This window comes from Trichomycterus rosablanca, chromosome 12 (assembly GCF_030014385.1).
Source record: "Trichomycterus rosablanca isolate fTriRos1 chromosome 12, fTriRos1.hap1, whole genome shotgun sequence".
NCBI lineage: Eukaryota > Metazoa > Chordata > Actinopteri > Siluriformes > Trichomycteridae > Trichomycterus > Trichomycterus rosablanca.
Genome location: NC_085999.1, coordinates 12,884,933 through 13,128,725, shown reverse-complemented (window position 1 = coordinate 13,128,725; position 243,793 = coordinate 12,884,933). Strand labels below are relative to the sequence as shown.

General features: G+C 37.4%; 12 protein-coding genes and 1 long non-coding RNA gene across 18 annotated transcripts; 5 read left to right on the top strand and 8 right to left on the bottom strand.

Moving 5' to 3' along the window:
* Positions 1-387: 387 nt before the first annotated feature.
* lats2 (large tumor suppressor kinase 2) lies at positions 388-22,718 on the bottom strand. Its single transcript, XM_063005904.1, has 7 exons — positions 22,342-22,718; positions 9,708-9,840; positions 8,112-9,616; positions 6,929-7,511; positions 6,648-6,830; positions 6,243-6,349; positions 388-3,734 (listed from the first exon to the last, which is right to left on the bottom strand). The coding sequence occupies exons 1-7, from the start codon at positions 22,696-22,698 to the stop codon at positions 3,201-3,203; spliced, it is 3,402 nt and encodes a 1,133-aa protein (XP_062861974.1). The 5' UTR covers positions 22,699-22,718; the 3' UTR covers positions 388-3,200.
* An 11,809-nt stretch (positions 22,719-34,527) lies between these two features.
* Positions 34,528-38,382, bottom strand: LOC134324198 (uncharacterized). Its single transcript, XR_010014156.1, has 3 exons — positions 38,293-38,382; positions 35,043-35,183; positions 34,528-34,790 (listed from the first exon to the last, which is right to left on the bottom strand). It is a non-coding gene; the product is annotated as an uncharacterized LOC134324198 (long non-coding RNA).
* Positions 37,899-42,472, top strand: sap18 (Sin3A-associated protein). The gene is made up of 4 exons (XM_063005900.1): positions 37,899-38,066; positions 38,334-38,443; positions 41,899-42,021; positions 42,139-42,472. The coding sequence occupies exons 1-4, from the start codon at positions 37,995-37,997 to the stop codon at positions 42,293-42,295; spliced, it is 462 nt and encodes a 153-aa protein (XP_062861970.1). The 5' UTR covers positions 37,899-37,994; the 3' UTR covers positions 42,296-42,472.
* A 598-nt stretch (positions 42,473-43,070) lies between these two features.
* Positions 43,071-48,919, bottom strand: ska3 (spindle and kinetochore associated complex subunit 3). Its single transcript, XM_063006177.1, has 12 exons — positions 48,874-48,919; positions 47,101-47,229; positions 46,890-46,966; positions 46,600-46,768; positions 46,049-46,502; positions 45,833-45,915; positions 45,444-45,640; positions 45,081-45,266; positions 44,815-44,991; positions 44,475-44,569; positions 43,592-43,722; positions 43,071-43,494 (listed from the first exon to the last, which is right to left on the bottom strand). Exons 2-12 carry the CDS (start codon positions 47,210-47,212, stop codon positions 43,328-43,330), a joined length of 1,848 nt encoding a protein of 615 aa, XP_062862247.1. The 5' UTR covers positions 47,213-47,229; positions 48,874-48,919; the 3' UTR covers positions 43,071-43,327.
* Positions 48,920-52,586: 3,667 nt separating this feature from the next.
* On the bottom strand, positions 52,587-60,054 carry hcn5 (hyperpolarization activated cyclic nucleotide-gated potassium channel 5). Its single transcript, XM_063006696.1, has 10 exons — positions 59,873-60,054; positions 56,474-56,660; positions 56,286-56,390; positions 56,036-56,173; positions 55,431-55,592; positions 54,586-54,679; positions 54,351-54,478; positions 54,129-54,275; positions 53,677-53,914; positions 52,587-52,741 (listed from the first exon to the last, which is right to left on the bottom strand). Exons 1-10 carry the CDS (start codon positions 60,052-60,054, stop codon positions 52,587-52,589), a joined length of 1,536 nt encoding a protein of 511 aa, XP_062862766.1.
* A 3,883-nt stretch (positions 60,055-63,937) lies between these two features.
* LOC134324398 (cytochrome c oxidase copper chaperone) lies at positions 63,938-65,843 on the top strand. Its single transcript, XM_063006232.1, has 4 exons — positions 63,938-64,045; positions 64,988-65,119; positions 65,203-65,311; positions 65,568-65,843. Exons 2-3 carry the CDS (start codon positions 65,001-65,003, stop codon positions 65,285-65,287), a joined length of 204 nt encoding a protein of 67 aa, XP_062862302.1. The 5' UTR covers positions 63,938-64,045; positions 64,988-65,000; the 3' UTR covers positions 65,288-65,311; positions 65,568-65,843.
* A 2,564-nt stretch (positions 65,844-68,407) lies between these two features.
* Positions 68,408-70,557, top strand: popdc2 (popeye domain containing 2). Its single transcript, XM_063006538.1, has 3 exons — positions 68,408-68,904; positions 69,809-69,917; positions 70,039-70,557. Exons 1-3 carry the CDS (start codon positions 68,408-68,410, stop codon positions 70,555-70,557), a joined length of 1,125 nt encoding a protein of 374 aa, XP_062862608.1.
* Positions 70,558-74,802: 4,245 nt separating this feature from the next.
* On the bottom strand, positions 74,803-86,012 carry pla1a (phospholipase A1 member A). Of its 3 annotated transcripts, none has more exons than XM_063005364.1 (11): positions 85,689-86,010; positions 84,112-84,331; positions 83,840-84,017; positions 83,644-83,752; positions 82,870-82,971; positions 82,287-82,379; positions 82,016-82,195; positions 79,537-79,626; positions 79,305-79,413; positions 77,583-77,738; positions 74,803-77,466 (listed from the first exon to the last, which is right to left on the bottom strand). In XM_063005364.1, exons 1-11 carry the CDS (start codon positions 85,747-85,749, stop codon positions 77,385-77,387), a joined length of 1,380 nt encoding a protein of 459 aa, XP_062861434.1. In that variant the 5' UTR covers positions 85,750-86,010; the 3' UTR covers positions 74,803-77,384. The 3 variants fall into 3 exon arrangements, with proteins under 3 accessions (XP_062861434.1, XP_062861435.1, XP_062861436.1); XM_063005365.1 differs by having other exon boundaries at positions 82,016-82,177; XM_063005366.1 differs by lacking the exon at positions 74,803-77,466 and having other exon boundaries at positions 77,620-77,738; positions 79,285-79,413; positions 85,689-86,012.
* A 427-nt stretch (positions 86,013-86,439) lies between these two features.
* hsd3b1 (hydroxy-delta-5-steroid dehydrogenase, 3 beta- and steroid delta-isomerase 1) lies at positions 86,440-93,078 on the bottom strand. The gene is made up of 3 exons (XM_063005367.1): positions 92,856-93,078; positions 92,270-92,434; positions 86,440-89,529 (listed from the first exon to the last, which is right to left on the bottom strand). The coding sequence occupies exons 1-3, from the start codon at positions 93,004-93,006 to the stop codon at positions 88,721-88,723; spliced, it is 1,125 nt and encodes a 374-aa protein (XP_062861437.1). The 5' UTR covers positions 93,007-93,078; the 3' UTR covers positions 86,440-88,720.
* A 2,151-nt stretch (positions 93,079-95,229) lies between these two features.
* si:rp71-68n21.9 (kelch-like protein 9) lies at positions 95,230-103,346 on the bottom strand. Of its 4 annotated transcripts, none has more exons than XM_063005528.1 (9): positions 103,285-103,346; positions 101,933-102,178; positions 101,495-101,617; positions 100,599-100,884; positions 99,100-99,232; positions 98,801-98,997; positions 97,849-98,689; positions 96,983-97,096; positions 95,230-95,936 (listed from the first exon to the last, which is right to left on the bottom strand). In XM_063005528.1, exons 3-9 carry the CDS (start codon positions 101,497-101,499, stop codon positions 95,446-95,448), a joined length of 2,067 nt encoding a protein of 688 aa, XP_062861598.1. In that variant the 5' UTR covers positions 101,500-101,617; positions 101,933-102,178; positions 103,285-103,346; the 3' UTR covers positions 95,230-95,445. The 4 variants fall into 4 exon arrangements, with proteins under 4 accessions (XP_062861598.1, XP_062861597.1, XP_062861595.1 ...); XM_063005527.1 differs by having other exon boundaries at positions 101,495-101,546; XM_063005525.1 differs by lacking the exons at positions 101,495-101,617; positions 101,933-102,178; positions 103,285-103,346 and having other exon boundaries at positions 100,599-100,927.
* A 336-nt stretch (positions 103,347-103,682) lies between these two features.
* Positions 103,683-109,865, bottom strand: hao2 (hydroxyacid oxidase 2 (long chain)). Its single transcript, XM_063005902.1, has 8 exons — positions 109,740-109,865; positions 107,505-107,657; positions 107,022-107,173; positions 106,592-106,875; positions 106,280-106,495; positions 105,840-105,998; positions 105,612-105,681; positions 103,683-104,099 (listed from the first exon to the last, which is right to left on the bottom strand). The coding sequence occupies exons 2-8, from the start codon at positions 107,633-107,635 to the stop codon at positions 104,044-104,046; spliced, it is 1,068 nt and encodes a 355-aa protein (XP_062861972.1). The 5' UTR covers positions 107,636-107,657; positions 109,740-109,865; the 3' UTR covers positions 103,683-104,043.
* A 22,175-nt stretch (positions 109,866-132,040) lies between these two features.
* wars2 (tryptophanyl tRNA synthetase 2, mitochondrial) lies at positions 132,041-157,163 on the top strand. The gene is made up of 6 exons (XM_063006116.1): positions 132,041-132,098; positions 148,970-149,227; positions 151,845-151,925; positions 152,561-152,643; positions 152,743-152,861; positions 155,059-157,163. The coding sequence occupies exons 2-6, from the start codon at positions 149,162-149,164 to the stop codon at positions 155,505-155,507; spliced, it is 798 nt and encodes a 265-aa protein (XP_062862186.1). The 5' UTR covers positions 132,041-132,098; positions 148,970-149,161; the 3' UTR covers positions 155,508-157,163.
* A 6,132-nt stretch (positions 157,164-163,295) lies between these two features.
* tbx15 (T-box transcription factor 15) lies at positions 163,296-185,199 on the top strand. Its single transcript, XM_063006239.1, has 8 exons — positions 163,296-163,497; positions 167,879-168,065; positions 170,736-170,837; positions 173,285-173,456; positions 177,544-177,711; positions 177,801-177,865; positions 180,769-180,866; positions 184,363-185,199. The coding sequence occupies exons 1-8, from the start codon at positions 163,296-163,298 to the stop codon at positions 185,196-185,198; spliced, it is 1,830 nt and encodes a 609-aa protein (XP_062862309.1). The 3' UTR covers position 185,199.
* Positions 185,200-243,793: the final 58,594 nt, after the last annotated feature.

Sequence of the window (243,793 nt, the reverse complement as noted above, 5' to 3'; positions counted from 1 at the left end):
AGCCTATTACACCAGACCAACAACTTATAAATTACAGTAGTGCTGTCAGCTGGCTGGGAGTCCATACAGACATGATTAGCTATGCTTGGGGGGTAGCAGAGGCCCTGCGATGGATTGGTGTTCTGTCCAGGGTATTACTGTATTGCAGCCAGTTTTCCCCGGCAAAACCATACCCTGACCAGGATAAAAAGGTTGATAAAAATGAAATGGAAATATCAAATGAGACCTTACTGGCTAAGTGCATATTAAGAAATACTGAAAACAGTTGGATTATTTATTTAATTTAATTCAGACATATACATTTACACTTGTGAGAACAGTAAAAGCATGTTTAACAAATTCTTGGTTCATACATGTATGTAAAAAAGATATGAATGTAAATGTTTACTGTCTATAATACTGAAGACATAGAGGTTCAAAGGTTAGCTTTGAAAAATAACAAAGATACAAAAAATATGTATATCTGTATAAATATATATTCAATAGTAGCTATATATGTATTATATAATACATTAAGGAATAAAACATGTCACAAACTCACCCCACTCAAGCACTAAAATACAAAACAAAGGCACACAAGTTAAATCATCAGTTTACATTACTCTCAATGATTGTCAGTCAGCACTTTCAAATGTGAAATACAAAAAAAAATCCATTCAAAACAAAACACACTCACATATAACCTAATTCTTCAAGAACGGTCTCCTGAAACTTGTTCTTTACTGAGTGATCTGATTTAATGAATATTGGCAAGCAAAACATCTGCCACATTTCAGTTCCTTAATTTTGTCTCTTTGGGATGAAAAAAGGTATGTAATGTTGCAAACAGTAAATAATAGTTTCAGTTGACTTACTACATACAAGAGACCAGTATGGATTGTAGCTTTATGTTTTTTTTCAGTCATGTGTAAAAACGGATGTTAATAATTTTTTTAAGTGTTTGGAAAGTGATTGTCAAATAGTATAAAAAATAATATTAGTATGTTGCATGTCTTGTACAGTTCTTGTATCACAAAATTGTAGCTATCAAATGGGCTCCAAAAAAGAATACAATCCATTACAATCACTGCCATATTATTTAAAAACAGGTATACAAAATCAAATTAACCCCATCACATCATCTTTCAACTTTTCTTTCCAATCCAAATTTTACCCCTCATTCTTATCTAAACTTCCTCTCCCAAACATTAAGGACCAGCCTGAGTGAAGGGAGAAGGCATGTTTCCATCTTCTCCTTGAATACTGATCTGCATGTGGTGGACACAACCACACATTCGTAAGAAGGCACACAGTTTGCTGCATCCTGCATCAACAACATTGACAACCAAAACCACACTTTTTACAAAAAAAGAGAAATAAAAAGCATATATGAAAGTTTGAGGATAATGTAACATAACATTGAGCAGCATTGGTTCAGATAACTATTTAAAAAAACATAAACCAATATTTTATTTTTACTTTTACAAAGCAAATCTTAGTTTTAACTTGGATAATCTATTTGTGTAATTAGAAATCTATATCACATATATTCTATATTGCACATATTCATCAGATACATTTCTTTTTTCTGGCACTATGTTTATTATTCACCCTAACTATTTTTAGTAATTGCGATAAGATACTGTTTATTCTTTAGTCTGAGACTTCATATTTATAACACTGTGTAGTGTACGTGTTTAGACCTTTGGTATGCCCATGCTAACTTCAGAAATCGCAACTTTGCCAGGATAGTGATTACTAGTGGATCTACACGCAGATGATGAAAAAATAAATCCCCTGATTCTTAAGACTGTATTGAGCTGAACATATTCATTTGTTTAAACAGTTGAGTAAGCAGTAAATCACTACTTGATGATCAGATGAGCTATGCATAGGTGCTTATAAAGAAATGAAGTAGGTCCTGATACTTCTACATATACGTACATTTTAGTGTACTTCTGGGTGATGAAGTCGCTGTTCTTCCTAAAGCATTGTGATGACACAAATCTTCACTATACAATGTAACTGTGACTGGTTTTCACAACAGAAAACAATGCAAAATTGCTTTCAAACAAACAAAAAATTCTGTAATGTTTACAAAAACTTCCTCATAATCAAAGAGGAAAGACAACCTGAGCCATATCATATCTTCACATAGGTGCATTTATCTTCTCTGACTAGGTTTCAAAGATACCCTTTTTAAACAATGTAGGAATCCTTCAGCAGTTTAAAGGAGCCACCGATCTTCCAGTCACGCTTCTTCACATGGCTTGGATTGGATCTTATTATCTAAACAGGTATTTGCAGTAGGAACAAAATATGTGGGCATGTGAGTACAAACATCACCTCAGCTTCAGCCCTGCAGTGTCCAGTAATTATGATCACATTTACTGATCAGGAACTGATGTCTGGATTAGCAGCAGTGAGACGTGGGAGAAGCCATATGCATCCTGTGTCACACTGGAACGATTTCGGCACACACACACAGATGTTCAGGAATGTGACCAAGAAGACTCTGAAAATCAAACAACTGCTCGTCTGCTCTACTATTTGTAGTTTCATGCGAGTTAATCCATGTCACTATACTATGCAGAGGGTCTTTTTGGTCCCAGATTGCAGTTTTAATTTAAAGTGTACATCCGTTAACAAGTAAAATAGTGTACATCATAGTCCTAATGTAATAAAATGCATTTCACATGGCATCAAACACTTCCCTTCTATCCTTTTAAATAAAAAATAGGATTGACTCTGGTTGCCAAGTGGCAATACACCCTTTAATTGGGTGACTGTGAATCAATAACCAACAATGCCAAAGCCATCAGTTGCCAGCTGGGAAAGCAACACCAGTCTCACCTATTAAAAAAGCAACTCTGGCCAGTCTTGGATTGCTGTGTGCTCAGGGGTGTTTAAGGGGCAGTTTGTGTCAATCGCAAAGCGAACTGTTCTGCTTAATGATGTTTATTAAGCTGCACGAAAAGAGAAATGAGGCAGTGCCTGGTTTCACTTGTGTCACATCAGCCCTAACAATCCAATCCTTGGTAGCTGCCGTGCAATGGCAAAAAATAAGTCAGAGGCAGGGAACTGGCAAATGCTATATTGGAAGAAAAAAGGGCTATAAATCCAAAAATAATTTAAAAAATTGGATTGTCTGATGTAGTGTGTGTTATTTCATAGAGCCCATACAGGTGAAGCTAACAGCATGTAAAGTCATTTTCTATGAATCACACATATACAGGCTCACACCCCTCTCCCTGTTCTTCCTCTTCCTCCTCTACTTCTTCCTCCTCTTCTTCCGGGCCTAGGCTGCTAGCATTACTACTGCTGATAGGCCCTAGTATGTCCTCAGGAGGCTTAGGATAACGGAACGGACAGCCATGGTCATCAAAGAACCGGCGAAAGGTAAATTCGTAAAAAGCGTGTTCAGGATGTTTGCTGTTGGGAGAGCAAAGGGTATCCCAAGCACGAGTGCTGTCTCCACTGTCACTCCAGGCACCCGGACCCCCCTCCTCCTCCACGGGGTCAAAGTTGGAGGTGTCCATTGGGTGGGCAATCTTGGGTCTGTATGGAGCAGGTTGAGTGCGAAGGTTGCTAGAGAAGTCCACCTGAGCAAAGAAAGGGTGGGCCTTTATCTCACCAGCACCATTACCTCCCAGTCGCTCCTCTGCCGAACAGCAGAGGCGTCCTATGATGTCGATGGCCTCAGGGCTCAGCTTGACTTGTGGAGGCACCTGCAGTGTGTTCTCCCAATTTATCACCTGAGAATGAATACAGATCATATTGTAACTTTCATGCTCTGTTATAGAATTCAAGTAATCAGCAGTCAAGTAGATGAATAAGAGCTGCTAAATCAACATCAGAGCTGCACCAGAACTAAAGATTAGGTTGGTAACAATAAGCAAATTAAGCATAGCAATTAAAAAATGTTTGAAATGCCCCCGGCAGTAATTTTTATGTATCCAAGACCAGATTCTTATTCTATACATGGTTGTCATGGAGACCCATCATGCCAAAATGGAAAAAAAAAAATTAAATAAATATATGTTTTAAAAAGTGTTAACATTTGTCAAATGAGTATAAAACTTCTGAGACTTAAATAAAATTTTTCCAGATTTAGCAACTATGTATGCTAAGGTTTACAGTTTTTTCTTTAATAGTGACTACCAAGGCAGGCAGAATCCATGAACTACACTAGGTACACCAAAGTACCTTATATACAGACATCCCAAGTCTCCCGGAAGTTCCGTGAGTCTCCCGCATATACATAGTGGCTCCCTGATGCCCGCAAGTCAGATAAAATCTCCCGCAATCTAGAACGAGCGGCCAAGAGCGACACAAACGCGCACGCAGGCGACACAGACTTTTTTCCCCGATTGCGTATTAAATCCGTTATCTGATATACAATCTAGCGCACTGTGTAGGGAACATAAACCAATTGTCTAATATACTGTCTAGTGCACTATGTAGGGAACATAAATCCATTATCTGATATACAATTTAGTGCACTATGTAGGGAACATAATTAATTATGTAATACACTATCTAGTGCACTATATAAGGAACACAAATCATCATCTAGTTATACTTTCTAGTGCACTATGTAGTGAACATGAATGTGTTATCTAATACACTATCTAGTGCACTATGTAGGGAACATAAATCCGTGATCTGATATACAATCTAGTGCACTGTGTAGGGAACATAAACCAATTGTCTAATTCACTATCTAGTGCACTACTTAGGGAAAATAAATTCATATCTAAAATACTATCTAGTGCACTATGTAGGGAACATAAATCCGTTATCTGATATACAATTTAGTGCACTATGTAGGGAACCTAAATCCGTTAACTAATACACTACCTAAAGCATTATGTAAGAAACACAAGTCTATTATCTAGTACACTAAGTAAGGAACATAAATTCTTTTCTATTATACAATCTAGTGCACTATGTAGGGAACATAAATCTATTATCTTTTACACTATCTAGTGCACTATGTAGTACACATTAATGTGTTTGTGATGCGAACAGTTAGCTTAGTAGCTCAGTTAGCAGCTCCTAAAAGTTCTGTTATCATCCATATCCTCTGGTGTGTGCGAGAGGTTTCTTTTGCTTTTTTTTGGGGCTTGGGGGGTCGGGGTCGAGGTCCGGGGGTACCTCCCTGAAATGAGTTTTTGCAACTTGGGATGTCTGTATATACATAAAGTAATGCAATATGTAGCCAGCACATTTTATATGTTGATAAATATTCATCTCAAGTCAGAGTCTAAACCAAAGCAAATTTTTGAGAATGTATGTCCAGCTTTTTACTGTTGAAATGGATCTTTTCAAAGCCATGACTCCCCTCAACCGGCATTGACAAGTGAACTGTGTCCTAACAAAATTATTTAGGATGAAGGACTGGAGTAAAGCACGTCAGTGATGCCATTGCATCAAAGTCAGGCAGGGGGCGACAATGAGAGCAGCACAATCTATGAGTGCAAAGGCAGTTTGGACAGTCATGGATTGTCTCGTTGTTTCTGATAATGTCTTTAATATTGTAGACACCACTAGCCCAACACTGCTGGATTCGATCCAAGTGACTAGATGTGGGGATTAAACTTGCATTTTTAGTACACATGAAGCACTCCTTCTACCAGATGCACCACTGAGCTTACCCTTCAATTTAAAAATGTCATTATATCAAAACAAAGACTTTATATACACTACATTGTACAAGTAAATTTTTCTTTCAAAATTTTCTCCTAATGAAACTTGTATCGCCTCTACTGTTGCAGACCCTGAAGAGGGCTGCACCTACCATATGCCCCCTCCGATACATGTGTAGTAGCCGACCGCTACTTTTACACAGTGACCAGCATCACATACGAAGAGTCACAAACAGATCTCCATTATACACCATCGACCAGCCAGCAGAAACCATAGTTGCAGCAGTAATGAGGAATCCCACTGGCCCGCCTATCCTCAAACATAGTCAGTCATGTCTGTATATGTGCCGACTTGCTCAACAGGGTTTTTGGTCTGTCGATACTGGATGAAGTAGCTTTGAGACAATGTCTATTGTAAAAATGATATACAAATGAATTTGACTTGATCTGACTTGCCAGGATGAGCGATAAAAGTGCTCAAGATCCCAACAGTGGTGGGCTTACGTGCAATCAGTTGACTACGTTTATAGTCCTCATGTGTTCTATCAGTCATTCATCACAACGCGTAATTTGTCTCTTTAAATATTTGTTTATTTAATGTGTGATTTTTCTAACCTTAAGTTGCGTCTCTGTAGGGGTTGGGGCAAGAAATGGGGGCTGGCCAACCAGCATCTCAAAGAGAATTACACCCACACTCCACCAGTCACACAGCTGGGTGTATCCTAAACACAAAACACAGAAGGTTAAACAGAACCTGAAACAATGACTGTAATCACAAACTGATCAAATACTTCATTTACTGTTGGCAAGCTGTAGCCTAGTGGTTAAGGTACTGGACTAGTAACCAGAAGGTCGCTGGTTCAAGCCCCACCACTGCCAGGTTGCTGCTGTTGGGCCCTTGAGCAAGGCCATTAACCCTCAATTGCTCAGACTGTATACTGTAACTATAATGTAAGTCGCTTTGGATAAAGGCGTCTGCTAAATGCTGAAAATGTAAATTTGTGTACATTTTCACTGTACCTTTTCTTAGTAGCACTTCAGGCGCAATGTAGTTGGGAGTCCCAACCAGGGAGTGTGCAAGACAGCGCTGGTGCTGACGGTTCGCCCGCTGTTCCAGTGTTATTAAACGGTCACCACAGCGACAGTTAGACACATCATCCCAGAGTTCACTCGGCTCCATGCTGTCCTGACGAATATGGTTTCCTATAGCAGTTGTGTATGAAAAAGAAAGTAAAGCGAATCAAAGAAAGTATTCCAGTATACGAAAAATTTCTAATGACTAGTGCATTTCTCCTTCTCACCTTTCTGATAATACTTTGAGTTGTGAGTCCAGCGAAACCCTGTGCACAAGCCAAAATCTGTAAGCTTGATGTGTCCATCCAGGTCGATAAGAATGTTATCAGGTTTGATGTCTCTGTGAATAAAGCCCATTTTATGCACGCTCTCAATGGCGAGCGTCAGCTCCGCCACGTAAAACCTGGCTAATGGCTCCGGGAATACCCCCATACGAATTAGTAGGCTCATCATGTCTCCCCCAGGAATGTAGTCCATAACGAAGTAAAGGCTGTCCCGGTCCTGAAATGAGTAGTACAGTCGGACCACCCACTCATTATCCGCCTCTGCTAGGATGTCTCGTTCTGCTTTAACATGGGCCACCTGGTTACGGTTCAGAACGTCTTTCTTTCTGAGAGTCTTCATGGCATACAGAGCTCCTGTATCCACCTTACGGGTCAGACACACCTCTCCAAAGGCACCAATGCCAAGGGTTTTAATTTTAACAAACATAGATTTGTCCATCTTGGCACGACGCAGACGGTTGTAGTTGGACTCCTTCAGGTTCAGCATCTTTCTCATCTGCTCCTGCTCTTGTTCTGACAGGCCAGCCTAGTGGAAGAGTGAAAGAAGAGGAAAAAACAGCTTAGTTAAGAGGAGAAAACATATATACAGCTTAGTTTTGTGGGGGGTCTGGATCATATTCCGATAACACTAGGGGCGATTTAGAGTTGCCAATTCAATCACTTATCTATTCTCACTCATTTACACCCGAGGGTCTTTGGCGTAGCCAATCCACTTGTGCTACATGAACTTTTTACACCTGATGCCCTTCCTGATACAACCCTCTTTATTTTATCTGGGCTTGGGACCAGCACTATGCATCTCCCAATGGCTAGGCTGTTCAACTATTCCCCACCCCTCCTCAGCCACAGCCAATCATATCTGTGTAGACACCCGACCAGCCAACAGCATTGCTTTAACACTGCTAGTGGACAAGCATGATTTATGGCTGTGCCATAAAGCACTTAATAATAATAATTTATCAAGTGAGTTATTATTATTAAAAATAATAATATTTAAAACATTTTCAATGTAATTCTCATTTTAAAGTCATGTTATCTTTACATGGATAACATGTTTTGCTATTCTACCTATTCTTGGGCTTCATTGTAAGACAATTTATTTAATATGGTATGATAAATCTCCTACCTTAGACATCTCTTGTTCTAGCTGCAGTCTGCGAGTAAGCTTCTGCTGGTAGATCTTCAGGACGTTTTCTACATGCTGCTCCATGTAAAATTTGAAAGCAAAGGGAGAATAGCTCTTGATGCGTGACTCCCGTTTCTCCTCGTCCCGCGCATTTTTTCGCACAGGTACTGGTGAAGTCTGGATCTGCTTCTTGTCTTTTACAGTCTTCTCTCCTTTTCCTGGCTTAGGTTTATCTTTGGTGGCACGTACTTCTTGCTTTCCTGCTGTGGAACTCGGGACAGGCCTGCCTGAGGCACTGCGATCTGGAACAGCTCCAGTCTCCATGGGAGCACTTTCTGGTCCAGCTGTGGCTCCAGACATAAGCAACGGTTTAGGGTAAGGTGGCGGTGGACATCTGGGCTCCTGTGAAGACTCCAAAGTAAAGGTTTCATCAGGCAAGTACCCATGAGTCTCCGGAGTGTCCTGGGCCTGTGCGGCTAACCATCCTGGATGGCATGGTCCAACTGCAGTCTTGGGCTCTGGCCTCATGACTCTCATGCTCTTAACAGGCTGCTGGATTGGTGGAGAGGTCACTGCAGTTATGGTGTTGGGTGGACCCATACTAGCCTCTTGCATGCCAGCTACGTTAGCTGCAGGGGGTGTTGCTTGCCTTACGTTCACTTTTTGATGGTTGTTAAAGGAATTGGTCCTGCTGGGGACACGTACCTCTCCCCTGAATGGCCCCTGTGGTTGCCTGGCTGGTGGTGCTGCCTCAGGGCCCTGAGCTCCTGCCCAGTGGTGGTCATACACGTCAAGATTGAGGCTAGCCCTGGAAGGGGTTAGCAGACCTTGAGGAATATCTGAGAATTCCCCACCCATTGCCGCTGCTGCTCCCCCAGGAGAACGTGATATAATGTGGACTTGGTGTGAAGTTGGGCTGGCTTGACGTGGGTGTGAATGAGGTGGCAGGTAAATGTTAGCAGGGTAGCCTCCACTATTTTGACCTATTGACCCTTTAGCCTGCATATTGACATAGTTGTCTGGCGCCAAAGGGGGCATCTTGTTTTGGAAAGAGGCGCTCCGTTTGATACTGTAGTTGGAGGGCTCCATAATATGAGGTCTGTATTCATAATGAGGACTGGGTGGCTGGGACTGGAGTTGCATGGGTGGACCAGGCACACTGTAGCCCATCATAGCCTGTTCCATGCTCCCTGCATATCCCTTCTGCTGAGCAGGACCAGAGGGGTACATGGTGTTCCCCTGAGGATTTTGAGCAGCCATGTTTGGTGGGTAGGCACCCATGCTGGGGGGACGAACCATGGGGTTCCCCATTGCTGGGCCCTGTGCTGAGCCAGAGGGCGGCATCATGTAGCTTATTACTGGTGGTGCGCTCATGTAGGGATGCGCCATCTCTCCCTCTGGATTATAGAGCGGTGGTCCCATCTGATGATAGGCAGACATAGCACCATCACTGGAGTTTTCCATAGCTGTTCTATGATCCATTGAACTGGGCATGCCACCCTGGCCTAAAATGTACAAAGGATGTAGATAAAGCAATGTTCTTAGGTATATTAAGTATAATGGTTTATTGTGTCTGTTGCATGACATTAGACTGACCTAATGAAGTCTGTTTAATAACGCGTACAATCTGCTCATTCCTAGGGTCTAGGTAGCCCATCTTACTGATGTACTCCAGTGCCGCCTCAATGTTACGACTCCCAGTTTGTTTTAATGCACGTATTGCCATTTCCTGTATCACAGTGGAAATAGAATTGCAGACAAGCAAACAGAGGTTCAGTGACACACAAAAACACATATATAGACAAAATGTTCAAATTCCTAAAAACATTAAAAACATTATAAAAATAATAAAAGAATATTTAAAATGATTAACATTTTAATTACTATTATTAAAAGTTCTATTACAGAACATGCACAGACACTATATGCTGGTAACTTATCCTACAGGCATTACGGAGGTGACTGTCTAGGGTTCAGTGCCACCTGGAGCCACTGGGCACAAGGCAAAATTTAATCCTGGACAACCGGCCTAACTGCATGTCTTTGAACACCCTCATGGACAAAGGGAAAACATGCAAACTCCACACAGACAGAATCGTGTACATCCAGCCCAGAAATCAAACTAAAGCCCTTGTTGCTGTGAGTCGACAGCACTACCCACTGTGCCACCGTACTCCCCTACATACAATTTATTTTATATAATTAATTTTATACACCTCTCAGCAGTGGATGTGGCTGAAGGACCTAAACTCAATAAAATGTTTTTTAAATAATTTCTACAAATTTTATTTATAGGTTAACTAATAAATAATTACTGTAGGACCCAGACATTATTGGCTATGATTTAAATATCTCTATTACAGGCCTACTGTCACTTTACATTAATACACCTGCTTTTAGCCACTATTACAGCTCAATTAATACTAATTTTACAACCAACAGCCTTATACAATCATTCCCGTTTCCAATTTATTTTATGTACTTAATTTTATACACCTCACATCAGCAGTGGATGTGACTGAAGGACCTAAACTCAAATTTTATTTGTAGGTTAACTGATGAATAATTATTTTAAATATTAATTAGAACAAGTAAAGTTCACCTTCTCACTAGAAACTAGTCCATTTTAAAAAATATGCACTTGTACTTGTACATCAGCACTTGGAATATATTGAATTCCTGCCATACATTCCAGGTATACAGATCTGTGAAAGTATGCAGACACCTGAGTCACCCAGTCTAAAATGTATTAAAAACACACACTCTGCATCACTCAGATGGCCATCATACATATACACACGCACAGATGGTCATTAAAATAAAGAAAAGAAGGGGGTTGGGTTAATGTGAATTCCTATTAATGGGACGTCTGAGCCTGAGATGATACAGACAACCCCTCCAAGTTAGTTTGTGTGCTTCAGGCAACACTATCATACTGCATCACATGGTTTTGGCAATTTACATCACCTTTATGTAGTCATATACTGACCCCTGTGCTGGGATTTTAATATGGAGAAAAAACAGTGGCATGTAAGAAATTTAGATGATGGCTAGAGGTGGCTAATAATCTGCATTGTTGTGATAAGTAGTGTAATTATTAAATTTGAATTTGAAATTTGAATCCATTAAGTCAATAACATCAGAAAACTATTATGAAGCCAGACACCACACTGGTTGACACCATAAGGCACTTATTTACAAACTATTTTTGCATGCACACACACCCACACACTTACAGCAGGTTATGGAAGCTGTGTTCTCTACACTGCAGACTGACCTGCTGTCTAATGTGTTGCCAGTAGCATAAAACGCTAGGTTCAGAAACTCATTAACATAAATATGCATGGGCCTCAGTACATGCTGAAAAGACACCCTGACTCAAGACACCAAGTCATAAACTGCAACTTTAGTACCCTAAATAAAAATAACTCATGCATTGCAATCCACACCTATATGAGAAAATCCCTCTGAATGGCATATGACCTCATTCAGCAGCCATTCTGCCTAAACCTCAGCCTACCAGGACACAAGGAGCTTTCTGTCTGAAAATGCCTCTGGTGGTCAGAGCTAAAAATGCACATGGAATGTCGTACCAAACAAGACAAGTGCTACTCAAAATATGAACTTTTCTAACCTCCCTAAGCTTCTCGTGGCTGTCTTGTAGCCACTACTGGAAAAGACTCTACAGCCAGATAAGACTGGAATTAGCTGTCAGCTAGAACAACTGTGGGCACAGCAGGCGAACGGTTCGAGATGAAGCATGTGAGACAGCCACAGAAATTCTAGACATTCCCTAAATGTGACTAAGTTAGTACACCTTCTGTTTGTGGGTGTCACACATGTTACAGCTTTACCAGGCAGGCACGTATACAGCCACACACACACACAGGCAGACAAACACAGGAAAATAGTGTCTGTGTTCATTGTTCTCACAACTGCAGGGGTTATGTGTTAAATTCCAGTCTTGCCTACTTCAAGCAGGCGTGCCCACGAGTCCCTTTTGAGATTTTAAATTGCCAATGCAAATATGCCTGCACGCACATGTACGCACACTTGGTTTTCATTTATGGAAAAAGGTTCAATCTGGTTTGATCCAAAGTTCCAGTTCTGACCAGTACTGTCACAGCAAGTTTTACAAGCCAATAAAATCAATTCCAGTGATGTGTTAGGCTTTATTTGTACTGGTAGCACTAAGGTTTTTTTTTTTGGTTGTGGATAGTGAAAGTCAGACCCATTTTTTTATACTATAGGCCACTGGTAATACTTTATTATTTTTTTGTCAAACTGGATTTCTTTCCATATGTACTGTCCATGGTCTGATTTTGAATACCCAGTTAGATAACCTAACCTATGTGCCATTAACAGATTTTTTTTAGCCCTGTGATTGCAGATTGAACTTTTGACCCTTTACATATCTTTAAATATTTTCACACAGCTGATTTTCCAATGCTCAATTAGCAGCAACAGTCAAATCCAGTGCAAATAAAATCCAAACACAGATCAGCTCAAATCCAAATCTGTATTTTCCAATTACTGGTAGTTCATTCAAATTTGTCATAACACTGGACTTCAAGGAAAAGGGAGCAGTAGGACCCAGACATTATTGGCAAAGATTTATAAGGGTTCTTCAAAAAGTTTCCGCACTTTTTAAAAACTATTTCTTAAGAATTTCAAAACAAATTACATCACTTTTCTACATAGTCACCTTTCAATGCAATTTTTCCAGCATAGTACCAACTTTTTAATGCCATGTATTTGGTTGAGCGTGTACCCGCTGATGCACCGCTGCTTTCACATCATCGTCACATAAAAATCTTCTTTGTCTTAAAGCTTCTTTGAAAGGTCCAAAAAGGTGAAATTCAGATGGTGCTGAATCCAGACTATAAGCTCTCTCTCAGTCTCTCAGACATGACCAATTACTACTCCTCCTGCCCTCACAGTTTCCAACAAAAATATAAAAGTGTGGAAACATTTTGAAGATCATTCATAAATATCTCTACTACAGGCCTACTGTCACCTTACATGAATACACGTGGTTTTTGCCACCCATTTAATACAAAGTATAAATGTATGTTAATTTTACCATTTGGCCAATGTCATAACACTGGAACTAAAGGAAAAGGGAGCTGTAAGACCCAGACATTATTTGCTATGATTTAAATATCTCTACTACAGGCCTACTGCCACTTTACATGAGTACACCTGCTTTTAGTCAGTACTGCAGCCCAATTAATACAAATTTTACAACCAACAGCCTTATACAATCGTTTCCATTCGTCTATTTTGTAGAAACAGGAAAGAAAATAATTTTGACCTTTAATACAAACACATGCTCCCGAGGATTTTTATTAAACTCTTATTTGGGCACACTTTAGTACAGTGGTTTCCAAACTTTTTTCACAGTGCCCACTTTTTGTGGATATTAACATTTTAAGCCCCCTCACACCACAATGACACATGTACACATGTGCTTCCATTTTTTTTAAACATTGTAATCCATACAAAACTGCAAATAAAACAAAATAAAGTGACTAATCATAAGTTATATGCATTATGTATCTTTAATTTTTCCTATGTAACAGCATTAATTGCTAGAAGTGCTCAAACATGCCTCATTCGTTTGCCTTGCTGCTCAAGTAGCACCACACCCCCACTAGTAAATGAAGTGGCTTTTACCACTTTTGTTCATAATCCAACCCCCTCCCATTCCTAAGAGTTTCCTCTCACTTGTGTTGTCTATTTATTGTGTTTCTAACTATGTGTACATTAGCTTTACACTTAATGCAGATTTGTTGCTAATAGTTTGCCAGAAACAGCTGGCAGCTCACACACTGGGTAATTCCAGGGTGGATTTTGCTGGATTAAACACAATGCTATAAAAAGCATCTTCATCATAAGTTTGCATTGTAAGTTTCAGTTTCTATGTGTTCTTAAGAAATATATTTAGGGTGAGACATCGGGTATTTTTAAGTCCGCATTATATGATCTATGTTCATTCACATTCATTCCTAGTAGTATTTGTTACCACCATGACTTAGTAGAACTTTCAGCGCTCATACTACTAAGGGCAATATGCTCATCACACACACATGCACGCAACACACACATACACACACTTCTGACTAAGGGAAAGCAAGACTAACTTCAGCGAATATTTATAAAAACAAACTGTCTCCATGGCTAAAATGACAGGACCATTGTTGGCTACAGTGTAGTGAGTTAGTGCTAAATGATATTTTCTAATACAAGTTTTCACTTTGACCCAATTCTGAATCACATTCCTTCATAGACTGTGAAAATCAATGCCATATGGAGGACTCTCTAAGATGTGTTCTAATGGACACAGAGATATACATTCCACAAGAAAAAGAATATAACAACTTAACATCTTGTTTTTATAGTTTTACAGGATTCATGTGTCAAAAAATCTGTAATAAACTTTAATTTATGTTCACTTGTGTTATAACAGCAGCACCTTCCAGAGGCCAAAAGCAATAAGAGTCAAGGTCTGCTGAATAAAAAAAAATCTAATACAAGTATAAACTGACACAAGCTTCTAAAACGGAATTATACTGTATAACCACCCTCCTGCTTTACAATGAAATAAACCCAGATTAACATGTATTTAATAGGATTTAGGAAGATGGGATTTTCACTGCTGTTTATCCCCTCCTTTAACCCCCTCCTTTTCCCCCAACAAAACATTTCCTCCTTAAAGGTGATTATGTAAGCAGCTGCTGCATCGCAGCACAATTTGTAGAGCGAAAAGCCTCGATAAAGATCTGGCCAATGAAGCCCAGTAAAGGAGAAGGCCAGCCAGGGCAGCCATTACTTCTCTGGAATGTGGTGGAGAAAAGAATTAGAGCTCCAGTCAAGAGCTAAAACCAAGTCACTGATTATGATAGATGACTAAAATAATAATCAAGTTTAGTAAAATGTACAATAGACTCTGTTTTAAGAAAAGCTAGATGCATCTAGCAGACTGGTCTAAATACCAAGAGAAAACATCACTCACTGAATACATTTTAAGCTATAATAGAATGAAGGTCCAGCAAAAAAACATAGACAATAGACATGGACAGTAAGTATCCGTGCTTTGCCTGTAGACTACGTCACAGCAGTTGGGAAAACTATTCCACCCAGCAGCTATAAAGTAGACACACTTCCTCTGCATGTTCCCGGTTAATTATTAGTGGTGGTCAACCAATACATTGGCCAGACAACAATTGGGTTTTAAGCAATGGAACTGGCCAAGACACAGATACAGATACAACCCCAATCCCAAGAATGTGACAGTAAATAAAGTGCAAATGAAAAAAAAAAGGTTTTATTGCTTTTTAAAGCTCTCTATTACAAGAATTCAATTACAACAACACAAATAAGACATATTTAATGTTTTATCTTAACAGCATTAATGGATGTTTGTAAATAAATTCCTAACTTGATTCTAACGTGACACCTGTAAAGGCACCATTAATGCAGAGGTGTACATGTGTACATGTGGGACCCCAACAGCATCCAAGGAGAGTGTATATTTGCCTGACACACACTCCATCCAACATGTACGCAGTCCACCGATCCCTTCTTTTTCACCCATACTTCAGTGGATTTGCGCATAAGGTCGGCTTCACGTCCGGAGAGCCACACCCTGATTTCTGCGCTCCTCCACTTTCTGTACAAGCGCCCTGGGCAACTAAGGTCCTTACACAACATTGATAAGCCAACCCCTTCGTCCGGTCTTTCTCACCCAGGAGGCTGGAAGCCAATTTTGTCTGCTGCAGGCAGTATCCAATTATGCCTGCCAGAGGGTGTCCAGCCGACCAGTAGCAGAACCGAGATTCAAACCAGAGAACCCGCTTAGAATCTCGGTGCTGGTGTGCTAGCAGATTATCTCACTGCGCCAACTGGTATTTGTGTTTGTACACACCCCCATTTTTGCAGGTTCAGACACTTTATAAAATGCAATAAAAACAAGAAGGAAAAAAAAAAAAGTTTTTACTGACCAACTTAACTCTATTTTGTAAATATACAAAAATGTTGACGCCTGCAACACACTCAAAAAGTTGTTACAGCTGCATGTATACTTAACAGTGGTTTCCGCTCTTGCCCAAACGGACTATACGAACTAAGAATTATCTGGATTCTCTTCATCTTTTCACAATATCATATACAGCTGATCGTGAAAGACCAAAATGATTTCCAACATGAGAAATGTTTTAACTGAATGACAATTCTCTTACAAAGTCTGGCACAAAGTGATGAGCTACGACCCATCTTTGCTTGTGGTAAATTTTCCCTTTATACCCAATCTAAATCCCTCACCTGTTACCAATTCACCTACTTATTGTGGAATGTTTCAAAATAATCTAATAGAAATAATCTTCACTCTTATTTTGCCTGCAATATTTAAGACTGAACCCAATTGCAGGAAGCTACTCAATCCACCGAGAGGTTACCAACCAAATTCTCAGCAGAGAAACAAGAGAGAAGAACTCAGAAAACCAGCAGAAGCTAAAAGTGCAATGCCAATCAGGAAAATTAGAACAGAATGGTGCCCATGACAAAACAAAAAAACAGAGCTGAAAAACGCTAGCAAAAGAGACAGACAAGTCAGACAGTCAGGTAGTAATGGCCCCACATACCAGGGTAAACTCTAAAATCTGGCAGCAAAAACAAAATCACAACACTTATCGGCTCATTTCTCAGGCATGATAAGGCTCGAAAATTATAGTTGATCCATCTTTGGCCTGTATCTCAAATACCACAATTATTAGATATACAGTGGATTCAGAAAGAATTTAGACCACTGCATGCTTTGTTGTATTGCTAATCTGAGTTTAACTGGATATAAGTACAATATTTACTCATCAATCTACTCTTGATCCCTTATAATAACAAAGTAAAAGTATGTTTTTTTAAATAACTAATAATAAAAACATAAATCTCTTATTCCAAGAAGTATTTAGAAAATTTTAATCAGTCCTTTTAGCCCCTTTGGCGGCAATTAGTAAAAGTCTTTTTGGATGCATCTCTTTAAGCTTTACACACTGGGATTTGGGCAGTATATCCTTTCATTCATGGTAAATCTTATTAAAGTCTGTCAGATTGCATAGCAAAAATCTGTAAACTGCCATCTTCAGGTCTTCCCACAGATGACTGATGAATTTAAGCCAGGGCTTTGGCTGTTGTCAAGCTGAAAGGTGAACTGTCTTCCCAGAGTCTAAATTCTTACCAGTCTCCTTGTCCCTGCCATTACCAAGTTTCACTTCAGGGATTGTATTAGGCAGGTAATGGTTGTTTTACCCAAAGAGTAAATTTTCATCTCATAGGACCAGAGAATTTGTGAGTTTTCTTTATCATGCCAAAATACTTTTACTGCTATTTAGCAAACTCCAAGTTGATTGTGATATGCCTTTTTTAACGGTAGCTTTCGTCTAGCCACTCTGCCATAAAATCCTGATTTATGGAGTGCTGCAGAGATGGTTGTCTGTCCAACATTGTGGAGCTCTGTGTGACCGATGGGTTCTTTCCAACCTCCCTGAGCCCAATTTGACCTGGCAGTTGTGTCTTCTTAGACTTCATGGCTTCATTCTAGACAAGGATTCTATATCTCAAAGATATTTAAAGCAAACAGGATGCATCTAAACATACTTTGGATTGCCACAGCAAATGGTCTGAGTACTGTAGTGAGTCAGATAATTTTGAATTTTAACCTAAACCTAAAATGTCATTCACTTTATCATTATGATTGAATAGTGTAGATTGATGGGTAAATGGCAATTCCATACATTCAAAATCAAATCTACAAAACAAAGTGTACTTTCTGAATTTACAATAGTTTGACATGTTGAGCTAATTTTTTTTTGCAGATTCCAAATAATGTAAAATGTTTGCAGTCTAGCTCTATTCGGCCCATTTTACAATACTTTGTAATTGCCATAATGATAATGGCTAATGTGCATAATTATGGCATCAAAATGATCCAAATCAAACTATTTGGGTAAAACTAAAGTTGTATTAGTGTTAGTCTAGCATCTGTTTAGACTAGAGCAGTTGTAGCGGTTAAGTACTGGACCAGTAATCAAAAGATTGCTGGTTCAAGCCCCACCAATGCCAGGTTGTCACTGTTGGGCCCCTAAGCAAGGCACTTAACCCTCAATTGCTTAGACAATAAACTGTCCCAGTAATGTAAGTCACTTTGGATTAAAGCATCTGCTAAATGATGAAAATGTAAATGCCTAATAAAAAGGGTAACATCTAAATTATACTTCTAATTTCATTCCTTGAGGATGTTTAAAATGTTTGGTGGTCTAAAGCTCCCATTCTACCTAAAATAAGCCTTTAATTACTTAAATGTGCTATAATACTGTGATACCAAAATAAAGAATAAAACTGCTTATTAACTATCTTAACTTGCCTATAGGCTAAAATCATTAGCGATAACCTGCAGTCTGTCCAACAGCATGTGAAGCTTTATTTAGTCATCACAATTTTAAAAACAGCAAGGTAATAAAAAGATAGTAAGATAATAAAAACCAGCTGGCTTACAAGTTGACATTAAAACAGTAAATACTTCATATGCCAAACATCATAATAAATATGATTCTATTAATGCTAATGCTTTGATCAAATCCGATATCATGTAGCTATGTCTAATGTTACCGAATGACATGGCACTCTTAAAGTAGCTTGAATAACTATTGCCAAAAATATTTATACCATCATGTGCTCTTTTACTTTTTACATTTGCATTAAATCTAGCAGAAGTATGGCAAAAAAATCTGACCCATTGTTTTTTAAATAGTAATTAAAATGGCAATGCTATAATGCAGGCCAACAAACACCCTGTTAATGATTAAGACCTGGACATTAAATAAGACAGTAGCCAAATGAGTCATAAATAAATCCAGACAGCATGATCCAAATCAAGTCCAGACTATAAGCCATATGATAGCTTGTTTTAGCTCACAGAGCCTGAAAAAGTTATTCCAGTCTGCATTTAGCCATGTCCTAAATCCTGTGACAGAGGCAGCTTGGCTCCCTCAGGCGAGGCCTCATAATTCCACTGTGCGGTGGTGGATTTCTCAGTGGTGTTGTGCATGGGCTTGAGCATAGCATTCCACACATGCCTAACAAGGGCTGCTCTCAGGCCTCTAGCGCCACTTTAGACACACAGAGCTGAGCTAAATGGTAAGGGTCTGTTTTTGATAGACTGATATTCAGCATAAAGTATTGCGTAAACTGTAATGTATCACTGTAGTGTACCCTGTTCGATTCAAAAGTTTCCAAGCAACACAACATAGCACTGTTAAACTTTTATTGTATTCTAATGCTTGCCTTAACTGTTACTGTTCAAAAACTAGGGATGCACCGTTCCAACATTTTCAGTTCCGATACCGATCCGATACATATACTTTGCATATCGGCCGATACCCGATACCGATCCGATACCATTGTTGAATTAATAAACCGTATACTTTATTATGTGGGAAAGACTTAAGGCATCAGGATCGACTTAAACATTACTAAGTTTGCAAAACAAAATATAATTAACACAGATATAAATGTACTGAACTGCTATTTACTTGTCAATAAAATAATAAACAGGCATCTTAATATTTCAGTGTTATTTTCACTCAACGAGTGAACATCCGACGCTGCCTTGGTGACCAAAGCAATCCCAGCATTCATTGCGGGATGCCCAGCATTCATTGCGCTTCCCACAATAAACATGGCTGACGGGGCGGAGAAACGAATGGATTTATTACCAAACGTTAATAACTTTTTTAAATAAACTTATCCGTAAATATTTAGTGCAAACAGTAATTTAAAATAAAATATAGCAGCTAAACATGAGTAATAAACATGTTGCCATCGAACTTGTTGGCATAGCAAGCGTGAAATACCTCCATGCAGCTGACTCTTTGGCTCGCTCCATGTTGTTTTTGTTTGTGTTCTACGCTATACGTCAGCAGCGCGTCCTGTATGGGCTTAGCACGCGTCGCAAACGAACTAAAGTGAACATATATCGGACCCATGGATCGGCCTAATTATCCGATATCCGATCCATCTCATTTTGGTAATATCGGGACCGATATCCGATATTAATATCGGATCGGTGCATCCCTATCAAAAACTAAACATCTATTAATATCTTTCACTTTTATTGGAAATTTTTTTTTGCATTTTGCAAACTTTTCCCGCCTCCTCATTTTCCTCCTGATCCACATATTTTAAAGACAAGAAACTACTGATTGACGTGTCCATTATTTGAATATTTGCTTAATATTTTGTAACTAATTCAGACTAGATAAAATGTGTTAAATTACCACTCTATATTGTACATTAGAAGTTAAAGAGGTCACTGTACTGTATTCATGTAATCTGTGAGACTAAGGTTAAAAATATTACACAAATAGCAGCTACAAATAGCAGTCGAGCAATCTGAAAGAACATATTCATTAAAGACAAAGCCTTTTTGAGCTCCAGGAATGCCACTCATGTACATGAATTCTAGTCACATTATCATACTTAATACTTAATTCTGCTTTTTGTGATCTAAGATTCATGCCAAAAGCATGTCAAAATGTTAAAAACAGAGCCAGACAGATGATGTAGATATGAGTCTGACTCTATCTATTGAGTAACATTCCTTCAACCTTAATTCCTTCATAAACCAGCATTTCCCATGCAAAATATGCCACTATGATAGAATTTAAGTTTACACACACACACACACACACACACACACACACACACACACAAACAGACTGATAGATGCATATCAAATAAATGTTATATAATTTAATCAACAAAATGTAATTTATTGCATCTAAAATGCATTCCAAAGTCAAAGATGTGGTCCAACTGTATAACTGTAGTCAAATGTAGTCAGATTTAAAATGAAACATAACATTTTAGTTACATTTTTAAGCTTACATCTTCTGTCATTAGGGCAAATTCGATAAATTTTAATAAAGGATTAAGAAGCTATTGCATTATAAAGAAAACTCTGATGGCACACACTTTTATGTTAGCCTGCTTTGTGGCGTTTTCAGCCAAATCTCTACACAGACATGATTGGGTATGTCTGGTGAGTTGGGGTGGTATGTCTTGGCCGAAGCCCTAACAATGGATTGGCACCCTGTCCAGAATATTCCTGCCTTGCGCCCATTGATTCCCAGCTGAGGCTCTGATCAGGATAAAGGGGATGATGAAAATTAAATGATGATGTGATGATTCTGATGCAGAGCCAAGACCAACACCCTTTCCAAAAAAGTTTCATATACATTATACACCGATCAGCCATAACATTAAAACCACCTCCTTGTTTCTACACTCACTGTTCATTTTATTAGCTCCACTTACAATATAGAAGCACTTTGTAGTTCTACAATTACTGACTGTAGTCCATCTCTTTCTCTGCATGCTTTGTTAGCCCCCTTTCACCCTGTTCTTTAATGGTTGGGACTCTCCCAGGACCACTACAGAGCAGGTATTATTTGGGTGGTGGATCATTCTCAGCACTGCAGTGACACTGACATGGTGGTGGTGTGTTAGTGTGTGTTGTGCTGGTATGAGTGGATAAGACACAGCAGCGCTGACTTATCCAATGAGGAACACTGTCACTGCTGGACTGAGAATAGTCCACCAACCAAAAATATATCCAGCCAACAGTGCCCCGTGGGCAGCGTCCTGTGACCACTGATGAAGGTCTAGAAGATGACCAACTCAAACAGCAGCAATAGATGAGCGATCGTCTCTGACTTTACGTCTACAAGGTGGACCGACTAGGTAGGAGTGTCTAATAGAGTGGACAGTGAGTGGACACGGTATTTAAAAACTCCAGCAGTGCTGCTGTGTCTGATCCACTCATACCAGCACAACACACACTAACACACCACCACCATGTCAGTGTCACTGCAGTGCTGAAAATGATCCACCACCTAAATAATACCTGCTCTGTGGTGGTCCTGTGGTGAAAGCAGGCAAAAAAGGTATGTAGAGAAACAGATGGACTACAGTCAGTAATTGTAGAACTACAAAGTGCTTCTATATGGTAAGTGGAGCTGATAAAATGGACAGTGATTGTAGAAACAAGGAGGTGGTTTTAATGTTATGGCTGATCAGTGTGTACATATTATATATATATTAATTATACATATTACATTATATAATTATACTATATACTCATTATATATATATAAACACACTCAGACATACACCTTACCTGATCACATCCAGCATTGACCAGCTCCTGTAGCATCTGCCGGTTGACGTCTCCCCCCGCGTGACTGGAGCTGGATGGCGGACCAGACTCATTGGCAAAAGGCATGAGAGACTTTCGTATCTCTCGCAGGGCATTCTGGTAGTTGTTAAACTTCTGAGGTGGTCGAAGCTGTTGCTGCCTACCGGCCTGGTCTTTGCCCTTGCAGTCTCCCCCTCTGCCTCCTTCTCCTCTGGAACTGCTTCCATGCAGAGCCTGACTCACCAGCTTAGCTGGCTGCTTCAGTCCTTCCTTGATCTCCTGGAGCCGCTGACGTGTATTGCCCACGTACGGGGCTGCAGGAAATGTTTTCGGCCTCATGGATGGACCCACCCTAATCTATAGTGCAAGTAGCACAAGCGATACCCGTAATCCCCCCTCCCCCCCAAACGCTGACAACTTTACTTACTCACTTGCTCACACATGCCAACTCAATATATAAGTTAAAGAAGGAAAACCTAAATATTACAGTCCCTCACACACTCCACACACACAAACACATCCAAGACTAAGCTTTTAATGACTGATAATGCCCCACAGACTCAGATCTTTTTTGGGTGGCTCTTGCTCTGAGTGTTTCGCATTGTCCAGTTTAGGGGTCACGCTTCCCCTCCTTGGCTGACATGAAAGGGTTCATACATGTTGGTTGGTTCCACTCCAGCCTGGTTTGCATCATTGCCTGTGGAAACAGAGCAAGACGATGTAAGATAAAAGATTAGGGTGTAAACTCTTGCATCCCTGCTCACCGTGAAATACCCGAGTCTGATCAGAAATTAGCACCTTGGTACTGGTTTATTTCCAAGAACATTGTCTGCATTTCAGCACTTTGCTGTTATTCTCCTGAGACAGAGGACGGAATGGGGGAAGTGGCAGATGTTTTTCTGACATGAACAGAGCATCATGTTTGCAAGAAAGAAAGACCATTATCATTATTCATAATGTAATCTGGTCTGGAAAACAACAAGAAGTCCACCACGATCCAAGCAGCGTAACACAATACGGCCAATCAAGCATCTACTTTCAGACATGATTGTCCATGTCTGCAGGGGCATTGGTCGAGGCCCTGTGATGGACTTGGCATCCCGTTTACAGGGAAACTGAACCCATCGTGACGCTGAGCAGGGTAAAGTGGTTTTAAAATATAAAAATAAAGTACAATTATTTGATTTTTAGTATTTTGTCTGTATGTTCATGGTTGTGATTTTTATTTTGTTATAAAAAAATATATATAAACTCCCACTTTATCCCCAATTAAATGGATGCCATTGTCAAATCCCACCAACTAGCTACAGTTCTCCTATCCCATAATAGTCAACAATTTGGAGGGGTGAGGCTAGCAAGTACCTCTCCAAGAATCCAATCACCAGCTTGCTGCCCTCCATACACATACATATATTCACAGAAACCTGTGACTGGATTAACAGGTCTTGAGCACATATGGTTTGTGGCATCAATAGAGCTCATAGTAAAGGTCTCAGAAGAACAGAGCAAAAGCCTTTTGTTGCACCATTCAAAAGCCACAATCACAAGTTTTAATTTAGTTTTTCCCAAACAAAAAGAGGTGCGTATACTGTAGTGTCACTGTTGCCCAGAGATACCCATTGTGAAGTTATATAAAGGTACAACAGGTACATACTGTGATTGAGTCCAAAAGGGACCTCTGTACCTTTGCCCGTAACTTTGGCAAATCTTGATCAATTTCTTTAAATTTTTTTCCCTGTTGCATTCAGAATTAAATTAACAACAAAGTGATTATATTACCCACCACACCTTAAGTGTAAAGCTACAATACCTTGTAAAACTATTTTTACAAACAAATGACATCATGAAAACAATACATGACAACGTTACCTGTGGACAATAAAATGTCAATTCATGACCAAATTCAACACTGATTATCTGTTTTTATTGTTGCAAGTTACAAACAATGTATAAAATGCCCCCCTCCCCCCTTGCATGGACACAGGCACCAAATCGCAAATGCAACTTGACGTAAAATAATTATGAAAAATTACTAAACATTTGCCAGCTTTATGGGCAAAGGTACAAAGGTCCCTTTTTTGACTTACATTGTAAAATAAAATTAATATGTAATATACTATTTTACGTTTTGATACTTTTGAACCAAAATAATCACCCAAAACATAGAATAGTGCAAACCAAAGTGAGTATTCAGGACAGCGGTCAAGACCACACAAAAATGTACAGTGCACATCTCAGTGTGCACATATCCAGATTGTATAACATTAAATATGTTCAGATTCCACACATATCAGAAATATGTTTATATCAGAAATATGTCACAAATCTGAATTTCTCTACATGTCCATATTCATTTCCTCTATCACTGTCTCCTTGATTGATTACTTTGTATATTGAATAAACTAGTAGGCTCCAAAACCAATAAAAGTTAAATGTTTTGCTGCAATTCTTTGCACACGTAGCTTCGGGCACAAGCATGAGAGAGTGGTGCCTTCTCCCAAATACCGTCTAGAATCTTTCTCCTAAACTGCCATTATTGATGCTTCCAGCAGTGGTTAAGAGCACAAAGCATTCCATTTCCCAATTATCCTAACAATAACCTAAAACAGTGCATCACAGGACCAGTATCCCGAACTGGTTCAAAACATCAAAAGAATTTTTCACAACATAAAGTAAACATTTGAGAGAAAGAAATGGGATACTTTTATACAGCTTTATGTGGCAGGCTTCTGTTTGACAGTTATTATGATTTAGTCTGGACTGCATCGCTGAGTCTTCATACAAAAATACAACTAAATTGCAAATTTCATAAGGTTCCTTTGGGTTAACAGAAATCAATACATGTTTGATTTGCCCAAAAAATGAAAGATTGATCACTGTCCTGTTTTCTAGTATTTGTACATTATGAACTATTGTAAGGGTCCCAGTAAACATATGGTATTTCACATCCACTAAAATCTTCAGGTAATGTCTTTTTAAATGTATATTGTACACATGTAATCAATGTGTGCTTAAATGTGGATCAATTCGCCAAACATGACTTGCATTAATTGAAAGAGTCTGATGGTAAATTCCAAGTTAATAGAGTGTGGCAATGCTTCATAAGCCCAGGATTTGAAGATCTGATTAAGCCATTTTGCTGTTCAGTTCTATTTCTGAATTAAATAGTAAACACAGTTTGATATGGTAGTGATAAAAAATTTTAAACAAATAAAACACTAAATTCACTATTAAGGTGACCTTATTACTATTTGCCCAATATTAATGTCTATTCAGCCTCAAACTCCACAGCAATAACAATATATTGCAAGTTTCCAATAACTACACAAATATCAAAAACACAAATATTAGCAGGACAGCAAAATAAATAAATCAAATAAAATACACAAGATCATACAGACAGACAGTATGCAAAGTCGAAGAAGGCATAATACTTAGACAAGACTGAATCATATTACCTACTACAACATGTGACTGTTAACTGCTACTATTTTACAATAAAAAAGGACATAAACATTGAACCTGGGAATTAGCTGTAAGGCATCAACTCTTCCTGCTTCACCACTGTTCGGCTCATATTAATAATCATTATCATAATCATTAGCATTCTTCTTTATCTTGTCGCTTTATCTTGATTAGGGTCCCAGTGGGTCTCTAGCATGTACTGAAACACTTTTGTGCCACAGTGATAATACTAATACTACTACTAATAATAATGCTGTTTAGGTGCTGCAGTAGTCTATTACAGAAGCACAGCTGAGATTCAAACGTGGATCTCAGTGATGTTATCGGCTGGCCAGGCATCTACACAGCAGATAAATGATCAAATGAATTAATTACTGTTATTATTGTTTTGTATTGTTGTAATCAAAGTCTTAAAAATAATATAGTTAATTATAGTAATTAAAATATTTATTAATGTTAAGATTTTGATGATAATAATACAACTACTACTACTACTAATAATAATAATATTTATTAAGATTTTAACATCATGTTTTACACACTTTGGTTATATTCATAACAGAACAGGTAATTACTTGTTACACAAGATTCATCAGTTCACAAGTAATGTCAAACACATTCATGGACAATTTAGTGTCTCCAATTCACCTCACTTGCCTGTCTTTGGACTGTGGGAGGAAACCGGAACTCCCGGAGGAAACCCACACAGACATGGGGAGAACATGCAAACTCTACACAGAAAGGACCCGGACTGCCCCACCTGGGGCTCGAACCCAGGACCTTCTTGCTGTGAGGCAACAGTGCTACCCACTGAGCCACCCCAATAATAATAATAATAATAATAATAATGAGGGGAAAACACTACTCCAACAAAACAACTTTTAGAATAATTAAGTCATACATTGGATGTCTATTTATTAATAAGTTTAGAACTATTTACGCTATTAAGAATTCACACACATTAAGTTACCATTGTCTGGGTAAAATCAAACTATATTATTTTCACATTGGCAGTAAAGTAATGGAAGAGGATGGTACTGAATTCTTCATCTGTCGCAGAAGTGCTGTCAGCTGAGCAATGTGGTTCTTTATCCTTTCCATGATATCAAGGCTGGATGTAGGTGTGAGATGAGAGAAGACAGTTAAGTACGAGGCCTTTTCATGCAGGCTGGAGTAACTGAGCAGTACGGAGAAGGAAGGAGCGAGAGGATCCGGAGAGAGCGGCTCAGCATTCCAGCAGCAGAGCCAAGCGGATCGGAGCAAAAGGCAGAGGAGGGTGGAGAGGCAGAATGTGGTGCTCTTCACACCAAACCCAAACCTAAGCAGCCATTCAAACCCAACTAGAACCAGCTAAGCTCAGAAAACACCTCACATTTACGAGGACCGTTCATATACACACAGAGAGAAGTATGCAAGCTTAGAAAAACTTACCATGAGAGAAATGTTACTCACAGTAGTTAATAAAGTAACGCTGGAGACTTTGCCATCCGATAATTCATTTATCGACTGTTTGACTCTTGTTGTTTTGAAGAACGACATTAACTTATCGTGAGTTTATCCTCCATTTTCTCGCTCCTCACACAGCACAAGTTGAAATGCAGTACAAAGTTGGACACTTACTGCATTGTTAACATTCCACAGGAGTCACGTGACGCACCAATGAACGTCAGCAGGGCGCATACTCGAGGCGGAGCTTCCTTCATTTCCAACGTTATTCTTATTACACATCACATTATATTATATACTGTAGTTATTACAGCTGTAAATACCACTATTCTTATTACACATCATATTATATTATACTGTTACACATCACTATTCTTATTACACATCACATTATATTATATACTGTAGTTATTACAGCTGTTAATATCACTATTCTTATTACACATCATATTATATTATACTGTTACACATCACTATTCTTATTACACATCACATTATATTATATACTGTAGTTATTACAGCTGTAAATACCACTATTCTTATTACACATCATATTATATTATACTGTTACACATCACTATTCTTATTATACATCACATTATATTATATACTGTAGTTATTACAGCTGTAAATATCACTATTCTTATTACACATCTTATTATATTATACTGTTACACATCACTATTCTTATTACACATCACATTATATTATATACTGTAATTATTACAGCTGTTAATATCACTATTCTTATTATACATCACATTATATAATATACTGTAGTTATTACAGCTGTTAATATCACTATTCGTATTACACATCATATTATATTATACTGTTACACATCACTATTCTTATTACACATCACATTATATTATATACTGTAGTTATTACAGCTGTAAATATCACTATTCTTATTATACATCACATTATATTATATACTGTAGTTATTACAGCTGTAAATATCACTATTCTTATTACACATCACATTATATTATATACTGTAGTTATTACAGCTGTAAATATCACTATTCTTATTACACATCACATTATATTATATACTGTAGTTATTACAGCTGTAAATATCACTATTCTTATTACACATCATATTATATTATACTGTTACACATCACTATTCTTATTATACATCACATTATATTATATACTGTAGTTATTACAGCTGTAAATATCACTATTCTTATTACACATCACATTATATTATATACTGTAGTTATTACAGCTGTAAATATCACTATTCTTATTACACATCACATTATATTATATACTGTAGTTATTACAGCTGTTAATATCACTATTCTTATTACACATCACATTATATTATATACTGTAGTTATTACAGCTGTTAATATCACTATTCTTATTATACATCACATTATATTATATACTGTAGTTATTACAGCTGTAAATATCACTATTCTTATTACACATCATATTATATTATACTGTTACACATCACTATTCTTATTATACATCACATTATATTATATACTGTAGTTATTACAGCTGTAAATATCACTATTCTTATTACACATCACATTACATTATATACTGTAGTTATTACAGCTGTTAATATCACTATTCGTATTACACATCATATTATATTTACTGTTACACATCACTATTCTTATTACACATCACATTATATTATATACTGTAGTTATTACAGCTGTTAATATCACTATTCTTATTACACATCACATTATATTATATACTGTAGTTACTACAGCTGTTAATATCACTATTCTTATTACACATCATATTATATTATACTGTTACACATCACTATTCTTATTATACATCACATTATATTATATACTGTAATTATTACAGCTGTTAATATCACTATTCTTATTATACATCACATTATATTATATACTGTAGTTATTACAGCTGTAAATATCACTATTCTTATCACACATCATATTATATTATACTGTTACACATCACTATTCTTATTATACATCACATTATATTATATACTGTAGTTATTACAGCTGTAAATATCACTATTCTTATTACACATCACATTATATTATATACTGTACTTATTACAGCTGTAAATATCACTATTCTTATTACACATCACATTATATTATATACTGTAGTTATTACAGCTGTTAATATCACTATTCTTATTATACATCACATTATATTATATACTGTAGTTATTACAGCTGTAAATATCACTATTCTTATTACACATCATATTATATTATACTGTTACACATCACTATTCTTATTATACATCACATTATATTATATACTGTAGTTATTACAGCTGTTAGTTTCACTATTCTTATTACACATCACATTATATTATATACTGTAGTTATTACAGCTGTTAATATCACTATTCTTATTACACATCATATATTATACTGTTACACATCACTATTCTTATTATACATCACATTATATTATATACTGTACTTATTACAGCTGTTAATATCACTATTCTTATTACACATCACATTATATTATATACTGTAGTTATTACAGCTGTTAATATCACTATTCTTATTACACATCACATTATATTATATACTGTAGTTATTACAGCTGTTAATATCACTATTCTTATTACACATCACATTATATTATATACTGTAGTTATTACAGCTGTTAATATCACTATTCTTATTACACCTCACATTATATTATATACTGTAGTTATTACAGCTGTTAATATCACTATTCTTATTACACATCATATTATATTATACTGTTACACATCACTATTCTTATTATACATCACATTATATTATATACTGTAGTTATTACAGCTGTTATTAACATCACTATTCTTATTACACATCACATCACATTATACGATATACATTAAAGATGTACTTTAGTTATTACTACTGTTATTAACATCACTATTCTTATTACACATCACATTACATTATAGATGTACTGTAGTTATTACTGCTGTTATTAACGTCACTATTCTTATTACACATCATATTACATTATACAATATACATTACAGATGTACCATAGTTATTACAGCTGTTATTAATATCACTATTCTTATTACACATCACATTACATTACACAATATACATTAAAGATGTACTTTAGTTATTACTACTGTTATTAACTTCACTATTCTTATTACACATCACATTAATTATACAATATACATTACAGATGTACTGCAGTTATTACAGCTGTTACAGCTGTACTTTAGTTATTACTGCTGTTATTAACATCACTATTCTTTTTACACATCACATTACATTATAGATGTACAGTAGTGATTACAGCTTTTGTTATCATCACTATTCTTATTACACATTACATTACATTATAGGGCACCACCTTATCCAGGAACCTAAAGTGGAAAAGAACACACTCTCCATCACCAAGAGGGCTCAGCAGAGAATGTTCTTCTTGAGACAGCTGAGGAAATTCAACCTGCCACAGAGTCTGCTGATCCAGTTCTACACAGCAATCATCGAATCCATCCTTACATCATCTATCCCCATTTGGTTTGGTTCCTCCACATCACATGAACGAGCCAAACTCCAGCGTATAATCACAGCGGAGAGGATCATTGGATGTAATCTGCCAACGCTTCAGGACATCTACAACAGTAGAGTGCTAAAGCGCGCCGGCAAAATTACAGAAGACCCCTCTCATCTTGGACATCACCTTTTTCAAACTCTTCCATCTGGCAGAAGAATAATACTCAGAACAACAAAAACAAACACATCCAGACATGCTAACAGCTTTTTCCCCAGAGCTGTAACACTTTTTAACCACAGTTGTTCTCTTGGGTAAATGTTGGTAAATACTGGTTAACAGTCCGTGTGCTGTCGGGTCTGTTGAATATGTTATATGTTACTTAATTATCGGTACTATTATGTGTATTGTGTGTACTACTATGTGTACTATTATGTGTATCACCAAAGCAAATTCCTCATATGTGTAACATACCTGGCGAAATAAAGTGATTCTGATTCTGAGATGTACTGTAGTTATTACTGCTGTTATCATCATCAATTCTTATTACACATTACATTACATTATAGATGTTCTGTAGTGATTACTGCTGTTATTAACATCACTATTCTTATTACACATTACATTATAGATGTACTGTAGTTATTACTGCTGTTATTAACATCACTATTCTTATTACACATTACATTACATTATAGATGTACTGTAGTAATTACTGCTATCATCATCACTATTCTTATTACACATTACATTATAGATGCACTGTAGTGATTACTGCTGTTACTTTATTTGCCCTAGTAAGGCTTAATGGCTTCTCCAGATTGTGGGTCCATAGACCACTAGAGAGCACTTAAGGGCCCACTTGTGGTTCATGGCTCAGTGTTTGAAAGGTGGTAAAACACAATAACAGCCATAAAAAGCGAAAGCAAAATTATTTTCTGGCTAGGTACATGTACATTCTAAAAGCACAATATCTGTAAACTCCACACAAACATGTGAAAGGTAATTAAACTAAAGGTAATTAAACATCTACCACTAGGAAATGCATATACTGTGTAAGTTATATGCTTTTGATATGATATGAAAATGATATTACTATTATATAAAAATGAACAAATACAATGAATTCACAAGTTTTACAATTTACAGTTACAATTTTGTTAATACTGCCATTTCAGTTATTCACCCCCTACACATTTAGCTGATCTTAAAACCTACTGCTAGTTTGCATGACCTAAAGATTGGATAACATGAGAACCCTTAGTCTTCTTCAGCTACATTGTGCTATATAAACACCATCCAGAGATGTATTCAAGGTGTGTCACAAAAGCTGAAAGAGAAAATAACTTTACACACCAGTGGGAGTATTGTACAGACATTCCAAACTTGTGGTGCATCAGCAAACCTGCCTGGCTCTTGACCACGAAGAAGGTTCAACTGGAATATGGATGAAGGAATTTCGATAGGCCTGTATATTTTTCAGACATGGTTATAGTGAGTGATTAAACAAAACGGGAACTGTTTCGCCATATGGATAAGCAGTTTGTCTGGTGAAAGAAAGGTGAAGCTTATGACCAGAGGAATACTATCCCCACGGTCAAGAATGGAAGTGGATAGGTGATGAGTGAGAATGCTCTTCTGCTGCAGGAACTGGCCATTTTGACCATGTGGCTGGCATCATGAATTCACAAAAATATCAAAGCAATTTTGTGGAGGAATAGATATTCCTTTTGTGATTAAATTAAACCTTGGTGATAATTGGCCTCTCCAGCATGACAATAATCAGGAGCATGTATCCAAGTCCTGGAATACCCTGTAGTGTCCAGAGAACTAGATGTTTTTCATTTAAACTCAAAGTTATGCCCACTTTTGTTCGTATCATTATATATTCTATCTCTGTTTAATGAAACTGCTTGTAGTATATTTTTATTCAATTCACATCACCATGATACATTTTAAGGGTGGAATATTTTCGATAAACTGTGTGTTCATTATTATGATTTGGGCGAAGATCAGACCACATTTTATTAATAATCCCGAAATCCATGTAATTAAGGGTTCACAATATACTTTTACAATTACTTAGACACTGAATCTTCTTTGTGATCCACAATGCTTTGCATAGATATTTACACTGATATCACAAATTAAGATTAGAAGTTTAACATGAACTAAAAGTAAATTAAAATAAGTACAGTGTGTGTAATTTAAGCATAAAAAGTCTCCAAAACGTGATCCCATCTTCATCTAAGTATAATCAAGGGTTTTTCTTGCATCATAATACAACTCATTGTAGTGGAACTGCAGAAATACACAGGTTGTTTAAGGCACAGGCAACCTGTACTATCTTGTCTACTGTACAGTTGTAACATAGGAGCTACAGTCTATTACTGTAAAAGCACTTTCCACTGGTCCATTCAGCACAGAATATCTCTTTTTAACCATTTGTATTACTTTATCACTAACATTTCCAGGTGACCCCCTGGAGACAAACATGACCGCACCCTGTGGGGCAACACCGACAACGTATTTAAGCTCACTGATAAAAGCCTGAGACCGCATGGTCTTGATGACCTTGATGATATATGTCCACACTGACTGCTTTTTCAAGTGATACTGTGAAGCAGCCTTTAATAACAGCACAGTATGGATGAGTACACCTAACAGCTCTGGGTAACTTCTTCCACAGTTCCAGTCTAGATGGCCAGACTACAGCAGTGGGTACCAGAATGGTAAACATTATGTTGATTATTTGATGAACAGTCTTTGTTACTGTAGCGACATTAATTCCAAATCAATAGGCCAAGTCTTGATTCTTAAGATCAAGCCAGAGTCTCATTAAAGTCAGAAGAAGCTGTTGAAATGGTGAGAGCTTTGCATTGTTGTCTCCTTTCATATGAGGTACAAGCAGGCACAATATTGTCTCAAAAACAAAACAGTTTGCCAATCCTGTATAGAATTTCACTTTTTCTGGATCATTCTTAAAGGAGGCTTAGGTGAGAGATATCTTCTGTAGAGATTTTCTTAGTTTCATATTCTGTCACTTTAGGGCATTTAGAACAGCCTCATAAGTGAGTGACTGTGAAATTAAGTGGATTTTCTGCTTTGCTCTCGTTTTCACTTTCTGTCCCATCATCATCATCCTTTCTTTCATCATCACTGTTTAGACAAGGGGGTGCATTTTCAGGCTCCCTCTGACATTGATTGCATGTAGGGTCTTCACTAAGACGCCCCTGGCCTTGTAGAGAGAGTAACGCATTGGCAGCTTCAACTTGTGCCTCTTGTTTGTCTTTGGGTTCAAAGGCATTCGCTTGTTTTGTTTTTGGGGAGAGTGAAACAGAAGTAAAAACAGAAGGAACATAGTCTGGAGACCTGGGATTCTTTACTTGTTTACCTGTGAGGCAAACAAAAATATATCTTTAAATTAATTTTGAATAGAAAAGTTCTACCTATAAACTACCTATATTTCTGTATAAATTCCTCATATCACAATGTGCCAAAACTTACAACACCTAAAGAAATTTAAGTTTTCATGTCTTTATTAAACATTTTAGTCTGGATAGGTTTGTAGACTAATGGGCTCTTTAAAAAAATAAGTTAGGCAGGTACCCTGCCAAATAAAAAGACACAAAGATTTTTATCACAATATGGTACAGTAAAATATCAGATTAAAGTTGAGTCTAAAACTTAAGGATGCAATACAAACCCCATAACTTACCAGGAAACCAACAAAAAAACAAAATAAAAACAAGAAAATGTTGAGGTATAAAAGGTTTTTATTCATGGAACAACACTCTCTGAGTGGTCTACGATTCCTCCACACCGCTGTTCATGTCTGGTCAGCAGCTACAGAAACATTAGGCAGTTAAAGGTTGTTTTATTAATGCAAGTTTCCTTTGAGCCTTGTGCCTATTGTGCCATTTATTGTGCCATCAAGTTGGCAGGATTTTCATGAATAATTCATATTTTGATGGGTCTTATAAACATATACAAGTCCCAAAGAACTGAATGGTTCTGCTCTCAGGTGTACAGAACTGCAAGAGAAAAAATGTTTTTCTTTTTAAGCTTATTACTGATTTAATATAATACTTATATACAGCTTTAATATAATATAAAATTCATATAAAAATTAATATAATATAAAATTAATATAATATTTAATATAAAACCTTTAATTTCCTTTGGGATTATTAAAGTATCTATTCATCTATCTAACAGCTGCTGACTGTTGGTGTGTTGTACTGTATTAATGTGCTACAGAACTGTGCTCCAGTATGAGTCAATACCTAAAATAAAGTGTGTACTGCAGAGGCTGCTGCCCTCGTTTGGAACCCAGCCCTCAGGATTCACAGCAGGGATCCAGCGCTGTTTCCTGTCCGGATCTCGGGGAAACCTGAATAATGACAGGGGGGGTACCAGGAGTCCTCCTGTTCTTACAGCCCGCCACAACACACGTGTGAACCATGTTAAACACACCGTACAGAGGAATACCTCAGGTCTCCCAGTATACATATTCTGACTCCCAAAATGGCGGTGGTGGTACTGCGATGGGCTTCATTTTAAATGGCCTCCGAATTTCTTTATAGTGGGCTACCCCTACTGTATGAAAGTACGAATTGTTTACCCTAGGTAGTGCACTTTATATAAGGTAAATATCCATTTAGAGTTCAGCCATAAACTGCATTGACGCTGCAGACGGTTCCATGCTACATTCATGCGCTACCTGAATTATAGTACGTACGAGTTTCCGACATTAAAACGTGCACATAAAACACAATTACTCAATAATACAATTCATAGAAAATCTTAAAATTGATGTCACTATAGTTTAAAATTGCATTATTCGACAGTGTGTGATTTTTTGCTTCCAAAATCATTTAAAAGCTTTTAAACTGTATACACTTTTTAACATGAGAAAATATCAGGTGGTCAATCACACCTTGGTAGAGTATAACACTTTACGCATAAACTAATTTTGTATTGCATATAATGTATACAACACATAACGTAAAATAATGTTGCATGATTTACTCAATCTGCCTAACATCCTAGAGAAGGACAAATGACCTTAATGCACTAGCATGGTCAATCATGGTCTTTTATATTATAATGCAATACCGTAAGCATCTTAAAAAGAATACAATAAATTTAGTTTTGTTATTATATATGACTGTATAAAAAACTCTAAATATGAATTTAAGTTAATTAATAGTTTTGTGTATTTTGTTTCTTTTACAAAAAGTCAGGAAAGTGCAATAAAGGGATAAATTATGGCTTGTTATTATATAATTGGTTCTGAACAAAAACCTCAGCCGTAGTTCATTATAGCAATAAAAGTACTGCTGTTCAGGGTCATAACATGTATAGCTAAGTTTGTTGTGAGTGGGTGGAACAGCGACCATATTGCACTTGTAGCAGTAGACTTCTATATTGTTCGTGCTGTTTATTTTGCACAAAGATGTGCTGTATTTAGTTTTTGTCTGTGTCTGTTAACAAGTACAAATATTAAAATTGTACATGAATGTACTCGATTATTGTCCGATTTGCACAAACTCCTAAAAATGATGGCTCATTTACATGCTTAAAGACTTCTTTTTGCATTATGAAATGGGTCTCGAATGTGAAAATACACCTGATCTCTATGTGCAATCAGACAGAGAAATAAAAAAGTGGGTAGTTACAGGGGAATGTTGCAACAAAGTGTAGGGTATTACTAATAAAGTGCATACCAGTCAGGCAGAAATCACAATGACATTCACAGCTATTTATGCTGACATATAAGCCTATACATACAATATGTAGTCCTAATTATTGTCAGAAAAAGAAATAATGCAAACCATACAGAAGTGTATATTTATCTCTGTGATTAAACTTTATCTTGGATCTAACTAATATTTTTTCATTATTCTTTCATTTCTTTAAAAAAAAAATTTTTTTTTATTGCTTTTCAAACATTTAACAACATGTAAACCAGACAACAAATACATTACAGTAAACATACAGAGAGCCAAACCCATACATACAAACACTGCAACTATGTAACAAGAGAAAAAGGAGAAAAAAGACTAAAAATAGTAATTATAAAAAGAGGAGAGAAAAATAAATAAATAAATAAAGTAAATAAATAATTAAATAATAAATAAAAAAGTTATTTAAAAAAAAAAAAAGAGCGGGGGTTAGGAAGTAAGGTTACTCGAGTCCTCCGTAGGAAGCCATGGAAGGGATTTGAAGAATGTTATAAAGGGTGACCAGCACCTATAAAAGTTGTCTGTTGAACCCCTCCAGACTAGACTTTATTTTCTCGAGGTGCAGAAAGAACATAACATCCTTTAGCCAAAGTGAATTAGAGGGGGAGAAATGAGACTTCCAACTAATACGAATTCATCTTCTTGCAAGCAGAAGAGTAAATGCTATACTACCCAATTCTCAGGAACTTCATGGGGTTGTGTCGGTAGGAACGCCAAAGATAGCTAATTGAGGGCATTGAAGTTACAAAACTTTCTCAGCTTAAGGCATATGGTAGAGTGTCGCTGGATCACCATTGCAACAGGGGCAATTGGGTTTTACTTCTGGATAGATTTGGGCTGTTGTACTCAACAAGAAAATTTTGTTATACAAAACCGAGATGGCCCTTCTCAATTTGCAATGTATATTCTTCTTTCATTTCTGATAGAAGTTCCTGAATACTTTTCATTGCACATACAGAAATACGGGCAATTTAATGGAAATAGTAGTGTAAATTATACATATGTAAAGTACGAACGCACCTTACGCACTTTGCGCTTCTTACGCACTTTGCGTTCATTACGCACTTTGCGCACCACACGCAACTTTACGAACTACGCTAAAATGTAAACAGATAAGCATCTATTTTTTTTATTTAAATTAACAAGGACAAACATATTCACAACTACCCGGTATGAGTTAGCCGCTCGGTGGTGATACACCATGATAGTAACGTTTTATCTAAGAAGTAAAGCACCCAGAAACAAGAGATCTGCCAGCTTTAAACATCTGAATTTATCTTCAGTACAAACCCACTGAGAAAATCCTCCGGCGGTAATCTCACTAGATATCGCGAGACTTGGAAACGAATCGTCATCACCCGGGTTTTCTTTGACACGTTCTGATTGGTTGTGTGACGTCACCACGAGGCTCGCCGTGGTGGAGTGTGGTTTAAAATCGCTTGTATAGAAAGCGCGTTTATTTTTCTTACTTCTAATTCTAATCGGATCGAGATGGCGGTGGAATCCAGAGTTACACAGGAGGAGATCAAGAAAGAGCCGGAGAAGCCGGTGGATAGAGAAAAGGTAACGTGGTAAACACGGCGGGTTTGGAATGAGCTTGCTAGCTAGGTGTGCTAAGCGGGGCTGGACTGCAAATAATTAGCTCTTATATTATAGAAAATTTGTAACTGTCGTTGATTTTGTCTTTTGTTGTTTTACACTAAACATTGGAAGTAATATTTTACAGTTAGCATTAGACTGTTAAACAGTTATTCTGTAATTAGCATGTAGCGTTTAGCTTGCCCGCTACCTGGTTAGCATTGCTAACTGTGTTTTGTGGTCGTATTGCAGACATGTCCTCTGCTGCTCCGAGTTTTTACCACTAATAATGGCAGACATCACCGAATGGACGAGTTTGCGCGCGGAAATGTTCCGTCCAGTGAGCTTCAGATTTACACATGGTAAGGCTGGAGGTTTTCTTCTGCACATACAATAAGCTAACATAACAGTGTTCCGTTAAAGCTTGCGATTGTGACGTCACACATAGGCTGGTCGCCGTATGCCCAGGATTACTCAGACTCAGCTTTATTGTCATTCAAAACCATGGACATCAGGGGTCTCAAACTCAATTTATATGGGGGCCGCTGGAGGTAGAGTCTAGGAGCGGCTGGGCCGCATCAAGTATTCCACAAAAAAGGGTTTCAGGTATTCCAAACAAAAGTACAACTGATCCAAACTTCTCAATCTTTATTAATAACAGTTCAGAACATGAACAATTCTTCAGAACATAGGCTTCTTTTACCTACTCTTTGCTGCCAGAAACCTAAAGATCCATTATTCCCAGAATTGTCTTACATCTTGAAGGTTTTCTTTGGGTCATTTAGTAACCGTGACTTGTTTTGAGTTATGAGATCTGCAGTAGGATGTTGTTTGGTATTTGTTGGTGATAAAAAAAGAAGGCTGCTCTATAGAATCCACAATTAATGCCAACTTCAGTGGTTATACAGTTTGAAAATGTTTTATGGGATGTTCTGTACTAAAATAACACATTACATTCCTAAATGCTTTAAATGTTCTATCAACATGTTTTTTCTATTATATTTCAATTAAAAACAACTATTGTGAGATTTATATCCACTTGTCCTGTTTGCATTACACAGGAGAGACCCCCCTGCTGTTAAGAAATTTTTTTTTACTAACACAAGTAACGAAGTAACGTTTACTCTGAGTACGTTTTAAATTAGTTACTTTTTTACTTGAGTAGGTTTTTAGACTAGTAATTTTACTCGTATTTCAGTAAAAATTATTTAAAGTAGTAGTACTTTTACTTGAGTACAATATTTTAGTACTCTTTCCACCTCTGCCCAATACCTGAGTGTTTGGGATAGTATTCAGAATTTCTATATATTTCTTTCTATATATTCTGAGAGGAATTTGAAAATATTATCATTGTTCATAGCTTTTTTTGAGCACTTCGTTTTTCTTATCATTATTAAATTAATCTCTCAGGTGTTTATACATTTCACATTCATAAATAAAGTGATCTAGATTTTATTCTTTTTGTTTACATCCTACACATCCTTCTGCTCTACCAAATATTTCACTGAGCTAACTCTGGTGTCCATGTTACTTCACCTCTCTTAATTCTTAATATCAAGTGCATTGTCTGTTTTATATATTTTAAATTCTTGCTCCTTTTGATTAAGTTGTTCTTGGTAAATGTGTTTTCTTTTGCGATCGCACCTTTCTGTCCTCTGTACCTTGCACTGGCTGACAGGATATATTTTCCTTCCACTTGGTGTCGCTCTGAATCACGTTTCAGCAAAGTGACGTTGCTAATACGTTGCTAAGTGGAAAAAATAATAAAATGCGAAGGGTAAAGAGTTGCGCAAGAATAGGTGCGTGTGAGAACCGCGCGGGCCGCACTAACAATGAACTTTGACGTTAAGTCGGGGGCCGCGAGTTTGAGACCCCTGATGTACATGATTAGAACGAAATGCAGTTACTTAGGTCTCGGTGTGTGTAACATAATAAAATATAAATAACAATAACTATGTTAAGTATAAAATAAAACTTAAGACTTAAAAAACTGAAGAAATAACTAAGATAAATACTAAATATAAATACTGATTACTCTGCTACACAACAAACATTAAAAACCTGTTTAAAATAAATGGTCATTTGCTCAAAAGCTCATTTTTTTTATTTAAGTATTGTATAATTACCCCTAGCTCTCCCTTTAGCAAATAAAAGGATGCTTGCAAACTAACTGTACTTGACCACAGGTCTGTTGTAGAAAAGTGGACGACTTTAAATAGCTCCGCTTCCAGTTCACTTATAATGTTAGTTTAGCAACTAACCTGAGGTATTTTCGCCCCGTAAGACATAACTGGAATCCAGTGTTTTAATTATTGCTTTGAAAGCTTCTTTCTCGACTGCCTATACAGGAACTGTGTTCTTGCATATGTGGATTGTTGCTGTTTTAGTCTATTCAAAACTGCAGACATGGCTAATTTCTTTGGCAGGTTCTTTCAGTGCACATTTGGTCTTCCTCTGTTCATCCTCCATCTGTTTTTGTTAGTTTTTTTCACCATATCGAGGAAGCCTCTCATCTGTTAACACTGTCATGCTAACGCTACCTGGCTAATTCATCGGTACTGGCACTCGAGCATTACCGATACGAATAAAGGATTTCGACAATACTGGCACTCGAGCAGTATTAGTAAGAATAAAGGGTTTTGTCAATACTGGCTCTCGAGCAGTATTAGTAAGAATAAAGGGTTTTGTTAATACTGGCTCTCGAGCAGTATCGATAAGAAAGCACGAATACCACAACGTCGTTTCTTGAAATGCACCTCTTTGTTTTAATGTAACTATTGTAATGTTTAATGCAAAACACTTAAGGACAAGGCTTTAATGAATTTACCAGATATTTTAGTAGAATGCAGTATACCAACAGTAGGCATTCGACAAACACATCTAACCCCACAGGTTTATACATTAAACCAATACAGTACTAGTAGAGTCTCGGTCCCAAAGCTCAACATTAAACCATATACACACACCCAAAAGTGTGGGCATAATGCAAGTTCTTTTGGTTGTGTGTGATGTCTAAGTTCTATTCATTTGTATTACAGCTGGCTGGTTTCTGAATTTGCATGTCCAGCATGCTTATACTTTTAAATTGTTAGTTAATGTAGACTCTGTAAAGCTTAATAGATGTGGCTACATAAAGGAAACAGTCTAAAGGAAGGAAATTTGACTTTTTATTCAGTCTATAAATATAACCAACTTATTTCCATTTTATATGTTGGATTACATGCCCAAAAAGCTACGACATGCTAAGTCTCTTATAACCAACTTGTGCTGCAAACATGGCATGGTCACCTTGTGCCCCGCTAGATTAATAGTCTCAAAAACTGGGTAACAACCAGTTCAGTTTAAACCAAAGCTAGAATGTACTTGCTGATCCATGATATAACTTTAATATATCATAGCAAACACAGTCATGGTAATCTGTACAGCTCATTTATTATGTGCTCTGAAGTAAAACACCCACAGTTAAGTTGTAGATACTGTTTTCTTTTACATTATTTCATTTTCCATGCCTGCTTGTTTAGGGTTGCAGTGTGTCTGGAGTCTACCTGACACATTGGGTACAGGGTTTCAGGATATCACTAAGCATCACACACATCTTTACTATATTTTCTGCAATTTCCTTCGGGATCAATAGTGTTATCTTGTATAACTTTAATCCTTTATAAACTTTCATTAAAAAAATTATTGAAACAAAAAAGAATTTTTTGTAACTCTTCTACAGTGTAGTTGATAATTCACCCATGACTGTTGTTGCTCAACATGTGTGTAGCCACTTCAGTTGCTTGGAAATTCATGTTTTGTTTTGTTTTTGTTACAGGATGGATGCCACCCTAAAAGAGCTTACCAGCCTGGTGAAGGAGGTTTATCCTGAAGCTCGAAAGAAAGGAACACACTTCGCCTTTGCCATTGTGTACCCAGACCCAAAATGGCAAGTCTACAGGTAAGTTATACAGTGTACTCTAGGTGTAATACAAGCCTGGAAATGAGCAACCTCCACATAGAGGGCACAGCTGTCCCTAATCAGGTGTTTTTTTTTATTTTTTTTATTCTGTTGTAGAGTGAAGGAGATTGGTAATACTGTATCAGGTTTTAAGGGGGCAGATGACTCCATGACCTTGCAGTCTCAACGCTTCCAGATTGGAGATTACCTGGACATTGCTATTACACCACCGAACCGTGGTCCCCCAATGCAAGGACGCATGAGACCTTACTGATCCTCTAGGAACATTTCAGCTCATTTTTTTTGTCATAATTTCTTTGCCATTTTTTTACTTAACCACATTCACTGAAACCAGAATTGCTGTTGTTGAGCTGTTAAGATGTTGGTACCATCACTTACCACACTGTACATTCTTTTGGTGAATAAATTGTTTACTTTTTATTTTAGGAAACTTTGGTAATTATTTGTAGTTTCATTTATATAAAAAAAAAATCTGCCTGGTATTACAGAATATTTACACAGGATCAGTATTTCACAGATAATAAGAAAGCTTTAAATTTTCTGGTATTTCATTTTTAAATGCACCCACCTCCCTATTTTCCTCTAGTCATATCCAATGACCTTATTGCTGCTGACCTTTACTCCTAAATGAGGAAGCTGTGCCTAACACGCTCCCCACCCACCATGTGTGCAGTAGCAACTGCTTTTCACCCGCACAAGGCAGGTACCTATCGCACATACCTATCAATCTGTATTGCACATGGAGACTTACACACTGATCTACATCACTGTCTCTGTGTAAGCACCATCTATCAGCCAGCAAGGGAACTGAGAAGTTACTAAGAAAAAAATTACATTGAAAGTATAGTAGTTTCTAATTTCATTAATTAGCATTCTGTGGCTTAAATAACAACTCTGTCAGTATTTGGTTGCAATACAAATATTTGTTATATTATAGACCATAGCTGCACAGCTGATATTTTGTATAGTATTAATGTAGATATCTATGTACAATAGTTAATGAAACAACATTTATTAATGTCAATTTATTTTATTAGCATAATATACATTTGCTACTACACTAAAGCACATAACATACTAAAAACTTATCAAAATACTGCTGGAAAAATAATAGTTTTGTATGACCAATAAAATGGGAAGGGTCACTGGTAATATGAAATCTTTGCTCTGACAATGTGTTAAAATTCATGTGTACACCCAAAAATTAACTTGGCAAAATATTACATAAGTATTTGTTTACTCATCCTGTCATTATTAGTGTTAATTTAAAAAGTCTTCACATTTTTTACACCTTGGACAGGACCTTAAAAGTTGCATTTCTTCCAAAGCCCTGCACATTCTCCAAGCGCTTCAGCTCGACAAGGCACAGAATGTACATGGGAGCCTGGGGCCCTGCCTCCAATACCCTTCTTAAATCTTCCATATGAAATTCAGCAAAATTGGGCTCACCATCTGTCAAGAAAAGTACATTTTAAAAAATACGATATGATGTAATACATTAGAAATTTTTTTTTCCTGATAAGTCAGTGTCAAGTTCATTTCCACTAACCTCTGCGTCGCTCCTCAAGGACTTGGTTAATTTTTTTGATTGCTAGATTCAGACTGGGAAGTGGGATCTGTGTCATGTATGAGGCTAATCCATTAAAATCTTTTTCTGACACCTGAGCAACCCACTGAGCTCTGTAAACACAAGAGTAGTTTAAAAGAAATCAGTACAAGTTAACTTCGGTGATTTGAGTTTAAAGTTGAAGTCATGTTTTGCAAAATTAAAATGTTATCGTGCCAAAGTAAAAAAAAAAAAAACAAGACGGACACATTTATGTGACAATACATAGTAAGTCAAGTGATGGATTGTAAATCCAATATTCCTTCATATACCTAAAAATTTATGTTTTTCAGATCATTACTGGGTTATTAGTTGAACACAGAACATTTGATGGCCAATTGTTCTATTCAACTTTTCTTCCAGGTTACTTGTTGCTAATTCCTAAATAAGGGTTTTACTAAGGTGCTGGGGTAGTGCAGCGGTCTATTACGCTAGCCCACCGCCACTAAGAATAGGTTTGAATCTTAGTGATACCAGAGCCGACATCTAAAACAATGATTGGCTCGTCTGAAGGGGTTTGAGTGCCAGAGGGTATTCCTCATAACTGCTGCAATTCGGACCCCTTTTGGCTGATCGATGGTGTCTGGATAGTTTGTATGACTTGTGCGTGATACAGATTCCCAAATGAACAAAAGAAAGGGTCTGACAACTACACATGTACTGTATCAGAGGTGTGTGTGTGTGTTAGTTGTGGCCCTCCTCGGTCACAAATGGAGTTCAGCAGCAGTAGAGGAACAGAAAAAAGAATCTCAGCTGTGTTGTTGGCCCTCCAGTCATCTACACAGACAAGTAAAAAAGATGAGACGGTGTAGCAGAGTACTCCTACCTGTTCTCCTTTCCATGTGCCAATGCCTGCACACTAGCCTTTGAGCTTGGCTGAACCACTGCAGTAGGGGCTTGTTTATTTGCTTGAGAGACAAGCTACAAATAAAAAAAAAAACATATACATTAGTTTACATTAGGTACTTAGTTTAAGTAGACCCACTAGAAGTAATTTAGCCTACAATGCAAGAACAATTCTAAAAGTCTAAATAGCAAAAGGTTCAGCAATTTATTATCTAGTCGTAATCACACGTCTAAAAAAATTCACACGACAACCACACGTCTCTAAAAAACCTGCTTTGTTTTACCCATGTGTGATACTGAGTGAACTTATAATATTTTACTTTGAAGATATCCTGTGTGATGGAGCTCATATCGGGCATCTCCGGCGTCCGTGGCTCTAATCCAAACTCCATGCGGACACGTGGGGTGGCCAGACACCAGTCCTGAGTGGGCTCATCATCAGTTTGCAACACAGGTGCTGCTGGTTCAGTTAAGGCTGACTGATTAGGTCCTCCTATCTTTAGCACAGTAAGTCACAAGTCAGACATGCGAAATTTACCTGGAATTAATAACAGGTTAAGAAGTGATAGTCAAACTGAATACCTACACATGGTAAAGAGCTGCCGAAAAAGGACTGCAGTCGTGGCATCTCAGGTGTGACATCCTCATTCTGAGCAAGGCTGACTGGAACCGGTCGCACATCTGATGAAGAAACTCTGACAGGGCACTCAGAGGAGTCAGATATGCTATTCATTGAGCTTGTATGATTCTCCCTCTCATTGTTTTTGGTCTCCTAAAATGTAGAATTAAGAGGAATGTAAGTGGATTTTAATCATTTAAAATCATGTTTATAGTCAAAATTGACGAACACCTGAATATCACAAATTATTATAAAGAAAGATGTGCAGGTTGTTGTGGGTTTTTACTTTCCTTTAGGTTTCTAGGTTTCAAATATTTCAATGGCACACACCTTTTTGGCGCTGATGAGCTTGCTGATGTATGGTGTCTCAAATGCAGGAAGCTCAGGGGTAGCAGCTGCATTACTAGACCGAGTAGGAGACTGAGGATCATCCGTTCTGTTAGGCGTAGTAACCGATGAACCCAGATGTTTATTTATCTTAAAATCGAAAGTAGAAAACACTGGAACTTCTGGGGATTCCATGCTATCTGTCCAACAAAAAGGGGAAAGGTCAGTTACTTGGAAAAGAGTGGTTGTGTTCCCTAAAAACCCATATGAACACTAAACAAACTTGGGAAGTCCAGAGAAATTTAAGATCAGGAAAACACCATTAGATCATGATTTCAAATAAGTTTAGAAATAAACATAGAGCCAAAATGCAGATTTATTAGAATTATTACCATTTGAAAGACTTCCAGGTGCAACACAGGATGGAGGAGTAGGGAGGCTGTGTGGTGGTCTTTGTGCAGTTTCTCGTGTTTCACTTGTAAACATGCAACACAGTATTAGTGTATGTCCATAACTAACAGTAATGTACTGAATCACAAACAGGTGCATTCATTGTTTCCACACAATTTCTCAAGCACACAATGTTGAGAGCAAAGAAGCAAGTCTACCTGTTCGTCTGTCTGTCCCTTGGTGGTTTCTTACGAAACAAGTCCATTGTAAAGTCATTGTTCAAACACATTGTGTTCTCCGTAATTCCAAAGTCTTCTAGTCGAGGGGTAAGGGCATCTTCATCCATGCGCAGAGAGCACCTGGGTGTTTTTGGCTGAAATTCCTGCATAGTCATGACAAGTGGTGGTGGTGTAAGAGCCACAGCTGGAACTACTTCATGAGCAAGTTCTGTATTACCAAGCATCATTTGCAGGTGAAGTGAGGACAAGCCAAAATCAGACAGTTGAGGAGTGCGCATTAGGTCATCAGCTGGAGCGTGCGTCTTCACAGGTGTTTCACACTCCAGAGCTTCGACCTCCTTTTTCTCATCTCCTGCCACCGTCTCAGCTGACCCGGTCTCCAGCTCATTATGTAGATGAGATCTTGTATCTGCTTCACTATTAACATTCACCTCTGCAAAAGGAGCAACAGCATAGATAAAGTACACATTTTTTTTTAGAAATAATAATTTTTTTCTCCTTTCGAGAACTAAACTGTTTAAAAAGCACACCTGCTGTAACGCTTCCTTTTAGTTGTTTATACCCATATTTTTCATAATGTCTTTGAATTCTTTCAATGTCCTCTGTGGTCCGCTGTTTCAGCATCATGCAGGCTTTAATAAAGCTCCTCAGCTCAATACTTCCATCCTCCTGAGATGCCACTTGACTTTGAAACTGCCTCTATAAATGTGGAAAACTGTTAGGTCTTTGAAAAAAAGAAACACCAGACATCTCATTTTACTTACTGTTAGTCACTGAGTCTAAAGCACGTTAAAATGAATCAGATAACTTATTTACTTACCTTAAGTGCTCTAACCTCAGAATGGAGCTCATGTAGTGCTCTGACTGCCCCACTTTTCACTTCATCTATACAAAATCCTAACACCAGATAATAAAATCAGACATAATCATACTAGAAATAGAATGGGATATACAAAAGCATGTTATTAAGCTGTATTACACATTTACGGGTCAGTGTTACGCATCCAATCAGAAAATACAGCATGAAATACCTTCATCCTCGTCCAGGTTCTGGCTGGCAGTATGTTCAAGGTTTGTTCTCTCTGTTTCTAATGTTACTGCCAGACTCCGCAACTTCGCAAAGAAACGAGTTGATGTGTCCATGCCGGCTATCCAGCTAGCTACATTATTAAAAGAAGGAAATGGATTAAAAGAAACATAGTAACTTAACAACCCAGTCAATGTTCCCTCAATGATAACTTATTAGACACACCAACCATATATGTGCACATTGGTGGTATAAAGTTTTTGATTGTAGTTAATGTCCAACTATGCACTGTCATCCTTTACATATCCTTTACAAAAAGGTAAATCCAAAAGTGTCTAGTAAATAAAGAGACTCTGTTCATAAAATGCCAGCAGCACTGCTGTGCCTAATACACTTAGCCCAGCACAATGCACACTACTATTCCTGTTACTGGTTACTTTACGATCATGTATGTAAAAGAGAGCAACTGATAGATAAACTATATGGCCAAAAGTATTTGGAAACTTGACCAAGAGCTTGATGAACATTCCATTCCAAAACTATGAACATTAATATGAAGTTAATAGATCCCATTAATGAGTTCAGGTGACTGGTGTTGCCTGTACCAAACTCATTAAACCATGCTGGAACAAAAGAGCCTTCCAAGTTATTTATTTGTATTTTATATTTTTAAAATATCTTTTTTTTTTTTTTTTTTTTTTTTTTTACTTTTAGCAATGGATGTAACTATTTATAATAACTAGAACATGTATCCATATACTTTTGGCCTTACAGTGTAACATCATATTACAAGATACAGACACTGACAACATTCTGTTCCACTGTGTCACACAGTGATGTTCTAATCCTTAAAAAAAACCGATTCCAATTTCAAAACAGCACCCTGCATTTAAATAAATAAAATGTAGCATGGCAATCAAATCGTACAATCATAGCATTAACTGCGACAGTGGATTAAATCAGAAAATGTCAAATCTATTCCAAACACACTCCACCATGTCAGTATGACTGTATTAAGTAGAGTACACCAAGCAAATAATCCATGTATGTCAATGTTAAAGCTCTAGCTATCAATACTGATTCAATATGAAGATCTCTTTGCAAACTACATATAGCCTTGGTTTATCTTAATAATTACTGTTATGCCAGTTAACATCTTAACCATTTAATATTTAAGGAAATTAAAAGTCAAATCTGATGTTAATAATGTAGACCAAATTTAAGCTGATATTTCTGTAGCCTGTTTCTAGTTTTGTCCCCATTTATGACTAAAATGCATCATTAACGTTTTGTCCTGTAGCAAATTCTCAGCTGTGATTGTACTTCTTTAACCTTTTGTCCAAAAGCAATAGAACACTAACGGTCGTGTGTTATGGAAGTAAGCGTTATGCATTACGGGTGAAATGAACACATTTCATTTTGTAATGTAATAATTCAATATAAAACAATATATAATAAAACTTGAATGCTGTGACATTGTGATAGCTGATAAACTGAAAGTTCATCAGTTTAACGTTTAGTGCACATCCAAAACCTCACTGTCTACAGAGCCTGTTAGCATCTACGTAATTACGTGCTAACTTACCTAGCACATAATGCTATTCTAGCTAGCACTGTTAGCCTAAACAAAACAGCTTTAACGTATAGTTACACACAAACGTCAGTTGATGAAACAGCCTATCTCTGTGTTACAATAACACAATAATAACATTTATACCGGGTTAAAAAACTTTATGATACCCGAACAATGAACGTAGTAAGTAAACACTGAACTCACAACACAGCAGCCGTTGTTTTCAAATTTGCCGCTTTTTCCGGAGCTTTGCGGAAGTGCAACTCATCCAGTCCTCACCACAGTCACAAGCTTAGCAGCGCTTTTACCGCACAAAAAGCAATATATTAATAACAAATAAGTAATAAAATAATAATAATAAAGTGCATACACAGAATGTCATGTTAACGTCACACCAAGTGTAAGCCTGATAATGAACTCATTTTCACTAATAGCTTGATCCTGGCCAGGGTCGCAGGTGGTCATGTTCCAGCAAGATACATGAAGCATGACATTACTACAATAAAGTGGTTCTTTTAAACATTTACACCTTGGCCTATGATATACACTGCACCCATTATACACTTGTATAAATTCATACAAATCCCTGACTATATAATAAAATAAAACAAACAAAAGAAAATACTTTAGTCTACATAAAATAGCTGCTTTCAGTGAGTGGCATAATCTATGTACAAAAATATAGAAGATAAAAATCATTGTGTTGGTCGTCTTTGTATACCTGGTATAAAATCATTGCAAATTGACTTTCCGTTTAATTGGCAAATTTCTGTTTTTTTATCCACAAATTGTACGACTGCAGTACAGTCTACAAAACACCGTAATGGTCTACTCAAAAGCAACCCTACAGGCAAAATAATCAGTACATTTACAGTAGCTACATCAACAGGGTGTTTTACTAAATCTCACCGGCACCATTAGGCTATTTCGAATGTAAATGTTACTTCAAGGGCAGATAAGACTTTTCTTATATCAGATCCTTATTTGTTCTACAGTAGGTATAAATTCAGCAGCCACTGTGAAAGTCATTTCAAATCCAACTTCCTCAGAATTACACTGGTAAGACTTAATTCTGTATTTCAAGCTAAGACATTTTAACATTTACAATTTGATAACAAATTACACACAAGTCAGCATGATGTTTCATGGTTTTTTTTTCTGCTTTTGTTAAGTCAAGACCATGGCACTCTTTGGGAAGATCCTGGAACCGGTTGGCTTTATGCAAACCACGCGCATACTTGTTGAAGGAATCTGCTCTTATCTGGGTGGCAATGCTGGCTCTGATGATATGGACCTGGTGAAGAAGAATTTAGACCACATTGATCATGAACTCAACTCTTTTGGACCAGGTCTGCTAACTGATGAGGAGGTTCACTGTCTTGAATATGATTTGGTTGTGGTATACAATCAGCTGGGAGCATCAGTGAGAGCCCAGACAGAGTTTACTAAACGTGAAAAAGAAGTCTTTCTGAGCTATGTTCAGGAGTACAGGCTGGAGCGGCAGCTGACAGCTTTGTACAGTCGTATGATGGGTATATCTGTGCTGACAGATCAGCCCACCCTGTTGGAGAAGATTGTTCATAATCGCAAGCCGAAACGTTGGGAGATTAAGGAGTTTTGTGTCAAGGTCAGTAAATATTTAACAAGTCAGCTGGTGGGTCAGTTTGTGGGAAGTATTCGGTTCATGATCAATGTGGTCTAAAGGGCCAGTGATAGCTCAGTGGTTAAAGTACTGGACTAGCAAACAGAAGGTTGCCGGTTCAAGCCCCGCCACAACTAAGTTGCCACTGTTGGGTCCCTGAGCAAGGCCCCTAACCCTCAATTGCTCATCATGTTCCGCTCATTGTGTAAGTCGCTTTGGATAAAAGCGTCTGCTAAATGTAAAAGTATTTTTTAATTATAACATTACATTTTGGGTGGTGGCAAAGACAAGCGCTCTAGTCTGAGCACAGAGAACTGGTAGCTAATAAACTGCAATCAAAAGTATGTAAAAGTAATTTTCCTGGACTGTTGATTAGAAACATTTGATTTGGGAGATATGCATTTGCTAGTAAGATGCCCTTGATTATAACACAGGTAAAGTAAATGTCATTGTAAATGACCAAGAACAAACAAAAGAAAACTGATAACTCCAGCTAATAATTTACTCAGCAATCACTCAGCAATTAATTCTACATTCTTACAGTTGCATTTATTTACTTTAAACTTACACACATAATGCGTTTGTCTTTTTACATAAAGATGAGTTAATATTTGCAGGCATAAAGAAAGATATGGTTTATGATATATATAATAAAATATAATATAAATTATAATTATAAATAGTACAATATAAATATCTATTTTACATTTTATTATTAAACTGTAATACTTGTATAAAGTTTGCTTTGCATTGCAGGTAAATTTTGTGCTTGGGACAGGGCTGCTGTGCTTGTTTGTAGAGGCATATTTAACAGGCCGAGATCAGGCGCTTCTATTTAAGACATGGTCAGACAGGATGGCCGACTTGTACAGGAAAATGAAAACCACAGGAGGACTCTGCTCTGGATATTTCCGGGAGCAGGCTGAGGAGGATGTCAGGAAGCAGACCAAGGAGGATCGATGGTGTACAAACAACCCGGAGCAGCAAGCAGCAGAGATCCTAAAATGTTTAGAACGAAATTATGACTGGCTGCACTGGGCTGTAATGGTACACCCCCCTGTATGCTCCTGGAAGGAAGCAACAGATGATGGCAAGGAGGAATCTGAGAAGCAGGGCAACCTGCCCAGCCAAGAGCATTTTATCTCGGTACCTTCAGAGGCATCCAATTCCACTATAGTGGCCTGTTTCAAGGACACACCTTCCTCCCTGGATAAAGCTCACATCCATCAGCTAATAGTTGACCTGGAATGGAAGATCCCAAATCCACCACCTGAAATATATGCAGCCATAGAGGAAGATCCAGCTAAAGCTAGACTTTATCTAGCCAATCGGATGTTACAAAAGCTGCAAGAGGGACTCGGCTCAAGTGTTGCTGTCTATGTGGTACCAGGCAGTATGGAGATGAAGTGCAACTTTCCTCAGGCCTCGTATTACCAGTATGAATACAAGCACAGGCTAGCTTCTGGAACAGTTTGTGTATTTGGTTAAACACAATTTTTGTTTTATTTAAACAGGTGTTTATGTATACATGTAATGCATTACACAATAATTTGCAAAACAAGAGTATAATTACTGTTAGCTAGTTTTGTTGCAATAAAAGGCATACATATTGGGTAATCACACACTGAATTATATTGTTACATGCAGTAATCAATACAACAGCATGCATCCTATGTATAAATAATGTACTTTTATCATGAGTAAAAATGATTAGTAATGTCAATAAATAATTGTGCTGAATACACTTAAGAGTTATGTGTTGCAGAAAACAAATGACCACGAAACGTTTCTCCCATACAGACTAAAAAGAGATTTTTTTCAAAAAGAGATCAGTCTTTTCACTAAGTGCTTTATTCCGTCAGGGTTACAGTGTGTCTAACACAACCTGGAAAAGGAATTCAGGAACACACACATTTACTTTCTTATTCACTCACACAGTATGGACAGAGGCCAGTCCAGGCCAGCAGGATTTAGAATAAAAACCAAGTAACCCAAGTAAATCCACACAAACTTCTCATAGTAAGTACCTGGAAGTCAGAGTCAAACCTAGGTTCTCAAGACCCTGTTACTGTGCACCAGCCACACCACATGCTGCATCACTGCTGCTCTGCCTACACTGTGCTATTGCAATATAATGGACCACAATACATATCCTTACAGTAAAATACCCTTAATTGTAATTTTACATTTTCATGCTCTTAGATCTTGGCTTCAATGTATTGTTAATGATGTAAATGTTGGACAGCTCTAGTCTAAACCTTGGACAAAACAGACGCTATGTTTTATTAATTGTTCTCGTTAGGTCCTTCTTAACCTCTGGGTAGTCCTCAAGCACCTGGTAGAAACTGTCTACAGACAGAGAAAAGATCTGACATGTAGTCTGAGCTCGAACTGTAGCCGAATGTTTTCCTCTGTACAGAAGACATGTCTCTGCAAAGAGCAAAAAAAAAAAATAGAATGATGCATGACCATTAAGTTAAATCACCATCAAGAAACACCTGTTTGAAGACTCATGTAGTGTATATACTATATCTCAAGAAAAATTTACAAATCTTAAAAAAGGAAACCATTGAGACAGTATGTAAAATGGCAATGAATACAGAACCCAGTGATTTGTTCATTTTTTATTGACTTATATTAGGTTAAAAAACAGTACAAAACACAATGGTGGATGTTTTACCTTATAAAAATTGTGTTAGTGAATATTTGATCAGTTAAAATGTAATGTCTGCAACATGTTCAAACTTGTACAAGATCATGTTTACCAATCTGGGTCTAAGAACACCAGTTAATCCAGAAAGCAAAATACTCTTTCATTACGCACGCCTTTGGTTTTGTTATCATATGTTGTGCCTAATAATGTGCCTCATTTCCAATGGAAGACATTACAAGACTGCAGACAGGCCAATCTACAACCCACACTCAATTTTTACTGTGTTGTAATGTAAAATTAGACAAGAAAAGTCATAAAAAGAGGTCATAAAGATGGCACCATATTCTGGCATACATCTGTGGATTTATTTAAGCCTAACAGTGCTTAACAGTGCCATAATACACCCTCATATTATGACAAACACTTGCAAACTTCACACTGGTAACAATCTGGATTGTCTTTTTGTTCTTTGGCATTTACTATTTTTTGTAAATAATCCGAAATGTAAATTAGTCTATTTAATGTAATCTAAAGCCTGGTGGCACTCCTGGATAATGCCATGGAACCAGCACTGACACGATTATTTGGATGGTGGACAATAAACGTGGTTGTGTCATAGCTGTGTGTGTTGTGCTAGTATAGGTGTATCAATTGCATTATTCTCTACATCATATTAGCTAGTTTATTAGACAGTGATATGGCTCATACCAACCTCCAAAATAGCCTCCATCACACAGCTCCTTCTGATTAGCCTCTGTCTCCACAACTACCTGTCCGTGCTCAATAAAGTACATGCGGTCACCAGGAGTATTGCGTTGTATGATGACGTCCCCCTCCTGGAATATCTCATATTGCAAATGTAATAGGATGGAGTTGACAAAGCTTACATCACAGTTCTGGAAGATGGGAAATCTTCTCACAAGACCTGAGCACATGCTCATCAAAATTTCCTTTAAAATGGAAAAGGAGATGTTTTAACAGTAACAGAATTTAACAGTATATAATTTCCACTATATAATAAGCAGACAAAGCTGCAGTGTGTAACTTTTTATTTCTATTCTATTCTGGAAGTATCTTGTTATGGACCACCTAAAGAACATGTATCTACACATAAAGAATCATTTCATAGTTGCTAATAGTAAATTAAATAGTAAATGTTTTTACCTCTTTAATAGATGAAGACACCCAATTTAGTACATCCTTTTCATCATACCACTTTCCTCCATACCGAGTCTGAAAGTAATTGCTGATACGCATACGCAGGTCTTTGGGAAGCTTCATGAACACCATATAGTCTTCCAGACGATTCAACTACATAGGCAAAACATATTGCTATGTAATTACTAAATGCCTAATGAATAATGGACTGATTATGTTTCCTCAAACCTTGTTCTTGTATGCTTTTGCTGTGAGGTCGGCATCAGTCATCAGAGCCACAGTGTTGGCAACCAGTACTGTGTACATTAGAGCTCCTGACACAATGCTGGTCATGACAATCCACAGCTCCACCTCATCTAAAGCAACAACAAAAACAATACATCCGAAAAGTACCTATTATGTAGCCATGAAATTAGGCTGATACAGTAACTTATTTAGATCTGAAATATAAATATTTTTTTACTTGTTGGTGCGTCAGAAGATCCGTAGGATATTGCAGTCATATGTGAGAGTGCACGAAAGACACCAAAGGAATACTTCTCCCCCACCGAGGCATTCTGTAAATAACATTTTTATATTGTATCTATTTTTACAGATTTAAATACAGTTGAAGTCAAAGGTTTGCATACACTTATAATTAAAAGGGCGGTTGCAGCCTAGTGGTTAAGGTACTGGACTAGTAATCAAAAGGTTGCAGGTTCAAGCCCCACCACTGCCAGGCTGCCACTGTTAACCCTCAATTGCTTGGACAATATACTGTCAAAGTATTGTAAGTCACTTTGGATGAAAGTGTCTGCTAAATGCCGTAAATGTAAATAAAATTGCATAGCCCTACCATGACTGTGGCTGATGGCTTACAATGGCTGATCCTGCACCTTGACCCAAGTTTACAAACAAACTTGGATATGCGAAAGAAACATCCCATTGTACTGTACACATGTAGATACTGTATATATGACAAACTGAGGCATTCAGTCTGCCTAGATTATGAATTGAAAGTTGCTAAATGATGCGGAACACTGGTAATAGTCAAGCAAGCTTTTAATGTATGCCAGACCAGACAATGGTAAAAAATCATTTAAATTCTAAAACTGCCATGACATAAATGCACATTAGAAGTGTATGTAAGGCTATAAACTTTAAAAGTAAATTATTTATACTATGCCATGCTTGGTCAGAAAATGTGTACAATCAAAAAGTATCATGAATTGATAAAAACAGATTTAAGAGGTGAAAATATTATATAAAAAAAGCTTATATATCTCATACATAATCCTTTAAACAATGCTGAACACTGATTTAGATTACCATGAGGTTTTCTCGTTGAACCCAGCAGTCTGAGGGAAACTCTTCCAGCATTGGAACAAAATACTGCACACAGCCATTCCAGTGGCACAAGAGAAAGATCATCATAAACAAAGACAGGATCCTAAATAAGACCTGAACCACTTCCCGGTTTGCATTTGACACCTAGTAAGCAATAGAAAGAAATAGAAAAAATGATCAGTCCTTTGAGTTAGTACTTTGTAGAGCCACCTTTTGCTTTACAGCCATCAGTCTGTTTGGATATGTTTCTACCAGCTTTGCACGCTTAGGTTGGGAAAAATTGCTCATTCTTCTATGAAGAATTGTATATGTATATTTATATGTATGTATATATGTATTTGTATATGAATTTTAAGATTTATAATATATATTATTCATTTATTTAAAATAATAGTGAAAAGCTTTATGTTTACATTTGGAAGCCATGATTAGCTTATCAGTCTAGCCTGAGGTATAAACTGAAGGTCACAAAGGTCACAGTGATTTTGGGTAAACAGTACAGTGTGCAAATAACATAAGATACAAGTATTAAATGCTGGCACAGTAATGTAATGATAGCTTTCTATGACATTGCAGAAGTGACTCACTTTTTCCACTTCATTAAAGAAACGCACCAGACGAGAGACGCGCAGCAGCCGCACCAGACTTAAAATCCGTACAAACATTAAAATCCGCACCATTTTAGTGGCTTTAGAAGATGGAGAATCACTGTAATACTGTAGATCCTGTAAATCAACACATGCTTAAAAAACAGCATTTTAATTATTATTTTGATATCCTTTCCCTGCTAACTTACCAATTAAACCCTTAAACCAGATTAAATCAATATGTTCTTACCGCAATGAGTAATATGTACCCGACTGGGAATGCTGCTATCATATCTGGTATGAACCAACTCTTTAAATAATTTTGCCGGATGGATTTTAGATCAAGTATGGCAGCCTGAGTAGAGAACAGACATGTTTATCAGAAGGTAAGTGTGAGGAGGATTATTTTCTGGTTTCTGTGTTTTATAAACTGCTTACCTCATTGTCCTCAGAAATGATACCCATGCGAAAGTTAAGTCCCACGTCGACAATGAACAGCGTATCTGAGAACACATTAAAGCCTTCCCAGCCCACTCCACTCTGCCCATCCAAAAAGGCTATCTCTATAGGGATCCCAATTAGATTCAGGAATGTTATAGCCACCATGCACATGATGTAGTAACTCCTAAACAAACAAGCAGCATTGCCCTGTTACGTTATATTCATTACATCTTTATAACAAACAAATAGCCTAAATTAAACAGAACTGCTGAGTTATTGAAATATTTGGCAACATGGCTATAAAATAAATAAAATGTTTTAATTTATACAAAGTTTTTTTTTAATTAATACAAAAAACAAATCAGGGTTCAAATCTCAGCAATGGTAATAGCCAGCCGGGCATATATACAGTGTATCACAAAAGTGAGTACACCCCTCACATTTCTGCAAATATTTTTATCTTTTCATGGGACAACACTATAGAAATAAAACTTGGATATAACTTAGAGTAGTCAGTGTACAACTTGTATAGCAGTGTAGATTTACTGTCTTCTGAAAATAACTCAACACACAGCCATTAATGTCTAAATGGCTGGCAACATAAGTGAGTACACCCCACAGTGAACATGTCCAAATTGTGCCCAAAGTGTCAATATTTTGTGTGACCACCATTATTATCCAGCACTGCCTTAACCCTCCTGGGCATGGAATTCACCAGAGCTGCACAGGTTGCTACTGGAATCCTCTTCCACTCCTCCATGATGACATCACGGAGCTGGTGGATGTTAGACACCTTGAACTCCTCCACCTTCCACTTGAGGATGCGCCACAGGTGCTCAATTGGGTTTAGTCCATCACCTTTACCTTCAGCTTCCTCAGCAAAGCAGTTGTCATCTTGGAGGTTGTGTTTGGGGTCGTTATCCTGTTGGAAAACTGCCATGAGGCCCAGTTTTCGAAGGGATGCTCTGTTTCAGAATGTCACAGTACATGTTGGAATTCATGTTTCCCTCAATGAACTGCAGCTCCCCAGTGCCAGCAACACTCATGCAGCCCAAGACCATGATGCTACCACCACCATGCTTGACTGTAGGCAAGATACAGTTGTCTTTGACGGAGGTGATTGAAGCTAACCCATATCCCCTCCGAAACACGAGCAGCAGCCAGATGCATCTTTGCCACCCACACATTGACGAGTTTGGCGCCACCTAGCGTTGCATGCGGAGAGACACACCCTAAGGGCACCCTCTCCCATCTCTGTGTAAGCGCCTCCAATCAGCCGGCAGAGAACGCAATCGCATTCTGACAGAGAGAGACCCACATCCGGTTCTTTGTCCCACCCCCCACATGAGCAACCGGCCAATCGTTGCTCATATAGCCACTCAGCTTCGAACCGGTAAAGCAAGGCTGGATTCGATACCACGCTCTCAGAATCCAGCCCTGGTTGCAGCGCATTTCTTTTTACCGCTGCGCCACCTGAGCGGCATGTGTCTATTTTTTAAAGCCAACCTCTGGATATGACGCCGAACACGTGGACTCAACTTCTTTGGTCGACCCTGGCGAAGCCTGTTCCGAGTGGAACCTGTCCTGGAAAACCGCTGTATGACCTTGGCCACCATGCTGTAGCTCAGTTTCAGGGTGTTAGCAATCTTCTTATAGCCCAGGCCATCTTTGTGGAGAGCAACAATTCTATTTCTCACATCCTCAGAGAGTTTTTTGCCATGAGGTGCCATGTTGAATATCCAGTGGCCAGTATGAGAGAATTGTACCCAAAACACCAAATTTAACAGCCCTGCTCCCCATTTACACCTGGGACCTTGACACATGACACCAGAGAGGGACAACGACACATTTGGGCACAATTTGGACATGTTCACTGTGGGGTGTACTCACTTATGTTGCCAGCTATTTAGACATTAATGGCTGTGTGTTGAGTTATTTTCAGAAGACAGTAAATCTACACTGCTATACAAGCTGTACACTGACTACTCTAAGTTATATCCAAGTTTCATGTCTATAGTGTTGTCCCATGAAAAGATATAATGAAATATTTGCAGAAATGTGAGGGGTGTACTCACTTTTGTGATACACTGTATATATGTTTATGTATATATTAGCCAGGTGATTGATGGGCCTGTTTTTTGCCAGACATAGAGCTTGATGTTCTGGCCAAAAAAATAAATCTTCATCTGATCAGTCCTAAGAATTTTTTTCCTCATGCTGCCGGAGTCATTTACATGTCAATTAGCAAACTTCAAGCAGGTTGTCAAATGCACCTTAACTTAACAGCAGCTTCTTGTGACTGTTGAGTTCTTTCCTACATCCCTGACCAAGGCCTTCCTTGTTCGGCTGCCAAATTTGGTGGGATGACCAAATCTAGTAAGGTGATCCACAGACAGGCCCTTGGCCTTAATAGTGTTTATTTTTTGTCCTGACAATGCAGTGTAAATTGTGGGCCTTTATAAAATTATTAATTTGTTGTCTGTTTTATCACCGCTTTATCCTATTTAGTGTAGTGGTGGGTACAATTCACCAGGCGAAAGGTAGGAAATGCCTTGGACAAGTTCACACAAACTTTCACATCTAGGGCAATTTTAGTAGCTCCAATTATCCTGACTGCATGTCATTTGGATTGTGGGAGAAAACCAGCGCTCTTGGAGGAAACCCACAAGAACACAGGGGAACACGCAAACGCCACACAGAAAAGACCCGGACTGCTCCACCTGGAAATCGAACCCAGGACCGAGCCACTGTGTCACTCCTTTATAGAACCAGGCGTGCCTTTTCAAATGGTGTTCAATCCGAGGTCTATTCCACATCTCAAGGATAATTAAAGCAAAGTGGAGGCAGCTGAGCACAATTCGGAGTTCCACAGCAAAGAGTCTGAATACATTTTTTAAATAGGAGATTTCAGTTTTTGATTTTTAATAATTTTTTTAATCCTCTGAAAATATGTTTTTACTTTGCTATTATGAGTAATTAAGTGTAGCTAAACATGACAATCATATCCATGTAAAATAAAATCCACAACACAATAGAGTTGGCTCCTGTAGTCAAAGGCAAAAAACTTAGGGACAGTTAAAGGTAGCCAATTGGCATGTTTTTTCGAAGGTTAAAGGAAACAGGAGTACACTGAGAACCTATGCAAACATGAAGAGAACAAACAGAATAGTTCATTAACTGTCTTAGGTGAAAACTATATCAAGGGAACAGGATTTATAGTATAATTTTTATATTTTGATATTACACTTAGTCATGAACTGTTCTTCTAAAGATTTATGCCTTACCGATAAGTGGTAAAACATACTCAAAAATAGACTACCGGTCAACTACTAATCTACTACTAGTAAACATTTCTAATTTCTGTAATGAAAACAAATTTGATTAAGCAGAAAGTACCTTAAAGGACTGAAGGGATGGATAACAAAGACTCCTCTCTCTCTTTGTCTGATGCATTCCTTCTCCACAGCCACTTCACTTCCATACACATACAGAGACTGTCTGTTTAACTGGGGCAGCAGCAAATTTCTCCAGGCGTCCCAGCTGATGCGCTCACGACTCTTAGGTGCTTGTTTTTCCATCGCTGGTTCCTGACTAAGCACAGTGATCACAGAGCCACTTTTACCATCACTGTGTTTTATTTCTGGACTTATTTTATGCTGATCTTGCCTTTCTTTGCCTTATTTGCACACACACAAACAGTAATTTCCCAGTGCTCTTCTTTGCCCAGTTGTGGTAGCAAGAAAGATAATAAGACTTTCCATTCTCTACATCACAGACAGTCTCTTGACTCTCTCATTAACTATTCAGCATCTCTGCTTCATGCACACCTGAATAAGGCATGTCTTGCTCACTGAGACAAATGTCTGGCTCACCGACACAATAAGTGGTTTTGAATATCATGGTTATATGCCATCTGCACCAGACAGAGGGTGGTGACAAAACTAAACACCTGGCTGACACTGGATAGCTTTGCCACACAAATGAGTAATGAATACTAATGACTATAATGGGTGGAAAATAATAAAAACACAAATCAGAACAATTCTTTTGCAGTTGATTAAACTCATTTACATTTAAAAAGGAAAGTACAATGCATTTAAGTTTGTTTGTACTTTTACTTTAGCATAGTGTATACAGTGTGATCTCCACTTCTAAAGTTACCCGCCTTATCTCTTAGTAAATATTCAAGGTGTCAGGACACAGGGTTTAGTTTCACTGTGACTCTTAGAGTAATGCAACGGCTAAATGACCTTCAATTCTCAGAGAGTTACAAACATAACAGACAAACTCTTAAACAGACAAAATAAAAATGGATGTTTGTGATTCAGAAATAAATGTAGTTCTGTAAGATTACTAAATTAAATGGCAGTCCATACTACAACAGATCTACTAAGAGTTGGCAGACATTGTGGGTTGAAGGCCTCCTTTGGCTTTCATTAATCCACTCAGATGAAGAAAATTTTTAAGTGTTATCAGATTTTTAATTTTTGATTGAACAGGTGTCCAGGTTTAACAGGTGTCCAGGTTAAACAGGTGCGTCTTTCTTACAACATTATATTTAGTTTTGTGCATCAGCTACTGATACAGAAGGTTTCTAAATGGCAGTCCTGCCATAAATTCCAGCTTTGTGAATGTAACAACAACCACTTTTTATTCATATTAGGACAAAGATGATGTGCTTATTTAATTTTGTAGTTATTTTACAAAGTGTCAGTCATTAAACATAACATTACAGCTGGTATATATTGTTAATTCGCAATAAACCTGACCATATTTGCAGTTTTTGCACCTATTACCAAAATCTACAGGTAAATTTAAGTGGCAAGACCTAACCACTGGTTTCGGATATTGGTATATATTGCTTCAACACTAAAATGTAAAAATGTATTTTGAAAAGTTACATTTGATTTATATTCTAAATACACAACATAGCATATGATGGATTGGCGCCAGGATATTCCTTCTTTGTGGCCAGTGTTTCCAGATGGAACCGGACCATCTGTGACCCTGACCAGAATAAAGCAATTGATGAACATTAAATTTAAAAAATATTATATGAATGCACACATAAAAATAGGGAAACAAGACTTATCATTTATGACATGAAAAATACACATAGTATGGACAGGTGCTAGAGCAGGATGTAAGAGAAAAGATAAAGGTACACAGCAGGTAGTTTATAAGTTTTAACAATCCTTACCTTAACAATTGACTGCATTTTAATTCTCAGCTTGGCCTATTTTATGTTTGTATTCATTTTATTTAGGTTTCGTAAGAAAAAGAATATGCACTTCCATTCAAATAAGCACAGCAATTCAGGCAGTGCAATAACCTTCTTAAGATGATTACTTATTACCAGTGAAAGCTAATATCCGTCTCAGTGTAGACACCAGACAACACTTCAACTGATTGATTCTGAAACCTTAACCACTGTCAGAACATTGAGTTCCTGCATCTTGCTCCTTTGGCCAAGTGTAATTATCTATTTATACAGAAACTCTCAGACTCAATCTGTGAAAATGTATGCTCCAGAGATCTACAAACCTAATTGCATAAAATTTAGGACAGTAGGTAAAATACAATAAAAAATTGAAAGCAATGATTTCTAAACTGTCTTTTAACTAAAACAGCACAGAAAATATATATTTAATCTTTTACCTCATCAACTTCATAGATTTTTGTAAATTTACAGTACTGTGCAGAAGTTTAAAGGCAACGGGTGGTCACACCAAATGTTGATTTGATTTAGATTTATCTTTTGTTTATTTAGTTTTGAATATATTTAGAATATTTAGAATAAAGTATTAGCATTTATATTTTTAAAAGCTTTCTTACTTTGCAGCACTTTTTTCACACCTGCCTAAAATTGTACATTGTGCGTCTCTTAATGTTTCTTAATGCATGATTGCATCATCATCTACAGTTCATAAAATAATTAAATCTTTTTAGTGTGTGTAAGCATTATAAGCTTTATGAAAAATACAAACAATATATTCATTTAGGAATTGTCCATTTTTACCACTGCTTTATCCTGGTCTGGGCGGGAAAGAAAGCAATAAATCAGGCTCACACTATATATATGTCGAAAGACACATCCTGTGGTCTTGGAAAAGATGTTAATCTGTTTCAGAAGGGTCAAACTATTGGCATGCATCAAGCAGAGAAAACATCTAAGGAGATTGCTGAAACTACTAAAATCGGGTTAAGAACTGTCCAACGCATTATTAAAAAGTGGAAGGACAGTGGGGAAACATCATCTTCGAGGTAGGAATGTGGTCAGAAAAAAATCTTGAATGATTGTGATCGGCGATCAATTAAACGTTTGGTGAAATCAAATCATAGAAAAACAACAGTAGAACTCAGGGATATGTTTAATAGTGAAAGTAAGAGCATTTCCACACACACAATGCGAAGGGAACTCAAGGGATTGGGACTAAACAGCTGTGTAGCCTTAAGAAAACCACTTGTCAGTGAGGCTAACCGGCAAAAACGGCTTCAATTTGCTAGGGAACATAAAGTTTGGATTCTGGAGCAATGGAAGAAAGTCATGTGGTCTGATGAGTCCAGATTTACCCTGTTCCAGAGTGATGGGCGCATCAGGGTAAGAAGAGAGGCGGCTGAAGTGATGCACCCATCATGCCTAGTCTACCGTACAAGCCTGTGGGGGCAGTGCTATGATCTGGGGTTGCTGCAGTTGGTCAGGTCTAGGTTATGCAACATTATGTGCCCAAAGAATGAGGTCAGCTGACTACCTGAATATACTGAACGACCATGTTATTCCATCAATGAATTTTTTCTTCCCTGATGGCACGGGCATATTCCAAGATGACGATGCCAGAATTCATCAGGCTCAAATTGTGAAAGAGTGGTTCAGGGAGCATGAGACATCATTTTCACACATGGATTGGCCACCACAGAGTCCAGACCTGAACCCCATTGAGAATCTTTGGGATGTGCTGGAGAAGACTTTGCACAGTGGTCCCAATCTCCCATCATCAATACAAGATCTTGGGGTAAAATTATTGCAACTCTGGACAGAAATAAATGTGACATTGCAGAAGCTTGTGGAAACGATGCCACAGCGAATGCGTGCCGTAATCAAAGCTAAAGGCGGCCCAATTAAATATTAGAGTGTGGGACCTTTTTTTTAGCCAGGCAGTGTATAATTTTCTATTTATACTGTAAAGTACATTTAAAAAAAGTGGTTAGTAAAATAAATTAACAAATACAATCACAGGTAATGCCTGCTTTGATCATGATGATGATAATAATAATAATAATAATAACAACAATAATAATAATAATAATAATAACACAAAACATGTAGCAAAACCCACGTGGTAAAATAACTGTTGACTTTTATTTTGAACAGCGTCACAAAACAGCATACACGCCTATTTCCAAGGCTGCACACTACGGCAAGTAATAGTATGTGAGACCCTATGATGCGTACTATTTCAACATACTAGGTAGTACGGTAGTGTGCGCAACCTTTAGGACTTCAATTTTGGTTGAAAACACGCTGTATGAAGAAGTGCGTTATACATAACCACCACTCCAGCTCGTTGGGTAAGTTTTTATTTAACTTCTGCTTTCGTTTAACGTTTTTGCCTGTTCAGGTTAAAAATAATAATTAAGTAATTAAAATAATAGAAGCGCTTATAAGCGATGAAAATATTTGATATATCTGGCTAAATTGTTGTTAGTTAGCTAATGTTAGCCGAGCTTTGACATTAGAGGTGACCTAAATTCATATTCAGTGTTGACATAAACGGTTGACAAAATACCAACCGTTTGCTGGTGGTACAGATTGAAGCTGTAGTACTTTTATGTTAAAACGTTCAAGTGTTTAAATGGGTTTAAGTGTTTAAAAAAACTCTCAACATCACATTAATGAATAAAATATAATTAAGAGACCTGGACTCGATACGTGATCAAATTAAAGTCACTCAGGTCTTTATGCCTGATAGTATTTGCTGCATTTAATACATGTGCTAGGAGTCCATCATCAAATGTATCTAAATGTATATAGACTATATGGCCAAAAGTATTTGAATACCTGACCATGAACTTAAATACTTTTTGGGAATCTGTGTCCATTCAGTAAAAAGAGCATTGCATTACTGGACACTGGTGTTGGTCAAGAAGACCTTAGTTGATGTTCCAGGTTTTTCCAAAGCTGTTTAGTGGGGTTGAGGTTAAGCTTTAAACAGGGGTACAGTCATGTTGAAACAGGAAAGGACCTTCCCTGAACTGTGTCCGCAAAATTGGAAGCATATAAATTGTTAGCATATAAATTGTTTTAATAATTAATTTATTACACCTGTTAGCAACTGTGTCTGAAACATCTGAATTCAATCAATAAAAGGGGTGTCCCAATACTTATGTCCATATAGTGTATATCTGCATACAAATTATGATGTAACGTTGACTTGTTTCACTGTGCATGCAAATACCAGCATATATTCTAATACTTCCATTATAACATTTTATCATGTTTTGATATTACAGCCCCTGTGAGGTAATGTCGACTTTATCTGCTGCTAGTGTTGAGCCCACTGGTGCAATCGAGGGGGCACAAGAGAAGAAACCTTTAAAGCCATGTTGTGCATGCCCAGAAACCAAAAAAGCAAGAGATGCCTGGTAGGTCACATGCATGCATACATACATTATGCTTAAACATGGAATTATAGTTGAATAAGTTTATGTGTATTGTTGTTTTTCAGCATCATTGAAAAGGGAGAGGAAAAATGCACACATCTTATTGAGGCTCATAAGGAGTGTATGAGGGCGCTTGGCTTTAAAATATAATTGTAATGCACAGAAAATAAAGGGGTAAGTATCTGTTATGTCACTTGATGAGATATTTTGATATTTTAATGCTGTTTTTAAGTTTAACACATCCTCTAAATGTCTGCACAAGCACTGTTCATTTGCTAAATTTAACATATCAGGAAAAAAATAAACTGTTGCATGTTTAAAAGTTATGGCAAATGTAATATTTTGTTTTATTTTTGTCTGTGTACATACATTTTCTAATGTGTAGTAAAAAGGCATGTTGCTTGCTAACATAAACATTTTGTTTTTGCAGGATGGGTCAGCTGCACCATGGGATCGGAAATACCAATAATCTGTTTATTCTGCTGAGAGAAGACTTCTATTTAAAATGAATGATCTGAATAAAAATATGATGCCTCTTTGTTTTGTTTATTTCATTTTATGTCTTAATATAAACTGCACATTGTAAGTTGGGCTCAGGGCAACATCATTTTTTCCAGTACAATGCTCCATCTTTAAAAATAAAAATAAATGTGAAAGCACTGTATACCTTACATGTACTACAATTAAAGGAATTTTACAAAGAGTGCTCAAGGGCTGCATTTGTTTTATTCACCATATAGTTTGAATATGCTCTTTGGTCAAATTATGATTCATATTAAAATAACATTGGCTAGTGGTATTCAAACCTTTTTGTGGATAAACCTCTGATAGATTGTATACCCTTTAACTAATAGCACCTCCCCTAACAACTCAAAACATAGAGATATCAAATACATGACTACTTATTAAAAAGAATATGTTAAAGTTATTTAAGGGAAGTGGAGATTTACTTAGCAGTCTGCATTTCAGAATTTTCAATAGAATATGAATAATGTTTAAATTGTATGGTTAAAACGTATTAAAGGCTCTTTATATTGTTCATGAAATCACACATGGAACAATTAAGGCAGCATACATGAAGCCATTTGTATCCTGGATTATGAAAACATGATCATAAAAGGGGGTTTGCACCAAAGGCTGCATTTGGTCTTACAAACGCCTTATACAACCGTCTTATATTTGTTGTATAAACACTGTTTGATCATGGATAACAATCCTTGGGTCCTAAGGATCTCCATTGGTTGATGATTTGGCTTTCATTTACCGCCAATATGTGGAAATATGTGTGTTTTGCATTGACCTGTAATACATTTATAAGTTACAGTACTTCTTATAAGCCATATAATGTCTCTGGTTAGCTGGCACATGTTGCTTTTCCAGAGTGAGTTGTTGGAATTCTTCAATACCTTAAATTCTGCTTATTGTGTGGCACCATTCTATAACTCTTTTGTGCTGTATATTAAGGTAAGGATACTTTAACAGTTGTTTCAAATCGTTTAAATATTTTTAAAAAATAATATTGAAAAGCTAGTTAATTTTGCTCTTTCCGGGTTGCAGTTCCCGCATGATCCTCCAGGGGGCCCGTTCTGTAGTTTCAATACCACTGCTTTAATTAGTCACTATGTAGGCATTAGTTACAGTTGTATGAACACTGACTCAGATTTAGAAAGCAACACTCACAGTAACATTCTAATTGTAATTGCAAGTGACATGAAGCTTAAATGTAACGGCTATATAAAACCCATCTTGGCTGCAGCATATAATCTGCATGTGCTCACATTCCTTCTGACTGAGTGCCTTGTATGGATGAGAAAGCTCTGCTTTGAAGTGGATCCTTCACTGTTTATCAGCCTTTGCCATAGGAGGCACTTCATGCCCGGTACAACAGTACCAGGAGTAAAAATAATTCAGATTGTACAGGCTGACCTACATATAAAATAGATATATGCAGTTAAAAGTTGTGATAACCCTGTAATGGACATGCATGGTGACATATTTAGAATATCAATAATGGCTTTTAATTTTTAAAACAGTGACTAAGACACATTTTTAGCCAACAAAAACTTTTTGAACTTCTATTTTAAGTTTTTTGGAAAATGACCCAAATCTGTGTGGGTTAAAATGTAGTTTTTATATTAATAATTAAATTTACTATTATGATGGTTTCTAATTATTGTCAGTTTTAAAGTAAAATGTCCAACAAACTAATGAACAGAAAATTCTGATGATTTAGGCTAAGAAAAAGAACAGTTGTGGAAATCTGCATTGACACATCTTTGACTTTTACTGTGTAACCCAGCTCTATACAGGACAGTGCCCAATGCATTCAAATTTATTTACATTTTTAGGTAGCTACAAAGAGCAAATTAAAGGGTCAATAAAATGTCTGTAGAAGCTCAGAATTGGTCCATTATTTGGCTAATTAAATAGTCCAGCTGGAAAGGTATAATGATAAAGAAATTTTAGCAAACTACTTAATGCATGCACCCCTACCAGGGGGTGAAGTGGTACAGCCTGCTGATAGTGGCTCTTGGACCTAGATAAGTATGTAGAACTAAAAGCCAGGATGGGTAGTAAACACTGTAACATGACCTTCTGTAATTCAACCCTAAACAGATTCTCCAGAAATGCTTCATGCCAAAGCTCATATGTCTTTGAGGTGCCCGACTGTGCTTAGAGGAGTGTAGATCTCATTTGTGTGTAAAAGACACAACCAAATGAGATTTCCCGGAAACATTGTGTATCTCAAGTTGAAGCATAGTGAAATCCATTGGCTCTCAGCAATGGTGCATTTAGTAGTTGCTCTGCTTTCTGTCACTAACTCTTTCCTCCTTTTCAATTCCAAACATGGTTATCCTTCTAGGGGTGTCTCACCTCCCACTTATGTCTGAACCTTTCCTGCTTTGTCTTTGCAGCAGTGCTCACTCTACTGTGGGCTGGGGTAGAGACACAAGGAGACGAGACGTAGCAGGTGATAGGGGGACTGTAAACGCTGTCAGTGTGGGAGAGATGGAGGGAATGAAGGCAGCTACATTCCACTTGAGTTGTTGATTTTGTTCGCGGGGAATAAAAAAAGATATAAGATAGAAATATATATGCTTAAAAGTGACTGACAAGACAAAAGGAAATTTTTTTTATATACTTTGACCAACATATTGACTTTACGGAAGAGAAATTCTATATGACATTAAAAAGGACAGTCCTCTGAAGACTCTGCTTCAATTTCTACTGAATAAATCTTCTCTGTGTGGATCTTCCGAAGGCAAAATCATGAGTAGTAGCAACTTTAGCGTGTTTGAGACAATAATCTATGGTCACCCACTTTGCGATGGATGGACCAACAATACAGAGGGTGCCATTTACCATCTGGGTAACACCATCCTCTTTTTAGGGTACATGGGAGGCAGCGGAGCTTATGGAGCACTGTACATTTTTAGTTTCTTGGCTCCTGCATTCATGTGTTTAGCACTGTGGGGTTGGCTCACAGTGTGTGGCCTTGATGTCTTCCTCTGGAACGTGCTACTGATGCTGCTCTGCCTGGCCCAGGTGTGCCATCTAATATTCCGTCTAATGCGGGATGGTGTGGCTAAGGAGGATCTTTCGTCTCTCTACTCTGCAGTCTACCAGCCCCTGGATGTACCTGTGCAGGTGTTCAAAGAGATCACAGATGCCTGTGAGAACAAGGTGCTCTCTCTCAAGGCTGAGGAGACTTACGCTATAGAGGGAAAAACACCTATCGATCGGCTTTCCTTTCTGCTCTCTGGAAGGTTAGTAATAAAGTTTTTAATTGTCTTAATATAGTCTTTTGTAAAAGAAAAATAAGCAGGCCTTATTCCAGGCCACCCAAGGAAGATGGAGGTCCCTGCTGAGTCTGGTTTCTCTCAAGGTTTCTTCCTGTAATTTTAGGGGAGTTACCCTCGGCTTGCTCAACAGGGGTTTTTTGTCTGTCTGTCCTGGATTCTGTAAAGTTGCTTTGAGACAATGTCTATTGTAAATGCGCTATACTAATACATTTGACTTGACCTTATTTAATTATCTCAAATTTCATGGGTTGAAACCAAGCGTATTTGTACGTAAGAATTTAACACTACAGACTTTCATTATGATTTGTTGGCGTATGTCAGTTGTTCTTGATTCAATCTCAGTTGGACCTGATGCTTACAGGCTGCACAAAAACATAGTTGTGTGCTGCATGCTCTTTTGTAATGGCTCTTTAATAACATATGTGCCATAGGTTGAGAAATCCCTGACCTACGCACTTGTATCTCAAAGTTGTAAGAATGCATACTTACACATCTAACTGATTTTAAGTAAATATTTGCATCAGGCAGAATGGGGGTATTGGTGCCACACAGCATACATAATTGTTTGTGTAAAGTTATGCCAGGTCTTCTAATGTCAGCATGGGGATGCTCCTGTACTTTGGTTACCTTCCACCTTTGTTCAAAAACATGTCAGTAGGAAGACTGGCTACCGCCAGTGGCCCGTAGGTGTGATTTAATGAGCATATTAGTGTTTTATGTCTTGTGATGAACTGGTACTCTATTTCATGTCATTGTTTTGCTGGGATAGGCTCTGAACCCACCACAGCGGTAAATAAAGAATTTGGACTTCATTTGTTTTAAACAATTATAATTATAAAACTCTCATTTTGTTATTTCTTATTTACAGGATTCGAGTATCTTTAGAAGGTCAGTTCCTTCATCACATATTTCCTCATCAGTTCCTCGATTCTCCAGAATGGGAATCCCTTAGACCAACCGAGGAGGGAAATTTCCAGGTGTTGCTATTATTTTATGCAAACTTATCTTTGCTGTGAATGATTAATTTATGTTATTACCCAATTTACCTCCAAAATATTTATCTTAATTGATAAACTCTTGATTTTTTTCTACACTCAGGTGACTCTAACGGCAGAGATGGATTGCCAATACATCTCCTTTCGCCGGAGACGCCTTTATCTCCTTCTGGCAAAGGATCGCTACATTGCTCGTCTCTTCTCTGTCATGCTTGGAAATGACATTGCAGACAAACTCTATTCTCTTAATGACAAACTCTTTGCCAAAAGTGGGGTACGCCTTGACATTCGTCTGCCCAGCCTCTACCATGTACTTGCTCCTTCACCACCAAGCAGTGAGGGGGGCAGTGCCAGTTCTCCACACAGGGGAAGCCAAGGAAATCAGACAGTTGTGCCAATAGACCCAATACCTGGCAACCAGCATGTAGATTCTGCAGTCTCTAAACGAGGACCAGGGAAGGACCCACATCCGAAAGTTCCGGTCTCTCAGCAACCCTCTATGTGGCCCTCGGACACTGAGATGCCCTTGGGTGAGGACTCAACCAGCCTAGTTCTTGAGGACTTTGCTGATATGATAGGCTCTCTAGTGGACTATGGGAGTGAGAGGGATTATTTAAAATAGAAAATTGGTTGCTGAAGCTAACACACTGGGCCACTTTTTACGACACATGTAAGTACACACAAATAGGGTAGAAATGGTAAAGTAAGGGGGGGGGGGGGGTGATTTGCTTGAATTGGCACTTTGCACTTATTTGGCATCAAACATGAACTGACTAAGAGAATGAGAGGATTGGGTTTTGCACCTAATGATGTTTCTGTTAATTTATCTAACATTTAGCTTTTAAATAAATCTAACATTTCACTTTTTACTGGCACTTACCTCTATCTTGTCACACAACAGCATCTAACTAAAGGTTTACAGTACACTGTATCACTTATTCTTTTAATATGTGTGTGTGTGTGTGTGTGTGTGTGTGTGCAAATTCATGTGTTTATGTTTACTTAGTAGAGTAAACTGAGGTTTAGCATACTGATACAGATACATGTAGATCTCTCTCACTCACTTTCTTAACCGCTTATCCAGTTAGGGTCGCGGGGGATGCTGGAGCCTATCCCAGCTATTCAATGGGCGCAAGGCACACAGTAACACCCTGGACGGGGCGCCAGTCCATCGCAGGGCAGACACACATACACACACACCCATTCACCTATAGGGCAATTCAGTGTCTCCAATTAACCTGACTGCATGTTATTGGACTGTGGGAGGAAACCGGAGCTCCCGGAGGAAACCCACGCATACACGGGGAGAACATGCAAACTCCGCACAGAAAGGATTATGCTGGCTATGACAGGGTCTTGATCTGGTTGATATCCGTCTACAACTTAGTTGACCTGGCTGTGTGAAATGGAGCATTGTTCTGCTGGAAAAATCCAATCCTCAGAGTTGGGGAACATTATCAGAGCAGAATGGTAGCCTCTAGGTGTTTAAAATCCCAACAACACTGTTGTATCTGAGTACACTCATACCAGAGCAACACACACAGCTAGGTCTACTTGTTAGGTGACATAAGCAGTTGTTTAGGGCCCTGCATCCACAAGAAATTGTTCAAAAGTATACTGTTAATAACTGTTATTAAATACTGTTATTAAGTCTTAGAGAAAAATAACCTATACATACAGGCCAGAAAAAAGTAAAATAGTTTTAAAAGAAATTAGTTCAGGCAGCCATTGTTGTTTTATTGACCGTCATATAGACCTTATTAATTAACATTGTGTCAACAAAAAAGACAAGGAACTAAAGAACATGATCATAATGTTTCAGCTCTTTAAAATGCGGGTGGCATGGTGACAGTGGGTAACGCTGTTGCCTCACAGAAAGAAGGGCCTGGGCTTAATTCCCCATGTTTTATCTGTGTCCATGTGGGTTTCTTCCAGGTGCTCTGGTTTCCTCCCACAAGTCCAAAGACATGCAGTCAGGCCAACTGGAGCTACTAAATTGCCCCAAGTGTGAGTGTGACTGGCGACCTGTCCAGAGTGTTTCCTGCATCTCACACAATTAATCAAACCCACTGTGACCCTGGGTCAGGATAAAACAGTGGTTAAACAGACAATGAATGAATGAATGAATGTTTAAAATGTGTATATATGAGTTAGTGCTAAGAGAAAGTCAGTTATTAAGGTAATGCAGGGAACAGGGGCTGTAAAAAGAGTCAGGCCTGAATGTGAAAAGTCTCATTATTCCATTATGGTGCATATTTTTGTTTGTGTGCTTGATTTAAAGGCTGAAAAGTTATAGGCATACCCAGAGATCCAAACCTGTAGCCTCCATTAATCCACTGCCCCCTTCATTCCAAATTCATGCCTGCACCAGCTGCAGGCGATATTGCATTTCATGGGGGGGAGGAATGGGTGGTATTAGATGGCAGGACAGCTGATGGGAGGTGGGCTTTGCTGTCAGTGAAATGCTGACCTTGACACGAGGCCTGCGCAGGAATGAAAGATATGGGTTGGGCTACATGGCATGCACGCACCATTCACTAGGGACAGATAATCAGTACGTTGAAATTAAACTTCCCAATCTAAAAATAACAATCTAATCATTCAGTCATGTTGGTTCAGATTACTTGGAGACTTTTGCATTAAGAACACAAATGACATCTTATTTTGTTGATTTTTTTTTATAAATCTTACAGAGGATGTGACTCCTGGAGGGTTTCAATACCAAAGAGGACGTGCTCCACTGGCTTCCATGGACACCCCAAAGCTCTAAAAATAATCGAATCCATAAACAAAGCATATCATCTACAGCCTCACCAAGTTCACTACATGTGCCTTATTTCCTCAAAAGTCACAAGCTACAGTGCACTGAAAAAGTATTTTTGCCACACTTATGTTTTAGATCATTAAACTACGTTTAATATTAGATATATATTATAGAATATATATTCGAAATATTCAAAGTAAACACAAAATGATTTTTGTGGTGATATTTATTAAAGGGAAAATGCTGTTCACCCCTACCTGAGCCTATGTGAAAATGGAATTGCCCACATTAGCTACTAAATCAATCAATTAATCAAATTCAGTTGACAATTAAGTTTGTTTTCAATAGCCACACCAAATTCAAGGTACAATAGAAAAAAGTATTAAGTAAAATAAAAGACTCAGTTAAAAATTATTAATTAAATAGGCTAAAGGTGCATAAGAAATAATAAGTATTACATTGTACTGCAATACTTACTTATTATTTCTTATGCACCTTTAGCCTATTTAATTAATAATTTTCAACTGAGTCTTTTATTTTACTTAATACTTTCTATCTATCTATCTATCTATCTATCTATCTATCTATCTATCTATCTATCTATCTATCTATCTATCTATCTATCTATCTATCCATCTATCCATCTATCCATCTATCCATCTATCCATCTATCCATCCATCCATCCATCCATCCATCCATCAAAATCATTAATAACTGCCAGGCTTGTTGAATCTAAACTTACCTTACACACTTAAATACAACTGGTCTGGCAATATGAAGCAGGCTAGAAGGACTCAAAATCAGCACATGAAGCCACAATTTAAACAGATCCAAATACAGTACAAATGCGAAACATAGTCATTGAAATCTACCAGTCTGGAAAAGGTTACTTAAATAATTGCTAAGGTTTTGGGACTCCAGCGAACCACAGTGAGAGCTAATAAATGGAGAAAAATGGAACAGTGGTGAACCTTCCCAGAAGTGGCTGGCCTACCAAAAGTTCATCAAGAATGCATCAACAACTCATCCAGGAAGTCACATCAGGATCCAGATGAACATCTAAAGGCATAAACCACTGCTGACAAAAAGAACACAAAGGATCTCACAATTGCCAAAAACCTCAGATTACACTCAAGACTTCTGTGGACTGACAGTCAAAGGTGGAACTTTTTGGAAGACATGGGTTTTGTTATATCTGGTGTAAAGCTAACACCGCATTCCAGCATGAAACATCATACCAACAGAACCTGAACTATTTGTCATAACTGATAAGAGTCATTACTTCTGCTTTCTCTGCTAAGGCCCTTTTCCTTGGCCAGTCAGGTTTGCTCCTGTACGATATGTTTGGAACTTATGAACAATAATTCGGTGTATTTAGAAATGTTCAAGGTCTTGGTGATCTTCTTATACCCACTGCCTTTTTGGTGCAATGAAATTATCTCCTCTCTCAGCTTTTGTGTTAGATCCTTAGTTTTCACCATGGTTGCAAAACACCTTGAATCTCTTGGTGGTGTTTCTAACACATTTTAATTCATACAAACTATCAATATGTATTAAGATCCGCAAAATATGTAGGCTTGAATAATTGTGACCCTGCAGTATTAACAAAAAAAATGCTACTATAAAATACTAAATTCTTAGTTTTTTTTTGTTTGTTTGCTGCATCATTCAACTGATAAAGACAATTTAAACTAAAACTCTGGCAAAGCTCAATCCAGCCTTGCTTAAAAATGACTAACCCTTTTGTCAATGCTGCTTTTATACCCAATTGTGATAGCATCACTTGTGGAAAGTTCATAATTGCTTACTTAAGCATTACACAAACTTCAGACTTATGTTGTCACTGTTTTAACTTTTCAAAAATATATTATATGCACCAAACTGAGATTCAGCTTCCATTTACAAAAAAAAATGAATATCTGTTGTATCTATATCCATTGTCTGAGCAGATTACAAATAACTGATTTCTGTTTTTATTTGCATTTTAATTGCAAACTTTTTAAACTTTTTGGAATTTCAGTTTATAATATTAATATTTATAAAATATTCTAGAACAGTACATGATAAATGATTAAATACAAGGAAAACTCTAAACCAGTGTAAACTGCTTGACATCTTTATTTTACCTTAAACAATCAATGCATTTTAGGGTCCAATACTTTTATGTTATTTTAATAAAAAAAAAACACTGCAAATGCAAATGCATGACTGGTTCACATCCTAGTCTATAGTTTGCATGTACTAGGTTAGGCTTTATTCAACAGTTAATGCTTTTTTTAATGCCTTTAATTCGCTATTAGACAAAAGTTTGGATACATCTGGTTAAGGTGAATTTAATTTACCCACCAATGTAGATTAAAAGCAGTCTGTATATGTGGGAATACCTTCAAGACTCACACAATTCTATATGTTATAGGTTTAATGTTTTTACTATTATTTCACATAGCATAAAAAATTTAAAATAAGAAAAAAAAAACCTTTTTGATACAAATGTGTCCAAACTTTTGACTGGACAATTACATTTTCTTGTACATTTGTCATGTGCTTATATCCAGTGGTATTCATAATTGATACAAAAAAGTATATGGCTAAGAACTATACAAGATCTGCAGGAGAATCACCATAGTACAGCATTATGTATATGTTAAATAATTCTCAGATTTCAAAGCTAGTGTACATCACAATTATTATTATATATCACATTTTAAACATTATTATTGCATTATTTGTGATTAGACAGAATCAATTCATCAAACTGAACTCCAGTCATTTACCAGTGTTAGATGCTGTTAGTATTACTCTGTTGAGCTGTTAACAACTTTAAATTTTTATACATGATACACGTGTGGTTTTAATGGAACACATAATAAACACTGTTGAGTTTACTGTTAACTATACAGTTTAATTGTGTGTCGTTTTTGCATAAGTGCATTGCTATCTATTTTACATACACAAAGTGTTCTTTTCATAACTTTTTTGAACCCATTAATTGGGTGGCATGGTGGCTCGGTGGGTAGCACTGTCGCCTTACAGCAAAAAAGCTGGGTTTTGTGTGGACTTTGCATGTTCTCCCTGCGTCTGTGTGGGTTTCCTCCCCCAGTCCAAAGACATGCAAGCGGGGTGAATTGAAGATACAAAATTGTCCATGACTGTGTTTGACATTAGACTTGAACTGATGAATCTTGTGTAACCAGTAACTACCTGTCCTGTCATTAATGTAACCAAAGTGTGTAAAACATGAAATTAAAATCCTAATAAATAAATAAGAACACATTAATTAATCCAATCGTTTTTGGCCCAGGCTAAAAAAGTGAACATCTGCACTAATGACTTGTCCAAAAATTGCTTGTTCTTAAAGAAACTGCAGGTGTATGTTGTAGAAGTACATTGACATCAGTGGCGGCTGCTGGTCTTTCAAAGAGGGGAAGCTCATTGTCGGCTTACATCATAAAATTGGTCAATTTATTTACACATAAATTCTGCCCTCCGTTCCTTTTCAAGAAAATGGCCTGAACTCGAACAAGGAAATGTTGAAATTATGTTAAACTGAAACAAATACTATGAGTGTGTTTTATTTACACAATGAACAATGGAAATGGTCAAGTAATTTCACCAAGCAAATACCAAGAAATAGGTTGCAGTTTGTCTTTCGACTTCACTCGCAAAATCCGTGATGGGACTGAAGCTCCCAGTGATTAAGTGACGTGTAGATCTCAAAATAGCTGTCAATGAAAACGGGATTCAGCCTTTTGACTGATCCTCCAATCATCTTGCAGAAGCTCAGCGTCCAGACCCGCTCACAGCTCCATTCACCCCCAGAGACGCTCAGCGTCCAGGGGTGGGACAAAATCGTGGCATTTATCCAATGACCGGCGAGTTTCGAAGCAATGAAAAAAAACGTTCCATGCAGTCCCATTGAAGTGAATAAACGCTCAGCTTCTACGGGCAAATGCATTGACGCTACGGGAATGTATGAGAAGTTAACAAAATCGAGTCAGTCGATTCGTGATAAGTAGCTGATTCTGAACGAACTTGTCTTCGAGATATACGTGTTCTAAAGCATTTGTAGTCAATGAAATGTTAACACAACTGTACATATTTGACCATTTAATTTTTGACATTTTAGGGGAAGCTGAGCTTCCCTTGCAGTCTTAGAGAAATCGCCACTGATTGAGATATAGAACTGGACAGTGCAACGTGTAATTATACAAAAACACGAGTAAGTAATGAATAGGTTTATAAATAAGAGTGTGAAAATGTGTGTGTTTTAGAACAGCCAAATTAGAGTTTGTACTCAACTAAAGAAGTGTGGCATAAAGAGGGTTGCTCATGGAACAAGTTCCCAGCTATAGGATTATTTTGGTTAAATACAAGAGTTTAAAACATTTTCCAGTTTGGACTGTAAATAACTGATAAATGTTTTTTTAATAAATACATAAAAATTACTGTTGTTAGTATGTGATTATGGTAGGCAGACTGTGTTTGTCTATTAATATAATTTGGGTGCACATTCATCTGCATGCACATATTTAGTCTTCAGTTAGTTTTACCAGATTTGACCGTTATACGAAACTACAGTACAAACTTTATGTATAATTGCTTTCATGTAGGTGTTTGAGATCCTGTATATAATTTTGTCCGCTCTGCAGGAAACCTCTTGGCCTCTTTCTGTCCTTTGTTATGTTCAGCACACCTGGACAAAGTCATGTGACCATGGTGTGCTCCTTCCAACCTCAACATTCTCCACACAAAGTGAATCCATCTTTCTAAAGAGAAAATGTAAAATAATACAGTTTTACATACTGATCAATATTATGTCAAACAAACAAATGTGTTCCATTGTGCTCTGTGTCAACTTTCTGATACTGCGAGTAGATCTTACCTTGTTTTGGGAATCTTAGAGATACAGATGTGTTCCACATGTATGTTTGCTTGTCTGTACAATCGTGTTCCGGTGTTCCTCAGTTGGATCGATTCAATTTTACATAGACGCTCTGGGTGACCTACCACCTTTTTATAAATTGTTTTGTCTGTCTGACTACAATATGCACACAGAAAACAATCATGAGTATAAAATAAAAATGGAAATCTAAAAAAAAGGTTATACACACCAAACAAATCCATTAAAATACTCTGAATGAATATGAATACTCTATGTGGCCATATGTTTGTAGACATCTGACGTAAAACCATGGATATAATATTGAGTTTAGCCCTTACTTTGCTGCATACTATTAAATCATCCAGTTTTGAGAAGGCTTATGCATTATGGCTTTCAGTTTTCTTCCCAAATACACTGGATTAAGCTTAGGTGGGAATGCTGTGCATGCCAGTCATGCTGCTTTACACCAAGCCTGTTTCTTGGTGCAACTTATCTAATGCGTAGTAGTGGTTCAGTAGGGCAGTGATAACTCAGCGGTTAATGTACTATACTAGTAATCAGAAGGTTTCTGGTTCAGATAGCACTGCCACTGAGTCCAGTGGTGGTGTGCTTTAGACTACTCCAGTCTACTCCATAATACCTGGCAATATGAATAGTGAGTTTAAGCTTGTGTGTGGTTGCTAAGCCATGCAAACCCAATCCATTGAGTTAGCTATGAACAGCTACATGTACTTCACTACTTGGCCAACAGTTTTGGAAGCTTACATGGCCTACTGCTTTTCAACTGAGCTGGTGCTTTTAGAAGTTTGCAGTTCACAATATAGCACTGAGGCAGCTCTATAAGGCCAGATATTCTGATTGGTACAGTGGCATTGTGTAACAGTTTATGTTGACAGTGCACAGCTCTCTGAGCTCTTTAGTCTGCAAACATCTGCCCATGATTACATGAGTGTATGCTTGATTTTATGCACATATTAGCAAACTGGCTAAAATAGAGGTCAGGACTGTGTACAGACAAGTGAAGTTTCTTCACACTAAATGTCTAAAACCTTTTCTTTGTGGTCCCCTCTTGGTGTATAGAGCACAGTCTCGCAGGAACAGTAAAGCACCTTCCTCAAACTGTTTTAACAAGGTTGGAAGCATCTATTCTATGTCATTTATTTTTACAACTGTTAGCAATAGATGTGGCAATTATTAAAAGGAGTGTCCACATACTTTTGGCCATATACCGTATTTTCCGCACTATAAGGCGCACCGGATTATAAGGCGCAGTCTCAATTACGGGGTCTATTTCTGTACTTAACACATACATAAGGCGCACCGTATTATAAGGCGCATGCTAAAACATACGGTCTACAAAAAAAAGGTAACGGAAGCAAAGGAGGCGTGGCGGAGGTAAGCGTACGTACGTACGTATTACGTAATGTTCTCTGATTGGTTTATCGCTGCCAGCGTACGTAGTGTACGTATTACGTCCCTGTGTCAGCGGGAAATGGTCCGATAGTCAATCAAACGGAGCGCTTACCAAAGTCGCACAACAACATTTTTACAGATTTTGGAACTCAGTGCACACATAAGGCGCACCGGATTATTAGGCGCACGGCAGATTTTTGAGAAAATTTAAGGCTTTTAGGTGCGCCTTATAGTGCGGAAAATACGGTAGTCTAAATGAATATATTAACAGTACTTTAGTTGAAATAACCTCTATTAGGTGGTACCCACAGTCTGAGTGTTAACTCTGTATCAGGGCCTGGTGTTGAGGTCAGGGTGACCTGCACCTCTGCACTCTTTTCCAATGGAGCCACTTTCAGCTCAACCAGGATATGGTGGACTGTGAAAGAAGACAAGCAGATAAGCTCAAAAGCAATCTATTTTTTACTTGTAAGCATGGTTTTCTAATCTACATATACATTAATACTCTTTAGCCCATGTAGCACATAAAGCTAAAACCCACCACAATATGGAGCTGTAGATGAAGTCATGAGGTAGACTTTCTCATGTATGGGCAGGGGTGAAGCTGTAATTCCACTGTTTCTCAGCAAGCCTAAACACAAACAAGAGCTCAAACTGACTTTCAGACTCGTTTGTATTTTAATCCATATTACAGTATGTGATAACATATGTGGAGTATTTTTAGGACAAACACAATACAATGTGGTCTAAAACATTTGCACCCATCTTTACACATCTTTACTCTCATTACAAGTATACAAGGATACATTCATAAATATTTATGAATAAGCAATCTGTCTAGCAAACTAGCAATGGTCACAGATAAAAAAAAGTAATATTAGTAGGTTTAATATCAATATCAATTTAGTAACCCTAACCCTTCTATTCTATTCTATACTTCTATAAAAATGTACTGTTACCGTGATATACAATTAAAGATTCTGTGATTATTTTGAGTGTATAACCACCAGTAGTTCAAGCTGTTTTTTTAAAGTGCTATTTTACTCAGGTAAATGTACAGATGAACAGATCTTAATGGGACTAAAACTAGATGGCATCATTACCGAGATGGAAGTGATCTGTAATAACAGTGATCTATGGCCATAAATTTAAATGACTGATATTAATCAGTGCAATAATTACTTTCACACCTTAATTAAATAAATGTTGCATATAGACTACATGACGAGGCTGAAGTTAGTTACTTATTTGCGGCTTCCGATTCGTTTGGTTACTTATTCAGCGGCTGAAGTTGGTTCCTTATTCATAAAGGGAGCGTTCGCCATGGATATTTGCTGCACACTTTATATTTTACCGACATAAATCAACTAAATGAAGACGTGAACATAATTTTTTTGGCTGATTCTCATCGTGATATTGTCAATGTAAAAATGTGATTCAAATATAATTAAAATATTTACTTTGTAAAATATTTTTTCAATTCTTTCTTTCAGGCTGCATTTCCACTGTAAGGAAAACCTATTTTTATTTAGAAGCATACTGGTGGCATAATTCATGTCGAACCAGACAAATAACAAATCCATCATACAGAACTGGTCCCTCTCTGTAAGAAAAAGTTGATTTTAGACTGGCCCAAGTTCATTCTATACCTAAAATCTAACTGCCAACATGGCACACTCAGCAATGGAGCACATGAAAATTGATTCAAAGGGGCAATTTCAGAAGCATACTGGTGGCATAATTCAAGTCGGGCCAGACAAATAACAAATTCATTATATAGAACTGGTCCCTCTCTGTAAGAAAAAGTTGATTTTAGACTGGCCCAATTTCATTTTATACCTAAAATCTAACTGCCAACATGGCACACTTACTGTGGTGGTTTCCGTTTGTTTGTACTGGTTATTGTTGTGGTCTACATTTGTGCCTATTTTTAAATTACTGCTAGTCAGTGTTCACTAGTCCGTGTTTGTTCGTGGTTCTGCGCATTAAAAGCTGTTTAACGCATATGCGACTTGCGTTCGTCACATGAACAAGTAGGCTGTATAGTGAAGGGCCCCCAGGAGACAGTGGCAAAGATTGCAACTTCTTAATATGATTGCCATGTTCTCTCAAGTAATAAAATTTAAAAATTGCTTACAGGGAGAGAATTCTTCTTTTTGGTTAACTTGGTTGTCTAATTTGTTTTCTCTTTGAATAAATTTACTTGTGCACCATTGCTGAGTGTGCCATGTTGCCAGTTCGATTTTAGTTAGAAAATGATCCTGGGCCAGGCTAAAATCAACTTTTTCTTACAGAGAGGGACCAGTTCTATATAATGAATTTGTTATTTGTCTGGCCCGACTTGAATTATGCCACCAGTATGCTTATGAAATTGCCCCTTTGACTCAATTTTCATGTGCACCATTGCTGAGTGTGCCATGTTGGCTATAGATTTTAGGTATAAAATGAACTTGGGCCAGTCTAAAATCAACTTTTTCTTACAAAGAGGGACCAGTTCTGTATGATGGATTTGTTATTTGTCTGGTTCGACATGAATTATGCCACCAGTATGCTTCTGAATAAGAATAGGTTTTCCTTACAGTGGAAATGCAGCCTGAAAGAATTAATTGAAAAAATATTTTTTAAATTAAGTAAATATTTTAATTATATTTGAATCACATTTTTACATTGACAATATCACGATGAGAATCAGCCGAAAAAATTATGTTCACGTCTTCATTTAGTTGATTTATGTCGGTAAAATATAAAGTGTGCAGCAAATATCCATGGCGAACGCTCCCTTTATGAATAAGGAACCAACTTCAGCCGCTAAATAAGAAGCTGCGAATAAGTAACCAAACGAATCGGAAGCCGCGAATAAGTAACTAACTTCAGCCTCGTGACTACATGTTGCAATGTTATTTGGTATATTTTATATATCACGTTCATTATACAAACACAGTGGCCTGGGTTAAGGGTTTTGCAGCCTGATAACAGTCCATTGTCTTACCCATCTGTGGGCAGTTGGAACATTGTCTTACCTATCTGTGGGCAACTGCCAAAGGAGTTGCAGCTGGTACACCTGCCTTCAAGGAAATCCTCATAACTGGAGCATGGGAAGCCAATCAGGGAACAAGACCCGTTCAGAGCACTCATGTACACATGCAGCGCCCTCATATGGTCACAGATTACATAGCCATACACTGGAAAATAAATAAAAACTGACAACAAACAGTTTTTCAGCTACACTACACATTGTGCAGGTGTTTTTTTTATTTATCATAATGTACATAATGCATAATGTCCACATACTTGATGCAAACCTTGAATGTGCACATCCAGTTTGGTCCATCCCACCATTTAGGAAAAAATCCACATGTCCAACTGGAATAGAGATGCCAAAATCTGCAAATGAGTATAAAGTGTTAAACAACGATAACAGCAATCTGCCAATGAGTATAATTTTATTTATTTATTTATTAGGATTTTTAATGTCATGTTTTACACACTTTGGTTACATTTATGACTGGACAGGTAGTTACTGGTTACACAAGATTCATCAGTTTAAGTCTTCAATGTCAAACAAAGTCATGGACAATTTTGTATCTCCAGTTCATTTCACTTGCAAGTCTTTGGACTGTGGGAGGAAACCGGAGCTTCTGGAGGAAACCCATGCAGACACAGGGAGAACATGCAAACTCTGCACAGAAAGGACCTGGACCGCTCCACCTGGGGATTGAACCCAGGACCTTCTTGTTGTGAGATGACAGTGCCAATGAGTATGAAGTGTTAAGTAACAATAACAGTGGAAAAAAACAGACTAAATGACAAAAAGCAAGATCACATTAAATTAACAGCATGCCTCAGGTCATTTGAGATTTTGTTTCATTCTTACAGTCAGAGTCAGTGTGTATGGCCTCAACAAACATTGCGTCTGAGGGGTCCAGGCGATCAAATGGATCAGCATTTTTGAACATGGGTCCCGCTGGGTCCAGACCTGCAGAGACATGTTGTAAAATTTAGCCACACTACTTTAAAAATGGGAAAATGTAAAACAGGCTTAAAGCATTAACATTCCATAGCATTGTGAAAGTTCAAGGTTAATTATTTGCAAATCCTTTTTGACCTGTAACAGACTACAGACAGGTCAGTCTATCACTGCACTCTCTTACTATAAAGCCATGCTGTTGTGCCATGCATAATGTGGCAAAATTTAATTGGCACACATCTCTGCTTGTAAAATTAAATCCCTGCTTTTTGTTAACACTTATTTTATACTCAATCATTGCAATAAACAGAACATTTGTTTTGTTATAACCGGCTATTATTTTTTTTACGAGGTGAATTCTCATAAGGAGACATATTTTATGTGGAAAGTAATGCTATAACCTGTGTATTTGATGGACTCACGACCTGTCTGGGGTGTTTCCTGCTATTCGTCTAATGAATCAGACCTACCGTGACCCTGACCAGGATAAAGTGGTGGTAAAACAGCAATGGACAAATGAAGTAATATATGTAAAACATTACATTGTCTTGGTCTTTATAGTAACTATTCACCTGAACATAACATGTTTTTAAAGATATTTAAATACCTTTCTTATAATCCTATCACACCATTGTTGAGACTTATGTGATGCTCTAAATGATCCAAATATGTGTTCCTTACCTGTAATTCGTCCAAGCTTGCCTTCAAGCAGAGTCCCCACAAATCCTGAAACATGTGCACCTAGACTTATGCCAATTAAATGGAATGATTCCAGAGTACTACCAAATGTCTGCAATAACAAAAAAACAAGATTCAATTTAAAAAAATGTGCATACTATCTTGGAAAGGGTTAAAAAATATCATATTGCACACATACCATAAGCTGGTTAATAAAAACTGAGATCTGCAGAGCCACTTCTTTATAATTATCTACTACCAGGTTGTAGGCAAAGGATGCTTTATAGACCCAGTCAACCACCACAACATTCGCATCTTCATTTTGTAACAAAGCCTGGGCTAAGCCCATTACCCAGGAGGGCTTGCTGCCTAAAGCCCTAAAAACCAGCGGTAGAGTGAATAAAAAGAACACAAAAATTAGAACTAATTATAAGAGTGTAAATTGTGTGTGAACGTGTGAAAGTTGCTTACCTATAGCCATGGACAATGACTTTAGTTGGAAGTGAAGAGTTGAAGTGAGCAGTATGTTTCTGAGTGTGGTTGAGGCAGAGCTGAGTGAAAAGGTTAAGACAGTCTGCGTTTTTACGTGTTAGGAGCAGATACTGGACCTGTATTTTGTTTGTTGATCCATATTTTAGCAAGGTGGTGTTGTTGAGGTCTGCACACTTTGCTCTGGGTTCTTCATCACTAGCTGTGAGCATATACATATATATTAGGAACTTGATTGCAGGAGGCGAGAATTAAACCATGCCATCCTACAAGAGCTTATATTTTAATTTCTGTGTGGAAGTAATCTATAGAGATAGATGATCTATTGGAAGCAACATTTTACTTAACTCATTTATTTTGAGTAAATTGTATTTGGTAGAGCAGTTTTACTTTTTATTGTGGTTGAGCTTTAAAATGTAATTCCTTTGTTCATTTAATGCACTACATATAGGGTGCACCTGTAGTGCATCCAAAGCAATTTAAGATTTAGCTCATAATTAAAAATGAAGTGTACTCTAATGTATACAAGTTAGTATATAAGTATAATTATTACTGGTGTATATATTTACTCTAAAAAGTCTTAATCTTCTCATCATATTCATTATAGCATGAAAAGTAAACTGGAGCCTGTGTCACATTCAGCACTTTACTTTAGTAATACTTTATTTAAACTAACTGCTTTATAATTCTTATTTAAACAGTCATTTCAGAACTAGTTTTACTTCTAGTAAAGATACTTAAATACTATATGTTTTTTTGGCTACTTCATCGATTAATAATAAATTAATGTAATATACACCAATCAGCCATAACATCCTTGTTTCTACACTACCATATAGAAGCACTTTGTAGTTCTACAATTTCTGACTGTAGTCCACCTGTTTCTCTGCATGCTTGTTAGCCCCCTTTCATGCTGTTCTTCAATGGTCCAGATGACCAATTTAAACAGCAGCAATAGATGAGTGATCGTCTCTGACTTTACATCTACAAGGTGGACCAACTAGGTAGGAGTGTCTAATAGACTGGACAGTGACTGGACACGGTATTTAAAATCTCCAGCAGCGCTACTGTGTCTGATCCACTAACAGCACAACACACACTAACACACCACCACCATGTCATTGTCACTGCGGTGCTGAGAATCATCCATTACCTAAATAATACCTACTCTGTGGTGGTCCTGTGGGGGTCCTGACCATTGAATAACAGGGTGAAAGCAGGCTAAAAAGTATGCAGAGAAACAGATGGACTACAGTCAGTAATTGTAGAACTACAAAGTGCTTCTATATGGTAAGTGGAGATGATAAAGTGGACAGTGTGTAGAAACAAGGAGGTGGTTTTAATGTTATGGCTGATCGGTGTATATAGCAAAACAACATACTGACAAATTCATGTTTGTTGTTAGTTACATGGTGAACAATAAAAATATTTAAACAGGCAATTTATAAGTTCAAGTATTTTAGTTTACTTTTTAAAATATATGTTAAAATCTATAGCACTAGATTAACTGAAGAATAACCTTTATGTGTTGGTTATTTATGAAATAAAGGTGCACTTACCTACTACTACAATGGCACAAATTGAGAGAAGGGTGCAGATTTTTAATAATTTCCAAGCCATTACTTCACAGGAGTGGAGAAGAATCAAGTGATGTGCTCTTTTTAAGTCATGAAGTTAATTTTTGTTCACTTGTAAACACTTCTACATCCTGCCAACCTCAATATTTCTCTGTTGCTCCAGCAGCCGTCCAAACCAGAACAAGAATCTAACCACAATTTTTTAAACATAAATGATATAAGATAAAGGGGACTTTTGGCAAGCTCTCAGTTTCAATCATGCTTTTATAATTAGCTTGCACCGTCCATCTTGTTGTTCAGAAGCAGCAGAAGATGCAGCTGGTAACCCCCTCCCCCCTCCCCCCCTTTAACTCAAGTAACATGAAAGAAACGCTCTGTGTTCATTGTGTTGCAGCTGGCTGTGAATGCATGACCTCATTAGGCTTAATGTTTGCTTTTGTGGAGTAGCTGGACTCTGGCATTTGGCATGGCTCACTCTGTTCATCTAAGAATTATTCTATTTGGGTTTAGAGAGAAACAGAGAAAAGACATTTTGGTTTAAACGACTGATCTGTGATATCTAGATTAAAGATATCTAGATTGTGATATTGATTTCTTTTAATACACTCAGGTTTGAGTATAGACAGCACATACAAGGGTCAAAAGATATAACTTTCATTCATTATTTATTTTACATAATCAAATTAAATAAAACAAATCAAACATATACAGCTTTAATAAAATGCAATGGCATTTGTTGTACATATTTGTTATAATTGTGACATGCATATATGTTTATTTTAGATCCATCTAACACAAAATAAGCAGAACATGAGTAAACACAGATTATAAATCATTATTTTGTGTATCATAGGAAAAAGGTTATGTAATATCTACAGCAATTCTTCAACTTAATAAACGATTGTGCCACCAATACTTGCAATTAAACCCTCTGATAACTAAAGATCAGACTTTTTAGTAAAATCTTCATGTCTCTTTGGTGAAGATCACGTCTCTTTGGCCAGCTTTGCCTGTTTAAGCATTCCCACACCATCATACTACCACCACCATATGTGACTGTTATGATGTCCTTACTGTGGAGCACTGGTTTAGCTTTACGCTCAATGTAAATGGACCAAAGTTTTGACTTTTAACCTATCAGGCTCTGGGGTCATCAAATTTAAAATTTTAATCATAAATGCTGAGCATAGCCAACATTTTTAGCTGTTTGTCTGGGTTCTTTTGTGACTTTCTGGATTTTGTCAGGCAGGCCACTACTGGGAACATTTTTTATTGGAATATGTTTTCTCCATGTGGAGACAATTACTTTTAATAGGTTTCGCTAAAGTTCCAAGTATTTGTGATGCTTTCCTGATATATTTTAATAACTTTCTAAATTTCTGACCTTGACTTGTTGCTGGAGCTAGTCTATTTAAATAATGTTTAGATTTAACAGGTATAGCTGTAGTCAAGCCAGGGTGTGTCTAATCTAATTGAACTGGATAACTAAATTGAATTGAATAACTTGTTTTTTTTATTAAATAAAAAAAACTATATGTATAATCTCAAAAATAATAAAGTGTGACAAATACTCAATTAGAAAAAAAAATACATCTGGAAAAGAACTGTATATGACCCTAATAATTATATTCCATATTGTTTAGGATTTATTGTTATAATGAAACCTGACCTGCAGTGATCCTGACCAGAATAAAGCAGTTGATGAAAATGAATGGAAAAAGTCTCAAAAACATTTGAATTCTGGCACTTTAGTGATTCATAGATGTCTAATATTAGGGCAGTCTAGCCTATTTTATGCTCATTTGGTTTGCCTTGAATTAGCTGCTAAATGTACACTGGTCAAAATTATGTGGACATCTGACCATAAGCTTGGACATTTTATTGCAAAACATTATTATGGAGCTGTCTCCACCTACTTGCAACTATAACAGTCTCCAGTTGTTAGGACAGGCTTTTCTTAAGACTTTTGAGTGTGTGAGAGGCTGAAACACCTGAACTCAACAACTACTATACAAATAGTAGTGTATTTACTAAACACTTAAGCTGACTTGTACTTACTTATTAACACTCACACTCACTAATACCAATTCATTTCTTACAACCCCCCCATTTGTGTTATTGGACTGGTGTCTACTTGAACTAAAGTAAGGTAATGTTCACTATGGAAGCACTTCTGTACATCGCTCTGGATAAGAGCGTCTGCTAAATGCCGAAATTGTAAATGTATTTATTAACTTTTGGCCATATAGTGTACATCCTTTCTTGTTTTAAATTAATCCTTTGCATAAGGCCACAGTAGTTAACTTTTCTATATATATATCTTTTTTAATTATCTATTTTTTCCCACTATCTATTTTTTTCCCACTTTTTTCCCCCAATTTTTATCCCTATTCTAGTCATATCCAATTACCCTGATTGTGTCCTCTATACTGATTTGACCCTTTTGCCGCTGACTGAGGACGCCACTCAACTGACTTGCGCCCCCTCCGGCACGCAATCAGTACAGCCGGAATTTTTACCTGCACGAGCCGAGTTCATACAGAGACACTGCGCACGGAGGGCCACACCCCCCTCAATGTTATTCCTCAGCCCTGTGCAGGCGCCATCAGTCAACCAGCAGGGGCCGCAGTCGCACCAGTTATGAGGACCTATGCTCCGACTCTACCCCTAACCCTGAACAACAGCCAAACGTTGTTCATACAGCCCAACCCAGTCGGAAAGGCAGAGCTGAGTTTCGATACGATGTATCTAGAAACCCAACTCTGGTGCGCTAGCGTACTTTTACCGCTGCGCCACCTGAGCGGCTACTTTTCTATGTATTTTAATCTGGCTCAAATATTGACATTTAATTTCCAACTGGCAAATCCATCTATTTCAGCTATTTGTGCTTGCTGTATGAGTGAAACCCTGGTGTATTGCAAAACTTACAGTTACAAATAACAGAAAGGTAAAACAAAAATGTCCTTAAATCCAATATCCAGTATCAATATCTTACATTTAAACAGAACTGTGTATTATTTTGCATTAATTCTTTCTCTTTCTCTAGGTAAGACAGACGCCAGCCAATCAGTAGTTCTTTTGCGTGCCTCTGCCCAGTCATAACGAGGAGCATATCCCAAATCTTGTTTGGCCTTTTGATATGAAAAAGTAAAGGGTGTGTTAAGCATGATTAGAAGCTGCCTGTTTAGTGGTGGTGTGAAGCGGAGAATGGGATAAAGCACAGCTTTGAGCACTTCCATGAGAAAGCAAATGATGTAGAGGATAGAGAAAGGTAAACTAGGCCTCTCCTGTATGCTAAAGCCCAGCGGTGACAGAACGGCATGATTAAAGTCAGAATAGCTGACAGGTGGCGTGTCATCTGAGATGTAGTAAAAGTTTCCACCGACCACAGATCTCTTCTCTGGGTCTCTCAGCGCTCGAGCGGCTTGCAAATGTGCGAGAGCCACATTTCCCACGTACACTGGATTGACTTTAGCCTCGGGTTTTGAAGTCCGCAGCAACACATCACCATTTCTAATTCCATCCCTCATATGTCCTAAGGTAAATCGGCAACCCTCTCCATAGATATACATGGGCCTCAGAGCACAGGTAGCCAGCCGGCCACCATTTTGAAGCATTTCACCCTGGGCGTTAAGGCAAAGCCGTTCAGCTTCTTTTTTGCTTTGGCTGTAGGGAAACTTTAAGCAGGCGAGGTACTCTGTGTCCTCATTACCATTGATGATAGGGTCACCGTGATGATTTGGACCTGCAACTTCAATGCTGCTGGTGTATATGAAGGAAGCAACATTCTCCTGCATACACGCTTCTAGGAGCAGCTGAGTGCCTAAGACAACACATAAAAACCATGAATATGGAAAACAGTTATACATACTGTAAATATTTACAAAGCCCATTCTCAGAAGAGTTGAATTTGTAAAATGCAGTAAAACAAGAATTACTGACTATTCAATTGCTTGAACCTTTATTTAACTGACAAAAGTACAAAATAATGACTTTTAATGTTTTGAAAAAGAGTGCAAAGTTTTGAATTTTTTATATTAGCAGGTAAATTGGTAACAAGGTAGGGTAAAAACGAAGTATCCATCCAATGCTCACGACCCAAGCAAAGATGGGTCGTGGTTCACCGCTTTACTAAGCTTTATGAAAATAACAGCTAATCAGTTCAAAAAGAACACGTTAACACACGATAACAAATACTGTAATTAAATAATTAAGCATTAGGTAATTTCCGTTAGGCATCAATAAAGAACTCTATCTATCTGTCCGTCTGTCTCCGTCTGTCTGTACATAATATTATTAAAAAAATCAGAAGGAATCCAGAGAAATTTCAGTCTCTGTATGGCAAGCAGCCCCGGTTCTGGACTGCTTTGCTTGGGGGGGCAGTAAAACCTAATGAGGGGGCATGTTGATAGTCATGTTTTTGAAGCCAGAAATATATTCAAGGCTTGATTTGTGCATGAATGATGACAGCCAAGCTATTGATACTGGCTTAAAGTGATGTATGAGGTAAAGAAATAAAAATGCATGTTTTCGAACTTGAACTTAAAACCCAATGATTAAAAAATACATGTTGATTATGTAAATGGAGAAAAAAGATTATCTAATTGTATTTCATTTTAATACGCCCCCTTAATTAAATTGCCATTAGTTCATTAGCCTAACCGCTAACGGCTAATAAAATAATTTAAGCAACACCTATGTAAGAGGTAAGTAACATTAAAGCAACGAAAAACCACAGTTAAGCAAATATTACCATGTGGAAGTCAGTTTAAACTCAGAAGAGTGTTTACCAGTATACCTGCCTCTCGCTCACACTAACAGAACATATACTGCCGAACTGAACTGTTTGGGGCAGTCTGCCGATTTTTATATGACTCAAAGAGCCAATCAGGAATAAGCAAGGAAATATCTTCACACTGTAAAACAAAATGCATTTTTGTGATTGGTTCAGAGATAATTTTAAAAATAGCCGTTGCTTGCATTGTGCTTGGGGGGGCAAAGACACAATTTGGGGGGGCAATGCCCCCCTCAGCCCCCCCCTAGCGCCGGCCCTGATGGGAAGGCTGGAAACCACTATTAAATGTGTTTGATTTTTATGCCTGGGAGCTTTTCAGACACCTGTGGTCACTTATTACAGTCTGCATCAAGATATGCCTACTGAAACTCTATTATTCAAAGAGAAAGTTGTACATCAGTTCTGTGCAAAAACACTACCAAGTTCTCTGAGTTCAAGCTAAACTCAAATGAACCAAAAGACAGTGAAAACATGCTGTGGTCACACAAGTCCATATCAACTTGTTTAAGCCAACATCTCACAATTGGAAATCCTTTCTTTGTATTTTTGTCAGTTATATAAAGGTTTAAGAGAATCATTTTTATACATGTTTATAAATTTTTTTTTCTATTTTAATTGTATTTTACAAAATGTCCCAAAATGTAGTTTAGAAGTAGATACGACTGGAATTTCAGTAAATTAGTATCAGTGAATTAAGTTTTTTTTTTAATGCATTTTCTCCCCATTTTCCTCCCTGATTTAGCTCACTCAATTTTTGTCTTCCGCTGCTGAGAGATACTAGATTGCGTTTAAGGAGAGCACTTCGCTGTACACGCCTCTTCCAACACGTGTACAGCCCTCCTCTTCTCGCCCCTGCATTCTGCACAGGCGTCTCTTCCGCCTATCAGGGTCCTTACACAGTGCATGAAGAGTCACCCACCCACACATAGTCTGGCCCTCACCATGCATATATGGTGGCCAATTAGTATCTGCTGCAGGCACTGCCAATTATGCCCACCAGATGGCGCCCAGCCGACCGGTGGCAACATACTTGACACCTGGGCGCCCTAGTATCAGTGAATTACTAACATTGAATTAGTATCATCATATTGTCTAAAAATTATTTTGTATGCATTGTGCTATTTAGAACACAGCCAAAATGGGTGTTATAGATTCATCTAAGCACTTCTGTACCTCTACACATATCCAAGGGTTAAAAAACTGTTCTGATTTTGCATATAGGACTCAGTTTGCATTCTGGGATGCAACTAGCTGTCAGCTGACATGGTAACATTGTTTAAAGTGTAATCATTTGCACTTGTAATGGTTACTAATAAGCTGTGTAATGCACATGCGCACAGGTGTTTGAGTTGTAGCTCCCAGTGTGGTTATTTAGTAGTTTCTGGTTGTAGCCGGCGTGCTAATATAAGCTATTTGGTCAGTAATAATATTTGGTCAGTGTTTTTTTATTTTTTTATCTTGGACCGTTAGTTCCTTTTGTCTTTCACCTGTCCTTCGTGTTACACACTGTGATTTATATTTTTACTTTTAATATATTATTACTATAAAAAAAAACAATATATAACTTTTGTTTTCATTAAATGGTATGCTCTCTTTTGGTATCTTTTGTATCTACTACTTTTACCGCATGTGAATAATGATACTGTTTAGTCATGATTAACGATTAATAATTGTTATCTCATGCTTTTATAAATGCTAAATTATTTCATAATGAACTTTTGAATATATACTATTAAAGAAAACATGCCATTTTAAGAAATACTTCTACCTTTGACGTTCACTTCATGCAGTTTGCTATAGGCAATAGCTCCTGTGACATCAATAAGTGAGGCAGTGTGAAAAACAAGGGACACTCCTCTACACAGACTCTTTAACAGCTCACTGTCCCTGATGTCCCCTTCAAACACACTCAGTTTTGCCTCACCCCGGCAACCTAAGAACCACAATCATTCAGTGTGTCACATTAAATATGTCACAAATGTTAAATCTTGACAATGGCTACTTAATGTTGGAGCTTTTTTAAAAATGTTCTGAAGCTAATGATATTAATGTAATTTCCAATTAATGTAGTTCCCAAAATCAACAAGGTGGCCAATAAGGGTGCAGTCTGGAAAATAATACAATGTATAGCCCTCATTACAAACTGCTACAAAATGTCATGGTATTTTTCTGTAAATGTCTTCAGTAGGGTTGACTGATAAATTAAATACTATTTCACTTTCTTAACATTTCTATTCAAATAAGACAATAGAACTAAGCATGGTCATTAACTAATAATTACTAGGTTAACTCAGTCTGTTAAAATATATTAAATTGCAACAGGTTTTTGTAATGATGAAGTTCTTAAAATTTACCTTCCAGAGACTGAATGAGTTCAGGTCGAATGTTTTTGTCTAGGAGTCGAATCTCTGTGAGTTTTTCTTCCTCCAGTAACAGCCTAACCAGCTTTCCACCAAGAAAGCCACATGCTCCAGTTACCACACACACTTCTCCTGACAGAGGCATAGCTACAGCTTTTACAACCTAAAATTCTCCACAGATGTGCAGTATATAACTGCAGGTATAGTCAGCATTAACAGGAGTTGCAATCTGAGGACTCACAGAGAGACTACACGAAGACATGTTTTAAGCAAGCTACCAAGGACAAGCCCAATGCCATTCTAGTCAGCACAATTGTTGACGAAAAGCAGTCTGTGACGACAAATGTGTCAAGGTTATAACTGTTAAAGGCTGGTACATTTGTTTCAGTCTGTCTGAAATGAGAATAACCATGAATCAATGGGTAACCTTGCTTGTTCATGTTGAATATGTTGTGTCTTCTGGTCATCTTAAAATACAGACAACTCTGGAGATCAAGGGTTTTATTTCCATACTCATAGCTTTTTCCTTCCATGTTTACCCTATGCATGTTTAAACTTTACTGGTAGCAAGAGTACGTGACCCAAAAAGATACATGAGGAACATCTAGTTCCTCATATACCTACTTTGTTTCTGCAGAGTGCTGACCGACTGGCCTTTGTTACAGTCACAAGAAATGTACTGTTCAATTTGTTCTGCGTCGCTGTCACAGTATTTCCCTACAATAAATAAACAGCATATTTATTTTCAGTTAAGGAGAAAATGAATGCAGTTCTGTTGTGTAGGTATATTTATTATGTGCCTGCTGTGCTAGAACTGCATGACATACACAAATGCAGAACAAGCACTTGGTTATTTTTAAATCAATGGCAGAATTCTACATTGGCTATTAATAAATTAAACAGTATTGTAAATAGTAAACAGTTTTGTCTGAATTGAGATAATTAAGCTTGGAATATGTTAGCTAACTTGGACTAGTTACTATTAGGTTAATTATCCTTATACCTGTAAAAGTATACTAGATGATAAACAATGATGAACTACTATTTATTATTATTATTTATTAGGATTTCAGCATCTTGTTTTACACACTTTGGTTACATTCATGACAGAAACAGTACTTACTCATTACACAAAGTTCATCAGTTTACAAGTTCAATGTCAAACACAGTCAAGGCCAATTTTGTATCTCCAATCCACCTCACTTGCATGTCTTTAGACTGTAGGAGGAAACCGGAGCTCCCGGAGGAAACCCACACAGACACGGGGAGAACATGTAAACTCAACACAGAAAGTAACTCGCTTGCAATGGACTGGCATCTTGTCCAGGGTCAATTTTTGCTTTTTACCAGTGTTTCCAGGTGGTGCCAGACACTTTGTGACTGTAATGAGATATAGCAGTTAGTAATTTAGTAATTTAAGTTACCTTATTTACAGACTCATTTAATGTGTCCTGTTTCACTGAGTAAAGTGAGCTGACTTTCATAAATCAGGTATGAAACACAATACAATTAATACAAGACTCGAACTGTTCATTCAAGTGCACTGGAAACCTTTGGTATGTCATTAAGTACCAGAATATTTTAAATACAAATCTGTCTGATTTTGCGAGGAAGCTAAAACTCCAAACAAAACACATGCATAAACTTACACACACTTGCACATACACTAAAATACACAAAAACACACACACACCACACACACACTTGCACATGCACATATGCACATGTACACATATGACCACACACACACCACCACACACACATGACCAACACAGTCTTGTTCCCTGGACTCTTCAATACATACAACTACTTAGCCACTATATTCCTGCATCTTTGCACAATATTGCAATTTGCACAATACTGTATTTTTGCACCTTACTCTTTTTATATCTCCGCTGCTATAAAATCCTATGCTGCTAACTGTATATCAAAATATGTTTTTACCTCACTTATCATTTACCCAGTACAATGTACTGGCCAACACTACACTTGTCTCTAGTCTAATCCCCCTCAAATCCTTTAGATTAGAAATGTTTTCTGTATTTATTGTACTGTTGTTTTATCTGCACTGTGTATATTGTATTGTCTTGCACTTGCGTTCTGTGTTGCTTCTCTTGAACGCTTGAACTCTTGAGACTTTATTTACCTGAGAATTTTATTTCAATAATAGCATGGAAAAAAGTAGACAGTAATTGTACATTGTATTAAAAATAAGAATTTTGATCAGATGGTGAAATCTGATATAATGCACAATAATGCACAGAATAATGCACAATATAAATGGTTTAATCCTGTTCCTGAACGTCGCTTTAATTATATTGTAATAATAATAATAAGAAGAACAATAATTCTAACAACAATCATAATAATAATAATAATAACAATAATATTTAAAAAAAACACAAAAGAAACAACAAACTAAAAAAACTAACAACAAATGCAATACATGTTGAATTAACTGCATTTCATGGATCTTGTTATAAAAATTATATTTTAAATATTTTATTTATCTCACTTAAGGCACATTCAAGGCATATTGCCAGTCCTGGGAATACAGTATCTTATAGGATCTGTTCTCAGAGCCTCAGTTCTTATCTGTTTGGAGAGGGTATTCCTGTGCCTCATCTACAGAACCACTTGGACGATGGACAGTCAAGCTGCAGGCCCGTATGCCTCCTAGAGGCTCAAGCACTTTGAAAACCATCTCCCACTCATCCTTTTCAGGATCGTAACACTGCACAATGTCCACCATACAGCGACTGTTCCATGAGTAGCCACCAACCACATAAATTTTGCCCTTAAATACAGCCACTCCCACGTCACTCTGACCCTTGGGCATTGGAGACACCACTGTCCACTGGTCGGTTGCAGGGCTGTAATATTCACAACTCAGCACATCATCATAATCGTTGGCGCCACGGAAGTGGTTTCCACCCATAACGTAGAGACGGTCTTCAACAGTACACATGCAGTGAAGACCTCGCAGTTCCATCATGTCTGCTCGACGACTCCAGGAGTCTGTGTCTGGATCGTAACAGGACAACTCCTTTTGGAAAGCATCTCTCGTTATCCCACCTGATATGTAAAAATAAAATCAGCTATTAAATTATATGGTGATAAACAAAAAACAGATGTTTGACCAATTATATTGGTTAAAATGTAACAAATAATATTTGATATAGCAGTAGAGCTAACACAGCTAGTAATTTCATGCAGAATCTAACTCCCTTTTGAGGTAGGTCACTGCTTGCCATTTTTGTATTAAATAATATTGCTACAGTGTTGAGAATAGCTTTGAGATAAAGACTGGATCTGTTACTTTATCTCATAAACTTTAGTCCCTATCTTAAAAAGAATTAAAAATCCTCTGACTTGTTTTTGTTTGTCTAAAATGTTTATTGTTAATGTCAGTTCAGGTCAGGACATCCATGCTTGTTCTTGATCAAATTCTGGTAATGTAATATCTGTTGTCAATCTGTTGCCAATATCATTACTTGAATCTGTGTTACGTTTTTTTTTTCGTCCAAATATTTTTGACCTGAAATATGACATCAGTTTAGACTAGCTTGACAATAAACAGTTAACCATGGTAGGTTACTAATATAGTCTCAGTTTTTCATCTCTTCCATAGTTTTACTCTTTCAAAAAAGATTCAGTGGTCTCAGTTTTAACACATGCAGGAAGCAATTGCTGTTGAATCATCTTACACTTGCAAGAGAATACATGCTGCAAGTTTGTAGTGAACGTCTGCAGGAAGGATGTGGTCAGGTATGAGACCCAAATGACCTGACCCATATACAACAGCACTAAAACCCCCCACCCACTTCGAGTTGTGTACTAGTTAAAACTCGCTGAATTTATCTGAGTAAGGGTCATTACTTAAAAAAAAAAGAAATTAAGAAATGTAGCTTTAGCTTTCTTATTCTTAGATCATATGTTTTATTTATTTGTTGTTTGAATCTCTTTAAAAAAATTAGTGATTACAATTGGTAGAAAGCAGGATGGGGGTCTTAACCATTAATAAAGAGCTCAGGTAGACTGAAACAAGTAACATTCCTTTTCCCCTTTCAGACTTCACATTGTTGCATACTTGTAATGTTAATGAAAGCTGGGCTACTTACCTGACACATACATTAGTCCTCCATGTACTGTACCAGCATGACCGTAATGAGGCTCACTCATAGGTGCAACAAAGGTCCACTCATTCTTTTTAAGGTTGTAACACTCCACTGTGTCTGTAGGTAAGATTTTGGAATATGTTTAGCAATAAATTTTTGTCAAATACATCCCAGTCAACTCAACATTTAAATCAACATTCAGCACTTGACTTGTGTACCTCCACTTTAATCATTTAGCATTGGGACTGTAAACTGTAAATATATCTTAATTGTTATTGCTGTCAGTTTACACTATATGGCCTAAATATTGACTTCAAGTATTTTATTCACAACCATTGCTAACATATGTTAAATCCAAAATCCATTTAAGGGATGCCATTTTTCTTCCAGCATAATTATGCACGGCACAAAAAATAGGGTCTATAAGGACTTTAATGGCCTGAATGGAGCAATAACCAAACAAATTTGGGATGAAGTGTTAATTGTAGTCCAGGTCATTTTTCCCCTGCAATTCCAGAGCAAAAGCTTCTCCAAACATTTGGAGACATTTATATTTACAGGTGGGAAGGGACTCCATATTACATATCTCCATATTACCATGGTTTCAAAATAGGCTGTTCAACTAGTTTATGAGAATGTGTCCACATACTTTTGGCCATAATGTGTATGTCATGATATTACATTCTAGTTTTATTTAATGATTGTCACTACTGGCAGTATTAGAAAGAGCTGAGGTTTTTTCTTCTTGGTAACCAGAGGCCATCAGTTCAGTAGAGCAGTCCTTACAATACAATTTGACTAGTAAAGTATTTGCATATCTCAGTGAGACTTCCAGAAAACCACATTTTATTGAAATCTGTGAAACTTACCAATCTCACCAGTGGCATTTCTTCCCCCAGCAGCGTACAGCTTTTCCTTCAGAGCGCTCAGATGAAAGAATGTTCGCTTTTCATTTAGAGAGGCCACCTGCAGCCAGCGGTCAAAGCGAGGGTCATATCTATATGCACTGTCCACCGCTGTCTTACCCTTTGTATCATAAGTGCTTTGTCCTCCAACAATGTAAAGAAAACCTCCTAGAAGGGCCACACCATGTTGGTAACGAGGCACCTCCATTGGCTGAAGGGCCCTCCAAGTTTTCCCTCCGTCCTCATCATACAACCTCAGTTCTCTGCTCACCACCAGCTGCTGCCTCATCACACCTCCCAGAGCCAGCAGGTAGGTGGTGTCTGAACGAATGCGAGTCCTCTCGGTCTGGAGTCCTGGCTGGAGAAATGGCAGCATCTGGTAGTTGCTGGCCTCCAAGAGAAGGTTCACACAGGCCGTGTCGGTACGCATAAATGGCTCCATGCCTTCATTTTCCTTATTATTTGCTTCACTGACCTGGTCTTCCTGCGATATCTGTAGGAGTTCTGCAGGGCTCATCAGAGGAAAGCGAATGTGGCGCATCAAGGAGTAGGCTGCAGGTCGATGTTCGGGTTTGTGTGCCAGCCAAGCTCGGGCAGCCCGATAAAGCTCCATCTCTGAGAAGCCAGTCAGTGAATTACTAGACAAGGCATATGCCAAGCTGTCCTTAGAAAGTTGCAGGAAACAACCATTCTGCACCAAAGCAGAGAGGTTTTGACAGACAAAGTTATGAATGTGGGTCTGGACATCCTCCAGGAGAAGATCATTAGCAATGCGCTCCACTTCCACACAGTTTTCTATGGTAACCTGTCACGTAGAGAACACATGAGTGGTTTTTTTCATAGAACATGTATATTATTACAAGTATATCTGATTTTATTAAGGTTAATTTTGTAGAATTTGGTAAATGCCACATACCTCACTGCTCAGTAGCTGATTACAAAAGTTGAGGACTGGAAGTACCTGGAGAAAACTAGCAGCCTCAAGAGTGTCCTGGAGGGTGCTTAAGCTCAGACTTAAATTAGACGTGTATATGAACTCAATAATGTTTTTAAGGCCTGTGCTGCTTACTCCATGTAATTTAATTTCCTCCAGCTTCTGCTCCTTCATTCCTACTGGCAGAGTGAGACAAAGACAATTTGTAGAAAAAATTGACTATGAAAAATTGAAGCACTGTTACGTTTATTATTTAACCATTAATTATGCTTAAGACTCACCTGTGAACATGGCTTTGAAGTAGTCACTGGCTGAGGCCATGATCACCCTATGAACTGGAAAAGTTTCAGAACTATCACCTGGCACCAGAGTGACATCACACAATGTTGTATCACTGCGAAAATCATTCAAGCCCTAAAAAAATGAAAAAGAAAAAAATTGGTTAGCAAAATCACGTGAAGTGTTTTTTTCAGGTCTATCTAATGATGATTACCAATTATTATAACTTTTTAAGCTCCAGGTTCTAGCAGCAGGTACAAAATAAATCATGTTTTTATTCAAGAGCATGTTTGGAAACTACATAAACTACACAAGTTCCAATTATTCCAAGTTTGTTTCACCAAGAACAGCCAATTAAGCTTTTTATTTGATGTTAGTAAAAAGTATTTGTGCACACTCTATGAAACACGTTTGCTGACCACTTCTTTTCACCTGCCAAAGACAGGGTTTCACAGGGAACAGTATCACATACGGAGACTCACATACTACATTACCCGCACAATAGCTGGTCAATAGTACAGTAGTACAGCTAAGATTTGAAATCGGAGCTTAGGATTGGTGGACTAGCACAATACACCTCAACCTCAACTGACAGAATGTCGGGAATAAAAGTCAAATAAAAGTCAAAACATATGTTAAGGCTGCATTGACATGGGTCTCAGCTGCTTTTTTTAAGGTTGTGCTTATACTTGTCAGCTTTGGTTTAATTGAAACTAACCCTGGTGTGGTTATGATATGATAAATGATGCTGCCACATCACCCTACCGCTGCGTTCTCTTCACTGGTTTCCTGTAGCTGCACGCATTCCGTTTAAAACACTGATGCTCGCCTACAAAGCCAAAATGAACCAGCCCCAAGCTACCTTCAAGGTCTAATCAAACCCCACTCTGTACCATGCAACCTCTGAGCCACTAGTCTCGCTTGACTTGATCCTCCACCCAGAACTCGAGGAAGACACGCATCAAGGCTTTTCTCTGTACTGGCACCCAAGTGGTGGAACGAACTTCCTCTGTCTGTCTGAACATCTGAGTCTCTCGATGTCTTCAAAAGACGATTAAAACCCCACCTTTTTACTAAACACTTAATCTGATATGTACTTACTTACAAATGCTCTTATAAAAAAAACTTTGGTTCTAACAGAGTTTCAGCAGATGTGTTCTTGGACTGTTGTCTACTTAAACCTGAGTAAGGTTTACTATAAAAGCACTTCTGTAAGTCGCTCTGGATAAGAGCATCTGCTAAATGCCGAAAATGTAAATTTAAATATGTGGCAAAACTGCTTTGGGGTTGGCCTTTCTGCTGCAGTACCTTAAAAATCAAGCAGATTTTCTTCAAGCAGCACAGACATGATGGGAAGAAACTGATTCTTATGTTTTACAAAACCCTGAACATTCCATATTAAGAAAAATATGCCTTAAAATGTGTTTGTTGTATCTGTATAAAAAAGCTGAAAAGTGTATAAGATGAAAATGTTTTCAACAATATAACCTGGGTTTTTTACCTTAAGCATGGCATTTCCATGTTCTCCACTGCTAAACATCTGTATTTGCGGTTTGGGAGGAACGCTGGGTTTTGGTGGAACTACTTGTGGTTTTGCAGTAGGAACTGAAGGCTTAGCGCTGGCCTCTGGAGGTTTTGGAGCAGGTTCAGGTTGTCTGGGTGGGGCATTATAATTGGCAGCTGGTGGGGGTCTTTCTGCTTGAGGTGGAGGTCTTGGTGGTTCTCTCTGCCCCCTGCTCCCTATGCGGGACAGTTTCCGATGCAGTTTCCCCTCTTCTCCACTGTTTCTGTAAAAAGGCATGCTAGGTTAGTGAAAGCTCCAGCCATCTGCGTTTTCATGCCATGTGAACTAGGCCATGTATATAAGCGAGAGCACTGAAATGCTCACAAGCACCCACATGCTGAAACCCACAATGGCAGCAGCAGACAGTACTTGTCATGAAATGTTACATTACAGCTGTATCAAGATTCAGGACATTTGAGTGCAATATGTTGCAGCATTGCAGCTCTGTACTCAGATTTTTTTCGGTGCAGAAATGATGCAAAATATCCTTCTAATGCCAGAGTATATTTAATAAGGCTTATTAAATATACAGTCAATAGTTTGCATTAAATGATGCACCCCCCACAAACACAGTGAGGTGAGCTGAATGCATGTGAAGATATTTGCAGGTCTCTTGCTATGAGGTACAAAACTAAACGTTGCTATCTTAGCAAATAAATGCATACAATATATGTAAACAATCATTTCGTCATAATTCTGAGAAGTAAATGTTATTCATAGAAACTGTATTTACTGTGATTAACATACTGTATGTCAATTCTCTGAAATTTACCCTGCCTAAATAGCTAATTAGTCATCATAAACAAATAAAAATGAGGAACAACAGTTCTTACCCCATGTTTAGGGACTCCTGTTAGTTGTAAACACCACTTCTCAAAAGTGTTTCTGATAGATAAAAATAAAAGGCTTTTAACTTGACTGCAATTTAACAGGCATCACACTGAAAATACTTCTGTCTGAAAAAGGAAGTGAAAGAAGTTTAGCACGGCCTTGTGTGGAAGTGTGCGCATGAAGAAAACACAGGAACAGGTGTAACCTTATTGTGACATACAGCCAGATATTGTATAGCATTTTTGTATATTTTTCACAGCAGGTTTTACTTGACTGAATTACTACATTATAATTAAACATGTCTTACACATAACTGACACACATCATCCCTAAATACGAATCAACTTCTCAACATAACAAAACGATTAATAATATTGCTTTCAAATGTGTAACAGCATATCAAAACATACTAGGAAAGGGTTTCCCATAAAGAAGCTTACCATACACTGGTGTGTTTCTTGAAGGTTCAAAGTCTTCCTCTCATCACAGAACTGAACATCTCACTGCGATCACTTTAAACCGAGGCAGAACTATTCACCACAAGCCTCTTGGTTTCCTGTGCCACTTCTCTTTTCTGAGTCTCTGTCTCTTTCTTACATAAACACCCACTTTTGACTTTCTTAAAAACACTTCTCTTGAAAGATGTCAGTTTTGGTAATTCTATATAAAGACCTTAAGTGGCAAACCTGTAAATAGTGACAAACCCGGAAGTGCACAGTCAAAAGTTTACAAACACCTGTTTTTTATGCTATGTCAAAATATAGATACTGCAATAAAGATTTTTAATTTGATGGTGTAAAAAGCTATAATGTTATTTATGTTTGTAGCATGAGCTTTTAATTCCTAACAATTATTGACTTTAGCTGTTGGCTTTTGTCGGGTTAACTACATGTAATCAATGTACCTCCAAAAAAACCTTATAAATTACAAGCTGATAAAACATAGGTGACACTGCCCACATCAAAATCAGCTTTTTTCCCAGTGGACTTAATGTCCACCATGTAAGAAAGAAGCCCCTGCATCTGTTTTGTCCTGCCGATGTGATTAGCAACAAACTTAAGATGAGCGTTAAGGTGTTAAGCTTTTTAACATGTGCACTATCAAACTAGCTCTATTTATATGGACACAGACTAGTCAGAAGCTGTAGTCAGTTGTAAAAGCTACAGAAATTAAGACATAAATGACGGTTTGAGAGCATTTTCATTTAATAATTAATTTAGGATCCTGAATGCAGAACCTTTGACCCAGCATCACCACCACCATGGCCTTAAATCTCTATTTGCTGTTTGTGCCTTTGGTGAGCTTGGCGTCTAAACTAACATGACTGGCTGTGTATTGGAGTGAGACACCCTGTCAATGGTATTCCTACCTTGCACCAGACCTGCCGTGACGCTTACCAGGATAAAACAATGAATGTAAATGAAATGAAAATAAATGAAATCAAATATAGTCCCACTTTTGGGACAGTGGTAGCCTAGTGAGTACAGCTTTGGGCTATCAATCCAAATGTTAAGAGTTCAACTCAGCTCTGCCTTGAGCAAGGCATTTAACCCGCTCGGCTCCAGGGGCGCCGTAAAATGCCTGACCCTGCGCTCTGACCCCAGCTTTCAAACAAGCTGGGATATGCAAAGAAAGAATTTATTTGTACTGTACTCCTGTTTACGTATATAGGACAAATAAAGGCATTCTATTCTATCTAAAAAGATGAGTTGCACAAATCATTGAAATTGCAGTACTGCCAGTACAAACACTATAACGTCTCAACTTTTGACTTAGTATTCTGTGCATGCACCTCCTTATCTTTTCTTACAGTGGTGTTTCCTGATGTTTGATCTATTGCTCTTTACACAGATGAATCAGGTGGTTCAAAGACCAAAGCACATCTAAAAGAAGAAGTAGAAAGAGTGTCAAAAAATATGCTTATGTTACAAAAGATGTACAGTGAAGTGAAAAGTCACTAAATAAATGAATGAAAAATAATTATTAAAAACTTAAGAACATATTAAGGAATCAAAAACTGGGTGAAGGCAGGAATACACCTTGGAGACAGTACTAGTCCATCACACAGCACAGCATACTCACTCAATGCTTTAGTAGGACAAAACCACAGTACATAAAGAAAAAAAAACTTATGCCAAATCCCACAGACCACCACACTATCCAAAACCAAATAAAAAATGAAATCACAGGTTTTTTGTATATTATTACAATTTATTGTTTATTGACATGTTACTCCAGGTAGTATAACACAGCACCTTGCCAGATATTTGTACCTGTCACAAGCATTCTTTATATTCCTGGGTGATACTCTGAATTATCTTTGTTTACAGAATGTCTCAAATCCAGCTTCAGAAATAATTATGATGAAGATCTATTTCCATCAAACCTAAAGTAGTATGTTATCAAATCCATTGTATAAATGCCCTTTTTTAAATTGGTCATTATTAAAATACAGAACAATGTTACCAGTGAGTAATGCCACATAGAAATTGTGATGTGTAATTAAAACTCTTGATCTTAAATTCTTGGTCTTGCACTTATTTTTTTCTTGTCAGAGTTTAGAACACTGAATGAGGTTCCTATTAATCTCAGCCACATTTCTGCAACCTGATAAAACAAGAGAGAGTCGTAATTAATGTAGAGAATTATTTGTGATGAATTCAAGTCATCATTTATTTGAAACTGCATGCACTGCGTATCCTATTCATATGTGTTTCAAATTGGATCTACACATACTACCTGTGTGCAACTTAAGCGAAGGTGTTTTATGACTGCTACAGTTTGTTCACATTGGCCATTCACACATATAGCGTTTGTGCTATGTAACAGTACAGTGGACCTTAACAGAAAACAGGTTTTTACATGGTCTTACCATCTACAATAACAGGCATCATCACACATTAAGGGCTAGATGCAAAAACCTTACTGCAATCTGCATCTGACATTAGTATTTAATATGGGGTGCAGCCCATTGTGCAAATTGGGCTTGGCATAGATTACTAACAGCACTTAGCTTTATTGCTGCAAAATATTGAAAATATTAGAGCTGACAGACTAAAGATACCATGTGACAAGTAAATAAAGTAATTTTAGACTAAAATACTAGTGTCAGAACAAGTAAATGGACATTAACATAACTGACAAGACAACTGATGCAGGGTTTTATCCTAATGAAAACACAAATATAAATGCTATAAAAAGGGATATAATTCAGCTGTTTCCATTCTTATGGTCGACTGTGGCTCCTGTCTTGTTTTTTGTTTAAATGCTGTTTAAAACTAATAGTTTCTTTAACTTCTTTTATTTTTAAAGCCTGATCAAGCCATTCAAGCTGGTCAGATATGCCTGACATAAGCTTCAAAAACACAGCCCAATTATTATTGTATAAAAAGCAACAAACTTTCAATTCAGGCTAAATAAGTTTCTCAACTCAGCAGAAGAAAACAGGTCTGGGCAACCATTCCCATCAACATTATTTTGGGATGTTATGAGAACACTTTTTAGTAGCATTACAGTGGTAGCTCAGCGGTTAAGGTACTGAACTATTAATTACAAGGTCTGGTTTGAGCCTTACATCTGCCAGGTTGCCGCTGTTAGGGCCTTTAACGTTTAGCTGATTGGATTCTATACACAATACATTTAAATAAAAGCATCTGCTAAACATTTTAAATGTAGCCAATCCATCTACCGCTATGTTTAAGAAGGTGGGAGAAAATCTAAGTATCAGAAGAAAACTCGTGTATAACAGTGACAAGATGGGTGTCAATCCCAAGTCTCTAGGACCAAAATGTGTCATTCTATAACTACTGTACCACCATGCCAGCCAGTTTATGAAGACTTAGAGTGATGTGTTTAACTGTTTTTTGCATAAGCAATGGCCATAATAATTATTAGTTACTCTATTTGCTTTGCATTTTGATTTTCATTAGTGAAGAAGGGTTTTTTGTGTTTAGTGTTTAATGGTTTCTTTAGTAAGTATCCATATATCATATAAAAAACAAGCACAGTACTTTCTAGGCTGAAATCCCAGGCTGTCTTAACCGTGTTAATGCAGATGCCCAAATGGGAAGCAAAATTGTCACACAGAGGTAGAAAGTGTGAATTTAGTATTTGACATACCAGATAAGGCCATGGCCAGACGGAACTCATCATTTAGAATTTGCAGAACTTTTCTTACTCCCTCCTCACCCTGAACAGAACAGATATGAGTGTTATAGTTTACATCACACTTAATCAAAGACAAGAATCCAAACTAAACCATTTAACATTGTACCACTACATACATCCACATATTCCCTCTCTCTTTCATATTCATCTCTCTCTCACACACACACGCACTCCGGTTACCTTGTATGCAAGGCCCCAGATCGCCGGTCTACCAATAAACACACATCTGGCCCCGAGAGCCAAGGCCTTCAGCACGTCACTGCCAGTGCGAATCCCGCCATCCATGTACACCTCGATCCGGCCTTGGACTGTGTCCACTATCTCAGACAAACAGTCTATCTGTGGGCAATTCCAGGGACAAGGACAGACAGAGAGAGGGAGTAGAGCATAGGGAATGAGAAACAGTTAAAAATGTAAACAAAATGTAATTGAAATAACTGAATTTCAAAGTAATCACTCATCTAAACCAGTGGTTTTTACTCTATCAGTACTCTTCCAATTAAACAAAATAATGTTAATTAGTCACCAAAATGATTAATGTATAGTATAGTAACAAGAGATATCTCATAAAGAAACAAAAAGCAGCGATCTAATCTATAAAAGCTTATATCCCTTCTCACAGTGGCTGGTCCACCATCCAGCTGTCGGCCCCCATGGTTGGACACAATGATTCCTTGGACACCATGCTCCACTGCTAACTCTGCATCCTCTTTAGTCAGGATGCCTTTGATAATAATTGGCAGGTGAGTGATAGACTGCAGCCAGTGTACATCTTTCCAGCTGATGGATGGATCCAAAGTGTTGGCAGGAATTCCATATTCTTCAGGGCCACTGTTCTGTGGAAAAGGACAGTTATGCAAAGTTATTTAGTAAAACATCGCTTAAGCACAAATCAACACTGCAGATACATGTAGTACTTTCAGTATTATTACCTGAAACATCCCCTCAAAATTCTTCACTTTCAGGTGTGGAGGGAGCTTGAACTGGTTGCGAATGTCATCACGTCGCTTGCCTGTGTATGGCACATCGACGGTGAGCACCAGAGCCTTGTAGCCAAGCGCCTCCACCCTGTGCACAAGCTGCTCTGAGAGTTTACGGTCACGGTACACATAGAGCTGAAACCATCTGTAACCTTTTGGTGCTGCTGCACAAATTTCCTCCACTGAGCAGGTGGAGTAAGTGCTGCTGATGTAGCAGGTGTTTACAGCTTCAGTGGCTACAGAAATACAAGGAGAGAGCATTAAGATTTTTCACCTGTCACCACACCCCCATCTAGTGGACATCAAAATACTGTTTGCTGTTTTTGCTTGTTAAGGAACAGCCATACAAGGAGCAAACACTGCTAAATCTACTTTTACTCACCTCTGGCAGTGGCTATCTCACCCTCGTGCCAGGCCAGACAGTGAAAAGCTGTGGGTGCAATGCCCACAGGAAAGCTAATCTCGGTACCCAACACAGTAGTCCGTACGTCACTTACAGACACGTCCCGCAAGACACGTGGCCTTAGGCGGATCCTAAAAGCAATTTCAACAAAACAAGAAAGCAAAATACTAAAACGCAATTTTCTCCTTCACCATGTGAATAAATAGTTATGACATAAAGCAGACACTTTTATTCAAAGCGACTTACATTTGAGACCAAATACAATGCATGCAATTGAGGAGTAAGGGTCTTGCCAACAGTGGCAACCTGGCAGTGGTGGGGCCTGAACCAGAGACCTTTGGTATCTTGCCCAGTGCCGTAACCACTACACTTTTAATGATTTACCTATAATCCTAAGTAATTTATTAAATGGTCTGGAGTCTTTGTGACTGAACTTGGAATAAAATAGAAGGGAAAAAGTACCTTTTATAAGCCAGTAAGTTGTCATCTCTGGTGCAACACTCATCTGCTCCAGCTGCATAGTAGTCCCAGGTAGCTTTGGACAGATGCTGTTTGGCATACTCCTCGAAGTCAGTCAGACACACCATAGCCATCTTTCAACAAAGTGCCCCCTCTCTATGTAGAAAGACAGCAGTTTTTACCATTACCATAGATGTAATCACAATCACACTTCAATATACAGCATTGCCACCTTTATGCTACTTTTTAATTTGTGTAGTTAAATTTTCAGCATTTGTCGCAAAAAAAGAAGAAGAAGCTCAGAGCAACTTTCCAGCCTGCGACATAATCAGGTTGCATTAAGGAATTACTCCTGCTATTACAAACAAGCTGAAAATACAGTATCTAAAGAACACGATACTCAACTGGTTTCCTCCCACAGTCCAAAGACGTGCAAGTGAAGTAAACTGGAGATACAACATTGTCCATGACTGTGTTCGATATAACCTTGTGAACTAATGAATCTTGTGTAATAAGTAATTACAGTTCTTGTCATGGATGTAACCAAAATGTAAAACATGACGTTAAAATCCCAATAAACAAAACAAACAAGTTATTATTACCCAACATGTCAAAACCCAATGTGACATATAACCTAAATCACTTCTCATTAAAGACAACAAAGCACAGATGCTGTTCTCAGAATTGTCCACTAGAGGGCGCGAGTTAGAAGCATATTACGTGCAGCTCGTAACTTTAAATAAGTACTTTTACTTAATTTTATGTCACTGTTTATCTCACCTGAGGAAATAACGCACGTGCAAAAACGTTAATCACGTTTAGAAGACCGCGTGACACTCGTGTACACAATTCGGTTATTTCAATAACACCATGGCTGGATTACTGACCGGGCCAGTGGGGCCAGTGCCCAGGGGCCCTTGAGGTCAAGGGGCCCCGGGGGGGAACTGGCCCAAAACATTTTGCGATGCCTATCAACATTTATGATACAATATATTTTTATTTCCGAGGGCCCTCCAATTTAAGGATCCTCTGACTATTAGGGACTTTGACCCAAGGGCCTCTTGGGGCCCCTAGCCATGCTTTTGGGCCCTAGCCATGCTTTTGGGGGCCCTAGCCATGCTTTTGGGCCCCTTATGAAAATGGATGAGGCGTTGTGGCACTGCTCTGACTTCGACTTCTGGCTATTAGGGGTCCTAGGAAAGAGGGGGGCATATTTTTAGAGGGCCCTGGTTATGAGAGCCCCTACCAGGGGGCCCTAGAGAAGAGCAGGGCATACCATTAGAGGGCCCTTGATCACGAGGGCCCCTGCTATGGGGCCCTTGACTTCCATAGAAGTCGTTTACCATGGCTCCTTGACTTTCTAGGGACCTACAAATTGCCAGGCAAGCTACCATATGTCATAACAGACGTTTTGTTGCAAATATGCGATTCAGGCCCTTACTTAATGTTTCTGAATTTGTATTGTTTCAAAATTATTATGTTCAATTTCTCTTAAGCGCAGAGACACAAATTAATTTAGCAATTTTGCAATTATTTAAATTTAAGACAAGCAATTTCAAGCAGTTTGAATGCATACACACACTTAACTGAGCTGTTTGATGTTCTTTTCATGCCTGACAATATGTCCAACAGTGAGCTCACTTTAAAGGCTAACTCACTCGCTGCAGCATATCCTTCAGATCTGAACATGAGCCTGGCAGATGAATTGATACAATACAAATCATTCATAACAGAAAAAGAAAAATGTCCTAGTAAAATGCTCAAAACCATGATACATTTGAATTTACAGTCAACCTTTCCAAATGTCTACATAGCACTTACACTTTTTTTGACTGTGCCTATCACAAATTGTGAAGGGGAGCGTTCATTCTCCAAACTGGCTCGTATTAAGAATGAACTCAGGATTAGGATGCGCCAAAACCGCCTGAACTCACTGTCACTTCTGGCCATTGAATCAGATTTGGTCAGACAGCTTAATTTTGATGAATTAGTGGATGACTTTGCAAGAAAGAAGAGTAGAAAGAAACTTATATAAAATAGATTCTTGTGTTAGGGTTAGTTATTGACAGGTTGTTTAATGTATTAATTTATTTATGTTTTTGGAGGGGGGGGTGTAGGTGGGGGTTGGGGCCCTGGGCAACTCTTTGCCCAGGGGCCCAGACTATCCTTAATCCGTCCTTGAATAACACGTATTAAACGAACCGAGCTTCATGTAAAAGTAAAGGTAAAACCACTTACAGTTTCAGTACATGCACACAGTCCGAAACACCAAACACCTCGTTTTAGGTCAAACTGTCCGAATACAGCAGAGACTAAAGCGACTGGCTACTACTGGATATGTAACTGAACTATGAACTCTCTGGCAGCTCTCATATATTAACTCTGATATATTAACTCTATGTTGAAGATATTTTACCAAACATTCTCTGTGCTCAGTAAGGTAAGTTATTCAGCCAGAGATAAACTAAATGAAACTATAGAAATAGTAGAAGAATTAGGTGGCTCCCGTGTTTAAGTCGGACTTGTTTATCTTTTTCTTCTTTTTGCTTTTGCCGTTAGAGGTCGCCATAGCGCATCAAATTTAACTGATCCATGCTAAACACTAGCAAACCACAAACATACTTTTGATTAATAAGTTCTGGATTTTCGACTGGATTTATCAGCTTAATTGCCTGCTGCTGTGAAAAATTACAAAATTAAAAACTAATTTAAGGTCTTACATTCTGACATTAGCACTTATGGCTTTACATGTTAACAGAAACGATATACACCGATTAGGCACAACATTAAAACCACCTCCTTGTTTCTACACTCACTGTTCATTTTATCAGCTCCACTTACCATATAGGAGCACTTTGTAGTCCTACAATTACTGACTGTAGTCCATCAGTTTCTCTACATACCTTTTTGGCCTGCTTTCACCCTGTTCTTCAATGGTCAGGACTCTCCCAGGACCACTACAGAGTAGGTATTATTTGGGTAGTGGGTCATTCTCAGCACTGCAGTGACACTGATATGATGGTGGTGTGTTAGTGTGTGTTGTGCTGGTATGAGTGGATAAGACACAGCAGCGCTGATGGAGTTTATAAACACTTTACTGTTACTGCTGGACTGAGAATAGTCCACCAGCCAAAAACATCCAGCCAACAGCGCCCCGTGGGCAGCATCCTATGACCACTGATGAAGGTCTAGAAGATGACCAACTCAAACAGCAGCAATAGATGAGCGATCGTCTCTGACTTTACATCTACAAGGTGGACCAATTAGGTAGAAGTGTTTAAAAGAGTGAACAGTGAGTGGACACGGTATTTAAAAACTCCAGCAGCGCTGCTGTGTCTTATCCACTCATACCAGCACAACACACACTAACACACAACCACCATGTCAGTGTCACTGCAGTGCTGGGAATGATCCACCACCTAAATAATACCTGCTCTGTGGTGGTCCTGTGGGGGTCCTGACCATTGAATAACAGGGTGAAAGCAGGCTAAAAAAGTATGTAGAGAAACAGATGGACTACAGTCAGTAATTGTAGAACTACAAAGTGCTTCTATATGGTAAGTGCAGCTGATAAAATGGACAGTGTGTGTAGAAACAAGGAGGTGGTTTTAATGTTATGGCTGATCAGTGTAGGTCAACAGTTTACACTGCATTGTCAATAAAACCAAGCCATGTAGTCCATAGAACTGTCTGTGGTTCTCTGAGATAAGAATAGAGCAAGGCAAGGATATAAAAATATCTATGACTTTGAATGTTTCCAGGACCAGAGTGGCCTTAATAGTTTTGAAATGGAAGAAGCTTGGCACAACCTTGAACCTTTCTAGAGTTGACAGTCCAGCATCTGGGCAAAAAGGGCTGTGAATAGCGAGAAAAGAAAGAATCCAACAGTCACTCTAAAAGAGCTCCAAAACTTAACAACCAACTTGGCAGAACTCCAAAAATCAGACCTCTATGGCAGAGTGGCAAGACAGAAGCCACTATGGGGGTCCTTCTCAGCAACAGGGACACAGAGAGTGGTAAAAATTCCAGGCAAATACAGGAACGTCCTGAAAGGAAACCTCCAAAGCGCAAGCAAACTCAGGCTGGGTCAATAGTTCTTCATTATGAAGGATTGAGTATAGATTAATGGGCATTAACTACAATTATATCTATTTAAAATCCAAAACACATTTAAAGTTAAAAAACAGTAAAAAGGTTACTTAATACTAAGGCAACAAATCTAATCATATGACTACAGTTGCTGCTTTGTGTCTTGCAATCCAGACCATAATGAGATGAAGTATAACTTACACAGACCACATTGGGTGCTTATTTTTCTAAAACACAAGTAACACTGGCCAACTTATTGAAATGACATTTTGTACTCAAGCCAATTTCACTCAGTTTCCAAGTGTTCTGTTAGATGTAAACTAATATTAGAAGAGACTCTCCATTAGAGCAAGCCATACACAACAATGCAATAACATTGGGTGGCAGATAAGAAAACCAAAACATATATTCAACATGCATTTATTCATTTTTACTGTGGCAATCTGGTCAGGTTTGTTGTGGGTCCAGTGGCACTTGCAAACAAAAAAAAAATGCAGAAATACAAGCCAGACCTTCACAAATCAACACTTGCAGGTGATTTAGAGCAGCACATTTACCTTCTGCTTGTTTTTGAAAGGTTGATAGAACAGACAGTTCCTGAAGGCAAGGATTAAATTCATGTTCGCAGGACCCTGGTTGCTGTGCACTGCCTCCTGTATTTTGTTTTTACTTACTTGAAGAGCAACTTTACAGTTGTGTGGCCACTTGTTTGAGTGTTTAGTATTTCCTAAATGGCTATGAGGTTTTGTATGATTTCCTTGTCCTGTAATGTACAGGGTAAAAACTTTACTAGTATTCTTTTATAAATTGAGTTGCTTCTCACTCAGTTCAATTTTATTGAATGTTGTTTTGTGAGCAGTCAGCAGTGTGTGAATGGTGAGAGTGAGAGTACTCCACTTCATGCATAATGCAACCACATTTAGCTGCAGTCCCTCAGTGTAAAGACACGTTATTAAAACATATTTCCAAAAAAATATATAAACCATATATTAACAGTATTAAACATACTTTAAAAATTTAAAACTGCCTCATGGCAAAGGTAATGTATGTTTGTGACTTTAAATTTATCATGTATGCATTGTATACAACATGTTCTATATATCCAAGTGCATGCTGAAACATGGATGACAGTGTCCACAAAAATAGGAACTTACACCTCTTTGTTGCTGATCACATAGACATAAATAAATGAAAGCAGGACCCCTTTTTTGATTATTGTTTTAGTACATTTACTAAAGTAGCCCTATTTATATGGGTATTGAGATAACAAGCTATGATTAAACATAACCACTAATTGAATTAAAAGTCATGCCTTGAAATTAAGCAACATTATGAAAATGTTTACACTATCAAGTGAATAATCTAGCTTTTTGTATATTTCTGACCCAGCATATTTTAAGCTTACAACAAACTCATAGTTTTAGTGTGTTTTAGTGTGTTTCAGTGTGGTTTAGTGTGTTTCAATCATTCACTCACAAAATAACAATCCAAACATCCATAAAATGACGTGTCCTGTACAATTGTTGGTAAGTGTATTTTCTGTTGTCATACATTGTTAGTGAGTGGGGATAAACAGCAGCCATAGATGTAAAATAGGCCTACCTTATTATTTATGCTCTTGAGTTGCTCTTGTGGCCTTTCCCCTTTCCTGGAACACGTGTGCAGTTAGGGTTGTACTACAGCTATCCATTCCCTGGCTACTGGAAGTGACGATTCTGTAGCTTTTAACACACACATGCACACATGCAGACAGACACACACACACGTACACATATACACAGAGCACTAAGCTCCACTGTCAGCATTGTGGGCGCAGTCCTCACATTGTACAAGGCTGAAAAAGAGGCCTATGGGAATGTTTTGTTGTAATTGTGTTCAAATCCATGCCATGATGCCTAAGAATAGTATCTCTAGATGTTTTGAACAGCCTATACAATATTTTGCAAAAGGCCTGCATTATTCTACACAAACATACCTTAAGTTGGTCCAGTGCCTCAATTATAAAACATTACACTTGCTTTTTTCTTTTCTTTTTTGTTAATAATAGTACTGCAGTTGGCACTCGAGTGGAGCAGTAGTTGATTATGCTTGTCCACCACAGCTGAGATCTGGGTTTGAATATCAGGGGGGTGTTCGGCCGGTCGGACATTCTTACCTTGCGCCCAGTGCTTCCCAGTGAAAGTGGACCTGAATAAATAAAAAGAATGAAGCGATATAAAAGAATAAATTGATTGATGAAAATGAAATGAAATTGTTATTACTAAATTACTAAATTAATAAAAAGTAATTAATTGAATTTTACAGTAAGTTCAGTAAAGTGCGTGTGATGCTGAGCAAAAGGACTTGGCTCTTGTATGTGAGCATATTTGTAGGGCATCAAAATTGGGATTGGAACATCCCTTAAATAAAAAGAATTTCATGTGGTGCTTGGTTAAGAAATACAACTATTTATTTAATTGTGTGATCTTGATGCCTGCTTACATCTTTAAATTGTGGGTAGATCTTTTAAATAAAAAGCTTTGATCAAATTGGCTTTGTAACTAAATCTTTACACTGTTGTAATACTGTGTCTAAATTAAATTGTCTTTTTTCTATTTCATTATAGCTCTTATTTAATTTCTTCTGTACAATCAGCTGAAATGTCACCTCTATGACCCACAGTATCTTTCAAGCACTTGTGTATTACAGGGGTTTTATTTTGATTTGCAGTTGGGCTAAAAAAAAATGTAAGGAAGGGTTCAGGGTCAGGGAAAGCTTTTTGATGACCTTTTCAGAAGAGTTCTATTGAAGTGTTGATGGACCAGCATTTACGAAGGTGGAAATTGGGTTAATCCACAGCTGGTTCTAATGTTGATCATATCTTTCCCTGTCTTGCCCTCTCACCTTTTCTTACACACACACACACACACACACACACACACACACACACACACACACACACACACACACACACACTATTCACCCTCTTTGTAAAATGCAAACTTTTTGAAATTCTTTTTGTAAAGCATCCTTCCATAACGCTGCTGTTGATTCTGCCTTTAGGCTACAACACCATCAGCCCATAACATATGTGTTAGATTGTACAGGGGGGTCTCCTGTCTGCTCACAATCTATTTGTCTTTATCTCGACCCTAACCCCCCTGCTTACTCACAAACATTTTTAAAACTAGATTTAGTTCAATTTGGATGCTTGAATGTTTTTCATTTTTTATTAATTTATTTAGATCCACCAATAACTCTGGCTGCTGGTTATTATATATGTACTTGATCAAAAACACCCCTGCCCTTTCTTTAAAATGCTCAAAGTACTTTTTCAGTCTTTGCTAGTGGTTATATATGTCACATGTTGTGATAAAATTATCACATATTAAATAAATGTCACACGTTTGTGCCATTTAAAGAAAAATAACAACAGTTTTTATACTGAAAAGTTTGTATTTGCTGAACACATTTAGTGTAACTAATGGTAGTATTAAATCACACAGTGATTGCTATGGACACTGATTTAAAGTAGACAAAAGTGTTACATGTAGTAGTTTTTGCATGTGGTCCAGAATATGTTGTTTTTAATTTTTTCTGCTATTAAAAATACTGATTTGCTTAACCCACAATGAATCAGCCCATGTGTTGATAGATTTATACTGTATATCTATAATAAAAAATGCATACATCTGGAAGGAATTTCTTAAATACATTCATGTTATAAACTTTACATTTTTACATTAAGCTCTTTAAATATACCTAAACTAGGTCAACAGGTCATGTTAAATACCACGAATTTGCAGTGGCCAGTGATGTTTAGGTATTAAAATGATTAAAAGTGTTAAAACTTAATATTTGGCAGTGTTTAATGATGAGAATTAGTTTGTGTTGTACGTTACATGAAAGATGTAAATGGAATCTGCTTGGTTGCATTCACAGGGCTTCTGTATAAGGTCAAACAGCACACTATAAGCTATATTCTACTTGCTGAATGAATGTAAGTTAACACTTTAGCTTAATTTCCATTATTTATTTATTTATTTTAATGTCCTAAATGATAATTCAGCACTCTGGACAGCTCTTACAGAGTTTTAGTATACTGTACATTATGTAGTTCCAGTCCTTTTTTTTATTACAAAAGGTTAATGGCATGAGTGCTCCAGAGGATTATGTTATTATATTAATTAATGTATTATTTATTTTAAATTAAGGGACTTTATATAGGACCCACATAGTAGAGACAAAGTACATTATTTTTTTTACTTGCTGATGTTCGTTACAGTATTATTGTAGCATACTTCTATATGCGAATATATTCAGTCCAGCACAGACCAAACACACACAAACACACACACATTCACAAACTCACACCTAGGGCAATATTAGTAGCTCTGTAATACAATATTAGTAGTTCTGTAACTTTAAATGTTTAATTATTAGTGTTTCTGCATGGATTTTAGATCAAACTTGTCAAACTTGTGTATGCAATACAGTACTTGTGCGGACAACATATTAATGAAAATCAGACACTTAATGTAATGCAGCTGCACATAAAAATAAAGAAACACATTTTAGGACCCCAGTCACTTCGATTTCTCCCTCTATGTATTGTGCAATGAGTGAAACAGAGTCAGTGTTTTTATTGGGTTTTTATGTTTAATGATACAGAGCAGATGTGTGTGTAGTGTGTGTGTATGAGTGTGTGTGTGTGTGTGTGTGTGTGTGTGTGTGTGTGTGTGTTAGAAAGTAAAATAGAGGCTAAGGAAATAGGATAATGCCCATTAAGCCTGGCTTTTCAGATCATTTCTTTAAATGTATGCCAGTTCTTGTAAAATGTTTTTACAATAGTAAAACTATGTTGAACGTAACAAATAGAACAACAATACCATTACTAACCTTGTAGCAAAATTATAAAAAATGAGCTTCAATGGACTAGGAAATGCTCGGTTATTTGTATGTGGGAACTCATATGTTGAGCAGATCAGATCCTATTAAGAGAAAAGCCTATTATTTATTGATTTGGCATTTATGAGAGAAAGAAAAGCACATTTGATGGACTGCCCTAACGCTGATCTTACAAGTTTCTGCTATATAGTGGAATAATTTCCTTCGGGATAAATAAAGTATCTGTCTGTCTGTCTGTCTGTCTGTCTGTCTGTCTGTCTGTCTGTCTGTCTGTCTTCCATCCTGCCTGCCTGCCTGACGACTAAACGTTAATACCATACTATAACACTGGCATAAAAGACAGACCAATTACAGTATGCTTGCTGGGCTCTTTCGGTGTGCTTCTTGTGCTTTTGTTCATGTGCATTTAGTGGATCACCCATAATGGTTTCAAATGTGCCACCAGCTATTTTGTAGCATGTTATTACTGAATGTGGATTTCAGGAGGGGATAGGTGATTGAATTTTTAGGTGACTGAATTTTTTGCCAAAATCTTAATATCATGTTGTGATGTTTGATAATGACCTGCCAGTTGAGGTGGTTGCCGTTTTTTTAGGTAATGCCACCCCTGTTTTAAACATACATGTTGTTTGGGGAGCTTTTTGATTTGTCTCTGGGGTTACTGAATACATTATAATACAGTGATGATCCCAATTCTCTAAACCTACTTATGCAACAAAAAAGGAACTTAATGGAACTTAGAACAGAGCAAATACTTTTCTATTAAATTAATAGGAAAAACATCTGATCTTTTTTAGGTCCTGCACATTTATTTTTGAAACTGATTTTGCCTCATTAATGGAGGGGATAGAGTAAAAGACTTGAAAGAGTCTTAAAAAGCCAGAGTCATTGAGACCATATTGTACAGACAGCAGATCAAGAGCATCTGTAGTATTCATACATACTTATACATGTGGCAAGTTGGTCTACCGTGGTGTAAACTGTCTGTTTTTGTCTTTAATCTCCTACATAGCATTTTATAGTAAAACTTGCAAACCTGTCAGTATAGACAGTCAGAGCAGAGTGTTGCTTTTATCTATTTTTAATGCTTTCAGATAAAAATGTGAACAGCACTCATAGAGGGACTCCAACATGCTCCACATCTGCTAAGCAGACTGCTCAAGGAACATTAATTTCTTTAAATGGATGAACAATGATCTTATGAGAACCCCCACTGTTGCCTTTTTTACTGACCAAATATTTGGTCTATTATACTGTATGTCTGTTTTAATAAATTCATATAGTGAATTTAATACATATATATATTCCACAGTTGCAGAACATTACCTCAACGAAGGATTTCAAGAATTACATATAGAAGTATAAAAATGCACAATTTGCCTCTAGCTATTTAGCTTCTTTCCTAACATTTACAACAAGGATGTGAAATCAACAACTTGGTACTCTAATCCTGAATCATTTAGACAAAGGTGGGGAGAATTATTAGTTTGAGAGACCCCCTTCCCTACTGTCCCCCAGCACAGCAATGGACTCCAAAAGAAATGAAGAGAAATTGGGGATATTAGAATTGGCACCTCACACTTGGGGAGTTCCAGTCGAGGGGGCTGAGCCCCCAGGCGTTCTCAGCACAGCCACGGTGAGAAATTGCAGGGGAAAGCAGATCTGGCAGCCCCACTTCCTCTTGGTTTTTTGGAGGAAGCCTAATTAGTGAAGGCCATCCCCTCCACTTTGTGTCTCCCTTTTTTATTTTAAAATTCTCTTGTCTGATCTGTATTTTTTAGAGCACCAGAATGAGTTTCAGTGATGGGATTCTGGAAACTCCAAGAAATCAGTGCCAGATGCCAGAGGAGAAAAAACACTTTATAAGATTAAGATCACAAATTGACATCATACTTGCAGCTTCACTGGACCAACTATTTTTACCCAGCAATCGACTTAAACAGTCTCAGCTGTTAAGATGGCACAGAGTTCACTCTCAGAGGAAGTCTGATTAGTTTGAACGGTCTGTGACGGTTCGGCAGCAGACCACTAATTAAATAAGACATTTCAGCTAGTGCATGTAGTTAGAGCCACTCTTCATCGATCATTCTCTTATCACTCCTCTGTGATCTCTGTCACATGTCAGCATGTCAGTGTGGCTCCTGACAGATTCTCTCTGATCTTGGAAGATGTCACCTGGTCTTTATTGGCTCAAGTATGCATAGAGACTAAGACAGTGTGTCAAGTGTTTTAAGAACACTTGCTTTGGTTAAAAAATTTTGACTTCAACTTTCTGAGGTTTCCTGACTAAAAATAGCATTTTTATGTCTGGTGGGCACCAGATTAGTGAGCATGTTATGATACAAACACAAAGACTTTTATGTCAGTTTTGTCTAAAACTGTTTGTGTCTAAACATTTAAACATATTAAAAGAATTTTTATTTTTTAAATTTTATTTTGCTAATGCAGCTGAAGTTTACATACACTAGTAAGGAATATGTTTCTCGTGACATGATTTCAGTGATTTCTGTGACTATTTTCTGACTTATCTTTCTCTCTTTTACAAATATGCTGGTTTGAAAATACTTATACGAAATCTTAATTTGGTAGTGTAAAATCTCATTTTGGTCTTAACCTTTGTAGCATGGCCTCCTAATTGCTTGATAATGATGATCTATAGATTGACTTCCTTGTGCCCATTTTAACATATTAAAAAGACATAAAACATTTAACTTTTTTTCTTGCCAAGGTTAGTAAGAAAACCCACCTTATGCTTAAAGTTGTCCATATTGTTATTTGTTATGTTTGTTATTTTATTAGAAACTTAAGGTCATGTTTTACACTTTGGTTAAGTTCATGACAGAACAGGTATTTACAGGTTACACATGATTCATCAGTTCAAGTTCCATGTCAAACAACTTCATGGGCAATTTTGTTGCTCCAATTCACCTAACTTACTGTACATGTCCTTTGACTGTGGGAGGAAACTGGATCTCGTGGAGGAAACTCGGACTTCTCCACCCGAGAATCAAACCCCAGACCTTCTTGCTGTAAGGTGACAATGCTAGCCACAGAGCCACTGTGCCACACGAGTGTTAGTGGTAAACCAAGAACCTTAAAACAGGTCTGCTTTAATTTAGAAGTTGCTTGGTCAAAGGTAACACTGTTGGAGGTCAACCAAGTTTTTACTTCCGAAAGCCTGAGTTTGTTGTTAATCATGGACAAAGCAAAATTTTGAACAGCTTCACCTATGTTTTAGCAGCTTCCAATTAATGGATTTTTTTCAGATGGATCTTGGAACTCTTTTCTTGTATTAACCTTTAGCGGAAGATATTGTTGGAGTTAAAGGCATCCTTTGGCTTTCTTCCGACATCAAGAGTGGAAAACTATGTGAAAGTTGAATCATCTTATGGAGCTGCTCACTTATTTTTTGGTTATTTTTGTGACTTTATTTTTTGAATACCCACCAACTATACTATAACATACTGTCACTTGTGAGAATAATCTAGGGCAACTGAGGTGCCTTTATTTGTCATTTACATGTGTACAGTACAAAAAATTGTACTAAAGCCATTGCACTGAAGCTGAAAGAGTGTTTTTTATCCTTTGACCTCTGTGTTATGGGTCCAGTATGCTTGTGCCACTATGATCTCTAAATGTCTAAACTGTTACTGAGATCCCGATTGTGACTGTACTTCTTTTGTAGATGCTATTCATCTGTCATTTACGGTGGCCGAGAAGTGCAAAACAAATTTACATTTCAGAAAACAAAATTACAAAAAAACAAAAACAAATTTACAACAAAAGCAAAAACAAATTTACAAGTGCTCGGGTACCCAGTGTTTGTAAATTTGTTTTGTCATATGTAAAAGTGTTTCAGCACTTGTAAATTTATTTTCGGCATATGTAATTTTGTTTTCTAAAATGTATATTTGTTTTGCACTTCCCGGCCGCACATTTCTGACGGAAAAGGCAGGGACAATAAACCGGAAGTGCGTGTTGCTTACCTGCTGTCAATCAAACTGTTTCTCAGCGATAAAGTGAACGGAGTTTGTGATGGTGACGATAAACAAGGTTTTGTCTAGTTTGTGGAAATCATTTTATCCAGTTGACCCGCTATTGTTTTTCTTGTGGAAAGTTTTGTGCAGATGTTTAGACGTGGCGTGTGCATCTCTATCTACTGTCCGCTCTTCTAAACATCTAAGGAATTCCCACAAGAACAACAAAAGCGAAATAATGAAAATAATTAACACAAAATGGACAAAACATTGTTTATTAGGGACGGAACATCTGATACCGAGGCTTTAAAACTTGTTTCACTTTTGTAACACTGGACTCAGTGTATCGGAGCTTATATTAAAGCAGCATGTGCGGGACTGATGAAGCTTTGGTGCTGAGTTTTATCTCACTCACTATATAAGAGACAATCAAACCAGGGTTACCCACCGTCCTGTAACATACAGAATCCTGCTTTATCTGGAGACCAAACACCGCGTTTAGTACTGAACTGATACAGGACGCTTTGTTCCGTATTTTTATCAATGGGAGACGGTGTGGTGTATAAAACAGAAGGAAACTGCTGCTTAATTCATTATATTAAGTAGTGTTCACTTTTATTCTTATTAACGTGACAAAACCTGTTTAATACACCGCTGTATGAGTAGCACAGTGGGCGGAGTGCGTTGTTTTGCCTAAAATATGGTTCTGACTTATTATAAAGAATGAAAATAATAAATTTTAAACACCATAAATAAAACCTTTGTTCTCATGACTGTGTAAGGTCCCCCCCTGCTGCTATAACCAGCGCACACACACCGTTACTAAGAATAAAAGTGAACACTACTTAATATAATTCCCTCAGTCTCCCATTGATAAAAATACAAAGCGTCCTGTATCAGTTCAGTACTGAACGCGGCGTTTAGTCTCCAGATAAAGAAGGATTCTGTATGTTACAGGACGGTTGGTAACCCTGGTTTGATTGTCTCTTATATAGTGAGTGAGATAAAACTCAGCACAAAGCTTCATCAGTCCCGCACATGCTGCTTTAATATAAGCTCCGATACACTGAGTCCAGTGTTACAAAAGTGAAACAAGCTTTAAAGCCTCGGTATCAAATGTTCCGTCTCTAATAAACAATAGTTTTGTCCATTTTGTGTTAATGATTTTCATTATTTCGCTTTTGTTGTTCTTGTGGGAATTCCTTAGATGTTTAGAAGAGTGGACGGTAGATAGAGATGCACACGCCACGTCTAAACGTCTGCACAATCTAATAACTTTCCACAAGAAAAACAATAGCGGGTCAACTGGATAAAATGATTTCCACAAACTAGACAAAACCTTGTTTATCGTCACCATCACAAACTCCGTTCACTTTATCGCTGAGAAACAGTTTGATTGACAGCAGGTAAGCAACACGCACTTCCGGTTTATTGTCCCTGCCTTTTCCGTCAGAAATGTGCGGCCGGGAAGTGCAAAACAAATATACATTTTAGAAAACAAAATTACATATGCCGAAAATAAATTTACAAGTGCTGAAACACTTTTACATATGACAAAACAAATTTACAAACACTGGGTACCCGAGCACTTGTAAATTTGTTTTTGCTTTTGTTGTAAATTTGTTTTTGTTTTTTTGTAATTTTGTTTTCTGAAATGTAAATTTGTTTTGCACTTCTCGGCCACCGTAGTCATTCGACTGAAATATTAAATGACCAGTTTTTCTGACACATGAACCTACATTTTGGTACCTACGCCCTGGTCACTTTGGAATGGTCCACCCCCTGTAAGAATCTCTAAGTAGAAAACAGTTTAATACTATAACCTGCCGTCACTTGTTTCTTTTTATTATTGTTCAGGATATTTTCCAGACCCAGGTTTACAGATGCTGTTTGTTTAGGATACACACTTCCCAGATACACAGTCTCATTCATGGCCAAGTAAAGGATGAATGAATCACTAGTAGAATCCCTCATGTACACAGCGAAAGGCAGTACCCAGGCTCAATCTATTCCAGATGGCATTAAAAGACCACATTATTTACATTCAGTTTCTGTACCACCCTCCCTACAATGCTATGAACGTACACTGTTGTGGCAGTATTTTCTACCCAACAGACTCTGATTATGCAGGAATGATGATTGTTTCCATTGGTTTGCTCTAGTCCCTACCACGCACCTCCTGCTTTGTCTATGATATTTAATATCCTTATTCAGTGCACGTTATAGCCTAATCACCTGTATCATTTTCATTAGGCCAGTGCACTGCCAGATCAGTCACCCATGCTCTGTGGTTTTGGTCGGATTCATTACATTCCAGTTCTTTTGTGTGTGGGTGCGGATGGTCAGCTTTCTTTATTATACCTAATTGTTTCTTTCTGCCTGTGCTGATGAAACAGACTGTCCAGCCTTTCAACTTAGAAAATGTCCACTAGAGGGTGGCCCATGCTCAGGAATGTTGGCCTTTGCTTACCCCTAAACTGTGGCGGTAGTGGAATCTTAACGTCTTATTGATGAAACCAGTCATGTTTGAACCTATTTATGCATTTATTGTAAACAAAAAAAATTATTTTGGCGTTTTGCCTTTCATTAATACTTTGCCAATATATATTTTTAATTTTAGCATAATTTTAAAACTGATATTATTATCCTTTCACAATGATACAAACAAAAGTGTTTATAGTTTCCACAGTCAACCAAAAATTGACATTATGATTTAGAGAGGCCACAGGTGTAACTTATATTTCTGAAAAAAGTTGAAACTAAAACTAAAAAACATTATGTAATTTTTTTTTTTTTTTTAATCTTTATTTAACTGATAAAGGTAGAAAGAAAAGTTTTCCAGTGTATTCACTGATCAGCTGTTGTATTTTGTATATATGAACACATTTAGAGTTTGATGTCTGCAACACATTCCAAAAACGTTGGGACGGGCAAAATAAGAGTGAAAAGTTTATAGATTATTCCTATTTAGTTACAGTGTCCCAGTAAACAGGTGAATTGGTAACAATGGTGGAATCACGATTGGGTATTAAAGGAGGATCGACCAAAGGATCAGTCTTTACAATCAGTGATGTCAAACTGTGAGAGTTTTTCAATGCAAGATTGCAAATAATTTTCTTTCACCATCTACTCTACATAATATTCTAAAATGATTCAGTGAATCTGGAAAGATCTCAGTCTTTGTAGGACAAAGCTGGAAACCACTGTTGAATGAACACGTCCTTTAAGCCTTCAGATGACAATGCATGAGAAATCGCCATGTTACTGTGATAAATTTAGCCACATCGGCTTAGGAGTACTTTAGAAAACCATTGTCAGTTAACACAGTCCACTGTTTTATAAAGAAATGCAACCTGAAACTCTATTACACAAAGAGAAAGCCATACATCAATTCTGTTCAGAAATGCTTCAGAAAGAGCCTGAGCTCTTCTCAAATGGACCGAAAGACGGTGTAAATTTGTACTGTGGTCAGATGAGTCCATAGTTCAGCTTGATATGGGAAAAACAGACATCAACTTATCTTTGCCAAAGATGAAAAGGACCATCCAGAGTGTTAGTAAGAGGTGCAAAAAGCCAACATCTGTCGTGGTATGTTGGTGTATTAGTGCCCATGTTATGGGTGACTTGCATACATATATAGTACATAATACAGTATATTCAAATGTTTATAATTAATATTCTTCAGGTTTTCAGTATATTTTCCACATTGTGGTTATTAATGTGTATAAGTATTTGTTACAGGTGTCAGGAAATTTGGCAATGCATAGAAATAGTGCAAAAAAGATTTACACCACTGATACATGATACATGATACATGCATGAAAACACGAACATTTGGCAAAAGTTTTAATAGAAACAAATAAGAAAAAATCTACGTAACAATATTGACACAAAAAGTGGTTATTAAATATATGTACAGTGTAGGTACTAATATGGACAGTGTGTGTATATCCAACCATTTCTGTGTTCCCCAGATAATCATTAATTTATCTGAAATGTTAACAGTCTTTTTTTAAGGTACATTTCTGAAAAGCCATTTTTAGGTTACAAGAGAAGATTCCAGCTGTGCGGAATATGCCTGGATTTCTCTCTGCTTCATTATTCAGGAACTGAGCTGGAAACCAACAGGCCATAAAAGCAGCTAGCAGATCCTGCCCGTCTCCAAGCCATCTATTGTGTACCTTAATTATGCCTTTAATTGCATGCAAACGCTCATGAAAACGTCTGTAGTTGCCTGTTGTTTTTGCCAGTGAACTCTCTAATTTTCAGCAAGTCTGTAAGTTGGTTTTATAATGATGCCATATGACAGAGGGAAAGAGAGAATCTGTACTCTCTTTGCCGATCCAGAAAGCTCGGATTTGTTATGTCAACAGAATACTGGAAGAAGTGTCTGGATAAAAGCACAAGTTACTTGAACACTATTAAAGAACTGTTTTATAAATGTCCTATGTAATATAGGGCAAAATGGTGGTGCAGGCAGTATTGTGGGTGAAGTACAGCTCTAATGTCCTTGGGACCTGGGCTTAAGCCTTACTTATTTACTTTGACTTTTGGCTGTTTGCTCTGGTTTCCTCTGAGCATTCTGGTTTCCTTTAGCTACTGTAAATATGCTTGGAGAAAGCTTAATAATGCCCCAACATTTGGAATTGTGAAGAATTATTCTTATAATTCTATAGTCCTTGTTATTTTTTATTAGTGCTGCAATAAATGAACTAATTACACTACACTAAAAATAACTGCTTACTGAGCATTTAAAACAATCTGTTGCTTGTTGCTTTATCGAAAAAAGGTTGTTTAGATTAACCAAGCATGGTTCCGCTATGGCATTTATGATATTCTGGCATCTTTGTTTATAATAGTATAGCTGTGAGAGTGGTTGTAAAAGTAAGTGTATGATTTTTGTGATGGATTGCTGCCCACTTTGCACACCATGTTTCCAGGTAGGCTCTAGGCTAAGATAAATAAATAAGATAAATAAATGATTGATTAAATTAATGAATTAACATTTAATATTGCTAATGCAGTACAAAGTATAACTGAGGCTAAATAAAGGAATATATGAATGAACTGATCTCTGAATGAAATTTTTATACATATATTATTAAGTCCAATGCAAAACAGCCCTGAAGCAACTTGTGGCCAATGAACGCATGCTTTGGCTCTGACATGCCTTAAAAAACCGACAATTTCCTCTGGATCTGTCCAGCCTGGTCCTAGCCTTTGTCTGAAGTTATGCCTCACTTTCTGATATGTCTGAATCAGTTCCATTCTTACTGATACCAGGTTTACATTTACCATGGTGATCAGACAGAGATTGCACCAAAATGAAATGCAAATTGAAATTACAAGGTTTAGCGCAGGGCAGCGAAGGAGGTTCCAGTCGTATGACTTCAGTGTAAAGTGATATCCTTCAGAGACTCTGAAGAGAGTCTGCTGACAGCAGTAGAACCCAAAAGGAACACAAACACACACACACACACACACACACACACACACACATAATTTTTCACACACATGCCATACGTTTTAAGTAGTGCTTATATGATAGAAAATGGGAAGAGTAAGAGTAAATTTTGGAACAGATACTGGGAGATCTATAATTATGAGCAGTAGTGAAATTAGGCTACAAGCCAAGCTGCTTTATCTAGTTACTATCACTATCACTATTACTGTTCTGTCTCTTCTTCTACCATCCTCCTCCATCTCTCTAATGTATAACATTCATTCATAGTCTTGCCTCACTGCAGGTTCACGTTTCAGTTTTTAATAGTTTCAACAAGCTTGCGTATCTGAATTTCAACAATGTTTATTCAGTACATCTTGTAATCATTACAAGATTACTTAATGAAATATAATTTAAAAATAAATATGTATTAATTTTGTAAATGTAATTTACATTGCTAGCAAATAGAGAGCAGACCTGTCTGTGTCCTTGTGGGGTTTTTGCAAGGACACTGGTAGAATGCTTATTCTGATGTATGAATGAATAATGAATGACATGCTCGGGTACTATTTATATCAGAGAGGAAATAATGACATAATTAAGACTCTAAAATGAGGACTCATTTTTACCCTTGACCAATGTGATTATTTATTTCTTTTTTAATCATAACTGTTATTGCATAGTTATCTTGTCAGTCTGCTAACTTGGATGTGATTTGGTGCTTCATACCTAATAAAATACTGGATGATATACACTGTTAGAATACCAGTGACGCCAGTGGTAGGGTATAAACTTGACATAATATTTAGTACAGTTGTTTGTGTTGGGGACACAGCCAAATGAATAAATATTCTGGTATATTTTAAGCTCCTCTGTCAGTCTGGGTAAATGTAAATGCATTTAAACAGAATAAATAAAATAGATACTTGGATATCTATAAAATCTTGTTTGGAATTCTGATTTAATACACTTGTCTCTATGCTTTCTTTTTTTATTTGTTCACATATATAGAGATTATGTAAAGCAATTTATGGCAAGTTGGATTGATGTAAGCAGCACTGATCTGTGAGAGTTTACAGCATAGTTTAAATGATCTCTTTACACTGTGGTAGAAATGATAGTGCTGTATCTATACCAATTTATACAGACAGTGTGTTCGAGTACCTGTACGTTCCTTAAATTATCTTAAATGATATCTGACTTGACTGCTCCCTGACAGTACCTGTAACTATCATCTGTTACCCCTGTATGATGGAGTAAGAGTGAAGACAGAGAAAGAGAGTAAAAGAACAGAATATTCTCCTCCCTCCTGCACTCATTCCCTCCTGTTCTGTCAGCAGCTTAACAAAAAGGGGACAAGGTGCTGAAACACATCCCTCCTGAGGGACAACCCCCCCACATTCCCTCCAAACCTACCATATATACACACACATTGCTGTCTGCTTTCCTGCCTGTTCAAAACACACGTCACAGTCAGACAGGAGAGCCATTGACGCACATGGCTGAGTGATGATTTGACGTACCAAGGATTTTTGTTATGTCGTATCAGAGTGGCATCATAAAATTGAGACAGATATACACCTTCATTATAGTTTACACATAATCCAGTGCCTGTCTGAAATTCTTGCTCCAGGCTGCAACCTTGCCAGACATGGCACGGTCATAATGAAAACCAGACTCTCCTGTGGGGAGCAAACATTGCTTTATAGAAAATACATTTCGAACTGTTTATTTTCCTTAACACGGTTTCACGCTGCAAAACGTTTACAGAAATTTAGACATTTTCTTATATGCACCATATGCAGTCAGATGGAACTACCCATCCGTCTAACTAGCCGATCCATCCATCTTCTTATTCTTTCATCCATCCGTCCACTTGGGTGGCAGGCGCCCTGTGGGTTCGGCAGGCTGTAGTGTCAGAGGGGAAGACCTGTCTGTCAGTGTCAGGACGGAGAGCAATATCAGAGAGTCGCTGATGCAAACTGAGGCCCAGTGCTGCCCAGACCCCCTGCCTGCCTGTATTATCACAGGTGGACTGTTGGTCACCACCAAGCAGCCTTGGCCCAGGAGGGGCAGTCAGTAATATTCTTCAGTTCAGGAAAATGGGAAACCTTGTAGGCAATATTAAAAGACCAAAAAGAACCACAAGGGTGGCCATACAGATAGGTTCATGGTGAGGAGAGGAACAATTAGTATACATGAAGGGTGATGAAAGATGTGTCTGCATCCAGTTGGACTGGGTGTAGAGATATTGTGTTTAGTGCTGGCTTTGACTAGATAGACATGTAATTACAATCATATATGATTGATAACCTTTTGGAAAGTTTGAATAAATGGCTAATGTGGAAGTAATATATGCCAAAACCCAACACAGTCTGAAAATGCTGAATACTACAGATTTATTCTTGTCTTCTATTTAGAACACTTAAATGTATGTTTTCATGTGGATCTTACGTTTCATTCATTTTGAGAAACAACTGAAGAACAACTAAAAGTAGTATTAAGATTTTGTGTAAATACCATTGTTGATCTTAAATCATGATCTTATTAATGTAATGTAATGTAATGTATATCATGGTTTGAATCTCAGTGGTGCTATCCTCATGGCCAAATTGAGGAGATGGCAAAAACGGACTAGTCATTGGAAGGCACACTTGTCAGTGCTCTCTAAGTGCTGGTTCAAAGCCCAGATAGAATTAGGAGGGTTGTGTCAGGAAGGGCATCCGGTGTACATGGACCAGACCAAATACTGTAGCAACCCCTGTGGGAGCAGCCGAAACCCAGTGCTAGAAAGACTATTAAACAATTATATAAAATAAATTATAAAAGGAGAGCCCCCTTTTTGTTTATGAAGACAAAGACTGTAGTATAAAGAAACTCACAGGGCCTGACCTCAGCCCCATCAAACATGTTTGGGATGAATTAAAATGTAATTTGTGAGTCAAGTATTCTTGTCTAACATCAGTACCCAATGTTACAAATGCTAAGTACAAAAGCTTGTGAAAAACCTGTACTTTCCAGTACAGATTATTACAGTCGCAAAGGTGGGGCCTATTCCACATGAATTCCCATGATTTGGAATACATTACATTTACATTTACGGTATTTAGGAGACATCTTTATCCAAAGCGACTTACAGTACTGTGACAGTATACAGTCTGAGCAATTGAGGGTTAAGGTCCTTGCTCAAGGGCCCAACAGCAGCAACCTGGCAGTGGTGGGGTTTGAACCAGCAACCTTCTGATTACTATGCTAGTCCATTGCAAGGCATTGCTCATTCATTTACTTATTTACACACCCACACTCCATATTAGTGTTTCTTACATATATAAAAAAAAACCCTACTGCAAGCATGAGCAAATATCAAATGTTCAAAAGGCTCGAGGACAAAGAATATCCTCACACACATTTCTCCAAAAATCAGCAATATTCCCACCTTGTCAGCCTCCCCTCCTTACACACCACCAAAAATTTAATAATAATTTCATCTTATACCACTGCTAAAAAAGTCTCTTCCAGAAACCAGTCATGTGGGAATATAAGCAGAGACTGAAATAAAACCACCTTTCCAAACAGACAAATGAATGAAGGAAAGAAAAATATCAGACACACTGATAAAAAAAATCTTCATGATGGAGGTGCAAAGTGAAAAATCTGTACTGGGTGGCCAGGAAACTGCCCAGGGGCTGTTAAACTGGAGAGGGAGGCTAACAGGGGTTACATAGCACATAGACAGGTTTGCTGCTGTGTTTTTACACACACATGTTCAAGTTTTATGAAATAAGAGTGCTGATTGCCGGAGGAGATGATCCTGAATGGAGAGATACAAATACAACCAGATGCAAAGGTGGTAAAATTAACAGGAGTTGTGGGTGAAGAGGTGGAGAAGGGTTTGAACTCTGTAGCACATTTGATTATCCAGGCCTGTATTTAATTCAATATGCAATGGATTGTAAAGAAGTCAGGATATGCTTACACCTTTAAACTAAATATGGTTTGGTGTACTGAATGTCGGCCTTTCACACTAATATAATATTAGTTGATGAATGATTGCCTTTAATGGCAGTTGCAAATGTAATTGTGCTTTGCCACTTCTAAAATACATGGCTTTTGTGTCTTTGGTTTATAAAATTGTTATATATGAAAAAATAAATTATATGCTTGAAAACTTACGCCAACAGTTTGAGGTAGGCTTTTTTGTTCCAGCAGGATTGTTACCCTGCACATGAACCCAGGACCATAAAGACATGATTTTATGAGTTTGGTTCAGAACTTGTAGAACTGGAACATTGACTGCCACCAACATTGTTGCCTAATCTTACAAAAATAATAATAAGCTCGTAAAAATTCCCACTCCAAAAACTTGTGGAAAGCTTCTTTGAAGGGTGTGCAGGGCTCTATATTAGTGCACATGGTTTAATCATTTTAATTATACTTGTAACAAGAAACAAGGATTTTGCCATTACATTTTAAACATATTTAGCAATGTCTTCTAATAAAATCTTAAAAAAAAAAATTATTTAGTCAAATCAAGGTGCACTGGTCAATATTTAACTGTTTTTACTGCTACAAAGTTATTAGAACAAATTCAAATAGAATTGTTGAAACAATTTCATTAAGCCAATTGTTTTGAAAAGAAAATCTGATTTAATTGGTCTGTCTTGTTTACTTTTTTGCTGGTTTTTACAGACAGGGTCCCAATAATCTTTCAGTTTACCAGAATCTGTGGACAAGTAGAAATATGAAAGACTCTGGTGCTAAATAACTAGCATCTTATGATACTATTGCAAGGTAAACCAAACTCTACTGCTGTATTTTATCTTGTAACCAAAGCCAAATTTCTGGCCCTCTTGCTATTTTGGATAAGATAGGGTGTGTTCGAAAACCTAGGGAGCTGCCTTGCTGTCTTACTGCCTACATAGGCAGCTGCCTCAGTAGAGAGGATTCTAATAAGTCATTAACTTATAAGTCAGGTTATTCGAACGCGCTACTTAGACAGCAATTCCATCGGGTTTTGCTTACTAAGCTAACACAGTTAGCATCATGCCATTCAAACCAATGGGATGGGGTAGCACAGCATGCTAGCATGTCAACTAACATCTCCCTTTGTGTACCAAAAACAGTTACATTCGCAGACAAACCCAAATTTGCAAATAAATGACACTTGTGCAAGTTTATACAAGTTAAAAATCAATAATAATTGCCGCTCAGGTGGCACAGCGGTAAAGTACGCTAGCTGACCAGAGTTGGGGTTTTGAATACATCGTATCAAACCTCAGCTCTGCCTTTCCGACTAGGCTTGATCACTAAGGATGCTTCCGATGCTCACTCGTTATTGAGTCGAAATAGCGTTGAAATTTTAAGATGCCTTACTAGTGAGGATATTAAGGCATCTAGGATTTCGAACAGCCTCATTCTCTGGAGCGCGTGTAGGATGACGTAAAATGCTGTCTATGTAGAGAGCTCACTAGCTTTTCCAACACACCCATAGATTCTATTCAAGAATGAACTCTGTTTTAAAGATTACTGCTTCATAACTGAATCCCATTAGTGCTCATTGTAAATGTATAATATATATGGTTTATAATATAAACATAAAATCATGTATAAAATGTAAATATCGTGTAATTAAATAAATTACTTGTGAAATGTTTCACGTTTTTCAGCATAATTAGAAGACTTTAAAAGAAACACAAAAACGTTTTCGCAGAGTCTGTAATTATAACTACAAATGTTTAGCCTACACAGAATCACTGGATTGTGGAAAATCCAATTTGTTGATCTTCAAATATGAGCGGCCTGTTGTTATGCACAAACCGTTGTTATGCGCTAATGCTTTCACTTACATAAAAAAATCAGTTGTATAGTGGAGAGATTGCAGTCATTATTTTATATAAATGCGTCAACTACATTAATAGTTGTATAAAATGGTTGAGTTAAAATGTCATATATAAAAAAATTTTTAAGTTATTTCAGAAGGCAAATTTTAAGTCCTGAGTCACAACTGCTTCTTGTGCAGAGAAGAACTACTACCGCTGTTGTGGGACGGTGTGAAACTCATGGGCCACCATACAAGCTGCAGCGTGTGAATGCAAAATGGCGCTGTCCATGAGAAGAAGTGCGAAACGACTTTTAAGCTTTAATCAACCGTATAATCTTAATAAAAGATTATTTTGCAGTAATAAAACTCCCGGAACAAAGGTACGAGCTAACTATTCATTTTCTGTATGTGTATTGATTTTTGTTACTGTTGCTGTTCTTGTTAAATGTTGTTAACATTATTGAATGAGATAGTAAGACAGATTATGAATTATAGATTAAATTAAATGTATTAAATTAAAAACAGTCGACATGACATGTTTTTGTTCTGTTATTTTTGAATTAAAAAACAAGCAAAAAAAATACTGCAAGACCTCTGGGAGTTACTTAACCTACAGGACATTAACATTGCCTATTATCATTATTACCCATCTAGCTCTTTGTAATTACACGTGTTGGGGGCGTCAGTGGGTAGCAGGTAGCAGGTCCTGGGTTCGATCCTCAGGTGGGGCGGTCCGTGTCCTTTCTGTCTGGAGTTTGCATGTTCTCCCCGTATCTGCGTGGGTTTACTCCGCTTGCTCCGGTTTCCAAAGACATGCAGTCAGGCTAACTGGAGATACAAAATTGTCCATGACTGTGTTTGATATTGAACTTGTGAACTGATGAATCTTGTGTAACGAGTGACACCCGTTTATGTTGTGAGTATAACCAAAGTGTGTAAAACATGACGTTAAAATCCTAATAAATAATTACGTGTGTGTTTTGTGTTGACAGTAAATGATTTATAATAATACAAATCAACAATTGGGTTTATCACTTGTGCAAATGCTGTGCACTATACTGGATACAGTATTTCACTGCACATAAGACAGACAAGAACAAAAAAAACTCATAAAAACTTATTTTATTGTAGTAACTAGTGACAAAGCCCCAAACACATGTGCTCATGCAAAGATATTAAGTGTAGTAACTGGGTGCAGATCTTTCTTGTCTTTTATTAATATTTGTCTTGAAATGATCCTATGTTATGTACAGCTGAAGTAAAAATACACTTGTAAGGAAAATGTATGTCATGACAGCCATAGGATGTTATTAATAAATGCAACATTTTGGTGATTTAATGATCGTAACATACCTAACTGTCCAAACATTTTACAAATTTGAATTGATTTATAAAAAATAAAACCCAGCTGAATTAAAGATTCAAGAACTTAAGCTCATTTTTTCTTCTTTATTTTGTTGATTTTCTCCAATTCACTGGCAGCAAACAGCTCAGGGCAAAATTCTGCTGCCTTGCTTGACAGTAGGTACTGTGGTACCTCTTTTTCATTCATCCTTTTTGCTTTTGAATTACATTTAGCCATGCATCCTATCAGTAAAAGGCTGTTTCCACAGGCCACTTTTGTGTTGGTTGTGTCATTGTTTTCTATCGACTGAAGTGGGGCTGCTTACCTTGCCGCTGTGCAGATTTGCGACTTTAATGCTCAGCTTCTAAAGCTTACCGCTGCACCTAATGTTCAGTCTAATATAACTTTGTCCCTCTTTGCCACAGACTTTTTCAAAACTGCCATTGACAAAAATTGTTTCTATGACATAAACAGTTAGGGACAGACATGGCAGAGAGAAACTTATTCTCAGCGTTCAATTCAACTTTTAAAATCCATGGCATTGTGAGAAATACGGCATGGCGACTAGTAAAGCTATGTGAAAGTGAGACTGGGTTTGTATTTTGGATAATAATCTCACATTTACTAAACTTGCAGTCCCTTGTTTTGGCTTTATAGCTCGTCAATAAGATTAAGTGCACCCATTGATGGACACATTAAAGTTTTATTAACCCACTTTGTTCTTTATCTTCTTACGTCTGGGTGGCGCAGTGGCTCAGTGGGTAGCACTGTCGCCTCACAGCAAGTTGGTCCTGGGTTCGATCCCCAGGTGGGGCGGTGTGGGTCCTATCTGTGTCAAGTTTTCCCCGAGGTATGTGACCGAGGTGTGTAAAACATGACGTTAAAATCCTAGTAAATAAATAAATCTTCTTACGTCTGACTTTGAGGTGCTTCTCATTAGGGACATAAACACTAAGATTTGCAAGAAGCAGACAATTACATAAACATCCTTGAAATAAACCTCCAGCATGAACACAAACCCAGACCCGGGTTACAGTTCATTTTTTAACATGACAATGACTTGAAGCATACGGCCAAAACCACACTGGAGTGACTTTGGGGCAAGTTTACTCGAGTGGCCCAGCCAAAGTCCAGACTTAAATCCTTGGACCATCTGTGGAGAGACTTGAATATGGCAGACACTAAGCACTCAATCTGACAGAGGCTGAGTGTGTTTCAGGCTCTTTTTCGCCCATGCTTTTGTGGATTCCCACATGAGGCTCATCCACTTCTGCACAGGCGCCTTGGTCTGTTAACCAGGGTCCTTACAAAGCGTTTGAAGACCCCACCCACTTAGTCCGGTCTTTTTCCCCACCCAGCAAACTCGGTGGCCAATTTTGTCTGCTTCAGGCACTGCCAATTGTGCCCGCTAGATGGCACCCAGCCAACCGGTAGCAGAGCCGATATTGGAACTGGGGTGTTCAGAATCTCAGTGCTGGTGTGCTAGCGGAATATCCCGCTGCACCAGTTTGTTTTTTGATTGTTAATACATTAAAAAAACAAACATAACTACACTGCATTATTATAGATTATGGCAACTTTTAATAGAATAAAATAATGTATTTATCTTATGATTTTTATTGCTGTCATTGAAAAAAAAAAAATGAACTCGGCCAAACTGCCTTATACCACCATGTATAAATCCCCACTACATTTATTAAAACACTGTTAACCCCCTAATTGTAGACAGTTCTAACTGTTGCCACTGAGATTTAGTATGACAATGGGCAAATTAATGAGCTACATTGAGCTATGAAGTGTTTAAAGAGTGCCTCTGCAGTGTTGGCCTGCCTGTCTGCGCTTGATTGACGAGCTGAGTTAGCTGACGGCTGCCGCACGCATGGTGTGATGGAAGTTTTGCTGACCGCAAGCACGTCTGTGTTTCGTTAGGCAGCGTGTCACTAGGGATGCTAAAGCAGTGTGCGCCTTGACGGCAGGGGGTGAAGGCTACACGGATCTAGTGTGCGAGGAATAGAAAGGCTTTAAAACCGTCACATCACCTCTTCATTACCAGCAACAACATTAAGAATGAGGTGTTTTCATTTGTTTTAATTTTCTCCAAATGTGGGTGTCGGAACACAAGCACAGACATTCACAAAGCCCCAAGGTGTGATGTGCGTCAAAACCTTAAGTGTGTTCTTGGCAGGGAAAGTTTTTAAAGACCTTTTAGCGGTGCTAGACTAATATTGAAGTGAGCTATATGCTCTATGTTCTAATTGTTTGGAAAAGGAACTTTAACCTAAGAAAATTTCAGATTTCAGAGTAAATAAACATCTGTTGGAAAAAAAAAATTGACACAGTGGATTTAATTTTGCTTACATAAGCATTTGCCACATGACATAAGCAAGTTTTTTATTCTTTTATCAACTTCTTATTTTTAAAGTCAATTTACATCATTGTGATTATTTAGTTTGAAGCATTGAAACTGTGTTTGAAGAAAAAAATGTTTGTACTTGATGGCAGGGCTTAAATAATATAATAGTTGATCTAATGCTAAAGGGTTAAATACATGTTGATGTCTGGAGTAATTGAGTTATTTTTCATACTGAACACCTAGAATAGTTCAGCTCGGCCTTGAACAGGTTGTATTGCATAGCAGTGGGACCCTGCAGGCCGGGGCCTTGGGCTGCGTGATAAAACATGCTGGTCCCTGTGCAGCTCTTAATCGCATGTGGTCTTAATGGCTCATATCAGTCATGTCAGCCTTGTGCTTTTACACAGAGGAAACGAGTCTTAATTCTCCATAAGCTCCAAATGCACTCACTCTCGCGTCAGTTAAAGTCATTATCCAACCTTTAGTGGCCCACAGGAGAGGAAGTAAGAGGAAGAGAGGTATAGATTAACCACGTCTGATTAAATTAATTAATTATTCCTGTACAGTTTGTTTGTTCATGTTAGTTAGAAACTTTGTTTATTTATTTTTTATTACATTGTTATTGGTTTTATTAGAATGAGGATTGAATAGTGTGGTTTGTTTAAAAGCATCTCCAGACTTATGCTCTGAATTCCAGTGGAATCTGTATGTATTCTGTCACCCTCCCTCAGGTGGGTTTACGCTGTCAGAAATGTTAATTTTTAATTAAATGGTGCCAGGAGAATATCCAATATCACACTTTTGGTCTGCACTCAAGTCAACATTCACTGCTTGTGTGGACGGAAATTAAAAGGAGCGAACATCGGGGGGGAAAAGAGAGAGGGATGAAATGTTAGCCAGAGCTACACCTGAGTATTCCCAGAATTATATATTGATAAATTTATGAGGTGTGTGTGGTTGTTTTTTTTTGCTTAGCTGGGAGTTTTATTTAACTAATGTGTTATTAGTAGGCCAACACTTTGGTTCCTCTGTTTGTTGGCATTGACACATTCGATGGCTGAAATATTTTATGTCAAAACCCACAGTTTGTCTTTGCCAGGCATGTCCAGATGTGGCCAAATGCAGTTCCAATGGCCTGTGGCTTTTCTTTCATAATACATTAATAATTGATCTGCATTACTTTCCAGTTTTCTTTTTACTAGAAGGTGACTACTGTCAGTTTTGGTGAGTTAAGGGCTTTTGTTTGAAAGTAGACACAGGGGCTACTGGAAAAATGCTTACACTTAGTTATATTCAAGTTTTCCAGCAAAAGACATGTTAAAACTTCACTGATTTAGGAATGGGCGATATGACTAAAAAACTCATATTTCGATATGCTTTTGAGAAGTGGCGATATACGATACGATATAATGTAGACTTAAAGTAAAGTGGCAGGCCACAGTCCATATTTGAGTTTATATTGTTTATAAGAACACAAAACATTGTAGTTCTGATAAATTCTGACAGAATTACAGTGTTTATATTGTGTATTATAAAAAAAAAATCCCGAAAAAGTTAAATATTTGATAATGCTTTGCTATCATTGCAAAGTGAAAGCGCACGGTAAACAGCAGCACCGCAACCCAGATTAACCACACAGCAGCACAAAATCATAATCGCTGCTTACCTGAGCTTCTCATTAAGACCAAATCTACATGTTGTTTCATTAGGGATATAATCCACTTGTTTTTCTTCTTGGAGGCCATCTTGTATGTTTCCAGAATATTTCCAGAATATATAAATCCATATCAAATAGGGGTGGGTTTATAAAATCGATTTTTCGATTCGAATCGACCTTTATTTAAACGATCCGATATCGATTCATATAAAGGCGAGATCGATCTTTTAAATACGCCCCTTTTTACGGTGTACACGGAAATCTGTTACTATGGTTACCCCCTTTAATTTCGCGAGACCAGCCACTGTTTTTTTGCGCAACGAGATCTGACCTGCACATCAGTTCAGCATGGCAGAAGCTCAAGTAATGTCTAGTTCACACTACACGATTTTTGCCCTGATTTTCGCTCGGCGACTGGTCAGCGCTAGGTTCGGGAGGAACTCGGTGTTCGCTCGGCTATCTAAACTCGGCTCTCAATCAATGTGAGAAACAGCGAGGGGAAACACAGGGGAGAGGTTGTAAACAGGTGGTTCAGGGGTGTAATATAGTTTCTATTAGAATACATCAGCACATAAGTTTTACAGTATTTTTGACCTGATCGTTCTCTACAAAACAAAATATTTATTAACCTCCAACTTACTACAGAACAAGCCATTCTGTTCGCGTTTCGAAATCCACTCAGATTCCTTTATTTTTCTCACTTGATCTCTCGCTACTTGTTGATGTGCATGTTTGGACGTGGTATCATTAAACCCCTTGTCACTTCACGTTTGTTTTCGTGACAAACGTAGTTTTGGAGACCAGAGAAGCTCACCTGTGATTCCAGTTGGTGATAGATGGTGTAGTGCAAAACCCCCCATCGCCCATGAGTCGTGCAGTGTGAACTGTACAGCGACCCGGTAAATCAGAAAGTCGTGTAGTGTAAACTTGGCATAAGCAGTTCAACAGCCAGGTGTATGTTTACATTACATTTACAATGTTGTAGTGTGTCAGACATATAAAATAATAATAAAAAATAAATGTTAATGTTTTCTGTTTTGGATTAATTATTTATGTAAACAAAATACACAAATATTTTTAATAATGAAAATATGTACTTTTATATATATATGTACAATTATCACATTTGTTCTCTGAACATCTTTACATATTTAAACTAGGGCTGTCAAACGATTAAAATTTTTAATCGCGATTAATCTCAGAATTTCATATAGTTAATCGCGATTAATCACATTAAAAAAAAATCTGTGTAAATGTTATAGAAAACAAGGATTTTTAAGTGAAATGTTACAATTAAAATGGTGAACACATTTTATGCTAAATGTACTTATGTTAAAAACTGCTGGGACAAGAGAAAACTGTAAGGGAGTTTTATTCACTCACATACTAGGCAGTAAATGTCAGATTGTAGGTTAGAATTTCTCCATCAGCAAACATTGTAGATCAGCGGTGCTTTAGGTGGGATAAGGCGTAGTTATTGTATCAGACTTGTCTGTGGTTGTATCGTGACGATGGTTTGATGGACGTTTCTACACGAAGTGAGTGTGTTTTGACCCTTTGGGGCTTCCATAGTTCATGAACTAACGTGCTCGACTCAGCTTTCCGGTATTCGGTACAGAAGAAGAAGTTAATTAAGTGTAATAAAGTGTTCTGCTCCCGACAACTTGTGAATATAGCGTGTATTTATTTCTTTATTATGCAAGTGCATCACTACCACGATCGGTTACATTATGTTAACAAACCGCAAATGAAAAACGGTGGCAAGTCCGACATTAAAACGTTTGTTCTACCAGTCAAGTGTCAACATGAACTAGAATTTGCGTTAATGGCACTAATTTTTTTAATCGCGTTAAATTGAGGTCGCGTTAATGCGTTATTATCGCGTTAACTTCGACAGCCCTAATTTAAACAAAACCTTTTAATGTAACTCAAATATGCCTAACTGTGTTGAATCAAAATGAATTGAATCGAATCGAATCAAATCGGAAATCGAATCGAATCGGGACCTTGTGAATCGAATCAAATCGATCCAGGAAATTAGTGGCGATACCCAGCCCTAATATCAAACTGTGTTTGTCCTCCTAACTAATGAAAAGTGTTTTAGATCATTTATTCTTTCGGCTTTCCCGGTAAAAAGCTGAAACTGGTCATTCATTCACTAAACTGTCACTTATGCATCTGCAACCAATAAAGAGAGAGAATGTAATTCCGCCCAAAATCTGAATTCGGAAGCTCTGATTGGTACAGCTGGAGTTGTTTACGCACGACACCATAATGAAATGTGAGCATAATGAATGAATCTTTACCATAGTTAAGAGCACAGCTCCCTGATTCGATTCCAATGAATAATTAGTTTGAAAAGAGTCGTTTCTGGCTCGTTTTAGAGATTCAGTTTGCATGTGTGTGCGTGCATGCACCCACCCGCTCATGCGCGGAAAAGAGAGTGCTGAACACTGCTTTTGTGCTTTGTTTTAAATGTCCTCAGATGGTAACCTGTGTATTCTAGGCATACTCGATATATCGAATATGGTCATTTTCAACATCGTGTGAAAAGTAATATCGAATATATCTTAATTTGCGATATTCCGCCCAGCCCTACACTGATTCAGTTTCAACAAAAATGCAGTACTTGTCATTCCAGATCTAAATATATATTTTTGATTGCTTTTAAATACTAATTACCATTTACTAATTTTGCTAAATGGCCAGTTTATTTATTTATACATGGTAAGATCTCTCAAAAAAATGATGATCACCACTGTACACTGATGAGCCAACATTGGGCCAACCTGCTTAATGTGCTGTCAAAACAGCTCTGACCCACTGAGATGTGGAATCCACAAGACATCTGAAGGAGTCCTGTGGTATCTGGTGGCATGACCTTGTTAGCAGATCCCTCAGCTTCTGTACTTTAAGAGCTGGGTCATCCGACAGTGTATCCTGGTGACACCTCTTCCAGACGTAAATGATGCACACTTGCCTAGCTGTCCATGTAAATTTAGAGAAACCAGGATTCTTGGACCTTTCAATGTTCTTCCATTGCTTTAAGATTGCCTGAAGCTCCACTGTGTTTGACCCTGTAAGACTTCTGTTGTATTTGTTTTGTTGTTGATGCTTATTGTTGTTTATAATACTAATGTCCTCATATATGTGGTACTAGCACCTTGAGCAAATCCTTTAATAAAAACCTCTTTTTTGGCTGTTGTAAGGTGATCAGCAGTAGGTGAATGTTATAGTAATAAAATTCAGTGGTGCTAAACGGCTCCAGCTCTGCTTTAGCTCTATAGTCTCGTGGGTTTGTGGACCAGCGGCGCATACTGTTGCAGCTGTCCTGGCCGGGTTATTTTTGGAAAGCGGCACAGCCCTTTTTGCTGCGAGCGCTGTTTTTGAAGGGACTTCAGCACCATTAATCAGTCCAGGGACCCCACGGTGAGAGAGGGCCCCTGGCCCCGGTTCTCCACACTGCAAGATTCTGTTCCTTTCCCTACTCTCTCTGCACAGTGTGAAGCACAAAGGAACCTCATCAATCTCACCTGTCCGAAACGTCAACTGCAGATTTAATCAAACGCTCTACCTTCCCCCTCCTCACCCCAAGAACACGGCTCTCCTATCCCTAAAATACTTCGCTCTTCCTTGTCCGTCTGCTTGTTCGTCCCCTGCTTTCTTTGCTTTTTTTTATAGATTCCTTTCATTTTACTCCCTCTGTTTTTATTTTAGGTCATTCACACTTCGCTTCAAGCTGAGTGTGTTTCAATGCAGTGAAAACATACTGTGCCCCACTGTATCACCTTTTTAAAGGCAGCAGTAGGACCACTAAACCTGGTTTCCTGCTCAGTAGTTCACTGAAGCAGGGCTAGATGGACTGGTAGCCTAGTCCATCAGGCTCGGTTAGGAGGGTGTAGGGACAGCAGTGTTTTTCAGCGAGATGTCTGTTTTAATAAGGTACATGGGGCTACACTGACACACACCAACAGTAACTTCTTGTGTTTTTTTGGCTTGCTGGGAGCCGACTGATTGAAGCAACAGCATCAGTATTGTTAAAACTTTCCCCTGTCTTTTCTCAAACTCAGTGCTCAGTCGAGAAGTTCCTTCAGGGGTCACCAGTCATAGAGGCCATTTACTCACAGCATGTAGGAATTAGCTTGCTTTCTGCCAATGTTAAAATAAAGCTGCCTTTTTTGGAATCGTTTACAGTGACTGGATTACAGTTTACAGGACTGACTACATTTATTTTATAAATGTCCTTTTTTAAGGGATGCAAAATTTGCCAAATTATTCTAACTGATAATATTGTAATATTGTAACACAAACCATAAAAATTGTGGAAATCTGGTCCCACTGTGGTTTACAAGATGTAACGTAAAGACTCCACAAGAGTTGTGTATAAAAATATGTAACACAAGCAGTCAGTGTTATGTACAGTGTACATGTACATTAACATTGTTAGTGTTGTACACTTACACACACCACACACTGAATATTTATTATATGCTAGGGCTATCATCACCTTCCTCTCTTTAGAAAAGTAGCATTGTACCTGACGGTGGGAAATGCTGAAAAGTCTTAACTATACACCTGCCATTTGTCATCAGGATCAAGTAGTGAATGTTACTCGTCAAGTTACCACTGGCAAAATGATGTGAAGGCACTGCAAGGCGTATTACTGTTTAAACTATCATAGAGAAGATAGCTTCAACTGAAGTTGAAGGAGTTCTTCTGTGTGTCAGGTTTATACCTTTACAGACATACTTTGACAGTCAGTTGGGTCACTGCAAAGAACCCCAATGATTAAATGATAACTGCAAAATATCTAATTGATCTTTTAATGCTGCAGATATTTAAATTTTGAGTCGTGCTGTGAATACAGTAAATTCAGAAATTGAAACCCCTTGACTTTTTGTACACCTTATTTTGTGAATTTAATTTTGAATCAATGTCATTCACGCATTTACCCATCAATCTACACTTAATCACACATACTGACAATAGGAAAAGATTAAGATAGAGAAAAGATAGATTTTTTTTTTTTAATCTTTTATTCACCATTTTCACATATTAGTGAAACTTTTTACTACAAACACAAGCACTACACACTGTGGACATGTGCATCCTGTTTGCTCTCATTATCCTTTAGACGTGACTAGAACTCTTCAAGTCTACTTGTGGCAAATTTTATTGATTTTGTTTGTAAATAAAAACACACTTGTGTCTATAATGGCTTAAATTTACACTGTATTTTTAAGTTAAAGACCAAGCCCAGAATCTCTGTGATTAAATTGTTGCAAGGCACAAATCAGGGAAAGGATATAAAACAATATCTTTTAAGCGTTTCCAGGACCACACTGGCCACAAAAATTGAAAAGGCTTGGCACAATCTTGACCCTTTCCAGAGTTGGCTGACTGACCAAATTGGGCATCTGTGCAAGAATGGCTTTGGTCATGGAGGTAACAATAAACAAAACGTTTACTCTAAAAGACCTTTAAACGTCTGTGCAACAATGGGAAAACTTGTTGGGAAGACAATCAACTCTGCAGCACTCCATAAAGCAGGAGTGGCAAGACAGAAGCCACAGTTGAATAAAAGGTATATGGCCGCCTGTTAAGGACTCTGTAAACCTATAAAATATAGAGAAAATATTCTTCTCTAAAAAGATGAAAATTGAACTCCTGGGGCAAAACAGCAAACCTTGTGTTTGGCAAAACTTCTGGTGTTTAAAGCCAAGAATCCAAGAATACCTTAAGCTATAATTGTTACCAAAGGAGCCGTTTATGTATGCATTTTCTTTCTTTTGCTCCTAATTTAGCATAGCCAATTAGTCTTCTGCTGCTGGAGACCCCAGAAGGGTATATACAGTGTATCACAAAAGTGAGTACACCCCTCACATTTCTGCAGATATTTAAGTATATCTTTTCATGGGACAACACTGACAAAATGATACTTTGACACAATGAAAAGTAGCCTGTGTGCAGCTTATATAACAGTGTAAATTTATTCTTCCCTCAAAATAACTCAATATACAGCCATTAATGTCTAAACCACCGGCAACAAAAGTGAGTACACCCCTTAGTGAAAGTTCCTGAAGTGTCAATATTTTGTGTGGCCACCATTATTTCCCAGAACTGCCTTAACTCTCCTGGGCATGGAGTTTACCAGAGCTTCACAGGTTGCCACTGGAATGCTTTTCCACTCCTCCATGACGACATCACGGAGCTGGCGGATATTCGAGACTTTGCGCTCCTCCACCTTCCGGTTGAGGATGCCCCAAAGATGTTCTATTGGGTTTAGGTCTGGAGACATGCTTGGCCAGTCCATCACCTTTACCCTCAGCCTCTTCAATAAAGCAGTGGCCGTCTTAGAGGTGTGTTTGGGGTCATTATCATGCTGGAACACTGCCCTGCGACCCAGTTTCCGGAGGGAGGGGATCATGCTCTGCTTCAGTATTTCACAGTACATATTGGAGTTCATGTGTCCCTCAATGAAATGTAACTCCCCAACACCTGCTGCACTCATGCAGCCCCAGATTATGGCATTCCCACCACCATGCTTGACTGTAGGCATGACACACTTATCTTTGTACTCCTCACCTGATTGCCGCCACACATGCTTGAGACCATCTGAACCAAACAATCTCATCAGACCATAGGACATGGTTTCAGTAATCCATGTCCTTTGTTGACATGTCTTCAGCAAACTGTTTGCGGGCTTTCTTGTGTAGAGACTTCAGAAGAGGCTTCCTTCTGGGGTGACAGCCATGCAGACCAATTTGATGTAGTGTGCGGCGTATGGTCTGAGCACTGACAGGCTGACCCCCCACCTTTTCAATCTCTGCAGCAATGCTGACAGCACTCCTGCACCTATCTTTCAAAGACAGCAGTTGGATGTGACGCTGAGCACGTGCACTCAGCTTCTTTGGACGACCAACGCAAGGTCTGTTCTGAGTGGACCCTGCTCTTTTAAAACACTGGATGATCTTGGCCACTGTGCTGCAGCTCAGTTTCAGGGTGTTGGCAATCTTCTTGTAGCCTTGGCCATCTTCATGTAGCGCAACAATTCGTCTTTTAAGATCCTCAGAGAGTTCTTTGCCATGAGGTGCCATGTTGGAACTTTCAGTGACCAGTATGAGAGAGTGTGAGAGCTGTACTACTAAATTGAACACACCTGCTCCCTATGCACACCTGAGACCTAGTAACACTAACAAATCACATGACATTTTGGAGGGAAAATGACAAGCAGTGCTCAATTTGGACATTTAGGGGTGTAGTCTCTTAGGGGTGTACTCACTTTTGTTGCCGGTGGTTTAGACATTAATGGCTGTATATTGAGTTATTTTGAGGGAAGAATAAATTTACACTGTTATATAAGCTGCACACAGACTACTTTTCATTGTGTCAAAGTGTCATTTTGTCAGTGTTGTCCCATGAAAAGATATACTTAAATATCTGCAGAAATTTAAGGGGTGTACTCACTTTTGTGATACACTGTATATATTTTTTTTAATGCATTTTCTCCCAATTTTCCTCCCGATTTAGCACACTCAATTTTGTATTCCGCTGCTGAAAGATACCAGATTGCATCCAAGGAGAGCACATCGCTGTACGTGCCTCTTCCGACATGTGTACAGCCCTCCTCTTCTCGCCCCTGCATTTTGCACAGGCGTCTCTTTCGCCAGTCAGGGTCCTTACACAGCATATGAAGAAACACCCACCCACACATAGTCCGGTCATCCCCCCTGCAGATATGGTGGCCAATTAGTATCTGATTCAGGCACTGCCAATTATGCCCACCAGGTGGCGCCCAGCCGACAGGTGGCAACACCGAGTTTCAAACCGAGGAGTTCAAAAACTCGGTGCTGGTGTGCTAGTGGAATATCCCACTGCGCCACCTGGGCAGAAGGGTATATTTTGCCAGTTTTTCTCAGACATATGCGCAATCCACCGATTACCTCTTTTTCACCAGTACTTGGGTGGATTCGCGCATGAGGCCAGTCTTGCGCTGGGAGAGTCACACACTAATTTCCGTGTTCCTGCACATCTGTACAGGCGCTCCAGACTACTAACCTAAGGTCCCCACCCCACCCCTTTTTTAGTCCGGAGCTTTAATAACTTTTTGGAAATTTTCAAGAATGCTTTTACTTTTCATTAAAGATGAAAATGACAGTTATATTCATTTATGATTAAATCCACAACACAAAGCAATACAATGTGCGCAAAGCCAAGGGGTCTGAACACTTTCTCCATCCACTCCATCACATACAACAGTGACACAAACAGAAAGCATGTGTTGTGCTGGAAATCTGATACACATGCATGACTTTAATACAGCATCTGTTTAACACAACAATGTTGCTGTGCCAAATTCGGCACCCCTGCTGTCAGATTTATCCACGCTTTGACTTTAAGGCAAATTAAGAAATTGTTATGCATTCAAATCAGAAAGAAAACCATTACACAATGACATCATATGCGGTGAACGTATCATGATGTAGCCAGTGTTCTGCCAAATGTTCAATCCTGTGTAATATTTCTCAACCAAATTGACAAAGTTAGGATCTTATATTAACTGCTTTCTTCTGGACCTGATGCTTATGTTAATGTTACTGATTGCTGATTAATAATTGCAGTCTTTCCCATTTTTAAAAACCGTTTAAGTGACAATGGGCTGACGGTTTATTTTACACTTTGCTTGTCTAACATTTGGTAACTAATGTTCACTCCTATTATATAGTATGGGATGAAAAGCAGTATTGTGTGGAGATATTACACTTCCTAGGGAGAAGAGGGTATAAAAAGGAACATTTTAGGAGGGTATAGATTGAGGACTTCTGAAATCAGGTACCATAATTGTCCTCAGGCTGACGAATTCAAGAGGTATAAAGGGTAGGAGAGAGAGTTTCAGCAAAGTGTGGGTTTCCATCTGCACCTGGTTCACTATCAACACCTCTAAACTTTTTCTCATTCTTTAGTTCTCTCTTGGTTTTAGACGGGTCAGTGATATAAATAATGAGAGAGACAGTCTTGTTAAGAGTAACTTTTAGCTCCCCTGTTGCTTGGCATTCCCCATTGCAAGAACTTAGCTGTCAAGCTGTATGAAGCTTAGTTCTAATTGTTAATTTTCCCAAAGCAATGCTCAGTACTGGAGACTTTTTACCTCCCCCTTAAGGACCTAAGTTTGGACATTTCTAGGTGTTGGTAGATCTGAGATGCGATAGTATGATTATTCCTTCAGTATTTGGGGTTTTCCTAGTTTCAGCTAATGTGTGATTGTCTCAAATGACATGTTACTATGTATAAAAGGGTAATGGCTGCCTGAAGGGGAAAGGGGAACATAGGTTTGGTTTGTCAAAGCAAGGTGAGAACACACATAAGCCAGACTCAGGCTGCATGCCCTAAAATCACTTCTGACACCTCTGGGAGGCCCTCTGCATTCGGGCCACTGCACAATCACTGCTCACTCTGCTAAAGCATAAATAACTTGCTCCCTCCTACAGGCCAGCCAGTTAATAATTTTGTACACCGGAAGATATAGACTAGCCTTAAGCCAAGCTAGCTTTAAATCAGACAGCAGTGGCGGTTTTTCAACATGCTTCTTTCCTGTCAGTTGTCTACAGGGGTTCAAGCACTTTTGGTTTTGTTATTATAAATATTTAATTTAACCCATGGAAAATCTTTGTGCTAAAAAGAAGCAAAATAATACACATTTATACCGATAAACCAAAACATTAAGACGTCCTGCTTATTATGCCATCAAAACAGCTCTGAAGCGAACAAGGCATGGACACCACAAGACCTCTAAGGTGTCCTGTTGTATCTGGTATCAGGATTTTACCAACTGGACCTTCAACTCCTATAGGGCAGCAATAGCTTAGTAGCGAAGGTAATCAGAAGGCTGCTGGTTTAAGTCCCACCACAGCCAAGTTACCACTGTTGGGAAACTTAAGCAAGACCTTTATATTCTCACCCACTTGCATTGTATTTTGTCTCAATTGAAAGTAACTTTGGTTGTAAGCTTCTGCTAAAATGCCGCAAATGTAAATAAAAATTGTTAAACCTGTATGGACGTTCATAGTCTAAAGTTTCGATTGTGAAGTAGACTTCCTGCCATTAAGATACTGGACTATTAGTAAGAAAGTTGCTGGTTTAAGCCCCACCTTTAACAAGGCTGTTAACCCCCTCCTGGAACTGAAGTCATCTTGGATTAAAGATCTGTTGGACCAGGTGATGTTCTTTCATTACTCCACTGTGTATGGTATCACTTTGACTAAACATGACTAAAGTTATAGAGGAGATTTCCTCTCATTTATCAAGATACCAAATTGTGACAAAACATAAAGCCAAAATAATTTAAGGCTGGTAAATGCTGACCTCTATGCTGAAATCCCACAGAAATGTATAGAGAATTTTAAAATTGAACCAAAATACTGCAAAATGCAATTGCCACAACCACTTTGCATAAGATTTATAGGATTATTGATTTGTGGTCTATGTATTTTTATCCCTTATTACTTTTTGTCTATAAAAAGTCAAAAGACCTTATGCATATTAAGTATATGTAAAGGCATATAAAATAAAAAACGGGTATTCCATTGCATATAGCTTTTTTCTCAATAATTTCTCAATGAATGATCTAGAAACGTCGTGCAAAATATCACATAATATAATATGTAATGAAAAACATTAAAGACATGACTGTGATGTGTTTTACAATTTTATGTAGATGACCGCTGTTCGTCAACATCACGTGCATTTTTTTATTTATTTATTTATTTATTAGTATTTTAATGTCATGTTTTACACTTTGGTTACATTCATGACAGGACAGTTAATCACTGGTTACACAAGATTAATCGGTTAAAGTTTTTATAGTTAAACACAGTCATGGACAATTTTGTTCCTTCATTTCACCTTACTTGCATGTCTTTGGACTGTGGGAGGAAACCCGAACTCCTGGAAGAAACCCACGCAGACAAGAAGAGAAAATGCAAACTTCACACAGACAGAACCTGGACCGCCGCACCTGGGAATCGAACACAGGACCTTCTTGCTGTGAGGCGACAGCCCCATCTCATGTGTCCACAACACAAAATATTTTTGTGGCTTAAGGAAATGTAAGATTTGGAAATGGTAAATATGGATGTCCCGATCAATTATTTTTCTTCATACTGGTTGATCTAAAACATTTGCATCCAGTCATTACAGACCGCAGCTACAGTCTGGTTATGCAAAACTTTAAAGACATGATGGTGGTGTGTTTAACAGATTTATGTAGATGACCGCTGTTAGTCAACATCACATGTGTCCACAAGACACACTGTCAGTGTCTGGGAGAAGTTTTGAATATAGGTTTCCGCTGGCTTACTTACTTTTACTCTGTCAAAATGGGTAGGCTACTCCCAATCGCACTTAGTTGAATGGGTAAGTAATTGTTGTCCTGTGATAGATTAGTTGCGTTTCCAGTATTTCTGTGTTTCGGGGGCCACTGGATCCACTCCGATCCTAATCATAATAAAGTGTTAATAAAGATACATGGACGAAATTTTTTTTATCCAGCCTCATTTCTGTCTTTTGTTATTTTGGTGATAGCTACTACTGTGAATGTATCCCCCTTACTGTGCAGCTCATAAAGGGTTCTTATTGGCCAGGGGTGGAATGTTTTCACTGGCCATTGAGTGGTTCTACTTTAATGTTCACTTACCCAGCAGGATACCCTCCAACGTACAAGACACACTTAAGATTTATCATGTTGATAAGTCATAAACCTTCATGCGGACCCCTCTTACTTTCCCAACTTTTAATACTAGCAAAGGCAGCTGCAGGTGCTTCCAATTTCATTTCCTTTCTGTTTAAAATCTTCTTTTTTTATGTTTTCCTCCTTATAACTCTGTCTCTTGATCTGTAGGACCCAACAGAAGGTCGGGTGTTCTCAGGGATCCAACCTACAGGGATTCCTCACCTAGGGAACTACCTTGGTGCACTGGAGAGCTGGGTGGCATTACAGAATGAGTACAGCTCAGTGCTGTACAGCATCGTGGACCTTCACTCAATTACCCAACCGCAGAACCCCAAGCTACTACGCAGCAACATTCTGGACATGACCGCTAGTCTCCTGGCCAGTGGCATTGACCCCACACGCTCCATCCTCTTCCAGCAATCTGTGGTCAGTTCTACTGCACTTCATTGTTACTTATCAGATCTGTCTTCTATTGAAAATGTATTGCACTACATTAAGTGTGATCATGGACTCCTGAGCTAAAGCCTTGTATTAAGCAAAAATGGGGAAAACTGCATCAATTAGTGTCCTCAGTTCCTCAGTATCCAAAGTGTTATTATGTGATGTAACAGTGGTAAACATGCCTCTGTCCCAGGCATTGACTGTGAGTCTTAAGCATCAAATTCTAAATATATTTACAAAATACAATCAGTTGGTCAGTGAAAATGCTGCAAATCTTAAAGCTTTTTTTTTTCTTTTGCATTTTACACATCATAATCTATCCTTCTGTCTTGATTTGTTTTATAAATTAGTAGTTGTTTGTACATTGAAATATTCTTATAACAAATATAGTTTTAATTTTACTGATTATATTTAAAAAAGAGCTATAATGTAGCTAAAATACCCATACAATAAAAAATGTGATCATATAGTAACTGGTATGGTATTTTTATCAGCCTTAATAATGAAATTTGTTTGTTTATTAGGATTTTAACTCTTGGGTTACATTCATGACAGAAATGGTAGTTACTCATTACACAAGATTCATCAGTTCACAAGTTTATATCGAACACAGTCATGGACAATTTAGTGTCTCCAATTTACCTCACTTGCATGTCTTTGGACTGTGGGAGAAAACCGGAGCACCCGGAGGAAACCCACGCAGACATGGAGAGAACATGCAAACTCCACACAGAAAGGACCCGGACCGCCCCACCTGGGGATCAAACCCAGGACCTTCTTGCTGTGAGGTGACAGTGCTACCCACTTAGCCATTGTGCCACCCCCTGAATAACTTTTTTAATTCAGTTTTGTTTTTATGCTGATAGATTACTAATGCCAGGCTGAGCTCTTTTACTAGTGATGTTTTTAATTCATTTTGATGTCTACACTTTTTTAGTTCTTATAATCTGGAAATTAATTTATTTTAGCAGACCATAGTAATATTGACTAAACTTGCACTGAATGGCCTAAATTATGTTGATTACTACATGTTTATTATACTAAGTAAATGTTTATTATACATTAACTGGGTTGATAAATTGTACATCTAGCCCTAGTAGTACGTTCATGTGGAGCAGAAAGAATGCCCTTGACCACCTATGTGAAAGGCTTTTTTCCTTGTAATTTCAATTTAAGTGAGAAGAAAATGTGTTGGCTTTTTGTCATTCCAAAATTGGCCTGAGGTTGATTTATCATGTTTAACATCCAAAAGTCAGCTAGAATCATTGCCATTCCTTAATGTTTATTTAATTGTGGTTCACATTGCTGCTTGTTATACTTAACTGATCTCTATCTTCACTGTGTGTTCAACAAATTCTCAAGTCGCTTAAAACACCCAGAATCAAATCCATCAATGACTTCAAAGTAAAGCCACATAAAGCAAAAAGAGAACATAATAATATACTTTAGAGTATGAATCAGCTTCCTACACAGCTTTAAAACTTGAAAAACCTCTTTTTAAAGACAAACTGTGAAGAAGGTGGGTGGTTCTTCCTTTTAAATACCAGACACGTGTATGTGTGTACCAATTAGACATGGTAGAGGTTGAGAAAGTGAGAAACAGTGTAAGTGAATAGTGGATGAGTTGTGCTGTCTTCACACACACACTCACACCTCTTGTTTTTATTCCAGTTTAACTTCATGCTACATATCTTGGCAGGTTTAAAGACCTCCTATTGAACACTCAAGCGCAGGACTGTTCCACATGTAAAAATAAAACCGCTGCCCGAAAAAATAAATGACTTCATTAAAAAAATTATGACAATCTGAAATCAGCTGGATCTGAATGTGTGTGTGTGTGTGTGTGTGTGTGTGTGTGTGTGGTGTGTGTGTGTGTGTGTGTGTGTGTGTGTGTGTGTGTGTGTGTGTGTGTGTGTGTGTGTGTGTGTGGACTGAGATCCTACTGAGGTTGCACCCCGTTTACCAGAATAATACCCACATGCCAGAGATAGAGATTAATGTGAATATTCCTGGCAGTTTCACTTTATAAAAACCAGTATGGAAATCTAAGCAAATATAAGTGCCAAATATAATCTCAATTGCCTGGTTAATGTGGTAGAGGAATAATCAATATTTATGTTCTTCACCCTTTAGCTTTATTTACTGCTACTTCACTAGATTGTTTAACTTAGCATCTCTTTTACGATGACAAAAATACTTTCATTGTCTTGTTGTTATTCCTCATTTTACTGCCACACTGTCTAGATTATCTGACTGTGAGTGTATTGCTCTCTCCCTGAACAACTGAGATTCAAACCCGGATCTCAGCAGTAGTGGGCTAGCATAATAGACCGCTGTGCCAGCATAGTGCCTGCCAGGAATCATAACCATAATTTTACCACAGCATAAATCTGTGTTGCTTATTAAGTGTCACTGATTTACTAGAAATTTTCAGTTCAATAGCTCAGTTTGTTTGGTTAACGCTACACTGTTGTCTACACTATAAATGTTTTTTGCGTGGCTACAAAAGCACTTTCTATTGATTGGTACTGTGCATATTTGAATATTCAATGTCAGCTTTGATGAAAGTTTTAGACAAATGTACCCTTGACCTTTTTTGCAGGTTTCAGAGCATGCTGAGCTCTCCTGGATCCTGGGCTGCTTGACCAGCATGCCCCGACTGCGGCACTTACCTCAGTGGAAGGTAAGGAAAGAGAAGGGGTGTAAAAGGAAAGAATATTAAGCACTTGCTTTACAGTTTTAACTTGTAGATAAGATTGTAGAGTCATGTTTTTAAATATATTCAAAATGTATTTTAAAGGAGCATTCAGGTTAAATATTCTTTAATGTCAGTCAAGGCTCAGTTCAGAGGGAAGACACAAGTTTGAGGATAACAGAAAGTGATAAATATATTTTCTTTGTACAGTTTACTTACTGTGCCAACGTTTTTGGAATTGGGGTTGTACAATGAGAAACCTAAATAGGTTATATAGGAAGCAAGTGTCTTCACCTTCTGCACTGTCCAAGTAGGGATACAAAGTCAAACTGCAGCTCAGTTTTATAGCATGTGCACAGGAATGCTCAGGCAGCTGCCTTTCAACACTGCAGGAAAAAAAACTTGCTATTTACTCAACAGATGAGTGCATGTTAAACCTAGCGGAAAATGGCCTTCAAATGCGGCCTGCATGTGGTAATGTGTAAAAGAGATCACAGTACAGAAAAGCAAAAACTTGTTTTTGTTTTTCTTTAATTGATTTTATTTGTGTGAATTGCTAGAAATACTGTCTCTTTCTCTTTCACTCTCTCTTTCTCTGTGTGTGTGCTTATTTCTCCTCTTAGATGAAGAGTAAGCAGAAGAATGAAGGTAGTGTGGGTCTGTACACCTATCCAGTGTTACAGGCTGCAGACATACTGCTCTATAAGTGAGACTATATTAATAAAAAACTTCTTTTATTCATTACACATTGTGTAAATATTGTTTGTGAATTTCATCAGTTTTTGACTATCAATGATATGTGCAGATCCACACATGTACCAGTGGGAGAGGATCAGATCCAGCATTTGGAGCTAGCCCAGGATCTAGCCCGTATATTCAACAACAATTATGGAGAGCTCTTTCCTGAGCCCCGTGCTTTGCTTAGTAAGTGAATGGTGTTCAGTTTTTAGTTTTCTTAATCCTTACAGACCTAATTTACTTGTATAGACTGAATTATAGAACAGAGGACATTTAAGCCAAACCACAACAAAGTCTCAGTCAATGGGAATACACTAAGGTTATGGATTATTAGGATATGTATGGTAGTTTAAAATCTCAGCACACTAAACCAATGTCAACTCAGAAATACAAATCAGATTTATATTATTCTTTATTTTACCCAAAGATAAGGTTTTGCTTTAGTCATAGATGAAATAGACAAAATCCTAACATATTTACTGCCATTAAAGTAATATATATATATATATATACTTTCATTAATTATGCAGACATTTAGACAGCCATATGAAAATATGAATCTGTAGAAGTTTATCAGTCTTTCTTATCATTTTAAAGAAGTTAAAATATACACATAATTTAATCAAGAGCTGTCAGGGTAGGCGCCCAGGTCCCGCAGCGGGATATTCCGCTTGCACACTAGCACAGAGTTTCTGAACTCCTCGGTTCGAAACTCAGTTGCCTCCGGTTGGTTGGGCGCCATCTAGCGGCCATAATTGGCAGTGCCTGCAGCAGATACTAATTGGCCACTGTATCTGCAGGGTGGGGGCCGGACTATGTGTGGGTGGGTCTTCCTTCATACGCTGTGTAAGGGCTCTGATTGGTGGAAGAGGAAGATGCCTGTGCAGAAAGCAGGGGCGAGAAGAGGAGGGCTGTGCATGTGTCGGAAGAGGCGTGTACAGTGATGTGCTCTCCTCGGATGCAATCTGGTATCTCTGGTAGCAGCGGAAGACAAAATTAAGTGCGCTAAATCGGGAGGAAAATGGGGAGAAACTGCATAAAAAAAGAACTGTCAAGGTTCTATAACATCTACATATTTTATCTTGCCTTCACATCGTGACTTTTCTATGAAGATTGACCTTTAGGGCCCCCCTTGATGACTAGGATGGTCTGCCTAGCCTGTCCTGTAGCAACAACATGTAGATATGCTTTCTTTGTTAAAACAACACCACTATAATATTTATTCCCATAATCAAACTTGTAAATAAATAGTAATAAACTAACAAATAAAGTTATCAATGAATCTATACTCGAATAAAATCTAAGATTAAATTGCAAATAATATAAAACTTGTGTGTATAACAACACTATTATAAAAGACTACAGCCATAAAGTGCCTACAAGAGTGTTTCCAGAGGTCTGCATATTATTTTACTTGGACAGTCAGATGTACGCACATGGTCATGTTGGAACAGCAGCAGGATGAGCTTCTTGGCTGCACCCCTTTTATGGCCTGTAATTACAACCATCATTAGATTGCCATATAAAACCAATCATGCATGCAATGATACTGTGATTGAAAGAGTTTTGTCTTTCTACAATAAGGAGTGGCTATTTTATCAGCCTGACCTTTGGAATGAGTGCAGGGGGAAATGTAGGGGGATGATGATGTGTAATGGGTCTGGAAAAATGCTCTACATTTTGTTTACTTATTGCCTGATATAAATTATATGGTTTGATTTTGTGCTCTAAATCTGTACTGCTGTGCCAGTACCGAAGCACTGGTCTGGAAGGGATGCTATTTATTAGACATTTGATCTTCTACTGTATCAAAGTACCAGCAATCATGATTCATCTGTGTGATACCACTAGGAATGAGGAATAATTCTAGAAGGATAATATAATACACTTGTTTTTTTGTTGTTTTGTTTTAAATGAACCCACTCTGTGCCCTTTTAGTGACAAATCAAGTTTGCAAATTCCTTTGAATTACTTAGTTTTGCATTCATTAAAAGTCTGATCTTAATCCAAGTCATAATAACAGACAAACACATTGTACAAAAACTAATAATACACAAACTGCTTTTCATTGCTCTTTACAATTAAATAAATGAAATAGACATTTAGACAACCATATCAAAATATGAAGCTGAATTCTATTATGGAGTTGTCCAGAATGTTTGTGCTTTGTTCTTATTTTATTAATTGAAACATGTATCATGTGAATAGTTTTTGAAGGAGTTGTGTTTAATAGTTAAGTCAGAATGTGTTTTTCTTTTATGTTCTAAAAGAATGTCACTCCACATTTTACTCACACTACATTCATGTGATTAAGCAAGGTTAGGTTACTGTATATGAAATGTATATAAGACTTGTTCCTAACCCAGAGCTCTTTCCATTTCAGGTTTTACGCGAAAGGTAAAATCTTTAAGAGATCCCTCCTCTAAGATGTCCAAGTCAGATCCACAGAAGTTAGCCACCATATTTTTAACCGATAGCCCCGATGACATAGTATTTAAAATCCGCAGAGCAGTGACAGATTTCACTTCTGAGGTCACCTATGACCCTGCTGATCGGCCAGGTGTAGCCAACCTGGTGGCCATGCATGCTGCTGTTTCTGGCCAGACTATGGAAGATGTGGTCAGATCAGCCGAAGGACTGGACACTGGAAATTACAAGAATGTGGTGGCAGAGGCTGTAGTACAAAGACTGGAGCCCATTAGGCTTGAAATCCAGAGATTAAGGGCTGACCCAGGTCATCTGGAGAGTGTTCTAGCTGAAGGGGCAGAGAAAGCCAGCAGTCTGGCCTCACCAGTGATGCAGGAGGTCAGAAAATATGTGGGTTTTTCCTGAGACTTAAACTTTTTACCCTATCAGTCTCTTTTACAGGTGGACAAACCTGACAGGAAGACTTGGACATTAATAGTACACACCGATCAGCCATAACATTAAAACCACTTCCTTGCTGTGACTCTATTTGGGTGGTGGGTCATTCTCAGCACTGCAGTAACACTGACATGGTGGTGCTGTGTTAGTGTGCGTTGTGCTGGTATAAGTGGATAAGATGCAGCAATGCTGATGGAGTTTTTAAATACTTCACTGTCACTGCTGGACTGAGAATAGTCCACCAACCAAACCTGTGGGCAGCGTCCTGTGACCACTGATGAAGGTCTAGAAGATGACCAACTCAAACAGCAGCAATAGATGAGCGATCGTCTCTGACTTTACATCTACAAGTTGGACCAACTAGGTAGGAGTGGACAGTGAGTGGACACGGTGTTTAAAAACTCTAGCAGCACTGCAGTGTCTTCTCCACTCATACCAGCACAACACACACTAACCATGTCAGTAAACACCACCACCATGTCAGTGTCACTGCAGTGCTGAGAATGATCCACCATCTAAATAATACCTGCTCTGTGGTGGTCCTGTGGGGGTCCTGACCATTAAAGAACAGGGTAAAAGCAGGCTAGAAAGGTATGTAGAGAAACAGATGGATTACAGTCAGTAATTGTAGAACTACAAAGTGCTTCTACAGTATATGGTAAGTGGAGCTGCTAAAATGGACAATGAGTGTAGAAACAAGGAGGTGGTTTTAATGTTATGGCTGATCAGTGTATTTTGTATCAGAGATGTTGTAATGTATGACCACCAATTTTGTAAGTCTGTGTTTATTTTTGTGTTTGTCTTAAAGAAATATGCACAGAACTCATCAAAGAAACCAGGTGTGGAACTATCAGATTTTTTTTAATTTATATTATTGAAACTGATATTTAAAATATTTGAACATGCCCAAATGTTTTTTTGTTTTGTTTTATAAAATGCAAATCAGAAATAAAATCTGCATTAAAGCCTAAACTTTTTTTTCCAAATATAAGCACTTAAACATAACCACAGCTGAAAAATATTGTAGGGTGAAACGTAAAAAATATTACTGATAGTGTTTGAAGGCAAGAATGAAGCCCAGGTCCCCAGAACTCATGTCGCTGTGCAGCACCGACTCCACCAGCTGGTCCAGGCGCATCACTGATTCCAACTTTTGAAGCATAAATACAACCCTGTGTTTCTTATTACTAGACATCAGTGGCAGATAGTCCAGAATGGTTTTTAGTAGACTTAACCTATCCAGACTCAAGAACTTAACATATTTAAATTAGATTAAATTAGATTTTTTTAAGTGAGTCTTTTTGTCGCATCAGAACTTAAGAACAAGCTGAATACTGAATAGCTTCATAGCACTGTTAATGTATAATATTTACTGATAAGATAAGATAAGATAATCCTTTATTTGTCCCACAGTGGGGAAATACACAGTTACAGCAGCAAAAGGATAGCAAGTATGGAGGTAAATATGTAGCAAAAGTTTTGCACCTGTGAAAACGAAATCTGTAAAATTTGTACCTGTAAAAAAAAATCTGTAACTGTGAAAAAGATTTGTACCTGTAAAAAATAAATTTGTAACTGTAAAAAAAATCTGTAAAATTTTTCTCTGTAAAAATAAAATCTGTAACTGTGAAAAAGATTTGTACCTGTAAAAAATAAATCTGTAACTGTAAAAAAGATTTGTACCTGTAAAAAATAAATTTGTACTTTTATTTTCGATGTGAGAATAAAAACATTGCAGCACAGTTTCAAATCTGCCCGCCACGAGTTTTGCAACAAATATCTCAGTCAGCGTGTTGCAAAACTGATCTGTAACTACTACTGAGGAGATAGACGTAATTACCGACCAATCAAAAGAGCTGGTTTTTAGCGCAGCAGAAGCGTGTCAATCACAAAGTTTCAGTGTAGTGGGATCAGAACATCATAACTCACGTTATAACATCCTTATTAGTGTTGCTGTGGGTATTATGGTGGATGTTTGCTGCGTGTTGTCTGCTAGTTAATGTGTTAATGCGTTTAACCCTGCTAGTTTTATACTGGACATATTGGACACTCGGCCTGACATTCGAGTTTCTTTCATCTCGTTCTCGGCTAATAAACATTCAAAAACGAATAAACCTGCACGAACTGACTCTGCAGTAAGCAAAGCACAAACTACAATCTAATATGTTTTTAAAAGTCTTTCTGTTTATTTTTATTTAACGCTATTTCGTGATTGTGAGCTTTATCTGCCTTGAAAAGCCAAGGGAGCCTCTCAAAAGTGCATAAAACCAGGTTATAGTTCTGTATTACCTAGTGACATGTACCATTCACCACAACTGTATTAAGTCCTACAGTACTGGTACAGTCAAATACATATCGTGTAAAAGAAATCTAAACGTACATTTTAATGTAATAAGCAATGTAGTGACATGCACCACCTACTACCCCTAAATTACAGAAAAAAAGCTCTACAGTGTGGGTATAGTAATGAAGAATAAAATATAAACGTAGAAATATAACATAGAAACGTAAATTTGTATACAAAAAAGGTTGTAGTAGTTACCATGTCACTTGCACTACTCACTATTTTACATAATAGTCTTACAGCAGTGATAAATCATACAAAGTCCTACAGCATGAGTATAATAATAAAGAATGAAATATAGAAAATTTTAATTGCAATTTACATTGCTTATTACATTAAAATGTACATTTAGATTTCTTTTACACGATATGTATTTGACTGTACCAGTACTGTAGGACTTAATACAGTTGTGGTGAATGGTACATGTCACTAGGTAATACAGAACTATAACCTGGTTTTACGCACTTTTGAGAGGCTCCCTTGGCTTTTCAAGGCAGATAAAGCTCACAATCACGAAATAGCGTTAAATAAAAATAAACAGAAAGACTTTTAAAAACATATTAGATTGTAGTTTGTGCTTTGTTTACTGCAGAGTCAGTTCGTGCAGGTTTATTCGTTTTTGAATGTTTATTAGCCGAGAACGAGATGAAAGAAACTCGAATGTCAGGCCGAGTGTCCAATATGTCCAGTATAAAACTAGCAGGGTTAAACGCATTAACACATTAACTAGCAGACAACACGCAGCAAACATCCACCATAATATCCACAGCAACACTAATAAGGACGTTATAACGTGAGTTATGATGTTCTGATCCAACTACACTGAAACTTTGTGATTGACACGCTTCTGCTGCGCTAAAAACCAGCTCTTTTGATTGGTCGGTAATTACGTCTATCTCCTCAGTAGTCCCGCCCCCTGCACCCCTAAGCCCCGCCCCTGCAGCTACAGGTACAGATCAGTTTTGCAACACGCTGACTGAGATATTTGTTGCAAAACTCGTGGCGGGCAGATTTGAAACTGTGCTGCAATGTTTTTATTCTCACATCGAAAATAAAAGTACAAATTTATTTTTTACAGGTACAAATCTTTTTCACAGTTACAGATTTTATTTTTACAGATAAAAAATTTTACAGATTTTTTTTACAGTTACAAATTTATTTTTTACAGGTACAAATCTTTTTCACAGTTACAGATTTTTTTTTACAGGTACACATTTTACAGATTTCGTTTTCACAGGTGCAAAACTTTTGCTACATATTTACCTCCATAAGCAAGGCACTCAGTACAAAAAACAGACAAATAGACAGTACAATGTGAAACAATATCAATAATAAAACACCACACCATAATAAAACCTTATTTTTTGGTTTATTTTTCTTTTGATGTCATTATTATTACAAGGTTTCCATTTTTCCTGTATATAAAAGTACCTGAGTGAAACAGCAGTCATTAATAAACTGGTGCAGGAAATGTGGGTTTTTTTAGACTCCGGATAACCTGCGAACATTAAACGTGTAGTAATGAAATCTAACTCCGCCATTAATAACCTCACACACTGCTCATGTGTCTAGTGAAGTAAACTGCCAGCGATTTACACTTCTGTTTTCTTTTTAAAATATACTATTTTCCCAGCTGAGCTTTGTTTCTGCAGTTTTATTTGCAGATGCCTACGGTCTGGTTAAAGCTCCTACGTTGTAAAATGGCAACAGTTGTTTAAAACACTTTATTTATGTATATTATTACTTTAATACATTTGGGTTATATAGATACTCCAGCAGTCCTGTTCTGACCAGTATCACAACAACATTTGAACGCTAATGTTCTGAATCTTCACAGCTTGCTAGTCATGGCTGACCGCACAAAGCCTTTTTATTAAAGTTGTTTATGCTGGTGCCAACCCTCTATAACAGCCGTTTATTCACAAGGTCTTACATTGTTACATTCAGTTTAGTAGCAACATAAAATTGTCTTCCTCATAAGAACCTATAAGGAGAAGCTGCAGTCATGTATCCTGCTGGTTTCTCTCTTTTTAACTTCATCCACTTGTTGAAACTTTGAAAAGATACCTTTTATTATTTTGGATTCAAATAAGTCAACAGCTAAAAAACGATTTGCAAATAGATGTACAGGTTTATGTCATACTGTATTTTACAATTCCGAATGTTATTAGCTGGTTATATAATGCTATGACATTATCAGATGATAGATGACAGACAGACAGACAGATAGATAGTTAGATAGATAGATTATCCCGGACATGCCGTGTTTTTACTTCCAGCAGACTGAATCATTATAGACTCAGGACGCAGTCTGTAATGTAATGTACCTTATAATAAAGTATTATTAACTTAAACCTCGGTTCACACCACTTAGTGTCTAACTATAGGAGTTAAACTGTATTAGGTCGAAATATGGTAGCCTATTTATTCCATTATATGCTTATTGATTTTATTTAGGCCTGCCTTGTTATTTTTATTTGTAAATTATAAACGTAACAGTACCAACATTCGTAATAGACAAAAATGTCCGTTGAAAATAATTGCCAAATTAACTAAGCTAAATGATACAGCTGGTATTCAGGGAAAAGTGTAACATGCAACATTAACTCTGCTACATGTATTAAAGTATCTTTTTGAATTAATAAATCTTACTTAAGGTACTTTAGAAAAGTAAAATGTTTTTTACTTCCCTCTTAGCCTGGCTTAGCCTACGAATTCTACAACAATGCAAAAAAAAAAAAACTCAGTCAATAACTAATAGGACATTTGTCACAGTGCCGATGCAGCATTACTTACACAATTACTTCAATTTTAGTAGTTGCTTTGTGTCGTAAGCATAAAATTATAGTAGCCCATGAAACATGGATTTTAAGGTGTGCTTACGGAAAGGTGTTTTAATTTTTACAACACACTTGGTCTAAGGTAAAATCAATCAATATGCCATAAATAAATCTTTTCGAATAAATAATAAATTAGGACACCGGAGAGGTACAGGTGACTTTGCCGTTGAATTGAAAACAAGGTTCATCATTGAACAAGGCTAAATAAATTGGGGATTAGTTTTGGAGTCTTAAAATGAGATACAGTATTACATTCACTCATTTTAATAAATGTATTATTCGGAATCTGATCTGCTTTTTATTAGACCTACATGTGTAAGCTACTGTTTAATACACTGTTTAATATTTTAATTTTATTACATTGACGTGTGAACATCGCTCCCACATTTTGCTTTCAACAATAATTCCTGTGTAATTCTTAATAAAACAGCGATTATATTTAATCTTAATAAACAATGAACTCTTCATTAATTGTCTGCGAGTTTGTATTGTATGTGTTTTAAACTTTTAAGTGGTTAAAGATATTGTAGTATATTTAACGGTCAGCACTATATGAGGCACTGTAAAAACTGCACTTTTACCATCACTGTAACCCAAAAGTACGTCAAACTTAAGTAACAATGCATTGTTTAGTAGTCATTGGTTAGATTATCCTTTTTTTATTTGCTGTAAATAGGAAATATTATCTGCTCTTAAGGTACCTGCTTGCAGTGCTGATTGAAGACTTCAGTGTATTCGTACATAATTTCATTTAATTTTATTTACATTTATATATAATTAAAATAGTACATTCTGTAATGCGCAATAGGTCCTATGCATTAAAGCAGTGCTGTCATTTCCATAAATAACGAAAAACTGTTAAAATGATTTTACTAAAAAACAAACAAGTGAAAAAATATAATTATAAAACTATTTGAATATTATAATAATAATTATTTCACTCATAGAAAGAAACAATGTTTATTAATTAATTTTATTATTATTATTAATTTATTTGTTACGTTAGTAAATTTTTTAAAACTCTGCCTTGTTTGCTTTATTGAATTTTTTTTTACTGTTGTTAAGTACTTAACAGCAGTAAAAAATTCCATAAAGCAAACAAGGCTCGTCACTTTTTAAATGTGAAAAATGCTGAAATAGATGTGCGCGTTATTGTGCATTATAATATATGTATTATATTAGGCCTAGTCTTTTTGGATGTACTTATTTTCTATAATAATTGAATCCTTTAAAAAAAATAGAAAAACACTATTCCGTTAAACAAATTCCTATTTTCGTCAGTTAACCCAATGATTTATTTCCGATGTTTCTTAACAAATCAAATAGGACTCGAACAGACGCGTTATTCACAACTTAATAAAATGTAAACATTTTGTCGACAGACACCTAAAGGCACCTAAAGGTTACCTTTAACGCACAGGCAGTAATTTACTTACAATGAGCAGAACTGTTGTTGATATGAACTCATTTTTGTGGGCTGGTTGTATTTGTATCGAGACCTGAAATCACAGTATTTTCATCACTTGATTCTTGCGTTTCTCAGAGTTAAATTGTTTTGCCCTAGCTTATATTGAAAGAGTGGAGCTCATTTATATCACTTTATCTTAATAACAATTGTTGATTGGACCACATCATCGTGATCGTAGTGTAAAACATTTAATGTCATTATTATTAAGTATGTAGGAGACGTGTAATGTTGTACTGGATTAAAATATTTGTTGTAAAAGTTAAAAATGGCAAAGCAATTGAACATCTAGAAAGCAAGTGAAACCACATACCAAGTTGAGTTGTGGAGAAACAGATCCTAAATAAGGTGCCGGATACATTCCAACTAAATGTAATGTTTTGTTTGACTAAATGGTCTATCTGGTGCATGAATCTAGGTATAGCCAGTAATAAACTCGAGGTGGTTCGATAATATAGCCCATGTTATGATTTAAAAAATTATTAATTAGTTACAAAAAAATCCGACAAAGCTTTGCTTTATTAAACTATTAAAGTCTAGTTTCTTTGATTTTGTACAATTTTCTTCAAGATTAAAAGTAGACCTGTGGGTTAGACGCAGGTCTACGGTGGTCCAGCTGAGTATTACTTCTCTTGGCCGAAGTGTTCTTGTCCTCCTTTCTCATTGGACAAGGCATTTTGGCTCGTTGTGCCTCCAAGTTTTTGATTGGTCGAATGGAGTTTGACAGGGAGTTGGAGGGGTTGCCCTAAATGTTTCGAAAAAAGAAAAGTTCAGCAGAAGTGAGTATCCATCAGAGGAGAGCAAGAAAGACTGAGGATTATAGAGAGTGCTAGTGAATCCAAGCAAACAGCAAAACCAATGATTAAAACACTAAAGCTTTAAACTAACTGCTAAGCCAACTAGCGCACTTCGGAATGGCCACGTTCGTGTCAAGGACATTTAAAAGTTCAGTGTAGATGTTGATTTGGATTACTTTTACCGCTGGAGGACTTTCTAAGACGACAGAGGCGTTGTGGGTGTCTGTGTGCTTTTAGCAGAAGTTGGTAATAAAGAGTAATCTGGGCTCTCGGTTGGATCTGGATCTGGATCTGGAGAGGGAGAAAGAGATGAGCGAGAGGAGGCGATCTGCTGCCGCGCTGAGCTCCAGAGCGCACGCCTTCTCTGTGGAGGCCCTCATCGGCACTAACAAGAAGCGAAAGCTCCGAGGCTGGGACGAGAAAGCGCTCGAGCTCTCTATGGAAAATCTCACCAACAACGGACAGCTGGGGGACGCAGAGGACGCCGCTCACTGCCTGGATATTGACCAGGGTTAGTGAGCAATCGTGCATTTACCCCGCTTTAGTTTGTCCTGTGCTGTTCGTATCTTGTGTGTCGAATCCTTGTGGGCACTGTTGCCTGCAGGTCTTAATGTAGATGCGGTCAACATGTAAGTTAATGTCTTACAATAGTCAGACGCCTGCTTCTCCCTATAAATATTCTCCCTATGTATCCAAATAAGCACTGCTGCTGTTTTGTACAATAGATTTCGATCAGATTAGCCTTTGCATGCAGAATAAGAGTACTCATTTGCAGAAAGCAGATGGAAGTTTAACTATCAAATACTTTTAGGAGTAGAATGCAACCATTGCTCAAAACATGTTATTTTTACTTTTTGTAAGTAGAAATGCAAATGTTACAAAAAAAAAGTAAATGTTACATGCTGCAGCAGACCACAGGCTGACAATGTGTGCTGGGAAATATTTTGAACCTCTCTGTTTTCTGTTCATATGCTTGCTTCGAATTTAGCCGACTGAACATCCTTACCACATTAACTAAACAAAACTGTGTCTTTTAACTTAATACGTGTGTTAGTAATGTTATATCACATTGGAACTAATGCAGTTCACTCAGTCAATTTTACACTAACCTTTCGTGTATTTTTGCAGTGTATTTTAAAACTGTATTTTGTTTGATAAATAACCATGCTCAAATTATAGAGTAATTTTAATATATAATGGGGGAAATGCTTCTTCGTGTCTTAAGATGACGCTTATGAACAATCCCGGTAATGCAGTATGTTTAGTGGTTGGCGTAAAAGTAACATTGTTCAGTAACATTTAAGTTATGACTAGGAACAGTACTTAAAATCAGATTAAAATACGTTTTTCCTCCTTATTTAAACCTAAATTCAGACGAATAGTAGAGTATGTAGCTTGTTTAAATGTTTTTATGTGTTTTATAAGCACATTAAACGTGCTTATATAACTATTTAAATCGATTCTAAATGTTCAGAATTAGGAACTGTATTAAGGGGCCAAAAAGAGCATGTCAATCTTTGAGGGTAGTCTTTAGATTTGCAGACATTTTATTCATTTTAGTATAACTTTTAGGGTGTGCTGATTTTGGCCAATGAGCCTTTGTCTAAAAATTAGGTTATCTTTGTATGTATGTATTCACCTAAACTAATCAAAACCTTAATGTGAATTAAAACAGACCCAATTTTAGTAAAATGTATATTGATACTGTACCAGTTTCAGTGTTTTTTTTGTTTAACAAATAGGAAACGTTTTCACACTGTAAGTGGAAAAGCCAATTGTTTACTTCTTCAAAATCTTAGATTCATTCAAAAAATCTCCTTAATTGCCCATTAAAATTGTTTTTAATTAATCAAACAAGTATCAAACCAATTATAAAGAAATGTATACAGCACAGAGTAGTACTGAAATTTCGTCCGACTTTGCTTACAACTAGGCCTGTATTTCTGCAGAGCCAGTGGTCAGAAGTGGCCTCTGTAGACCTGTTGTGGATCTAGCTAAGTTGGAAGCAGGTGTGCATGCACTTGCGTTTTTTGCACAAATCTTTCTTGATGACCTGCTGCGGTGCCAGCCCTAACACGACGCCTTCCAAATTTCTTGTGGTTATTTCAGAGTAACATATTCACTTTTTCTTTTTTAAAAAGATTCTTCGGATCAGTACTAGATTATTAATAGTTTATTATCCAACTTTGTCGTTCTTGCATAATTTTACAATAAGACAGACTTTCCTTACGTTCTTTATTGCAGTCCAGTTCACATTTAATGTCGACTAAACAGTCGACAGTATTTAAGTTGTATGTCACGTCATCTCTTAAATGTAGAATTGAGCGTCTAGTCTGATTGATTTAACATACGAATTATATTTGTTACAATAAAATAAATATAAAGTAAGAATATAATCATGTCATTGGTCTAGCTTGTAGGATTACTGGACTATGAGAAATGTTAATGTGAACATCGCCAGCCTGTGTTTTCTAGATAGAAAAGAAAATACATATTTGTATATTCTAGCAAACCCAAATAGTAGTTTAATTACCTATTAATTAGTTGATTTTGTAACTCAGTTGTTGGATGTGCGCGTTGAGAGGTAACTGACACACAGAAAAAATAAAGACTTTATTTCTTGCTTCCAAAGCAAAATAAGAAAACGTTTATGGTTGATTGATAAGCTGTCGATGAACACCGATGGAAAAACTGAGTAACAGCAGATCTTATTGCTTTCTTTATTATGTTTATGTAATCCCCCATGGTAGCCCTGCGCCGTTACTAAACCATGATCACGTACGTTTTATTTTCTATATACTTATTCAACTATTTATTTAGTATACATTACACTTAAATAAAATGTTGATATACTAATGTCTAGAACGTGATGGGCAAAATAATTTTGTCATGTAGCAGCCTGTTTAAACTTATGTTTTGCTGTTTGATATTATGTTTTATTTATGTGGACATCATGATAAGAAAAATAAGAAAATTTACACTTGTTTTATTCTCAGTGTTTCAAAGTTAAAAACACTTACAAAAACAAAGTATATCTTTTAGACGTATAAGCCGCTCTGATGATCTTCTGTCCAACATACCCAAATTATAAGAATGGACTGTAAAGACACAAACTTTTTTTTAAAACTTTGAACTACATATCTTTACAATATCCAATCTTTAAAAAGAAATGTGGCGAGGAGAAAAATTGTGGTGCACGGACTAAAGTTCCTCATGTCATATTTTTTAGTGTATGTATGTAATGTAAATAGTAACAAAACGTTTGTATTCAGTGCATTTAAGAGGGTACAGCATATTTGGCGTAATTTTATCCAGTCATAAAAACACAAGTAATGTTTCATAATGTTATTTTGCCCCAGATAACATATAAATAAGAAAACACGACCAGTTAGCCGTAATGTATCATTTAAATTTGGATCATTTGCTATGGTAATAAAAGAGTCTCTTTTATACAATAAAATTATTTAGTTGTTTCGTTTGCATTTTGCCATTAGTGTTATTAAAATACTCAGTTTTCTATTGTCCCTTTAAATTTTTATTTTAATAAAGTTGGTAACGAAAGACTCTCAAATGGGATTGAATTAAAACCATTGGAAACAGGTGCTTCTGATGCTGATGCATTGGGTTACTCTTAACACTTCATGATTAGTTGACTCTGTAGTACTGAAAGTATAACCTAAAAGTATAGAAGGTGTATCCTTTTTTAGTCCAAATGGGTACTTCAGATGTATTTAATACCCAAAAATTAATCGTTGAAAGTAGCTGAAATTACTTCTCTGCTAATAAAACTTATTAAAAATAAATTATACATAACTTACAGTTTATACTTGATAAGTAAAAATACACATGATAAGTAAACACGTTTAATGAGGTTATAGAGACAGCTGGGCAGGAGATGAAATTGTACTCATATTGTAATTATGATCCATAGTCCACTTTGGATAAAAAGCTGATTCCATAAATGGTACTATGGTTCTAACTCATGCACTGTAACTTATACCTGGTAAACTAACTGTTGTGAACCTGCCTGCTGTCTCTGTCTTTTTTGGTGACAGCAGCACTGAAATGACAGCATATGATGGGTTGTACAGCAGGTTAGACCTCTGGCCATCCATATTCCTATAGACATATAGTCCTTATTATTGTGTGATAGGAAAGCGTTTAAAATCAGGCATATTTCAAGTCAAGGCCTAGTCATTGAGCTTTAGATATGTGCAGTGGGTATAAAGCTAGTGCTGCTGGCCGTTGTCCAGTCGTTCTGCAGCCCTGGATTGCCTTGTTTGCACTATGAGTGCTGCCAAATCAATCTAACTCTTGTAAACAGCTTCTGTGTATGCCTTGTTTGAAAATATATGAAATATACAAACGAATTAAGCCTGTAGCAAATAGCTGAACTAAATAAAACAATACATTTAATTGATCACTGCCTAAATTTGATTTGGCCGCACACTTATTTTATTTATTATAATTAGCTTGGATATTTGACTACGTAAGGCTTCATTGACTATATAGAAAATAATGTGTACATAATAATAATAATAATAATAATAATAATAATAATAATAATAATAATAATTCTGCATATGTGTTAGATTTGAAAACATGAGGTCTTTAAACCTATTGCAAAAAATCGTTTTGTGTGGTTTAAATCATTCTAAACTCTAATGCAAACAATAAGGTTTTTTCACTGTATTTACATTCTATTTTGTGGTTTTGTGATTAATTGATTTCTCTTTTTTTTCCTAAATCCTTATCTTTATCGTTACTGCAGGTGATGTTGCTCCAGCGTCTAATATTGAAAGGTCTTTTGGTAAAGCCTCCTCCTTTCCTCGCCCCCTCCCTCGATCAGAGCTTTTATAAACTTCATTGTGTTCTTGTGGTACTGCTTGCAGATTCCGAAGCCAGTCCGGGTTCAGATGGTGAAGCGCTGGCGGAGAGATCATCGTGTTCGCTGGGTAGCCCGGCTGATCTGAACCCTGCTGCCTCCATGGAGGAGATCCAGGTGGAGCTACAGTGCGCGGACCTGTGGAAGCGCTTCCATGACATCGGCACTGAGATGATCATCACTAAGGCAGGAAGGTACGATGCCATAGATCAACCTATAGGAAATGTTACTGTAAATATTAGATTTAAGATATAAATACCAAAAGTTTGAGAATAACTACTGGGAAGGCCTACAGTTATGGTGTCAACGTGTTCAGTATTATTAAAGACATATTTCTCCACCACAGCGGGGTGGCATAAAGAGCGTGAATAGCAGGCACACACCTACACTCACAGAGTCATTTCGCAAGCGGTCGAACTGGAGGCCGTGATATTTTTGGGGTGCTAATGTGTTGCACATGGAGGGCCAGTGACTCCGGACACGCGAGGTTCGTCCTCTCATCATGAGGCTGTGCTCCACAGGCCTATTCTACAGAGAAAGCACCAGGAAAACCAGAGCTGCTTCTAATTAATACTGAAGTGTGTTTTTAGTTTTCTAGCTTTCTTGGGCGACAGTTTTATCTTAAACTACGCATAGAAGTTTCTCCTTGGCCAGTTATAGCTTTATTGATGAGATTGTGCTGCAATACAACAAAAAAATGTCTCTATTTATTAAACGTTGTTGCACAAGAAAGGCAAAATGGGATTTTATAACCACTAAGCTAGAGGTAGAGTAACGATGGGAGGCCTATACGAATTCAGAGGAACAGCTAATTAATTACTTGCTTGGTACTGAACCCGATTAACACGTCTGTCTGTTTTATTTACAGTTTTTTTTACAAAAGAAAAGGCTCACAACGATTTTGAACCTTTAAAAAAAAAAAATCATATTAATGATCAAAATAATAACATCGTAAAGATGGAAACTTATGGCCAAATAATTTTAGCCGATATCACAATAGCAATTAAAGCGATAAGCCACGAGAGACCGTGCGTTACTGCGATTTTATCACGGGTAAGGTTGTTTTGGCACGACGTGAAGCGGAGTGCCTAAAACGTCTTTCCCCGTGATAAAATCATAGCAGTAACGCACGGTCTCGAGTGGCTTATTGCTTTTATAAAACGGCGGTCAACATAAAATATAATAAAATACAACAATGTTTAATTTATAAATGTTTTTATTTACAAAAACACTTACAAAAAGCATTCTTCCGCGACCCCAGGTAGTTCTTAACAGTGTTGCTAGGCAACATGAGGGCGAACATAACATTCACTTTTTCTTTTCAGTGGCGTATTAATATGGAATGATGTGAGGTGGTCATAGGTGTGCGTTTATCGGGGATTTTACAACGGCTTCGAACGCGGCTCAGCCGTTGTATAAATACATTTTTACAGTGGTTTTAGATAGTTGCTAATATGTTGCTGTAATTAGAATTTTGCATGGTGCATAATAATAACATTATTGTAGCTTAAACCACATTACATAAATTGTACAATGAATATCTAGCATATTTAGTATAGGTAGCTGATGAACTAAAAAGCCTTAGAAGCTTAAACATTGCTAATGACCTATAAAACAAACTAACCTGTTAACCTATAGAACACTAAACCAGAATTAAATTAGTAAATTAATTTGACTGTGGTCTTCAAAATCCAAATAAAAACTTAAAAGCTCGCATATTTTGCTTACTTTGCTAACTAGCATTTTGCTTCGTGTGCACAGCTAAAATAATAATTGTAGCTAATATTAACGGTACATAATCAGTTTTACGATTTTACTCGCCGAAATATTTGTATTTATGTTTATACATTTGTAATTAAAATCAGTCTAATTATTACAAAGTCTTGTAATAAACTTGTTATGGTTCGGTGTTGCGGTATTTACAGAGTTTTCCCCTATTATTAGGTGTTTCGCAGAATACATAAAGTAACAAAGTAAACCCGTTTTTATTTATACTTTAAAATAGCAAGATCTTTAAGGAATGATGATAATAACTGGGAGACAGGATATAAAGAAGCGGTAAAAGGTACTTTTTATTGCTTCAACTTTAAACATTCACAATGGACCAATTAAATGTCTACTAAAACTATAAACAGATAAGTACAAATTAAGAGATTTTCTAAGGTTAAAGCTCCCTGTTTGTATTCCGATGCTTTGCATAATGTCAATACGATATTAGAGAATTATTTAAAGAATCAGTATTACTAATAAAAAAAGAAACAGATGTACTATCGACTCCCAGCAAAGCCTTCATTTAGACTAAACTATAGGTCCACTTGGTTTTGGTCTGTTTCATGTTAGATATGTTCGTGATTAACCGGTATAACCGACAAGGAGGTCATTGTTCGATTCCTGCTGTCGGTTAAAAATGTCATTTTAATAGATTTCCAACAGCTGATGCTTGATTCCAATGGAGAGCAAAGGTACAGTCTGTAGAGCAAGAACATCAATCTGAAACACGCATTTAACTACTACCACTGACTATGAGCTTATAGTTTAAGTCAGTGATGGTTGTAGCATATTTTTTATCATCACTTTTAATTTTAATAAGATTTACTTTGTTTATAAAGAACAGCTGTTGTATTCAAATAAGCATGGCTTTTGATTCTTTTTATGCATTTGTTTGCAACAATGTATAGTTCTAAGAATGACAGTTAAGACCAAGAACTGTCAGTGTCAAACATTTGTTTTGCACAAGTTGTAGAGAATTATATTTTACAAAACTCTGAATTATGAATAATCTTTAAAATATTAATGCATTTATTAAAATTTCTGTCGGAACAGAGTATTTTAACCATAAACGTTTGCAAATTTTTTTGTCACAGGAGAATGTTTCCTGCCATGAGAGTTAAAATTGTGGGACTGGATCCACATCAGCAGTATTATATAGCCATGGATATAGTACCTGTGGACAACAAGAGATACAGGTGTGTGTTTTTACAATTTGTACATTTTATGTAAACCTATGCAGAACATGTTAAAGATGTGCTTTTCTGGATATTTTAGCTGCCAGCTGGGAAATTTATAAATCACACATATTCCATATTTAAGTATTATTGGAAGCATCAGAAACAAGTGTTATATCTATACACATGAACTAAATAATTTAAATTGTGTTAATGAGAATATTACAGTGATGAGTAATATAAGAGAATTGGAGAATTCATTGGAGAATAAAAACCATGTTTTTTTAATCCATGTCAAAAAACTTGATTTATCTTTTACCACTGCTTTATCCTGGTCAGGGTCATAGTGGGGCCGGTTTCCCTGAACGGGACACTAATCCGTCTCGACTCTCTACGCCCTCCGACATAGACAATTAAGTCTGTATGTACACTTCTGACCTGCCGATAGCACCACTGGGGATTTAAACCCTGTATCCCAGCGTTAGTGGGCTAACATCATTTACTGCTGTGTCACTCAAATGCCTCTGTAAATAAAATAAAATAAAGAGTACACTGAAGATGAATGAATGAAAAAAATAAATGAACGATTGTTGTAGTAAGTGAGTGGTTCTATAGCACTATGGCTTCATGCAATTTGGTGCATGCTGTTTAAATCATTTGCATCTTTGGCAGTTATCTTCATTCATATTTGAATTCTGTTTGAACTAGTCTTGCATGTGTACTTAAAATAGAACCATAGTCATTTATAGACTGCAATACAGAGCTTGACGAGAGACATTTACAGTTCTCAAATATCATGAAGGATTTTAGAAGTCAAAGGATCTTGTAAATTTAAATGGGATTTTCTTTCTGGCTAGGGAATTTACCACAGGGCTTTTTAAATGGAGGGCAGAGCTGTCACTGGAATGCTTTATCCAACTTACGGTCTGGAGTCTGCTAACACATCTTTATTGAAAATCACCCACTTTATTTAGGCACACTGCCTTGTTTTAAGCAGGATTAAGATTATTAAGAAATTTGTTAAATCTTCCTTCTTGTGTAATCTGCCTCACTTTTTGTCTTTAATGTGGCTGGATATGCTGAACTTCTTACTTTTTGTTTAAGTGTCACATTTTTCCTTTTAACTCGCCTCTGTGGTTGTGTGTGTGCACACAGTTGAATTCTTTTTTACTTTACATCTGTGCAGGAAAGCTAGCTGTGTTTGGTTTTATTGGTGTTTATATGTGGGTCCATATGGACTTTGTATTTAAATGTGTATACATTCTTACCAAAAGGTGTTATATAAAGGCTAAGTCTTACTGATCAGATTAGTGCCATGTGGAATGTTTATGGAAGAATAAAGAAGACTAATCAAATTTCCAGTCCTGTTTAGGGCTTAGGTTTCTCTCTTCTTTAACACTTTCCCTGCTACACAGAGCATAACCCTAAACAGGACTCCAAACAGGAAATTACAGAAAGTGTGTGTGTGTGTGTGTGTGTGAGAGAGAGAGAGAGGAGAGAGAGAGAGAGAGAGAGAGAGAGAGGAGAGAGAGAGGAGAGAGAGAGAGAGAGAGTGAGAGAGAGTGAGAGAGTGAGAGAGTGTGTGTGTGCATATGTGTTGGTGAATTATAACCCTTCACAGACTTGGAAATCTTGTATTTAGGGATATTAATTCCTGCGTTGGTGTCAATATGCTTTAATTTCAAATTTCATGAATGTATTTGAGTTTTCCACAGAGTTCACAGTTAAAGGTATTCACAGTGAAGGTATACACAGGGCCACAAATAATGTTTAATGATGCCAAACTATAACAGTGAGATAAAAAGGAGTTATATTCATGTTTTAGGGCTGACTTACAAACAGGCAAAGGCATCACAGCTAAACACTTTCAAGTGTGCTTACAGCCAGAACTAAAGTCAAACAGCTGTGCCTCAGGCAGCGGCGTGTGGAGTCGAAAGACTTAACCAACATTGAAAATGCACCAAGAACAGCAAGACAGACAGGCCTGGATTAAGTTACAAATTGCTATCACAGAGGATATTTTTAAGTGTTTTGTTTACTTCGTTGTAGTCGGAACGTTCACATGTAAAAATAAGAACAATGTTTATGCAGATTTTTTTTAACACAGTAAATACTAGCAAGGGCAGCTTGGGTGGCACACAGCCCAAGAGGCTTGAAGTATTGAGTTTTGTCCTGACTCTATGAAAATTGGCATGTTATTATTCATTGAGTACTTCATTTAATCCCACCTGTAAAAACATGCTACTGGTATGGCAACACTTAATTGATTTAGATTAATAGTGACCAGTGTTTTAGTATAGGATAGAGAATGATTATAGGGGCCTGTGGAGTGTCCAAGGGTCCCACATGGAATGACCTTTGTCCAGGAGAACAAAAACTAATCATGACCAGAATAAAGTAGTTATCAAAGCAAAATACATAAACTAATGAAAAAAATAGTAACTCTTGACATGTTTCTGTATTTGTAGATATGTGTATCACAGCTCCAAATGGATGGTGGCAGGAAATGCAGACTCTCCTGTTCCCCCGCGTGTATACATCCATCCGGATTCACTGGCCTCTGGAGACACGTGGATGAGACAGGTGGTCAGCTTTGATAAACTGAAACTTACCAACAATGAGCTGGATGATCAAGGCCATGTGAGTGTCACATATTACAGTAAGATCTGCTCCATTTGAAACTATTTACTTACTTGCAATAAATTTGCCTCACTGTAGTGTGCATAAAGTTTAAGCTGTTGTTAGTCAGTCTGTTAAAGTGCACCTGAACAACCCCTGGAATGACTTATTGTAATTGTGTCAAAACACAAAGCAAAAAAATATTTGGATTTGTAGTTAATTACGTCCGACAGGCAAATCAATATTAGATCATAATGACAGCTCATACATTGCACACACATGCTTTTACCTGACTGCAATGCTAGTACTATGCTAAAGTCATGGTAAACAGCTGCTAGGCTTTTTATTATTCGCCAATGTGATCTAAATTAAACTGCAGGTACTATGGTATATTATTAAACCTGTGGGTACTTTTAAGTAGATCTGTAAAAACATTGTAATGTAAAAAACATTACAGCTATAATATGCTATGTTGTAGCTAATAGCAGACAGCAGCTAAATTACTTACTATTTGTCAGTGTTATCTACATAAAATTGTAGTTATTAAGATATATTCTGAAACATGTGACTTATTATGGATAAAAAGCAGAGGATTCAGTTCTGTATCTTAAGGCCCCTTATTTGTCTTAGTAAGTGTTTTTCCAATAGTGAAGCAATACAACAGCAGTACCGGCTTTGCACCAGTTTTCTCATACACCTCCACACTCCAGAATTCATAACTCAGATGCTAGCTGATGGATCACATACCTTATAGTTTCTCTTTGACATCTCTTTTATAGAAAGGTATTCCATTTATTTCCAGGGGGACTGGTCAGAACGGAAAGTCGAGCACTTGAATGCACTTGACTAATGTTGTTTTTATGTATCTCAATTGAAAAACACTGGAGATAAATGAAGTATAAGCACGCAATGTAGGAACTTGTTCAAGATTTTATTGGTTTCCTAGGGTCATCCTTAGATCTACAGATATCCTTTTTTAAACCAGTGTCTCTCAAATAAGTTGTTGCCAGTTTTACAACCACTGATTGAGTAAGGGCTAGCAATTGCTGGATCCGGAATTCTCAGCCAGGGATTGTGCTGGAATTGCAGGATTTGCAATACTCTGATGGAAAGACAGTGTCAAATAAAACCTCATAAAAGTTATAAAGATACAATACTTTATTTTGACTTTGTAAGTAAGAAGTGGTGGAGAGGAATTCATTTTAAGAAATTTAAAGGATAATAATGAGGGGCAGCACGGTGGCTAGGTGGGTAGCACTGTCGCCGCACAGCAAGAAGGTCCTGGGTTCAATCCCCAGACGGGGCGGTCCAGGTCCTTTCTGTGTGGAGTTTGCATGTTCTCCCCGTGTCTGTGTGGGTTTCCTCCGTGAGCTCTGGTTTCCTCCCACAGTCCAAAAACATGCAGTCAGGATAATTGGAGACACTGAATTGCCCTATAAGTGAATGGGTGTGTGTGTGTGTGTGTGTGTGTGTGTATGTGTGTATGTGTGTCTGCCCTGCGATGGACTGGCGCCCTGTCCTGGGTGTTACTGTGTGCCTTGCACCCATTGAAAAGCTGGGATAATCTCCAGCACCCCCCGCGACCCTAATTGGATAAGCGGTTAAGAAAGTGAGTGAGTGAGTGAGTGAGTGAGGATAATAAAGATATTAATATATTTTTCAATGGGTATTTTTTAATTTGATAAAACATTGTTTTGTTTACTAGTGAAGTTTCACCTTTACCCTGTTAAAAAGGGGGACGTAAGGTAGATCAATAGTAGAGAGCAATAGTAGAGAACAAGGCAAATTATGCTCACTTGGATTTCCTGTTACAGATGTTGCATCATCAGGGATTTAACTTGCAATCCCATGATGACAGGGCGATTGCTTTAACTGTTGCGCCACTTGAGAGTACACATTTATAATTATTTGTGTGATGTGAGTGCACCACAAGGATTGTATTACAAATAATTCCATCTTTCACAGCAGTGTAGAAAAATTATAAAAAAACTTTTTAAATCTGTACCGTAAATAAACTGTTCCTAAATAGTTTAACCAGCAATACATATGACCAGCGTGGATATAGCAATGGGAAAAAATATTATTTTAAAATTCTGTTTCCTACGCCATGAATCAGCCACCCTGTATTCAGATTTTAGATGTAAAGTCTGTGTATTTAAAATGGCCGTTCTGAGCCAAGTTGATGGCAAGTTCTGCTTTCCTGGCATCGTCCGTGCATATGGAGATGTTTTTGTTCAAATCACTGATGCTATCACTCTGCCATTCTGACAAATGTAATAACATATGGGTGTGAGGAACTACAGTGGGCTGGTGTTTTTTGGAAAGAGGAGAAGGCAGTTTTTTCTGCTTCTACAGCCTTATAAAAAGACACTTTATTTTTTGCTTGCCGGGAGCCAGAAAGGCAGAGTGGAATTTAACATTAAAAGTATGAGATAGTTGTATGAGATAGTTTACTATGATATAATATTTACCTTTACTTTACCTTACCTCTTAGAACTTGGCATCTATTATATTTTGTTTATTATTTTTTAACATATATATTTAATATACATGGATTAATGATTAATGATTAAATATATGTTTAAAAAGTTACAACATTAAACCATTTGCTTTCTTGAAAAGAAAAACATAAATAGGTTAGTTTACCAGTTATTGTGTTATACTGAAACTTTCTGTAGTTCAAGGTCATGCAGTCTGATTCTCAGCAGAATGGCATATATTGGTGTTTGGTTTTTATTCATGTTATTCCCAGATCTGTGAAAACCTTATACAGTGATACCTTGTAACTCAACGTCCCCTAAACTCAAAATCTATGAAACTCAATGCCCTTTGTTGAGAAATTTGTTCCCCCTAAACTCACCTTTTTAAAAAATGTATTTATTTAATTTCAAATTAACAATGAACAGTTGCTTTTTTCAACGCTCGGCTTGAGCGGCGCAGTAATACGTCATCAAAGTGTGAATATGAGACGAATCTGCATTTTTGTGGAATAACCATCAGATTCACTCTGAAGGCTCCACGTGTATCTGTGTTTAGCTGGATTTTCATCCTGTTTCACTTTTAAACTTGTGTTACAGCTCAGGGTTCTGAGAAATTGTAAGAATTAGCTTTTTATTTCAGTGTTTTTATATTATATTTGTATTATGTTCAGTGTATAGGTGTCAGAAACAACCCCATTATTTTACATCACGGAACATCATGGATCATGGAACAAATTAAAAGGTTTTCCATACATCCTTATGGGAAAAAATACCTTAAAACTCAGTGCCTTTTAAACTCAACGCTAGTCCCAGAACCAATTGACGTTGAGTTTCGAGGTACCACTGTATATGAATTTGATTTCACAGACTAAATTTAACTTTCATATCCAAGTTTTTCTAATACCTCCATGACTTTGACTCCCTTGGTTAGCTGGCCTGTGAAGTTGCTTAAGTTAAAGGCTGTGTGTAATTGCATAATTTTAATTACATAGTGCATGTGATAACACAAGGACTTGTGCACTAATCTGACCTATTATTGAGTAGTTTGGGACAAACCAATTGGTAGATGTCATTTGTCATTTCAAGCACTCTGACCACCTGCTGTTATCTGATGTCAACAAGACATGGGGCCATCTGTGGCATGTGTAATAATAGACCTGTAGACATGTTACTATTGCTGTTTTATTGTTTTCTTCAGTATTGAAAGCTAAACAAGTTATTATTTTATAAAGATTATTTTAATGGGTTTTACAGATTACATTCTCAGATTCAAGGACACTTAAATAGAAGCACCAGAATAAAAGTATGCCCATGTGAGTAATTGTCATTGTCCAAAATTCAATCTTTCTCTCAACTGAAAATATAGGAAATAGCTCAAACTACTCAGTTTTTATAATCCCTTCATGATTTTGACCCTCTTGGTTGTGTTTGGCTCAGGGTAGCCTGAGCATTTCTCTGCCAGAATGCTCTCATGCCAGCCCAGCAAGTGAAATATTTACTGTTGGCCTGAGCCTGGGCCAACTTAAAGTTCTGCATTTTTTTTTTACCTTCAAACACACCATGAAACAAGCATAAATAAATAAATATACTGGACGAATACCACAAATACAATAATATTTTCTCCCCAGGTCATCCTCCACTCTATGCACAAATATCAACCACGAGTCCATGTCATCCGGAAGGACTTTAGCAGTGAGCTGTCTTCTACTAAGCCAGTACCCAGTGGAGAGGGTGTTAAAACGTTCAGCTTCCCTGAAACTGTTTTCACCACAGTTACAGCTTATCAAAACCAACAGGTTTGTAACATTTTGTCAAAGTACAGTAAAAGAGTCACAACTGAAAAAAAAAACTTTAGCCAAAGTGTTTTTTTTATTTTTTATTACAGATTACCCGGCTAAAGATTGACCGCAACCCATTCGCCAAAGGTTTCCGGGACTCAGGAAGAAACAGGTACGTTTTCATGAGCTCTGATGTAACTGAGCCATCCATTGTACTGCCCATGCTGCGTGACCAAATAAACAGATTTTCTAAATGTAGCCTTTCATATGGAAATAAGCCTCTGGAGACTCATCTTAATTCCACATGGCCTGCCAATACAAATCACCTGCTGCTATGCCTGCCAAGGTATCCTTGGTTGATCTGTGATAAACGCATCTGATTTAGGGCTAAGCAATCTCTTCCTTTTGTTCATAATTTTCATCTCCCTGTGTGTTGTACACTTGTTTGTGTTTTGCTCTTTGTCTTTCTTCTCTGTATGGTTCTTCCTACTCCACAATGCCATTCACACTGCTCTAACTGGCTCTCCATTACCATGTGAGTTTGAATTATCATATAGGGAGAGAAAGGCTGAAACAAGCACAGCACATGAAAGAGCTCTGCCATCTGGGGAACATTAACTACACAGATATTTGAAACATCTTTTTTCCCCCCAAACAATAGAGGGCTTGATTTATGAACTAGCAGTTTCAATGTAAAAAAATACAGATGAAAAGATTGTATGGGAATAAGATATTTGTAGTCCAAAATGTACTTACTCACACATACAGTGTATCACAAAAGTGAGTACACCCCTCACATTTCTGCAAATATTTCATTATATCTTTTCATGGGACAACACTATAGACATGAAACTTGGATATAATTTAGAGTAGTCAGTGTACAGCTTGTATAGCAGTGTAGATTTACTGTCTTCTGAAAATAACTCAACACACAGCCATTAATGTCTAAATAGCTGGCAACATAAGTGAGTACACCCCACAGTGAACATGTCCAAATTGTGCCCAAATGTGTCGTTGTCCCTCCCTGGTGTCATGTGTCAAGGTCCCAGGTGTAAATGGGGAGCAGGGCTGTTAAATTTGGTGTTTTGGGTACAATTCTCTCATACTGGCCACTGGATATTCAACATGGCACCTCATGGCAAAGAACTCTCTGAGGATGTGAGAAATAGAATTGTTGCTCTCCACAAAGATGGCCTGGGCTATAAGAAGATTGCTAACACCCTGAAACTGAGCTACAGCATGGTGGCCAAGGTCATACAGCGGTTTTCCAGGACAGGTTCCACTCGGAACAGGCTTCGCCAGGGTCGACCAAAGAAGTTGAGTCCACGTGTTCGGCATCATATCCAGAGGTTGGCTTTAAAAAATAGACACATGAGTGCTGCCAGCATTGCTGCAGAGGTTGAAGACGTGGGAGGTCAGCCTGTCAGTGCTCAGACCATACGCCGCACACTGCATCAACTCGGTCTGCATGGTCGTCATCCCAGAAGGAAGCTGACGCACAAGAAAGCCAGCAAACAGTTTGCTGAAAACAAGCAGTCCAAGAACATGGATTACTGGAATGCCCTGTGGTCTGACGAGACCAAGATAAACTTGTTTGGCTCAGATGGTGTCCAGCATGTGTGGCGGCGCCCTGGTGAGAAGTACCAAGACAACTGTTTCTTGCCTACAGTCAAGCATGGTGGTGGTAGCATCATGGTCTTGGGCTGCATGAGTGTTGCTGGCACTGGGGAGCTGCAGTTCATTGAGGGAAACATGAATTTCAACATGTACTGTGACATTCTGAAACAGAGCATGATCCCCTCCCTTCGAAAACTGGGCCTCATGGCAGTTTTCCAACAGGATAACGACCCCAAACACAACCTCCAAGATGACAACTGCCTTGCTGAGGAAGCTGAAGGTAAAGGTGATGGACTAAACCCAATTGAGCACCTGTGGCGCATCCTCAAGTGGAAGGTGGAGGAGTTCAAGGTGTCTAACATCCACCAGCTCCGTGATGTCATCATGGAGGAGTGGAAGAGGATTCCAGTAGCAACCTGTGCAGCTCTGGTGAACTCCATGCCCAGGAGGGTTAAGGCAGTGCTGGATAATAATGGTGGTCACACAAAATATTGACACTTTGGGCACAATTTGGACATGTTCACTGTGGGGTGTACTCACTTATGTTGCCAGCCATTTAGACATTAATGGCTGTGTGTTGAGTTATTTTCAGAAGACAGTAAATCTACACTGTTATACAAGCTGGACACTGACTACTCTAAGTTATATCCAAGTTTCATGTCTATAGTGTTGTCCCATGAAAAGATATAATGAAATATTTGCAGAAATGTGAGGGGTGTACTCACTTTTGTGATACACTGTATATCGTTATTTAGCTCCGATTATTGCTTGAGAATTATAACTCTGTTTGAGTAATAAAATTATAAATCCACCACAAACTAACCACAGTTCCGTTTATCTGGAGAACATCATAAATATTGTAGAACACTATACTTTCTGTATTAAAATATATGCATTTGTGCCATCTGAAAATATACAGCCAATGCCATCATTAATGTATATGTTTGCATAGCCAGGCATTTAATCATTTAATATACTATAATACTGAGCTCTTTGGTTGGAAGGGATTAATCTCTAAGCCTACTTTATTACTGTGTGTGCCTAATGAGCATGAGTAAGTAGAGTCTTACACCCCTAAAGGAAGCTGTTTTGTGCAGGCTAAGCCGAGCCCGAGGCTGAGCCGTCTCTCTCAGTACAGGAGAGTAAATCACACAGGAAGGAGAGTCATGTACAGAGCCGGGATGAAACATCACCCAGATTTATGTACACAGTAAAAAGCTTGCACTTTTTACAGGCTCCAGTTTCCTCTGCCTCCTTCTTAACTGTTCTTTGCATTTGTTTTTTTTTTCTTTTTATTTAAACAACCTGATACAATGTCAGTTTTTTTTCACATTTTTGCATTTTAACATGGTATTCTTAACAGTCCCTTTGTCTTTCAAAGTGATTCATTTATTGCTTTCTTATTATTGTCATCTTTGTGTCCTTAGTTTTTGTGTTTGTTTACATTTTGTTACACAGGACCGGTTTGGAGGCAATCATGGAAACATATGCCTTTTGGAGGCCACCTGTGAGGACACTTACCTTTGAGGACTTCACTAACATGCAGAAGCAGCAAGGTGTGTTAATAGTGCATGTACACAGAATGGTCACTCACTAAAGAGTAGACATTTCCTTTCTAGTTAGATTTTAGTGTTATGCAGAAACATGAATGTTTTCCTACACATTGTAGTGCTCAAACCTGCCTTTATACAACTTTTGCTCATGTTATCTTATTTTATCCTGTATGTAAATCACTAGTACTTGTGCCATAAAGTGTGCATTGTAAAGTATATATCATAACTAACTTAAAATTTTGAATTTTACCAGGGATGTCAAAATGTATGTATAAAAGTACATCTAGGAAGTAGAGAGTTAAAAGTCTATTTGTTTAATACAATTTAAGAAAAACTCCTAGGCCACTCCTTATTTCCACTAATAGAAGACCAGGCTTATCAGTCTTTAAATGGGAAACAAACTGTATCACAAAGACACTGAGCCAGGCAAACAAGAGACCGGATCCGGGTTTGAATACTGTCGTATTGCATGTGCAAACATATTTAACTTGGGGTCCTAAGCAAAAAGATTGCACCCTGTCAATAGTATGTTCTGTCATAGAGCTTTTATTAGAGTTGCAAAATTAAGTTGGCACTAGCCCCTATCACTTTGAAAGGGGGTTGATCATTTTGCTCAGTCACTCAAAGTTTGTTGGAATCTTTGGAACATTTTCATGTTTGCAGAATTTAAGTCAATAATCCAAGTAATAAAAAAGCATGTGACTCCCCATTAAAATTATGCTGACTGGCTAATGTCACCATATGACAAAAATACATAAATTGCTCTTTCCAAAGCAAACTGTTTCATATTACAGTTGACAAGTGTTTACCATTTTTGGGCTTATCGCTGTATCCATGTAATGCATTATGCCATTGTTCATTTTTATTTCAGCATACCTCTCTCTGAGACACTCGACCAGTTAAAGAAGTCACAAAAAATTGATGAATAAATAAAAATGAACTTGTTTGTATGCCACTGTGATGGTAATGCTATATGTCTATCATACATGAAAATATCTGGGAATGGATAGGGTAAATGTAGCCACTATTATTGTTTTTAAAAGGCAGAAAGTGGCCCACGTGTACCATGTTAAACTCAAATTCAATTGATTTGCACTGCCAGAGGATAATAAAGCACAATTAGGCCTGTAATAACTAATAGTCTCCCATTCTTTCTAAGCTATGGCTTATGTAAATGGTCTGTAAAATCAGATGTTACAGTTATATTATTCCCTCCACTGGTTATTTTTGAAAGAATGGCCTAAAGCCGATAGTTAGCATGAGCGGACATCTGTTCATCATCACTCCCCCTAATAGATTAAATGTTAATTAAAGTCCTGCATGCCTGATGAACTTTTGGTACTCAGTGAAGACTTTTCTCCCCTCCTGATTTTTTCACCCCTCCTGAAGTGCAGCCAGCTCTTTTTGAGTAATCAGCTATTCCCTCAGCACCTTCGAAGGCCCTCTCACCCCTGCCCGACAATAGGGAAAAACATGACATCACCTTGAGAGCTCCTCTCACTCAGCCAGCAGAGCAGTACCATGCAGAGCAGAGCTCAGCTGTATTATCGAAGGCATATGGAGCTGGCCCAAACTTCAGCCAAGACACAGAGTCCTGAATTGTTTTGGACTGACAGCATGATATTTCCTTTCCTCTCTTACTACAGGCTCAAACGAAATGTTCAGAGCAGAAATGAACCCTGGCCAGATTCTCATTAATAAAGAAATATGTGATTATTGATATCCCACAGCTAGCATTCAGTTCCAAGACTTTGATATATTCACTCTGGATCTGCCAAGTGTCTATTTCTTTATCCGTTATTAATGCTGCTTTTTATATGACAGAAAGATAAGTCAGCTTTTTGTCGATCATATATATGTGATATATTGTATACATGTGTGCAGTTTAATTTTTAATTTAAGCCATATTCACATAAATGCATTCATCACACAGTATTATGATTTTGGTTTTTAGATACTAGCTGAATATGAGAGATTTTGTCACTATATTTTAAGGATCAAACTAAAACAGGTCTCTCTTGTTTCTAGAGGGGGTATAGGATGCATTTCTTGCTCTAGGGAATCCCTGTAACTATGTGATGTTCCCAGACTAAAAGTAAAGGTTTAAAAAAAAAGGCATTTAGTATGATTGTTGGCTAGTCTTTTGTAAGCTACCATACAGATAAACTTTTAATGAGTGTACATTTACTAACTTTAGCCCATTTGTTGCTCTGTAAATTGTCACCCCACTGTACCCCATTTATGCACATATGATCAGATGTTATTTGGGCTGTGAACCTTTAGGTAATGCAGTGATGCACTTGTAGGTGTTGTAGTTATCTAAGTGTAGCAGGTGGAGCAGTGTTTTTGGGCTTAAACTGGGCTTAAACAGCTTAATTTTAATGCTGAAAGGAGAAAAGTGCCCTACCCAAAAAGTTAAAGCCAGCGGTGTAATGTGTTCAGAAAGTGTCCATTGATTAAACACTGAATGAAGAATAACACTTATTAAGCATGAAAAAAAAAAATAGTCTTGAAATGTACACATCACGAGTGCTAGCAGGGTATGTGTTTCTAATAATAAGACCAATAAGAAGCCAGTATTTAAAAATCCCAACAAGCCTGCTGCACTTGATACATTCATACCAAGGTTACACACACTTCCATGTCATTACCTTGTTAGTGTCTTCACATTGCAGAGAATGGTCTGCCACCCAAACATTATCTTGTCAGTGGGGATTGTACTGTGGTTTCATTTCCATTGATAAATGGGGTACAAATGGCTGGCAACATGTACAGAGCAGCTGGAATGGAGTCTGTAAATGTACTGATTTAAAATATTTAACTTTATGGCAGAACACTGATTTTTTTTAAATGTGTACAGTATCAAATTCTATCACAATACATAAAAAGAGTACTATATTTAGAACACTTTAAATTCATTTAGAAATACTTTTAGCTGTATTGTATGTTTTGAACATGGAACTGTACACTATATTTCCAAAACTATTTGGACACCTGACCATGAGCTTGTTGGACATGCCATTTTAAAAACAAATGGTATTAAAATAGAGTGACTTCTATGTGGTCTTTTCAGCTATAGCAACAGTCACTGTTCTGAGAAGGCTTCTCACAAGACTTAAGTATTTCTGTGTAAATGTATATAACTGGGCACTAATGTTGGTCACGAAAGCCTTAATTGATGTTCCAGTTCATTCCAATTCTGTTCAGTGGGGCTAAGGTTGGGAAAGGACCTTCACTAAACTGTTGCTGCAAAGTTGAAAGCATATAATTTTCTTTAGATAATTGATTTATTACACCTGTTAGCAATTATTGTGACTGAAACACATGAGCTACATACTTAGAAGGGTTGTTCCAATACTTTTGTCCTTATAGTCCATATATTTAATGAACAGCAAAGGTACATTTTAGTGCTTCCATGTCTAAGAGTGTCTGGTTGCATATTTCTATAGTCAATGTTGCCTTCTATTACCGGTTTCTGACTATTAGTTGTGTGTTTTAGGAGGAAGCACTGGCACGTCTCCTACTACCTCGAGCACTGGCACACCATCTCCCTCTGGCGCCGCTCATCTTCTCTCTCCTTCCTGTTCACCTCCCACCTTTCACCTGGCTCCTAACACCTTCAATGTGGGCTGCAGGGAAAGCCAGCTATGCAACCTTGGGTTGTCCGAGTATCCCGCTTGTGCTCGCAGTAACATGTCAACCCTGCAGGGCTACGGAGGACTAGCTGACGGCTCCTATGGCCGTCTCCAAACAGCAGGGGGCAGTGTAGCCACCGCCCAGCCTTCAGACTCCTTCCTGCCCCAAAGGACTTCCTCTTTAATTGCAGCAGGAATGCAGGGAAGCACTCACACCTCGCTGGCTGCCAGCAGTAATGGTGGAGGCAGTGGCAGCGGTAAGATGGATGCCTATGGAAGTCAGTTGTCATCTTTCCCCACCTCCCAGCTCCAGTATGTGATGCAGGCCGGGGCTAGCACTGCCTCGGGATCATCCTCCTCTCCAGGATCCTCACCTTCATCAGCCCACATGTTTTCTGGGAGCCATCACCACATGCAGCAGGGCTCGTATAATGCCTTTTCCTTGCACAATCCTTACAACTTGTACGGATACAACTTCCCAGCCTCGCCACGCTTAGCTGCCAGCTCAGAAAAGTCTCAAGCTGGTCTACTGTGCTCATCGTCTTCTGCTGGAACCTTTGCTGAGCGACAGTACCTTTCGAGTGGCAGCATGGACAGCATGCACATGATAGGAAATCCCAGCAGTAGCCAGCAGGTGTCTGCGGCCTGCGATGGTCGCCAGTATGGCTCTTCATCTCAAATGTCCATGCATATGGTATGAAAAAAATATAGAGTATAGTGTGCATCATCTCCGCAAGAGGCCATACAAATCTAATTCTCAATCCATTCTGTTTGCTCTCACAAAATTCGAGTGGCCTTTGTTAAAGATGAACGAAGGTTCAAAGCAAAAGTGAAGTACTTTCATTCAGGTATTCATCCTTGTAATATGTGCAGGCCTTAAACTTTACTATTATCACTTAAATGGACAAAATAAATGTGCTATTTATGTCTTTGTTTGTTTATAATACCTGTTAAATTAGTCAAATATGTATAAGCGTTTAAGGACCCACTCCATTCACAGTTTTCAACCTCAGCCAAAAACAGGAACAATGATGGTGCTCTTGAAGTATTCTAGTTGGACTTGGTGCAATAGTGGACTCAATGAATCAGTTTTCATCTCATGTTCTAAACACGAGACACCCACATCCAACCTTGTTTTTATGTCAATGTTTTTTGTTTGAACACCATATATTGTCATAAAACTGGATATGATCAATTCTTTCATCTAGAAAGTAAGATTCGAACAAAAGAATGAATAAAATACAGGTCAAACAAATGGAAATAAATAAGGACAGTAAAACCAAAGAGTCGAAAGAGACAGTAAAATACAATAGCGCATTTTCGCTGAAGGACACTAATAAGCAAGGAGTGAATTTTGTATCTGGATGCCTGTTACACTTGGTAAGTTGTCTGTACGTGTTTTATTGGAACTTGCTTATATATATTCATGAGTCTTCATTTAAAAGGTAATGTGTGGAAAACATAGGAAACCAGATTAAGTTTTGGAGTGCTGTAGAAATGTAAAGTATTTAATTGCTAAGCAACAGTATTGTTTTATTGCCAGTTTATGGTGACCCAAAAACAAATGTGCAAAATGATATAGGTGCCAAGCACAAAGCCTTTATAACTTTGTTCAGTGGAAATATTTTGTTTGGATTCATCTGACACCCTGTCCATAGAGATGGGACTTTCTGAAAATGGTGTAAGAGTGCATAAACAGGGTACAGTTTGTTCTCCAAAAATAAATAAATTGTAAATAGTCCTAACCTCATTGCCAAAATCGTTTTGAACCTTTTAGTAAAGTAAGAAATCTTAAGTAAGTATCTAACACAAAACAAAACCCTCATCTTCACAATCGAAAAGTTGTACAAGTCACTTTTACAACAACTAATAAAAGTTCAAAGCTGTTTTTCATGCATGAAAGTCATTCGCAGAAAAATGGACATCTGGACAGGGAAGTGAATGTAAATCTGTGTCTCTTTAAACATTTCTGTTGCTGCCATGTGTCTAATACAGATTAAGTTCATGAAGATCTAAAAAAAAGAATACATTATAATTATAAATAAAATGATTAAATAAACAATTCTTTCTATTGTTTGACTAATCGTGCTGTTCACATTTACTCCTTTTGTTTACTTTGCGTATAAACATACCACCTGCTTTAAGGGATAAAAAGAGGCTGACTGGCTTGGTTAGATTTTTCTTTTTAGGTCTGTTTTTAATACACTAATAATATGTATTTATGTTCGTTCCTTCTTGTCTTGGTCATGCTATTTATTATTCAGGGATTCAGGGACAGGCTCCAGTTGTTTCGAAGCACAATCAGCATCTTTTACATGAATCTCTCTCTCTCTCTCTCTCTCTCTCTCTCTCTCTCTCTCTCTCTCTCTCTCGCTCTCTCTCTTTTAAATCACCCCCCATTATGTGCGCAATTTCACCCATGAAATATCGGATCTAAATTGTCATCAGAAAATGAAGGGGAAGAATACCATGGAGACATCCCTAACAATTAGAAACACCTGTTTTTCAAACTCGGCTGTGCTAATAAATGCATATTTTGTTCAAGATTGCATGATTTCAGAATTTGGCATAGCTCCATTAATCTGGAGATTATTTCCAATAATTATTCACATTTATTTGTCGGAGAGAATTACTCAGTTTGACTTATTAGATATGCCAATCAAGTGCTTCCATGTGCAGATGTATTAGTGCTCCTGAGGATACACACGTACAAGACAAATCAATGTCAGTGTCACACACTAAACATTAGATGAGTTTGATAAAGTCTATAAAGTCTATATCAGGTAAATTAATAATAATTTTTAATGATTACATTTACATTTACATTACATTTTCAGCATTTAGCAGACGCTTTTATCCAAAGCGACTTACACAATGAGCAATTGAGGGTTAAGGGCCTTGCTCAAGGACCCAACAGTGGCAACCTTCTGTTTACTAGTCCAGTACCTTAACCACTGAGCTATCACTGGCCCATATTGTTATTATTAGTATTACCAATAATAATAAATATATGAATGCATTCATTTTTAGAATACTTTTAAGAAATCAACTTTCTTTACATACCACAAATCAAAATAAAAAATTAGAAAAAAGACAAAAAATATACAAAAGACTGTAAAAAAGCGAGGCGGCACGGTGGCTCGGTGGGTAGCACTGTTGCCTTACAGCAAGAAGGTCCTGAGTCCTTTCTGTGCGGAGTTTGCATGTTCTCCCCGTGTCTGCGTGGGTTTCCTCCGAAAGCCCTGGTTTCCTCCCACAGTCCAAAGACATGCAGTCAGGTTAATTGGAGACACTGAATTGCCCTGTAAAAGAATGAGTGTGTGTATGTGTATGTGTGTGTGTATGTGCATGTGTATGTGTATGTGTATGTGTATGTGTATGTGTATGTGTATGTGTATGTGTATGTGTATGTGTGTCTGCCCTGCAATGGACTGGCGCCCCGTCCAGGGTGTTACTGTGCGTGCCTGCGCCCATTGAAAAGCTGGGATAGGTTCCAGCACTGACCCCGCGACCCTAATTGGATAAGCGGTTAAGACAGTGAGTGAGTGAGTGTAAACAAGCGGTAACTAGCAGTCATTTTACTTAAGCTGAAATATTCAAGACCATAAAGACATCTGAGAGATATTATGATTAAAAATATCAGATAAAATCAGTAATGCCCCATTATTTTAGAGCCTGACTGAAGAGTGTATCTGGAAATAAGTTAAACATTACTGAAATTACATAAAAGCAGTGAAAAAAATCTGTCCCTAAGGATTTTTTTTTACCTCTAGAAACAGGATAGGTTGATATATATTTTATTTTATCCTAACGTTTGTATTCTTTTTATTATCTTTTTTATCTTTTGAAAATTCTTTTTAAAAAAATTACTTGTTTCTTACCAGATTACCATATCTTGGGGCCACTTGGCTTAGGCTGGATATGACTTTACAGAAGTAGTTCAATTGGATTAACCGAGTTATTTTTAGAGTTTTTGTTCCACAGCAAGAATAAAACTAAGGGTTACATTTGGAAAGCGTTCTCTGACAGCCTGGACCACTGGCCTTAAGTAGAGTACACCCATAATAATGCTGGCTGTAGGGTTTCTGGTAAACTATTGCCCTCTTGTGTTTATCTTTGTTTGTTCGAGATTCCTTACAATAAAGAAAATAACCAACATGTACTTTAAACAAATGTACTATCTCTATGATGACGTTTGCATACTTTTTTATGGTTATAAGGAATCTTTCTCCTCTGATATTTCACCTCACTTAAGACCATTTCATTACATGCTTTTATTTTTAACTCTGCAGGCTTTTCTCTCCACAGGAAAGCAGTGAGCGAGAAAGAGAGAGAGAAGGACAAACAGGACAGAGTTTAAAGTAAGATCTTTAACCAAATGGTGACAAGATCGAAGTGCTAGAGATCAGATTCAGTTTCAATCTGTAAGACATGAAAAACACATCTCTGTACTTCTTTGTGTGATACTGCCTTACACAATCTTCTACATGTATTATTGTCATGAAAAATCTATAGACTAGAAGAAGTGTCAGACAAGAAAAAATATATTTAGGAATTGTACGCCCTTGTGATGAGTGAACTGATTTTGATCGTGTGATAAGACCGTGTTGAAAATGCACAGTTCCAGCTCAGGCCTCAGTCTCTTGTGGATCAGAACCTGCTGAGAACAGAAGAGTCCTGCATAGCCGCTTCCCCCTTCTAATGAGATAAGTCCGGTTTGGAGAGATTCTGCAGATTCTGTAAGTAACCCTTCTGAAGAACTAAACACTGAATTGGACCCCTCACTTCTTCCTGAGCTTGGGACACAGCTGAATATAAGAGCTGAGTTGTGAATTGTGGATTATGGTATGAGGGGGATGAGGCCTGGTACTGGGGTCTCAAATTGCCTCCTGACCACATGAAGCCACACGTTTAGAGTGAAAGGAGTCTTGAGAGGGTGCTGTCTGACTTTGGGGTGAATGGTGCACAGATGTGGAGACTTGTAGGTTAAGGTGGGGTGATATATTGTGGTGGCTGGACTCTAATAGAGGAAAACAAGTGAATGTGACATGCACCAGATTGTGGATATAACACTTTTTTCTTGGTTCATTTTAAGCTTGCTAAACCATAATTAGTTTTTAAATGAATAATAAATATGACCACAAGTATAGGAGCGCCCAAACATTACATCCTACATATCTGTTATATAAACAGCTCATTCCAAAAGCTTGGTCACTGTTATTAAGTTGATCCCTCTTTTGCTGCTAGTTGCTCCCTCAGCTGTTTTGTGTGGTTTTTAAAACATGAAATTTCATAACAGTGCCATGTTAAAGGTCAACAAGCTCCTTAACATGACCCATTCTACTCTTAGCGATTGTGTGTTGGAGATTGTGTGGCTGTATACTTAATAGTATGCACCAGACTGAACCCAGTAAATGTGTGAGTGTATGTTGCACTGTGATGAAAGCAGCACTGTTTAAGAAGTATCCTGCCTTGTGCCCATTGTTATCAGGTGGCACTGAACCCACTACAAACCTGACCAGGATAAAGTGGTAAAGGAATAGTTTAAGTATGCTAGCTGGCAGCCTAAAATTGGTGATATTTAATGTTTTACCCTATGAACTTAATTGATTGTTGGCGCCTGCACTTTGAGATGGGAAACAATGGAGATCCGCGCTTAACTTTCCATGCACGAACTGGATCTCCATGTGAACCTGCCTTGGGCAGATGAAAAGATGCGGTTGGTACTGCACACGTGTCAGAGGCGAATTACAATTCGGTAATTAGATACAAGTAGATTGGGAGAAAATTAGGGAAAAATGCATAAACAGAAAATACAAAAAATGACTGTTTGGCTCTTGAATGTAATGTGTATAAAGAATATATTTATATCTATATTTATTAATTATGTAAATAAACAGAAAACCATGTTCATTGTATTTTTCATACATCCATCCCGATTTACTGTGTATAATCTTGTCCAGAGAGGTAAAATTAACAGAAATTGTCAGCAGCATGGTGTTGATAGAGCAAAACCCAAAACTATAAATAATGAAGGCCTGTAAAAACACTACATCGCCCAAGGCCTGGATTTCTATTTTCTATGAAGTGTTGGCCTCCTCTGTCCTTGTCTAAGTCTCTGAGCTCACATTCAGCTACTCCATTCGTTACGCTTGTTATTTTCACAGGAAGTTTGTTTAACGCTCTATAGATGGACGAGGAACAGCCATCATTTAAATTGCCTTAAAATGCAAAGCTAATCCAGAGCACCAAAGCCTCCCACCCGTCCAACAGTTAAACATTCTGGGAAATATTCGGCCGACACACATGTGTATGATAAATCACCTTTATAATGCTTGTCACATAAAATGTTATTATGACTGGCTTAAGACTGGGTCTGTCGAGTCGAAGCTAACATGGAGGACTCAACCGGTGGCATGCAGTTTTTGGTCAGGCTATGTATAGAAACCTGTAGATATGTGTAGTGTGCGTGTCTGAATGCCGGTTTAAAGAGCACCCATTGCATTCCTCCACAGCCTTCACCTGGACCTACCCAGTCAAATCTGACTGAAAGATTATTTTTATGGAAATTTCAGTTCCCAAATAGCCTTGCTGTTAAATACTGATCAGACTGATTGCTTAGAAAATGGACATTTAATCCCGGGCACAAAGCCCGGCAATACAGCACTAATACATGGCTTGCTGAACACTCATGCACTCATCCAAAGCTTGTGCTGGTCATTCTTGCCCATCAGTCTTAACATGAAAAACACCAAAGCTAAGCTTCACCCTTTTTTTTCTGTGTTTGCTGGAAATTAAAATGTAGCATATTTTAGGTCTTGACAATTTTATGCCTGTGTTGTATAAGGACCCAAAGATGGAACTTCAAAATTCAAAAATTAAGTTTAGGTGTCTCAGCCCTCATTGCATATAAACATTAATGATGTAAAATACATTATATGCTTTCATGCTGTAGTTCTTTGCCTGTGAAAACACTTCTTTAAAGATTTTAAGATCTATTAATGGCCATGGTTTTGGAATAGGATGTCCAATAGGCTCCGTTGACACATACTTTTGGCCATACAGTGTACCTTTAGGGAAAAATGTACCTTTTAACATTTGTATTTATTTATACTTACATTTTATGTCTTAAATATAAGACTGTCTAAAAACAGGTTAGTCCCTGCTGTCACTTATGTTATAATAGCTGTAAACAGTCAACCCCATGTTTATCTATCTCTTTTTGTTCCATCTTTCTGTTAAAGACTTTCTCTTTCCAGAAAACAGCATTGCTTCTAATAAATACGAAATGCTGACAAGTCTCCATCTGAACCAAATAAACCTTCAGATACTTTAATTACTGAGCAAAACAACATGTTTCATGAGTAAGTAATTACAATAAAATTATAAATGAACATAAGTGTAGAAAAACTACATAAACCAAAATACAGTTGGAGTTAAAGGTAAGCAGAAATGTATAGTAATGAAAATGAAATACTTATTGTATTTATGTTTTAATTGGACATTTGTATTTTTGAGTAAGAAAAGTTCTGGCAACTTTACCACATTTTTAAAAGCAAAGTGCTACTTTTACACCCAGATATTTCCTCAGACACATTCATTATTTATCAAATTATTAATCAATTTTTGTTTTTATAAAGTAGGTAAAATAAGGTTTAAATGCCTCCCAAATTGTGTCATGAATGCATTTAATGTAATACGGTAAAAAAAAAATTTTAATTGCTACAAATTGTATGTATACAAAAAAAACAATATGTAATGCCTGTGACCATCAATCTCTCATCTGCATTAAAAATAAACCACCTTCTTTGATGGATATAACCCCATGGCCATGAGAATATTTTGGAAACCTTTATTACCCAAAGCAGAAACAATATATGAAGCACACAATTTTTAAAAATCTGCTGACCTTTGTGGGCTCAAGATCATCTGAAATTGACTGACACAAAATAGAAATGTGTGCTTATTATTATTATTATTATTAGTAGTAGTAGTAGTAGTAGTAGTATTAGTAGTAGAAAAATGAATGTTGTGTTAGATGCTTAGCCACAAATGTTGTGTTCTTTGGCCTAAAAAGGAAAAAAATTAAACCCATTACCACTTGTTACCAATGCAAAATTCAAAAGTCATGGTATGGGTGTGTTAGTATTAATGACATGAAAAACATGCACATTTGTAAAAACAGCATTAATGCTAAGAGGTACATTCACATTTTGGAGCAACGTATGCTGACATCTAGATGATGTCTTCTTTGAGATTGATTAGCAAGAGTATCCCAAGACAAATTCTGCATGTGTTACAACTGTGTGGCTTTGTAATTAAAAAGTGCAGGTGCTAGACTGGTCTCCCTGCAGTCCAGACTTGTATCCTATTGAAAATTTATAGCACATTATGAAGCGTAATATACAACAACAGAGACCCTAAACTGTGCGTAGCTGATGAAGTTTGTGAACCACAGCAAGAAAGGGGGGAAATTCATTACTTACAGCTACAACATTTGGTGTTCTAGACTCTTAAAGGGAATATAACACAGTGGTAACATGCACAAAGTTAATTAGTTGAAACATTTCATATTTTAATTAAAAGCAGGGCAAAATGAATTTTTTTTGTTATTGCCCTAGCTTTTTGGATTTAGGTTAGATAATATTATGCACATAAACTCATAAAAATAAAAATCTCATTAAAACTGTTTTTATTTTCTGATGAAAACTTATATGATCCAATTAAAATCCTGAGGACATAAAAGTCCCACAAAGTGAACATAAACCTTTGACTTCAGTTATAAGCCTGAAACAATTCTGAAGAGCCATAATGGAACAATTAATTGTGCAGTTTTCTGAACCTCCAGGACTTTGTGAACTTCCAGGATGTGCTTTGTGCTGTCTAGTACACTGTTAAGACTGATATAGAACTTACATGTAATTCGAAAAAAAAAAAAAAGAAACATAAAAAAACGGGTCTTACTATAGAAACAGTATCAAGTTCAAGTTTAGATGTTCAACAACAACTGTATTCTGGGCGTCTTTTCCACCACGTGGGCCAATAAACCCAAGCAGCTCTGTAGATGGGGTTTATTCACTAATCCCCAACACCTGCTTTACTCGAGGAAATCCTGAGTTAAATTTATGCTGGTAAGGAGAGCCCAGTTGGAAAAGAGCTTTTAATGAAATGTACAATACTACTCAAAACTAAACTCAGCTACTGCACTGGCCTTGAATTTTATACTACAGACTACTACAGAGTTTAAAGCAATTCAAATCTTATTTCAATATATAAGAATATATCAATATCAATAGAATTTATTATTTACATAGATTATTATGTAATAGAATTTATGAATATATCAATTTATAAGAATAGGTCAAATGCAACAAACAGTATCCTCAGTATCCAAAACTATTCAAAAGTGTCATTAATATAAAAGATGTAAATATGCCCTTTTCTTAACATTTCACTAAATGGTGTTGCAGGTAATGTATTTGAAATTAGTTTATATTTACAAAATACAATGATCAGTGAAAAAACTGGAACTCTTACTTTGTACTCTTTTCAGTTCAATAAAGATTCAAGAGAATGAACCAAAGACAATTATTTGTTTATTTAGCATTTTCCTTTTGCATCCTCCCATCCAGACATAGCCAATCATGTCTGCGTAGATGTCCTGCCAGCTGTCAGCATTTGAACACCAATCTCAGTGGTGTTGGACCATCATAATAGACTGCTGCGCACCCAAGCTTAATATGATTATATGAAATGCTTATAAAAAAGTTTGTAAGAGTATCCTAGAAGAGTATCCTGATGAAATTGTAGTGGATTCAAGAGTTATACACTATCTGGAAACACAGTTATTAGGTTGCAGCATAACAGATTGTTTAGCAAGTGTTTCTAAATGATTGTATATTGTGTGTAAGTATTTTAGATCATTTGCATTATTTCAGATAGTAATTGATTTGAAGAGGGCAGATCCCACACACATCTTTAGCTGTTTAATATACCATCATGTCTGTGTAGACGCCTGGCCAGCAGATAGCATTTGAACACCAATCTCAGCGGTGGTGCACTAGAACAATACACATCTGTGCCACCCGAGCTTAATATGATTATACTGTATGTAATATGTACATATTAAGTATCCTGATGAAAAATGTAGTTGATTCAAAAGTTACATATTATCTGGAGACACAGTTATTAGGTTGCAGCATAACAGATTGTTTAGAAAGTGTTTCTAAATGATTGTCTTTTTTTGTGTAAGTATTTTAGATCATATGTTTTATTTTAAATAGTAATTGATTTGGAGAGGACAGGACCCACACACATCCTTAGCTGTTTGATATACCATCGTGTCTCAGTTTGCATTTGCATTAAATTATAGAAACAAATGTAAATGTTAAAAAAAATTTGAGAACTTAGTCAAGCAATAAGCTCTAGCGTTAGTGACATACAAATGGATTTGGGTCATGTTTACACAAAGATTAAATTAACTTTCTGAATATGAAAGTTTTAAATGTTTTAAATGAAGAATTAGAATTGATATCTATCTAATGACAAAGTCTAAAATTAGTACTGTACTTTATTTAAAAGGCACTAGGCAGTCAGTCTTTACACTGGGTAATATTTCATCTAGAGTAACTTGCTGAGTTCTAGAAGCATAGTGTTTGAACATTTACACACCAGAGGACAAACACAAAGAAGTGTGAATGTTTTCAACATCCATATAAAGCTTTTAAAAATTGATTTGACAAAAGACTCGCATATGCATTGTATATGATACATTTACATAGGGAAAGAAATAAATAAACTTTTACTTCATTCACTTTATGTGAGCAAGTAACATAAACATCTAACTGATTTGGGTGTTTAGCGCTCCCTGCTTAGCTTTCAAGCTCATTTTAACGTGTGGCTTATTGTACATGGTATGAACATGAAGTCATGAAAATGAAACTGCCCCCCCCCCTTCCAAATATTATGTGCATAAATCCCATGTGGACAAATGAAAATGAATCTGAGTGGAAATTGACCGGGCTCAGCTTTGGCTTTGTAGCTGCATGCAAGCCGCAGCCTCGGTGTTATGCCTCAACCCTAATCCACTTAAAAGCAATTACAAGGCTATTACTGTGATCACCATCCTGAAAATGAGAATGGAAGCGGGCCACAGGAGAGAACAACAACAATGGCAGTCATTTATTCCAGCACTAGCCTTTACTCTCCTCTGTCTGGTGTTGTGGATGCTTGACTGCAGGATTTTGCTCACTGCTAGTAATGAGAGATGCAATTAGTGTTTTGGTGAGATGGTGGAGGTGTTGTGTGACAAGTTTTTAAAGTTTTTAAAGTTTAGAGCGTTTGAGGTTGATTAAAGGAACATCTCAACTTTAATTTGACTACATCTCTGTGTATATTTCTTTGTGAAGAAATTAAGTCCAGAAGAAACAGAAGAAAAATATCCACATGATGTTTTAATTTAAAGGGAGCAAATGGAGTAATACATACTTGGACTTGCACCCAGTTCAAACATGTTAAGAACATTTTAGATTTAATGGTTATTGAAGAAAAATACTATGTATAATAAATGTCAGTGAATTACATGGCCCACAGAATTTCATGGGTTTAAGTTTGTCTTGAAAACTGAACACATAAAAGGAAGGTACATTTTGTAAAATGCAATAAAAAGAACAATCTGTGTTTTTTTATTCTCCTGATTTGCAATGTTTTCATTCATCAACTTCATTGTATTTTGTAAAAATAAACACATTTAGAATCTGATGTCTGCAACACACTCAAAATGCTTGGGGCAGAAACATGTTTAGCACTATGTTCCATCACCTTTCCTATTAATGAGACTTTATTGGTTTGGGAACTGAAGACGCTTGTACAGACTGAGCCTTTGGTAGATCTTCCTTTTATACCCAGTCATAAGTCCCTCACCTGTTATCAGTTCATCTGCTTATTGTGGAATGTTTAAAACACTTACTATAAAACGCTTAATATTCTATAAACCTTTCTGTATTTTTGAGTGTGTTGCGGGCATTAAATTGTCTTTATATCCACAAAATGGTATAGAGTTGATTAGTGACTACTTTTATAAGTTAAATAAAGATAAAGACATTAGCAAATAACATATTCTTCTTTTAATTACACATGTCCACACTTTTCTGGAAATAGGATTTGTACTTAAATACATCTTGTAAACGTCTTTATTAATAAACATGCTGGGCTTTTTCACTAGCTTCTGTGATTAAAATATGAGCCCTGTTCGCTCCACACACACAACAAAACGAGCCACATACATGTATTATAGCAGCTATAGAATTAATTAAAAGCTTTAATTAATTGAACCACACCTGTTTCTGATAGTACATCTCTACTATTAAGATTATAATTTTCTTTGGCCTCAGCAAAAAATAAATAGATAAATACTAAATAACCTGGTAAAGTGTAACCCTCATGAACTGAAACCGTTGCTGGAGCCTTAATGTATGCTGCTATTATGTGTGTTTGGGGTTGTATTTTGTACACACACAACACTGGGCTTTCACAGCAACCCTCACCACACATTTATTTAATTAGGCAGAAAGCAGACCATGCAACATTCTCCTGCTTATTTATGATGTGTGATGTGGCCAAAGGCCTACCAAGGAGGAAGTGCCCTGTTTTGGAGTTTGGTACAAATTTATTCCTAGTCATAATTCTTCACAGCATTTACATCCCACTAGATGTTGTAGGGGGGTGCAATTAGTCCTGACTTAACACTACAGCTGTATTAGAGAAACTAGGGCTTGGAGTGTTTCTCTGTGAAGTCTTAGGCCTGTGCTTGAAAACAATATGACTTAAATTCACTTCAGCTCATTTGTCTTGTGCATTTTGTGACCAGCATTTATGTAATTATTGGTGACATTTCAAGTATGTAAGTAGTTTGACATTTCAAATTAAGTTTCTAGTTGAATTAGACTTTTTTTTTGCCAGTTTGAAGCATTTAGAGCATTACTTTTATATCTCTTTACCCAATACTCTTGCTTTGGTCATAAACCTACAGTGCTTTTTCATGTCAGTGTGTGGTGATTATGCACTGTTTTATGATAACGTCTGATTAATGTGCAAGTATGTAGGTAATTTTATATTTTTATGACCAGATTTAGCCAGAAAAGGTTCACAAACAGGTAGCTCTCTCTCTCTCTCTCTCTCTCTCTCTCTGTGTGTGTGTGTGTGTGTGTGTGTGTGTTTGGCAGTGGTGCAGAATGTTTGTTGAGTGGAAAATGGCTTCTAAAGCTTCTCTACTCACCTTTCGCAGTGGCAACATTTAGCACTGAATGTCTCACCCATCTATGCCCCTCTTCCCTCTAGCCAGCACCCTACCCTCACCCATATCTCCATATTAAGTTTTCACAACCTGTTTTAGGAGTGATCGAGAGGATAAAGTGATTTTACAGGAGTAATGCCCTTCAACAGATGGCCAGACCCAACTTTAAAAGAAGGAGGTATGAAGTTAGACCTTGGGTAGGGGGGCCTTGGGGGTCCAATGTGACAAAATGCAAAGTGGAATTTGCCAGCCCCTCTATTCCAGAATAGGCTCAGGGAAAGAGCTTGCAAGCATACTATGGCATGTCTTTCGCAAGCCTGGCGAGCTTGGATGACAGCTGCGATGTTTATAGGCCAGCTTCGATGACAGTCAGGAGGGGATAGCTCGGCTCTTTTCAGACAGGAATTAGGTTTGTCATCAGATTCTAAAATCCAGCTGATTTATGACATTTCCACTCTTATTTTCCTCAGTAGACCTGCTTTCACCTTTCCCTCGAACACAGCTTTATCAACACACCGGATTCACTCTTCAGGGTGGTTGATGTCATGTTTATCTTATTTAAGTATTTTTTGTTACTATACACAGGTCATGCACAACATTATGTGTTGCACAACCAGATAACCATCTTTTCCCAGAGACCCCAGTGTTGTTTGGTTAAAAAATTGCATTGCATATAAAATTAATCAAATTAATTAACCAAATTACCGCAGGTGGGAGATTATGTAAAGGGTTGTGTGTGTGTGTGTGTGTGTGTGTGTGTGTGTGTGCGTCTGTGTGTGATTCAGCTACAGTATCCTCAACACCAGACAGAAACTACAACTAAATCTGTTACCTTTAATCATGTATTCTAGCTGGGGTTTCTGAGAACCCCAAAAAGTGTGTATATTAGGGGGTTTGGAACACAAAATTGATATCAAAATATTCTTTATTTGCAGTTTCCATAAAATTAGGAACAGTCATGAAGTATCAAGCTGATTAAAATAAGCTCTGGTGTCTCAGGGACTCACAAACAGAACATGATGGTTAAAGCAAACGTTTAGCAGAAGAAATTTAATCCGACAAAATAAAATGCCTTCCATCTTATGGTCAATGTTATAAATACTCTGCCAACATCATGTTACCTCAGATCCCCTTTAAGCTGTTCAGTTCCAAATTATTGTGTTTTTTACAGCAAAAGCATAAGCAGATAAAGATTTATTAAATATAATTACATTGTAAAGTTGTTTTCAAGAAAAAAAAAGAATTTTATCCAATAATAAGTAAAACTAAGTACAATACTTTTGGTATGTACTTCATGATAAATTACAGTATTGTACAGATAAATTACTGTGTAAAATAGTTTAATATATGTACTGAATAATTAATTTTAGTGTACTTACATGTACTGTAAGAAACAATATATTTACTTACTGTTTAAAAGAGAATAGTAGACTTTGTTCTAATGAATTAAAAGTTATATAATCATTTCCTGTATGGTCAAAATCTAATTTAGCTCACTATTTAGTATATAGGATGGTATTGGGATGGTATTTGGGACATAACCGCTCCCCTGTGCTCTCTGTGCATCCTAACACAGCAAGTTGATGTATTATTACATACATGCAATGTTTCTTATCAATTTCATTTGCTAAGATTTAGTCTAGGGCTGCACGGTGCCTCGATGGGTAGCACTGTCACCTCACAGCAAGAAGGTCCTGGGTTCGATCCACAGGCGGGGCGGTCCGGGTCCTTTCTGTGCAGAGTTTGCATGTTCTCCCCATGTCTGCGTGGATTTCCTCCGGGAGCTCCAGTTTCCTCCCACAGGCCAAAAACATGCAGTCGGGTTAATTGGAGACACTGAATTGCCCTATAGGAGAATGGGTGTGTGTATGTGTGTGTGTGTGTGTGTATGTGTAGGTGTGTCTGCCCTGCGATGGACTGGCGCCCTGTCCATGGTGTTACCGTGTGCCTTGCGCCCATTGAAAAAGCTTGAAAAAGCCCCCCCGCGACCTTAATTGCATAAGCGGTTAAGACAGTGAGTGAGTAAGATTTAACCCCCCCCCCCCCCCATTACGATAATGTTAGCTGTTAGCAAAATGTTAATAACATACACATGTTGATTATATTACACATTTATATTTCACATTTGTAATTCATATTAAATGTATACATCAATCCTGCAATTATTCATTGATACTTGTTTAGACTGTTAGATGTAAAGGCTTGATGTGATTTCAGTAAACTTCAGTAAGATTTAACTTTTGTTCAGTAGCTGTCATCAAAAAAATTCTGAAAATGCTTAAGCCTAGAGTAACTAACTTCATTGGGCTTTTACAGAAGGATGATGTTAAGAATATAATAACTGTGTGTTAAAAACAACAAAAACAGTCAATAGATGGCTTTATTAGTAAAAATGGGCAATGTCACTGATACCACAGATGAAAGAATACAGGTGAACTGAGCCATTTTACAAGAACTGCACTGACAAACCTTCAGGATCAATGTACCTAACACACTGGCATGTTACCATTTAATATATTCAAATATAAACGTAAGGAACAGTCTGCATATTAGCTTTAAATTCTACAGTATTTGTTACATTCTAAAACCTACACAATTTTTGTTTGTATATTAGGGTATTCAAAATGACTTTGTGGATATGAAAGGATGTTAAAGCTACCTTACCATAATAGTTTTTTGTGCTGCAAATGTTACTTAATTTATACTTTGACTGTATTTCAAAAGCAAACCAAGCTGAGCAATGTTTCCTCACATCTTAAAAAATGACACCCAGTTATTTGACACTTCCCCTCCTCCTTAACCACCAAATTTATATTCCCATTCTCAAATGAGATGCACAAGACACGAGTGAATCCACAGCACAATTAAAACAACATTTTGACAGACAAACATAGCTCATATACTCCTACCGACCCACCAACCGATTACTAAAATTTTTGGTGCACTTCATGCCAGGCTTTATTGTATTATTACCTCACACTTGCCCATGCTGCATCTCTCTCTGGGTTGTTAACTGAGAGGATTTCACAAGCTGTAAATTCTGAGCAGATACATAAATCATTGGACAGCCTGGGTAGGGGATTGAAACGGGATCTGACTTTCACCCTATGGGTCACTATCACTATTCTTATATCACTATAACTGGCCCAATCAAGTCTAACACTTAACATTTCTGAAATAAACATTTCTGTCACTACCAACAGAAGTTTTTAGTAAGAAACGAAAAAAAAAAATTGTTTTTGTATTGTTGGCAGTTGCGCATATCTGCTAATGCTCTCAAGCAGCATGTACATTTAAAAGCTCAATCCTAATTATAACTCCACACATGCTATGAAAATTGTTGATGTTTGTTAAGTTGTTCACATTTTTAAAAATAAACCAATTTTAAGCTTGTTAGTTGATTAAGACTGTATGGGATGCCGCTCAGGTGGCGCAGTGGTAAAATACGCTAGCTCACCTGAGCTGGGATTTCGAATACATCGTATCTTTATTATTCGCGTTGATCAGGGTGTGGCTCTCCATGCACAAGGCTGATTGGCATTTGAACTCGCCTCGTGCTGGTGAAAAGATGCAGTGGGATACTGCTCACGTGTCGGAGGGGGCGTGTGTCAGTTCGCTCTCCTCAATCGGGGCAGGGGTCAGCACCAGTAGATAGATCATTTTATTAATCCCAGAGGGAAAGTCAAGTAGAGAGAAGGCATAACGCAATTGGGTAAAAATTGGACATGCTAAAAATCGGGAGAAAAAGGGAGAAAAAAGACTGTATGGGATGGTTCACAGCCATGATAAGACCTTTAAAGAGGATTGACTATTAGGTAGTCGATGCTTTAGGCAGATATACAAACCCAACAGCTAAGTAAATTTTTATAAGTACCGCTGACTTTTCAGGCATCTTCTCTATGTGCCTAATGGAATCTTTTAATATCTAGTATAGGAGTATACAGCTTACATACACATAAAGCCTGTTTATATTTTAAGCTGATCACTAAATTGTATTTTTTTTTAGACTGTTGATTGTTTAAAATTACCAATATAATCTTTATTCTTCTTCCTAAAAACTAATTGTTCCTACCAAATGTTAAGCCAAACCTATGTGCATGTGTGACAGATTTAGATGCCTGGTTTTCTCCTTCCAGCATGTAGATGCCAGCAATCCGAATTGGAGCGAATGACACACAGCTCTCAGGTTCACATTGACAAATCTGTATGAGAAATTTCTGCTAAATAGAGAGCAGACATGAGCATGTTGTAAGATTGAACTATGAGCAGGTGTTTTTTGAGATATGTCAGATGAGCAACTCATGGACTGCTGTTTGCCCAGGAGTGAACATGGAAAACCAGGTGCATGGATGGTGAAAAGCTGTCCCCAATACCCCAGTGTAGATGGCCTCATCACCACCCCCTATGCCTCCTCCTCATGATCCATCATGAGCTGACAGATTGTGTTCATGGCTGGCTTTCTGCTCCATAAACAGTCCTGCTTGGGTTGCTTTTTTGGGCATGATTGCCTGCAATCCCAGTTATGCAGCCTGTGTGATGGCCCAGTAAAACACCTCCACTTGTCAACCTGGGAGCAGCCCTGAATGACCCCGGGCCTGGCTTATTTTTGGTCTAACTCTTACACTACCTTATTTTTTCCATCTTGCGGTCCATTTCCATGTCTGTTTCTCTCACTCTTTTACTCTACACCCTCGTCCTTCTTTTTTGCTTTAATGGCTCCTTGTCATTAATCACTGCTCATTGGAGGGGAAAATCTAGACAATACCACCTGTGGATATGAGGGGTGATTTTCAAGGGGTGGCAACAAGTTTGCAACTTTTCAAAAATATTCTGTTCTCAGCAGGGGTTGTGCCATGAATCTGTCAACCGCTAAATGCTCACACTCAATGGAGACTGTCACTAACTCCGTTTCGTTTGGAGCAAAGACATTCACACAAGCAATTAGTAGTTAATAAATCAAGGCATTGCTTTAACACTCTTGATGTCTACTCTGTTGGGTGCAGGGGATCAGAAGGCTATTCACTAAACTGTTTAGTTTGATTCATTTATGTTAGTGTAGTTAATACATATGAAATTGTAAGAAGTATGAAGGGAATAACTAATTGCCTTTGGTGTTCAGTTGGTGGTAAATTGTTAACCTTAAATTTATATATTATCTTCAGTCTTTGTCAAATATTCAAATGGCTAGTTGAGTTTATAGTAATATTTGATTTATATACACTTGTTTTTAGTCAAATCACTCAATCCAGTTCACACGCTAAACAAAATCAAAGTGTTTACTGTGTGTTATTGGTTTAGGAATTCTTATTTTAACTCATTTTTAACTAAATACAATTGTCTAACCTGTAAGTGTGTTTTGCCATGCAATAAGGATGCACTGTCCTTGATGTATACTTCCAGTGTTTTCTTGGGTGGGCACCAGACCCAACCAATATTTCATTAGAAGGGTCTACTTAAAAACATGAAAATGATAGACTGATTAAATTTAAGTTAAGCTAAATGCCACACACCATTAACACAAGTTTACTTACATTAAGCAAGTAAGCAAATTATGAAGTCTTTAGTAACCTACTTCTTTGTTGTGTAAAAATAAAAGATGAACATAATGATGGCTTGTTATATGGTGGCTTGTAAGGATCCATGATTTATACTAACCCTCATTTGTTGCTCGTTGTAAATAAATTCTCATTTTACCCCAAAAGAAAACCAAGTAATCGACCAGACATTTGATTTTAGGAGCTAGTTTTAAGCCTGTGTGCAATATAGACTACTAGAAGTTAGTTTCATACACAATTTGTCAGACTAATATAGCTACAAACACAAACTAAAGACTTATTTTCAATTAGTTTTAAGGCTGTTGTTTATAATAAATAGAAACCTAGAAGAGATTTTTAGTCTCATTGTAATTATAGTGTATAGCCAAATTGTTACATTTAATGCTCTCAGCAATTTATTGTTGTATTCAGTTAACCTTTATATTAAAATAATAAATTTATTTATACACAAAAATCATTATACCACTGCAAACTGTTGGTTCTTTGAAAGAAGATTGCAGCTTGTTGATTGCATTGTGATAATTAATGTAGTTTAGTACTTTTGTATAAATGTTTCAACTTAAGTATGAAAATATAGAAGCAAATGTGGACACAGTTATTAAGAGAAAATTAAAAAAAAAAATCAAAGAAGACTGATATAATTAGCTCTGAAATCTAAACTCTCCTTGCTCTGGCTTGGTATGTTGTGCATTGCTAAATGGAACATTCTGGTGGTTTCCATATTACTGTGATCTCATGGGTCTTTTGTAATTACATTAGCACCAACTAAACCTCAGAGATAACCTTACAGGAAAAGATGGTCTCAGTGTTCCCTGAAAATGTGGGCTATGATTAAATCCAAACAACACACAGCCCACTGTGCTCAGCAGCCTCCCCTGCAATGAAGTGCACACTTAATGCGTACACAACCATGTGACCACTTTTTAGAGCAGGCTAATGTAATCTAATATCAGCTGATATCATACCCTCTGTCTGGGTGCCACTCATGTGTCACCAGGTCATTACATTTCTTTTAGATGACAGAGATCTGATGACACTCTGTTTAATTAATGCATTTTACACATGTATATATAGAAGTATCAATCACTGGAAACATGTTAATCAACTGGCTAATCCTCATCTAACCAATAGTCTTTTCAATGCAGTATATTAACTGGTAAAACAGTTAAACTATTAGAGTAATAAATCATAGACACAGGAGTAGTTGTTTTCAGTGTTCTAGTTTAAATATAATTAGCCTGTCAAGTTGATGACACTGACACAACCCTCCAGTAAGCTACCCTTTACTGTATCTTACACTAACTGATTGATTAAAGCCTGTGCACCATCAGTCCTGCGTTCTAAGACTCCCAGACTCAAGCCACTGTGGTGTTGAGTGCTACAGTGAGTGTTGAGCTGTGGTCACAATAACCTAGTCATCAGCGTTGGGGGGCAATAGTAAGTGTGAGTGGACAGTAGGAAGCTTATCAGTTGTAAATTTTACTGGTTTGTTGACAGCAGGGACACTGATTTACACCGGTTTATGTTGAGACCTTAAAATGCCAAAAGCATCAATTGACTTGTCAAAGTAAGATTTAAATGAAGTAAAATTCATACATTATCTGTTAATAAATAAATAAAAGGGGTTATAATTTTATTTTTGGTAAATTTGCTTAATCTTACACTGAAAATAAGAAATATCTAACTTTTAATAAAGTAAATTTATCCAGTAAAAAACACAACCTTGCCGCAACCATGTTAAACAATTACTGGCACCCATGTAAATTAGTAGAACTATAAATGTTTAATGTCAAATTATCATCATGGGCAAAACAAGAGAACAATTTAAAATCGGGAAAAGTGTGTTGACCTTCATAAGTTAGGAAATAGCTGTAAAGATATAGCTACTTGCCTGGAAATGCCCAAATCTACAGTTAGAACAATATTAAAGTTCCAATCAACCTTAACAAGTTACAGTATGTCCCCATGGTCTTGTCCCCATGCACAGTTTGGAGGATGGTAAGAGAGGTAAAAATCACTGTTCTAAAATGACAAAAATGTTGCATTGTGGGGTCACCAACTCAAAACTACCATCAGACGCCACCTCAGTACCAACAGATTATTTAAAAGACTTGCCAGCATTTTCTGTCATATAACCACAAGCACTTGGAGTTTGCTCAATTTACCTGGATTTTATCTGAAACCATCCTTAATGGTCAGATAACATGTAAATTAGGCTTTTAGCAACAAACACTCAAGGTGGGTTTGGCTGAAAAAGAAGGGTGACTACACTGAAAAGAACATCATGCCCAGTGTTAAGTATGGTGGAGGGTCTGTGAGGTTGTAGATCTTTTTTACCTCTAAAGACCATAGTGTCATCTCACTTTGTCATCATGGCTTTGCAATGGTTGACTACACAGATGGATCAGCTTTATCCAATGCCCTCTGTCTCATGTCCCTTGTAGGATACTAGCCCCTGATAATGCAATCTATGGTTGTGATGTCAATCCAGCTTATTCTTGGCCTTTCTCATATTCTTTGTACTTCCACAAGTCCTGTCATGACCCTGCCTTTAATGTTGTCATGTGGGTGCTTCATCACATGTCCAAGGAAACGTAACTTGTGGAACCTAATGTGGTTCCGTGGCTCATTTTCTGTTCTGGCCATCTACTTGCTCAGTGGTCATGATGTTCTTCCATTAGATTTTCATCGTTTTTTTTAAAAGCCTTAACTTTGAAACTAAATCTTAAGTTGGATGAGCTACACCAGCAAAGGTTCCACTTCTGCCAACCAAGAACATTTATTCATTCATTCTTTGTCTATTTTACCAGACAATTCACCAGTCCATCACAGTCAATCAAAAACAGTTATCACTAAATGATATTTATGAACTCATAGAGACTGGTGTGCCTAACAAATAACACAAGATTACCAGTTTCCAAAATACTGGCTAGCCTGGAACCAGTAATCATGTCACAATCAAAGTCACTAGCTTATTTGATATGAACATTAACTAAAAGCTGTTAATGCATATCATTATGATTTTTATTTATTTTTATAATAAATGCAGTATGTGATCTGGGACACAGTGTTTTTTAATAACTAGCCGGTTAACTCTTAGCAGGACTCATGAGTGAATTGAGTTCATTTTAATGATAGTAATTTTAAATTATTTGATTTTTTTATTATTATTTTACATTTGATTATTTTACAATATTTTATTTTTAATGATTTTGTTTTTGTCTGAAGTACTTGTTGTAAGGGTCAGGGTCAGTAATCTCAGTATTATTAATCTGAAGGTTGCTGGTTTAAGGTTGCTGCTTTTTTAACTGCTTGAATTGCATTTAGTCACAGCTGTAACACAGCTATAATACGCTTTGGATAAAGGTGTCCACTAAATGCTGTAAATCTGTTTTCGTGTTGTTGGTTGCAAGTTTAAACAAGATAACTGGAATATAGCTTCAGTAGTTATCGTTCTGCTTATTTGTAATAATAATGTTTTTAAAGAAATAATTTGATATGAATTGATAGGTCAATAAAACAGAATTATTATCAGCTCCATTATTATCCACTGGTTGGCAGCTGCTAAAATATCTGTCAATGCACTGGTTGGTTTCTGTCCAGGCATTCACCATCTTTTCATAATGGTGCTAATTTTATGGCTGTGGACAGCTTGCACCCACAGATATGTTAAATGTTTTCAGCAGTAATTCTTTACACTGTAGCCTAATTTGACTTGAATAGTTTGTGATGATGATTTTTTAAAGCACCATGGTAATTCTGTTAACACATTTTTAATGCCGGATAGAAACAGAAGTATTTTTAATTAAAGCTGTACACAGTGTTCACAATGTCCTCTCTTACAGAGAAAGGAATGGTTGTCGCTTGAGATCTGAGTTTGATGTTCTATTTCAGACCCAACTTAAAAGACCCCTCTATCACATTAATCAGAGAGTTGGACCGCTCCTCTCGACATATTCCATCATTCTCAGCGTTCTTGCTCTACCACAGAAGATTTATTTGGGAACAGCATGGCTATATCTGTGGTGCAGCCTGTCTTCTTTTGCAGAGGACTCATGTCCGTTAATTATTTGTTCCCTGAATTAAACACATTTTCTTAATGTCAGGTCACTTCAGTGGGCTTGTTTCATGCTGCAGGGAAAATTAAGGCTGTCCGGTAACAACCCCCCACACACACACATACAGTACACGCATTGCTTGAAGTCAGCCGATCACTGTGGAAAATCAGCCAGGCCATCCATCTGCCCATGTTATCCTAGCAACCAAAGTTTTGTTGCCAAGGTAAAGGTCTCTCCATATGAACCTGTCAGTCAAATCATTTTTAGGCCTGTTATTTTTTTCCTTTCTTAAGTCACTAAACATTCTCAGATTTTTTACGCATTTTTACAAAATCCTAATCCTAAAATTGTAGATGACTACATAAATATTGACGTAAAAAAAAAAAACAGTAAATATCCTGTAATAAGTGTTAGGTAACCAAGTCGATTACAGTCTAACAGGCGAGAACATATGAATGCCACCTGGCCATGTTCTTGATAGACCCAAAGCCAGCATAACCCCTAGTAAAGCCCAAATGAAGTGTGAGAAACAAGAAGAATAAGAATGACTTCGTAATATCATAAACCACATGTTGTACAGAGGGATAAATATCAAGTTTCAGCGGAAATGTTGCCACTTATAAAATACTTGCTGCATTTGTTGCATTTTTCACGCTGACTTATGTGTTGGTGTTTAAAAAGAAAAAAGGTATTGACAGAATTTCATACTGTCACATCATTGACTTTCATGGTGATATTGTATAAGCACCCCATTTTTTTACGTTTTTCTGTTAGCAAGGCACCTGTCATGCTTTACTACAGAAAAATAAAGCCCTTTTAAGGTTCAGCTACTAGTTTAAAAGAAAAATTCACTTTCACTTTAAAACAAAAATTAATTAGATGTTAATTAGAACATGCATTTTAATTTACTTACTTTTTAAATGACTCATGCAGTTAAACATTGTAATGATTTATTTCATGTAATAATTATCATTATAATAATGAATAACATATTTAATGTAAATATTTATAATCATGGTTTAAGTTCATTACTTGAAATTATAATTAGAAATAATTAACTACTAACTACTGTTAGTATTATTAACTGTAGACATTTAATTAGAATAGTATTCTATGGGATTGTTTTAAGTAAAGTTTTGATTGTGGAGGGGTGGAAGGCTGTCCTTTATTTGCACTGGCAAGTTTTTATAACTTACCAGCTCCCACTGCACAACAACAACCGTTGGTCTATACCTTGTTTATTTTGAAATATTTACTTGAAATTCAATTACAGATAATAACAAGTCATATTTAGATGGAGTCAAATGGTAGTGGGCTAAAGGTAGCATGGTGAGATTTCCCCTTTAAATGTATGTGGTTGAGAAAATGAACTGGACTGAGTGTGTACATGTGAACCTGTCAGTCCTGCACTGGCCAAGAGGAAGGGATTAGAGCCATTAGTTCTGGCTACACAGGCACACACTCACATTTGTGAGGAGTCACCAATGTCCTTTCTGCTAATTATAGTTTGAAATCTGACAGAGAAAAATAAGAGGGAAAAAGGACAGCTGCGCCATGCTGGACCACAAGGGTGGGTATACAGAAAAAAGAGAGTAGGATAGAAGAGAAATGGAGACGGGGTATGATCTCTAAGTCCTCAAATCCCTTCCTCCCTCCACCCAATGATGGAAAAACAAAATTTAATCATCTTGGTGTTCTTCTCTGTCTTATTCCTTCTAACCCCTTGGCAAAGCTCTGTTAGAGGTCACCTGTCATGCTCAGAAAGGAATGACCACTGATTTACTGCAGCAGCCAGTCTTTTACCTAAACTGGTGCTGTTCTCATCTGTGATTACTAGAGTTGATAAACAGGAAAACTAATCAGTTTCACCATCACAGGAATTTCAAAAATACACTGGGTATTTACAACAGGTCTTTCAGCAAAAACACATTATCTTTATTATTACATACATTGGTGGGTAGTGGTCAAGACCTTTGGTAGTCATTTTGATGAAGGAGTATATAAAAATATGAGAGAAAATTAGTAAACATACCTTTTTACCATTCAAATACCATTTCACAAATATCACATCAAAGAGCAAACATGGCAATGCTAGTCAGATAAAAATAAATTAGATTAGATTGCTATTAGGTTTTTGTTATTGAGGATACTTGCTAACGTTAATGGCACTTTATCACTGTCTGTATAATCATTCAAAGTAAATAAAATCCCAGGCTGTGTCTTAACTCCTGTAATATCATACTAAGTAGTATAATAAATTGCTATGTATAGCTTATTTTGCGCTTCTTTCAAGTGCAGATATTTCTCAGGCAGCTGTATTGTTTTTTTTTTTTACATAGATTTGAATTGTGCAATCAATGTAGACGAAAGTTCCAGCTTAAAGCCTACACAGCTCAGTAAAAAGTGACTATACTGCATATAGCAGGCATGGTATTGTAGGTATAATATTGTCAACAAGGGAAGTGGACTGTTAATCCTGCTATCAGTAAGTCATAAACCAATCCTGCAGTATTTGCTGGTGTGCAAAATATATGAAGTCGATATGAAGTGTTCCTGGAGCAACAGAAACCATGTTGACCTCTTTTCCATACTTAAACTCTAATCTGATTGACAGGTGTCATGCAATCCCTTAAGATTTGCACCGAGAATACATGTAAGCCCAAGAGAGGCCCACATCATTTGAACCAAGCTGGCAGGGCTCAAAGCATTTGCTGATCTCAGACCTGAACAGGTGTACTAAAGCCTTGCTCAGGCCTGGACTTTTGTTTTCTTTTTTTTGACCACAGGTTTGTTGGAAGATGTGGTTTACTCCTTTAGGCCTCCTTTTACTAGAGCATGGGCGGCCTGCAAATTATGGAAGTGCAGGCAACTTTTTAGCCTTTTTTACTGGGTAGTAGCAGCTCTGCATTTAATATAGTGGACTGTTGACTGAAAGGTTGTTGCAAGATGTTACTTTTGGGTCCATGAGCTTAACCCTTAAATAGCTTGCATTGTATTTGGTCACAATTGTAAATCACTTTAGAGTTTTCCCAATGCTATAAATGTAAATGTCCTATAAGTTTATAATTTCTGTACATTACTCCATGTGTGTGACCAGTAAGACTTTTGGCCATTGTATGTTGCAGCCCAACTGGTAAGAGGCCTGGAAACTACTATTTTAGACAAAAGGTCCTTAATTATGTATGGTAAGTTTTAAAAAGTGCTCACAGACCGATTCTTACACAGACTGGTGTGCTTTCATGAAACTGAAAGAGGAACGTTCAGCAACTTTTGTTGAAATGGTAGCTCAGTCCTCCACCTGCTGGCTGATGATAAAACGTCAGATTTTGTAGCTTCCGTGACAAACTACTACTTGTATCTTGGAATTGTATTATGTTTAATGCTACTTTTACATGTTTTTTGATAAGATTTGTTAATAATCTTGGGTAAAATTATAAATAATGTTATTAGAGTAAAAGCATTATAATTATATAGAGAATTACTTAAGTACTAATCAATTCACATTTCAAACCAATCCATAACAACAGTGTTGATATGAAAATATAAAATGAAAATTGTGACAAAATTTATTTAAACGTCTAAAACAGCACATGAAAATGGTGCTTTACTTAAGACGGAATAAAACACAAATTCCAGCTAGCAACATTTATTAGCTATTACTGCTAACTAGTGGTACTGAAACTGCAGTTGCTTCAGTCACAAAAACTAAAAAAATGATTTAATGTTTCGAGGAAGACAGGCTCAGAAGTCATGGCAATATGAGTTCTCACTGACAGGTAAGAGACAGATATTTTACAGAATATTTGCTTAATGTACTAAAAATACAGCCACAGAGTTAATCACAGATTTGAAAAGGCACCTTTATGAGATCTTAGATTCATGGCTGGGCTGCCACTATAAAACCTTTGTATCAGAGGCCAGTGCACAAAGATAATTAGATAATCATAATTAGTTGTAAGGTGCACAAACCTCAGACACCTAAGCAAAGGGGGGAATTATTATGGTATATTTATTTTCTACATCTGGATGGATTTATAGCGGATAGTGGATTTTAAGCCATAAAAACCTGCTCAACATGTGCACTTTGCATAACTGTGTAACAGCTGATAGATAAGATAAATTTTATAGGACCAACTGTGCCCTGTGTGGCAAAGATGTTTCTTATATCTTGATGTTTGTCATATTTTAGGATAGTATTGTCCACATACATAAAGCTACAATAATTTAAGAGAAGATAAATGAACATCAGGACAACATAAAGTGCTTTCCACAGCTTTTCTATTACCAGATTTAAAGACTAACGTTATTGAGTACAGAGTAGATCTTAAAATTTTGCATCTCTTTAATAACAGTGGGACCGTCTTATGGGACCGAGTTATGATTCACCATTCCACAACAAACCATTCAAAATTTGTATGACATTATTACAAGAATAAATGATTTTTTATTCTAGGGCAAAGAACAGTCATACTGTTAATAAGTCCTTTTCATGTGGTGTTTTCTAAACCACAGAAAGTGAAATATTTCTTGTTTAAAGAAAAAAAAATGAGGGCCAGAATTTGTAAACACTCTGGCTAAATAATAATGACCTGTTTTGCACTATCAATGCTCTTCACTAGTCTTCTAATGTTCATTGGAAAGACAAAATTAATTCCTTATACACGGGTCATAAAATATATAGTATATAGATAAACTTCTTGCCTGGTACCTCAAACATTTTGTATTAAACTGGAAGCCAATTGTAGATTACTGATTAGTGCAGTATTGTGTTTTTAAAAATAGTCTGCAGAGTTTTTAAACGGTAGAACCCATTTTTATCTTAGAGGCATAAAGGTGTTTTTTTTTAAATATATTTAACACTTAGTTACTGCAACACTCGCTAGATTATTTTATAACATTATATCAGTGATTAGCTTTGCCTCACTGCCTCACTGAAACACAAGTATTATTTAGGTATGATAAAAGACTGTAGTCAAATAGAATTGTCAACAGAATTTCAGTCAGTATAGTAATACTTTAATATCAGTCCTGGATTATTATCCTGAAATTATTCATCTTAAATTATTCTTAGGTCTCAGAATCATACCTATGAATTTAGTTGCATCTCAATGTATGAAATATAAATGTAAAATCATGAAACAACAGTGAATATTTTGATTGTGTATTGTCCCTAGGGGAGTAATTTATGTTGGTTGGAGACATGGGCAAAATGGATCAAATGGTCCATGTAAAGATCAGCAAATTGTCCATACAAGAATAAACTAAGACATAGTGAGCTTGTGCAACAAAGATATTCATTAGGACAATGATCTACAATATTTTTACGTCATTAGATTTGGTTAAATTATACAAATACTTTATTTAAATACTTTTTAGGAAAAAAAGTCTATATCTATATATTGCATTCAGTAGCAAATACCAAAATAATTAATAATAACATATTACTCTATATGCTGGTACAAGGCTGTAGCCATGAATTCATTATTGGGAGCAAACAAATTCACCTGGGGTCATCAAATCTACCCAGGACGGTGGAGGGGGGGGGGGGGGGGGTTGCTATTCTGCATTTAACTAATGGGAACACTGACAGATCCTAACCGTACACAAATGTAGCCAGTGGAATATGTTTATTTATAATTTACATACATCAGTATATTGGGGAGGGGGTGTTTACAGTGTTGCAGTAGTCAATGGCTGATGAATTACCAGTCATTTGAGGTACTTTATATGTTGTTTTATAGTAATATTTGGATTTTGAACACTTTACATTTTTAAAAGAGGAAAACCTCAGTATATCCTAACATTGACTTTTTATTGCAGACTGTATGGACCCAATATATTTAATGTTTTGTCTCTTCAACTTTATTTCATTTGTTAATATGCATCTATTCCTGCATTTCAGTAAAACGTTTACTTAAAAGATGTTTTGGCATGGATATTGAGCAATTAAGTGTTTTAGGTGTTATTTTGTTTGGTGTGCTGTGGTGTACTGTTGCCCCTGTGGTTATATCAGCTATTGATGAATGACGATTCTTGATAAAGTGGCATCTGAAGGATCAGCGATTACGGGTGTTCAGTTTAGGCTCGTTTGCTTGCCCTTCACGCACTGAAATTCCTCCAGATTCCTGGAATTGTTAAAAGATATTATGCACTGTAGAGGGAGAAATATGCAAATACCTTCCAATCTTTCCTTGAGGAACATTGTTTTCAATCATTTCAATAACTGTCCGACACATTTGTTGACAAACTGGGGATCTCCTGCCTATATTTGCTTATCAAAGACGCCTTTCCTGGATACTGTTTTTGTTCCAAATTATGATTACAGTCACCTGTTGATATCACCTGTTTAAAATTAATATACCTAAAATTATTTTACCTAATTGTTAGCCCTAAATTGCCTTTGTCCCAACTTTTTTGGAATGTGTTGCTAGTCTGAAATGCAGGAACGGATGCATAATAACAAATAAAATGAACTTGACCAGAAAAAAAAAAAAAAAACATGAAATATTTTTGGTTCATACTGTCTGCAATGAAATAAAAGTCAGTGTTAATGTAAGAAACACTGCAGTTGTTTCCATACTGTCCCAACTTTATTTGATTTAGGGTTGTAAAAAATCGGAAAGAAGTCTATGTTTAGAGCCAAAGGTTAAAGTAAGTTAAACTGGTGTGCAGAGGTGGGTCAGGGGTCTAATACCTTGCACTCTTTATCATATCCCTTTGTGGTTGAAGGGAGAGAGAGATTGTTGCTGAAGAAAAGAGAGAGAAAAATGGCAGATCTAATGCAGTAAGCAGATGCATGTGTGTTATTGCAAAGAGGGGAATTGAACATTTTTCATCTACTACACTATAAATATCCCCTTGACATTTATTACACTCACAAGGTTTCGGGTGCTAAAATATTTGGATATTAGTCAATTTTCCTTTTTCTTTTTAGACAATTTATTCATTTTTATGTATTTTTAAAAAAAAAAGAGAAGAATCTTATCTCAATTATAAAACATATAAATAAATTACCATGATACCAGCTGCTTAGTCCACTCTTGTCTGCTGGGGTACAGAAACCTCTGGAGGTTGGGTTGCCACTCATGCATTGCTGGTCCCAATTGGTTCTGATATACTAGTTAATGTTGTCTAGCTTTCTGGTCCATTAATTAAGTATCAGTTATTTAATTAATTAATCACTGACAACAGAACATAATGTGATGATATGTGATTAAGTGTAGCTACTGTTAGCCAGTCAGTCCGTTTCTCTCTCTTGTCCATCTGTAAGGTTACCCTGCAGAGAAAAAACACTGCAGTCTGGTTGCTTGTCTAAGCTGGTTTCTGTTACCAAATGCTAATATATTGCTGATTTACACAGGGCAGTGCTGGTTTAATGCTAAATGATCTAATAATTTATCTACAGCTTTAACACCAATAATTTTGGCTAGTAGACTAATAATTACAACAGTCCCATCTGGAGGACCCTAATAAGAGAAAAATAAATATACTGTCCAACTTAAAAAGGCATTTGAAATAGTTGAAATAGTTTATCTGCATTTTGTCAGTGATTTTCAGTTATGCTTTGTGGCATAGTTAACTAAAGTTAATTCCAGGTAAGATAACTACCACACTACCATACTAGCTAACTACCACAAAAAACTTAACTATGAAAAACTAGCAATGCTAAATCAATCACTGGATCGTCATTAATATTCTTAGCTACTCATATTAACTATTTACACACCTATGGCCTAAACTAATCTCCAAACAAATGCCACTTTAACTCATGTTAGCCAACTGGCTTCTACTGAAGGCTACTGTAAAGAAAATTGTGCAAGGACAAATTAAAAATCAGTAAATATAAAAACACTACTCTGAACTTTCTTGGAGGTTACTTTTACTGCAGTAATTTTACTGAAACATCTGAAATTTTGGTTGTTTATTATTTACATAATGTATATTAAATTTTTCTTTTACCATGCATGTGGTATACAGCTGCCCAATCAATTCCAAATTATCGTACATGACTACATTAGACTGTTTCCAGGAAGACAGCAGATACTGATATTGCTCCCTTGAATTGATTTTTCCCTTGATTGTCTCCTCATTCTTTACCATAATTGCCAGTCATGATTTCACAGACATTTTGTATTAATGCACACTTAGTTTATAGACTGATCTGTTCAAAGCAATTATGGTAAATGCACATTCAGTGCTATTCATGGCTTGGGGAAGTGGATAAAAAATGACTTGAGACCACACCTATCAATCATAAAATTCTTGCTCTCTCTTAGATTCTCAAAGGACCTGCCAATACTGCCAGATAATTCAGACCAGCTGGTCAAAGCATGGACTAAACAAGTCAAGAAGTAATATCGTAGACATAAAATAGACTATCAATCAGAGATAGAATGCTGCTATCGAAACTTGTTGCTCATTTGTTGAAAAATGTATTTTTACATTATTTATTATTTATAGACAACGCCCAAGGGTGGCACAGTGCAAATGCACATCCTTAGTTTGATTTTCACCTGTATTATTTTCTGTGTGAAACATAGCATGTTTTTTCATGTCTGTTTGGCTTTCCTTTGGTTGAGAATTAATTTTTCCACATTTTAAAAAACAACTGCATTCACTGGCTACTCTAAATGTCTTATGTATGAAGTATGTTAATGTAAGCATGTAATGCCTTGCAATGGATTCCACCAGTTTAGGTACTGAACAATTAAATTCACTGAAAGCTTAAGGATTCACTGTAGTCAAGACCCAGTGTATTTGCAGGTCAGGTGGACCAAAACTTATACTAGTTCCCCAATCTCCAATAATGTAGAGGATAACTTTCCACATTAAATACTGATAAGAGGGTAACTCATTAGTAATAAATTCCTATTTTAGTTTGTACAGCTTAGTCAGTCATATGTCAGTGGACTTGCCAAGTTGAAACAAAAAGCTGGGCTCATCGTTTAGAATGTAAAAGACACCACAGACTGATGAGGGCTGATGCACTGAGCCACATGGATTAGATCTAAGCAGACAGCTAAAATTAAGCTAGCTGTCTGAACAGCCTGCCAATTGGGTATAGTCTACAAAAAAGGAGTTTCTATTTGAAAACATGGTTGATCTTGCAGTTAGATTGTAAATGGGAGAGGGAAAAGAAAAACGAGTGTGTGTGTGTGTGTGTGTGTGTGTATGTGTGTCTGAACTGGTCAGCAGGCATTTAGTGAAATGTCTTCACATTAGAAAGTCAAGGTCAAGCTAAAGAATTTCTCTCAGTGGGGCAGCTTCAAGTTATCCTAGCCGCATTCCATGTCACAGACTTAAGTAAAAAAATAAAATAAAATAAAAAATAAAAAAAAATAATAATAATAATAATTATATATATATATATATATATATATATATATTTGCCTACATGGACACTGGGTCAGCTCTGGGTCTGGCTCTTTAGGCATGTTCCGTGTAAAAAGGTTTAAACTTTAAAAAAAACAACTTTATATTTAATGATTATGACATTGTAGATCTTCTTTATATAATATTGTACTGCAAAGTAATAATGTATACCTGAATTTTCTAGTAGTAAACATTAAAAGAGCATTTTTGCAATAGCCAAAAAATAGCTCAGAGGCATTAAAACAATGAAGAAGAACAGTTGTAGTGGGAAGACTGAAAAAGACTGAAAGAAAAAAACATGGAAACAACATTAAAGATCAGATAATAATTTGAAATGCTTTCCAAAGGACACTATAATGATTTAAACAGATCTGGCATTCCCTGTTGTGATCTCTCTGCACCAAACCTACACGAGTCGCTGAAATCTCCTTCCACCTCTTTATAAGTCACTCTTGCATCCCTTTGCGGGCATGATGATGTCAGCCCTTATATTTCACAGCCAGACACAGGTGATGACAAAGACAATTTGCTCTGTGAGTTCTCCCCAGTCCAGGATATGGTGTTACAATTACATGCTTTACTACTGCTTGTACATGACAGTGAGAGATGGACAGAAATCTTTTAAAGAGACTTTTATAGAGTACAGCTTCATAATACTCCTAGTAAAAATAAAAGGATGAAAGAGCTATGGGGCATAGGCCAGGCTGATCAGTTAGATTGCTTTGAATGTGCTTAATACCTTCTCAAGACTCTCGCAAAATAATAATCTTCTGATAGAGTAATATAGGAAGAGAGGTGACTTTTCTGGGTTTATTTTTGTGGTGTGCTACAGTAACATAAACTGATTTTTACTTCCAATTTCAGTTTCATGGTCTAATAAGACTCTAAGCAGGGTTGTAGCACAGAGGGACCTGAAATTAATCTTGAGTCTAATGTGAGCATTTGCATCAAGCTTTTAAGTTAGCAGCTAGGACCCGCTAGGATCCAAAATACAGTCATAGATTTTGTGGCTTTGAGAGGTCATCTGTCTGACCCCTGAAGTAGCCTTGCTGTCACCACCAGTAATTTTGTTCTGGTTTTGAGCTGCCAGTGGGTAATAATTTGCTCATTACATTTTCCAAATGAATATGACTGTAGCACAATAACTGATCTTCATGTTCAATAAATCTAACTGTATTGATAATGACTTACTTAAATATATACATACTTTAACAGTTTCAGTCTCTCTTCTTGTTGTTTTGGTGCTTGAGGTGAGGCTACACATGGTTTTTGTTGTCACTGATCCACACCCAGTCACTAGCCCTTGCTTTTGATTTGTTCTTTCTGTATTGTTTCAACCTGTTCCCCATGTTCTCTCTGATCAATTGTTCTTTTCTGTTCCATTTCACCTTTGACATGTATTGATTGACTGTTTGATGAATAGTTTTATTTTTGCTCCTTTTCCATTGCACTGTAACATACAATGCACTATGCTATGTGCATCCAAATACATAACATAACTATCCGTGCCAAACCTAATGTGCTATTGTCTGTTTCCAATTATACAATGTGGGAATGTGAATGTGGGATTAGTTTGGCAAAGTTAAGGCTCTGATGGCATTCTCCACGACCAAGCGAATACCATAAACTTACACATTAGCAACAACAGTAGCGTTTTGCCCAATGGTGGTTGTTATGGTAATTTTCATTTAGCCCTGTTTAAGCTTTTAAGTTTTTCATGGCACTGCTTTGCTGACCTCTGATACCCCATGTAATGCATTGTCTGTGAAACTGCTTTCTCCTTACCTTTTCAAGTAACCAAAATGTCAACTTTTAAATTGGTGGCAATAGACAGTACAGCAAACTCACCAATTATACACTTACTGTATATTCACCACTGAAACATTGGAACACCTTCTCACAAAGTTTAAACCGTCTAATGTTGTTAGACGTTTCAATGTAGCCGTTCGAATTAACATTAACCATGTTTACCTGCAGTTTAATATTCCATTATTATTTAGAATAACAGCTCAGTTGAATTAGAATACGTCCACGTAAACATCCAGTCGGAATAGACTAGTCCAGTTGAAGCTATTCTGAATACAATTTCTATCCAAATGAACGAAGTGGGTAATCCTTTAAATAATTCAATAAATACAAGAATAATATACTGTAGAATAGAATAGAATGCCTTTATTTGTATATATTTGTGTATATATATGCACAGGTGTACAGTACAACGAAATTCTTTGTTCCCAGTTCCTTGTTTTGGAAGTTGCGGTCAGAGCCCAGGAGCAGACAGAGTTAAGGGCTTTGCTCAGGTATTATTATTGATATCCATTCATATCCATTTAATTAGTTTATTAATTAATAGCCTTATTTAATTAGTTAATGTAAATTGTATTTTCCGGAGTCCACCATAATTTTAAAGCAATTAAGAAAAATCCACACCAACTGAAAACTGAGGTAACATACTGCTGCTTATTTTACGCTGACTGTTTATGTGGTGCCCTGCTCGTTTTTTTGGATCTGAATGCTTGTAGCCTACATGTAAACAGAGATTTTCTTTTTCATCAGATTGTTGGGTAGATTGTACATATAAACTCTTCTGTCTTATTATATAACAATGAATTCAATCGGATTGGAGAAAATCTTATCCAAAGGGCTTTTTAACAGCTTTACAAAGTTTTAGTGAATCAATTCCTCAACGAGTCGATTCACCAATTCTATTCAATTAAATTCGAGTCGACCCCAAAGCTTTGGAATCAATTTCACAACCCAAATACGTACAATCGGTTTAAATTCGCGTAAGACGACGTTACAAATGAACATTATATATGTCTCACTTCACTACACCACCATTAATAAGCTGGTATTATTTCACTACAGGAAAAGCAAAGAAGAAAGTACTGAACCAAACGGCTGTCTATTTAAATTAGCCAGTGCTAATGCGTGGCCTGGAGCTGGTACAAGTCATAATGAATGGCAGTAACAATAGTGTCAAGTTTTATCAAATCATGACAGTAATGAAGAAGCAGCGCAGCATGTTCTCCACCAGTATTTACCATCCTTCCGATCTTTGGTAAGTATGTTCAGTATAATTATGTACATTTACCAGGGTTTACTTACCAGGGTTTAAAAACAACGAATAACTAGTGCTTTAAATAATAACGAAGAACAAATATAATTAGCCTTTAACTTTTACTTTTGAACTGACATTTACTATTATTACAGTTGTCATGTCCATGTAATATAAACGTTTTACAAGATAAAAAGTGCAAGTAGGAAATAAATTGTCTGTTTTACTATGTTTTAAACCCATATCAGACCAAACTAAAACCATGCCCCAAAACTGTGGTACACACAAAAACCTGAGTTTTGTTGCTTTTTTTTTTTAAATAAATATACAGCTGCAATATTCACCCTTCCAAAGAAAAGAAAATAATGAATAAACTCCGCAGAGATAGATTTTGCTTTAAATGATTCATTTCTATGTTCATACATAAATAAATAAGTGGTGCAGTATTTCATAGTAGCAGGATATTTTGCTTAAACTGACACATCACAATTATTCAACCTCTACATAATATTGCTAATCCTAAAACCTACTCGTAGTCTGTTTGACCTGAAGTTGGGTTATAACATGATTAAACCATTGAGAACTCAATGATGACCCTAAATTTGCTTCAGCTTCACGTTCTATAAACACCACTCAGAAATGTGTTGCAATCATCGTGACAACTAGTGAGCTGAGAGAGTAAATAATTTAATTGCGAATTTGCAATGGGTAATGGGTATATGAAGATTATTCAAATCTTGAACGTTCCTAGACACACCACTCAGAGTATTTTGCGGAAGTTCCATACTTATGGCGCAGCAGCAAACCTGTTGGAAAAAATGATGTCAAGAGACCTTAGTGAAATTGACCCTTGGTAATATTTGGACTTTCCAACAAGCACATTAATCCCAAGCACACTTTCTTGTTAACCAAAGCTTGGTTAAAGAATCTCTTGGAATATCCTGGAGTTTGCGGGATTTGTAGCACAAAAGCCATGAAACCCCAATGAGCTTTTGCATGAAAAGAATGGGTAAAGAGTCCACAAGAGAGGTGTCAGAAGCAACCCCATAGTAATGCCCTAGGTTTTGGTAAGTAGTAGTGTTAGTATTTTTTTGCCAATGAATTAAGAAAAATTTCCTAATGCAGTCCAAAGCTTTTTAAATGATTAAAGACCTCTTCACTATTGTACAAGCTTTGGTAGATTTTTAAATATATAATTGATCCAGACAGGTCATGAATGCAGACAAAAGTTATTGTAAAATTCATGCTAAAGAGGTTCAAACACTAATCCAGTGCTGTAGAAAGAGCTCTGGGAACTGGCCTTTGCCAGACTGTGTAACGGCCCTGGCCGCGTACGACAAGAGCATATATCTCTTCACCTGTACTGGAGGGAGTACTTTGTGCTGACATGATATACGAGGTGCTTTATTCCAGGCAATACCAGCCCTATAGGGGGTAGTTTCATCCCCCTCTGTAGGGGAGCGTAGATTTATAGACATGAAATTGTACACCTGTATACATGTTTCCTCAGCCTGGCCTCTCAAATCTATCAAACCTCAAAGTGGATTATAGAAAGGGAAACATGAAGGGAATATAGTATGTTGTATTTAAATTTAGTGCCATATCAAGCAAGGACATACCTAGATCTTTGATATTTAGGCTATTTTTGTACTTTTCAGAAGGCTTTTATGCACGTTGTGGATCGACAACTAAGAAGCGCCATGATACATAAGGGGATCAGCTTTCTACCCACACAGACCTTGGTGTGTAACTGAGATTATGGGATGGAAAAGTGAATGAGACCAGATCATTAAAAGTGACATTTATTATCATGTCTATCCCCTGCAGTGCATCTGCTTTGGACAATGTCCTTCCACTCCCTCCTGTCTCTAACTCTTCCTCTTTGCTCCCTCCTGTTGTTTGGTCGTAAACTAATTTAATATCTTTAGCATACCCCGGGGCCTGAGGCTGCTATCCTCAAGGTTGCAGACTGTTAGTGTTAGTGCAGAGAGACAACATCCAGCAGTATCTGTAACCAGAGGCAGGGCTCAAAGTATGCCTACAGCCCAGCATAAATATACAACATATACTAAGCACACACGGAGCACTAGGCATGGTATATAATGCCAGCACACATGAGAGCAATCACATTTTTTTTTACTAGAGGTACAATTCTCTTGCTCATTCTCCCTGTTTGCCATTCCTTATTGCCCACTGAAGCATGGTGTAACAAATGCTTCACCCTCCTGTAGTTAGTTATTAGATGTTAGATGTGTTCAGTTGTTCAGATCATCCATTCATTCTGGTAAGGATTGAATAGTGGTGTCCAGTTTTTAAAAAATAAACCCAGAAATCTATGTGTGTATGTGTATGAGAATCAAACTGTGACACCATCATATAATTTGATCTCGCATTCCAGATATATTTAAGACTGTTGAGCTTGTGCCTATATTTCAAAGTAAATTAATCGCAATATAAGACCATTAAAATGGTATAGTGATCAAATGTTTGATAATATGGCATAGTAACACACTGTTAAAGGGATTGCTAGTTTGGCTGCTTGACTTACTAGCCATGTCTCCATTAAAGCATCCTTGAAACTGATAATAAAAATTGCTAAGGGTTGTCCAAGTAGTTGTTAGTCGCATTGTTTACAGTCCAAACAAGAGATCAGTCTTAGTTTGCATCAGATTATGTTCATTACTTTTTTAGAATACCAGCCAGTCATGTAAGACTTTCAAAAAAAAACCCATAATTTTATGTTAGGTCAGATGATGTTCGGTCAGCTAGCAGGCCAGAAAGCTTCAGGTTTTGTAGGCTCATCCTTTCTCTTTTTGAACTTGAGAGTTGAGAGTCACAAGTTCAACTAGTACAATTGTACTATTTGAAAATGCAATAAATTCAGTAAATTCTTATTGGTTTGGATTTTTTTGACACTTTGTAACCAAAATCAGTGTCATGAAGAAGAATTGGCTTTCCTGCTGATTTCTTCTATTTTTGCTAATTTGTCATCATTAATAATTTAGAATTTTTTTTTAACTACAAAATTTTAAAATCATGTAAAATTAAAAATAATGTTTTTTTTATTAATTCTGTGAACTGAGTTAACCAAGTTAGTCCAACAACAGTGTAAAAATGTTATTGCCCACATAGTTACCCACTCAACCAAATTTGCATGGACAGGAAGTGGTCAAGACACACCCAGACTTAATTATTGCCACCCATGTTAATATAAATGTAACCTAAATAAACGCTTTTCATTTTTTGAGCTAAAGAAGCAACAGTTTGCACATAATTCCAGAATTATTAGAAATTTTGGTAGTTATGAAAAAAAATATATTATATCTGATATAAATATATCAGTTTGGAAAGGGATTTTTTAACTACCAAGAGTCAATAACTCCAGTAGTGGCTGGTCAACAAACAAAGCTCATCCAGATAATCACAAATGACTGCAACCAGAAATGAACTAGATATAGCTGCAATCAAAAGTATTCAACCCCCATTGCAAATTAGATTTATTAGCAAAATGTACAAACCTTCAGCTTTGTATTGATTAGTATTCAACTAATCAAAGACGAACAATTTACCACAAAATGCCACTTTTAATGACTCCTACAGTCTCAGAATTATTCATGACAGCATCTTTAGTGCTTAGTACAGCAACCTTATTCTGTTAACCCTGCTGCAATCCAGCTTCTGGCAGCGTTCCTGAGGAATCTGGCTCAAAATAAACCAACTAAAATGCTGTGAAAGGATCATAAGCAGGAGTTCATGACTGACAGCGCTCCAGTATGGCTGCTTTAAAGCAGTTTTGCAAAAACACGCCAAAGTTCTTTCAGAGCAATGTGGAAGACCGGTCTCCAGTTATCCTAAACAAATGGTTGCAATTGTTGCTGCTAAAATTAGCACAACCAGTTATTACTTTTTGGGGCAAATACTTTGTCAGATGGATTTGTGGGTGTTGCACAACCCTTTTCTTTTAATAAATAAAACAAACATGTAAAAACTGGTTTGTGTTTTGTCTTCTTGGTTTATATTGAACCGTGATGCTGGGCTCAATTTAGTTTGGTTTTTTTGTGGTGTATGAGGCACTTTTAGCTCTTTCTGGAAACTAACTCAGGCATTACAAGGGAACCATACTGGACAAGCGGGCTGCTCCAGAGGTGGTGTGGCTGCCATTTTCTGTACAGACCCCACATTTGGACCCAGGTTGCATGCAGGCTGTGCCATTTAGTGAGGTGCAGTGCCATTAGTCCATTGCAGTCCCTGGCTTGTTCTGGGTTTCTGTTCTGTCCTCTTTTTCACAGAACTGGCTTGTCACAGGTGCCCTGAGTAGCTGGCTATATTGTGACAACCAGTTTTTAATTCTGCACTATCCCTTTTCTATCCACTTTTTCCAATGAAGGCTGTAAATGTTTTTTTTTTTTTTTTTTCTTAGTTTCTGTTATTTTGACCACCACATTTATTTGTGTGTATTTGGGACCACCATTATTTTTGTTTGTGGCTTTTTAACCACAGTGTTGTTCTACCTCAGCCCTAATTAGTGTAGATATTAGTCAGCCAATAGACTGCCTTCTGCAGAACAGAATGCCTGAGATTGTGCAAACACTATGCCATTATCTAATACTGATTTATATGTCAGTTAAGATGATTTGACCCAAATGTCACTCTATATAATACTATCAGCCATCAACGGTAGTTACTCATTACCCAAGGTTCATCAGTTCGCAAGGTTATATTGAACATAGTCGTGGACAATTTAGTGTCTCCAATTCGCCTCACTTGCTTGATTTTGGACTGTGGGAGGAAACCGGAGCAGCCGGAGGAAACCCATGCGGACACGGGAAGAACATGCAAACTCCACACAGAAAGGACCCGGACCGCCCCACCTGGGGATCGTATGTATGAGTGCAGACACATCTCTGATTATATAATACATTTGCATTGCAGTTATTTATTTAGTAGCTGCATGTATTCAAAGCATCCTACAGATTAGCTAAGCACTTCATGGCTAAAGACCTTGTTTAGGAACCCAACAACTTGGCAGTGTCAGAATTTTGACCCCATAACTTTCCAATAAGTGGTTTGAAGAGGGAACTGCCAAGCCACCACTGTCCCATGTGGTTCGTCTTCCTGTATGAATGTATACTTACTTTGTGAATGTGTGTTGACATGTTTACCACCTCTGCCATGGGTGTGCAGTGTGCTTTATCTATCTCAGTGCAGCCCACGGGACAGTTTATTGCAAGGGGCAGCTCCCAGAGGTTGGCAGAGATATACTGCAGCCTGGGTTTGGGAAGACAGTTTCTTCCTCTCACATATGGACCTTAAAGCCAGTCCAGTCCCTTCAGACTTCTCATCTCGGAGAAATAAATCCTGGTTGTGAAGACAACTCAATTTAAACTGGTTTAAAACTGCAAAAACTGTTTACTTATGCATCTTCTGTTCTTCAACTGTGGACTTAGTCAATTGAAAAATGCTGCTTGCTCTGATGAACCTTAATTTATTCTGTGACATGCAGGTGTTAGGATTAGTATTTGTAATAAACAGCATGTTATTGTCTGACAGGAATGGACCCCGATGTGGTCCTCTGCTGCCTCAAGGTTTGATGTGCTGTACATTTTGGGTTACAGCAAATCAAGCAATTCTTCTCTGATCTCTCATATGAAGGAAGTTTCTTCCCAGTCTGTTTTAAAATTAAAATCATTTTTTGTCATTCTAATGATCGGTGTAAAAGCTAACCTAAGCTATTGACCTGTATCTCTTTTTTTCTCAGGACAGGCTGATTGGATTATTAATCTATACTTTAAATAAAAATTTTACACACACCCACAGAGATCCCAAAAAATTACCAAAACCAGTCTATAAATATCTAAAAGGAGGGCACACTTCCATATACCTCATTCGCGGTATTGATCAGTATGGGCAAGCAGCGATGGACTATGGATAATCCCCCCATGGGTTAAAAGATTGGAACAACATTGGCCATAAAATAGGAAAAGGTCAAAATAAGCAGTTGTACAGGTGGTAAGTTTTTATACTGTTCACAATATGCAGTTTGAAAGTTTTGTTACTATTAACAGCATAGTTTCATTTTCAGTGTTTAGTTTCACGGTTTGTGTCCCACAATGCTCTCCACATTGTAGAAATACTAAATAGCTTAATTCTGGGCACTCAGGTGGCACAGCGGAATATTCAAAGAGCTGAGATACAAACTCGGGGAGTTCAGAATCCCAGCTCTGCTACGGGTCAATTGTGGGCACAATTGGCAGTGCCTGCAGCAGACAAAATTGGCCACCAGTCTGCTGGGGGGATAAGACCGGACTAATAAGTGGGTGGGGTCTTCAACGCTGTGTAAGGACCCTGGTTAGCAGCCCAAGGCGCCTGTAAAAAAGTGGAGGAGCATGGAGATCTGTGCGTGACTCTCCATGCATGATATCCAGCCTCGCATGTGAATCCATCAAAGTATGGACGAATAAGAAGGGGTTGAGGGACTGCTCACGTGTCGGAGGAAGCATGGGGTAGGCAAATATACCCTCCTTGGATGCGATTGGGATTCCCAGCAGCGCAAGAATAATTGGATGGCGGGAAAAAAGGGAGAAAATGTATAAATAAATAAAAAATAATAAAAAAAAAACAATAGATAAAACCTTGATTCTTTCAGGTTGTTTTATGCCTAGTATGCCAAATGCATTTCAATGCTGGAAACTAACTGATTTTGACAGCTGAGGACTGACTCTTGTGCTGTTTGAAATTAGACATTACTCCAAAACCAGCAAATACAGCATGTCTGTGAAAAAGAGCCATACATACAGTCTTGCCTGTTACACATGTTTTTACAATTACAGTAGCTTGCCTGTCTCTGTTTCACTGTTACAACGTTAACACTCAGCAAGGGAAAATGAAATGAAATAATTAAATGTGTTAATTCACAAATCTGTAATAACCACCATTTTAATAGATGCATCTAATGACAGACGTTACTAACTATAATGTTTTACACTGTTTAATTTTATGCTAAGTTTTCTCATTTGTGGGGGGAAAAAGCAAAAACACATTGCTCTAAATGTGCCCTACTGGGCTATTAGACTTTCTTTTCAAGCTCGGTAATGGGTGGTCACCTTATCGCATTGCCTTTTGGGCATTTCTGTTAATAATTATGATTAGCATTTACAGGGATAATGCAGTCCTAATGGAATAATATGCATACATTATGATGATACCATGTGTACCCAGAATTCATGCAGAGGCCTATTCACTTTTTTTTTTCAAACACTAAAAGACAGGCTGAACTAAATCGCTTGCAGATACATTTGTGGCTCAGGCAACGTTACACTGATTTATTGGACGCAGAATGTTTTAACATGATGCCTGTTGGCGCTGCCCTCTTTTATGTTGCCCACACATCACACGTTGGTTTCCACTATGTTGCCTTTATGTGTTGTATCGGTCAACTGCAGACCAGCTGTTTGGATCTGTAGAAGCCATGCCCCTCCGCTCTGCACTGTCCCTATGGCTAAAACCACATTCATCCACACATTCATCATCCAACAAGCAGTTACACAAGTATTCACATTCATTCACACACAGGGTGGGGACAGGAAGGGGAATGGATGGTATTCATGTGCTGTTGAATAATCACAAATGTGGTGAGATCAGTTGATCTGGCAATGACCCAGAATGCCTATAGAAAACATATCCAATAGGAACAAGAGAAGTAGATTTATGTTCCTAGTCCTCTAGTTGGAGTGCACCCAAAGTCTGTTGTCCTTGGACCAGTCTCAGTTTTTTTAAACCCACATTCTTTTTTTCTTTTAGGGGCTTGGTAGAATAGAACATCTTTATTGTCACTGTACAAGTACAATAAAATACCTTTACAGCTTCCTGTGTATAAATGCTAGTATAAACCAGTATTAAAAACTGAAAGGTATGCATATATTCCAAGCCCCAAATGACAACACATTAATCATCTTAAGAAAAATCTGAAAAATAAATTTAATTAATTAAATGTTATGTAAACATCATATTTAGATTGTTGTTATTTGATTGCGATTATATTCTGATTATAAGTGATTTGATGCGTTATTTGGACTTCTGCCCAGTCATCATGTTGTTAAACTCATGCTTAGTATTCCAGTTATTCCATTTCCAATTTGTTTACCTTGACTGCACATGTGTGACGAAACTCGCCTTGGTCTGAATCACACGTGCTCTAACAAAATTCTATAAAGTTCTTAGTAGAACACTAACAGTCTATTTAATAAAATAAATGTTGGTGTATTTCTGATACAATTGATCTAAAACCTTGAGATTATGCTTTCAACCAAACAGCAAAAATGAACGACATGTTTTATTAAAAATATATGTGCTCAGGTGGCGCAGCGGGATATTCCATTAGCACACCAGCGCCGAGATTCTAAACTTCTCTGTTCGAAACTCTGCGTTGCCACCGGGCGGCTGGGCGCTATCTAGCAGGCAGGCCTAGGGCTGTGTGCGGGTCAGAGGAGGTGTGAGCAGCAATATACCCACCTCAACTGCAAAAAATCGTGGATCCCCAGCAGCAGAAGACAAATTGACTACACTAAATTGGGAGAAAATGGGAGAAAAACGCATGGCCATTTTAATTTGTGCTGACTAAAATGTAATTCATTAAATTTTATTTCCATCAATCGTCTGGTTCTAACAGGTATCGCTGGGTGCCAAACTGGACAGGGCGCTAATCTATCACAGTCAGTGATGTCTTTGTAGATGCCCTGCTGGTTAATAGACCGCTGCACCACCGGACATGATTAAAATTTATATTTTTTCCTATACATTTGTTTTAGTTTTTGTGATTTGCTAATCCACATTTTCCTACTTTTTATTACTCTTTTCCTCTGATCTTTTATTTGCTTCTGAGCTTAAAATGACCACTGATTCTTCTGTGTCTTAGCGTGGGCCTCATCGGCATCACCTGCTTGTTCCCCCTCTACTCGCTAGCTCGTTGGGCCTCAAGCTGACTTACACCAGATGTGGACCCTTGCTGTTTGGACAGCTAATTGATTTTTACTCTGCTATAATATGCCCATTGTGTTTTTCTGATTTTTTGGGGGTTGGGTAACTGTTTTATCTACGTACTCCTCTCCTAAGTAACTGAAAACCCCTGTAGCAGGTAGTTACGGTCATTGTCATTTACCTAGCCAGCTTATTTTTTACCTAGCCAGCTTAAAGCCAGGGTTACACGGCACAATGTTAGTGGTTTAATCATAAGGCATTGATTGAAAGTCTTGATTTGAAATGACAGATCATGCAACATGTGTACTCAGGGTCAGATTATTGGATTAGATTCTTGATTAATTCTTTATTGTTTTATTCTTTTTTTTCACCCAGTCCAGCTGTGGCCGAATAAAGCTTATTTCTTGTCGCTGCTGCCACCCCCACTCCCCATCCAGAAGGTCCGAGGCTGTCGCGCACCCCCTTTAACAAGTGCCCAGTTGCCAGCCGCTTCTTTTCACCTGTCGGGGTGGGGTCTCACACCACAATATTGTGCAGAGAGCCAGGCTGTGCCATCTGAAGCTTCATCGTAGATTTACCCTGTCCAGGTTAAATTCCTGCTTCACGTCCAGTGGTTTCAGTGTAACCACACCTACTCTAACCTTAAGCAAAATAGGTGGTTAAAAAAAAAAAAAAAAAAGTGGCTGCCAGTGAGCACGTTTCTTTTTGTGTGTCCAAGATTACTAATCACGACCAATGAAAATCTTTTCCATTATAAGTCTGTTTGAGAGTGTGTGTTTAAATGTTTAGGTATATAGCAATTCTCTCTATGTATAATGTTTTTTTGTCTGGCTGAAAGTGTGTCTGTGATCATGTCTGATCACATGTATGTGTACGTAGGTAGGTGTACAGTTATGTCATTTACAGACCGCATGTGTTTTTTTACACACTGTGTGTGTCTGTATGTGTAGAGCAGTCTCTAAGGCCAGGCTATAACAGTGATGGATGGGCCGTGTGTGTGGAGGCCGTTATTATTTGTTATGTGAGCGAGTGTGTGTGACAGGCATTGCAGGCCATACACCTGCTGCGCGAGCCGAGCGGCCGAGCCGGGAGAACAGCTGGACACATTGATTTAGCAGCTCACTCCACAGCCTGCAGGAACAAATCAAGCAACAGCTAATAAAATACGCCTTTATGATCACAGCCCAACTGCCCTCAAAAAAACAACTGGCTACATCGTGTGTTTCTCTAACACCCGCTATTGCTCAAAATTAAACCCTGCACTAAGGTGTCACTTCTGGCCTGGGTGTCATGTCTGGGCTTAGAGGTGTTAGCAGTTGGTGTGGGACGTAGAGCAAGTTTTGACCACTGTGTGTTTAGAGAGTTCCATCAAAAGGGTGATTGCTGTTGTTTGCAATTCACTGTAAGATTAGGGAATAAATATGGATTCACATCTGTCTTACATGTAAATAATAGAAATAAGCAATACAAAATGATTAGGGCTGCCACTAACGACTTTTTTTCTATCGATTAATCTATAGACTATTTTACCAATTACTTGATTCATCTAAACGATTAATTTTCCTCCAAAATGTTTTATTTAGAATCTCATTTAAGCTTCTTTTATTTTAACAACAAACTGTATGGCATAATGATATGACACGAAACTATATGTACACAGGGTTTATGTCCACATTATAAATTCTCAAGTGCTCCATATTAAAGTTCAACATGTGTTTATTGCATTCCGTACACAAAGCAATGTGCTTAAACTTATAGCAGAAATAAAATAGAGGTGGGCACATCTCATTAAGTCAAGCATACAGTAAAGACAGAATGAGCCCAGATTCTAACCTACACATTCACTCAAAACTTACTTCAAATTCTAAGCGATGTAAACACAGTGGTAAGCGTTACGGCGCATTTACATAAGAAGCTTTTTGCGCTTTGAGCGCTGCGGCAACCGCAAAAAACGCGAGCCCCACGCAGCAGAAGTGCGTAGCACATGTTGCTTCTCACGTGAATGCGTTCTAAACTGAACTCGCTAAGAAATATGGTATTCCAAGATCTCGCGATTAAGAAGCTTAATGAAACGATATAGACGTGCGCTAGTGCTGCCGTGTAGTACGCAACAAGTAGTGCTGAGGGAAATCATGTGAATGGTTATATAAATGGAAACGTTGTAGAAATGAAAAGGGATCATTTATAATCATAGTTTTAAAAACGATGCATCGATTTAAAATATTGACGTCGACGCATTCTTAACATTGACATCATCGATTAGGTCGACCAATCGCAGCAGAACTAAACATGATTAATAAAACCTTTAAAATTATATTTAATGGCAGCATCAAATATTAGTTCATTTAAATATAGTTTTTTTATTAAACACCCTAGAAAATATGTATTATTGTGTCTTGGGAAGCTGCCATAAAGCAGAGTAGAGTAACCTTTTTTTCTAGCACTGGGCTATAAATGTAAAATGTATTTTATTTAATCTATTAAATTTTATTTGATTAAAAATTTAAATGTAATTAAAAACTACTTACACACCTAATTAAACAACAAACAGAAAGTGGTCATGTTTTAAATATTTAACATTTTACATTTTCTGCATTTTGCAGACATACATACTGTAACATATTAGTATGCTGTTCCACTTTATTTTAAATATTTTTCTTTCAATTAATTATTTTCCATTTATATGTTAAACATGGCACTCAAGTGGTACGGTGGTAAATTATGCTAGCCAGCTACCGCTGGGTTTAAATTCTATCCTATGGTGCTATCAGGCTATCGGCAGGCTTGTATACATAGAAGCAATTGGCTATGTGTAAGAGGGAGGGAGGGAAAGGCCAAGGCCCTGTGATGGATTGGCACTCTGTCTGGGGTGTGTTACTACATTGCCTCCAGTATGTAAGGAATTCTGTCCTTGAGCTGAATTTGAGGCAGCAGGGTAGTAATCATTTAAACACAAACACAAGTCCACATCGAAATGTCAACAAAGAGTTTTACTATTTATTAGGATTTTAATGTCATATTTTACACACTTTAGTTACATTCATGACAGGACAGGTAGTTACTGGTTACACAAGATTCATCAGTTCAAGTCTTTAATGTCAAACAGTCATGGACAATTTTGTATCTCCAATTCACCTCACTTGCACGTCTTTGGACTGTGGAAGGAAACGAGCTGCCGGAGGAAGCCCACACAGACATGGGAGAACATGCAAACTCCACACAGAAAGGACCCAGACTGCTCCACCTGGGAATCATACCCAGGACCTTCTTGCTGTGAGGCACAGTGATACCCACCGAGCCACCGTGCCACCCTCTGTGTTCTACTAAAAGACGTGGGGTATACAGGTAGGTGTTAAGAAACATTTTTTTATACATAAAGAAAATTGTGCATTTTTAAAATGTGTTTACTTAATGATTTTTTTGTGGAATATGTTTTGTTGAATAATCAAAATGTTTTCAGTTTGTTATCAAAAATGCAACTGTAACAGAGGTGCAGTAACTTTTTACAGCTCTGAGTTATACATGCGTCAGTTGAAAGAAAGAAAGTGCAATTAAAAGATGCTGTGTCTGTGTGATATAAGGCAGCTGTATGATGGATGATTGGTGTCTGGCATGTGACTGTGTTGATTGTGAAATAACAGACGTCCCATTGTTAGTACCGAGCGGTATGGTTTGCAGACAGCTAAAGTGAATGGAAGATAAAATAAATTCCAGCAGATTGGACATGGCTCTTGTTTCAGTGGGGTCTGTGTGGCACACATACATACACACACCCACACACGCACAGGCAATGTGAGATGTATGTTTTAGGTTTAGGTGCTCATACCAAAATACATTGACTGAAATGTGATACATCTTTTCAATATTTTATGGGCATAAACTGCTTAATGAAAGTCTGCAAAAAGATATCTTAATACTTTGACCATTTTGGTTATTTGTTTCTTCATCTGTCCAAAATGTATGGCCTAAAATCAACTGGCCGTGACCACGGAGTGTGGTGTGATGTTGTAATGGTAGGAAAATGAGAGAGGAGGCGGCGGCAATCATCCACCTGTTAAACAGCCTGGGTGTTACTGTCATAGGAACCGCAAAATTAATGACTCTGGGTGCTATTTTGTCTGCTATGTAAAATCTCTGGCTGTGATACTGTGACAGCTATTGGAATATTGTTTAACAAGTGACACTTTGGGCCTATAATAGCTGTGTTGTTTTGGTGACAGGGTGTAAAGCAGACTAACAGACTGACCATGCATTGCAGTGCTGGGCAAAAAATCCTGTTGATGGCAATTACATGCTATTAAGGGTCTTAAGCTAGCTTTACATTGTATGGTATTTAGTCTGACTTTGCTGTCACAGACAACAATTCTCAGATTGCAGAGGAATACTTTGGTTGGAGGTTAAAAGTAATCAGGTCTTTAAATGGCCCAGCAGCCAGTTTAGTGCCATAGTGACACTGAAAATGCTCTGACAGTGTCTGAAATGTAAAATTACCACCTAGTAGTAAATTTCTACTGACATACTGAGGACGCTTTTTTGTTTATGTCATTGTCCTGTATCGTGTACTAGGTCTCAAGAAAGAGTCTAAAGAATCCATAAAAAAAAAATTTGGTATAAATTTAAAGACCAAAGGCTTATTACACTTGGAACAAACTCCATTTTAATGTTAGAATTTCGTCATGGTGGAGCCTAAATCAGTGGCAGTTGAAGCACACTTCGTCCCAAATTGCATACTACTGGACTAAGTGGTATGCATAGTTTGTGCATTGCGAATGGTAAGGTAACAGAATCTGTAGCACACAGGATGTTGTTTAGGCTGCAGATAGGGAATCTGTATCAACAGATACACCGATCAGCCATAACATTAAAACCACCTCCTTGTTTCTACACACATTGTCCATGTAATCAGCTCCACTTACCATATAGAAGCACTTTGTAGTTCTACAATTACTGACTGTAGTCCATCTCTGCATGCTTTGTTAGCCCCCTTTCATGCTGTTCTTCAATGGTCAGGACCCCCACAGGACCACTACAGAGCAGGTATTATTTGGGTGGTGGGTCATTCTCAGCACTGCAGTGACAATGACATGGTGGTGGTGTGTTAGTGTGTGTTGTGCTGGTATGAGTGGATCACACACAGCAGCGCTGGAGTTTTTAAACACCGCACTGTCACTGCTGGACTGAGAATAGTCCACCAACCAAAAACACCTAGCCAACAGCGCCCCGTGGGCAGCGTCCTGTGACCACTGATGAAGGTCTAGAAGATGATCAACTTAAACATGAGCGATCGTCTCTGACTTTACATCTACAAGGTGGGCCAACTAGGTAGGAATGTCTAATAGAGTGGACAGTGAGTGGACACTCCAGCAGCACTGCTGTGTCTAATCCACTCATACCAGCACAACACACACTAACACACCACCATGTCATTGTCACTGCAGTGCTGAGAATGATCCACTATCCAAATAATACCTACTCTGGTGGTCGTGTGAGGGTCCTGACCATTGAAAAACAGTTTGTAGAGAAACAGATGGACTACAGTCAGTAATTGTAGAACTACAAAATGCTTCCAAATGGTAAGTGGAGCTAATAAAATGGACAGTGTGTGTAGAAACTAGGAGGTTGTGTTATGGGTGATCGGTGTAGTTTGTCAGTTGAGTGAGAATAATGCAGTAAAGAAAATATCCTTTGCACGGTATAAAATATGTCTTTATAGGCAAGTTTTTTTAATGACTTTACCCAGACGCCAAATTTTGTTAACTTCAGCACAATCACTGTTTGCCGTGAGGCTAGTATCTAATCTGACATGGACTAGACATGATATTGCCCAGTCTGCCATGGAAGTTAGCATTATTCCATACAGTGTGACTGATCAAATCAGATGGAAATGCTTACTACATATTTTTAGCACTACAGTACATACATACAGTGTATCACAAAAGTGAGTACACCCCTCACATTTCTGCAAATATTTCATTATATCTTTTCATGGGACAACACTATAGACATGAAACTTGGATATAACTTAGAGTAGTCAGTGTACAGCTTGTATAGCAGTGTAGATTTACTGTCTTCTGAAAATAACTCAACACACAGCCATTAATGTCTAAATAGCTGGCAACATAAGTGAGTACACCCCACAGTAAACATGTCCAAATTGTGCCCAAATGTGTCGTTGTCCCTCCCTGGTGTCATGTGTCAAGGTCCCAGGTGTAAATGGGGAGCAGGGCTGTTAAATTTGGTGTTTTGGGTACAATTCTCTCATACTGGCCACTGGATATTCAACATGGCACCTCATGGCAAAGAACTCTCTGAGGATGTGAGAAATAGAATTGTTGCTCTCCACAAAGATGGCCTGGGCTATAAGAAGATTGCTAACACCCTGAAACTGAGCTACAGCATGGTGGCCAAGGTCATACAGCGGTTTTCCAGGACAGGTTCCACTCGGAGCAGGCTTCGCCAGGGTCGACCAAAGAAGTTGAGTCCACGTGTTCGGCGTCATATCCAGAGGTTGGCTTTAAAAAATAGACACATGAGTGCTGCCAGCATTGCTGCAGAGGTTGAAGACGTGGGAGGTCAGCCTGTCAGTGCTCAGACCATACGCCGCTCACTGCATCAACTCGGTCTGCATGGTCGTCATCCCAGAAGGAAGCTGACGCACAAGAAAGCCCGCAAACAGTTTGCTGAAAACAAGCAGTCCAAGAACATGGATTACTGGAATGCCCTGTGGTCTGACGAGACCAAGATAAACTTGTTTGGCTCAGATCGTGTCCAGCATGTGTGGCGGCGCCCTGGTGAGAAGTACCAAGACAACTGTATCTTGCCTACAGTCAAGCATGGTGGTGGTAGCATCATGGTCTTGGGCTGCATGAGTGTTGCTGGCACTGGGGAGCTGCGGTTCATTGAGGGAAACATGAATTCCAACATGTACTGTGACATTCTGAAACAGAGCATGATCCCCTCCCTTCGAAAACTGGGCCTCATGGCAGTTTTCCAACAGGATAACGACCCCAAACACAACCTCCAAGATGACAACTGCCTTGCTGAGGAAGCTGAAGGTAAAGGTGATGGACTAAACCCAATTGAGCACCTGTGGCGCATCCTCAAGTGGAAGGTGGAGGAGTTCAAGGTGTCTAACATCCACCAGCTCCGTGATGTCATCATGGAGGAGTGGAAGAGGATTCCAGTAGCAACCTGTGCAGCTCTGGTGAATTCCATGCCCAGGAGGGTTAAGGCAGTGCTGGATAATAATGGTGGTCACACAAAATATTGACACTTTGGGCACAATTTGGACATGTTCACTGTGGGGTGTACTCACTTATGTTGCCAGCCATTTAGACATTAATGGCTGTGTGTTGAGTTATTTTCAGAAGACAGTAAATCTACACTGCTATACAAGTTGTACACTGACTACTCTAAGTTATATCCAAGTTTTATTTCTATAGTGTTGTCCCATGAAAAGATATAATCAAATATTTGCAGAAATGTGAGGGGTGTACTCACTTTTGTGATACACTGTATAAAAACAGTAATCGCTCTTTAAAACCAATAGTATAATTCCCTTGCAGGATAGAAAGTAATTTTATTGTCTGGTTATAGAGCTAAAAATTTTATATAGATCTGCCCGAACCATTGAAACTGAGACTGTTGTTGCACATAAGGTCCAGAGAAGAGGGGCAAGGAGAAAGAAATGGTGAACAAAATACATTTATATTGCCCTAGGCATTTGAGGTGGTAGTAATAAAAAGTTTTTCAAGAATCAGCGTAAAATAAAAAGCTGAGTAATTGGCTTTGACAGTTTAGACACACACGCTCCGGCTCTTTGATATCTATTTCAAGAGTCCCACAGCAAAGCTTGGACTAAACCTGGATCTGATATGCTAAAGCAATCATCCAGAAAAAAACAAGGAAAGAGCTTTGGAATATCTGTAAGCTGATTGTATGCATTTCTTGTCCTTTTACAGTGCAAAAATATGCACATGGAAACGTTCCTGCCAATACGTTCTCACATATACATGTAAGGTTCCTGCTAGAGCCGGTGCTGTCAGCTTTGTAAGATGAGCCTCAAACAGAAGAGATGGAGGCAAAGCTTTTTATTATTTTTATTTCAGTGCCTGATTGGGATTACTGTGCGTACTTGGTGTGTTCATTCTAATAGGAAATCTTATGATTAGGCTGCTGTTCATAGCAACCTACCTGCAGTGTTATCCTGCTTATAAAAATGCACTCAGAAGACATGCTTTACTTTGGCAGCCACAAGTTTGCATTTTAGCATTGTAAAGACGACAGTATCAAATTAAATTATCAAATAGTTAGTACGCTGCATAGTTTAAAAGGTAGCACTGTTGCCTCACAGCAAGAAGGTCCTGGGTTCGATCCCAAGGTGGGGCAATCCGGGTCCTTTCTGTGTATTTTGCATGTTCTCCCTGTGTCTGCATGGGTTTTTTCCAGATGCTCTGGTTTCCTCCCACAGTCCAAAGACATGCAGGTGAGGTGAATTGGAGATATAAAATTGTCCATGACTGTGTTCGATATAACCTTGTGAATTGATTAATCTTGTGTAATGAGTAACAACCGTTCCTGTCATGAATGTACCAAAGAGTGTAAAACATGACGTTAAAATCCAAACAAACAAACATAGTTTAAAAAGAAACCTAAAAACTTGAATATAAGTTTTTACATAAAGTATTTTGGAGGGGCTGTGGACCACTGGCATCCAAACAATACATCTATAACCATGATGCAACCATTAAAATGGTTGTAGTGTGGTGTAGCTTTATCGCTTTATTCAGTCTCACTGATGTTGAGCATGTTGGATTGAGGAATGAGGAATTCATTCTAAAGGTGAACCATGAAGGAAGTGCCTTGTTACAGTATCTGTTAAAGCACTGAGGTGCTGAGGTGGAATAAAATAGTTTATTAGATTATTAACCTTTAATTTAACCTTATATTCAGAGGAATCTCTGGTTTTCTTGGTAGAATACAGAAGTGGTTTACCATTGCCTTTTTCCATACAGTTAAATTGATGTCACTTTTGTTGCCACCTTTGGAATCATTCGTCTCTGACATTGTCCTGTATTGCTAATGCCCAATATACACTGATCAGCCATAACATTAAAGCCACCTCCTTGTTTCTACACACATTGTCCATGTTATCAGTTCCACTTACCATATAGAAGCACTTTGTAGTTCTACAATTACTGACTGTAATCCATCTGTTTCTCTGCATGCTATGTTAGCCCTCTTTCATGCTGTTCTCCAATGGTCAGGACTCTCACAGGACCACTACAGAGTAGGTATTATTTGGGTGGTGGATCATTCTCAGCACTGCAGTGACACTGACATGGTGGTGGTGTGTTAGTGTGTGTTGTGCTGGTATGAGTGGATAAGACACAGAAATGCTGATGGAGTTTTTAAACACCTCACTGTCACTGCTGGACTGAGAATAGTCCACCAACCAAAAATATCCAGCCGACAGCACCTTATGGGCAGCTTCCTGTGACCACTGATGAAGATCACGAAGATGACCAACTCAAACAGCAGCAATAGATGAGCGATTGTCTCTGACTTTACATCTACAAGGTGAACCAACTAGGTAGGAGTGTCTAATAGAGTGGACAGTGAGTGGACATGGTATTTAAAAACTCCAGCAGCGCTGCAACACACACTAACACACCACCACCATGTCACTGCAGTGCTGAGAATGATCCACCACCTACATAATACCTGCTCTGTGGGGGTCCTGACCATTGAAGAACAGGGTGAAAGCAAGCTAAAAAAAGTATGTAGAGAAACACATGGACTACAGTCAGTAATTGTATAACTACAAAGGGCCTCTTTATGGTAAGTGGAGCTGATAAAATGGACAGTGAGTGTAGAAACAAGGAGGTGGTTTTAATGTTATGGTTGATCAGTGTAGATGGTAGGGTTAGTATGACACCTCTGCTAAGACTGTTCTACTATGGAAAACCCTAACAGCATAGCTTCATGCTACCTTGATGCAGACAAGTCTTCTCACCTTGTCAAGGCACTATATCACAAGAAGGATTGGGTTCTCTATTGGGGATTGTTTTTTTACCTGGTTGAATTATTAAACAAGGGTGCCAAACAACTTTAGAATGTGGATAATGTTGTCTCTTAACCACTAAAAAAAGCACTAAAAAACATAATTTTTCTAATTTATTTCAATTAACTAAACAAATTACATTAAGTAAACTTGATTGTGACAGTCAGTGGCGTGGCTTGGTGTTTACCACTAGTTGCGGTGTAGTCCTTATTTTTGCTTCAAAATCTTTTTGTTGTACAATCAATGCAGCAATTATTTTTTATAAATGTGATGTCCATTGAGCTCATTGTCAAGTGCTCACATACTTTTGGCCGTATATAGCAATAAGGGTTGCACTTTTTGCGCGTGAAATAATATTAGCACGGAAAGGTTTTGAGGTCAAGAGTGTGTATTTTCTTTTTTTACGTTAATAATAATAGATGTACACCAGGCACGTTGCCATTCGGTACAGGCTGTGTGTACCTTTACTGTAATATAACAGTTCTAGTTCTGTAGCTGATTCATACCCATGCCCAGAGCTCCTGAAGGAACAAACCTTAAATTATGCAAGGAGGAAATAGCTGCCAGACAGAAAATTAAAAAGGAAAAAGCTTTTCAGGTTGAAATATTTGTCGGACACGTCTGCTGTGCCCCAGACGTCCCTTTACAGCTCTTTACCCCCAACTCTCAGAATGAGTTTCCACCTCGCTTTTCCAAAGCCAGGGAGCTGTCTGCTCACTTCTGCTCACCTCTACAGTCTGTCTCGTTAGTTTAATTATCACTCTGAAATGTCAGCAGATTTATTGTGGGCCTCCGATTTACAGTAGATTTCAAGCTGATGTTGAGTCAGTCAACGCTCTATAAGCTCAGTCAACCGGCAGCCTACAAGCTCTGTGTGATTTAAGGGGGTTTCTTAAGGCAGTTACCATTTGTAAAAGTCATCATCCTGCTTTATGCCTGTGACCTTCATTGTGTCCACGTGCTGTAAATATCTAAACAGGCCTTGTGAAGAAGCAAGGAGCAGGAGAGGACAGTGTTGACCTGTGCAGCTCTAGAAACAATTTGCAAAACAAGGTGTTAACTAAGAGTGTAGCTTAAGACTAGGGTAATCTGCAAGACAGAATCAATTATGGCCACACATTTAGTCTACTACACATTACTCTACTTCAACTGTAAATCACATTATATGATAAAAAGCTTGTATGTGTTGTGCTCTTAAAATGTGATGTAACACAATGCCTGCATTATAAACATAGTTTTTTTTTAAACTACTACCTCTACTACACAGTGTACCAAAACTGTTTTGCTATAGATTTGCTTTTACAACAATGACTCAGTAGTAAATGTAGTAGGCATCCTCTTTTTATAGATAATTCTATGTACATGAACTAAAAGTAAAAAAAATATTCTCTGATTTTTTGGTACTGTTTATTTTATTAAAAGAACATTATTATGTTATTTTCATTTCCCAGTCTACATAAAAGTATCAGTGATTTTACAGCATAATAGTTACTACAGATGAACAAAAACCTTTTCCTTTTCAGATTATATGAACTTTGAGATGTTTTAAGGGGTTCTATAAATGCTGTAAAATTCTAGATTCGCATTTGGAAATGTAGTGAATAATTTTTAGCAACGTTTCTGACATGTAGCGCTGGTTGCAATGTTAATCAAAGCTACAGGTATGCTTATTCTAATATGCTATTATATTTTCCAGTCTGTTACACTAGCCCAGCACCGCTAAAAAAAGGCACTAAAATTCCAAAACAGTGCAATATTTGTTAAACTGTCATTTTTTGTCATTTTTTATCTTTACATTTCTATTTTTTATTATATGTATAGACATTGTACAGTATATCTCTATATTCTTGAAAGTTGCTGTAATGTTGCAAATTTCCCCCTGCGGCATAATAAAAGGCTATCTCATCTTATCTTAAAATCCAGGTTTGACGCTCAGCAGGTACAGAAATAATTGACTGTGTCTGAGGGGGAGATAGTCGAACGGGTTTCTTGTTGCTGATGCAGCTGCGGCCTTTGTTAGTTGCTGAATAGTAGAATCAGTAAACATGATTCTCTGTGCATGAATCTCTCTGTGATACTGCTCTCTGAGGCCTCGTTTCTGGCAGGTAAAAACAAGAGGTCCGTGACTGCACTCATGTCGTATTGGCCGATGAAGTTACAAATAGGGAATTGTATGGCTAGATTTGGAAGAGTAAAAAAAGTAAAAAGAAAAACATAAATTAGGTGAAAATGAGACTTATATAAGAATTTTAAGTAACTTTTACCCAAAAACTATATTGTTTAGATATTTACACCCAAAGAAGTAAATTAAGCTTACACTTTTTATTACTGATACCGAAATGTTAGATTTTAAGTGAACATAACTAATAAGTACTAAATTGTTAAAAGCAAAAACAACAACAGGGTTTATGATATGTTTTTCTTTCACATCCCTCCCTCTCACTTTCTCTCTCTCACACCTAACCTGTGATGATTTATTTACCTTTTGAAATGTCAACCACTGGAATGTTCCATATGTGGATCTGAGTTGCCTGTTTCAAGTGCTAGGTTTAACACATTTGGTTTGGGATGCTGTTGAAGTAAAATTGTGTCCATGTGCTTATCTTTATTTCTACAGCTCTTGTTGGTTTTGTGACCAGCTTTGGTCAGTTATATTGAAATGATGCGTCATGTAAAAAAAGAATCCTGTACCTTTCCGAATAGAATGCATCCAGTATTGTGCACCTGTATCATTTGACCCAGCTCAGAAATGTTCAATGTCTAACCATTTACATCCTGCTAGTTCTTCTGTCTTACATACATTTTTTACTGTTTGCACCTTCACTGTTACATGTCACAGGAAATTAAACGTATGTGAGGGCCAAAGTCTGTCTGTTATGCACCCATATGTTTAAACAAAGTTCACACCAGCCAGGTTCCCTTCAGTATTCAGGTCATTCCAAAATCTTGCTGTTTTTTAGGCTGTGCATCTGCTGATGGGTGAAGTCATCTTTCAACAGCACATCTGGCCCGCAGGAGCAGCGTGGCTGCCAATATCCAGCTTTGCCACACACATGGAAAACCCCAATGTTTTGAAAACATACGATTAACTAATTAACTAATCTGTTCTTTGTATCATTTTAGGGAAATCATTTTAAATGCAGTGGTTTAATAGGATGTTTGTTAAATAAAATATTTTAGATTACAATAACATCTCCAAATGTTTTTTTTTATTCATGTAGCTTACCTGTGTCAGAACTACTAGACATGCTCTTTTCATATCACAGTGGTTATAAATACCCACTTAATATATCTTTCTGACATATAATTCCTAAGAAATTTCTAGTTTCTAATTCATTCGGTTTATGTCAGTTGGGCTGGAACAGCAGCTTCTTTCTGTCAAAAGAAAAATAATGCACCTCTTGTTTAAACGTGTAATAGGTTTAAACTTGTTTGACCTTTGCCCTCTTAAACATGGGCTTGTGTCAGGCTGTGTTTGGATATGGAGACTGACAGAAAATAAACGCTTGTGGATGTAATGTAAATCATTCAGAGCTGATGAAAACTCACTGCTTCTGGTCAGGTATGTTCTGAAATGTCAAGATGTTTTTTCTTTCTTATGCATTTTTCCCCAGTTTTCCTTCCATTCTTGTCGTATCCAGTTACCCGATTGCATTTTGCTTCCTCTACTGCTACTGACCTTCACTCCTGATCGACAAGGGCAGTGACTGACACACGCCACCTCAGACAGAGGTGCAGTAGCTGATCGTTTCTTTTTACCTGCACAAGGTGGGTTCAAATAGGGATTGCACATAGAGAGTCATGCATCAATCTCCATTATCCACCGTCTCTGTGCAAATGCCATTGATTAGCCAGCAGAGGCCGTAACTGCAGCAGTCATGAGGAATCCCCTCGGAATTTCCACCCTTAGACAAGCCAATTATTGTCTGTATAGGCCAAGCTTTTTCTAAAGTGTTTGTAGACAGTTCTTCAGATTACAGTGCCATGACAGCCTTTTCTTAACAGACCTAAAATTAGCCTAATACAAATAACCTAAATTGAAGCAAACTTATTATTCTTATGCTTTTATTAGGTTTTTGAAAACTTTAAATAAGTACATTTTAGCAATTTACTGAGGTCTGCCACTTGGCAGCATAAGGATTTCACTTGTATCCCTTTTTAAAAGACCTCATATCTTCACTGCACACAACTGTATGCATCTCTTAACACTTTAGGCCAGAGGTTGCCAGATTTTTATTGCATGGTCTGGAGATTTTTCTTGCTGTATAATTCAGTAGAAATCAGGAAAGAATTATTATATAATTACTACAGATACAAAAAGAAAATTCATATTGTTTTTGAATTAAAAACACACTTTAGTAAAAGTCTAATAGCTATGTAAAATCATGTGCAGTTGCTAAATTGATTTTATGGCTTTGATTGTTCTTGTCGTTGATTTGCACCGGTCACTGCAGTTTATATGCCTAATAATAGGTTCAATGGGTGGCACGGTGGCTCAGTGGGTAGCACTGTCGCCTCTTAGCAAGAAGGTCCTGGGTTTGATCCACATGGTGGAGAGGTCCTGGGTCCTTTCTGTGTGGAGTTTGCATGTTCTCTCCGTGTCTGCGTGGGTTTCCTCCGGAGTTCTGTTTTCCCCCCACAGTCCAAAGACATGCAAGTGAGGTGAATTAGAGAGACAAAATTGTCCATGACTGTGTTTGACATTAAAAATTTGAACTGATTAATCTTGTGTAACCAGTAATTACCTGTCCTGTCATGAATTTAACCAAAGTGTGTAAAAGATGACTTTAAAATCCTAATTCATTCATTAATAGGTTCGATGATACGACTTTAACCATTGATGAATAAATACAAGCTATATGTGCAAGCCCATGTTGTCCCTTGACTATTTTGACTGTGATGTTTGTATTCACAAACAA

Excerpts from the sequence above, each read along its gene's own strand:
- tbx15 (XM_063006239.1), top strand. The coding sequence starts at position 163,296 with ATGAGCGAGAGGAGGCGATCTGCTGCCGCGCTGAGCTCCAGAGCGCAC. Across the intron at positions 177,712-177,800 it reads CAGCTTATCAAAACCAACAG|ATTACCCGGCTAAAGATTGA; the intron begins GTTTGTAACATT and ends TTTTTATTACAG. Across the intron at positions 180,867-184,362 it reads TAACATGCAGAAGCAGCAAG|GAGGAAGCACTGGCACGTCT; the intron begins GTGTGTTAATAG and ends TGTGTGTTTTAG.
- LOC134324398 (XM_063006232.1), top strand. The coding sequence starts at position 65,001 with ATGTCGACTTTATCTGCTGCTAGTGTTGAGCCCACTGGTGCAATCGAG. Across the intron at positions 65,120-65,202 it reads AAAAAAGCAAGAGATGCCTG|CATCATTGAAAAGGGAGAGG; the intron begins GTAGGTCACATG and ends GTTGTTTTTCAG.
- hao2 (XM_063005902.1), bottom strand. The coding sequence starts at position 107,635 with ATGGCTATGGTGTGTCTGACTGACTTCGAGGAGTATGCCAAACAGCAT. Across the intron at positions 106,876-107,021 it reads TGAGATAGCCACTGCCAGAG|CCACTGAAGCTGTAAACACC; the intron begins GTGAGTAAAAGT and ends GTATTTCTGTAG. Across the intron at positions 106,496-106,591 it reads ATTTTGAGGGGATGTTTCAG|AACAGTGGCCCTGAAGAATA; the intron begins GTAATAATACTG and ends CCTTTTCCACAG.
- lats2 (XM_063005904.1), bottom strand. The coding sequence starts at position 22,698 with ATGAGGCCGAAAACATTTCCTGCAGCCCCGTACGTGGGCAATACACGT. Across the intron at positions 9,617-9,707 it reads TATTAAACAGACTTCATTAG|GCCAGGGTGGCATGCCCAGT; the intron begins GTCAGTCTAATG and ends TGTACATTTTAG. Across the intron at positions 3,735-6,242 it reads CTACAGAGACGCAACTTAAG|GTGATAAATTGGGAGAACAC; the intron begins GTTAGAAAAATC and ends ATTCATTCTCAG.
- si:rp71-68n21.9 (XM_063005525.1), bottom strand. The coding sequence starts at position 100,898 with ATGCCTTTTTACAGAAACAGTGGAGAAGAGGGGAAACTGCATCGGAAA. Across the intron at positions 98,690-98,800 it reads ATCAGCTACTGAGCAGTGAG|GTTACCATAGAAAACTGTGT; the intron begins GTATGTGGCATT and ends TCTACGTGACAG. Across the intron at positions 95,937-96,982 it reads AGGACTAATGTATGTGTCAG|GTGGGATAACGAGAGATGCT; the intron begins GTAAGTAGCCCA and ends TTTACATATCAG.
- hcn5 (XM_063006696.1), bottom strand. The coding sequence starts at position 60,054 with ATGGAAAAACAAGCACCTAAGAGTCGTGAGCGCATCAGCTGGGACGCC. Across the intron at positions 54,680-55,430 it reads TTCAACGAGAAAACCTCATG|AATGCCTCGGTGGGGGAGAA; the intron begins GTAATCTAAATC and ends TGTTATTTACAG. Across the intron at positions 54,276-54,350 it reads CAAAAGCATACAAGAACAAG|TTGAATCGTCTGGAAGACTA; the intron begins GTTTGAGGAAAC and ends TTGCCTATGTAG.
- popdc2 (XM_063006538.1), top strand. The coding sequence starts at position 68,408 with ATGAGTAGTAGCAACTTTAGCGTGTTTGAGACAATAATCTATGGTCAC. Across the intron at positions 68,905-69,808 it reads TCCTTTCTGCTCTCTGGAAG|GATTCGAGTATCTTTAGAAG; the intron begins GTTAGTAATAAA and ends TCTTATTTACAG. Across the intron at positions 69,918-70,038 it reads CCGAGGAGGGAAATTTCCAG|GTGACTCTAACGGCAGAGAT; the intron begins GTGTTGCTATTA and ends TTCTACACTCAG.
- wars2 (XM_063006116.1), top strand. The coding sequence starts at position 149,162 with ATGACCGCTAGTCTCCTGGCCAGTGGCATTGACCCCACACGCTCCATC. Across the intron at positions 149,228-151,844 it reads TCCTCTTCCAGCAATCTGTG|GTTTCAGAGCATGCTGAGCT; the intron begins GTCAGTTCTACT and ends CCTTTTTTGCAG. Across the intron at positions 152,862-155,058 it reads TGAGCCCCGTGCTTTGCTTA|GTTTTACGCGAAAGGTAAAA; the intron begins GTAAGTGAATGG and ends TTTCCATTTCAG.
- hsd3b1 (XM_063005367.1), bottom strand. The coding sequence starts at position 93,006 with ATGCCTCTGTCAGGAGAAGTGTGTGTGGTAACTGGAGCATGTGGCTTT. Across the intron at positions 92,435-92,855 it reads ACTCATTCAGTCTCTGGAAG|GTTGCCGGGGTGAGGCAAAA; the intron begins GTAAATTTTAAG and ends TGTGGTTCTTAG. Across the intron at positions 89,530-92,269 it reads GCATGAAGTGAACGTCAAAG|GCACTCAGCTGCTCCTAGAA; the intron begins GTAGAAGTATTT and ends GTGTTGTCTTAG.
- sap18 (XM_063005900.1), top strand. The coding sequence starts at position 37,995 with ATGGCGGTGGAATCCAGAGTTACACAGGAGGAGATCAAGAAAGAGCCG. Across the intron at positions 38,067-38,333 it reads AGCCGGTGGATAGAGAAAAG|ACATGTCCTCTGCTGCTCCG; the intron begins GTAACGTGGTAA and ends GTCGTATTGCAG. Across the intron at positions 38,444-41,898 it reads GAGCTTCAGATTTACACATG|GATGGATGCCACCCTAAAAG; the intron begins GTAAGGCTGGAG and ends TTTTTGTTACAG.
- pla1a (XM_063005364.1), bottom strand. The coding sequence starts at position 85,749 with ATGGCTTGGAAATTATTAAAAATCTGCACCCTTCTCTCAATTTGTGCC. Across the intron at positions 82,972-83,643 it reads CAAGCTTGGACGAATTACAG|GTCTGGACCCAGCGGGACCC; the intron begins GTAAGGAACACA and ends ATGTCTCTGCAG. Across the intron at positions 82,196-82,286 it reads ACATTCAAGGTTTGCATCAA|TTTTTATTTATTTTCCAGTG; the intron begins GTATGTGGACAT and ends GTTTGTTGTCAG.
- ska3 (XM_063006177.1), bottom strand. The coding sequence starts at position 47,212 with ATGGACACATCAACTCGTTTCTTTGCGAAGTTGCGGAGTCTGGCAGTA. Across the intron at positions 45,641-45,832 it reads ACCTGGAAGTCTTTCAAATG|ATAGCATGGAATCCCCAGAA; the intron begins GTAATAATTCTA and ends TTTGTTGGACAG. Across the intron at positions 44,992-45,080 it reads TCGGCAGCTCTTTACCATGT|ATAGGAGGACCTAATCAGTC; the intron begins GTAGGTATTCAG and ends ACTGTGCTAAAG.